Source organism: Manduca sexta, chromosome 1 (genome assembly GCF_014839805.1).
Source record: "Manduca sexta isolate Smith_Timp_Sample1 chromosome 1, JHU_Msex_v1.0, whole genome shotgun sequence".
NCBI lineage: Eukaryota > Metazoa > Arthropoda > Insecta > Lepidoptera > Sphingidae > Manduca > Manduca sexta.
Window position 1 is genome coordinate 3,228,391 of NC_051115.1, and position 265,285 is coordinate 3,493,675.

Consider the following 265,285-nt stretch of genomic DNA (forward strand, 5'->3'; position numbering starts at 1 on the left):
CTACGAAGCGACGATAGCCTAGTTGGGTGTGGAACGGACTGCCAAGACGAATGTACGCAGGTTCAAATCCCAAGGGCACACACCTCTGACTGTTCTAAAAAATCATGTGTCTATTCTTTGTGATTTCGAAGAAATCGTTCGCTTTAACGGTGAAGGAAAACATCATAAGGAAACCTGCACATCTGAGAAGTTCTCTATAGGAATTTCGAAGGTTTGTGAAGTCTACCAATGCGCACTAGGCCAGCGTGGTGGACTAAGGCCTAATCCCTCTCAGTAGTAGAGGAGGCCCGTGCAGCAGTGGGCAAGTATATAATACAGGGCTGATATTATTATTTTATTATTATTATATACTGTCCCACTGCGAAGGCCTCCTGCACTGAGAGGGATTAGGCCTTAGACCACTCTGGCCCAGTGGTAGCTATCTGGGCGGACATAAAATATATCTTACACAAACTTCCTTTTTATTATATACTAGCTGACCCGACAGATGTTGTCCCGTCTTAACTATGTATGCACGCGCGCATTCTGTCAATCGCTGACAGTTATTTCAAACAATTGACAGTTATATACAATTAATGTTTTCGTTAAGTTTTCTTAAATTTTCTAATTTTCGACGCAATTTTTTTTCACAAGAACCTTCTCCTGACAATAACAAACACAACAAAAAAATAATAGTTAAAATCGGTCCAGCCGTTCACGCGTGATGGCGTGACCAAGCGAAATAGGGATTCATTTTTATATATATAGATTTCTTCACCTAAACTTAAAGATAAAACTCCCAAAAAAGACAATGGCCGCTAATAAATGAATATTCATGCTATTAAAATTCAAAGATTTGTTAAGTCGGAAGAGATTTTATGCAAATCCAAAGACGAGGTATTGTTCTTGGGACTTTCAAAACTGTTTTTAAAATATACTCTAAAGAAACTGAAATTATGCTGTATTTTTAAATACAAATATAAATTCTTTATTGCAGAATAATATCAGCCCTGTATTATATACTGTCCCACTGCTGAGCACGGGCCTCCTCTACTACTGAGAGGGATTAGGCCTTAGTCCACCACGCTGTAGTGCGGATTGGTACATTTCACACACAACGCAATATTTGAAGATTTTTGGTCCCCCTTCAAGAATTATGTAACTCTAAGATTATATTTTTTTCTAATATTCACAATTATGTTACGCAAAGTACCCGAAAGTCGCTAAAATACATTTGTTATTGTTTTAAAAAAAAAAAATGTTACATAACGTTGTACGAACCCCCTCCCGCGCCTGTTACGCATCGTAACGTGTTACAAGACACCCCCCCCCCCCTAAATTGTGTTACGTAATACTTGAACGGCCCCTTATCAGCACTGAGCCTGAAATTTGTACCCAATATGGCAATAGTAGTACATAATAGTCCATTTAATGTGTAATTGTTACAATGAACACTGCAAGGAGTTGGATATATTTCACCAGAGTATTTACCACTTTAAAACAATAATACAAATTTTAAAACTACTTTAAAATTTATATCTTGTTTGTACCTTTATCATTTTAATTAAAATTTAGCGATACTATTTGAATGTTGTGCGCGTGTTTTATCGGTACAAATTTTAAAATGTTATTATGTATACCTACTGTATATTAGATGATTAAGTATCTTTGTACATTGCTTCTGTGCCTAATAAATAAATAAAAAAATAGACTCGCCTATCACATCATGGGACGCAACACGGGCGAAAAGTAACCCTGGTTTCACTTCTGCCTACCCCCTCGGACATAAAAGCGAGATGTATGTATATTAAACTAAATAAATTTAACATCATAATGTAGCTATATTTCATCTTAGGTCATGCACTTAACGCCTAATGCACTAATGGATGCTAAAAGGCTAGGCATTAGCTTCCAGTCTAAACCTAGGACATCGACATTTATAATGCATGGCGGTTAGTCTGATAGTAACGGTCAAAATTACTGTTACTTTTGCTAAAGTTGACATAATACTGTTTAAAGATTTTATCGCACTGTTATATTATAATTTGTACTGTTGGTAGGTCTTTCATATGTGAGAGTCCGCCTGGGCACCAACGCTATGTCTATTTCTGATGCCAACCAGCAGTGTGTAGTCACTGTTGTGTTCCGGTTTGAAGGATTTTAGCAAGTGTTACTACTGGATATAATGAGACTTAATATCTCATGTCTCAGACGAGCGCAGTGGAATACCAAACAACACTTTGTAATTCAAGTTTGTATTTCTACTGATTACGGATCGCTTACCATAAGGCGAACGGCAAGCTCGTCTCGTCATTCAAAGCAACACAAAAAAATATCTCCCGACGTTTCCAAGGCTTTGCTGCCTTCATGTTCATGGAGGAACTGTCTTTCACTGAAGGTTTCCAAATGTTTCCCTGCACCGTTTAGAAAGCGATAATTCACAAATACACATAATTTTAGAAAAGTCACAGTGTGTTTAGGTTTTGAATGCGGACATTCGTCTCGGCAGTCCATTCCACACCCAACTAGGCTATCGCATGAATAGACTAAGATTTGAGTACAGACAAACAATGTTATAATAGCTATTTATATTTATTTAGATTACCTTTAAACAAACGTTATCAATTACATGTAATTAAGGGCACGAATAGTTGTAATTTATACTTCTATACTATTATATAAAGCTGAAGAGTTTGTTTGATCGCGCTAATCTCAGGAACTACTGGTTCGAATTGAAACATTCTTTTAGTGTTGGATAGACTATTCATCGAGGAAGGATATTGGCTATATAACATCACGCTATGACCGATAGCGGAGCATTAAAAATGTTGCAAAAACGCAGAAAATTTATTCCTTTTGAGAGCTTCTGTTGTGTGCGCTGCGTAAACGGTTAAAGTTACGCAAAAACTATGTATGACGGTATTGTTCCTTTGTAGTTTAATGCGAATATGGCGTGTGCGTGGGTGTATTTCTGACTGAAAGTATGATGTTGCCACTGCAACGAATTCCCTTAGAGCAGTAGTAGTGGCATTAGGGCGTGTAAAATTGAAATTACTTTTTATTATTATTTATTTTGTTCGAAACATACACTTTTTTATTTTACATCTACGGCTCAAGTAACTTATTGTAGTGTTATTTTGAAGTAGATAAGTATGTGGTTTCATTTAGTAACGCGATGTAAAAATGACCTTGTATATTATAAAAAACTCCAAAAACTACCCAACGAATATCTATGAAATTTGGTATGGAGATAGTTTGCGACCTTGGGAAGAACATCCAGACTTTTTATACCGGGAAATCTCTTTGACGAGGGCCAAGACCCGAACATAACCTAGGCTTTTGTAAAAGAGAATTACATGAATTCAAATCTTACTAATTGCGCAATATTTTTGTTTATATAAAACATGATTGTATTTTTATTAATTTTATTCCCATCTTAATATTATAAGTGAATGTGCGGATCTAACTACGTGTGAGAAAACGATTGCTGCGTAACAAATTATACAAATTATAAATAGACGCGACACACAGCTCTAGCGGATGGCTTGCTTGGTTACAATATAACGCCTGTATTCATAAACGTTATTTATCTAAGGATAGAGCATTGCTGTGATAACAAGTTTGTTTCAGTGCTGACGGCATGGCAGCCTTCGCAGTGCGTAGACGTAGGGCCGTTGTGATTGGCTAATATTGAGATACAACTTGAATATAGCTGTCAGATAAACAAAGCTGAACAAAAAGCAAGCTGTTAGATAAACAAAGCTGAGAAACAGACTTGTTATCACAGCAATGCTCCGTCCTTCGATAAATAATGTTTATAAATATGGGCATAAGAGTTCTTAGATTATATAGAGTGGACATTGGGAAGATTGTCATACAAACATTTTGCGCTCATGCAATGGTTCAATCTGCCGTGATATAGCAAAACACCAATGTAAAATACTTCATATATTTTTAGTTTTCCGTGTGACAAGATTTCAGCGTACTTATATATTAATACAAAAATAACATATTTGCACAAAATATACCTAGTTAGCTATAGACCAAACATCAGGACGAATGTGCTCCAAAAGTTATTACCAATTGGTAATAAGTCGTTTAATTGACATGTCCGTATGACAAGATGTCAGCGTCCTTATATAGTAAAAAAAAATATAAGACTCTCGAATAAAAAAATATTTTTTCAAATTAGTTCATAAATGAGCGAGGTCTTAGGTAACAAACATAAAAAAAATAACATTCACGTTGAATAGATAACCTCCTCCTTTTTTGAAGTCCGTTAAAACAAAAATAACATATTTACAGTCAATATGCTATGGGCATTAAAAACATGCAAATTACGATATAGAAAAATATGAAGTATTTTACATTGGTGTTTTACTATTTCACTGTAGATTGAACCATCGCATGAGCGCAAAATTTTTGTATAACAATCTTTAATGCACTCTAAATAATCTTAAAACTCTTTGGTTATTCTACAACTTGGTTTATCTGTACGGTAAACATCTAAATAAATTTAGCATTTGATTGTAAGAAGCAAAAATGTTCACAATCTTTCTTATTTATATATCAGCCCTGTATTATATACTTGCCCACTGCTGAGCACGGGCCTCCTCTACTACTGAGAGGGATTAGGCCTTAGTCCACCACGCTGTAGTGCGGGTTGGTAGACTTCACACACCTTCAAAATTCCTATAGAAAACTCAGGTATGCAGGTTTCCTCACGATGTTTTCCTTCACAGTTAAAGCATAATTCACAAATTTCCTATTTATATTAAATTATTATTACGCGCCGTTCTTCTCACCTTTATGTCTGTCCGTGAAATAGCATTATATCGCCAGCTTTCAACACTCCAGTTAAGACGTTGGCTCCAGATCAAATACTAACTAGGCTCCTAATTTATCACCTAGGACGTCTAGTTTGCTAATACTGTTTAGCCCACATCTATATTATTATAATATAACTAGCTGATCCGACAGACGTTGTCCCGTCTTAATTATGAATTTGCAGCGCGCATTATCAATCGCTGACAGTTATTTGAAACAATTGACAGTTATATAAAATTAATATTTTCGTTAAGTTTTCATAATTTTTCTAATTGTCCGCGCAATTTTTTGAATTTTTTCTTTTATAAGAACCTTCTCCTGACAATAATAAACACAAAAAAAAGTGAAATCGGTCCAGCCGTTCACTCGTGATGGCGTGACCAAAGGAAATGGGGATTCATTTTTATATATATAGATATGCTGAAGAGTTTAAACGCGCTACTCTCAGCAATTACTCGACCGATTTTTATCACTAATAGAAAGGAATTATTTCTGAATGCTCTAGTATTATAATAGACCTGAGTATTTGATATAAATTTCAACTTAATACCTCCAAGCGTTCCTAAGAAAAAGGGTCTTGACGGACGGACGGACGGACAACAAAGTGATCTTATAAGGCTTCCGTTTTTCCTTTTGAGGTACGGAACCCAAAAAAGAGAAAAAGAATTTTCTATAGGTTAATATTACAACTAACTACAAATCTATAAAGTACTGTAAAGTTCTTTAACTATTTGTTATATTTTCTACATCTGTTCGTTTCATGACGTAGCCCATCCAGTATCTTCCACCTCATAGTGCATATAGTCGACATAAATTGAAGATAATTATATATTACCCATGGGACATCGCATTCAGTTCCTGCAGATGACATCTTCACAAAGATATGAATTTACTTCGATCCTTCCCCCTTTATGATCTTTGTAGATAGCAAAACTTTGGGGCATTTTGCGCACGGATGACCATCGGAGAAGGGTGTGAGTTAACGTGTAATGGCGTTCATTATCGCGTTAATAAAAGGGCTGAAGCAACAATTTACGTTAACAAAAATATTTACGAATACAAAGACAATCAACCTAAGATGTTTTTATTACGTTGTCCGAGCTCTATACTGGCAAGACGAAAGTAAGGTAATTGCCCGACTTGGCCAATGAGCGTGCGGCACTAACGTTACATAACTGTCGATGTATATATCCTTTTCTAACGAATGTATGCTGCATTTTTATTCCTTCTTCGAGTCAATTTGTAATTATATGTACAGGTACGTGACTATATCAAATAGTGCGCCGTTTTTATGTGCCATTTTGTTAGTGTATGACGCGTCTATTTGTAAAACGTCATTGCATTAAAGAGTATAGTTAGTTATAGATCAGAGATCAGGACCAAAGTGCTCCAAATGTTATTACCAAATTTTAATAAGTCGTTGTCTTATTCGAAATGTGTGTCAAGATGTCAGCGTCCTTATATAGTAAAAAATATAAGACCAATCTGAAGATATATTCTTTCGAATAAAAAAATATTTTTTCAAATCGGTTCATAAATGTGCGAGTTCTGAGGTAACATTAAAAAAAAAACATTCATGTTGAAAAGATAACCTCCTCCTTTTTTGAAGTGGGTTAAAACAAAAATAACATATTTACAGTAAATTTGCTATGGGTATTAAAAACATGTTAATTAATATATGGAAAAAATACGAAGTATTTTTTATTGGTGTTTTTTTTCACTGTAGATTGAGTAACCATTAACCAGATCTTCTCAGGTATGAAGGTATCCTCGCGATGTTTTCCTTCGTCGTTAAATCAAACGATAATTCGCAAATACACATGTATAACTTTAGAAAAGTCAGAGGTGTGTAGTCACTGTTGCGTTCCGGATTGAAAGACATTGTAGCCATTATAACTACTGGACATAATAATTAACATCTCAAGTCTCAGACGAGCGCAGTGGAATACCAAATACTTTGTAATTCAAGATGTTGGATCTACTGTTTATGGATCGTATCGCTTATCAGGCGAACGGCAAGCTCGTCTCGTCATTCAAAGTAATAAAAAAAAATATATACTCGAACCCGCACTAGGCAGCCCCGCTTTCACACTCCCCGAACAGTAGGGTGTGACAGGGTTAACGTCTCACTGAGCAATTTGATTCGACGTAACGGCGTGTGATACGACTTACTCATTTGATACTTGAAGATGTAGACTTGTTTTAGAGACTTTATTGTGAGACTTGAATGATTAAGGGGCCGTTCAAGTATTACGTAATTTGTAAAACGTTACGATGCGTTACAGGGGCGGGAGAAGGGGTGGGGTGGGCTTGCACAACGCGTTATGTAACATTGGATTTTATATTTTAAAACAATAACAAAGGTATTTTAGCAATTTTCCGGTAAGTGAAAAAAAATTGTAATTTTAGTTACATAATTTTTTGATAGGGGCGGGGGCGTACAAGAAAACGTTACATGGGGGTGTGAGAGGGTCAAAAATCTTCAAAAATTGCGTTACGTAATACTTGAACGGACCTTAAATGCTCAACCAAAAGTCCGGTGTTTGTATAAGCCGGCTCTTACAAGGCTAACAAATGTAACATATACTGTTGTAATATAATGTCAGCCCTATATTATATACTGTCCTACTGCTGAGCACTGGCCTCCTCTACTACTGAGAGGGATTAGGCCTTAGTCCACTACGCTGTAGTGCGGGCAGACTTCACACACCCTCGAAAGTCCTATAGAGAACTAGATATGCAGGTTTCCTCACGATGTTTTCCTTCACCGTTAAAGCGAACGATAAATTCACAAAGAATACACACGTGATTTTTTTTAGAAAAGTCAGAGTTATGTTCCCTTGGGATTTGAACCTGCGGACATTCGTCTCGGCAGTCCGTTCCACACCCAACTAGGCTATCGTCGCCTTTATGCTGTTGTTAGTTGCTTTGATGTTCCAGTATAAATATTAATTCTAAATAGTTTAAACCATGTTAAACTAAATCTGTAATGTTGAAAAACGGAAATAAGATAATATTAGTGTTTTATATTTTTAAGTGAAGAGCTTTTATCTTAGTTTAAATTTACGAATTTAATATCTCATTAAAAATGAAACCAAGTCGAAAAAGAAGAAATCTCTAGAAATCAAAGTTTTAAATTGTTATGTAAGTAGCTTCTATCTAAGTTTAAATTAACCAATTTAATATCTCATTAAAACCAAAACCAAGTCCAAAAAGGAAATTAAATTGAAATCTTCGGGAATTAAACCCAAGTATCAAAACACCTTAATCGCACTACACCAGCGTTTCTTATCTCGGGTTGTAGCATGAATTTTAATATTTAATTAAAAACTTGCGCAGGGCTGTACCCTTTGATATTTTATTCATTTTATTGTCAAACGTTTTTTGTAAAAATATTTTGAAAACGTTTAAAACTCGTTTTATAACGAGCAAGTCGCTCGCCTGATGACCGCCCATGAACAATAACACCAAGAAATTTGTATTACAAACTGCGACATTGCCACATTAAAGGCTTAATACCCAGTAATTACGATACAGTCTCCTTCAAAACACAACAATGTATACATATTGCTTGGTGATAGAAATTGACATGCGGTGGTACCTACATAGCTCCTGGCATACGAAAGACCTACTAATGAAACATTTATACTTTTTTTATATTAGCAAAGTGGTGCAGTGCACCTGATGGTAAGTAGTGAGGTCGAATAGAATGTTGACTGACGAGAGACTACCCCTCAGTCGATACAACTATGCCTGTTGGAATATACACAGGCTGATCCCGGAACGCGACACGTGGGCCGCTATGGGTTTTAAGACCTTGTGTACGCTCGCTATCCGGCGGATATAAAATATATCCATCCACCAGCAGTTATAATAATTAGTAAGATATAATTTTGCAGCGTCGATAGCCTGGTTGAAAGTGGAACGGACTGCCAAGACGAATGTATGCAGGCTCAAAACCCAAACACACTTGACTTTTGTAATGTTATGTGTGTATTTGTGAATTATCGCTTGCTTTAACGGTGAAGGAAAACATCGTGAGGAAATTTGCACCTGAGAAGTTCTCTATAGGAATTTTAAGGGTGTGTGAAGTCTGCCCGCACTAAAGCGTGGTGGAGCCTAATCCCTCAGTAGAGGAGGCCCGTGCAGTGGGACAGTATATAATACAGGGCTGATATTATTATTATATCTTCACACGTTTCCAAGCAGTGTTAGATTCATGACGATTAAATGACTATGGACAATTAATGACAAAAAAAGCCCGGAGTCCCTTTCTGCCTTTCTTCTTCGGGTACTCATCGCTTAGGTAGCTAGTGAAATGTAGGTTAGCTAGGTTAGAGCTTTTATCGTCCTCACCGGTGAGGATCGCGACGCGTTCCTCCCTTTATTATTAACATTATATACATCTTTTTATTTCTTCTTTCCTGCCCGAGCTGGCTTCTTTGTTTACTTTTTATATTTTCATTTATTTATGTCTAATATAAATTATATTTAGTTTATAGGCGAGTTTATTTAAGTAACATTTAAATATTCTCATGTACCTAGACTTATCATAAGTGCTATGTTCGCCTACGTGATGAATAAAGCATTGTATTGTATTTAAAAGAACTTGTGAAAGACAATTTTAATTAAGAAAGTTTTGAATTAAATATTAAATTTCATGGCTATAGCAACCCTACAATTAGCAAACTTAATTAAATAAGGGCGAAATTTGTCGGCCGATTGCGACTGTGATTTCCCGGGCCTACACACTAATTACAACGTTTAGGGTAGATCCATTGTAAGACTAGGCAATTTCTTTGTCTTAAGATGTTTTAAATTTGTTAAATAATAATATAATAATATTATTGTATTATATACTTGCCCAATGCTGAGCACGGGCCTCCTCTACTGCTGAGAGGGATTAGGCCTTAGTCCACTACGCTGGCCTAGTGCAGATTGGTAGACTTCACACACCTTCGAAATTCCTATAGAGAACTTCTCAGATGTGCAAGTTTCCTCACGAAGTTTTTCTTCACCGTTAAAGCGAACGATAAATTTACAAAGAATACACACATGATTTTAGAAAAGTCAGAGGTGTGTGCCCTTGGGATTTGAACCTGCGGACATTCGTCTTGGCAGTCCGTTCCACACCCAACTAAGTTATCGTCGCTCATTTAAAATTGTTGGTTGAACGAAATATCATTTTCAAATTGCGTTAATAAATGAAACCACATACTCGTCTTTAGCTGTACTAACATTGTCTCAGAAATCGTCCACGTATAACGATTACTTACACAATTCAAATTCAATTATAGTATCAGCTTTACCTTCTACATTTTTGTATCATTTTGTAGTTTAGTGCGAGTATGGCGAGTGTATTTCTGACTGAAAGTATGATGTCGTTGGGACGAATTCTCTTAGAGTAGTAGAGGTATTAGGGCGCGTAAAATTTAAATTCGTGTAAACATAAGAAATCATTCAATTTGATATTTTACGCAAAGTTAGATTCAAAGGGGTCGCCAAGTACGGGCAGGGAGAAACAACCGCCTCCTTAGAATTTCTAAAAAGTTGCCAAATGTAAAGCAACCGAAGCCCTTAGTCTTTGACTTGACTTGCTTGATCATTCCCGTACGTCGAAACTCGAATGAATTCACCAATTCTATTCCTAATATTCCGTACGCTCAACGCCCTGCTCTGTGTTATTGTTAAAGTGGGAGATCGAGTAGGCAAGGAACATGTGTTCTCGACTTGACCTACAATTCATTCTTCTCTCATTCTCCATAACAACTTGACCCCCGCCCGCCCTGGTCGCTGTTGTGGTGTATTTTAAACTGGTTTGACCGTCTTCTATTTTATGTACTTTAGGACTCTTGTCTTGGGTGGTTGAACCAAATTGTACTATCGAAGAAAAATCAAGCAATGGGTCTTCTTATATAATTAAATCTATTGATCATATCTGTCAATTTTGTTGAATATAACGGAGGTAATTGGACATTCATTATTATTTTTTTTCATAAAAGAGAATTTGTAAATTTTTTGTTTGTACTTTTTAAGTATTATTTCTGCCCGATATGAAGATTGGCTTGCCCCTTATTACGTCAGGACGGAACAAGCTTTGTGAAAATCTGGATACACCTCTGTCTACGCCTTCGGGGAAATAAATAAATAATAAATATAATGATTCATTTATCACGTAGGCGAACAAAGTTGCACTTATGATACGTCAAAACAAAGAATAAGAATAATTACTATTTCTAAACAACTATTAAAATTACTTATATAACTATGGACATTTTAAATTAGGGATAAAATTTATACAAAAGACAAGGTACAAACCGAAGTAACCAGCTCGGGCTGGCAAGTAGGGGGAAATAGAAGGGTAACGCGTCGCGATCCTCACCGGCGAGGATATGAGCCCTAACCTAACTAACCTACCAGCCTTTCACTAGCTACCTAAGTAATGACTACCCGAAGAAGAAAGGCAGAAAGAAACTCCGGGCTTTCTTTTTTGTCATCAATTGTTCAGTACTACTTTTGTATTTTTTTTTCCAAGTCTTTCTTGTACATAGTCACAATAGTTATATAAGCAAAGAGAAAAAGTCGTGATCGCCATCAGCTGGCGACGCTCTTGGGTAGATTGATTCGTTAATTCCCTTAGCTACTCAAGTTAAACTAAACACTTAACTATCCAGTAAGCGAGTACCTTTGCAAATATGAAAACATTAAGCATTAATCATCATTTGTATTATATTCAGTTTTCGGTATTTCACTCAAAATTCTGAAAGCCTTACTCATTCAATTCATTGTAATAGTAGTTGACCCGACAGACGTTGTCCCGTCTTAACTATGAATTTGCAGCGCGCATTCTGTCAATCGCTGACAGTTATTTCAAGCAATTGACAGTTATATAAAATTAATATTTTCGTTGTTTACTTAAATTTTCTAATGTTCCGCGCAATTTTTGGAATTTTTTCTTTCATAAGAACCTTCTCCTGTCAATAACCAACACAACAAAAAAATATAGTGAAATCGGTCGAGCCGTTCACGCGTGATGGCGTGACCAAGAGAAATAGGGATTCATTTTTATATATACAGATACTGTAAATTTTAATTATGAAGATTAACGTGAGAATGCGGAGGCTTTAGCGGCGTAAAGATAGACACCGCTGTAGAGGAACAGATACATTCCTCTATGGAAGGGGAAGATTTCCAGTCAGGCAGATGTAGTGACTGGTCGCGGCCCCTCAAACGGTTCCTATTCAAAGGTTGTATATATGCTGCACGTCGCGCAAATTCTGCCATGGCCTTACAGGATCATCTATTATCATCTTGCGTGATTATAATAATAATAATATCAGCCCTGTATTATATACTGTCCCACTGTTGGGCACGGGCCTCCTCTACTACTGAGAGGGATTAGGCCTTAGTCCACCACGCTGGCCTAGTGCGGATTGGTAGACTTCACCTACCCTCAAAATTCCTATAGAGAATTTTTCAGGTCTTGCGTGATTGCTATGCGAAAAATCATTACAGTTGTGTCAATACCACATACGTCTTCTGGTACGGGGGGGCATTTGTCGCTGCTCTGGGCACACAGTTAAGTGTATTCCTCATGGCTGTAACACATTGAGGCCTATGAGGACATGAACATTGCCTGGTCTTCTCCCCTCCGACCATGCTAAGATGGTTCCTTTCCCACCCCCTTATATCCCCTCCCGACTTCCCTCCAAGCCCCTGCAGCTAAGCCGGGGGATTCTAGTATCCCATTAACATTTTTCCCCCGGTGTTAACGGGATGAGTGTGCGTGTGGATGTAGGATAGTTGGAGAAAAAGATCGGAAGTCCTCTGATCTCCAATTATTATGTTTATGGGCACGGGCCTCCTCTATTGAGAGGGATTAGGCCTTAGTCCACCACGCTGTAGTACGGGTAGACTTCTCACACCCTCGAAATTCCTATAGAGAATTTCTCAGATGCAGGTTTCTTTATAAAGTTTTCTTTCACCGTTAAAGCAAGCGACAATTCACAAAAAAACACATAATTTTTCTAGTAAAGTCAGAGGTGTGTTTGGGATTTGAACCTGCGGACATTCGTCTTGGCACTCCGTTCCACAACCAACTAGGCTATCGCCGTTTGTAATCGTTCCTGTATTATCATTTAATTATCAAATATGAACCACAATCTAACCTAAGCTGCCCCGAATTCCCCGAAACTGCCCGAAAATAAAACAATTCTGTGGAGCCCGGGAGGCACAAAGCAACGGCACCACAGTCACCCTTTGTCGCTTAGATTAATATTTAAACTAGTAGGGAGGGGGTGTGTCGATAAAATCGTAGAATATTTGTCGATAAAAATATATTTAGATGTATAAGGGTAACCAAAATTCATCATCATCATGTAAAAAAAACTATAGTTAATTTGTAAAGGTTTCCTTGTGTAATAAGAAGTTATTTCCTTGATTTTACTATATTGCTGTGCTAAGATCAAAAGCGGTATCTAATAAAAATTAATTCTTGATTTTTCTGTCGTTACATAGCTTAAAGAAATCCCCATTCAATGAACTTACCTACATAACGGTATCTTGCATAGAACTTGTTAAAAAAAACATTAAAAGAATTTCTCTATCTCAGTTTTACATACAAAACTATATTTACAAAACTTCGACTATCTCGAAATAAGATTTCCCTGACATACCGCTTTTGCGCGTAGCACGGCAGTATAAGAGACTATTCATTTTGTAAATTGATTTATGTTATAAGTTTTCAAAGCCTAATTTTTAAACTATAAAATACTATCTCGCATGTATTAATAATAATATTTAATTTTAGTTTTAGATTTAGAATTTAAACATTTGTTTTGAATCTCAACTCTTTAAATAATTAGTAGTACTTGTATGTGTCTTTTGTTTTAATTGCGATTAGAATGTATGTGTATCATTTTATCACAAATAGTGAATGTTGTGACTGCCTTAAGAAAGTTTTAATCCTTTTTTTTATAATATTGTTTTTCTTTTATTTAATGTAAGCAACATTGTAACAATTACTGGCTGTCCTAAATAAATAAATAAATTAAAATGCAAAATATTTTTATGTCGTGCATTTGAAGCTGTGCTTGGAGTGTCCCTGTAGAACAAAATTCCGAACGAAGTGATCCAAGGTTAGCGACATAGCTCTTAAAGTCAGTAGGTTGAAGTGGCAATCGGCTGACCACATATACTGGGGTTTGGATATATAGAAAGAGTTATTAGGCCACTTTAGTATTATTATTTTTATTTTCTTACTTCTGCAATAATCAAATATTGTCATTTTAATTGTTACCATATTACCAACACCAATTGCAGTATCAAACCTGATGGTATTATTAAAAAAGTTCTGAGGTAAAGTATACGTAGAGAACATGATAGTTGACATTATTTTACGAGTTTTCTGTATCTCCGAAGTCCAGGATTAAAGAAGTTGAGCTCTTTCTACTAAAAAAATTAAGTTGTATAATTGGTATATAGGTAGATATTGTAACTTTGACTTTACGGATGACCAATATCTCCGTCTCTCCCACGACCACGAAGGCTGCAAAGTCTTCGAAACGTCGGGAGAAAATTAAAATATAAAAAACGCAATCAAATCTGATAATTAGTTTAATTTTAATGTCTAACATTCGCGTAATCACAAGAAATCATTAATCATTAACGACATTTATATTTGATCATACGGGAAGCCGAGTGCTTTTAAATAAAAATACAATGGAATTGAGAACTTGCTCCTTTTTTAAAGTCTTAAAACAAATCCATCCTTGATATTGTAATATAAACATAAACCTTGTGAAACCAAACTTCATGTCACAATATCTGTCAAAATTACTTCTTCTTTTGTAACTGTCTCTTTCATTATCATCATCATCATCATCCACAACCTGTAGAGTCCCACTGCTGGGTATAGGCCTCTCTCACATCATGCCACCTTTTGCGGTCCTGAGCCAATCGCATCCAGACTCGACCCGTAATTCTTACAATGCCTTTCATTATAATTAACAATTATTACAAATCGTATTTTATCACAACACTTAATATGGTAGGAATAGAGCGTATCGTAATAAAATATCGACTATCGATATCACCCCATCCCTACCGCGCCCGCAGGCGACGACGCGTTCCAATTAGCCAACGCAAACACCAACGTACAGACATACCTGTCTAAATCTTGTATATAGCTATATTAAGATTATAACTGGTAGGTCTCTCTCGACGGTGCCAAGAACAAAATCGCATCTGCAAAATGTCTAGTTGCAGTATGAAATTTTTAAGGTGAAAATATAAATATCAGTTAATAATAATATCAGCCCTGTATTATATACTTGCCCACTGCTGTACGGGCCTCTTCTATAACTGAGAGGGATTAGGCCTTAGTCCACCACGCTGTAGTGCGGATTGGTAGACTTCACACACCTACGAAATTCCTATAGAGAACTTCTCAGATGTGCAGGTTTCCTCTCGATGTTTTCCTTTACCGTTAAAGCGAACGATAAATTCACAAAGAATACACACATGATTTTTTAGAAAAGTCAGAGGTGTGTGCCCTTGGGATTTGAACCTGCGGACATTCGTCTTGGCAGTTACGTTCCACACCCAACTAGGCTATCGCCGCTTTTATCAGTTACTTATTTGAAAACTATTGATTGTTATCAATAATTCATTTAATTTCTATATTGAGGTGAGTTATTGATGTTTTATATTTTCAATTAACTTAAAATCTTCATACTGCAACTACATATTTTGCAGATGAGATTTTGTATATCGTATATTCTATAACCACGAACGTCCATATAAACTATTTGTTCAAAATCTGATCTAAAATGACACTGTTATAACTTATTCACTTGAATCACTAATAAGTTTACTTATTTGACTAATATTTTTTATTCACATCCAGGTTTACTTAGACTCGAGTTCTTATATCATGAGCGCTCCGTACACAACCACAAGCTAATATTGACCATGCTAAAGTCAGTTTGAATGGATGACAGTTCAATTCAGTTAAACACAGTGAATGTTCGGAACGCCAAATCTAGTACGTAGTATATATGTCGATGATTATGTATAACTCCAGTTAATAATCTACCTACGAACCCGAGCTAACGCAAGCTTAGTATAAAAATATCCAGGCGACACTGTCCATCGCACTAATTGACGTTGCGCAGACCCCCTCGGTAATTTTTCGACGCCAGATGGCGCGGGCGGTTATGCGAATAGATTGTGTGTCTTTTTTAGAGTACAGTCAGCCTAGAAAGTCTTGAAAAACGTCTATATACGTTCTGTTATATTTATACATGTTTTTATTAGTGTGAAGTAAAGTAATAGGACTATTGACATTCAAAAACATCCTTATTTCATTAGGGGAGATGGTTGGAAGCTTGCACAAGCCTGGTATCTAGTTCTACATTTAATTAAATCGGAACCCAAAAGACCGGACAGACTTCAAGACACTGTGAGCTCATTCTGAGTAGATCAGAGCGCCAACAACTAAAATTTTAAAAGTTATATACTTGTGAAACGTAGGTAGATATTGTAACTTTGACTTTGCGGATGATCAACACCTCAGTCCTTCATGACCATGAAGGCTGCAAAGTCTTCGAAACGTCGGGAGAAAAAGTAAAATATCTATTAAAACCGCGATAAAATCCGAAAAAAAAGTTTAATTTCAAACACTTATTTAAAAAATAATGTTGGATACACAAGTGTTGGCGATTTGATGTTTTTAATTTGTTCAGCTACTTTTTTTTTTATTGTACGTATAACTATACTATTATGTAAAATCACGCTATGACCAATATGATATGAGCAAAATGAAAAATAAACAAAAATGGCGAAAAAATACTTATTTTGCGAGCTTCCACTGCGTGCGCTGAGTAAATGTTACGCAACAATTATATGTGACGGAATTATTCTCTAAAAAAGTTCTAAAAAATATATTTTAAAACAAAGTCCCCCGCCGCATCTGTCTCTACGCGACAAACTCAAAAACTACCCATAAGATTTCAATAATATTTGATATGGAGATAGATTGAGACCCTAGGAAGGCTAGGGTTATTTTTTTTCAGGGAAAATATATATCGGGTCTATTATCAATGTATTTTTTTTCACGCAAGCCAAGCTGAAATCAAAATTTAGTAACAGAATAGAAACAATAAAATTCTTTCAACCATTCAACAAGTCTTCAACAATAGTTAATGAATACTAAATGAGCTTTGAATTAAAATCAAACAACGCAGGCCTGAGGGAATGCTCTGAGGGAATAACAAATTGATCCCGATATTATAAGGGGAACTGTAGAGTTATTTATTTATAGAACAATGACTAGGGCCGTCACACTGAATGGCGTAGAATTGTTGCAATAATTCGCCTGCAATTTACTATGATATACTCATATTTATCTCCGAAGTGGTTGCCGTTCGCCTGATGGTAAGCGATACGATCCATAAACAGTAGATCCAACACCTTGACAAAGTATTGTTTGTTTCCACTGCACTCATTCTGAGACGTGAGATGTTAAATATGTCCAGTAGTTACACTGGCTACAATGTTCAAACTGGAACACAAGAGTGACTACGCACTGCTTGACAGAAATAGACATTGCGGTATCTACCCAGGCGGACTCTCATCAGAGACTTACCACCAATAAAAGTACAAAAGTAAAATAGAGAAACAAAAGCATCGATTTTGAACACTAATATAGACTATCAGTCTTACTTATAAACTTGTTTAAGGCGATACCTCAAGGTCCATTTTCATACATTTTGTTTCACCTTTAATCTGGGTAACTAAACAAGTATTGGCAAGTAAAGAATTTAAATTCACGTCTAGTTAGTGATTAGTTCTCGCAGTTGAAAGAAAAACGTAAAAATAATTAATAATCATGGATATTTCGGCCTTTAAAATTTAATATGACGAAATTTAAGAGGCGTTAAGAGGTGGTTAAGAATTGCTTAAATAGCTGTCAAAACATCACCGGTTCCTAGTTTAAACCATATTAAGAGGCAAGATGGCGACTTGACTCACAGCTGATCGAGTAAATTTGCGTTTTAACATAGCTTTGTGCTTTTTTTACAAATAAGACTGCTAGTGTTTTAGTTATTTGGCAGAAGTCAGAAGTTCTTCACTACATAGTATAAAACAAAGTCGCTTTCTCTGTCCCTACGTGTATTTAAATCTTTAAAACTACGCAACGGATTTTGATGCGGTTTTTTTTAATAGATAGAGTGATTCAAGAGGAAGGTTTATATGTATAATAACATCCATTAAATAGTGGAGAAATACTGTTATTTTGTTATGTTATACCCGTGCGAAGCCAGAGCGGGCCGCTATGTTTTTATATACAACGTTCACAGTTTTTCTGTAGTGTATTTAGTATCAGCATTGCACCCGTGCGAAGCCGGGGCGGGTCGCTAGTAGATTATCATATAGAGCGGACATTAGGAAGATTTTAATACAAAAATTTTACGTTCATGCGATGGTCACTCAATCTGCTGTGAAATAGCATAACACCAATGTAAAATACTTCATATTTTTCCATATCATGATTTGCATGTTTTAATTTGCATATATTCTGTTAATATGTTATTTGTATTAATTTATAAGGACGCTGTCACATCTTATCACACGGTCATTTCAAATAAATCGACTTATTACCAATTAGTAATAACTTTTGTAACACAAAGGCTCTGAGTCCGATTTATAACTACACTGTTTAATGTCTTTGGCAGACATTTTTATAAGACTGTATAAGTTATATAACCATCTGTGTAGTTATACGTATATGAAAGAACCATACGTCATATTATCGAGATCCAACGTTAATTAAGAGAGGGTTCGAAATAGAAAAAAAATGTCACGAACGACGCTCAGTTCGGCGGCGCGTTCCGTACCTTTATAGAAAGGTACGCTGTATGCAAGCAGCTAACGCCATCTTTGTTTTATATTTGCAGGCCAAAATGGCCTTAACGCACCTGATGTGTGCTCTAATAGAATATTGACTGACAAGAGATGATTTTTAGAACATTTTAAGAGGAACAATTCCGTCATACACTATTGTTGTGTAACTTTAACCTTTAACACAACGCATGCAACGGGAGCTCTCAAGAGGAATAAATTTTCTCCATTTTTGCTTCATGTTTCACTGTGTCGCAGCGTGATGTTATATAGCCTATAGCCTTCCTTGATAAATGAGCTATCCAACTCTAAAAGAGTTTTTTATTTCGAAGTAGTAGTTCCCGAGATAAGCGAGTTCAAACAAAAACTTTATATAAGTATAAATTCTGCCATGCTAAGCTCAAAAAAGGTATCTAAAAAAAATCTAAATCTTGATTTTTATGTCGTCAGATAGCTTAAAGAAATAACCAATGAACTTACCTAAATAACGATGTCTTGTTTAGAACTTGTTAAAAAACCTTAAAAGAGTTTCTCTATCCCAGTTTTACATACAAAACTATATTTACAAAACTTTGATTATCTCGAAATAATGTTTCCCTGACATACCGCTTTTGCGCTTAGCACCGCAGTATTAACGCTTTGTAGGACAAAAAATAATTACCCCCTTGTTCATAGACTTTATTTATCTAAGCCCTATCTTTGCTGTGATAACAAGTCTGTTTCAGTGCTGACGGCATGACAGCCTTCGCAGTGCGTAGACATAGGGCCGTTGTGATTGGCTAATATTGAGATACAACTTGAATCTAGTTGGCTGTCAGATAAACAAATGTAACAAACAGCAGGCAAATTAACAAAGCTAAGAAACAGATTTGTTATCACAATGCTCCTTAGATAAATAACGTCTATGAATAAGGGGGTAGGTACTCTCTGCATGCCGCGAATCTTGCCGGGTCGCTAGTAATTCAAAATGGTTCTAATCCCGCGGAACCCTAACGTCTATATCGGCTGGTCATCCGAATCGCTGACCGAACCTCCCTGTGGTTTTTTTCGCCCCCCCGATTGAGCGTGCAGAATTTTATTGTAAAATAACGTTTTCAATATTTCACGGCAAGCATTTGCACGTGATTTAACCGACTGTAAAGAATGTGGTATTGTAGAAAATTGTTAGGTGATAATATTTTTTCCTAGATTGGTATTAGTGGATTGTAAGGTGATAATATTTTTTTCTCGATTGATCTTAGAGGCATTGCATTACTGTGTTGATAGGATTTCGCGTTAGATTTTCGGTTATATTGGGTTTTATACTTATCAGCTCGGAGTCTGGAATTTGTGGGCGATATGGTGATCGCCATCACGTCATGGGACGGATCATACAGCTAAAAGTGAGTGCTTTAGTTACACCTCTACCTTCCCCTTAGGGGATAAATGGAGTGTTTTGTCCTAGATTGATTGACTTAAAGTAGTAATGAAACAGCATATTATTTTGTTTATATCTCACTATACTATCTGCAGCTTTTTTTAATTGCTGTTTGTATAACGACACAGTAGTAGAGGTCCGTGCAACAGTGGGACAGTATTATAAAGATCTGATATTATCTATATATATAAAAATGAATCCCTATTTCCCTTGGTCACGCCATAACGCGTGAACGGCTGGACCGATTTCATTATTTTGTTTTGTTGTTGTGTTTGTTATTGTCAGGAGAAGGTTCTTATGAAAGAAAAAATTCAAAAATTGCACAGAAAATAAGAAAATTTAAGAAAACTTAACGAAAATTAATTTTATATAACTGTCAGTTGTTTGAAATAACTGTCAGCGATTGACAGAATGCGCGTGCATACATAGTTAAGACGGGACGTCTGTCGGGTCAGCTAAAATAAAAATGGAACGCAACACTTAGGTGGTAAAAGAACAGCTCGTCAATAAATATAATTTATCATATGTAGTCACTGCCGTACAAAAATGTCTGCCACACAAGGGTCAAAATGTCCAATGATAAATTCTCCACATTCCAGAAGTGTTAATAACCGCCCTCGGAAATTAAGAGCGCAAAGGATTTTTCCCTGCAATTATTTGAAGGGTTAACGTGGGGTGGATCGGACCGGAATCGTTTTTTAACCCTAAAATACACGTTCTAACCCCTTTGTAATAGAGTTTTCGGTATGTGTTGATTATCGCTTTGATAAATGTATGCGTAAAGATATTGTGCCAATCCACGCTAAGCTAGCGTGAAGATATACTTACAGTCTTACTTGTATAACTATCTCAAAGCTTAGTTAAAACACAGATTTACTCGATCAGCTGTAAGTCAAGCTACCATTTTGCCTCTTAATAAGGTTTAAACTAGGAACCGGTGATGTTTTGACAGCTATTTAAGCAATTCTGAATCACCTCTTAACGCTAGAACAAGTTTATAAGTAAGAGTAATAAGGTCGAAATTTCCTTTCTGTATTAGACGAGGTATGTGCCCAGTAGTGAGACAGTAAGTATAATTATAATAGGCTAGTATAATTAAAATATGTTAAATAGTGTGTACTTATTACTAAAGAATAAAATGAAACGTTTTTTTCATTTACAGTTGGAATATAATTTATACATCGTCTAAAAACACAGGAAGGCATTTAATTTATAAAAATACAAAAGTTAGTAAGCCGACTAGCCGCGACAGGGGTTGGAGGTTGACTAAGTGAATGTCGGGCAAATACCTTGCTTTCGTCTTGCCAGTATAGAGCGCGGGCAACGTATCCATGTAATAAAAACATCTTAGGCTAGAACAGTTCCTTTTGATGTTCGAAACCTTGAAAACAATAGCGTTACGCTCTGTATATTCATAGATATCCGCCATCACAGATGACGTATTCAATGTGATTACTTCGGATTATAAGAATTAACACATAATCTCGTAATTACGAGGACGGAAGCACGCAACGTTATCCAAAATTTTGAATTATGCGTACTTTTTAGCTGTTGTAATGTTTGTACAGTTTACAAATTTATTTATTTAATATTTATTGTTTTGAATGACGAGACGAGCTTGCCGTTCGCCTGATGGTAAGCGATACGATCCATAAACAGTAGAAACACCATCCAACACCTTGAAATAGAAAGTATTGTTGGTATTCCATTGCGCTCGCCATCCAGAGACGTGAGATGTTAAGTCTTATGTTCAGTAGTTACACTGGCTACAATGTCCTTCAAACCGGAACACAACAGCGACTACACACTGCTGCTTGGCGGCAGAAATAGACATTGCGGTGGTACCTACCCAGGCGGACTCTCCCATATGAGAGACCTACCACCAGTAATATTTAGTGAAAGTTTATAGCACTTGGCCAAAACACTTAGACTCACTTGGATAGGTATCACCGCAATGTCTAGTTGTGCCATCAAGCAGCAATGTGTAGTCACTGTTGTTCCGGTTTGAAGGACATTGTAGCCAGTGTAACTACTAGACATGATAATTAACATCTTATGTCTCTGGATGGCGACGGTAATAAATACCAAACAATACTTTGTAATTCAAGATGTTTCTATTGTTTATGGGCGGTCGTATCGCCTACCATCAGGCGAACAAGCTCCTCTCGTCATCTAAAATGAATCCCTATTTCCCTTGATCACGCCATCACGCGTGAACGGCTGGACCGATTTCACTATTTTTTTTTGTTGTGTTTTTTTATTATCAGGAGAATGTTCCTATGAAAGAAAAAAATCCAAATTTTGCGCGGAAAATTAGAAAATTTATGAAAACTGAACGAAAATGTTAATTTTATATAACTGTCAATTGTTTGAAATAACTGTCAGCGATAGACAGAATGCGCGCTGCAAATTCATAGTTAAGATGGGACAACGTCTGTCGGGTGAGCTAGTTTAATATAAAAATTGTTCTTTTAGATACACGTATAGATCTTTCCTTAGTCGGTTAAATAACATTTCCCCCAAACCTTATAACGCAATAGTCAAAATATTAAAAGCATGCATGTGGTGTCTTCATACGTTCACATATTGGATTCATTCGTGTTAGGGGAAAAATTTCATAACAGCGCCCAAAGTGAGAATTTATGACTCAACCGACTTCAAATAAGGAGGTTATGAATTCGTAATCTTTGACTGCTTTGGTGGCATAGTTAGTATTACATGCGTGGTATAACTACTACTAACGGTGAAGGAAAACATCGTGAGGAAACCTGCATACCTGAGAAGTTCTTTATAGGAATTTTGAGGGTGTGTGAAGTCTCCCCGCAGTACAGCTTGGTGTACTAAGTCTATTCCCTCTCAGTAGTAGAGGAGGCCCGTGCCCAACAGTGGGACAGTATGTAATACAGGGCTGATGATGGTTACTACTCTGAGGTAGTGGGTTCAAATTGGGCAAATTGGTATGAGCCAAGCCGGAGTATGCCCAGTAATAGCAATCAGAATTATTATATCGGAATCTAAGTATTATATTGCTTACTAACATTGACGTATATTCTATAGACACGAACGTCCATATAAACTATTTGTTCAAAATCTGATCCAAAAAAGCAACCAACGTCACTGTTATAACCTATTTATTCACTTGAACAACAAATAATTTTACTTATTTGACTAATATTTATATTCAAAACCAGGTTTACACTTTCGAGTTCTTATATCATAAGCGCCACACCGTACACAACCACAAGCTGTCAATATTGACCATAGTCAGTTTGAATGGATTGCAGTTCAATTCAGTTGAACACAGTGAATGTTCGGAACGCCAAATCTAGTACATAGTACATATACATCGATGCCTACCATGCGAATAGTTCATATAACCAGATTCCTGTTGACTTCTCTTTATTTAGAATCTAATTATCATAACGATTTGCAGTCATTCATGCATTAGTACCTATATGTGTCGGTTACCTTTAAGAAAACTTAATTTCGCCTCTGCTGTTTAAGAAGTGAAATAGCCTTACTGTAAAATATACTTATCGATCTCTTCGGTCATGTCGCCTCACCGGACTATGAGGGACAGAGAGTACTTGTGTATTGCACACATTTGTACACTATAATATCTCCTGTCTAATCTCCGTTGAGACTGACTGCAGTGGCAAATATTCGGCTAGAGATTCATACTAATATTGCTCACCGGCTTCATTCGCTCATAATAATAATAATATCAGCCCTGTATTATATACTTGTACACTACTGAGCACGGGCCTCCTCTACTACTGAGAGGGATTAGGCCTTAGTCTTAGGATTGGTAGACTTCACACACCTTCGAAATTCCTATAGAGAAATTCTCAGATGTGCAGGTTTCTTCACGATGTTTTCCTTCAACGTTTCACATTCGCTCATACAAATAAAAAAATATTAATTCAATGGCTGTACGGCAAAAGATCGCTCCCTGTGAATAGAGACATTTAAATAGAAAAACTGTTAAAACAAAGGCACGACGTAAAAATGTTAATTTCAAATACAAGGGGAATGCAGTCCTCTTAAATATACAAGATTGAATCATTCTTTTTGTGAGGGCGCGGAGGAATAGGGAAGATACGCCAGCTTGTCGGTGGAAGGATATATGTTATATCCGCCCGGATAGCCACCGTACACAAGGTGTTAAAACCCGCCATAGCAGCCCATGTAAGACGCGTTCCGGGATCAGCTTATGTATATCAAGTTCGAACAGGCATAGTTGCGTCGCCTGAGGGGTAATCATCCCTCGTCAGTCGACATTCTATTGGACATTACTTTACTTACCTCCGAGCAGTGGGTATGCCATGATCGTATAAAAAAATGGTCACTAGTTATGCGATATCTTGGTATCTCATTGGCCGTCAAGTCGGGCAATTACCTTGCTTTCGTCTTGCCAGTATTGAGCTCGGACAACGTATCTATGTAATAAAAACATATTAGTTTAAAATGTTCAAAACTAGCTGATACGACTGACGTTACCCGCCCTTAACTATGAATTTGCGGCGCGCATTCGGTCAATCGCTGACAGTTATTTTAAACAACTGACTAATCTAAATTAAATATTGTTCATTTTTTATTCTTTTTAGTATTCAACTTTCTTAATATTTTCGTTCATAAGAACCTTCTCCTGACAATAATTAACACAACAAAAAAAGAATTAGTGAAATTTTTCCATCCCATTAATTGATCACGCGTGATGCGATGACCAAGGGAAATAGAGATTCATTTTATATATAATATAGAATGAGGAAGGTGACGTGGTCAGTCGTGCAAAAAATAAATAAGAAAGAAAAGAGCGCGAAACAGAACCGGCTGGCCAGCGGACCACTGCGTCGGCGATACACTTTTGCTTAGGATCGGACGGACGTTCACAATCGTATTTCGCTAGCTATAATTTTATGTTCTTGCTCTTTTGCTTATTTGTTAATTTGATTAAAAATGTTGTCTTTTAGTTAAGGTTTTGTTCAAGTTCAAGTTTGTGTCAAATTAATAAATGTTAAAACCGCTAAATATAGATTGAAGTCGTATCCACACTATCGCTGTCACGTTTCTTTTGATTCGTAAAATTGAGCCCAGCGTAGCGTGTTATTTAATGTCGGCCCTACAACGCCGGAGCGGGCGGAGTCGCGCGGAAAAATTACTTCAAACGTCTCAAGCAATGACTTAAAACAGATGTCGAATTCTGGTGGCAGGTTCCTTGTATATCACCACGGTATCCCCTGCCTGTCGTAAGAGGCGACTAATAGGGGCCACGTCGGGTCGTCGGCGGGCAGCAGGGGACTGTCCGCCCTAGTGCATTTTTGTGCACTTTTGCACATGTTTCGGTTAACCCCCGGGATGGACGGCAGTGTGTAGTTGGCCTCATGCTGCCGTAGACGCCGAGGGCGTCCTTCGGTGCGCGGGGGCTTCTGAGACCCCCCCCCCCCCAAAGGAGACGGGCCGCAAGGCGGCACCGCGTAAGGGCGGCTGCGGACGAAGACTTAGACATTTCCGTCATAGGAAGCCTGCAGTCGTCCCTAATGCGCCGAAGAGGACCACCGCGGAGTTTTAGTTGGTATGCCGTGCGTTGTATATAGGTTAGGGACTCGGGCTCGCCTGAAGGTCAACATCAAATCCGGGCGGCGCAACGCCGGGTCGTAAGGCACGGTGACCCCAACATAACCGCTCAGTCGCCCCCAAAGGCTAGGCGGTAGTCATAAGGGACTTTCTTTGTCTCTCGTATGTGACAGATCGCTTGGGTAGGTACCACCGCAATGTCTATTTCTGTCAAGCAGTGTGTAGTCACTTAATACTGTGTAGTCACTTGTGTTCAGGTTTGAACATTGTAGCCAGTGTACTGGACATAATAATTAACATCTCATGTCTCAGGATGGCCAGCGCTGAATACCAAACAATACTTTGTAATTCATGGTGTATGTTTCTACTGTTTATGCATCGTTTCGCTTACCATCAGGTGTATGGCAAGCCCGTCTCATTCAAAGCAAAATAAAAATAAATTTATATGGACGTTCGCATCTATAGAATACACGTCAATGGATTTACTTTAAAAAAATTGAATTGTTCACAACGTGTATAGACGATTTTCGCTACTGTTTGTAATAATATAGATTGTTTATTTTTAATCCCGTTATCTAAGATCTTTTTATTCCGAAAAACAATGAAGTTAACACCATAGCTACAAATATACCGGAATTTTTACAAAGTACCATTATTAAACATAACGAACGATCCAAGTTTGATCACGCACCCCCTTTTGTTAAGTCGGTTAGCACAATACCCTTGAAGGCTATAAAAATCTTCCTTGTAATTAGAACTTGTTCCCGATTTTTTCCTAAACGATTATGATGGTGGTACAAGTTGTAAAAAATTAAACCGCTATCAAAAAAACTAAAAAATAATTTAATGTTATATAATATCAGCCCTATATTATATACTGTCCCACTGCTGGGTCTCCTCTACTGAGAGGGATTAGGCCTTAGTCCACCACGCTGTAGTGCGGGCAGACTTCACACACCCTCGAAATTCTTATAGAGAACTCAGGTATGCAGGTTTCCTCACGATGTTTTCCTTCACCGTTAAAGCAAGCGATAATGCACAAATACACACATAATTTTAGAAAAGTCAGAGGTGCCTTTGGGATTTGAACCTGCGGACATTCGTCTCGGCAGTCCGTTTCACAAGCAACTATACTATACAAAACAGATATTTGCCAATGACCCTGTGGTCATTTTGACATTGCATTAATAAATGATTCCACATACTCGTGTTTATCTCTACTAACATTGTGTTAAAAATGATCCATGAATAACGAATATTTTCATAAAACAACTGCATTTGTTTTTACTATATTTTTTTCACTTTATAGTTTAATGCAAATATGGCGTGTGCTTTCACCAAAACAGCTGCTTTAACTTTTCAATTTTTTTTATCATTTTGTAGTTTAGTATTGCGAATATGGCGCGTGCGTATTTCTGACTGCAAGTGATGTGATGCAACGAATTTTGTTAGAGTAATAGGCATTGAAATTATTTTTATTGATATGTCGCCGCAGCACCTCGTTATTCGTTGAATTGGTGAATTTCCGGAGCGATAGTGGCGCCATCTATCATTACATCGAGGAAGTATTAGAAGAGGAGGGAGGTCGACTGCTGTCAATATAAGGACCGGCCGAACGACGAGAGCAAGAATCTTGTAGAAGTTTTTGTACGATTCTTGTTTGGACGCTCGAACCGAGCACATTGTCTATTCCGCTAGTGTTACTATGCAGTAAATTGTTAGTGAAGTAAAGAAGTGTTTCAATAATTGAATAACTGTCTGGAAAATAAATATACACCGGTGATACTTTATTGGTCATGTAAAAAAATAACCAAGTAAATAGTTTTCACTACGACAGATATTTACATACATACATAGTATCACGCCTTTATCCCACAGGGGTAGGCAGAGACTATAGATTGCCACTTTGCACGGTCCTGGCATACTTCTCGCGCTTCCTCAACCTTCATTAATCCTTTCATGCATTCCCTCCGGTTCCGGGTACTTTTGACCTGGCCTTTACTGAGAATGTCAGATATCTGACATTCGAAGGTTCGGTGCGGTCGACCCCTACCGGCTCTTCCATCCACATTCGCCTTATAAACCCTCTTTGTCAGTCTCTTATCATCCATCCTCTCCAAATGCCCAAACCACCTTAGCATACCCTTCTCAATTTTTGTAACTACATCCTCTGTCACTCCACACATATCCATTACCGTAGTATTCCGCACTCTATCATTCAAAGTCACCCCACACATACTTCTTAACGCTCTCATTTCCACTGCTTTAATTTTACTTTCATGTTTTTTCTGCCATACCCAACTTTCACTACCATACATCAGAGTGGGCAATAACACTCCTCTATAGACAGCCAGTCGTGCCTTTTTGGACACTTTGCAGCTACCCATAAAAGTGTGCAGCGCCCCATTCACCCGATTCCCTGCACTCACACGTCTATCTATATCACTATCATTCCTTCCATCACTGAGTGAAAACACAACCCAGATACACAAACTCTCTTACTTGCTGTAGCCTTTCATCACGGATTATAATGTTGCAATCTGTCATGCTATCGTCCCTTTCAAACACCATAACTTTCGTTTTATTAATATTCACTTTCATACCCTTTCTCCCAAAAGCACCATCCATAATTGTCACTAACTTTTGTAACTCTTCCGCCGATGAAGCAAGAATTACTTGATCATCAGCGTAGAGCAAACAATTGAGTGACAACTCATTCATCCTCAGCCCATACTCACTCTCTTTCATATCCTTTAGACAGCTATTCATGAATAGGTTGAACAGCCATGGAGACGCTACACATCCCTGTCTCACACCCTTATTAATGCGAAACCAGTTAGTGTAGGCTCCATTTATTCTAACACAAGCACTAGAGTTCTCATAGAGAGACTTAAGCGCTCGAATTAGATTACTACTCACCCCAAACACGGACAAAGCTGACCATAGTTCATTCCTTATCACTCTATCATAGGCCTTTTTCCAAATCTACGAAAGCGCAGAAAACTTTTTGCCCTTTGGACAAATATTTCTCTACAACATTTCGCAGGGGAAAAGACCTGGTCTGTGCACCCCATACCCTTTCGAAATCCAGCTTGTACATCCCAAATTTTATCACACGTCTCTTTTATAACCCTTTCAATCAAAACTTTAGCATATAGTTTGCCGACAACACTAAGAAGGCTAATGCCTCGGTAGCTTTGACAGTCTTGCTGCGACCCCTTACCCTTGTATAGTGGAACAATAACGGCGCCGCACCAATCTTTTGGTACCACGCCTCTGTTCCAACACAAATTCAAGAGTCGACACAACAAACTTGCCACCACGCCCTGTCCAGCCCTTAGCATTTCGACAGACACCCTATCATACCCTGCTGCCTTACCCATCTTCATGCTATTTAAAGCTTTCACAATTTCATCCATGCCTATTTTATCTTCTTTTTCTTCCCTTTCATCAATCTCGTGTAAATCCTGCGTATCATCTTTCTCAAACAAACTTTCAAAATATTCCTTCCATCTTTTTAATGCACTTCTTCCATTCACTAAATTCCCATTCGCATCTCTAACACTAGTAAGCTCCGCTGATGTTGATTTTCCTCTGGCTTTCCTAATTGTTTTCCAGAAAAACTTAATGTTCCTCTGGAAATCCTCACACAATCTTCTATCAAAATTTTCCTTTGCTTCATCCTTCTTCTTCTTAACTAATGTTTTCACTTCCTCTTTTATTCTTTTATACTTATTTTTCATATTTGACACATCTCTATCATTTGCCTTTCCCATTCTATTATCTGCTCTTATTGCCAACCAGTCTAACCATGCGTGCTTCTTCTGACTGACAACGTTTTGAACATCATTGTCCCACCAAACATTCTTTACCTCTTTACATTTCTTTCTTTTTGTTACTCCACAAACTTCAACTGCAACACTCACAACCTCCTTTTTAAACTCCTTCCATAATTTTTCTACCTCACACACCTCACCTAGCCCTTCAAATTTTTCTTTTAATTTACTTTCATACATTTCTCTTATATTACCTTGTAATTTTTCCACTTTTATTCTTTCTAAATCACACGATTCTTCCGGACAACGGTGTCGCCACTTTCTGAAGAGACCTTTTATACGACACATTACCAAAAGTGGTCGGTATCCAGACCGACTCCTCGGAACACTCTGGTGTCCATTACGTTTTTCTTCAATCGTTCATCCACAATTACAAAATCAATCATACTTTTCACCCCAACGTTTTCCCATGTATACATATGAATCTTCTTGTGTGAAAACATTGTGTTTGTCACACGTAAATTCCATTCCAAGCATACGTCAAGCAAACTTCTCCCATTACCATTCACTTTCGCATCACCAAATGAACCCAGTACCCTTTCATACCCAACTATTAAAATCCCCTAGCATAATTAGTCTTTCATTAACTTCACGCCTTCGTAGAACTTCCCTCACCTTTTCCCAAAAGTCATCTCGCTCCCTCTGGTCACTTTTAGAATAACCCGTACCTAAGTCTGTTGGGGCGTAAACCCCTAAAACGAAAATACGAGTTAATCCTACTTTAATTCTTACCCAAACAAGCCTAGAAGTCACGCATTCATACTCTTTCACGCATTCTGCCATTCTCTCAGAAAGGATGAGACCTACACCCTGACTCCCCCTGGCTGTGCTGTGCACTCCAGCCCAGTAAGCCGTAAAGGTGCCATACTTTATGGACTCACATCCTTTCCGTTTCGTCTCATTCACACATAGCAAATCGATATTCTTTTCACTCATCATCTGACATACTTCATCTATTTTATTATCCATCCCTCCTCTAACATTTAATGTTGCAAAGCGGCTTTCCAAAGCCCGCTTTTCGCCACCATGGGATACGAGACGTGACGAGTGGCGAGCCACGTCGCCGCCATTTTGATGATACTTATTATTAAATTTTCTGGTCATCATGCATTCCCACGAGTAGCAATGGAAAATAATTGTCGAGCCCGGTAGAGCCCCGCATACCAGGCCAAGGCTAGTCTTTCTCTGAGGGCGCCTGACCTCAGGACAGATACGGCACGCTAACGACTAGGCACGCCCCTAGCCATGCATCTCTCGGCGCGGCAGACCTTTAGATTGGCGGAGAGGGATCTAGGAATTGGGTATACTAGGGAAATAGAATGATGGATTTGGGATAGGAAAAGGAGTAATGGGATACTACTAACTCGGATAAGGACATGTGTTTGGAGTCAATAGTAGCTCGGGGGGCCGGGGGCGCATACCCGTATGCTTCGTCCACACTACCGGACAGGTAATTTGACGTAAAGCAACCCCTGACATAATTATATTTATTTTTTTTAAAAAGCGGCAATAGCCTAGTTGGGTGTGAAACGGATTGCCGAGACGAATGTCCACAGGTTTAAATCCCAAAGGCACACACACCTGATTTTTCTAAAATAATGATGTGTGTATTCTTTGTGAATTATCGGTTGCTTTAACGGTGAAGGAAAAAATCGTGAGGAAACCTGCATACCTGAGAAATTCTCTATACGAATTTTGAGGGAGTGTGAAGTCTGCCTGCACTACAGCGTGGTGGACTAAGATCTAATCCCTCTCAGTAGAGGAGGCCCAGCAGTGTGACAGTATATATTACCAAGCTCATATTATTATTATTTTTTTCGAAACTTAAACTTTAATATTTTACATCTACGGCTCAAGTAACTTATTGTAAAGTGTTATTTTTAAATAATTATGTGGTTTCATTCAGTTACAAAATGTCAAAATGACCCTGTATACTATACTTAGATACAGTAATCGAAATTCACATTTTTTTTTATTTTTTTTGTGTTTTATTTTATTTAGTGACGAAGGAGGTTTAAGTTGGAATTGTTCGCACCTCTTATAACTTGAACCCAACTTAAACACGGGCCAAGTTTGTCGAGTGTCGCGGGGATCTCTAATAAGCATACAAATGGGGCCTTTACAAAGTTTTCGCTAATCACTGTCTTCAAAGGGAAGATGGTGGCGAAAGATTTCGTATAGATATCTGTATAGCATATTTTTCATGCTTTGTAGAACTAGACGAGTTTGTTCGGCTGATAAGCGATACGGTCAGTAAACAGTAACACCAACCTTGAATTACAAAGTGTTTGGTATTCAGCGCTCGTCTGAGACATGAGATGTTAAATATGTCCAGTAGTTACACTGGCTTCAATGTTCAAACCTACAACAGTGACTACACACTGCTTGACGGCAGAAATAGATATTGCTGTGGTACCTACCCAGGCAGACTCTCACATATGAGAATGAGACCTACCACCAGTAAAAATGGTTACTTTTAAGGTAAAGTTTCATAATTTCTTATGATTACGCGAATGTTAGACATTCAAATAAAACTATCTTGAAAAGACCTTCGACCTTTACTGGTGGTAGGTCTCCCATATGTGTGAGTACATACACATACCGTACATAATATGTATAGATTGTAATAAGTAGATATGTATTAGTTTTGTTTGTATTAGTATAATAATATTACACGCTGTACACCGTTTCATTGTTTTTATGGATGTTCTAGTATTATTGATTTTTTTTTTGTAAATTTTTTGTAATTGTTAAATACTTTTATTTGGAATTTCTCTCCACTTTTACGGTGATGTGCGTGTACTAGCTTATATAATCAATCAGACTTTGTATACAAAAGACTTTTAAAAAACAATAATAAAAAATTAAAAATACAAAAGATTCAATAGACAATTGATGACCAAAAAAAGCTCGGAGTCCCTTTCTGCCTTTCTTCTTCGGGTATTCATCGCTTAGGTAGCTAGCGAAAGGCTGGTAGGATAACTAGGTGAGGGCTCATGTCTTCACCAGTGAGAATCCTAGGATATAATACAGTGCTGATATTATTATTATATACTTGCCCACTGTTGGGCACGGGCCTCCTCTACTACTGAGAGGGATTAGGCCTTAGTCCACCACGCTGTAGTGCGGATTGGTAGACTTCACACACCTTCAAAATTCCTATAGAGAACTTCTCAGATGTGCAGGTTTCCTCACGATGTTTTCCTTCACCGTTAAAGCGAACGATAAATTCACAAAGAATACACACATGATTTTAGAAAAGTCACAGGTGCGTCCTTGGGATTTGAACCTGCGGACATTCGTCTCGGCAGTCCGTTCCACACCGAACTAGGCTATCGCCGCTATTCCAACTATAAAAAAAATCGAACATTCCATAAAGAAACAAAAATCCCAAAACATAGCAAAAGCTAGATTATGAGTTCTCGTTGAAATCTCTTTTAAGGTCACTTTACCAACCTCCAGTATAGAAATATAATTCCATAAAAACATGAAAGCATCAGGGAACATCATCCCTTCAACCATAATCCTATATTGCTATATTTGTTTCCCTTATCGGCGGTCAAGCAGACTGAGTGCTGTACTGTCGCGGACAAAAGTGCTCGGTAAAATTATTTTTTGTTTTTTTAAAGAGAATTTAATGATCTCTAAAGAAAAAAATATTTTTTTGGTTTTTATTGGTTTTGAAGGTTCTATAATATTTTTTTTTTGCTTTTTTTTGCTAGTAAAAATCAGTATAAAGGTTCGTTGACATCATAGCCGACGACATACATCATCAAATCGATCAACAAAATATACCTCCAGATTGGTCCCATAGAATTTTAAAATTACTTCAGTAGTTTAGTTATAACTAAAAAAACATAATTTTTTTTTAAATAGTTTCAATACTTTAGTTTCAAAACTAAAAAAAAACTAGAATAATTACATCGTCCAAGTAAAAGAAATCACGAATTTTGCTTTCTTATGACATTTAGTTTCGTATTTAAAAAACTATATCACTTATTGCCTTTATGGATTTTTTTTAAAGCATTTCAATTGTTCGGTTTTAAAACTAAAAAAAAATAGAATAATTATATCCTCTAAATAAACGAAATCACGAATTTGCTTTCTTATGACATTTAGTTTTGTATTTAAAAAACCTTGTCACTTATCTTCCCGACTGTTCCTGTAAGAAGTCCTCAAGGACCTCGTATCGGCCGTCCGCAGGCCGCAAAGGAAAATATTATTCCAACACTCACCACGGACTTCGGTCAAGTTAGTATTACCTGTTAGCTGGGGTTGTTTTTCTTTTCTTTCAAAATGTTCTGCGGAAACTAGACCTTTTCTTTTAAAAGTGGACTGGATGGATAATGGAGCTTTTTTGTAGACATATTAATGTTTGATATATTTTATATTCACAAGGTGTTAAAACCCGCCATAGTAGCAGAAAACACGAAAAATTTCGGCCACGGCTAATCTCAACGGAGATCAGACAGGAGATATTATAGTGCACGAGAGTGTGCAATACACAAGCACTCTGTTCCTCATAGTCCGGTGAGACATGACCGGAGAGAGATCAGACCAACGGCTTTACGTACCGAGGAATAGTATTACCGCTTCCTAACTCCAAGTTGCAACTGAATAATTAAGATGGAAAGACCCAGTCACAATTATTTTGGCCCGACCTGGGATTGTACGCTCATATGAAAATTTAAATTAATTTATTCCTTAATAGTTGAACCGACAGACGTTGTCCCGTCTTAACTATGAATTTGCGGCGCGCATTCTGTCGATCGCTGACAGTTATTTCAAACAATTGACAGTTATGTAAAATAACATTTTCGTTAACTTTTCTTAAATTTTCTAATACTCCGCGCAATTTTTTGAATTTTTTCTTTCATAAGATCTTTCTCCTGACAGTAACAAATAGAACTAAAAAAAAAATAGTGAAATCGGTCCAGCCGTTCACGCGTGATGGCGTGACCAAGGGTAATAGGGATTCATTTTTATGTATATAGATTTTACGAGCATATAAATGAACTGTTCTAAACAACAATAAAAAACCAATTGTATTTTTTTTTTCTCCTCTCCTTATCATTTCTTGAAGTCTTTAACTTAAACTGATTTTGAAAAGAGCAACACCAGTTCTTACCCATTCTCTGGTGAGAACTGCACGAACTGGTAGAGTTAATATTAACGGAATCTAAATAATGTATAACATTTTACGGATTCAAATAAATCATTTCATTTCATTACAGGATCTCAGCCTAAGATATTTTATTACATAGATACGTTGTCCGAGCTCAATACTGGCAAGACACAAGCAAGGCAATTGCCCGACATTCACTTAGTCAACCTCCAACCACTGTCGCGGTTAGTCGGCTTACTAACTTTTTGTATTTTAATAAATAAAATGCCTTCCTGTGTTTTTAGACTATGTACAAATTATACTCCAACTGTGAATGAAAAAAACGTTTCATTTCATACATTAGTAATCAGTATACACTATTTAACTAATAAATGCATTTTATTCGACTGTCATGGCGATCAGAGACCAATAAACTAGATGGTCACGGCGGTCGACGCTCGGGCCGTATCAATGCGAGCTGCTAGGGCTGTACAAGTATATGACTATAGTAAATAGTGTGCTGTTTTTATGTGCAATTTTGTTAGTGTATGACGCGTCTATTTGACTTCAGCGCAGTAGTCGTACTTGTACTGTGTACAACTGCGCCACTGAGTCAGTCGACTATATGTTATATATGCTATGTAAAACTGATTCATATCTGTGAAGTAGATGTATAAGACGGATTAAAATATAATCGATAAAAGTATTATTAAAAGACACGTGACCCTTATCTTATATTTTTGAAAATAATTTACAATATCAAACATATATTAAACCTCTGACTTTTCTAAAAATTTTGTGTTTGTAAATTATCGCTTGCTTTAGCGGTGAAATAAAACATTATGCAACCTGCATACCTGATACATTATTTATAGGAATTTTGAGGGTTTGTGAAGTCTGCCCGCACTATAGAGTGGTGGACTAAGGCCTAATCCCTCTCAGTAGTAGAAATAATATAGGGCTATATTATTATTAATATTATATTATACTAGCTTGTGCTCGCGGCTTCGCTCGCGTCATATAGTTTTTGGAGATAAAGTTTTCCATTATAATATCTCAAAAGTTATAAATTTTCCCCGTTTTTGCATCAGTTTTCATTACTGGTCCACTCCTTTTCATCATAGCGTGATGATATATAGCCTTCCTCGGTAAGCTATCTAACACTAAAAGAATTTTTCAGTTCGAAACAGTAGTTCCTGAGATTAGCGCTTTCAAACACACAAACAAACTCTTTATATAATAGTAAAAAGTATTCTATGTCCATCTCCTGGTTCTAAGCTACCTACCCACTAATTTTCAGCCAAATCGGTTCAGCCGTTCTTGAGTTATAAATATAACTAACACGACATTCTTTTATATACAGGGTCATTTAGACATTGCGTTACTAAATGAAACCACATACTCGTCTTCACCTTTCCTGACATTGTGCCAAAAATCATCCATTAATAACGAATATTTTCACCAAAACTCCTGGTCTAAGTTTTCTGATGTTTTGATAATTTTGTAGTTTAATGCGAATATGGCGTGTGTGCATATTTCTGACTGAAAGTATGTTGCGACAAATTCTCTTAGAGTAGTAGTAGTGGGTTTAGGGCGTAAAATTAAAATGACTTTTTATTAATATTTATTTTGTTTGAAACTTACACTTTTTTATTTTACATCTACGGCTCAAGTAACTTATTGTAGTGTTATTTCCAAGTAGACACGTGATTTAATTTAGTAACGCAATGTGAAAATGACCCTGTATATATATTTGTGAAAATGTTATGCTGTTTACATGCCTTTTATCTCTCAAGGGGTCGAGAGAGGCACTAATACATATTTGACATCCGTTTGATAGCCTGAGAAGGGTCGGCTTATAAAAACACATCGGACGTTCACATTAGTTCTGGAGACGCTCGAAATCCTTGGAAATTAAGTGAACTAAAGGGAACCCATGAGACAAGAACCTAGGGGAAGTCTACTGGGAGAGAAAGAGACATTAGAGAGAGAGAGAGACAACGATTATGAATGCTTAGTCGTAGCGAACTAAAACTCTAACCATTAGAAGCCGTTCAAGTATTACGTAAAGCAATTTTTGAAGATTTTTGACTCCCCCACCAGCCCATGTAACGCGCCGTAACGTCATCTGTCCGCTCCCGCCCCCCCTCAAAAAGTTATGTAACTAAAATTACATATTTTTCGTAAATTACCGGAAAATGGCTAAAATACCTTTGTTATTCTTTAAAAATCTAATGTTACGTAACGCGTTGTACGAACCCCTCCCGCGCCTGTTACGCATCGTAACGTTTTGCAAACCCCCTCTTCCCCCTCAAATTGCGTTACGTAATACTTGAACGGTCTCTTACCGAGCCAATGTTATTCAAAATATGTATAAAATTAGTTACACACATCACACTACTTGACTATTTGAAGTATACTTTTGCTCGCGGTTATGCCCGTGTGAACGAATTTTCCGAGATAAAAGTCTCGCTATGTCCTTTCTCAAATCACAAACTATCTCCATACTACGTATAATCAAAATCCGTTGGGTAGTTTTTGAGTTTATCATGTTCAAACATGTAGATGCGGCGGGGGACTTTGTTATTAATATAATTTTTAGATCTTTTTAAAAGGATTAATTCCGTCTTATAACTGTTGCGTAACTTTAACCATTTACGCACCGCACGCAACGGAAGCTCACGAAAGGAATACATTCCGCAACATTTTTCAAGAATGCTCCGCTCCTATTTGTCATAGCGTGATGTTATGTAGCCTATAGTCTCTGCGATAAATGGTCTATCCAACACTAAAAGATATTTCCAGTTCGAACCAGTTGTTCCTGAGATTAGCGCATTCAAACTCTATAGCTCTATATAATATATATGTGAATTTGCAGCGCGCATTCTGTCAATCGCTGACAGTTATTTCAAACAATTGACAGTTATATAAAATGAATATTGTCGTTAAGTTTTCTTTAATTTTCTAACGTTCCGTTCAAGTTCCTTAATTTTTTCTTTCATAAGATCCTTCTCCTGACAATAACAAACGCAACAAAGAAAAAATTGTGAAATCGGTCCATCCGTTCTTTGATGCGATGACAAAGGGAAATAGCGTGCATTTTTATATATAGATAGATATATATTTTGTCAAATAATCATAATAAATTCGAGTATCAGTGACTTATCATTATCTTGAGCGCATAATCTACAGTTCATAAATAAGACTGCAAGCTTATACTTCATTAAAATCAATTACAAAATGGTCAAGGTGTGTTTGGTGTTGGCCGTCGGCCTCGCAGTAGCTTCAGGTATGTCAAAAACAATTATTTATCCTACTAATATTATAAATGCGAAAGTTTGTTAGATGTATGTTCGTTCCGCTTTCACGAAAAAACTACTGAACGGATTTGAATGAAACTTTACAATAATATTGGTTATACATCAGAATAATAAATAGGCTACAATTTATAATTTATAATGATTTTGTGTAATTTGGTCATAATATAACGATACATATCAAGTAAGTCGGAAAAAAATATTATCCGCCCGAATCTGGAATTTTTATATTGAACTTCGTAATCGAATTTCGACCACGGCGCCCAATTTCAACGGAAATCAGCCAAGAAGATATTATAGTGCACGAGTGTATGCAATACACAAGCACTCTGTTCCTTCTAATAGTCCGGTGAGACAGCAATCCAACATAACCAACGGCTTTACGTGCCGAAGCACGGTATCATACCGCCAAATTCCGAACTCCGAGCTGCGACTGAGTAATTTAAGACGCAGAACCCTGGTCACAATTATTTTGGCCTAACTCAGGAGTCAAACCCAGGACCTAACGCGGTAGTCGTAGTCATACCGTCTACAATTATAAGTATGCCACTGAGGCAGTCAAAATAAAAAATATTTATGACGGTAGCCTCACCCTCTCACAGAATACGGTGGAATAATTTACACTAGTTAAAACGCCTCCTTAGAACATGATTTTGTCACCCGCATTGCTATGGAGGGAGGTGGACAATTAATATTTCCAATTCCCTATCTTTCTATTTGATTAATGTCGTTGCGGGATAATGACATAGTGTTCCCTGAGACTCGGCGAGCTTCACTGCTCGGTGTCATACAATGCCACTGCTGATGCTCACAGGAGTTGTAGTGGTGCGTGTGAGGGCGGGAAAGTCTCTCTAGTTGCTGCTCTGCCTACCTATTTGGGTTTAAAAAGGCGTGAGCCATACCATAAGAAATATTGATGGTAGCATGGCGGAAGGTAAAATTTTCCGAAAACCCGATAACATATAGGTACAAATACATGAATGCAGTTTGCAAATCGTTCTAATGATTAGATTCTACATGAAGCGTGGGCAGGAATTATATGGACCCTTCGTCATATAACAAAATTGTAACAAGCCAATGTCTGCATAGATATTGATAAAGCATATATGGGGTTTTAGAGCAATAGAAGACAAAATAACAGCCAGAATTTCTGTCTGTATGTTTGTACACGCAGGATGCAAAAACTACTGCATGGAATTGAATGTTGTTTTCATTTATGTATTGACTAGTTGATTCGACAGACGTTGTACCGTCTTAACTATGTATGCACGCGCGCATTCTGTCAATCGCTGACAGTTATTTCAAATTGACAGTTATATAAAATAAATATGTTCGTTAAGTTTTCTTAAATTCTCTAATTTTTCGAGCAATTTTTTGATTTTTTCCTTTATAAGAACCTTCTCCTGACAATAACAAACACAACAAAAAAAAAATAGTGACATCGGTCCAGCCGTTCACGCGCGATGGCGTGACCAAGGGAGATAGGGATTCATTTTTATATATATAGATATGTCTAACCTAAAATATAGGCTCTATTTTATCCCGGGAAAATACAAAGCGGGAATTTTATCTCTAAAAAACTTTTTTACGTACGAAAAATCGCGTTCAAAGCCTTTAGAAGAGTAAATGTTATATTACGCCAGGATAAACCTGGAAAAGCCTTTATGAATGTTTTACAAGCCGTTCCGCCTACATGGGGCGAACCTGTCGCCATAGCAAACAACTCCGGCCTCATATAGAAAAAACCCAAAATTACCGACTCGAGATTCGATCTCGGGATCTGAGAACAATGGTCATACGGTTACAAATTACAGACTCCGGTTTGATACAATAAAATCCCAAAATCTACCCGGGATTCGAATACGCGAACTCAAAATAGTGGTCATACTTCGCACGTAAAACAAATACTGGACATAATAATTAACGTCTAACGTCTCAGGATGGGCGAGCGCTAAATACCAAACAATACTTCGTAATTCAAGGTGTTGGTGTTTCTGCTGTTTATGGATCGTATCGCTTACCGTCAGGCGGATGCAAGCTTGTCTCATCATTCAAAGCAAATAAAAAATACGCCACTGAAGCGCTGTGTACTAGAAAGCAATACAATCAGAGCTATTAACGATCGCTATCTCAACACAATTCATTATTAATTAATCAATTGTGCGGGCAATCTTAATAGCTTACGATATAATTATGATAATATGACATTGAATAATTATTGACGTCGATTTAATACGTTTAAACTTCGCTAATCCTTAATTTTATTATAATTACTTAAGTGTTATGAATTTAAAGCCGTTGGTCATGACGTTTAAAAATATGCAAATGTCGCTAATAACATCGATATATATACTAGGTACTAGATCTGGAGTTCCGTACACTCATTGTGTTCGACTCATGCGTACTGCAATCCGTACACCTGACTAGTATGATTTCAACATTGTCAGCGTGTGGTTATGTAAGAAGTTTATTTATTTATTTATTATATTATATTTATTGTGATACACAGGTAGGATTAAGGTGTTATACAAGTGGCGCTGAAGTGGCGCTTATAATATAAAAACTCGAGTCTAAATGTAAACCTTGATGTGAATAAAATATATTTGTCAAATAAGTAAAATTATTTGTTGTTCAAGTGAATAAATAGGTTATAACAGTCACGTTTTGCCATTTTAGTTCAGATTTTGAACAAATAGTTTATATGGACGTTCGTGTCTATAGAATATACGTCAATGGCTAATCCTATTTGATAATAATATTACAATTACGTAAGTGTTGTGAATATATTAAAGTAAAGCCGTTGGTCATGCGCATGATCTTTTTTATATGATCAGAGCAACGTGAACTCACTGCACCTGTTGTCAAATGGAGTGGGGTCCAATAGAATGTTGACTGACGAGAGATTACCCCTCAGTCGACAAAATTATGCCTGTTGGATATACACAGGCTGAACACGGAACGCGACACGTGCACTATAATACCCCCTGTTTGATCTCCGTTGAGATTGGCCGCCATTGCAGAAATTCAGTTAGCAGGGATTCAATATATTTGTCATGAACTAATCTTTATTGTCTTGCACATAAACAAAGCATCTAGTTTTTTTCTTTTTCGGGGTAAGCAGATGCAACACCCACACTTTTCCAGATAGGTTAGGTCCTTCTAACTGCCTTGATGTCGTAGTTGTACGACTGTAATGCTGAGGCCTGGAGGTTGACAGGTCGGGCAGTGATATTAGGTTTTTCTATTCCGTAATAGTTCAGAGTCTGAAATTGGTGCCTGATATGGCTATAGGCCCGTGATCACATCGGAAAGTGAGTGCCCTGATTGCCGCTCTGCCTAACCTTTCAGGGTTGAAGGTATGAGCGTGTATCGACTAGGATAGCTACCCAAGAACTCACAACAAAACATCTTCGCCATTAATCGCTCGTTTCTTTTTTATCAGCTCTGCCCGCGAGCGACCCTGTGATCTCAAAATGGGATGACCAGGGTCCTCGCTATGACTACCTGGAGGCTGATGACGGCTCCCTTCACCTGGTTGACAACTGGATGAAGCTGAGTGACTACTCCAGGATGGCCAGATACAATCCCGACAGGACCAATGCCTACCATCTGTTCACTTGGTGAGTTGTTGATTTGTAGCCGACTGCAAAAGGAGATTTCTTCTATATCAGCCCTGTATTATATACTGTCCCATTGTTGGGCACGGGCCTCCTTTACCATACTTAATGAAATTTTTTTTAGTTTATACCCCTTACTCAGACTGTTAGTTTATGGTATTTTTTAAACCAATTCTTTGCAGGAGAAACCCAACAATCTCCCAGCCGTTGGTGATGGGTGACGTGAACCGCCTCCGCAACTCAAACTTCGATGGCTCCAAGAGAACGATCATCCTGATGCATGGTTTCATGGGGTCCGTGACCAGCGGCTTTAACACTGTCCTTGTGCCAGGTGAGCTTTTGAGAGTACACGATACCCCAAGGCCGACACTTATGCGCCGAAGAAGGCCACCACGGGTCAGCTGGTGTAGGGCATACAAGGGTAGGAACCACACACTGCTACTCACAGCAGAAGACATTGCGATAGTACCTACCCAGGCAGACTCTCACATATGAGAGACCTACCAGTAAACCTCTGCCTAAACCCTCCAAAATAAAGGCGTTGGTTTACCTAGATATGTTTTACATATGGGGTGGGATTTTCTATCTTAAAACATTACTAAGCTCGGAATCAGGAAGTTAGCGGTGTGATACCGTTCCTCGGCCGTTGGTCTGATCTCTCTCCGGTCACGTCGTCTATGAGGAACAGAGTGCTTGTGTATTACACACACTTACACTATAATATCTCCTGTCTGATCTCCGTTGAGACTGGGCGCCGTGGTCAATAATTCGGCTGGGATTCATTTATGTGTTTTTCAGCTTTTCTGTCCTACGAGGACGTGAACGTGATTATTCTGGACTGGAGCTCAGGATCTCACTGGGGACCTAATGCTGCACTTGCTGGTAAGAATTTTGTACATCACTAGCTTTTGCTCGCGGCTTCGCCCGCGTGAAGGAGTATTCCGGGATAAAAGTCCACTGTATGATAAAAGCCTTGCTACATATTTTCCCGGTACTGATAGGTTCAAACTAATTTTATCCCCATGGGGGTTGAATTTATCAAAATCCTATTTAAGCGAACGTCTTCATCATAGTAGCTCCAATATTTAATTTCAGTTTAAACAGTCGAAAATCTAAAAAGATTTATACAAACTTTCATCACCTATTTGATCCCCTTGGGGGTAGAATTAATCAAAATCCTTTCTTAGCGGATGCCTACGTCATAACATCTACCTGTATGCCAAATTTCAGCCCGATCCGTCCAGTGGTTTGGGCTGTGCATTGATACATCACTATGTCAGTCAGTCAGTCACCTTTGATTTATATATATATTTAGACTAGTTATTAACTTACAAAAGGGAAATACCTGCTGGCACTTGAATATGTATTTGACAAAAATATACCACGCTATAAAATTATCCGTTAAAACATAATTTATGGACAAAAGTAACATTGATTTATAATTCTCGTTTTCTAACGTCCATTACTAAATTCATTCAACTTGATAGTTCATACTTTATCGTTTTTAGTATGCATTATTACCATTCATTAAATAATCGTCTCTGACGCGCATTTACAGTCTTACTTATAAACTTGTAGAAGTGTAAGAATTGCTTAAATAGCTGTCAAAAACATTACCGGTTCTTAGTTTAAACCTCGTTTAAACCTTATTAAAAGTCAAGATGGCGGCTTGACTTACAGCTGATCGAGTAAATTTGTATTTTAACTAAGCCTAGCTTTACGAAATGATTATAAATAAGACTGTATGTACACATTAATGAATGTCAATCTGACGTGAAATCTTCGTACTGTTTGTTACTTACTACGTGTTATTCATAATTATATGTAAGTTTCACTGACTGCCTCGGTGGCGTAGTTGTATTGCACGTCCGGTACAATAGCGCTCTGAGGTCCTGGGTTCGAATCCCGGGTCGGGCAAAAGTGATATTTGGGTTTTTCTGCTCAGTATCAGCCCGGAGTCTGGAATTTGTGCCCGATATGGCGATAGGCTCGCCCCCTATCACATCATGGGACGGAACATACTTGGCGAAAAGTGGGTGCCCTAGTTGCGCCTCTGCATACCCCTTCGGGGATAAATGCGTGATGTTATGTATGTATGTATGTAAGAAGAGTAGAAGGTCAACGTATTGGCGGCTGAAAATCTACAAAATACATCGCCAACACTACGAAGTGTTCCTTTACTAAAACTTGTATATCTAACTCTTCTTTCCTGACTCTTTAAACCCATTTTCTAACTCTATCAGTCTTTTTTCACAGCCGAAGCTGCCGCTCGCTTTGTTAACTGGTTAAACAGCCAGTCCGGAGGCTCTCCAGCAAGATACCACATCGTCGGCTACAGCGTGGGCGGGCACGGGGCTGCCATTTTGGCCAGGCATGTCAACGGAAATGTGGCGTACGTTACAGGTAACGGAAGAAAAATATTTTATTTGTCACGAACACAACACACAGAAGCATTAAATAAATAAAAAAACACTTTAAAGTATATACATGATATATTCTAACCCCCTTATTCATAAACGTTTTTTATCTAAGGACGGAGTAAAGCTGTGATAACAAGCCTGTTTCTCAGTGCCCAACGGCACTGAGAAATGGACATAGGGCCGTTGTGATTGGTTATTATTGTTGTATTTCAATATTAACCAATCACAACGGCCCTACGTCTACGCACTGCGAAGACTGCCATGCCGTCAGCACTGAGAAACAGACTTGTTATCACAGCCTTACTCGGTCGTTAGATAAAAAACGTCTATGAATAAGGGGGTAAATATATATATAAAAATGAATCCCTATTTCCCTTGGTCACGCCATCACGCGTGAACGGCTGGACCGATTTCACTATTTTGTTTTTGTTGTGTTTGTTATTGTCAGGAGAAGGTTCTTATGAAAGAAAAAAATTTAAAATTTAAGAAAACGACAATATTAATTTTACGTAACTGTCAGTGGTTTGAAATAACTGTTAGCGATCGACAGAATGCGCGCGTGCATACATAGTTGAGACAGGACGTCTGTCGGGTCAGTTAGTTTCATATATAAAAAGTAGGTAATATACAATGTAAGGCGTGTTATTACTATCAAATATATTATAATTTCTCGTGACGTTTCGAAGACTGCAACTTTCATGATCAGGAGGGGGACTGAGGTGTTGAAAACGCACTCATTCTGCGTAGAGTGGACCGTCAATCTTAAAAAAAAATTATAATTGTAAATGGTAGATATTGTAACTTTGACTTTTCGGACGACCAACACCTTATTCCCCAATGAAAGTGGCAGTCTTTGCAACGTCGGCAGAAAACAATAATATACAAAACCACAATAAAATCCGGAATATACTTTTATTTCAACATCAAATCTATGTCAATATTATGTCAATTGTGGTTGCTTAGAACTAGTTAATAATATTTACTTTATTTCTTCTTTATATATATAGAAAGTGGACTAACGGTAAATTATTGTCCCTTTATTTATTTGTTTATTAAACACAAAACAGGTTACAATCATGTATGCAACATATAATGTCATGAAAAATAATTCCTGAACTATATTTATAACTCAAAACATGTGCTCTAGAAAGCAAAACCAGCCAATACAATTATGCCTGTTTGAAATAATTTGATTCAAAACACCTAAAAATAATTTGTATCAAGGTCTGGACCCTGCCATGCGTTGGGACTCCAACAATGTCTTCAGACCAAACGATGCAGCCTACACCGAAATCATCCACACAAATGCTGGCAACATGGGCATCTTGGAACCTCACGCGCATGTCGACTTCTACCCCAATGGTGGAAGTGGCCAACCTGGCTGTAATACTGCTCTTTGTGATCATTACAGGTAACTTTTGCTTACTGGTAGGTCTCTCATATGTGAGAGTCCTCCTAGGTACCACAGCAATGTCTATTTCTGTCAAACAGTGTGTAGTCACTGTTGTGTTACGGTTTGGAGTAGCCAGTGTACCTACTGGACATAGGACTTAACATCTGTCTTAGGATGGCGAGCGCAGAATACCAAACAATACTTTGTAATTCAAGGTGTTGGTGTTCCTACTGTTTATGAATCGTTTCGCTTACCATCAAGCGAACGGCAAGCTTGTCTCGTCATTCAAAGAAATAAATAAGGGTCATATTACTATGTTATAAAATAAAGTTCCCATTTCTGTCTGTATGTTATCAATTTTCTCAAAATCTACTGAACGGATTTGCATGAAATTTGGTATAGAGATAGTTTAAGATCCTGGGAAGGTTATAGGCTACTTTCTATCCCGGAAAACTATATAGCGGGACTTTTATCCCGGAAAACTAACGCGGACTAAGCCGCGAGCAAAATTATTATGTAATAATAATAATAATAATTTACCCTATCACCAGGTCATACTACTTCATGGCTGAAACCCTGAGAACTGGCGGATTCACCGGACACCGCTGCAACACCTTGACTGATGCTCAGCGTGGTACCTGCAACCCCAACAGCACCCTCAGGATGGGAGGACGCAATCCCAAAACTGGGTAAGTTATATCGCAAAATGACTCCACTGCTGAATGTGACGGCAAAGTGACTTCGCAGCTGATTGTCTCAGCAAAGTGACTCCAATGCTGATGGTCATGGCAAAATGACTCCCTTACTAATGGTTACGGCAAAGTGACTCGGCTACCGATAGTTACAGCAAAGTGACTCAACTGCTGATCATCACGGCAATATTGACCCACTGCTGATGGGCACGACAAAGTGACTCCGCTACTGATAACTACGGCAAAATGACTCCACTGTTGATACTTACGGCAAAGTGACTCCGCTACTGATAACTACGGTAAAATGACTCCACTGTTGATACTTACGGCAAAGTGACTCCGCTACTGATAACTACGGCAAAATGACTCCACTGTTGATACTTACGGCAAAGTGACTCCGCTACTGATAACTACGGCAAAATGACTCCACTGTTGATAATTACGGCAAAATGACTCCACTGTTGATACTTACGGCAAAATGACTCCGCTACTGATAACTACGGCAAAATGACTCCACTGTTGATACTTACGGCAAAGTGACTCCGCTACTGATGGTCATAGCAAAATGACTCCGCTACTGATCGTCACGGCAAGAAACTCAGCTGCTGATAGTTACGGCAAAGTGACTCCGCTACTGATAGTCACAGCAAAGTGACTCCGCTACTGATAGTCACAGCAAAGTGACTCCGCTACTGATCGTCACGGCAAAGTGACTCCGCTACTGATAGTCACAGCAAAGTGACTCCGCTACTGATCGTCACGGCAAAGTGACTCCGCTACTGATAGTCACAGCAAAGTGACTCCGCTACTGATCGTCACGGCAAAGTGACTCCGCTACTGATAGTCACAGCAAAGTGACTCCGCTGCTGATCGTCTCGGCAAAGTGACTCCGCTGCTGATAACTACGGCACAGTGACTCCAATGCTGATGGTCACGGCAATATTGACCCTAAGTGCAGTACTTATTAATAGCCAATACTTGTACGCTCGGTGTTTACGCCAAATACACGCTATGCATGGAGAGATATTTGTCGCTGCATTAAGCAGTTAAATGCGTATACCTCATGGCTGCAAATTCTTATTGAGGCTTATAAGAGTCCACGAATTTTTCCCCTCCGCACATTCTAGCAAGTTGCCATCCTTCTCTCACTCTTCCTCTATTTCCCTCCCCATTCCACCAGGTCCTGCAGTCGCTATACCGATGGATTCCAATACCTCATTCACAGGTTCCCCCAGGGTTGACTGCAGGGACGTCGACTTAAAAAATGTGCAGTACTAAAAGTATTTTTTGTTCACAGATCCCGAGGTCTATTCTTCCTTGCTACCAACCCGTTCTCTCCGTTCTCAAGAGGATAAACGGAACCAGTGATTGAAGATTATAAATTAAATATATTAAGCAAATATAAGGTGTTTTAATTACAATAATATAATAATAGTAGTCCTGTATTATTTACTATACCACAGGCCAGCACTACTGAGAGGGAATAGCTTAGTCCACCACGCTGTAGTGCGGGCAGACTTCACAGACCCTCAAAGTTCCTGTAGAGAACTTCTCAGGTGTGCAAGTTTCTTCATAATGTTTTCCTTCACCGTTAAAGCAAGCAATAATTCTCAAAGAATACACACATGATTTTAAAAAAGTTAGAGGTGTGTTTTGGTTTTCAACCTGTGAACATTCTTCTCGGCAGTCAGTTCCACAACCAACTAGGCTATCGCCAATTTTAATTATAAAAAAAAATGTATTAATCACATGATCAACGTATGGTTCTTCTGTTAGATAATTGAACATGAACCCAAAATAATAATATATAAGATTGTTTTGACATTGCATTAGTACCATAATGAAACTTACCTATCTTCTTGAAAATGAATGAATGAATCCCTCCTAGCCGAATTTCGACCACGGCGGCCAATCTCAACGGAGATCAGCCAGCTACGTAGGATATATTATAGTGCACAAGTGTGTGCGCAGTACACGTGTGCACTCTCTGTTCCTTCACTCTCATAGTTCGGTGAGACGGCAATAAAATAACACAACAATAAGTTACTCGCACTGTAGATGTAAAATAAAAAGTGTATGTTTCGAACAAAGTATATATCAATAAGTTAATTTTAATTTTACAAGACGTAATGCCACTACTACTGCTCTAAGATAATATGGTAATCGTATTTGATTTATTTGTATTTATAACTTCTACTAGCTTTTGTCCGCGGCTCCGCCCGCGTTATAAAGTTTGTCGGGCTAAAGTTTTCCGTTATAAAAGTCACGCTATATATTTTCCCGGGAGCCTATGTTCTTCCCAGGGTCTCAAACTGTCTCCATACCAAATTTTATCCTAATACGTTGGGTAGTTTTTGAGTTTAACACGTTCGGGCAGACCGATGCAGCGGGGGACTTTGTTTTATGATATAATTTTGTAGAACTTTTTAAGAGGAACAATCCCGTCATACATTATTGTTGCATAACTTTAACCGTTTACGCAGCGCACGCAACAGAAGCTCTCAAAACTAATAAATTGTCCCCGTTTTTGCATCATGTTTCATTACTGCTCCGCTCCTATTGGTCATAGCGTGACGATATATAACCTATAGCACTCCAGGAACAAAGGGCTATCCAACACAAAAATATTTTTTCAGTTCGAACCGGTAGTTCCTGAGATTAGCGATTACTGCTCCGCTCCTATTGGGCATAGCGTGATGATATAAGTATATAGCCTATAGCATTCCAGGAACAAAGGGCTATCCAACACAAAAAGAATTATTCAGTTCGAACCGGTAGTTCCTGAGATTAGCGATTACTGCTCCGCTCCTATTGGGCATAGCGTGATGATATAAGTATATAGCCTATAGCATTCCAGGAACAAAGGGCTATCCAACACAAAAAGAATTATTCAGTTCAAACTCCTAGTTTCTGAGATTAGCCATTACTGCTCTGCTCCTATTGGTCATAGCGTGATGATATATAGTCTATAGCACTTCGCGAACAAAGGGCTATCCAATACAAAATGATTTTTTTAGTTCGAACCGGTAGTTCCTGAGATTAGCCATTACTGCTCCGCTCCTATTGGGTATAGCGTGATGATATATAGCCTATAGCACTCCACGAATAAAAGGCTATCCAACGCAAAAAGAATTTTTCAGTTTGGACCGGTAGTTCCTGAGATTAACCATTACTGCTCCGCTCTTATCGGGTATAGCGTGATGATATATAGCCTATAGCTCTCCACGAACAAAGGGCTATCCAAGGCAAAAAGATTTTTTTAGTTCGGACCGGTAGTTCCTGAGATTAGGCATTACTGCTCCGCTCCTATTGGGTATAGCGTGATGATATATAGCCTATAGCACTCCACGAACATAGGGCTATCCAACGCAAAAAGATTTTTTCAGTTTGGACCGGTAGTTCCTGAGATTAGCGCGTTCAAACAAACAAACAAACAAACAAACTCTTCAGCTTTATATAATAGTAGTATATAGATTAAATATGTACGTCGTATAAATTCAAAATTAGAAGAAATCATTGAAATCTGGTCAAAATATACAACTTACAAGCCATTGAAATTAGGTAGTAGGGGTGAATGTCAACAGAAAGAGACGAAATACTTGTATGTGACGTCATCGGGATTTTCGATCCGTGCGAAAGAAAGAGATGGAGTGATATCCCCACTTCGCACCCTTTTCTGCATGTAGCAATATTTGAAATATGAATTACTGCCCCATTTCTTATCGAATTTTAATGCTGTTTTCACAGAACATTTTTTTGTACTAATTGCTGTTATTTATTAAAAATGCATACAATCAAACATGGTCGAATACCTTATTTGTCGCAACGACATCACTTTCAGTCAGAAATACTCACACACGCCGTATTCGCACTAAATAAGGTGATCAAAAAATCTAAAAATTAAACTAATTTAGGTGAAAACGTTAATTTTTTCAAGGTCGCACACAGAAATGAGTTTATTGACAATTTCCACAAATTAACAATTTTGGAATAGGTCATTATTTTCTTTAAGAGTTGGGTTTCCTTTTGGAGAATATCATCTGTCGCTATTGCTCGTTAGTCAACACTCTATTGGACCTCACTTTACTAACCATCAGATACAGTAGAGTCACTTTTACGTGCTCTTATATAAAACTTTAACTGATTTCAGTAGTAAGTCAGCCGTACTTTTAAAGATAGTTTTATTTCAATGTCTAACATTCGTGTACATAAGAAATCAGAAAGACACAAAATAATTATTCAGTAATAGCTTCTTTTTAGGATTCCGTACTGCAAATAAATCTTTTATTGTATCACTTTGTCCATCTATATGTCCCTTTTTCTCAGGAACCCGTAGAGGTATCAATTTGCATTTTATGTCAAATACTTGGACATATGCCGTCTTATTACAAAAAGCGAAATAAACCTTAGCCTAAACCTGTACTAACAAAACCAGGCTTATCTGGGAAACCATGGTTTAAATTTGTCCGTATTACAAAACTCATAAAAACCGTAGACTTCTTAGTACCGCCATTTGAACCATGGCCTACATATAAACCACAGACAAATACAAACAACATTCGTTCAATACGACATCATTTAATCGCAACGTTCCATATACCCCAAAAAAGAAAACGTTTGCATACAATGTTAATGATTAAATAATGTTTAGGAGTATTAAAAATATTAAGCCTTGGTTATTTTGCTCCAAGATCAACAATAGTTGTAACTTCGATTGCAGTTTTGTTTAGGTTTCAAGTTTTAACTAATGTTGTATTAGCTGGTAATACATCAAAATGCGTGTTACGAAACGTAAGCTTCCCGCGCGTTATATGAAACCATAACATTAAACAAAACTATTGCGGTGACTATTGCAAATAGCTTTGAAATTTATTATCACTGTCTTATTGTATAGAACAATTGACTCTTTGTAATATTGTGATGAATCAACGAAAAAAAAAGATCTGAAAATTGGAGTACTGAGTCGAGTCTATTGAGTCGGCGTGGCGTTTCCAGTAGCTCAACGGCTTCAATATCCTCAATATCGACTGAATCTACCACGTTAATATCCATTCTCGATAAAAAATAAAACAAGACAATGAAACAGACGCCAATTTAAGAGATAATCTGACAAATGATTTGAAATGTGATTTGACATTTACGATTTAGACCATCGTCAAACCAGGGGTCGCCGAGGTTTAGCATTAGACCATCAAATAGTCCATGGTTTATCGTTAAACCACTTTTTGTAATACCATTTTTATATAAACCGTAATTTGCATAGGTTTAAACCAGAGTTTTTAGTTAAACCTCGTTTTATAATAAGACGGATGGTGTCTTTCAGCTGTGAAAAAATCAAACTTGTAAGTCAATGCGATCAAAAGATATGAGCGTTTATGACGCATATGCGATTTCACATCCTATACCTTACCTTACCTATAGAGTATGTATCTCTCGTTAATCTAGAAACATAGAAGTCAAGAAACAATGTCTTACAGCACATATAAAGGAAATAATCTGAAAACCGTAAATATGTGTTATAATAACAAAAATAACAAAAGAAAACCGACTCTAAAAACCGCTACAATCCAAAAAAATATAAAACTTTACACACAAGGAGCCTTAGCCAAGTTGGACGTGTAACGGACTGCCGAGACGAATGTTCGTACTTCGCAGGTTACTTTCAACAATCTTATAGAGAACTGTTTGTTTATTGTTTTGAATGACGAGACGGGCTTGCCGTTCAGCTGATAGTAAGCGATACGACCGCCCAGACCATAAAAACACCACCCAATACCTTGGATTAGAAACTGTTGTTTGGTATTCTACTACGCTCGCCATCCTGAGACATGATGTGTTAATTATTATGTTCAGTAGTTACTGGGTACAATGTTCAAACCTACAACAGTGACTACTGCTTGACAGAAATAGACATTGCAGTGGTACCTACCCAGGCGGACTCGCATATATGAGACCTAAGAGTGATTTGTGGGTTTTCTCACGATGTTTCCCTTCACCGTTAAAGCAAGCGATAATAGGGGGCCGGCCTATGTTTGATTTTGTTCATTATTCTATATGTAATGGTTAATAATACGAAAAATAAGCACTCCTGCGAAAATTGCATAAAAATTGGTTAAAAAATGGGCTAGTAATTCATATGTCAAGTATTGTGACGTGCAGAAGTGGGCGCGTTGTGGGGATATCGCTTCATCTTTTTCTTTCGCACGCGTCGTAATTCCCGATGACGTCAAATGTGGGTATTTCGTCTCTTTTCTGTTTCTTGTTAATTACCCCTTCCACCGACATTCAAAGACTTATAACTTGTTGATTTTTTACCGGATTTTAATAATTTCTTCTGTATTATAATTTATATAACGTAAATATTGGATAATAGTAAAGAACAAAAATGAGTCCGGTACCCTATTCACAAATACACACATAACTTCAGAAAAGTCAGTGTGTGGGTTTTGAACCTGCGGACATTTGTTTCGGCAGTCCCTTCTATTAGATTACGTGCTATCGCCTCTTGATAAGTTATTGCAATCAATTACTTTCAATTAAATAATCTTAATAGGTTCGGGTTTGGATTTAATGATAAGGTGCATCTATCTCGACTTGGTGACGCTAACGATATATAATCAATCGATTAACTAAATCATAAATATAGGGTGTTAAAGACAATGTAACTACTGGACATAATAAGACTTAACATCTCATGTCTCAGGATGGTGAGCGCAATGAAATACCAATACTTTGTAATTCAAGGTTGGTGTTTCTACTGTTTGTGGATCGTATCGCTTACCACCAGACGAACGACAAGTCTAGTCATTCAAAACAATAAAAGTAACGTAACATCTCAAACAAACCGCACCTTTAGAACTAAAATATCCTAACTAAAAATTCCTAGGGATAAAAATCGTGTGTTAACTATTGCCAGATGTCCTGGTTATGGACGTAGCAGTAATATCTAAGAGGCTCACGTGATCTGTGAATCCCGTATGGCCTTGTGTGGACCCCAGCAGTGGAATAACCGCGCCCTAATGAAAAATAGGATAGTATAACCAAGAAAATAAAACCCTAGTTTCAGCCACATTCTTTTTACGTGCGGTAAGGACACTGCACCTGATGGTAAGTGGAGTGGAGTCCAGTAGAATGGCGACTGATGAAAGATAATAAGCCCTCGACAGTAAGAATTCGAGAACGCGTCACTTACATGGGCCACGATGGCGGGTTTTAACACTTTGTGTACGGTTGCTGGCCGGATATAAATATATCCTACCACCACACCGCTGTAGAGGAACAGATGGTTGCGGTTCCTCTATGGAAGGGGGAAGATTCCCAGTCAGGCAGGTGTTGCGACTGACCGGCCGCGGCCCCTCCTTCAGTTCCTATTAGGAGATGGTATAGGTATATGCAACGCGTCGCTCAAATTGTGCAAGCGTGATTCAGGATCGACGTCGCCATCTATCGTGATTGCTGTGTGATATCACTGTAGTTGCGTCACTGCATCGATCCTCTTGCAGTTCCGGCGATGTTGACAAGATGGCGGTATATGCACTAATTGTACCGCCACAGTTTTAAAGTTAACACCACTATAAGAATATGTTTATGGGCGGTCGTATCGCTTACCATCAGGCGAACGGCAAGCTCGTCTCGTCATTCAAAGCAATAAATAAATTAGCTCCATATTTTACCGCAGGTTTTTTATTTTTTTGGTCAGATGTACACCCTATATATAATAAAGCGTGCAGTTCTTATCGCTGTTTAAACTCACGTTTTCGAATTATATGAGTCATGTTACTTAATGCGGCGCACGCGAAACGCCGCACGAATCATATTTTTAGATTTTATCTTTTCGAAAATTACTAAACGTTTAGAAAATTTGATTAAATATCATATGTGCAATTTTTTTTTACAAAATATCCTCTTGTTAGTACTATTTGTTGTTACGTATACAGGATCATTTTGACATTGCGTTACTAAATGAAACCACATACTGGTCTTCACCTTTGCTGACATTGTGCCAGAAATCATCCATTAATAACTAATATTTTCACCAAAAATCCTAGATTTAGTTTTCTGATTTTTTTATAATTTTATAATTTTATGCGAATATGGCGTGTGTGAGTGTATTTCTGACTGAAAGTATGATGTTGCCACTGCGATGAATTCTCTAAGACCTCTAAGTAATATTGCATTAGGCAGCATAAAATAAAATTACTCTTTATTAATATTTATTTTGTTCGAAACCTACTCTTATTTATTTTACGTCTTAGACGTAAATAACTTATTATAAAGTGTGGTTTCTAAGTAGACAAGTATGTGGTTTCATTTAGTAACGCAATGTCAAAATGACCCTGTATAATAATGTGCAAATCCACACATTTAAATACTCTATAATCCAACACAGCGGGGATTCGTTATATTTTTAGCTTAATTAATGTTATTGCTAGCGATTAATAGAAAAAACTAATTCTAATATTAATTAATATCGAAGATAAAGAGCTTAGCATGCTTAGTAGCCCATAATCAAAATTGTACTTTAATTCAATTGTATTTACTAGTGGTAGGTCTCTCATATGTGAGAGTCCGCCTGGGTGCACCACCGCAATGTCTATTTCTGTCAAGCAGTATGTAGTCACTGTTGTAGGTTTGAAGGACATTGTAGCCAGTGTAACTACTGGACATAATAAGACTTAACATCTCATGTCTCAAGACGGCGAGCGCAGTGGAATACCAATCAATACTTTGTAATTCAAGGTGTTGGTGTTTCTACTGTTTATGGATCGTATCGCTTACCATCAGGCGAACGGAGAGCTCGTCTCACAGACAGACAGACAGACAGTCTCTTCAACTGCAAAAGGAAATTAAATAAGAAGTAGATCAAACCAAACCTAACCCAAAACTACTACTGAATAAGTTACATAAAATCAAAATTCGAAATTTCGATTACTTGGATGATATACTTATTCCAGTTACTTTAGTTCACAAACCAAACTACTTAACCGATTTTAGAAATATTGCTGTGAGACCAATCGGAGAGTATATCCTTTCAGAAAAAGAGAGATTTTTCCAAATCAGTTAATCAATGAGTTACAAAGTAACAAACATTAAAAAAATACACATCGAATTTATAACTTGCTCCGTTTTTCTTACTTTACTACCCACTGCTGAACACGGATCTCCTCTACTAGTAAGAGGCCTTAGTCCATCACGCTGGCCTAGTGCAGACAGACTTCACACACCCTTAAAATTCTTATAGAGATCTCAGGTATGCAGGTTTCCTCACGACGTTTTCCTTCACCGTTAAACCAAGCGATAATTTACAAAGAATACACACATAACTCCAGAAAAGTCAGAGCGCTGTTGGGTTTTGAGCCTGCGGATTCGTCACGGCAGTCCCTAGCTAACTAATCTTAGTTCATCCGCGAAGATGCGTTCCGCCACTTTTTGAGCGGGGATGTCGCGAGGTGTTGCGCTGTAGAGAGATTAATGCAAGCATCAGCTTCGATGCAATCCCTCGTATTGAATTTACTCATGCAGTTCACGCACTGCAAGCGATTAAGGAAACGGGGCGCATCTTCGTGGATCAAATTATTACATTAACTACCTAAATGAACTGCTCTAAACAACAATAAAATACCAATTGTATTTTTTTTCTCTCCTCTCTTTATCATGTACTGTATTTACCTTAAACTGATTTTGAAAAGAGCAACACCTGTTCTTGACCGTTCTCTGGTGAGAACTGCACGGACTGGTAGATTGAATCCAAATAATGTATAACATTTTACAGATTCAAATAAATCGTTTACATCACAAAAGAATTAATAAACCCACGGAACCAAAAATTCATTTCTTTACGGATTATTTTAAATCCTCTTTATCAATTTAGTATAAATTGTTTGCCGCAGGCGCGTTCGTTAACACAATAAGATGGCGTTTGGCGCAGTAGTAGTCCTGACCTTGTTGGCTTCGGCTTACGGTAAGTTATATAATATCAGCTTTTACTTGCGGCTTCGTCCGTATAAAAATAATTTCCCGATGATACAATGCCTGTAGCATTAAAGAGTAATGTACCTTTATTTATTTTACTTCTTCAGGCGCATAAAAACGATTTTCCGTGATAAAGGCCTCAGGAGTAATGTAGCCTTTTTATTGCTTTGAATGACGAGACGAGCTTGCCGTTCAGGCGAACGGCAAGCTCGTCTCGTCATTCAAAGAAATTAAAAACAAAATAAGGACCATATTTCTTATCAATCTCACGTTTCCTTGTTCATATGTTTATAGCATTGAAGTGGGAGACATTCGAAGCAATATAATAAAATTGTATTTAATGCTAACTTTTGCTCAGTTTCGACTGCATGAAAAGTTTTCCGGGGGTTAGAAAGAGTTGATCCTTACAACTGGCCCTATTGATTGATGGTATAAAAGAACAAGGTGTTATTTTTTTCGGATATAAACCGGATCAATTCCCGGATGTGGCAAGCGTATTTTCAAAAGTCTAAATGCAGTGTCGCTCTTCTTTAAAAATAAAGGAATGTCTCTTTTGAGTAAAATTTTCCATCTCCAGTAATTAGAGTATTTTCCCTCCGGTTTCCGATTCATTTTAGATGACGAGAGGAGCTTGTTCGCCTGATGGTAAGCGATACGATCCGTAATCAGTAGAAACACCAACACCTTGAATTACATTATTTAATATTCCACTGCGCTTGTCTGAGACATGAGATGTTAATTATGTCTAGTAGTTACACTGGCTACAATGTACATCAAACTGGAACACAACAATGACAGTTGCTTGGTGGCAGAAATAGAAATTGCGGTGGTACCTACCCAGACTCTCACATATGAAAGACCTACCACCAGTATAATTGTAATAAAACTATTTTTCGGATTATATCGCCGTTGTTTATATTAATTTGCTCACGTTTCGAAGACTACAACCTTAACATCACAGGGCTATGGTGTTGATCGTCAGAAAAGTCAAAGTACAATATCTACCTACATTTTACAATCATACAATAGGGTTTTTGACTATGCTCGATTTTGTTCATTATTTATATGTAACAGCAATCAGTACAATAATAAATCCTTCTGTGAAAAATGCATTAAAATTCGATAAGAAATGAGTCAGTAATTCAAATTTCAAATATTGCTACGTGCTGGAGTGTGTGGAGTTGAGATATCGCTCCATCTCTTTCTTTCGCACGCATCGTAAAGCCCGCTGACGTCACATGAAAGTATTTCGTCTCTTTTCTGTTTTTTGACACTCACCTCTACTACCCAATTTCATACATAAATACATACATAACATCACGCATTTTATCCCCGAAGGGGTATGCAGAGGCGCAACTAGGGCACCCATGTTCCATCCCATGATGTGATAGGGGGCGAGCCTAACGCCATATCGGGCACAAATTCCAGACTCCGGGCTGATACTGAGCAGAAAAACCCAAATATCACTTTGCCCGACCCGGGATTCGAACCCAGGACCTCAGAGTGCTATTGTACCGGACATGCAATACAACTACGCCATCGAGGCAGTACCTAATTTCAATGGCTTATAACTTGTATATTTTTCACCAGACTTCAATAATTTCTTCTGTTTTAAAATTTATACGACGTGCATTTATAAAAGTTATAATTAAGAATAAGTTAAACACCCTATTGTATATTTCAAATAAATTTTTTAGAAGATCATTAAAACCCATTCTCCAGCCTTCCCCTCCGATGCTGTCTTCTCCAAATTCGATGACAGCGGCCCCCGCTATGACTACGTCGAGGACGATGCTGGCCAACTCCATCTTGAAGACCACTGGATCAAAATGAGCGACCTGGCCCGCATGGCAAGATACAATCCTGACAACTCCAATAGATATCACCTTTTCACCAGGTACGGTTTTTTACACGTAATAATATAATATAATATTTATTAGTCACCAAAAGACATACATGAAATAGGTACGATAGATACTTGCTAACTGCACTAGTTAGTTACTCTAACTGTGTTGCAGTTAACAGCGCCCACCTCCGAAAGGAACATAGTTAAAAATGATTAAGAACAGGAATAATAATTTAAAGCAAATAAATAGTTAAAATAAATAAATTTAAAAGAAGGTAATCGTTACAAAATAAAATATAAAATTAACAATGAAAACCGTGTTGAATGTAAGATGTAACGTGTAGGACAAAGTGACCCCACTACAGCTGATTTTAAGGAATAGGTTCCAATAGAATTTCGACTGACGAGAGATGATTACTCCTCGATATAACACTATGATGTAACGAAAGTGGCCTTAGTTTAAATGCTGTTCACGCACACATTACTAAAAGTATTGTATGCGTAAAACAGACAAAATTTATTTATGTGTGAGTTTATCAACAGAAAACGGTATGTTTGTTGCACCTATATATTAGTTATTAGTTTTTGCCGTTTCGCCAGCGCAAGAGTTATCAGGTATAAAAGTCCCTATATATTTGCCAGAGGTAGAAAGTAGCCTGTTCTTCACAGGGTCTCAAATTATTTTCATACCGATTTTCATCGAATTCCGTTGGGTAATTTTTGAGTTTATCGCGTCCAGACACATGCAAAGGGGGACTTTATTTTAAAATATATTTTCTAGAGTTTATTGAGAGAAAAAATTCCGTCATTAATGTTGCGTAACTTAACCATTTACACAGCGCACGCAAGGGAAGCTCTCAAAAGAAATAAATGTTCACAGTTTTTGCAACATTTTTCGTTGAAGCTCCGCTCCTATCGTTTATTGCATGATTTAATATAGCCTATAGCCACCCTCGATAAATGTGCTATCCAACACAAAAATATTTTTTTCTGAACCAGTAGTTCCTGAGATTAGCCCGTTCAAACAAACTTCAGCTTTATATAATAGTAAGATAGTTAAAAGTGACAGATTTTAGTTCGTGGCAATAAATATGTAGCGGTGTAAGGTTGCCGCCACTATAGAATAGATGGTTACGTTCCTTTATAAAAGGAAGAGATCTCCAGTCAGGCAGATGTAGTGACCGGCCGCGGCCTCTCCGACGGTTCCTATTCAGGGGTGGTATATATACTGCGTCGCGCATATTCTGCAATCGCAACTCAGTATCGTCTATCGCCATCTAGCGTGATTTTTGTGCGATATCACTACAGTTGTGTCAATAACATATCAGTCTTCTCGCAGTTCCATCGATATTGACGAGATGGCGTTGTATACTAATTATACCGCCACAAGTAGATTGCGCGTTCTTTCTGGATGGTCTAAGCTGGTGTAGCTAATGCGAGGGTCTAAGTAGGACCTTCCGGACCGATGATCGAAGGAAATTAAAGTATCTATGCCAAGGTATATGGCATAGATACTTTAATATAGCACTAACAAGAGTCGAGTCCCTCGCCAGTCGACCCAAATATGCCTTTTTGAAACAAATTTCCAATCAGCAAATCTGTTTCACAATTAACATCGGTTTAACATATTGAATGCCGCTTTCGACAGGTCCATCTGGAAATCTTTGGGAAAGGCCTATGTTGAGCAGTGGACTTTATGTGGCTGATATAATAATATCAGCCTTGTATTATATACTTGCCCATTGCTGAGTACGGGCCTCCTCTACTACTGAGAGGGATTAGGCCTTAGTCCACCACGCTGGCCTAGTGCGGATTGGTAGACTTCACACACCCTCGAAATTCCTTTAGAGAACTTCTCAGGTATGCAGGTTTCCTCATAATGTTTTCCTTCACCGTTAAAGCAAGCGATAATTCACAAAGAATACACACATAATTTTTTTGAAAAATCAGAGGTGTGTGCCCTTGGGATTTGAACCTGCGGACATTCGTCTCGGCAGACCGTTCCACAACCAACTAGGCTATCGCCGCTTTTTTTATGTGTGACTGATGATGATGTTGAAATCTGCTTCAGGGCTAACCCTTCAAGGAGTCAAGTCCTGGTCCGCAACAACGTCAACAGCATCATCAACTCCAACTTTATTGCGGGACGACGCACCATCGTCCTGATGCATGGCTTCGCTGGATCCGCTACCTCAAACTTCAACTCGGTTTTGGTGCCAGGTATACCTTATATCAGCCCTGTAGTATATACTGTCCCATTGTTGGGTCTCCTGTACTGAGAGGGATTAGGTCTTAGTCCACCACGCTGTAGTGGGGATTGGTAGACTTCACAGAGACAAAATTTCTATAAATTCTCAGGTATGCAGGTTTCCTCACGATGTTTCCCGTCACCGTTAAAGCAAGCGATATTCATAAAGGATACACACATAATTTTAGTAAAAGTCAGAGGTGTATACCCTTGGGATTTGAACCTGCGAACATTTGTCTCGGCAGTCCGTTCCACATCCAACTAGGCTATCGCCGCTTTTTTGCCAGGTATACCTATTATTCTTTAACTAGACGGGTTCGAACATATGTCTCAGAAATGACTGCTTCAGTGCTGTAGTTGTACTGCCTGGTACGGCAGCGCCCTGAGGTCCTGGGTTCCCAGGTCAGCCAAAGCGATATTTTGGGTATATCTGCTTAGTATCAGCCCGAAGTAAGGAATTTGTGTCCGATATGGCGATAGGCTCGCTTATCACATCATGAGATGGAATATGCTAAAAGTAAATGCCCTAGTTGCGCCTCTGCCTACCCCTACTAGAATCTAAGCGTAATGCGTAGTTCTTTATTTAAAACCGAAATAATAATCATCATCAGCAGCCGCAGGACGTCCACTGCTGAACATGGACCTCCTCCAAAGATTTCCAGATCGAGCTTTTGTAAGCAGCCCGCATCCAGCGACCTCCTGCTACTTTTATGGAACGCCGCGGATAGTAGAGGGATCTTACCCGGGGATTCTTAGCACCACCTACTCCGGCGTTACCATAACCGCTGTTGAGGCCAGGAAAAGCGAAGCTGCCGGGGACTGAGGCCGGAGGTTTTTGACGGATATCCTTTAGGGAATACTGAAATAACTAATAATTACTAAAAGCGGCGATAGCCTAGTTGGCCGTGGAACGGACTGCCGAGATGAATGTCCGCAGGTTCAAATCCCAAGCGCACACACCTCTGACTTTTCTTAAATCATGTGTGTATTCTTTGTGAACTTATCGTTCGCTTTAACGGCGAAGGAAAACATCGTGAGGAAACCTGCACACTGAGAAGTTCTCTATAGGAATTTCGAAGGTGTGTGAAGTCTACCAATCCGCACTAGGCCAGCGTGGTGGACTAAGGCCTAATCCCTCTCAGAAGTAGAGGAGGCCCGTGCTCAGCAGTGGGCAAGTATATAATACAGGGCTGATATTATTATTAATAATTATTGGCAAGGATAAACACCTCGATATTTCGGGAAAATCCAAACGTATAGTAACCACGAATTAAATTGTTTTCTTTCTAGCTTTCCTTGCCGCTCAGGATGTAAACGTCATTGTTGTGGACTGGAGCTCAGGGTCGGCGTGGGGCCCCAATGCTAGGCAGGCAGGTGAGTTATTGGATTCAAAACCCTTCATAACGTATGTAAGTCCAGGATTAGATTCTGAATATCAGCCCTGGATCTAGGGGGAGGCAAGCTGGATTCTATACCCAAGCACCAAATTTAAGGGGTTGTAAATTCGAACTTGGTAGACGAATACACAGCTCATTAACGCAACTGACAACTGAGACGTCCAATACAGTAAATACATAATTTATATCCTCGGGGCGTGAACTGACTATAGAAGCAAAAATATAATGGACGACATTTTCCAGATTTTGCCTCGTCTTTTATTGCTTTGAATGACGAGACGTTGCCGTTCGCCTGATGGTAAGCGATACGATCCATAAACAGTAGAAACACCAACACCTTGAATTACAAAGTATTGTTTGGTATTCCTCGAAAAAATGCGAGATCTGGGCTGTATATTCTTTAAACGGCATGTGTCGATTGAAAAGTAAACTCTCGTCAGTTGACATTGGATTCTAATCTTACTGTCAAGTGCAATGAGGTCATTTTACAGTGCTCAAAAGTATAAGTAGACGGATCCTCGCACTAGAGATTATAATACCAGCCCTGAAATGCTGATGTGATTAGCACCGGCCTCTTTTACTAATAAGGTCTAGGCCTTAGTACACCACCCCGTAGTGCGGGCAGACCATTGATGTATATTCTATAGACACGAACGTCCATATAAACTATTTGTTCAAAATCTGAACTAAAATGGCCACCGAAATGTCACTGTCATAATCTATTTATTCACTTGAAAAACTTATTTGACTAATATTTTTAATTCAAATCCTGGTTTACACTTAGACTCGAGTTCTTATATCATGAGCGTCACTCCGTACACAACCACAAGCGGTCAATATTAACCATACTAAAATCAGTTTGAATGGATTGTAGTTCAATATAGTTGAACACAGTGAATGTTTGGAATGCCAAATCTAGTACGTAGTACATATATGTCGATGACATGAATATTATAAACATCACATAAAGATCCTATAGGATATTTATTGAAAAGTTTTAAGTATTTTATTCATTATTACATTATCCCACTAATTTTATGTTATATCTATATATATAAAAGAAAGTTGTGTTAGTTACACTATTTATAATTCAAGAACGGCTACTATCCTGGGAAAATACTTATATAGTAGGACTTTTATCCCGGAAAACGCCTTCACGCGGGCGAAGCCGCAACCAAAGCTAGTTAGTAATAAAATACGCACACCAAACAACTTAAACTAATAACAAAATTGAAATAGAGCATCATTCCAACCATATAATTACACTCTGAATGACTCCTGCAGGTCAAGCCGCAGGCCGCTTCATCACTTGGCTGAACGAAGTTAGTGGAGCGACTCCTAACAACTACCACATTGCCGGCTACAGTGTGGGCGGTCATGGAGCTGGTATTATAGCCAGGACTATGGCTGGGAACGTGAGCTATGTCACTGGTAAGTTGTTGCAGTGTATGGATGGAAGGCTGGTCGAAATTGTGAATTATCACTTTCTTTAACGGTGAAGGAAAACATCGTGAGGAAACCTGCACACCTGAGAAGTTCTCTATAGGAAGTCTACCAATCCGCACTACAGCGTGGTGGACTAAGGCCTAATCCCTCTCAGTAGAGGAGGCCCGTGCTCAGCAGTAGGCAAGTATATAATATAGGGCTGATATTATTATGTGATATTTTACACCAAAATGGGTGTTTCGGTTTTATGGTATACAAAATTTTATCATGAATAATTATATTTCCAGCCATGGACCCAGCAGCCCGCTGGAACAATAGATGGCTCTTCCGTTCTGATGATGGCCTGTACACCGAAGTGATTCACACTAATGTGAACAACATCGGCTTCACGAACCCTCTGGGTCATGTCGACTTCTACCCTAATGGAGGGAGGAACATGCCTGGTTGTATCACCTCGTTATGTGATCATGAAAGGTACGTGTTGTGTTTACCAGTAGTGTAGCCTCCATACAACTCCTTCCTACCGGCTTTAGGTTTATTTACCTTTGTCTTAGTTTTCAAATTGGCCGCGATGTTTTAACTATAGCATATTTTTGTTGCCTTGTACCTATTGAAAAATTCTTCACCACTGGTGTTTACAGGGTCATTTTGACATTGCGTTACTAAAACCACATACTCGTCTTTGCTGACATTGTGCCAAAAATCATCTATTAATAACAAATATTTTCACCAAAAATTCTGGTTTTAGTTTTCGGATTTTTTTATCATTTTGTTGTTTAATGCGAATATGGCGTGCGTGATTGTATTTCTGACTAAAAGTATGTTTCACCACTTCGCATTACTCATGTCTTTGGAAACTTGATTTATCCTATCACATCATAGGTTTTTATCTTTGAAGATTCATGAATGAGTTTGTTGTTTTTGACTTGTTAGGTCATTCCACTACATGGCCGAGACCCTGAGGACTGGTGGGTTTACTGGCCGCAGGTGTGCCAACCTCCCTGATGCTCTCAATCAACGATGCAACGCTTCTGGAACCCTCAGCATGGGCGGCATCGCTCCGAAGACTGGGTGCGTATTAAATAAATCATAGAGGAGCAGTTTTTGCTTTTAAAATAGCATTACAAAGTATACAGTGTCAGAAATCATTTTTGGATTACTATCATTAACATTTATTTTTTATTTATTACGCACTAGCTGACCCGACCGACGTTGTCCCGTCTTAACTTTGAATTTGCAGCGCGCATTCTGTCAATCGCTGACAGTTATTTCAAACAATTGACAGTTATATAAAATTAATATATTCGTTAAGTTTTTAAAATTTTCAAATTTTACGCGCAATTTTATGAATTTTTTCTTTCATAAGAGCTTTGTCCTGACAATAACAAACACAACAAAAAAAATAGTGAAATCGGTCCAGCCGTTCACGCGTGATGGCGTGACCAAAGGAAATAGGGATTCATTTTTATATAAATAGATTAGAAATATAAACAATACTTATTTACCCACTGCGGGCCTCTTCCATAAGTTTCAATTTTATTGACAGTTATTAACAACTGATGTGGATATTCATTTCATTCCCATTTATTTCAGAGCATAGTGACTGTATTTGGTTGGCTTATATATTTAGGTGACGACACTTAGTCAAAAATAGTAAACCAGGCTCAAGATTCGTAATTTTTTAAGTCAATTGTAAAACGCTATTTTTTTGCAGGCTATCCGGCATCTTCCACTTGAGGACCAACGCCCGCCAACCTTTCTCTCAAGGCTGATTGACAAAATAATAAATTAATATTTAATTAAATTGCTTTTTATTTATAATCTGGATGGCATAGTTGATATTAAATAATATTAAGTCTTTAGTTTAATGTCCCTTCAGATGTAAGATAGTCATAAAATAAATACAATGCTTTATTCATCACGTAGGCGAACGTAGCACTTATGATAAGTCAAGGTACATGAGATTTAATTATTACTTAAATAAAGTCGCTTATATAACTAACTTAAAGACATTTTATATTGGACATATAATAAATGAAAGACTGAAGTAAACAAATAAGCTCGGGCTGGCAGGAAAGAGGAAATAAAAAAGATGTATATAATCTTAATAATAAAAGGATGACGCGGTCCTCACCGGTCAGGACGATAAGAGCCCTCTAGCTAATCTACTTTTCACTAGCTATCTAAGCAATGAAACCGTAGAAGCCATAGTTAAGTGCCGCATTAAGAAATGAATCTCATCTTTGAGTGAGAGTTCAAGTAGAGATTTAATGTAAATGAATTCTTTCTAACCGAAGTTAAGCCAGGATGGCCAATCTGAACGAAGATCAGACAGGAGATATTATAGTGTACGAGTGTGTGCAATACATAAGCACTCTCTGTTCCTCATAGTCCGGTGAGACATGACCGGAGAGATCAGCAGAACCAACGGCTTGACGTGCCGAGACACGGAGGTACCACACCCGATTTGCAACTGAGTAATTTTTAAGATGGAAAAACCCAGTCACAATTATTTTTGCACGACTCAAGATTCGAACCCAGGACGTCAGCGCGGAAGAAGTACTCGTACCGTGTATTACAAATACACCACCGATACAGTCAAATGTTTTAACCAGGTTGCAGACTGCATACTAACAACTTAACTGTTCCTTGAAAAATAAATGTATCAAAATAATTAACGTATATTGTATAGACACGAAAGTTCATATAAACTATTTGTTCAAAATCTGAACTAAAATGGCAAAACGTCACTGTTATAACCTATTTATTCACTTGAACAACAAATCATTTTACTTATTTGACTAATATTTTCTATTCACATCCAAGTTTACACTTTCGAGTTCTTATATCATGAGTGCCGCTCCGTACACACCCACAAGCTATTATATTGACCATGTTAAAGTCAGTTTGAATGGATTGCAGTTCAATTCAGTTGAACACAGTGAACGTTCGGAACGCTAAATCTAGTACGTAGTACATAATATGTATTAAAATATTACCTTCCGAATGAACTTGTCTTGGAGTTGGTAAATCTTCGCCGAAGCCGCACTGGAAAGATTTCCTCTCACGTAAAAGATATAAATACGGGAATTTTGGCTCTTCGCAACACGATCTTTACACAGCGTGTGAGAATTTACCTTTGTATTTGAACGGAATTGTGTTGAACTTATCTTTTATGTTTGCTTGTGACGTTGTGTTTTTTCTTTGAATGACTAGACTTGTCGTTCGCCTGATAGTAAGCGATATTTATAAACAGTAGAAACACTATCCTACACCTTGAACTACAAAGTAATGTTTGGTATTCCACTGCGCTCGCCATTCTGAGACATGAGATGTTAAGTCTTATTATATAGTTACACTGGCTACAATGTTCTTCAGACCGGAACACACCAGTGACTACACGCTGCTGCTTGGCGGCAGAAATAGACATTGCGGTGTTACTTACCCAGGCGGACTTTCACGTATGAGAGACCTACCACCAGTAGAGAAGATATTATTATGTAGAAATAAAAGCTTGAACACATACAGAATTTATTTTCATTTCCTGTTTTCCCAAAACGCAAGTCCTCAGTCGATGATACAATAAATGTGCAATGAAAAATACGAAAAAGAAATCGACATGAAAAAGAAGTAGTTTTCGGATTTTATCGGGTTTTTTTGTATTTTATTTTTATATCGACGCTCTATGAAGTCCGCAATTGATAAACGTTCGGAAAAAGGCTCCAAACATTATCTTCGATGCAATATAGGTTTTTTTTTTTTTTTTTTTTCCTGTGTTTCGATTGAAGGTCTTATTGTTTAATACATTTGTATTTTTTGTTCAGTGTGGTCACTATTGTGATTCGATTCCTTTTCTGGGGGGGTGGGGTTACTGTCCCCCACCCCTAAGGTTGATTTATTTATTGGTATTTTGTTAGTCTCTGAATTCTGGATTCAATATAGGTAGATATTGTAATTTTGCCTTTTCAGACGAACAACTCAGTCCACACCTTTACCATGAAGCTACGAAATCTTAGAAACGTCGGGAGAAAATTTAAAGTTCCTAAAACATAATGGCGATTCATAGAGAACTATATAATGCCAGTGCCATATTTTAAAAATTAATTTTAAAATTCCGTTATTACCTACGTAGTCAAATTAGTAGGATAAAAAGTAGTCTATGTTTTAATCCATGACTTAATTTACCCGTGTACCAAATTTCATAGAAATCCGTTCAGTTGTTGCCACATTTACTTATAACGAACATAACAATTTACACAAACTTTCGCATTTATAAATATGATAATAAAAATTAAGATAACATTGAGTTTATTACTTTACAAGCGTGTGAAAAATTTACCCAAAAGATGTTTTAAGAAATACTTTTTAAGAAAATTGGACAATACTTTTTGAATCACTCTGTATAGGAATATATGCGCACCCTTTCTTACGGACCACATTCCGCGCATTGAGTATTACAACTTTATTATCCTTGAATTATTTAGAGGTTACCTTTTGAACTTTTGTGTTTTATTTCAAAAAGCCACACTTTATTACGCTAGTCTCGCGTTGAGTCAGTCTGTAGGTACCAATTTAATAACTATTTCTGTCACCAAGCATTGTGTTCGTGTTTGGTACAAAATTTCTAAGAGTCGTAGGTACCAACTAAGATGTTTTTATTACATAGATACGTTGTCCAAGCTCAATATTGGCAAGACGAGAGCAAGGTAGGCCCGACATTCACTTAGTCAACCTCCAACCACTGTAGCGGAAGTCGGCTTACTAACTTTTTTATTTTTATAAATATAATGTCTTCTTGTGTTTTTAGACGATGTACAAATTATACTCCAACTGTGAATGAAAAAAGCGTTTCATTCCATACGTAAGTAATAAGTATAAGTACACTATTTAACTAATAAATGCATTTTATTCGACTGTCATGGCGACCAGAGACCAATAAACTAGATGGCCACGGCGGTCCACGCTCGGGCCGTATCGATGCGAGCTGCTAGGGCTGTACAAGTATGTGAGTATAGTAAATAGTGCGCTGTTTTATGTGCAATTTTGTTAGTCTACGCGTCTATTTGTAAAACGTCTTTGGGTACTAAAGTAATATGTCACCAAGCAACATTGTGTTCGTGTTTGATACATTCTAGTAACGTTCCAAAGTTGTGTATTTTGTTGTTTTCACTTTGTCGTGCGCGTAAAAAAAACCGGCCAAGTTTCAAGATTCTAGGTCGACTGGAAGTATCCTTTAGGTTTTGATTTTGCGAGTAGTTGCGAGTTTGAAAGTATGCTGCTTAAATTGCTGTTTCTTTTGATTGCGTTGATATAGAAGTTTGATTTTTTCACAGCTTCAAGGGACAGTAGACCTGAGTATTTGATATAAATTTCAGCTTAATGCCTCCACGCGTTCCTGAGAAAAAGGGTCTTGACAGAAGGACGAACAACAAAGTGATCCTATAAGGGTTCCGTTTTTCCTTTTCAGCTACGGAACTTTAAAACACCCAGGACACTCCGAAAAGTACACGTCCCAGAAAATAGCTGGTTAACGTCCAAGGGTTAATAAATTCAAAACAGACCTGCGAATACCATTAACGATTAAAGTTAAGTGTGGAGTCCTGTACCTTCCGAAATGACAGATTTATAGCCAGAGGGGCCGATTGTACCCACGCGGGGATGTCTAAAGATGTATTATCGCCTCTTGGAAGTATCCGTGCGAGGTCCGAGGTTTGATTTCGCGTGCGGCGTAGATTTGTTATGTTTGCTCGGTCTACGTCCATTATATTAAATAGTAATCTTGAAATTCTGTCTTTAATAAGAGCGTTAGGTATAATAAGAGCATCTAATACATTTAATCAATAGGGAACCGGCCTATGCTTGATTTTGTACATTATTCTATATGTAATGGTTAATAATACGAAAAAGAAGCACTCCTGCGAAAACTGCATAAAAATTGGTTAAAAAATGAGCGAGCAATTCATATTTAAAATACTGTAATGTGCAGAAGTGGGCGCGATGTGGAGATATCGCTTCATCTCTTTCTTTAGCACGCGTCGTAATTCCCGATGACGTCACGTGTGGGTATTTCGTCTCTTTTCTGTTTCTTGTTAATTACCCCTTCCACCGACATTCAAAGACTTATAACTTGTTGATTTTTTACCGGATTTTAATAATTCCTTCTGTGTTGTAATTTATATTATGTAAATATTTGATAATAGTAAAGAACAAAAATGTGTCCGGTACCCTATTATCGCACGATATTGACCTGTTTTGCACCACCACAGCATGTACTAAAAAAATATTGGCAATTTCTTTTTACAAACATCATGATAAAACAATAATAATATAACATTATTTTTTCAATTTTTTCACTTTGTTATAAACAATTATGATAATTAAGTAAATCAAAGCTAATTAACAACAACAAAATATATTCAATGTAACATTATAAGCCTTGAAGTACTACTTGGTAAATTACTGGCGAAGATTAGTAATTAGCGTAGGACCATATACTGTCTTTAACCTCTACTGATGTAATTTGTCTGTAAATCTTCCTAAAATAAATAAATTAACTTGTCACGAAACTGCTGTGCATCTATTACTTAAGAAGCCGCTAATATTGCATACTCGTGCTATAATTTAATGTTGCTTGGTGACAGAAACAGATTTGACATTGGTACCTACAGACTGACTTTTCCATAAGCGAGAAATTACTAAAATAAAGTATTTATCAAATAAAAAAGGTTCCTAAATAAAAATCTGGTTATAGCTTTCTGGTATAATAGCCTATGTCCCTAAGTGTTAGGTTAATTCGTGATAAATTTCATTAAAATCGGTTCAGTGCAGTTAGTAGTGGTATTAGGGCGTGTAAAATTAAAATTATATAATATAATAATATTAGCCCTGTATTATATACTGTCCCACTGTTGGGCACGGGCCTCCTCTACTGAGAGGGATTAGTCCTTAGTCCACCACGCTGTAGTGCGGATTGGTAGACTTCACACACCCTCGAAATTCCTATAGAGAACTCCTCAGGCATGCAGGTTTCCTCACGATTTTTTCCTTCACCGTTAAAGCAAGCTATCATTCATAAAGTAAAACACACGTGATTTTTTAGAAATGTCAGAGGCGTGTTTGGGATTTGAACCTGCGAAAATTCGTCTCGGCAGTCCGTTCCACACACAACTAGGCTATCGCCGCTTTTTTAATTAAAATTACTTATAAGGTATTTTGTTCGAAACTTACACTTTATTTTACATCTACGGTTCGAGTGACTTATTGTAGTGTTAGTTTCAAGAAGTATGTGGTTTCATTTAGTAATCATCATTATCATCATCTCAGCCACAGGAAGTCCACTGCTGAACATAGGCCTCCCCCAAGGATCTCCACGTCGACCTGTTGGGAGCGGCCTGCATCCAGCGACTTCCTGCGACCTTAGCCAGGTCGTCCGGCCACCTTGTAGGTGGGCGTCCGACATTTCGCTTGCCTGTACATGGCCTCCACTCTAGAACCTTTTGACCCCATTTAGTAATGCAATGTCAAAATTACCCTGTTTATTTTAAGCATCAAACATACATTACTATGAGCAAAGACCTTAAACTATATAGTTAGTTATAAAACGAACATCAGGGCCAAATTTTGCTCCAAAAGTTATTACCAATTGATAATAAGAGAAAGAAAGAAAGAGTGTTTTATTGTTGGCACAAAATGCAGTTATAAAAAATAAAGTAATTTTTACAAACAATTAAGTTAATGTGCCGACAATGGGCTACTCATTCAGCTTAATGCTGCTGCAGTATTACAGCTGTATACCTACAGCATTGGTTTTCAATGAGAAGCCCAAGTGTCGCTCGGATGGTCGCACCAGTGATTACTAGCCGCACGTGTGTTTGTACGTTGAGTAAACCCAATGCATAATATAAAATTATTATATACTAAATAAAAAATTACAGGTTTATTTGTAAACTAGCTTCCGCCCACAGCTTCGCCCGCGTGGATTTCGGACTTCAAAAATGGAGCCGGTCGCGAACGTTCGAGAATGTTCGTTTTACGAAGCTACTCGCTAGGTGATTCGCTAGCCTCTAGGTGCCAAGCAAGCCGCCTGCCTGTGCGTTCGTGACCTTATATATATACAAAAATAATCCTCATAGCATGATTCAGTATTCACGCATGATGGCTTATTATTAGCGTATTTCATGTATAACTTTGGTGTTTCTATACCGATTTCTATGATTCTTTTTTATGGAATATTTAATAATGTTAACTTTTTCAATAAGGGATGACTGAGAGTGTTATAAACGTAAGAGTAGAAAAATATAATGAGAAAACTTCGAACTGCTAAGCTATCGGGAGTTACACGTGTTATTGTGAGTCAACCATAAAAGATAAACATATGCTGTCGTGGGATATTTTTTACATAATTTTAAGGAGAACATTTCCGTCATACATGATTTCTGTGTAGCTTTAACCATTAAGGTTGCACACGCGACGGAAGCTTTAAAAATGGAGTAACTTCTCCCGTTTTCCCAACATTTCCCTTCACTGCTCTGCTCCTATTAATTATAGCGTGATGAAAAGTATACTATAACCAGCACAGGAGTATGACAAATAATTGTACCAAGTTTCGTTAAAATCCGTCGAATAGTTTTTGTTTCTATAACGGTTATACAGACAGACAGACAGACAGACAGACAGACAGACAGACAGACAGACAGACAAAAATTTTACTAATTGCATTTTTGGCATCAGTGTCGATCCCTAATCACCCCCTGATAGTTATTTTGGAAATATATTTCATGTAGAGAATTGACCTCTCTACAGATTTATTATAAGTATAGAGTATAGAAGATATAGATATAGATAGATAGAAGAAGAAGATAGATATAGATAGAAGATAGATATCGTGTGACAAGATGTCAGCGTCCTTAGATATTAACATAAAAATAAAATATTTACAGAAAATATGCGCATTAAAAACATGCTAATCATGATTGGAATAATTATGAAGTATTTTACATTGGTGTTTTGCTATTTCACAGTAGAGTGAACCATCGCATGAGCGCAATTTTTATGACAATCTTACCAATGTCCGCTCTATACAAGGTCATTTTGACATCGCGTTACTAAATGAAACCACATACTTATATACTTGGAAATAACACTACAATAAGTTACTTGAGCCGTAGATGTAAAATAAAAAAGTGTATGTTTCGAACAAAATAAATATTAATAAAAAGTAATTTTAATTTTACGCGCCCTAAAGCCACTACTACTACTCTAAGAGAATTCGTTGCAGTGCTAACATCATACTTTCAGTCAGAAATACATTAACGCACACAACATATTCGCATTAAACTTCAAGATGATCAAAAAACTTGAAAACTAAAACCAGGATTTTCCGTGAAAATATCAGTTATTAATGGATAATTTTTGGCACAATGTCAGCAAAGGTGAAGACGAGTATGTGGTTTCATTTAGTAATATCCAAATGACCCTGTATAATCTTAGAAATCTAACTATGAAGCATTTGAAAGTACATACGGGAAAATACCATGAATAAAATTACATGTTCTTAAAATTTATAGCGCGTATAAAAAGAATGAAAACGGGGTTCGTTTTGAATACCATTATCATTGTTTTACGACGAATGGCGAATGTATTGGATCCTTACCCGATTGTGAAAGGAGGGTTATGTTTTTCACGTCCCACTGGGGTGAATGGGAACGGAGGAGTGAACTAGTGTAGCAATTGTGTTAAATAGCTACAAAATTAGATTAAATAATTAAAATTAATATTCATGTTTTTTTTATTACTTTGCTAAGACGAGCTTGCCGTTCGCCTGATGGTAAGCGATTCGATCCATAAACAGTAGAAACACCAACACCTTGAATTACAAAGTGTTTGGTATTCCACTGCGCTCGTCTGAGACATGAGATGTTAATATGTCCAGTAGTTACACTAGCTGCAATGTTCAAACCTACAACAGTGACTACACACTGCTAGACAGAAATAGATATTCCAGTGGTACCTATCCAGGCAGACTCTCACATATGAGAGACCTACCACATTACATTTTTAGTCATTCGGATCAAAAGTATGCATTTTATTTTCTTACCTCTATACAATTGATTCCCAAAATGGTCCAGGTGGACCCCAGGAGTCTACGGAAGAGTCAGCGGAACTGTACTTTGGCACACACACACACAACATCACGCATTTTATGCCCGAAGGGGTATGCAGAGGCGCAACCATGGCACCCACTTTTCGCCAAGTGTGCTCCGTCCCATGATGTGATAGGGGGCGAGCCTATCGCCATATCGGGCACAAATTCCAGACTCCGGGCTGATACTGAGCAGAAAAACCCAATTATCACTTTGCCCGACCTGGGATTCGAACCCAGGACCTCAGAGCGCTGCCGTACCGCGCATGCAGTACAACTACGCCACCGAGGCAGTGTACTTTGGCGTGACCAAAAAATGAGGGTCCACAATACTTAAACGGAGAAAATTTATTTTGACCCCAAAATTTTAAACCCCTTAGTCACAGACGTTATTTATCTACGGAGCATTGCTGTAATAACCTCAGAACAATGCTTGTCCTTGTTCTGAGGTAATAACAAGTCTGTTTCAGTGCTGACGGCATGGCAGTCTTCGCAGTGCGTAGACATAGGGCCGTTGTGATTGGCTAATATTAAGATACAACTGGAATCTACTTGGCTGTCAGATAACCAAAGCTGAGAAACATACTTGTTATTAGAAAAATGCTCCGTCCCTAGATAAATAACGTCTATGAATAAAGGGGTACAAATATTTTATTATATTATTATATTTTCTTTTACATATGGTTTAAGACACAGCTATATGCAAAATAAAGTTACGTTCAAATACGTTTCTCAATTTACATTGACTCTGCGATATGCAACTATTCAATGGAACTTACGTTCAAAATTCCATGATTCTATGAACTTGAAGAGTCCTATAGGTTTTCATTCCCTTAAAACCGCTAACTATAGGGAAGTGTGTGACATAAACGGTCATATCTTTTGATCGCGTTGACTTACAAGTTTGATTTTTTCACAGCTAATAGAGACTATAGTACCGAGTATTTGATATAAATTAAAACTTGATATATTATTGCATATTATGGGGATACATTCATAAAAAACATGGTACAAATCAGCCATTGCTATTCATATACTGAGCCTGTGTTGCATCTCCTGGTGGTAAGATATGTTTATATCCGCCCAGATAGCATCACCGTGTATAAGGTGTTAAAACTCGTCATTGTATCGCGTTCCGGGATCAGTATACATCCGATTCCAACAGGCATAATAGGGTACCGGACTCATTTTTGTTCTTTACTATTATCAAATATTTACATAATATAAATTACAACACAGAAGGAATTATTTAAAATCCGGTAAAAAATCAACAAGTTATAAGTCTTTGAATGTCGGTGGAAGGGGTGATTAACAAGAAACAGAAAAGAGACGAAATACACACATGTGACGTCATCGGGAACTACGACACGTGCGAAAGAAAAAGATGAAGCGATATCCCCACATCGCGCCCACTTCTGCACATTACAATATTTTAAATATGAATTACTGGCTCATTTTTTAACCAATTTTTATGCAGTTTGTCGCAGGAGTGCTTCTTTTTCGTATTATTAATCATTACATATAGAATAATGTACAAAATCAAGCATAGGCCGGTCCCCTATTGTGTCGACTGAGGGGTATTACATCTCGCGTCATCAGTGACAAAGGGTGATATTGTCCAAAAGGAAACCCGACACTATATAATATATATTGTACTATGCATAAATGCGGTCCGCTAATCATTCTAATGATGATTAGATTTTATATAAATTACGAAACGGCAGCAGCCAGGAATCGGGTTATATAGACCTTCGCCATTGCTCGTCAGGCGATATTCTATTGGACACTCCTTACTATAGTAGTGCACTTTTAAGTGCCTGTATAAAAAAAGCAAATAAGAGGTGAAACAAATCAATTGTGTAGACAAGGGTTTCTGTCAGTAACCACTTGGCGGGTTGAAGGATTTATGTTCATCCGGCCAATCTCGGACAAAATGGCGTCTTAACCGCGGGGTTTTATCTCTTCTGTTTTTATAAGTAGTTTGCAAAATATAGAAGATTTAGAATAATATTGAGTGGCTAATGAAAGGTACAATATGGCCACTATTGCGCTATATTGGTACGAAAACTTTTTAGCTTGATAGCTCAATAATCTATAAATCGCATTCCAATAATAATGACCCATTCCAAAATTGCCTATTTGTGGGAATCGTCAAGCAACCAATTTCTGTTTGCGACCTTTTAGTTTTTTCCCTTTTTTTTCATGCTGTAGGTTTCATTTTTTATCTATCCTTAATAAGGTCAATTTTATAGCAACTTCAAAAAAAAGGTAGCAAACAAGAATTAGTTGTCCGACGACTGCCACAAATTAACAATTTTGAAATAGATCATTATTTTAATAAGAGTGTGACATATAAAAATCAATTGCCGTTCTTTAGTCTCGCTAAAACTCGAGAATGACTGGACCGATTTGGCTACTTTTGTTTTTAAATTATTTTAGTCCAGGGAAGGTGTGAACAGAGAGAAACAAAAATAATAAATAACGGAAAACACTAAACAACAATTAAATTTTCCAATACATAATGTTCTTAGCTGTGAAACATTTAATGACTTTTGTCTTTTAGAAATGAAGAATCGTCAGTTGTTAAATATTTATAAGTGCGTTCAGAAATTTGTCTGTTTCATAGCTGTAGTATGAGGTCTGATTTCTATGGTTTATTTTGTTGAAATACAAAACATTTCAGAAGAAATAAAGTGTAATAGTCTCAGCTGTCGAAAAATAAAATAAATAAAGAAATTTCAAGACTATAATTAAAATCTATCATAAATTTGTCAGTGCGCGAAAACTTTATTTACTGTGTTAAAATGCCACAGGAAGACGACCTGACTTAGGTCAAAGTGAAACAAATGTGCAACAAGCTACCTTACGAGCAAACCGCACTATCGACGAACGAGAGACAAAAAATAACATTCGTATTGCTATGACAGAATTGCGTTCCACTGTTAATAATAATGAACAAATATAGGTGATACGAAGTTTACCAGGTCATCTAGTAGTATTTACCTTATCACCAACTTTCCCCGGCGGCTTCATGAGGTAAGGAATGCTTGCAACGGGGCCGAAGATCGAAGGCATCATGGCGGGCGCAAAAATCACTTTTACTGGTTGCTTTTGGCAGTTACACTTTGCTTCCTCAGACACTTTCTCTTGACAAGGTTTACAACAACAATGGTGGCACTGCTTTTCGACTTTACACTCGGATTGTGATGTATTTACCATCTCAGACTTATCTGCTTTGTCGGATAGTTTTTCAGTTTTTTCCGAATTCAATTTTTCAATATGCGGTTTTTGTAATTTTTCAAAACATTTTTCAGAATACGATTTTTCAATGTATTGTTTTGTTGGGTTTTCACAAGTTTTTTCCGAATTCAGTTTTTCGATGTACGGTTTTGGTTTCTTTTTCGGGTCCGGTAATTCAAGTAATGGTGTTTTTCTTTTTAAATTTGGTGTTTCTAATAGATATTTGTTTTTTTTCTCTTTATTCTCCGTGAATGGATGGACTAGTAGAGTTTTTGGTTTTTTCACGTTCGAGGCCCCTGGCAGGGCCTCCGATTGACCCCGGGCATCCAATTTGATTGATTTATTAACTATTTTTATAAAATTAATAATTTTATTTGTTAAGCACTTTACAATTTTAAATTACGTTAGGTATTATAGATTTAAATTAATCACTGTTCTAAATTCATACGTTTTTCAAACATTGTTTTATTAAATGTCACTGTTTTTCAAATACCGTGCCAATATGTTTTTCTACTGTAATTTATTGTTTTGTTTTAATTTTATCGGACACAATTTACAGTCTTTTTTTCCATAATGTTTAAATACCCATTATGAAATTGGTATTTCGAGCATTTTTTTTTTCACTTTCACAAATCAATTTAATACACTTCTTATAAATTTTACTAAGCCGTAAAGTTATTTGTCGCAAATATTTTTAAAATTAAAATACACTTCAAGTTTTAAAAACAACTTTTTTTGTTTCAAGTACACAAGTAACAAGTCGTTGACCCCGCACGCGTGTTTGTTTACAAACAAACGTCACAAACAAACAAAACGAAAAACATTTTTTTTCACAAACTTCACTAGATCAGACGATTTATTACGTCCTCGTAAAAAATTACGTGTTTATCTTGACGAGTTTATTCGTCATTGATGATTCTTTAATGTCTCAAGATGACGTGAAAGAGGGATAACGACCTCTCGCCGTAAAAGTCGGAGTGACACTGCGTTAGAAGTATAGAAGGGCGTGAGTTCAGGGAGGAGTCTCCAACCACGCCTCCTTATTTTTAGAACCACGTCTAGACCAAAATGGCTGTCTGATTTACTATATCCTTGATATCTTAAAGATACGTATAGAGGTTTGAACTTAAAAAAGGTTTTTATTTTCCAAAGACATTAGAGAAATTTCATGATTCCTGAGAGGGTTGTGCAGGCATATAAAAATTTAAATTAATTTATTCCTTATTTCACGAGCCTATAAATGAACTGCCCTAAACTTTTTTTTTCTCTTCTCACTTTATCATGTACTGTAGTCTTTACCCTAAACTGATTGAAAAGAGCAACACCAGAGTTTCTTGTCCGTTCTTCTCTGGTGAAAACTGCTTTCCGAACTGGTGGTAGAGTTAATATTGACAGAATCTAAATAATGTATAACATTTTACAGATTCAAATAAATCATTTCATTAAACTATATAGTTAGTTATAGACCGAACATCAGGGCCACATTTTTGCTCCAAAATTACCAATTGGTAATAATAATAATAATAATATCAGCCCTGTATTATATACTTGCCCACTGCTGAGCCCGGGCCTCCTCTACTACTGAGAGGGATTAGGCCTTAGTCCACCACGCTGGCCTAGTGCGGATTGGTAGACTTCACACAACTTCGAAATTTCTATAGAGAACTTCTCAGATGTGCAGGTTTCCTCACGATGTTTTCCTTCACCGTTAAAGCGATCGATAAATTCACAAAGAATACACACATGATTTTAGAAAAGTCAGAGGTGTGTGCCCTTGGGATTTGAACCTGCGGACATTCGTCTTGGCAGTCCGTTCCACACCCAACTAGGCTATCGCCGCTTTTTAATTGGTAATAACTCGCTCTTATTTGAAATTTCCATGTAATGTCACAGCATACTGACAGAAAATATGCTAATATTCACATTAAACGTGCAAATCATGATATGGAAAAATTATCAAGTATTTTACGGTGTTTTGCTATTTCACAGTAGATTGAACTATCGCATGAGCGCAAAATGTTTGTATGACAGTCTTCCCAATGCCCGCTCTACATAATCTTAGAATCTCTTTGCTATTTTCAATATGTCTGGTGTATTTCAAAAAGACATTTAATTAAGTTACGTGCAGCATAAATATAGATATTATTTAACCTTCGGAGAACACCCTATTCATTAAAAAAAGAATTATCAAAATTGGTCTACTCTGTAAAAAGTTATGCGTGCTCTAACATAAAAATATATGTGTCGAATTCGTATCACCGCAATGTCTATTTCTGCCGCCAATTTCTGTAGTCACTGTTGTGTTCCAATTTGAAAGACATTGTAGCCACTGTTACTGGATATAATAATTAACATCTCATGTCTCAGACGAGCGCAGTGGAATACCAAACACTTTGTAATTCAATGTGGTGTTTCTACTGTTTATGGATCGTATCGCTCACCATCAGGCGAACGGCAAGCTCGTCTCGTCATTCAAAGCAATTAAAAATATATATATTTAGTTGAAAAATTTGCCGTAATCCGAGTTATGTTTTATGCAACAATCAACCTTAAGAACTCGATTGTAAATAGCCTGAGTTGAATCCTTAAAAAGCAACATTTATGTCTTTAAGCAACATCCCAGATGCCTTTCCACAATTCTTACCTTAACCTTAAGGTCACCTTATGCATTGTATTGACTGACTCGCTGGCCTAGTTGTAATTGTACACTGTGTGAGTACAACTACCGAGCTGAGGTCCTGGGTTCGAATCCTAGGTCAAAATAATGAGTGGGTTTTTCATCTTAATTATTCAGTCACAGCTCGGAGTCAGGGAATTGCCGGTGTGATACCGTACCGCGGCATGTAAAGCCGTTGGTCTGATCTCTCTCCGGTCATGTCTCACCGGACTATGAGAAGGAACAGAGCTTGTGTATTGCACACTCGTGCACTATAATATCTCCTGTCTGATCTCCGTTGAGATTGGCCGTGGCCGAAATTTAGTTAGGAAGGAATCAATCAGTGTATTGCCGACATCTTTGCGACAAATTTATTGCTACGATGTGTCGTTTCCATATATATTTATGTTTTCTATTAGCTTCAAAGATTGGCGAAATGCGTGGTAAAGAAACTAGTTTCGAATAATTAAGTATATCAGCGAATGTTAGACATTGAAATAAAACTAATTAACGGATTTTATCACAATAATATTTATAATAATAAACTAATTCTATAATAATTCGCGTGATGGTGGTATGTGTGTGAGAGCGAAAGGTATTCAAATTCGCACGCATTTGCCGCCAACTAAATCGACCAATACCGCTGGCCATTGGGAGGCCACACGCCCGCGCCATCCAGCGGATGACGCCAGTAACAAAAGTTTGGTGCGTCGATGGCGGCACGTTCCCCGGCGCGCTTAATAATTAATGCTATAACTGTGAAAGTATAGATGTCCCAGGACCCATAATCCTTACATTGTGTGTACTAACTGTGTGTGGTGTCCTGACAAACGTGACGGAGTGCAGCAACATAACCAAGGCGGGTTCCTGACGTCGTGTGGCAGTGGCAGATGTGAGTACTTGCATGCATTTCCATCGTCACGCGAATATACGTCTATGTCCCTATGTATCATCACGATATAAATATGTATACGGTAAAAATATGGCAAGGTTTTGGAGTGGAGGCCATGATCTGGCAAGCGCAGCAGACGTCCACCCACGAGGACAGATGACCTCATAAAACTCGCAGGAGGTCGCTGGAAGCGGGCTTACAATAGGGCGATCTACGAGACTTTCCCGCCCTCACACCCACCACTACAATTCCTGTAAGCCAGGATCAGTAGTGACATTGTATGACACCGAGCAGTGAAGATCGCCGAGTCTCAGGGAACACTAATATGTCATTATCCCGCAACGAAATTAATCAAATAGAAATATAGGGAGGAGTTGGAAATATTAATTGTCCACTTCCCTCCAGAGCAATGCGGGTGACAAAATCATGATCAGGCGTTTTAACCTCAAGGATAGGGACGTTTACAACTAGATAAGCTAGTTATAAAGCACCACGGATAAAATTAAAAGAAAGGGTCCTCACATGAGGTAATCACATGAGCTGTTAGATTTGATTACAATAGACATGGCAAAAACGCCGGAAACGCCGACGCCGTCTCTACAAGATCCATGTAGTTGTAGTTGCATATAACATAGCGATCTGGAAATCTTTAGGGAAGGCTTATGTTCAGCAGTGAACATCCTGCGGCTGATGATGATGGTGGAAATAATTAAAACATTAGTGGTACAAATGGCGGTCTTATCGCTCGAGGCGATCTTTACCAGACTAATAATGTAAATGACCACGAATTTCAATAAAGAAGATGGTTGGAAGCTAAATCAGCAGGAAGCTTAAAAATCATAAGCCTGGGATCCAGTTCTACATTTAATTAAATCGGAACCAAAAAGACCAGCTGTCAGACTTCAAGACTCTCAGTAGAAGAGGCCCGTGCCCAACAGTGAGACAGTATACAGAGTCATTTTGACATTGCGTTACTAAATGAAACCATATACTCGTCTTCACCTTTGCTGACATTGTTCCAAAAACCATTCATTAATAATAAATATTTTCACCGAAAATCCTGATTGAAGTTGTCTGATTTTTTGATCATTCTGTAGTTTAATACGAATATGGCGGGTGTGTGGGTTATTTCTGGCTCAAAGTATGATTTTGCCGATGCAACCATTTCTCTTAGAGTAGTAATAGTGGCTTTAGGGCGCGTAAAATTAAAATTACTTTTTATTAATATTTATTTTGTTCGAAACTTACACTTTTTTATTTTACATCTACGGCTCAAGTAAATTATTGTAGTTGAAATTAAACTAATTTTCGGATTCTATCGCAAGACACTGTGAGCTCATTTTGCGTAGATCTGACCACCAACAGCTAAAATTTATAAAAAGTTGTATAATTGTAAAATGTAGGTAGATATTGTAACTTTGACTTTACGGATGAACAACACCTCAAACCCCCCGTGACCATGAAGGCTGCAAAGTCTTCGAAACGTCGGGAGAAAATAAAATACTAAAGCCGCGATAGAATCCGAAAATTAGTTTAATTTCAATGTCTAACATTCGCGTAAACATAAGAAATCATTATGCAAACTTATTGTAGTATTATTTCCAAATACGTGGTTTCATTTAGTAACACAATGTCAAAATGACCCTGTATAATACAGGGCTGAATTTATTATATATATTCGCTTTTCCCCCGATGTTGACTGCGGAGTCTGTTGCTATAAAAACACCAAGTATTAACTGCCGTGATGAAATAAAAAAGAGTATGAAAATTATTCCCCAAAAGGAAACAGAATGACACGCTCGGTAAACTCTAATTAGATAAGTGAAAACGTTCGTGGAATATTGATTTGGAAAGACGCCATTGGTTTTTGTTGATTTTTCCTTATGCAACGCGGTGTGAATTTTTTTATATTGTTTAGAGGTCTTAAAAGCGGCGATAGCCTAGTTGGTTGTGATACGCATGTTCAAAATGCAAACACACCTCAGAAAATTTTGTGTGTATTTGTGAATTATCGTTTGCTTTAACGGTGAAAACATCGCGATGAAACCTGCATACCTGAGAAGTTCTAGAAAAATTAAGACCTTTCTCGCAGTTTTATCTATATTAATAATATTACTCTCTCATATATGAGAGTCGGCCTGAGTAGGCACCACCCCAATGTCTATTTCAGCCGCGAGTAGCAGTGTGTAGTCACTGTTGTGTTCCCGTTTTAAGGACATTGTAGCCAGTATAACTAGTGGACATAATAACACTTAACATCTAATGTCTCAGGATGGCGAGCGCAGTGGAATACCAAGGTGATTCAAGGTGTTGGTGTTTCTACTGTTTATGGATCGTATCGCTTACCATCAGGCGAACGACAAGCTCGTCCCGTCATTCAAAACAATAAAAAAGTGCAAATTATATTGGACACTAGTTGACCCGACAGACGTTGTCCCGTCTTAACTATGAATTTGCAGCGCGCATTCTGTCAATCGCTGACAGTTATTTCAAACAATTGACAGTTATATAAAATTTATATTTTCGTTAAGTTTTCTTAAATTTTCTAATTTTTCGCGCAATTTTTTGAAAGTTTTCTTTCATAAGTACCTTCTCCTGACAATAACAAACACAACAAAAAAATATATAGTGAAATCGGTCCAGCCGTTCACGCGTGATGGCGTGACCAAGGAAAATACGGATTCATTTTTATATATATAGATTATGTTTTCTTTTAAAACTTATATGTTAATTTTATTTGTGAAATATTATTTTTACGTCAAATATGAGTCGAAAATCCTATTCAAAATATTATTATTTCCATCCAAAACATCAAGAGATCATTACTTTATACTCTAATTACCATGTTCGAAGACATTTTCGGACTTAGGGGACATGGGCTTAAACCTAATTAGAAGTAATTGAGGCTACTTTGGATTAACTTGCAGGTAGGGTTAACCCTTCAGTTAGGTTAGGGGACTTAGTAAGAAGCGAGAGCGGATAGAACTAGTATAAAAATACCACGAATCTATGGTTATTTTTAGTTTAAGCTACATAGGCGACTACGCTGTCTCTTTTTACCCCGCCCTGTATACCACAGTTGAAGCTGCGACCAAGAACGGGTGCGCTGTGTGCATTGAAACAAAAAAGGTGGATTTCGCTCTTAACATTTTTGAGACTTCTGTTTGATTTTGTGGACCTTATCATACTAGCATTGGAAGCGTTATTAGAACGGAGTCCGAACTTACCCCGCGAAGGTCCGATCTTTTCTAAAGGTTTTAAATTTCTATACTGATATTATCATCTATTTTTAAGCTTACTCAGAGACAATTGGAAGATGATTAAATTATAACATAAAGTAGCGTTAATAATAACTAGTTTCATGTATAAAATGTTGGTGTCGCTTAAATATTTTATGAGAAAAAAAATATTTTCGAGACTCCTCGCAACACATCGAAAAACCGTCCGAAATTATCCGCACGCACTCTACTGTAATCATTGAAGTATATTCTATAGACACGAACGTCCATATAAACTATTTGTTCACAATCTGAACTGAAATGGCGACCAAAACGTCACTTTTAACCTATTTATTCACTTGATCAACAAATAATTTTACTTATTTGACAAATATTTTTATTCACATCCAGGTTTACACTTAGACTCGAGTTTTTATATCATGAGCGCCACTCCGTCACAACCAAAAGCATCAATATTGACACCATGCTAAAATCAGTTTGAATGGATTACAGTTCAATTCAGTTGAACACAATAAATGTTCGGAACGCCAAATCTAGTACGTAGCACATATATATCGATGACTGTAATTTATTTAAATTTAGTATCGTTTTTAATTTGATTATTTTTTTTTCCATGAATTGTTACACCTCTTCTTTAGCTTGTCATAATTATAAATCTCTTGCTATTAGATTGTCTGGAAGAGATCTCTTTTTAGCAATAAGACCGCCTATGCACATTTTTATGATGTAATAATTGCATTCATTCTTCTATATTTGGTGTATACAATAAAATGTTTCATTCATTCTTTCATTCATTCATTATACATTGCTGGTGGTAGATATTGAGGACGTAATTCGTAAAGCCGTTGGTCCTGATCTCTCTCCGGTCATGTCTCACCGGATTATGAGGAACAGAGAGTGCTTGTGTATTGCACACTCGTGTACTATAATATAAAACAACCACGCGACCTCTTCAACAGTAATCGTTATATTTCAGTCAATTTACATAAAGCCGTTATGTATTAACCTAAATCTTCCTCAAGAATAGCACTACCTTTTAGTAAAAACCGTACAAAGATCAATTCAGTAGATTTTGAGAAAATCGATCACATGCAGACAGCTTCTGGGGACTTTGTTTTATAATATGTATATAGATATTGGCTAGATGTACGAACATAATATATTATATATTTATTTTCTTATTTTAATTACTAGTACAAATTCGATTATCCACGTTGCGATTATTAACTATAAAGTTACATCATTTTTGATTTGTAGTGTCTTTCGTTTTTATAATGCATTATCATATAAGTATTATTGTCTTTAATAATTAAATGATTTTGAAAATGGCAATAGGTAGATACATGAAGGTTTTGTCAATTTCTACTAGAATATGTAATATGCTCTCCGAAATTGGCTGTACACTGCGAAAAAAAAGAATAAAATATACTTATGTTTTAAGTATTTTGAAATTCAGATATATTATGTTTTCTTTCTATTTCTTAATTTGAAATTAAAAGAAAAATACTTGAATGGTGTATTGAAACGTTTCCGCTGCCTCTCGCAATAAAAACACAGCTTTAGGATCAAGCCGTCCGCGGGTCAAATGCGTGACAATTTATATTTTATGACCCGAAACGTGAGGGAATTTAAGTTTACAAGTTGAGATCGGTTTTAGGTCTTTACATTTAATACAATTGTAACAGACTGTACATGATAAATATTGAAGAGAAACAAATATGTAAGTCTATGTGAAAGCAATAGAAGCCAAAACATTTTTTTAGAATTTTCTGCCTGTATGTACACGCATCAAGCAAAAACGAATGCACGGAATTTAATGCAGTTTTCACAGATGTAGGTATTGCTAGAAGGTCCCATTCTAAACCAAGAAAATATAGGGCTTTTTCACTTTTTATAAATAAATAAAATCATTGGATTTTTAAACATGAAGGACACAAAATACATTTTTTTAAAACAGCGCCATCTGTTATTTTTAGCTGTAACTATTATGATTCCTGCTTACTAGGGTTGTTTAGATTTTTGTTCGGAAAAATCCCAATAGGTAGTACTATTTTCGCACCCATAGGCAAAGAGAATATAATCACTACGTTTTACCCATAGGAGACGGGCCGCAAGGCTGCTGCGGACGAAGACAACTCCGTCAGAGGAAGCCCGCAGCCGTCCCAAATGAGCCGAAGAGGGCCACCGCGGAGTTTTAGCTGGTAGGCCGTGTGTAGGTTAGTTGTATCGGGTTAGGGACTCGGCCCGGCGGTCGCTCGAAGGTCGTCATCAAATCCGGGCGGCTCGACGCCGGGCCGTAAGGCACGTTTACCCCAGCATAACCGCTCAGTCGCCCCCCACGAAGGCTGGGCAGTAGTAATAAGGGACTTTCTCCGCGAAACAAATAAAAAAAAATCTACTATTTTGGCATAGGTTATGCGCACGAACTACAGGTGGTATAAAACACCGACACTAGAGCTACAGTGTGGATAAAAAAAAGAATCTTTTCAGATATATTTTTTTCCCAAATTATAAAATACTTGTGGACCCGGCAGATCTTGCCATGGATTGCATTTTATGCAAACTGCCTTTAGTCTTTTTGATGTCAACAACAGCGCCATCTATCAAGTCCTAAATTGGACTTACTTATGCAAACAGGAACCAATCCACACACATGCCAAAATAGAGTTAAGTATGCAGAGAGCTTTCAAAATGTACCTTCTATCCTCTCTGTAAAGATCAACATGATATGACAATTTTTACTGAACAAACCTTTTTCATCACACGTTTACCAACCCACATAACACTACTTGTTCAATAAACTAACAAGATCTTAGCCCCATGGTAACCGAAAAATCTAAAAAAATGTACGAAATTGTTTTTTTTTTTTTATACAGAACCATCCCATAAGACTCACATGGTTTTTCGGGTCAGTCTGATTTTGAAGTAGAATAATATTTACATCAAGTAATTTTTGGTATTCCACAAAACATATTAATATAAGAATTTTTACTTAACATAACTATTGTACTACGCTATTGTATTGGGTATAACCTGTAAAATAGTTGTATTTGGAAATAAATAAAAATATTTTTTTCAGTAAAATATATTAAATAAATATGACTTTTAAATTTTTATTACTTATAGAATTATTCCAAGATAAAAAAATTAACAAGAGGCCAATCCACACAGAAATAGTTTTGCTAAAAGGAACCATTGAGTCACTTTTAAATTCCTTAATTATGTTAAATGATTTTCATCAATATTATATTTGTATAGAAGAAAGTATTTTTTACAATATTGTGTTATTTTTTTCCCAAAATAACAAACAATTGTCTTGTATACAAAAATTGGACAAAAACAGCTTTTTCTCAAAACTATCATTATGTGCTTGATTCCCTTTTGCGTAAGTAGGTCAAATAGAAGTTAAAATCAACTCAACTCTCACGAAAATTTTCGTGTATTTAAATTAGCGTGTACGAAAAAATATTTTCATACAAAAACATCACCAATTGCCAATTTTTCCCGTTGATTTTTCAGTTATTCTTTGATACAAACCTTCCACTGATAATTAGGAACACCAAAATGAATTAGTCAAGCCAGTCAAGTTGTTCTCCGTTGCCAGACGTCCTGTATTTTAGACACATTTTAAAATGTCCCGGCGGGACAGTCTCTAAGCATAGCTTTGTGAGAATTTTATAAGGGCTGTAAATGTTCAATGGTTGTGAATGCCTAAAGCGCTCACCAAAGTCCGGTGTGTTTGTTAATGTCATGTAAAAGTAACTAGATGGCGTTAAATTCGTCACCTTCCCTATATTTGCATAAACATATGTTTTATTTTTTGCTCAAAAGAATAAATAAAAAAACCTTTTTTCATATATTTTATTAATAAATACATACAAGTTGTAACAGTTGGAAGGATATAAAATTATACTTAACATAGCAGTCCTAATGTATATACAGGGTCATTATGACATCGCGTTAATAAATGAAACCACATACTTATCTACTTGGAATTAACACTACAATAAGTTATTTGAGCCGTAGATGTAAAATAAAAACGTGTAAGTTTTTAACAAAATAAATAATAAAACGTCATTTTAATTTTACACTAATGCCACTACTACTTTACTCTAAGAGAATTCGTCGCAACATCATACTTTCAGTCATAAATACACTCACACGCCATATTCGTATTAAATTAAAAAATGATCAAGAAATCAGAAAACTAAAACCAGGATTTTTGGTGAAAATCATTATTAATGGATGATTTTTGGCACAATGTCAGCAAAGGTGCCGAGTATGTGGTTTCATTTAGTAACGCAATGTCAAAATGACCCTGTATAATAACAATATTCTGATTTCGAAGAAGTCTTCGAAGTTAATATAAAAAACCGCGAAAATATCCGAAAATTAGTTTAATTTAAGTAAACATTCGCGTAAACATAAATCATTAGTATGAAGTACTGATTCTAGTGGAAATACATCTGAAAATTCTTCCTATATATTCTTCCTACAATTTGAGACCAAACGCAGCAATTTAGCAGGCCAGCATAATAGTGCCGACCGTCAGGAGTATTTTTCATGCCGGTCATGTTTTTGGACTTCTCCATCAGGTAAAATTCTGGTGGTAGGTTTCTCATATGTGAGAGTCCTGGGTACCACCGCAATGTCTATTTCTACCAAGCAGTGTGTAGTCACTGTTGTAGGTTTGAACATTGTAGCCAGTGTAACTACTGGACATATTAACATCTCATGTCTCAGACGAGCGCAGTGGAATACCAAACTTCGTAATTCAAGGTGTTGGATCTACTGTTTATTCGTATCGCTTACCATCAGGCGAAGGACAAGCTCGTCTCGTCATTCAAAGCAATAAAAAAGCTGCAAAGGTCTTTGCTATGCCGTCGTTAAAAATATTGCTGCAATAACTTGCCATCTAAACTTGCTTAAAAGTTGCCACAACACGTAATTTAGGCAAAAATGAACTTTATTGCCAATATAGAAACTAAAGAGCAATTTATAAAAAATATTCATCTTTATTATCAAATATAAAATATATTATTAATCTAAGCTGCCTCGAAAGCTTTTTAAATGCACAAAGTGCTTAATAATAATCTAATCAAGAATCGATTTAAGAATCATCGATTAGTCAAGTGTTTAAATAAATACTATTTAAAAGATAGTGACGTATTCGTATCGATTCTACTTTATCGATAGTTATCGATTTTCAACAGCTAAGAAATCTAATTATTATCTTCTAGGACGAATTGAATTAGACTTTACTATTCTAAATATAGGAATATTAATCGATTTAGGGAACGATACTATAACTTGATTAAATCAAAGATTAAATTTATCTATTCATTGAAATTAAACTAATTTTCGGATTCTATCGCGGTGCTAGTATTTTATTTTCTCCCGACGTTTCGAAGACTTTGCAGCCTTCATGGTCACGGGGGACTGAGGTGTTGTTCATCCGTAAAGTCAAAGTTACAATATCTACCTACATTTTACAATTATACAACTTTTTAATTTTTAAATATTAGCTGTTGGTGGTCCGATCTACGCAGAATGAGCTCACAGTGTCTTGAAGTCTGGCAGCCGGTCTTTTGGGTTCCGATTTAATTAAATGTAGAACTGGATCCCAGGCCTGTGCAAGCTTCAACCATCTTCCCTATTGAAATTAGGATGTTTTTAATTTCAATAGCCTCGCGAATCATCCTAGGCAGGAATCGGTGTTCTTTGGCGAGGATTTGTGGCTTGTCTAGTCGCAGATAATGATTGGCGCCTCCCTCAGAGTGTTCAGCGACTGCAGACTTCGTCGAGCGTCGGTGTTTCACGTCAGCTATATGTTCTTTTACGCGGGTCCCTATATTTCTTTTTGTTTGCCCGATATAAGAGAGGCCACAGTTGCAATCTATTTTGTATACTCCCGGTTCTTGTAGAGGTATGTGACACTTGACAGGTGGTAAAAAGAACATATAGCTGACGTGAAACACCGACGCTCGACGAAGTCTGCAGTCGCTGAACACTCTGAGGGAGGCGCCAATCATTATCTGCGACTAGACAAGCCACAAATCCTCGCCAAAGAACACCGATTCCTGCCTAGATACGAAATTAAAAACATCCTAATTTCAATAGGGAAGATGGTTGGAAGCTTGCACAGGCCTGGGATCCAGTTCTACATTTAATTAAATCGGAACCCAAAAGACCGGCTGCCAGACTTCAAGACACTGTGAGCTCATTCTGCGTAGATCGGACCACCAACAGCTAATATTTAAAAAATTAAAAAAGTTGTATAATTGTAAAATGTAGGTAGATATTGTAACTTTGACTTTACGGATGAACAACACCTCAGTCCCCCGTGACCATGAAGGCTGCAAAGTCTTCGAAACGTCGGGAGAAAATAAAATACTAGCACCGCGATAGAATCCGAAAATTAGTTTAATTTCAATGTCTAACATTCGCGTAAACATAAGAAATCATTATCTATTCATTAATTCATTATTATCCAAGAATCGATATAATTCGATAAAGCTCAAAATCATCGATTACAAACAATCGATTTAATTCATATTATTTTCAATAAATATCCTTTGTATACCCTAACCAGGAAAATAAGAAACCTGCTTTAGAGACATTTTAGCATCCTTTTTAAACCGAACGTTATCGACTAAAGAAATGATATTTGACAACATGGCGAAGGTTTATATGTTCCCGGTCAGGCTACCTTCTCATCAACTCTCCAAAATACTCATTCAGTCGATACATCGATTGCAAACATTTATCAATTATCAAATTTCACAATCGATTATTCAACAATCGAATACACACCTAAATCGATTAATCATCGCCAGCTAAGGCGGCGAACTTGTTGGCTATAGCCGCTGTGAATTCATCATCATCCTCACTCTCGCTGTCATCATCATCATCAGGCTCATCACCATCGCTGCGGGAGCGTTCATCATCCGATGATGATAAAACCGCCACCTGATCGTCCGCTGTTAACGCTTGGACCCATTTGATGTATTTCAACTCTTCGCACGTTTCGAATTTTTCTGTGAAAGATTTAAGTTTGTAAGATATCTGCCATTATATACTGTCCCACTGCTGGGCCTCATTTACTAAGGGGGATTAGCCCTCAGTCCACCACGCTGTAGTGCAGGCAGACTTCACACACCCTCAAAATTCCTATAGAGAACTTCTCAGGTATGCAGGTTTCCTCGCGATGTTTTCCTTCACCGTTAAAGCGAGCGATAATTCACACAAATACACACATAACTTTAGAAAAGTCAGAGGTGTATTTTGAACCTGCAGACATTCGTCTCGACAGTCCGTTCCACACACAACTAGGCTATCACCGCTTTCAGTACATAAATAGTTATTACTAGCTTTTGCTAGCGGCTTCGCCCGCGTGAAGGGGTTTTCCGGGATAAAAGTCCACTGTATGATAAAAGTCTTGCTATATATTTTCCCGGTACTGATAGGTTCAAACTAATTTTATGCCCATGGGAGTTGAATTTATCAAAATCCTATTCAAGCGAACGTCTTCATCATAGTAGCTCCAATCTTTAATTTCAGTTCAATCAGTCGAAAATTTATGAAGATTTATACAAACTTTCATCCCCTTAGGGGTGGAATTTATCAAAATCCTTTCTTAGGGGATGCCTACGTCGTAGTAGCTTTATGCATGCAAAGTCTCAGCCCGATCCGTCCAGTGGTTTGGGCTGTGCGTTGATATATCACTATGTCAGTCAGTCACCTTTGAGTTATATATATTTAGATTACCTCTCTGTTCAGTGAATCCAGGAGGTCTCAACCAAACACATATTTTTCCATCCAACGCCATTCTGAGCAAACTATTCGCCGCTCTGTACGTGTCCAATCTGAAAATCAAATGTCATATTATTATTTTTATTACTTAAATGACGAGACGAGCTTACCGTTCGCCTGATAAGCTATACTATTCATAAACAATAGATCCAACATCTTGAATTACAAAAGTATTTGGTATTCCACTGCGCTCGTCTGAGACATGAGATGTTAATATGTCCAGTAGTTACACTGGCTACATTGTTATTAAACCCAAAAACAGTGACTACACACTGCTAGACAGAAATAGACATTGCGGTGGTACCCAGGACTCTCACATATGAGAAACCTACCACCAGTAGACTATTTAAAACAGTACTATTTAAAGCGCTTTAGCGTTGCATATTTAAAGTTTAGTGAGACGACTGATGTTTTAGCGCTGCAGCGAATTTTAGTTCTACCTCCAGATTTTGAACAAATAGTTTATATGGACGTTCGTGTCTATAGAATATACGTCAATGGTACAAACTGGTAGGTTAGCTAGGTTAGGGCTCATGTCCTCGCCAGTGAGTATCGCGACGCGTTCCTCCCTTTATTATTAAGATTATTTCTTCTTTCCTGCCAGCCCGAGCTGGCTTCTTTGTTTACTTTGTTGGGTTATGACAACGTTTGAATAAAATTGAGCAAGATTTCTTTTATTTACATTTATTAACTCGTACACTAAACAAACTGTTCAATACATATTTTGACACACGGAAGACAACACGCTACTCGGCGGATATCAATAGAAACAAAATACGTTTACGAGGACACCTTTAAATACACTATGTATAAAATACGTTTATAAAGACATTATCCAACCTTTAAATTTAGCTTTATTCAACATACTTCATAATCCTTCATTTATTATATGTCCAATATAAATAAATTGTCTTTAGGTTATATAAGCGACTTTATCTAAGTAATAAATATTCTCATGCACCTTGACTAATCATGAGTGCTATGTTCGCCTACGCAATGAATAAAGCATTTTATTTTTCATATTTAAACTCACAAACATTTCCTCTTTATATTAGTAAAGATTTTGGTACCGTACCTTGCAGCCTTAGCGGTCAAGTACCCTCTTTTTTTCGCCCATCCGTCGCATATGTCCCTAGGCGACCACGTATCATCGTTTTCTGGGTGATCTATCCTCAACATTTGTGGTAAATTAACACGTTCCGCCAAATATCTGAAAACAAAAGCATTTAGATTTTTTTTTATACGTGCCCAATATTAGCCCTGCACTTAATCGTGTGGAGGCATTATGTATACCGCCATCTCGTCAACATCACGGGAACTGCGAGAACAATAGGGGACCGGCCTATGCTTGATTTTGTACATTATTCTATATGTAATGGCTTTTAATACAAAAAAGAAGCACGTCTGCGAAAACAGCATAAAAATTGGTTAAAAAATGAGCGAGTAATTCATATTTAAAATATAGTAACGTGCAGAAGTGGGCACGATGTGGAGATATCGCTTCATCTCTTTCTTTCGCACGCGTCGTAATTCCCGATGACGTCACATGTGGATATTTTGTCTCTTTTCTGTTGCTTGTTAACTACTACCCTTTCCACCGAAATTCAAAGTCTTATAACTTGTTGATTTTTTACCGGATTTTAATAATTCCTTTTGTGTTATAATTTATATAACGTAAATATTTGATAATAGTAAAGAACAAAAATGAGTCCGGTACCCTATTTAGTATTGACATAATCACGCTAGATGGCGATAGACGATACTGGCTTGCGATAGCAGAATAGGGGACCGTCCTGTGTTTGATTTTGTACATTATTCTATATGTAATGGTTAATAATACGAAAAATAAACCCGCCTGCGAAAACTGCATTAAAATTGGTTAAAAAATGAGCCAGTAATTCATATTCCAAATATTACTGTGTGCCGAAGTGGGCGCGAAGTGAGGATATCGCTTCATCTCTATCTTTCGCACGCGTCGTAATGCCCGATGACGTCACACGTGGGTATTGCGCCTCTTTTCTGTTTCTTGTTATTTACCCCTTCTACCGAAATTGAGAGACTTATAACTTGTTGATTTTTTACCGGATTTCAATAATTCTTTCTGCGTTATAAATTACTTGCGACCCGCCCCGACTTCGCACGGGTGCAATGCTGATACTAAATACACTACAGAATAACTGTGAACGTTGTATATAAAAACATAGCGGCCCGCTCTGGCTTCGCACGGGTATAACATAACAAAATAACAGTATTTCTCCACTATTTAATGGATGTTATTATACACAAACCTTCCTCTTGAATCACTCTATCTATTAAAAAAAAACCGCATCAAAATCCGTTGCGTAGTTTTAAAGATTTAAGCATACAAAGGGACATAGGGACAGAGAAAGCGACTTTGTTTTATACTATGTAGTGATATAACGTAAATATTTGATAATAATAAAGAACAGAAATGTGCCCGGTCCCCTATTTCCGCAGTATATATACCACTTCCGATTAGGAACCGATACATACCTTATAGCTGTGTACGGCTCTCTCAATTGTGCTATGGGATAGGATCCCATTAGTATTTGTATAGGCCTGGGCACCTTTGACGGAAACACCAGACCCGGGCAATCACACAGACGGACCTGAAAACAATTACTAATAAATGTGCCTAGTTTGGGAGAGTGGCGATAGCCTAGTTGGTTGTGGAACGGACTGCCGAGACAAATGCCCGCAGGTTCAAATCCAAAACACACCTCTGACTTTCCTAAAAAAATTATGTGTGTATTCTTTGTGAATTATCGCTTGCTTAACGGTGAAGGAAAACATCTTGAGGAAACTTGCATACCTGAGAAGTTCTCTATAGGAATTTGGAGGATGTGTGAAGTCTACCCGCAGTACAGCGTGGTGGAGATTAAGGCCTAATCCCTCTCAGTAGTAGAGGAGGTCCGTGCTCAGCAGTGGGACAGTATATAATACAGGGCTGATATTATTATTATTTATACAGGGTCATTTCGACATTGCGTTACTAAATGAAACCACAGGTTCGTGGTGACCTCTGCTAACACCGTGCAAAATATTATTAATAAGTAACGAATATTTACGTCAATAATCCCGATTTTAGATTTATGGTTTTTTGATCACGCTGTCTCTTAGCGCGCTTAACTAAAGTGAATGAACTACGTCACAGCTGATGATATTATTACCGAACCTATAGGGTTCAGAAGGTCAGCTCACAAATGAACTCCCAATACATTCACTGACTTGGTTGCAGCAGTTCATTGAGTCAATAATTAATTACTACAAAAAATATTTCGTCAATTATAAACGTTATTTTCGTTAATAAAATAGTTTTCTTACCAAAAAATTACCTACATAATTATTAAAGTTACAAGATTTAAATCTATTGGTATCGTATCTTTTGTAGATTCTACATGATATTCCGACATTTATTTTAATTCCAACATTAATATTTCGGTTTGTCATAATATCTAAAAGAAGACTACGTAGACATTACCGAACGTCATATTATGCTTTCTGTACCATTTCTTTGCTAGATAGACACTATGGCAACGCGTCCGAGTCTTTGACCGAGTCCGAAGAGCGCGCGATTATTCAATACAATAGTCGTACTCTTTCTCGCCTAAACTCGCAGTGTTGTCAGTATAAACATTTTTACCAAAAAGCTTGCTAAAACGACACAGCATTTCAAAAATTCTATTAGATTTTTTTTAATTACATGATGTTCTAACAGATTTAACACACAATGTATTACGAAATAAAATAAGTACTGATTTATGATGAAATTATTAATGAAAAGTCTACTTAATTAAAATAATACACAGCAATATTTTAGTATTTTTGAAACATTATTTTAAGTAATAAAGTATAATAGAGATTTTGGATTCAATCACTCATTTTCAATAGGCATACAGGGTATAAAATAAACAAGATATTGCACAATAAGGTAATAATAAAAAAGTTTGGTAACACTGCGAGGGCACGTGTTAGTTGTAAAACTCTGGCTCGTCAAATATCGTGTACCTCCAGACTAGTGTTGCCAGGGTCAATTTGTTTAAATCAAGAAGGTAAAACAAATCGAGATTTAGTGTTGTAGATCGGGACATAAAAAAAAGCAAGTATTATTTTTTTTAATTTAAGTTTTATGTATTGCGTTTTACAAACAATATCACTGCCAAGTCATGCTAAAGTTGTATTTTAATTTGGATGTCTGTTTTAACATCATAGCACAGATCGCCGGGTAGTCGCATCTCTAAGCAAGAGAATAAAACAAAACTGTACCTTCAGCGCTAGTGAGATGATACGTGCTATTTTGATTGCATTGTCGCACTCAACACAGTGATGAAGCGTAGTTTATTTTTTCATAATACTTAATGGTTTTAATAATTTTATTGGTGCAAAACGGGTCACGTCCCCAGAATTCTGAAAATCGGGACATCCCGCGCAAATCGGGACATCAGGCAACTCCAGATCCTTGCCGCTACTTTGTGGAATTCGCTAAACTCGTGTGTCGCGTGTTGGTCGGTCAGGTACAAAGAAATTTAAAGTAGTCCCCTAAATGCGACCTTAACGTGTATAAAATAGAGTCAATTTTTAAAAATATTTTTTGTCATTTTGAATATTTTACGATCGCGAAGTTGCATCGTTGACGCGTACGCGAAACTTAACTAATCACAATCTATTGATTATGTTTCTATCGGAGGCTGTCATTACGATTTTAATGTGGATTTATGAATTTGCGATAGGTACTGAATGAAAAAATCCAATATCATTTTGTCCGATCCGGGATTCGATCCCGTGACCTTAGCAAAGCATCCGTACTATAATACAACTGCGGCACCGAGGTAGTCACAAATTGACTGTATTAAAAATACTTTGAAGTATGAAACAACTTTTAAAGAAACAAGCAATCTCCTAAACATCATTAGGTATTAGTAAACGCATTTACTATTTTGAAAACATGATAAGATACCTATTGGGACGCCGCGCCGCGCCGTGACGTATCCCGTCGCTCGACATTTTTACCTCAAACTATGACATTACCTAATTATTATCAAAATTGTAACTTCATTATTAATTGTTCGTGTGAATTGCCAGACTTGCAGAATGATATTTTATTGTTATGAGTGTTATAAATCTAACCGTTGAACGTATTTATTATACTTATTTATCTACTAAAATGGATGAACTACCTACATTAGAATGTGTGTGTTTTGATTTAAAAGAATGAAACCACTTTAAAATTACGGAAATCATGTGTTATGTGTACCTAACTTATGCACTTGTGGTTGTTTGATTAGTGTCATTTGCTTATGATGATAGTTTGAGCATAGAAAATATGGTTCTAATGAAATGTGATGATTAGTGCGTGATGTTTATGTTGGCGTTGGATGTCCACCTGCAAGGTGGACAGACGACTTGATAAACGTCGCAAGAACACATTGGATGCAGGCAGCTTTCGACAGGTCCGTCTGGAAATCTTCAGGAGAGGCCTATGTTCAACAGTGGACTTTATGTGGCTGATGATGATAATGATGTTTAGTTATGTGTCTTTTTGTAACGTCGGCGTAGCGTCGTCGCTGCTGGTCTAATTGTTGATTGAGTGATGTGGCACGACACAAAATCCTAGGTAGTTAAAACGCCGACATCAGCTGTTCGGTTGCGGCGCGGCGCGCGGTGCGACGAACTACCCTTGCGCTCCGAGTGTGCATCACTTGTTCGTGTGCGTGAGCATAATATTATCAATGGCTGTGTGCGATGTTGCCGCTCCGACGAATTCTGGTATAGTAGTAGTGGCAAAAGGTGTGTAAAAATAAAATGACTATTTGAATATTTATTTTGTTTGAAAATTTTACTTTTTTGTTTTTGACCTTAGGTTAGAGTAACTTATAGTAAACTGCTTCTTTCAAGATGACTTTCTCGCAGTTAAATTTAAGTCTAGGGTTACAAAATGACCCTGTATAAGATATTATTGTGCTAGTTTGATGAAATGTTTGGAGGTTTGTTAATTTGTTGTACTGGCAGTAGGTCTCTCATATGTGAGACACCTCCTAGCCAAGCAGCAGTGTGTAGTTACCGTTGTAGCTTTGAAGGACATTGTAGCCAGTGTAACTACTGGACATAATAATTAACATCTCATGTCTCAGACGAGCGCAGTGGAATACCAAACAATACTTTGTAATTCAAGTTGGTGTTTCTACTGTTTATGGATCGTATCGCTCACCATCAGGCGAACGGCAAGCTCGTCTCGTCATTCAAAACAATAAAAGATGCAGTACTGAACGGATTTGGATGAACCCAACCCAGAGCGGAAGTCAACTCACCTGGGGCGTTAAATATATTGTCTGGAAGTGTTTCGTGTGTCCAGGAGTGCGCGATACAGAGACGATCTTCTTTCCCATTATGGCATTCATTAAAGAAGATTTTCCCACGTTGGGCTGACCCACACAGCCGATGGTGAGAACTCCATTCTTGTACTTCTCGTGGGCATAGTATGTAGTATCAGCTTTTTCGATTATCGTTTCACCTTGAAAGAAGAAAATTGATGAATCCCTGGTAGAAAATTTTGTTAGAATGTAACCTTTGTTGTGAATATTATTTTTTATGTGTTTTATTTTTATAAATATTTGAATGTTGTTGTTTTGTTGCTTGCCTAGTTACTTACTCTCGTGTCAATAACACATCTTTTTTTACTTAATTTTATAAATAACTCAGAACATATATACCAATTACTTACAACAGAAAAAATCAGCCACGGCGGCCAATCTCAACGGAGATCAGACAGGAGATATTATAGTGCACGAGTGTGTGCAATACACAAGCACTCTCTGTTCCTTCTCATAGTCCGGTGAGACATGACCGGAGAAAGATCAGACCAACGGCTTTACATGTCGAGGTACGGTATCACACCGCCAACTTCCTGACTCCAAGTTGCGCTGGGCAAATTTTTTACGATGACATAATTCGTTTTCAAACATTGTAGCTTCGAGTTGCGATTGAATATTTTTTTACGATGGAAAAACCCAATAATAATTATTTTTGGCCCTACCCGGGTTTGAACCCAAGACCTTTTTTTTTGTTTTATTTTTTCCTCAGCTCGTACGCATTACAACTACGCCACCGAGCAATCCCGAAAGGCAATGCATAATTGTGGGCCACAATGACGACACTTACCCACTTCAGTCTCCTCATCATCAAACTCGATGTTCGTTTCCTCTTTGATCTTCCGCTCCCACGAACCAAGGTCGACCTCTCCCTGGACGATGTCCTTGCACGCCTCCAGGATCTTTGTCGCGCCCTCCGCACACATTCGCTGCTTACCCTTCCTTCGGCGGACTTGAAGGCCTGCGGGAGATACGACACGGTGTTTTTTTAAATGATTCACATTTGGTTTGGTGATATTTCGCAGAAGAGTGAGTGGAGACGCGAGGTTCCACTTTTGGATACGTAATTCGCCGGGCAAGGGTTAATTGTAGAAAAGATGATGCAAGGCCTCATCTCTCAGTAGTGGAGGTTCGTGCAGCAGTGAGACAGTATATAATACAGGGCTAATGTTATTGGCCCTGTGGCAGCGCTTCAAACCGTGGCTCACAATAACTCCACCTTGTCCAGGACCATGATCTTGGACCGTTTGAGGTCACTTTAACGTCTTCTTTGCGATAGTACACGATTATTTATTTTATCTAAAAGGTCAAAGTTATTTTGATTTATATTTCTAGTCGTAAACCTTTCTTTTGTGAAATATCGCTTGCTTTAACGGTGAAGGAATACATTGTGTGGAAACCTGCATACCTGAGAAATTCTCTATAGGAATTTCGAGGGTGTGTGAAGTCTCCTCGCACTACAGCGTGGTGGACTAAGGTCTAATCACTCTCAGTAGTAGAGGAGGCCCGTGCAGCAGTGGGATAGTATATAATACAGGGCTGATGATGAGACGTAAACCTACCAGCCTTGTCACTAGTCGCGCCGCGCAGGTTATACCCTGGACAGGAAGTGAAGTAAACAACCCTTAACCCAGGACAGGTGGTCATGAAGTACTCGCGCCACCCGGCCACCACCGACGCTGGCACCAGGTCCACCTTGTTCAGGACCAGGATCATGCTCTTCTTTTCTTTTGTAATGTACTCGTAGAGAGATGGTGGGAACATCATGCCCTGGAATGAAGGTGTTTTATAGATTAGGGGCCGTTCAAGTAGGTAACGCGATTTTTGTAGATTTTTGACCCCAATGTAACGCGCCGTAACGTTTTCCTGTACGCCCTCGCCTCTCCAAAAGTTATGTAACTCTAAAATGTAATTTTTTTGTAATATTCACAATTATTTTACGCAAAATACCGGAAGGACGCTAAAATACCTTTGTTATTGTTTTAAAATGAAAAAACAATGTTACATAACGCTTTGTACGAGACCCCCCTCCCGCGCCTGTTACGCATCGTAACGTTTTACAAGACCCCTCCCCCCCCCCCCTAAATTGCGTTACGTAATACTTGAACGGCCCCTTATGGAAACATTCACGCTGCTATCTCTGTAGGGGTAGATAGGGCTCCCAGCTGAATAATGCCCCACTCATGGACTGTAGCAACCTTAGGGGCACATAGTGACGTCACTTTGTGCCCCTGGTATGTCAAAATACCATGGGCCTGGAATTGAAGTGGCCCCATACCTGAGAGGAACAAGACTTACTTTCCCCAGGGTTCCAATACACAGACTTGAAGTTCAGTAATAAATAATTTTTGCAAAGCCAGTGTAACTACTGGACGTAATAATTAACATCTCATGTCTCAAACAAACGCAGTTGAATACCAAATACTTTCTTTGTAATTCAAGGTGTTGGTGTTTCTACTGTTTATGAATCGTATCGCTTACCATCAGGCGAACGGCAAGCTCGTCTCGACATTCAAAGCAATAAAAAAAAAATGTCTTGTGGCCTAAAACAAAGTAAATCGCTGACTGAGTGGTGTCCAAGGCAAGGCAAGCATAGCGTGGCCCGTTCAATATGGACGATATTGTAAGAATTGCGGGTCAAACCTGGACGCGATTGGCTCGGGACCGAAAAAGGTGATGAGAGAGAGGCCTATACCCAGCAGTGGGACTCTACAGGTTGTGGATGATGATGGCCTAAAACAAAGGTCACCAGCACTGGCAAAGACGCACCATTCTATCAATTTCCCAAAGGCTTCCACGGTGCAGTTATGTCACTGAGCACTCACAAACCGTAGTCTACCGCAACAATAACCTTCCACATATCTCCTCACCACCATCCCACCAGGGGGTCCATCACCTCCAGTAAGCCAGTCTCGCCAAGCTGGTCTTATTTGGCGCCTTGAGGAGTAATGCTTGCCGATGAGACCACTCCAATGTCACCATCCCACCAATATTTTTTTATTTATTTGTATGACGAGACGAACTTGCCGTTCGCCTGATGGTGAGCGATACGACCGCCATCACACACCAATACCATGAATTACAAAGCATTACTCCACTGCGCTCGTCTGAGACATGAGATGTTAATTATCCAGTAGTTACACTGGCTACAATGTTCAAACCTACAACAGTGACTACACACTGCTCGACAGAAATAGACATTGCGGTGGTACCCAGGACTCTCACATATGAGAGACCTACCACCAGTCTACTCACAGCGTATCTAACATCCACGATCAGCAGCAGCACATCACACATCTCTAGGACTCGCCACAGCTGCCTCCAGGTCTCCAGATTGAGCTCGAAGTACGACATGTCCTTCCAGTGGTCTGATGCTTGGAGGTCGTCTATGTAGGTCTGGGAAAGAATAAATAGGGTAAGTAGTATATTTTTAACTAGGTTTTACTTGCAGGTCCGCCAGTGTGAAAGGTTTTTCAGGACATACGCCGTGATTTTATAGTCGTTTTGGAACTAAAAATTTTAAATTCTATATCAATAATAGAGATTGAAAATAACAAAAGTCGTAAAATAAAAAAAAAATATAATAATTATTCTTTATCAATAATAGAGTTTAAAAAAAACAATGTAATAAAATAAAAAATAAAAAAAAAAATTGTATCTGTGGTTTAAAGAAATTACAATGAAATAAAATAAAAAATATTTTTAATAAACATATTATTCATGTTTACGAATAATAAATGAGAACTCGTGGTAATGCAACTAAATCTCACGCACTGCGATCGGTGACATTCATAACTATGAATAATTGTCGCAACGTTACTATCATCAAACTCGAACAAGTGAAAAATGTTATTAAAAACTTTTTTTTTTATTATCAACAGTACAATTAATTCACTATATTTTTGGTCCTGCAAATTGTTCTAAGTAACCACATTTTGGTTAGAAAACGCCAAAAAAAATTACAGTGTATAGTTTCCTGGTATTAAAAGCCTATATCACTTAGGATTAATATAGCTTCCTAGTGGTGCAACAAAAAATTAAATCGGTTTAGAACTCCCTGATATTAGGGCATTCAAACAAACAATATATTATCGCTTGAGTGTGTGGTTTTAGTGCCTCGTCAGGCAGGGAAATACTGCCAAAAACGCTGAGTATCCAAATATGATATTTAATACACTGAACACTACAGCATTAGGTACTAACATAAAAAAACAGTGTAGGTTCAAGCGTACGAGCCTCGCTTCCACCCCGGGAGAGTGACTAGGGCACTGCGCGAGCGCGGAGTGATGGGCGCGGGCGCAACACGTAGGCTTTCGAGCGGGGCGCGAGGGAGGGGGGTCAGGGGGGAATGCGAGGGGTGGCGCGCTACAATATTCAGCTTCATACATTATTATAGATAATTGCTGTCCCATTCTTTTAAACAGTTATACTTACCCAGTATTTCTATTTATTTTTCTATAACATATTGTGCTAAATAAAATGATTTTTTTCACTCACCCTAAAATACTTCTGTTCCTGCGCGTCGAGTTGCGCCGGCGTCATGTTGAAGTCCCACGGCGGCCGCTTCGGGAAGGACAACTCCTTAGGGAAGTAGTCTGATGGGTCTACCTCCATCTCTTTCTCTGGGACTGGGTTTAAGGACTTCCTGTTGGAAAAAATATTATTATAATATATATAAATATAATAGTCCTGTATTATATACTGTCCCACTGTTGGGTACGGGCTTCTTTAACTATAGAGAGGGATTAGGCCTTAGTCCACCATGCTGTAGTGCGGATTGGTGCACTTCACACACCCTCGAAAATTCCTATAGAGAATTTCTCAGGTATACAGGTTTCCTCACGATGTTTTCCTTCACAGTTAAAGCAAGCGATAATTCACAAATACACACATAACTTTAGAAAAGTCAGTGTGTTTGGGTTTTGAACCTGCGGACATTCGTCTCGGCAGTCCGTTCCACAACCAACTAGGCTATCGCCGCTTGACAAAGCCTTTAAATAAATAAAAAAAAACCGCAGCTGAGAGACCGTAGTTCCGAGTATTTGACATAAATTTCAATAATGATTTCTTATGTTTACGGGAATATTACACACTGAAATTAAACTAATTTTCGGATTCTATCGCGGTTAAAAATTTTTAGCTGTTGGTGGTCCGATCTATTTAAAAAGTTGTATAATTGTAAAATGTAGGTAGATATTGTAACTTCGACTTTGCGGATGAACAACACCTCAGTCCCCCCGAGACCATGAAGACTGCAAAGTCTTCGAAACGTCGGGAGAAAACTAAAATACTAAAAACCGCGATAGAATCCGAAAATTAATTTAATTTCAATTTGATATTTCTGTCATTAATTTTATTAGGACTGTTTAAAAAATTCACTCACAATGCCTCTTCTTTCTTCATCTTGAGTTCTTCATCTGTCTCTCTGTAGAACTTGAGTGCGTATCGGTTCGTGTCGCGGCCGCCACGACTTCGCCCCGGCTGATAGTTGAGCGACAGCACATCGTAAGCACTAGTGCCTGATGAAGCTGTTTTAGACAAAAATGTTTAAGACTGGCTTACACAACCTCTCACTAAACATGATTAACGCTAAAAATGTTTTAATATACTGCTGTCTTCGTTCAACTCTTAACGAATGACAGTGATAGCACAGATATGTTTAGCGCTTAATAAAAAAAAAATAACGATTAAAAACTTACAAATAATTTAACATTATCTTTATACTGGTAACCAATTTTGTAGTTGGCGACAATTGATATTGCTAAATTAACAATCCCGCGGTACAGGGGTATTGATTGAGTAATTTAGAATGGAAAAACCCACTCAGAATTATTTTTGGCCTGACTCAGATTTCGAACCCAGAACCTTAGCACCATAGTCATAATCGTAAATCGTAATATACAACTACGCCATAGAGGTATTTAACCTTTATTATATGTACAATGTAGCAAAGTTAATAAAACAAATATTTTTTTTATAAAAATCACTCACTAGTTGTCAACAGCGTTTTATTTTTCTTCTTACACTGCAGCTGCTGTTTCTTTGCCTTCCCGCTGAAAGGGGTCTTGCGCCGGGCTTGCGGCATTGCGTATAGCTGTAAAATGTAAAGTTTCATATATGAAACCTTTAGACATAATTATGTTGACTGCAGAAGGGTGTCGAAATAAAAATATTTGGTATCAGGTCTGCTCTGTGACCATGAAGACTGCAAAGTCAGGAGAAAATTATAATATAAATAACTAAGATAAAATCCATAAACAGTTTTATTTTAATGACCAACATTCGTGTAAACACCTTTTTGCATTTGGCTTAGCTAGTCATCTAAAGGGTAATTTGGATATTGCATTACTACATGGAATCACATACTTTTCACCTTAAGATAACACTGTAGATCAGTGTTCCACAAAGTGTGTACTGTGACACACTGCTGTACCTTGATCATTAGTTGGTGTGCCTTGGAATAATAAGGTTCTTATAAACTTATTTTTAGTAAGTAAGGGTAAACAGACTCATGTTTCACATTAAATACCTTTTCTGCTATATAAAGTTTATGTTAGTTGATTAATAATAAATGTTGATTAATATTACTTAAAACAGATTATTAATTTGTGGTGTACCTCCAAAAATTTTTGTTTTCTTATATGTACCTTGAACACAAAAAATTGCAGAAAACTGCTGTAAATAAAAAAACTCAAAACTTTGGTAGTACTGGTATTTTTACACAGGATGATTTTTGACACAATTTTAGCAGAGGTAAAGACGACTATATTGTTTCCTTTCATAACGCAATGTCAAAATTACCCTTTATATTGCCAAATATCTCAATCAGTGGTAAAACAGGGATACCAAAAGATAACAGCAAGTAAGGCCTTTGTCTGAAAAGTAAGAATTTTATATAATTCAATTATTTATTAGTAGCTATTCTAATAAATAAAATAAACGTCAATGATTAATGACGGAAATTCTGTTTACATTTTTATGAAAGTTCGCGTAACAGTCTGCATTCATTGTTGTTTTTTCACCAAACCGGTTCCGATTTTTTTGTATCTACCGGTACTCGAAAAAAACGTGGAAAATCACTTAAATAAACATCTCGGTGTATTCTCACGACCTTGAATGAGTAATACCCGAGCTCTTTATTAAAAAAATGGCTTAATTACAACAAAACACGCGAATTTATGGCAAACAGCGAAACCGCATGTACTTTGATGAAAGTAGCCATTTTTGTAAGATTTGTGGCTTTTAGAAGAGGAGTATTGCTCACCTGCGTTAATGTAGTGTTATTTTAGTTGTTTTCACTCTTCAGTTGCAGTTTATTACTAATTATTTTCCAGAAATTTCAAGAAACATGCGGAGTTCCCTGGAGGAGGTCTCAATACGTTTCAGATAATTTAAGTTGTTGTCTTCAGTTAATTTGAACAAATTAATACTATCTCTGTCTAACATGGTATTTTAAAAAAGGAAGTACACTGTTGCAAATGTCAAGTTTTATGTTAAAAATATTGATTTACAGTTTATGAAACAGTGGTTATCTAACTTTTTTTCAACTGTCAAGTAGGTACTTTATAAGCACATTTTTGTATTTCTGAGAGAACTGGTAAATATGTTTTCCTTTACAATAAAATAGTTTAAATATATGTACCACTCTGAGGTAACACTATTATTACTTACTCTATTTATATTATATTTAAAATACTTTTTGTGCAAGATTACCTTAGATTAGTAATAAAGAAAAAGTTTCATGTAGATGAAAAAATGACAGCAAATGTTTCCACTCCAATAAAATACTTATTTTTATAACCTACAAAATTTGACATTTCTCCAAACAAACGCTCGAACGGAAAACAAATCGCGAAAATCGTATTAGAAGTGTAAATATTCTTCCATAATCCAGTATTTTGAAGCAAAATGTTACCGCTTTCATTATTACGGACAGCACAGAACCACCCAATGCTAGTAGAATTAAAAAATGGTGAAACATACAACGGGCACCTTGTTAGTTGTGATAATTGGATGAACATCAACTTGAGAGAAGTTATTTGCACATCACGAGACGGAGATAAGTTCTGGAGGATGCCCGAATGTTATATCCGCGGCAGTACAATCAAATACCTTCGAATTCCCGACGAAGTCATCGACATGGTGAAAGAAGAGACCCAGGTCAAAGCCAGGGGTCGTTCTGAAACCTCGAAAGGCCGTGGTGGTCAGAACATGAGGACAGGCCGCGGTGGGAGTCGAGGAGCTTTCGGAAACCGCGGAAGACCCGCGCCATTAGCAAGAGGAGGCGGGAACGCGCGGCCACAGAATAAAAACAAGAAATAATTTTAAGTATATATTTTTTAATAAATTAAGCACTTTGTATAAGGATATATGTTGTTTTATTTGTTAATATTTCACATATCTCTTATAGGATTCACTTGTAACAATTTCTAGCTCTCACCAAAGCATGTATATTAGGAGATATATTGCACAAGTGTTTGCAATAGACAGGTGTACTCTGTTCCTTCACACTCATAGTCCAGTGAGATGGTAATCAGATATGATCGGAGAGAGATCAGGTGTAGGAACAACAGTGTTATTTGCTTTTCGAGGTACAGAGCTATCAGACTGACTTTTTACTGAGTTATGACTAAATAATTTTTAACGTTAGAAAACCACCCCAGGCTTTGAACCCAAGACTTCAGCATAGTATACTCATGCTCCTAATACATTATACCTGAGATATTTATTTTTTAAAATAATGTCACTTTTATAACTAAAGACATTTTATATTTGACATAATGTAGAAAATGGAAGCGAGTTGATTAAAAACAAATAAACAGAACCATCACTGGCTACAGAAATATTTTTGCCAATAATTCACCATCCAACTGATCACTATGACTGTCCATGACCAACTGCTTTGGTCTGTCAAACGCTCAGTGATTCTATAGCAAGTGTCAACTACCCTCACATAATTTTTTTATTCTATCAATAAAACAAATGAAAGACTATGAAGTAAGCAGCCAGTATGTTTGATAAGGAGTCTTTGTGTTTGTAGGCTATACTTAACCTGCAACAGCTGTTCATATCCAAGTGACCCACCTCACTTAAAAAATGTATTTAAAACTAAAGGAACATAAAGGTGAATGTAGCAATAGCCTCATTGGGAGTGGAATGGACTGCCGAGACGAATGTCCGCAGGTTCAAAACCTAAACACACCTCTGACTTTTCTAAAGTTATGTGTGTATTCTTTGTTAATTATCGCTTGCTATAATAGTGACAGAAGATATCGAGAGGAAGCCTAGACACTTGAAAAGTTCTCTGTAGGAATTCTGAGGGTGTGTGAAGTCTACCTGCACTACAGCGTGGTGGACTAAGACCTTATCTCAGTAGTAGAGGAGGCCCGTGCAGCAGTGGGACAGTATATAATACAGGGCTGGTATTCTTCTTGCTGTGTTTATTGGGTCAGGCAACAAAAAACTTAGTCTTTTATTCAAACATACTTATTGTCGTTCAACGCTAGTACCGCTAATGTGAAACTGGGTCACTATACAGAAGAGATTAAAAGCTGCTTTGATTATAATTAGGGCTGTCATCCGTTCCGAATTCCCCAGATTTGTCCTAGTTCGAAAGAAGTCCGGAAGTCGGTCACTTTTGATGTGAAATATAACTTTTTATAGATAAGCGATAAATTGAAATGAATTTAGGTAAAGATTCGTCATAATAACCCGCATGTACATGAATATAAATAAAAAAAAAAATAATTAAAAATGTGTTTATTTTTGTTGCAAAAAGTATTTTTTCAGAAGTGTCTGGGAAGACCTCGTTTATCCGGCGTCAGCAATTTTGGTAATGGCAGCCCTAATTAAGTATATTAGATACTTACTAAACAATTACAGTTAAATACAGTTACTTTGTTGCCAATCTATCTATATAAGTATATAAAAATGAATATCTATTTCCCTTGGTCATCGCATCACGCGTGAACGGCTGGACCGATTTCACAAATTTTTTTTTGTTGTGTTTGTTATTGTCAGGGAAAGGTTCTTTTGAAAGAATAATTCCAAAAATTGCGCGGTAAATCAGAAAATTTAAGAAAACCAAAATATTAATTTTATATAACTGTCAATTGTTTGAAATAACTGTCAGCGATTGACAGAATGCGCGCTGCAAATTCATAATTAAGACGGGACAACGTCTGTCGGGTCAACTAGTATAATATAATACTATCAGCCCTGTATTATATACTGTGCATATGCTAAACCATAATAAAATCGCTATGGTCAATTGTTCCCATTGTCATTCAGTTATATTTATTCCGGACATTGGGCACGTACACCCCCTTGCACCCCCCGCCCCGCGCCCATGTCTATTTCGTTATTACCAACCATTTGTAGCTTTAATTATGTATTACATTGGTGTACAAGGCGCGCGTTAAGGGGACGAAGATAATTTTACATTTTATAGCATTATATTAGATTTGACTTGAATTGATAGCGGCGATAGCCTAGTTGGGTGTGGAACGGACTACCGACACGAATGTCCGCAGGTTCAAATCCCAAGGACACACACCTCTGACTTTTTTAAAATCATGTGCCTATTCTTTGTGAATTTATCGTTCGCTTTAACGGTGAAGGAAAACATCGTGAGGAAACCTGCATACCTGAGAAGTTCTCTATAGGAATTTCGAAGGTTTGTGAAGTCTACCAATCCGCACTAGGCCACCGTGGTGGACTAAGGCCTAACCCCTCTCAGTTCTATATTATACTGTCTCACTGTTGGGCACGGGCCTCCTCTACTACTGAGAGGGATTAGGACTTAGTCCACCACGCTGGCCTAGGGGCCGTTCAAGTATTGCGTAACGATAGTAACTAGTAACCAGGCTATCATTTTTAAAGTTCCGTACCTCAAAAGGTAAAAACGGAGCCCTTATAGGATCACTTTGTTGTCCGTCCGTCTGTCAAGACCCTTTTTCTCAGGAACGCGTGGAGGTATTAAGCTGAGATTTATATAAAATACTCAAGTCTATAACACCTTTAAGCTGTAACAAAATCAAACTTCTATGTCAACGCAATCAAAAGAAATGGCAATTTAAGCCGCATATTTTCAAACTCGCAACTACTCGCAAGGGAATCAAAACCTAAAGGGCACTTCTAGTCGACCTAGAATCTTGAAATTTGGCATAAAGCAATGTTTTATAGCACATGTAAAGGAAAAATTTCGAAAACTTCATTTTTTTTGGATAATTTATGCTCCTCCAGCTTTCCATATTGTAATGTTATGGATTTCATCTATATATATAAAAATGAATCCCTATTTCCCTTGGTCACGCCATCACGCGTGAACGGCTGAACCGATGTCACTATTTTTTTTTGTTGTATTTGTTATTGTCAGGAGAAGGTTCTTATGAAAGAAAAAATTCAAAAATATCGCGGAAGATTAGAAAAATTAAGAAAACTTAACGAAAATATTAATTTTATATAACTGTCGATTGTTTGAAATAAGCGATTGACAGAATGTGCGCTGCAAATTCATAGTTAAGACGGGATAACGTCTGCCGGGTCAAATAGTTTTGCAATAAAAATACTATAACTATGACTCGGTTGTCGTGATGAGTGAACTTTTACTAACCTACAGGTTTGTACGGAACCCTCAGTGCGCGAGTCCCACTCGCACTTGACCGGTTTTTAGAAAATCTTCGCCTTAAATACTAATAATTCAAAGTGCTATTAGTAAAATCAGTCATAAATTAATAACTATGAAAGGCATTACACACTTCTTGCTTGTTTTCAGTAAGTTTTTAATTATAACGATTATGGAAAGTGTTTTTTTTTATTTCTGGCGAGTGAATTTACCGTTCAGCAATATTAAGATGCAAAATTGTAGCTTTTATATAATATTTATATAGATACTTTTTCTTTTAAATCGGCAATAGCCTAATTGGTTGTGGAACGGACTGCCGAGACGAATGTCCGCAGGTTCAAAACCCAAACACACCTCTGACTTTTCTAAGTGTAAAGAGTATTCTTTGTGAATTATCGCTTGCTTTAACGGTGAAGGAAAACATCGTGAGGAAACCTGCATACCTGAGAAATTCTCTATAGGAATTTCGAAGGTGTGTGAAGTCTGCCCGCACTACAACGTGGTGGACTAGAGCCTTATCTCAGTAATAGAGGAGGCCCGTGCCCTACAGTGGGACAGTATATAATACTGGATTGATATTATTATTATTCCTTTTTTATGATATATTATATTTCACAATTATTATGTATAAGTATCTTCGTATGAAAGATATCGGAGGGAGAGCAAATTTCCGGTATTTGACACCTAATTCACCATCTTTTTTATATTTATTGAAGTCTAAAAATAGTGACAATATATTTTTTTTTATATTTTTTTATTTTCAGTTCTGTACGCTATGCTTTCCTTGGCCAAAGGAAGAAGATTCTTCGCGTTTAAGAACATAGAAACTACATCCCAAAGAGTTGTAACTGAATCTGAATTATGGATTTATTTCAGGTCCGGTAGAACTATATTAATTTAGAGAAGTAAAGATTTTCTAAAAAAGAGTGACTCGCGCACCGAGGGTTGTTCAAACTTTACAAAATTAACTTTATCGTTCGATCTCTAAACACGGTTAGGCACCAACCGCAAATAATAAGTTTGTAATAGTAAAAACTTTTTTTTTAGTAAAGTACATATTTATGGATTTTAAATTATTTTATTTACATGTGCTGTAAGATATAGCTTCTTGCTAAATTTTATGATTATAGGCCAACGGGAAATACTTATATTGATTTCCTTACGAAATCGCAAAATATAGGAAAACTAGTTGACCCGACAGACGTTGTCCCGTCTTAACTATGAATTTGCAGCGCGCATTATGTTATTCCAAACAATTGACAGTTATATAAAATAATTATTTTTGTTAAGTTTTTTTAAATTTTCTAATTTTCCGCGTAATTTTTTGCATTTTTTCTTTCATAAGAACCTTCTCCTGACAATAACACAACAAAAAAATAGTGAAATCGGTCCAGCCGTTCACGCGTGATGACATGACCAAGGGAAATAGGGATTAATTTTTATATATAAAGATAGATACGCGACATAAACCCTCATATCTTTTGATCGCGTTGACTTATAAGTTTGATTTTTTCACACCTGATAGAGACTATAGTACCGAGTATTTGATAGAAATTTCAACTTGATACCTCCACGCGTTCCTGAGAAAAAGGGTCTTAATAGACCGATGGACAAACTCGTATGAGGGTTCCTTTTGAAGTATTTACTGGTGGTAGGTCTCTCATACGTGAGAGTCCGCTTGGGTAGGTAACATCGTAATGTCTATTTCTGCCAAGCAGTGGGTAATCACTGTTGCGTTCCGGTTTGAAGAACATTGTATCCAGTGTAACTGGACATAATAATTAACATCTCATGTCTCAGGATGGGTAGTGAAATACCAAACAATACTTTGTAATTTAAGGTGTTGGTGTTTCTACTGTTTATGGATCGCTTACCATCAGGCGAACGGCAAGCTCGTCTCGTCATACAAAGCAATTAAAAGAAAAGTATGGAATCGTAAAAACGAGAATATATACACACACACCTATCCCGGAAGGCGTAGATAACGATAGGATCTAATGCACAGACTTTTCGCTATATCGCACTCTTAATAAAATAATGACCTATTTCAAAATTGTTAATTTGTGGCAGTCGTCGGAAAACAATTTTTTTATTCGACCTTTTTTTGAAGTTGCTGTAAAATTTTGGTTATTAAAGATAGGTAAAAAATAAAACCAATAGCATGAAAAAAAAGGGAAGAAACTGAAAGGTTGCAAACAGAAATTGGTTGTTTGGCGATTCCCACAAATTAGCAATTTTGGAATGGGTCATTATTTTATTAAGAGTGCGATATGTATTCCGTCCCATGATATGATAAAGGCGAGCCTATCGCCATATCGAGCGCAAATTCTAAACTCTAGGCTGTGAGCAGAAAAGCTTAATATCACTACCTGATGTATGAATCAAATCCGTGACTCCAAACGGCATTCTAACAGCACTTACCTCTACTATTGAAAGGTAAGGTTCTTAGACAACTATGCTGCCCTAGTACCAGAGGGTCTTCGAAAAACGAAATCAGTAGCTTCGAATGACAGATCGCAAAGTTTGTTACTACGAAGTGTTACGGATCCGATGACGGATTCGACGATGGATCCGATCGGTTCATCGCAATATTTCAGACATGGAATTTATAAGAACTAATACTTTTTAAAACCATCTGCGAGGTTAAAGAACTACTGCTTTCTCCAAAAATATACGGGAAATTGATCCACTAAGGTAAGCTACAGAACGGTGACGGACCCGAAGTAATTTGGTAGTAAAGTCAAATCCGAAGTTCGTCATTTCTTGGTTTCGGACCGACGTTTCGACGTTCGTTTTTCGTAGACCCTAAGGTTTGTAATACTAAAATTAATACATTCTAAAGCCCCACGTTTTAACATTGAAATTAAACTAATTTTCGGATTCTATCGCGGTTTTTTGTGTTTTATTTTTCTCCCGACGTTTCGAAGACTTTGCAGCCTTTATGGTCACGGGGGACTGAGGTTTGTTAAAAAGTTGTATAATTGTAAAATGTAGGTAGATATTGTAACTTTGACTTTACGGATGAACAACACCTCAGTCCGCCCCGTGACCATGAAGGCTGCAGTCTTCGAAACGTCGGGAGAAAAATAAAACTTAAAAAACCGCGATAGAAAATTAGTTTAATCCAATGTCTAACATTCGCGTAAACATAAGAAATCATTACCCCACGTTTTAATTTCACTAGTGTTAGCATATAAATATTTTTGTGAGGGTATTTGACACTTTTGCTATTAAAACACAAGGTTGACTAAGCGAGGCAGTTGGTTGTTGACCGCCGTATCGTATGGTTGGTGAAATATTTGTGGAAGTTTTTCTGTAGTCAAAGCTGCGGTATCAGTACTGCAGTAAGAAGATGAATAAGGGTTCTCGTTGTTGGCACAATAGGTATAATTTATTTTTATAATTTTATGTTTTTGTTCTCTTTTTTTACTATTACGTTATATTGTTTGTGTGCAATAATAAAATCTTTTTTTCTCTGTAGTCAGTGATATTACTTTTTATTTTTATCAAAGTCGGTTCAGTGTTCTAGCACTTGAATATTTATTTATTTACTAGCGGTTGCTCGCGGCTTCGCCCGCGTGAAGGAGTTTTCGGGATAAAAGTCCACTGTATGATAAAAGTCTTGCTACATATTTTCCCGGTACTGATAGGTTCAAACGAATTTTATCCCCATGGGGGTTAAATTTATCAAAATCCTATCTAGGCGAACTTGTCACCATAGTAGCTCCAATCATTAATTTCAGTTCAATCAGTCGAAAATCTAAGAAGATTTATACAAACTTTTATCCCCTATTTTATCCCCTTAGGGGTGGAATTTATCAAAATCCTTTCTTAGGGGATGCTTATGTCATAGTAGTTTTATGCATGCAAAGTCTCAGCTCGATCGGTTTAAAATTGACAAAGTTTCATACAAACTTTCATCCCCTATTTTAACACCTTGGGGGTAGAGTTAATCAAAATCCTTTCTTAGCGGATGCCTACGTCATAACATCTACCTGCATGCCAAATTTCAACCCGATCCGTCCAGTAGTTTGGGTTGGCGTTGATATATCACCTTTGAGTTATATGTATTTAGATGTGTGACAAGATATCAGCGTCCTTAGACATTAATAAAAATAATATATTTACGATAAATATGCTAATATTTTCATTAAAAAGGCGTAAATCATCATGTGGAGAAAATATGAAGTATTTTACATTGGTGTATGGCATTTCACGGTAGATTGAACCATCGCATGAGCGCAAAATGTTTGTATGACAATATTCCCAATATCCGCTCTGTATAATCATAGAATTTATTGTGTATAACTAACCTTTGGGTGCATTCTTGTCAGTCAATACAAAAGCAAGGAAAAAACATCCAAAATAATAAGGGTTTATAAAAGGTATGATGCATTGCTTTTGAAAAACATTCTAAAATTAAACATTAACGTAGCAAGAGGCAATAACCTTTAGTTATTTTGAACACTAGATGTTGCTTCCTGTTTCGTTTGCATTGATCTTCCCACTTTTATCAGACTTCTAAGATTATAAAGCGAAGGGAAGATTGTCATACAAAAATTTTGCGCTGAATAGGTTATTAAATCAGTAAAATAGGAATAAATTACGTAAATTACTTCTTTTTCCGCATCGTGATTTGCACGTTTTAATGCGCATTAGCATATTTTCTGTTAATGATATTTTTGTATTAATCTCTAACGACGCTGACATCTTGTCACACATTTCAAATAAGACAACTTATTACCAACTAGCGACCCGCCCCGGCTTCGCACGGGTGCAATGCTGATACTAAATACACTACAGAAAAACTGTGAACGTTGTATATAAAAACATAGCGGCCCGCTCTGGCTTCGCACGGGTATAACATAACAAAATAACAGTATTTCTCCACTATTTAATGGATGTTATTATACATATAGACCTTCCTCTTGAATCACTCTATCTATTAAATAAAACGCATCAAAATCCGTTGCGTAGTTTTCAAGATTTAAGCATACATAGATAGGGACAGAGAAAGCGACTTTGTTTTATACTATGTAGTGATTGGTATTAAATTGAAGCATTTTTGGTCCTGATGGTCGGTCTATAACTAATTACTGTTTAATATCTTTGATCAACCAAGATACGATATATTATCTTGTAAAGCTGCCTTTCTATAATTGATTTCTACGTTGTATTCATATGCAAATGGGACCAATTGGAGTTTTAACAAGATACAGATAGTTATAGAGATATTTCCCACGTTGAATTAAATACGTACAATTTTTATTTCTTTGAATGACGAGACAAGCTTGCTATTCGCCTGATGGTAAGCGATACGATCCATAAACAGTAACACCAACACCTTGAATTACAGAGAAGTTTGGTATTCTCGATGAGACACAAGATGTTAATTATTATGTCCAGTAGTTACACTGGCTACAATGATCAAATCGGAACACAACATTGACTTCACAATACTTGGCGACAGAAATATACATTGCGGTGGTACCTACCTAGTGGACTCTCACATATGAGAGACCTACCACCAGTAGCAGGGTTTTAACGCCTTGTATACGGTGGTCGCTTTCCGGACGGATAAAAATTTATTCTACCAGCAAACCAGCTGATTTAATATTGCAAACAAAACCTTTAATACAATTCCCGTATAAAAATAACTAAACAGGACACAAATTCCTTCCATAAAGAACAAAGTCCGCAAAACATTTCGACAACAAACACAAGAAAGTATTCAAAACTAGTTGAACGCAATTCCGAGTATAAAAGATCAAGGAAGAAATCTTTGTGTGTGTACTGCGCATGCTTGCGGGCCGAGTAATGAATTACTAGCGGGCGGTTTCTACGGTTTTGTACATTGAACTTTGTTGACATTTTGCGTTGTTTAGAAGTCATCATTAAAAGTATAATATCAGGCCTCAGATCAGGCCCAATGACGTTTTAAAAATAACGCGTCATAGACTAACAAAATTGCACATAAAATCAGCGCACTATTTACTATAGTCACAGCCATAGCAGCTCGCATTGATACGGCCCGAGTGGGCCCGAGCGTCGACCGCCCCGTCGCCATGACAGTCGAATAAAATACATTTATTAGTTAAAAAATAAGTTAAATAGTGTATACTTATTACTAACGTATGAAATGAAACGTTTTTTTCATTCACAGTTGGAGTATAATTCATCGTCATAAAAAATCATCGTCTAAAAACACAGGAAGGCATTTTATTTACAAAAATATAAAAAGTTAGTAAGCCGACTAGCCGCGACAGTGGTTGGAGGTTGACTAAGTGAATGTCGGGCAATTACTTTGCTTTCGTCCTGTCAGTATTGAGCTCGGACAACGTATCTATGCAATTAAAACATCTTAGATCAGCCCTGTATTTGATACTGTCTGTCTGCTAGGCTGGGGCCTCTACTACTGAGAAGGATGAGGCCTTAGTCCACCACGCTATAGTGTGGATTGGTAGAATTCACACACCCTCGAAATTCCTACAAAGAACTGCTCAGGTATGCAGGTTTGCACACGATCTTTTTATTCACTTTTACTTTTTCCACTGACTTTTTTATTTATAACTAGGCTATCACTGTTTTTTTTTTATTAGAACACTTGTAGTTGCAAATAAGCCGATTCGCAGCCACTGACGGAATTGGGTCCTTTGACCATAGTTTATACTTAATAACTTATGTTTACGCGAATGGTAGACATTCAAATTAAACTATTTGACTTTTAAGTTACGTGTGTATTGCTTATCAATTATTGTTCGTTTTAACGGTGAAGGAAAACATTGTGAGGAAACCTACATATCTGAGAATTCTCCACAATAATTTCAAAGGTAATTGGAGTTTTCCCGCACTACAGCGTGATGGGCTAAGGGTTAAAACCCTCTCTGTAATAGAGGCTCGTGTCCAGCAATGAGATAGTATATAGATAGATAGTATATAAATTAGTAAAAAACAACACGGTTTTACTCACGTATAAAAAGTAGTCGGAATCGCCGACCAGTTGCGACCTATTAAGTAGGTCATCCTCAGGGGCGAGTGCTAAGAGGACGTCGCGTCGCGGAGGCCTCTCGATCACTGTCAGCCACCCGCGCCCGCGCCGCCGCCCGCCTAGCGGCACGTAAGGATAGTATATAATACAGGTTTTCCATTATTATCATTTATAATAACACAACAGTACGTGAGCACACTAAATTCAAAGGTAATCAACCTTCCCCTCTTGGGTACGCCTATGAATGAACCTAAATCGCTCCGCTCATAAAACCTCTTTCGCCTCATCTCCCTGCTTGTACCATATAATTATACTCTGACGTATCGGCGCCCGCGCATGCCGCAAACTTGTCATTAACGACACCCAGTTTGTCAGGGCTGTCGCTTTCAAGTTTTTAGTTAATTAAAGTTAAATTTATATATTATTTGTATAGGTGCCACCTTTGTCAACGTTTTAGGGACTTAAGTGTGAGCTTTAACAGACCACCTCAGTTCAAATAAAAACTTACTTTAGCGAGCGATATTGTTTCACGGTCTTATTGGTCATCTTGCATAGGTTTTTTTTTGTACGTGTATTCAACTTACTTTACATGAAAGAAGCCAGTTAGAAAAAAAAATACTTCGATTTTAGTACATTAAAGCCTAAATTGAAGTTCTCTAAATTTGCCACACAAACAGACCAGCAATACATTAATTTTTTATCCCGAAAAAAGCATAGATTTAGCAGTAAATGCCGCGAGTCAAACTTAGTTTTCTAGATAATTCCTGCCAGCCCTATAGCAACCAGCGCGGTCAGTTTCCGTTCAAAATCCGACCGAGTTACACGTCTGTTGAAAATTACAAAAACAATGTGTCCGTGATTATTTTATGTTTTTATATAAGGTAAGACTTTGTTTATGATTGTGCAATATAATAATGTATTCAAATATACAAATAGAAGCAAAATTGGTGTTATAACCATGGTTTAAGAAACTATAAATTATAAGTCGCAGTCTATTCCAGTGTATTGTGTTTGAAGTATTGTGGTCTGAATTACTAGGCTAGGAGATTTAACATCAATGTCTTAGCAGACGAGCTGCGCATTACGATTCTTTTGTTTTTTTTTTTATATTCAAAGACAAAATAGAAATATATGTTTAGAATCAAAGGCGTGATTAATACGTGGTGGAGTTTTATGTGATAAATATTTAAAATACTGTTATATAAACTTAGCAAAACTAGTATACAAGATGAAACAAGAAGTGACATTGACATATCTTTTTTTTTTTATTTAATAACTTGTATTTCCACAAGTTTTAACAATACAGATTCACTAATATTAACTGACTTCTGTTCGGTTTAAAACTGTCTTAAAGAAACATTATCAGTCTTGCTTATAAAATTTCGCAAAGCTATGCTTAAAACACAAATTTACTCGATCAGCTGTGAGTCAAGCCGCCATCTTGCCTCTTAGAGGTTCAAACTAGGAACCGGTGATGTTTTGACAGCTATTTAAGCAATTCCTAACCACCTTAACGCTAAAACAAATTTATAAGTAAGACTGTATGAAGTTAGTGAAGGCAGTAATATTTGGAGACATTAACTATCATGTGTATTTATTTCATATACAAATTTAATGGGCACATAGTATTTTTAGTAGCACCTAAACTAGTTCCTTCTTGCTGGTGGTAGGATATATTTTATATCTGCCCAGATAGCAAATGTACACAAGGTGTTAAAACCCGCCATAGTGGCCCACGATTTTTTTTTATTGAATTACGAGAAGAGCTTGCCGTTCTCCTGATAGTAAGCGATACGATCCATAAACAGTAGAAACACTAACACCTTGAATTACAAAGTATTGTTTGGTATTCCACTGCGCTCATCTGAGACATGAGATGTTAACACAACAGTGACTACAAGCTGCTTGGCGGCAGAAATAGACACCAGTCGAATGTGTGTATATTGTGTTCCAACAGGCCGACATATATGTGTCGACTGTCGAGAGATATTTTTTCCCACTCTACTTAACATCAGTTGCATTGGAGTCTTTGATGTGCCCGTTTCAAAAAAAAGATCTTGAAATTTTTCATACATTTTGTCAGAAGTACAGAAGGACAAATGGTATCTTTGATCTAGAAAAAAACATTGTTCCCGAGGGATATTTTTTCCCACTCTACTTAACATCAGTTGCATTGGAGTCTTTGATGTGCCCGTTTCAAAAAAAAGATCTTGTAATTTTTCATACATTTTGTCAGAAGTACAGACGGACAAATGGTATCTTTGATCTAGAAAAAAACATTGTTCCCGAGGGATATTTTTTCCCACTCTACTTAACATCAGTTGCAATGGAGTCTTTGATGTGCCCGTTTCAAAAAAAATCTTGAAATTTTTGTATATGTTTTTGAAGGTACAGAAGGACATGTAAGAAATATATTTCATCTATTGTTCCCGAAGGATATATGTTTTACAAAATCTCCGATTTACATCTCACGTCTCGCTAGAGGGCACGCCATCCATTCTGAAAAACAATCTAAGATATAATCGAACATTCTCATTCAGAAAATATCACGGAAGATACTAGAACGTCAAAATAATGTTAATTTATTTATCGATTTATTCATATTCTTGATTTTAATTAAACTATAACGGAATTAATTGGAATATTATCACATAAGTTCATTAACGTATATTCTAGACACAAAGGTACATACAAACTATTTGTTCAAATCTGAATTCAATCTCTCCAAAATGTTGATTTAGAAAGAAGAATTATTCTGATAAATTAATCACATCTGTGATCATTCGTCTGTGACTTGGTTTTGTTTGCACGCCAGTCTTTTTAGCCAAAATTCGTGTGAAATATCACTCCTTGGGCGAGTGTGGCTTGGACGCGGGTTCCTTGGAACATATATATTTTTTCTGTCTTAAACTATTAATCTCCTTCTATGACCTTCTTCCTGCAGACACCCCCGCCCAATTAACATTCCTTTTATCTTAACTTTAGTTTATTCCCCTTTAATTAAAGTCCTCTATAAATTTTTAAAAAATAATAATATCTGATTATGGTTTTTGATATTTGTTTTTATGTTCTCTTTAGTTTATTTCTTTATCTCTGATTTGTACTGTATTTATTTTCTTATATTTGGAATTTTAATATTTTTATACATTCATAATAATCTTATTCTGAATTTATGTATAATAATAATAATAATATCAGCCCTGTATTATATACTTGCCCACTGCTGAGCACGGGCCTCCTCTACTACTGAGAGGGATTAGGCCTTAGTCCACCACGCTGTAGTGCGGATTGGTAGACGTCACACACCTTCGAAATTCCTATAGGGAACTTCTCAGATGTGCAGGTTTCCTCACGATGTTTTCCTTCACCGTTTTACTATATTATATTTTGTATTGCCATTGCTTTATTTACCGCTCAACAGTCATAGATAATATTAGACCCATAAAAAATTACCGTAACTTTTCCTACTTTCAACTTTAACATTGGCATAATCATCGTCTACCAACGATCTAATCTAAAAATTGAATTGAATTGAACTAAAATGGCGACCAAAACGTCACTGTTATAACCTATTTATTCACTTGAACAACAAATAATCTTACTTATGTGACTAATATTTTTTATTCACATATGTCATGTATAAGTTATATATACTGAATTAGATTTGTTTACTCAATATAATTATAGAGAATGAAATGAAACAGCGAATATCCTAGTTGTGTGTGGCACGGACTGCAGAGACGAATGTCCGCAGGTCCAAAACCCACACCTCTGACTTTTCTAAAGTTATGTGTGTATTTATGAATTATCACTTGCTTTAACGGTGAAGGAAAACATCGTGAGGAAACCTGCAGACCTGAGAAATTCTTTATAGGAATTTTAAGGGTGTGTGAAATCGGCCCGCACTACAGCGTGGTGGACTAAGGCCTAATCACTCAGTTGAGGAGGCTCGTGCAGCAGTAGGACAGTATGTAATACAGGGCTGATATTATTAATAATAATCTATACAGCTTTGTTTACTGAAAACGACTTTTTAATTAGATACGCCTCTATCACGCCTTTTATCCTCAATGAGGTAGGCAGAGGCGCAACTAGTGCACCTTCTTTCTGCCGTATGTATTCCGTCCCATGATATGATAGAAGGCTATCGTCATATCAGTATTACTAAGATACTAAGCAGAAAACTCCAATATTACTGCCCGATCCGCAACTCAAACCCGAAACCTCAGCACCGCTGTAGTACCGTAATAGAACTATGCCTCTAGGTAATTTTAACAAACGTGTTTTTTTAATAAATTATAGTACCAAATTCTCGTCAAAAAATCGTATTTTTTTTTATTAAGTTGATTCCATACGCAATGCAACCAGTACTTAGATAGATATTAAAAAAATATTTAATATCCTCCACGGCTGTATGAACTAAGATTCCTTTGCCTTCTTCAAAATGGTCGACGACAATTTACATAAATATTTCTGTATTATTTTTGTCTATAAACCAGACAAAATTGATACACATTATAAACAGGTTCAACGAGATGTTTTTATGTAGATGATTGTATCGCCTATATTATTTACAGAGTATATGGTTGTGGAATGTGTTAGGTTTGGTTTTCAGGGCAGGCAATGCTTTTATAATTTCACTCAATGGTGGTAGGTCTTTCAAATGTGACAGTCCGCCTGTGGTATCACCGCAATGTCTATTTCTGTCAAGCAGTGTGTAGTCACTGTTGTGTTCCAGTTTGAAGGACATTGTAGCCAGTGTAACTACTGGATATAATAAGATATCTCATGCCTCAGACGAGCGCAGTGGAATATCAAACAATACTTTGTAATTCGAGGTGTTGATGTTTCTAATGTTTATGGATCGTATCGCTTACCATCAAACGGGAAGATCGTTTTGACATTCAAATAAAATTGCACACGGACAAAAGTCTAGTGGCGGTTTTTTTTTGGTATAGACCCTGCACTCATCACCGGGGGGAAACCTGCGAACGGTATACTGGTTCCCCCTGGCTTAGTGACTGCCCTAGAGGAAAGTTGGAAGGGGACAGCTGGGAAGGAAGTATGGGGTAGGATAAGGAAACCTCTTAGGATGAGAGGAGAAGGCTAGGAACTGTCCGTAGCCCTTATAGGCCTCAATGTGTTACAACCATGAGGTATATACACTTAACTGTGTGCCTAAAGCGACAAATGTCCCCCGTGCATGGGCGTGCATTCAATGTGGAGATAGTGCACAAGAATTGCCTCGTAGGGGGGGGGGGGGCTCTGTTTGACAATGTACAAAGTACACGCTATATACTTTTTCCCGCGAATAAAAAAAAATCGCTTTAATATAACTACTGTATACTGGATCCGTAACACTTCGTAGTAACAAAACGTGTGATCCGTCATCCGAAACTATGGATTTCGTGTTTTGAAGTAGACCATCAGAGGTACGACTTGTGATTATATTTATTGCCGCAATATCAAAATGACCCTGTATTATGTAGGTAAAGACAATCTTGAATACCCACGTCAAACTTACTCGTGATTTATTATGAATCACAACATGTTCAAAAGCCAACCACAATAATATCAATAGAAATTACTGTTATAAATTAATATAACTCAATATTTCCAAGGAGTTAGTGTACAAAGCTTACTTCAATATTTATTTTACGCCCTAAGAATTGTCTCAAATATGTACCTTTTGATTTTTTATTGCTTTGCATGACGACTAGCTTGCCGTTCGCCTGGTGGTAAGCGATACGATCCATAAACAGTAGAAACACCAACCTTGAATTACAAAGTGTTTGGTATTCCACTGCGCTCGTCTGAGACATGAGATGTCTTATTATATCCAGTAGTTACACTGGCTACAATGTTCTTCGAACTTCAAAAGAACTCCTTAACTGGCGAAGTGGTTAAGGCCTCGCGCCGCGTCAGTCGATATTCCGTCAGGACTCTAGTCGCTTCTAAAAATCAACTTTAGATCGATGGCTCATAAATAGACTATCGAATTGAATAATAGCGACATTTACGATGTAGCGTTTCGTTGTCAAGGCATTGTTTACTACCAAACCCATTTCATTCAAAACGGAATTTGTATATTTAAACATTTAACATCTACATCTATTTTTCTGTTACAATATCTACTTACATTTTACAATTAAGTATACATTTTTTTTTCTTCGAAACGTCGAGAGGAAATAATATAAAACACCGCGATAAAATCCATAAATAGTTTTATTTCAATAAACATTCATAATAATTCTAACAATATTTTTTTAAAAACAAATTCCAAGGACACTTGAATTAAATCCATATTATAACAAATTAATTTAATTTGAACTTTGTATACGAACCTTGGTCTTCGCTTGTTTCCGGATGACCTTTGATAGTAACGATACAATTTCTGGCATTTAGTGTCGCAGCGAATGTAAAATTACATTTTGAACAGCTTGAAGAGTACTATCCACGTTGCGTTAAACAGACATACACATATCGCTAGCTATGTTTACTGCTAGTGGTCTTTCATAAGTGAGAGTCCGTCTGGGTAAGTACACCGCAATGTCTATTTCTGCCAAGCAACAGTGTATAGTCACTGTTGTGTTCCGGTTTGAAGGACATTGTAGCCAGTGTAACTACTGGACATATTTAATATCTCATGTCTCAGGATGGCGAGCGCAGTGGAATACCAAACAATACTTTGTAATTCATGGTGTTGGTGTTTCTACTGTTTATGGATCGTATCGCTTACCATCAGGCGAACGGCAAGCTCGTCTCGTCATTCAAAGCAATAAAAAAATTATGTAACAGTTGATCCATTTACTATGCAGTTCCAGACTTCTAGTTCTCTGGTAGGTTATATTTTATTCGCCTGGATAGCGACCACTGTACATAATGTTAAAACCCGCCATAGTGGCCGCCAGACCCAGCATAATTGTGTCTGCCGAGGGGCAATCATCTCTCGTCAGTCGACATTCTATTTTACCTCTCTTAGTATCAGGTGCAATGGAGTCACTATGCTGTGTCCTTCTCCCCTCTACCCATTCTAAGAGAGTTCCTTTTCTTCCTACACTTCCTTGCCCCAGCTATTCCAACTTTCTTCCAGGCCTATAGTCTGTTGGGCACGGGCCTCTACTACTGAGATGAATTAGGCCTTATTCCACCACGCTGTAGTGCGGATTGGTAGACTTCACACACCCTCGAAATTCCTGTAGAGATCTACTCAGATCTATAGTCAGTAAGCCGGGGATTCCAGTATCCCATTTGCAGGCTTCCCTCAGTAACTACAGGGTTCACTACAAAAAAAACAGTCAAAATACTGGATACAATGTTCTTCAAAGTTTTCGAACATGTGATCAAATGCCCTCATTACAAACGTCAAAAGTTCCATTCGGTTCTAACGGACATCCTGTTTTAACTACGCAGTTAATTAATAAATAATTGTTATTACAATTAACTACTTTTAATGATATTTATACGACTAACAATGGCATTCGTTGATAATGATTATCTATTTACTAGCTATTGGTCACGGGTTTGCTCGCGTGAGAGTTTTCCGGGATGAATGTCCTGCTATATATTTTTCCAGGGTCTTAGCCTATAACTTTCACAGGGTCTTAAATTATCTCCATACCAAATTTTATTAAAATGCGTTCGGAAGATTTTGAGAAAGTAGATAATATACAGACAGACAGAAAGAGGGACTTTGTTTTATAATTTGTATAGATTTTCTTCCCACGTTTCGAAGAAGGAAAAAATATATAATTGTAAAATGAAGGTAGATACTGTAACTGACTTTTCGGGCGACCAACACCTCAGTCCCCGTGACCACGAAGGCTGAAGTCTCCGAGACTTCGGGAGTATAAATACCTAGGGTATAAATAGCCTTTGTCCTTCCCAGGGTCTCAAACTATCTCCATACCAAATTTCATCGATATCCATTGAATAGTCTTTGAGTTTATTGCATTCAGACAGACAGATGCGGCGGGAGACATTATTTTATAATTTTTTAGAACTTTTTAAAGAAACAACTCCGTCATATATGATTGTTGCGTAACTTTAACCGTTTACGTAGCGCATGCGACGCTTTTGCAACGTTTTTCATTGATGCTCCACTCCTATTAGTCATAGCGTGATGTTATATAGCCTTCGTTAATAAATGGGCTATCCAACACTAAAAGAATTTTTCAATTCGAACCAGTAGTTTTTGAGATTAGCGCGTCCAAACAAACTCTTCAGCTTTATATAATAATAATAATATATCAGCCCTGTATTATATACTTGTCCACTGGTGAGCACGGGCCTTCTCGACTACTGAGAGGGATTAGGCCTTAGTCCACCACGCTGGCCTAGTGCGGATTGGTAGACTTCACACGCCTTCGAAATTCCTTTATAGAACTTCTCGGATGTGCAGGTTTTCTCACGATTTTTTTTCTTCACCGTTAAAGCGAACGATAAATTCAGAAAAAATACACACATTATTTTAGAAAAGTCAGAGGTGTATGCCCTTGGGATTTGAACCTGCGGACATTCGTCTTGGCAGTCCGTTCCACACCCAACTAGGCTATCGCCGCTTTATATAATAGTGTAGATATAGTTATTTTTTTGTATAAGCTTACCCATGTTCATAGTTCTGTGAATCCTGCATCAAGAATGTTGGGACTCGCAATGCTTTAACACAAGGGAGGCCTAAGTTTCTGCATTGTCAATACCATGGGACATGTGCTAGTGAGATTTTGGAATCTCTCGGTTTAGAGACAACGCTCAACTAAGGGCAGTGGCGGCTCTAAACGACGCGAGGCCCCAGGCGAAAGCAAAAAGAAACAGTAGCGAAGCCCCGGGCATAGTAAAAACACGTTCCCCTGTTTTAACAGTTTCGTCGGTAAGAACGTAAAGGTCCTGCGAGGCATCGCGCGAGGGCTCTGTAAGCGCGAGGCTCCAGGCGGTTGCCCGGTTCGCCTCCCCCGAAGGCCGCCTCTGCCCAAGGGAGTAGGGAGAGGGGAAGAAAGGGAATGTGGGAAGGGATGTGGGCAGTCAAAGATATAGATTGGTTTAGTAAAGTATTTGTTAATCGGGAGAATACAAAAACCTATAGGGTACTTGCCGTTGACATAAAATCATTAAATGCAATGTCTTAGTACATATAAAAGAAAAAATCTAAAAACCGTAAAAATGTACTTTAATAAGAAAAGAAGCGAATTCATTATTACAAACATTTGCGGTCGGTACAATAACTGTGTGTATGGATCGAACGGCAAAGTTCGTCAAGTTTGAACTTATACATGATCATTTTGACATCGCGTTACTAAATGAAACCACATAGATGTAAAACCGTAGATGTAAAATAAATCAGTGTAAGTTTCGAACAAAATAAAATAGATGAAAAATAATTTAAATTTTACGCGCTCTAATGCCACTACTACTACTTTAAGAGAATTCGTCGCTGCAACATCATACTTACAGTCAGAAATACACTCACGCATGCCATATTCGCATTAAACTTCAAAATGATAAAAAAATCAAAAACTAAAACCAGGATTTTAGATGAATATATTCTATTAATGGATGATATTTGGCACAATGTCAGCAAAGGAGAAGACGAGTATGTGGTTTCATTTAGTAATGCAATGTCAAAATGAGCCTGTATACTGGTTACCAATTTCGTAGTCGGTGACTTATTAAAAAGGTTTTTATATGTATAAATGAGGTTTGGTCCTAGTATGGAAATTACCCCCCCCCCCCCCCTGCAAAGGTACCAATGTCCCTTTCCTGTTAGGGCACTGATACTATTCTACAAAATACAAATAATTCCTGTCTCCTTCATGACGCACCGCGGGGCTTTACACGATTCAAAAGAAACAGGGCAAAGGTTATTCAAAATTGCAAATCATTTTTGTTAGAAATATGAACAGTTGGATAGACACGAATGTACTTCTATGGGGGATATGTAGAAAGTTAAATAGTGTCTTCTGATTTCTTATGTTTACGCGAATTTTAGACATTTAAATTAAACTATTTTTCGGATTTTATCGCGGTTTTCATATTTTACTTTTCTCCCGACGTTTCGAAGACTTTGCAGCCTTCTTGGTCACGGGGGAGACTGTAGTTGTTCATCTGTAAAGTCAAAGTTACAATATCCATCTACATTTTACAAATATATAACTTATTAATTTTTTATCTGTTGGTGGTCCGATCTATGCAGAATGAGCTCACAGTGTCTTAAAGTCTGTCCGGTCTTTGGGTTCCGATTTAATTAAATGTAGAACTCGGAAATCTTCGAAACGTCGGGAGAAAAGTAAAATATTAAAACCACGATAAAATCCGAAAAATAGTTTAATTTCGTGTCTTCTGTCTACACTCTTTCAAGTAAACTTGTAAGTTAAGGCGATCAAAGATATGAGCGTTTATGTCGTATATTTTGCGATTTCACAAGGGAATCAAAACCTATAGCACTGTTCAGCAAAGTGTGTACCGCGGTACACTGGTATACCCTGATCATTAGTTGGCGTGCCTCGGAAAAATAAGGTTCTCATAAACTTATTTTTAGTAAATAAGGGTGAACAGGCTCGCATGTTTCACATTAAATACCTTTACCGCAATTTAAAGTTTATGTTTGTTGATAATAATTATAAATGTTGATTAACATTACTTAAAACAGATTATTAATTTGTGGTGAAACTCCAAAAATGTTTGTTTTCCTAGATGTACATGAACACAAAAAGTTTGCGGAACACTGACCTATAGTGTAGGCACACAAGTGTGTGTGTATTTGGTTGGTACATTGAGGTCTATAAGGGCAAACATTTCTCTTTCTTCTTCCTACCACACACTCTAAAGAAGGTTGTCCTTCCTCCACTCTTCACTCCCCAAATTCCCTACTATCCTTCCAATCTTTCTCACTTGTGCCCCACAACTTCCACCATTGTACTATCAGGGGGAAGCGACCTATCAAATAGTGGACCTCGCTCCCGCCGTCCTCGAAACACTTAGTGAAACACTAAACCCCCCTTCAAAAAAAAGCGGCGATAGCCTAGTTGGCTGTGGAACGGACTGCCGAGACGAGTGTCCGCTGCTTCAAATCGCAAGGGCACACACCTCTGACTTTTCTAAAAAATCATGTGTGTATTCTTTGTGAATTTATCGTTCGCTTTAACGGTGAAGGAAAACATCGGGAAGACCTGCACATCTGAGAAGTTCTTTATAGGAATTTCGAAGGTGTGTAAAGTCTACCAATCCGCACTACAGCGTGGTGGACTAAGGCCTCTCAGTAGTAGAGGAGCCCGTGCAGCAGTGGGCAAGTATATAATACACGGCTGATATTATTATTATAAACCCCCTTATTATGAATCATTGGAAACCAAATACTTATAGGGTACTTCCCGTTGACCTGGAATCAGGAACATCAAAACAAAACTAGTATGCGAATTTTATCGCGGTTTGTTGGAGTCTTATAAAAATTTCGCAAAGTTTAGTTAAAACACAAATTTATTCGATCAGCTGTAAGTTAAAACCATCTTGCCTCTTAATAAGGTTTGAAGTAGGAACCGGTGATATTTTTGACAGCTATTTAAGCGATTCTTAATCACCTCTTAACGCTAAAACAAGTTCATGAGTAAAAATGTATAATAGGTAATGCTCGCGGCTTCGCCCGTATGAAACAGTTTTCCGGGATAAAAGTCTCTATATATATTTTCCCGGGATAGAAAGTAGCCTATGTCCTTCCCAAGGTCTCAAACTATCTCCATACCAAATTTCATCAAAATCCGTTGGGTAGTTTTTGAGTATATCGCGTTAAGACATGTGCGGTCACTTTGCAGTACCCGTATTGAGAAAAAAATTGTTCATCTGCTTTTGGCTGTAAATGATGTGGCGGTATAATCGGTGCATACACAGCCATCTCGTCAACATCGCCGGAACTGCAAGAGGATCGATGCAGTGACACAACTACAGTGATATCACGATAGATGGCGACGTCGATCCTGAATTACGCTTGCACAATTTGCGTGACGTGCAGCATATACCACCTCCGAATAAGAACTGTCGGAGGGGCCGCGACCAGTCACTAAATCTGCCTGACTGGAAATCTTCCCCTTTCATAGAGGAACGTAACCATCTGTTCCTCTACAGTGGCGTCTACGTTTACGCCGCTAAACTTTGAATTAGAATCTATTGGTTAGTCAGGCTTCCGGCTTTAAGGTAAAATATCTAAGTACCTATTTCGATAATGTCATCATTCCTTAGAAGTTGGGTTTTTCCAAAGCGATACTCTGGGATAAAATCCCCCGAGGCATGACGCTAGGTTGACGTAGTTATACAATACAAATTGTCTTCATTATAATCATTGTTAAAATACACACGAACTGGTGGTAGGTCTCTCATATTTGAGAGTCCGTCTGGGTACGTACACCGTAATGTCTATTATCGCCAAGCAGTGTGTAGTCTGTGTTCCGTTTGAAGGACATTGTAGCCAGTGTAACTACTGGACATATAAACATCTCATGTCTCAGACGAGCGCAATGGAATACCAAATACTTTGTAATTTTAGGGGTTTCTACTGTTTATGGATCGTATCGCTCATCATCAGGTGAACTGCAAGCTCGTCTCGTCATTCAAAACAAAAAGTGTGTTGCATCTGGCCCACAACAAATTAGTATAATCGATAAAGGCTGACATAGATTATGGTTTGATTTGGTCCATCGATTTTGATTGCCTTGGCGTAGTTGTATTGACTGCAGTGCTGAGGTTTCGGCTTGATGCCGGGTCAGGCAAATTATATTAGATTATTATAGTCGGTATCAGCATGAAGGGAACTAGTGCCCGATATGGCAATAGGCTTGCTTATTACATGAGACGAAATACGCACGGCGGAAAATTGTTGCTCCAGTTGAGCCTCTGCCTACACCTACAATAACAGGCGTGTGTCATTTACTCTACACGTTATATATAAAACCACATAACTATAGTGTTTCCTTTTCAAACAATTGTCAGTCATTGAACATTGAAAAACATTGTGGTTTAAATTATTTAAATCTATCACTATTATATAAAACTGAAGACTTTGTTTGAACGCGATGGACTCAAGTTACTTTCAAACATTATAATATTTTTATAGTTTTTCACGAACCAATGCAACGTTTATTAATACTTACTTTGCTCGCAATTTCGCCCGCGTGAATGAGTTTTTCGGGATAAAAGTCCCGCTATATATATTTCCGGGATAGAAAGTAGCCTATAACCTACCCAGGACCTTAAACTATCTCCATACCAAATTTCATAAAAATCCGTTCAGTAGATTTTGAGAAAATCGATCACATAACAAACAGCTTTTGGGGACTTTGTTTTATAATATTTACTCACTGTGCCCGCTTCGTTCACTTGGGAATCAGTGTGTTACAAAGTTTTTCCCGCATATATTCAGTCCCACGCGTTTTTTTATTACCACCCGACCTCTTCAACAATAATCGTTATATTTCAATCAATTTACATAAAACCGTAATGTAACCTAAACCTTCATCAATAATTGCACTATCTTTTAGTAAAAACCGTACATAAATCCGTTCAGTAGATTTTGAGAAAATCTATCATATACAGACAGCTTTTGGGGACTTTGTTTTACAATATAGTCAGATGAGGTAATGCTTTCAAACAAACAAGCAAACAAACTTTATATAATATTACAGATTGTGTCATTATAAATTAATGATATAAAACTTGTTTTTGAGTTTTAAAGGTTACTTTAGTATAATTGTGTTTTTAATTTAGCTCGCTTGGAATCCGGACATATTTTATACAAACTAGCTTTGACTCGCGGCTTCGCCTACGTGTAAAAGGGTCCGGGATAAATACCTATAAGCATAAAGATTTAATATATTTACGCGAATTTCGACATTGAAATAAAACTATTTTTTTTTTATTGCTTTGAATGAGGAAACGAGCTTGTCGTTCGCCTGATGGTAAGCGATACGATCCATAAACAGTAGAAACACCAACACCTTGAATTACAAAGTATTTGGTATTCCACTGCGCTCGTCTGAGACATGAGATGTTAATATGTCCAGTAGTTACACTGGCTACAATGTTCAAACCTACAACAGTGACTACACACTTGGCGGCAGAAATAGACATTGCGGTGGTATCTACCCAGGCGGACTTTCACATATGAGAGACGTACCAGTTAAAGATTTTATCACGGCTTTTTATATTATAATTTCCTCCCGACGTTTCGAAGACTGCAGTTTTCATGGTCTCTGGGAGAGTAAGGTGTTGGCATTGATGTATATAGACACGAACGGCCATATAAACTATTTGTTCAAAATCTGAACTAAAACGACAACCAAAACATCACTGTTGTAACCTATTTATTCACTTAATCAACAAATAATTTTACTTATTTGACTAATATTTTTTATTCACACCCAGGTTTACACTTAGACTCGAGTTTTTATATCATGAGCGCCACTCCGTCCACAACCACACGGTACCAATGTTCACCATACTAAAGTCAGTTTGAATGGATTGCAGTTCAATTCAGTTGAACACAGTGAATGTTTGAAACGCCAAATCTAGTACGTAGTACATATATATCGAAGGGTGTTGGAATTCTTTACTATAGTCGACGCACCGCATTCATAGTAAAGCATTAGTACTACGTTTTCCTCATATAAATATAGAATTAATTCATTAATTATACATACAATTTATGACTGAATTTATAATTGCTTCAGTGACGTAGTGTTGCGTACGCGCCGCCACAGCCGATGACACGTGTTCGATGACCAGGTCGGTAAAGGGAAATTATGATTTACTTGCAATGTTTTTATGTACAGGCCGGCATAATTGTGGCGACTGTCAAGGGATAATCTCTCGTCAGTCGACATTATATTGGACCTCGGTCCTCTTATAATTAGCTGCAGAGGGGGCACTTTGTCGTGGTCAGATAAAAAAAAATATGCGAGTCAAATCTTGCAGTTACCCTAAACCGATTGAGATGAAATTTTGAACACGTTTACTTTGAATGACAATGCCATGTGACGTCATTCTGAATCCAAAATAGCGGATCCAAGATGGACTAGTTGCATTTTGTGCCTGCCCATATGTGAATCAAATTAGAGCGTTTGTGAATAAGAATTAAAAAAATAAATGATTTCACTCTTCCAAAATGGCGGACGTCCTACGATGCCGGGCTAGTTATTTTTTGTCTCCACGAATATGTAATCAATCAAAGGGTTTATTGAGAAGAATACAAAAAACCATAATGATCATTCTAAATGTTATATGGACGACCGCCTAAGATGGCGGATTAGTTATTTTTTGTACACACCTATATGTGAATCAAATGAAAGGGTTTGCAAAAATAAAATGACTTCACTCTAAATCCAATATGGCAGATCGCCTAATATGGCGGATTAGTTATTTTTACGCACTCCTAAAACATAAATTAAATGGTTTTCTGAGAAAAAATAATACGGTGGAGCCCTATTCTATTTATAGGGACAAATCCGTCTCTTTGCAACTACGGGCGTTCTTTTCAAAGGACAGCTTCGATAGCCATATAGGTATGAGTGTCAAACATTCCCTATTTACCCATACGGATATGAAAGCTGTCCTTCGATTAGAATGCCCGTGATTGTGAAAATACGGATATACCCCCGTAGACGAAATAGGCCCCCCTGAACTTAGTAAAAAAATATTTTTAACAAGCATATTTTTTATTGCGTTGAATGACGAGTCGAGCTTTCCGTTCGCCTTATAATAAGCGATACGACCGCTCATAAACAGTAGAAATACCAACACCTTGAATTAATAAGTATAGTTTGGTATTCCACTGCGCTCGCCATCCTGAGATATGAGATGTTAATTATTATGTCCAGTAGTTACACTGGCTACAATGTCCTTCAAACCGGAACACAACAGTGACTACACACTGCTGCTTGGCGGCAGAAATTTATTTAAATACTTTGAAAAAATAATCTTTTAATTTAATCAATCTTTGTTGTATACTTTGTGGAGAAGTTGACGCGAGATTTCGCCTTAGTCCACCACGCTGTATTGCGGGCTGTTTTCATCACAGAGATTTTGACAGTGTTTTTTATTTTCAGACGATGATGATATCATGATTCCACGCAGCTTGTTCCTTCTTACCGTGGCGAGTTTCTTAGCTGTCCATACTTCAAGCCAGTACGTGGGTAAGTTACTGATTTTTCAAACCAGCACGGCTTTCAGGGCGACAGCAATATGAAAAACCTTTAAACATGTTTATTTTAGCCCTGCTATGTCCCGCGGAGGGCGCCAAAGCATCTAAAGTGGTGCTATGGACATACACTTGGATACTAAAAAATATGGAAGTGGATTTTTTTCGCCAAGGCCCCCGAATAATTTCTCAACAACTTTACGTCCGTTAGGCGACAAAAACCTACGTCTAGCCAATGGCCTCTGCCTAGAACTTCGGGGTTAAGGGTTGAGTACGGTGGTCGACGATAGGAAGGGAGTGGAACGGACTGCCGAGACGAATGACCGCAGGTTCAAATCCCAAGTGTACAATGACTTTTCAAAATTATGTGTGTATTTGTGAATTATCGCTTGCTTTAACGCTGAAGGAAAACATCGTGATGAAACCTGCATACCTGAGAAGTTCTCTATAGGAATTTTGAGGGTGTGAAGTCTGCTCTCACTACAGCGTGGTGGACTAAGGTATAATCTCATAGTAGAGGAGGCCTGTGCAGCAGTGGGATAGTATAATACAGTGCTGATATTATATTATAGTGTCGCGTAGAATTCAAATATCCCACTAACAAATATGATAGGTGAAAGGTCACAAACCTATAAATGATTTTAAATTATTCAAGACAAAGTCGACCAATGGCTTCAAACTTGATTTTCTAGTCGAACAACAAAAAAGTATTGTAATTAAAACGTTTTGCGTGTTGAGGAATTTTTCCATCATGTTTTAGGCTTGTGTTTTTTTATAATTATACTAGCTTTTGCTCGGAACTTGGTTTATGAAATTTTCCGGGTTAATATTTACGCTATATATTTTGCTAGGATAAAAACTAGCATATAAATAAAGTTAAATCTTTATTTGTCACGCAGGTGGACAAAATTACGCGTATGATACGTCAAAACAGTTATAAGAATAGTTATTCCAGTATTATATACTGTCCCACTGTTAGGCACGGGATACGGCCTATTACTAAAAAAGATTAGGCCTTAGTTCATCACGCTGTAGTGCGGATTGGTAGACTTCACATACCTTCGAAATTATTATGGAGAACTTCTCAGGTATGCAGGTTTCCTCGCGATGTTTTCCTTCACCGTTAAAGAAAACGATAATTCACAAATACACACATAATTTTAGAAAAGTCAGAGGTGTGTTTGGGTTTTGAACCTGCAGACATTCGTCTCGGCAGTCCGTTCTACACCCAACTAGGCTATTACCGCTTATTCGAACAACAAAGGCATACTAAGGTTATAATTAAACTATCTCATACGAGATTTTACAAAGGTCAGCGATGCAACGATCCAAAACTTATTGTTTTATTAGATTTTAAAATAGAAAAACAATTTTAATATGGTATTTGACTTATTTTTATTTATAACTATTATAATAAGTACGTCGTATAAATTCTAAAACAGAAGACATCATTGAAATCTGGTGAAAAATCTACAAGTTATAAGCAATTGAAATTAGGTAGTAAGGGTGATTGTTAAAAACAGATAAGGGACGAAATACTTGTATATGACGTCAGCGGGCAGTACGCTGCTTGCGAAAGAAAGAGATGGAACGATATCACGCCCATTCCTGAACGTGGTGATATTTGAATTTACATTTCCTAGCCGGCACTTTACCCATCTCATCGCGTTTATTATAAATTAAACAAAATACGTTTTTTTTTTGTTTAATGTTGTAATAAGAATATCCATCCAAGGGCTATATTTCCTTTGATCAATGCACGCTAAATCTGCAATATTTTTTTCGAAAAAGACAAAGGAATTACAATATTCATCCTAACTGCACGTTTCGTTACACGCAAAATTTATTGTTCCAGATTTCCTCCAAGGACTACAAACATTCTTCCAACCGTACCAGTTCGATGGCATAACGACCAGAAAACCAGAGAGTCGACGACATGGCAGCAGACAGCAGAATAAAAACCCCACAAACCCCACCATAGCATTCCCAGATAGGCTCGAGAGGCCGAAAACAACTTCTAAACCTAAAAAGACAACCAGGCCTATATCTAGTCAAACTTCTAGATACCACAGTACCACGCCTAGTTCAAAAGCAAAAAGCGACAGAAAAACTGATTTTGGCATCATTAATAACGATTACATATATTTCCCTGATGAAGTACCAGCTAACTCTAACAAAAAAAACAGTCAATGGGGAAATAAAAATGACAGATATCCCACCGCAACACAAAACAAGAGCAACAGGAACCCAGACGTTAGTAATATAAATTGGGGCAACCAAAACGCCGTCAGCGCAAGCCTAACACAATTGAATACTCCAAAACCCACCGCAACACAAAATAAAAACAATCGTAACCCAGATGTCAGCAATATACAATGGGGTAATCAAGACAATCGAAGCCCAGTCAGTGCTAGCTTGACACAGGGGAGTAACAACAGGAATCCAGCAGTTTCTGTAACCAAGAGACCCTCAACAAGCAGACAGAATGGTGGTACAACTCGAAGACCACTGCCAATTCGACCAGGAGTTAAACCAGCGCCAGTAGATGAGAGTAGACCGCCGATAACAAATAAACCGGAAGAGCCGGTGTTTCCGGTTTCTTCGGATGAACCGGAACTGGAAATAGGGCCTGATGAGGATGATATGACTTCGGTGCAGAAGAGACAGTATCTAGCTATGGCTGAGCAAAGTAAGTACCGTAAAACTAAGTCAATAGGACTCTAAAGGGCAGAAAAATTAATAAAAAAATGTACTATGATAAATTGGACATATAAACCATGGTCTTCAAAATGTTATTAAATTTATAGGTGAATAACATGAATCGTTTTATATGCGGTTATAACCTAGTTGGGACTTCCTGCCGAGACTTCGTCAGACTTCCTGACGAATTTATAAATGTTTTTTTCATAGAAAGTGCACAATCATGAATCCCCGCAACTTTCTCTAGCAACAACCTAGTCTATATATTTACTCTATATTTGCCCCATATGTTCCAGTGTGTGACTCCTACAAAGCGCTTAGCGTGAAGACTGTGGCAGCCCTCCCCCTGGTGCCTTCCCCAGAGGTGGTGGAGTTCAACGTGAGTGACTGCACGCCCATCAACATCCCCCTGATCATTGGCGGCACGGTCTCCAACATCGAGGAGTTCCCCCACATGTCGCTCGTAGGATGGAAGAAGGTTCAGGTAGGTATCATACAAAAGCTCTTCCAGGATAAAAGTCCCGCCGCATTTTTAAAGTAAATACCCTTTTCCTTAGAAACGAGTGGAGGTATTCAGCTATGATTTATGTCAAATACTTAGGTCTATAATACCTTTAGGCTGTAATAAAATTAAACTTCTACATCGCAATCAAAAGAAACAGCAATTTAAGCCGCATATTTTCAAACTCGCAACTACTCGCAAGGGAATCAAAACCTAAAGGGTACTTCCAGTTGACCTAGAATCTTGAAATTTGGCATGAAGCAGTGTTTTATAGCACATATACAGGAGAAAATCCGAAATCCTAATTTTTAGACCTTTGTCTTTAATTTATGCTCCTCCAGCTTTCCATATCGTAATGTTATGGATTTCATTTAGCAATAAAAATACCATAACATGACTCGACTGTCGTGATGGGTGAACTTTTAATTATCTACAGGTTTATACGGAACTCTCGGTGCACGAATCCGACTTGCACTTGGCCGATTTTTTTTGTTAATATGTCAATTTTATTTTCCCAGACTGCCGGCTACTCCTGGAAGTGTGGTGGCTCCCTCATCAGCGAACAGTACGTCCTCACAGCCGGTCACTGCACCTACCACGAGAAAGATTATAACGTTGTCAGGTAAGCCACAGACGTAGTCAGCCACGCAACTAGCTGAATTAAACATTTCAAATTATCTCTTCAATAATTGTTTTCTTTATTAAGAAAAATCAGTTGTTGAAGACAATTTCATAAGTCCTTTCAACTTTCTTTATATCCATAAGTCGTCTAAGATGAAGGAAAACATCGTGAACAAACCTCCATATCTGAGAAGTTCTCTATAAGAATTTTTAGAGTGTAAAGTCTACCCGCACTGCGTGGTGGACTAAGGCCTAATCCCTCTCAGAGGAGGCTCGTGCAGTAGGACAGTATAGACAAAGCTGATATTAACTTCCAGTGGTCCACCTCACGCAGTCCAGCTCGGCTCAACATACGTCGACGGCCCAGGAGCGGTAGTGGTGAAGTCAGCATCAGTCATCCGACATCCGAAGTTCAAGCAACGGCGCTCTTACTACGACGTGGCCTTGATAAAACTAGTTTCAAGTGTCAAGTAAGTGTTTTTAGTTTATTTTGTATCAAACCCCTTCAACTTTTGAGTCACCTCTTTCCCTGGAGGAAAGTTGGGAGAGGATGAAAGGGATATGGGAATCTTTCGGCTTAGCAAGACCCTGGAGAAAACTAGGGAGGGAATAGTGAAGGAAGTGTAGGGAAAGGATAAGTAACTCCCTTAGGATTGGAGGAAGGGAGGCAAGGAAACGTTCACGAGACCTCATTGGCCTTAATGTGTACTTACAACTATGAGGTATACGCACTTAGCTGTGTGCGAACCTGTGATGGGTATACTAGAATCCTCCGGCTTAGCATGGCCTGGAGAAAAGTTGGTAGGGGATAATGAAGGAAATGTGTGGGAAGGATAAGGAAACATCTTAGGATGAGACGAGGGGAAGGCCTGGAAATGTTCACGAGCCCTTATAGGCCCCAATGTGTTATAACCATGAGATATGCACTTAACTGTGTGCCTAGAACCGCGACAAATGTCCCCCGTGCGGGCATGCATTCAATGTGGAGATAGAGCGCACAAGAATTGCCTTGGATCGGAACAACAGTCTAGACACTAATGCGAGAAATCTGTCACGAAATTATTATATATATTTTTTTTACTTCTTTGAATGACGAGATGAGCTTGCTGTTCGCCTGATGGTCAACGATATGACCGCCCATAAACAGTCGAAACATCAACACCTTGAATCACGAAGTATTGTTTGGTATTCCACTGCGTTTGCCATTCTGAGACATGAGATGTTTAGTCTTATTATGTCCAGTAGTTACACTGGCTATGTCCTTTAAACCAGAACTTCACACCGGTGACTTCACACTGCTGTTTGGCAGAAATAGACATTGCGGAGTACTTACCCAGGTGGAGTCTTACATATGAGAGACCTACCAGTCTTGATCAATTCTTTACGTCAGAAATCAATTGTTAGTACCGATACTATGTTCCAGGTTCTCAAACACCATTAGACCGGCGTGTCTTGGAGTGCCACCTGCTGTTGGAAGACCTATCGTCGCCACTGGATGGGGAAGGACTGAATTTGGTATGAATCATAACAACTTAATTTATTCATAACATTTTCTTTGAGGCCTATGTTCAGCAGTGGATTTTATGTGGCTTATTATGATCATAATAATTTATTGTTTTCAAGTCTTTATTTATGAAACAAACAGGTATACAGAGTCATTTTGACATTGCGTTGCTAAATGAAACTACACACTCGTGTTCACCTTTGCTGACATTATAACAAAAATCAACGATTAATAATTAATATTTCATGAAAAATCCTGGTTTTGGATTCAGATTTTTTTATCATTTTGTAGAATAATGCGAATATGGCGTGTGCGTGAGTGTATTTCTGACTGACAGTATGATGTTGCCGCAGCGACGAATCCTCTTAGAGTAGTAGTAGTGGCATTAGGGCGCATAAAATAAATGACTTTTTATTACTATTTATTTTTTTCGTAACTTACACTTTTTTATTTCACATCTACGGCTCAAGTAACTTATTGTAAAGTGTTATTTCCAAGTAGATAAGTATGCGGTTTCTTTTAGTAACGCAATATCAAAATGATCCTGTATACAAGAACTAATTTTAATAAAAGTATCCAAAACACTAACATTAATATTTATAAAAAATAATTGTGAGCTTACAATAAAAAATCCCTACAATTATAACAATGAATTACCAAAAATTCAATAAATCAACAACAAAAAAATCTAAACAAACTAAACTATTTTTTTTAAAAAACAAGCTTTGATTTTAATGCTCTAAAAAGAAGAAAGCCGTTGGTCTTGCTGATTTCTCTTCGCTTATGTTTCACCGGACTATAAGGAACAGAGATTGCTTGTGTATTGCACACACTTGTGCACTATAATATCTCCTGCATAGCTGATTTCCGTTCTCCGTAGAGATTCAAATACCTATAAAACAGAATTTCAAAGATTATTAATGATTATTTAACGCGTCTGGAGCTCTAAATCTTTATTTCCAGGAGGCGACCAATCTCTAGAGTTGCGGAGCGTCTCCCTCCCAATCTGGGACATGCAGGAGTGCAAAGAGATCTGGGGTACGTCCCTGAAGCTCCCTAACGGACCCTCAAGTGATAGCCACGTGTGTGCTGGCGAGAGAACCGGCGGGAAGGACACCTGCCAGGTAATGAAACGATTATTTATTTATTTAATAATTGAACCAACAAAGTGGATATCATAACATACATAAAAACAATACTCCAAATTACACTCGGTAGATGCCACCTCAAGTATAGGTACAAATGACAAGCTTGAACAGACAGCAGCCAAAAAATAAATATAAAAATATTGAGCCAGAACATACTAAGAAAGAAATAATACAGTATTGTCACAGTTAAGGTTAAAGTATAATTACATATTCTGTTACGGGCATAACTTTAGATAAAATAAATTTAATTAGTCACATCGAATACAGGGTGAGTAGATCTTACCGATTATTCAAGTTGAATTTAAAACTGTGAAGACTATTTGAAAATATTAGATGCAGACCTATAATAATATCAGCCCTGTATTATATACTGTTCCACTGCTGCACGGGCCTCCTCTACTACTGAGAGGGATTAGGCCTTAGTCCACCACGCTGTAGTGTGGATTAGTAGTCTTCACACACCTTCGAAAATTTCTGTAGAGACCTAACTTAGAACTAGAACTAGCTTTGCAGTAATTGCAGTTACGTATACAAAATACAGAAAATCAAACATAGTTAAGTACCCTATTACGTATTACATAGCGAACCCCCCCCCCCCCATCTTATTTAACACACAAGATGTGATATTGTGTAACAACTCCTCGATAATAAAACACCCATGGTAGAATAATTTGGCAATAAAAAACATTGACAGTTGCTTCAGCATCTTAATTTAATGTATATTTATAATATTTTTGATAACAAGATCTCTTAATCATAATTTAATACTCAGGGTGACTCCGGCGGACCAGCTCAAGTCCAAGATGGCTGCGTTTGGAGAGTAGTAGCTGTGACGTCATCTGGAAGATCATGTGGCGCTCCCGACACCCCAGCACTCTATGCCACAGTACCACGAGTCTTCGTCGCTGCTGAGGTCTTCGGGAAAAAAGCGTTAGACAATAGATATAGCAATCAAATCAATTCGAACAATCGCAATCAGCCCACCGTGAACAGGAATACGAACAATCAAAATCAAAACAATCAAAACAATAGGGTAAATGTTAATCAAAATAATAATTATAACACACAAACCACTATTCAAAATTGGAACAATCAGAATCAGAACAATCAAAATAATAGGGTTAATGTGAATCAAAATAATTATAATACACAAACCCCTAATCCTCAAAGTAATTGGAATAATAACAATCAACAAAATAACAGAAACACGAACCAAAACAATTATGAACAACAATATCAGAATAATTTAAATAATCAAAATAGAGACACGAATAAATATTATCAAGTTAGTACGAACAATTACAACCAGAACAAAAACAATCCAATAAATTATAACGAAGTGACAACAAGAAATCCGAATCAAAATTTTAATTTTGAAGGTTACACTCAAAATCCGAACAATGACAATCAGAATTCGAACAATTATAATCAAAACAATCCGAATCAGTATTATCAGAATGGGTATGAAAGAGAAAGCTGGAATCCGAATTATAACAGAGGCATTTATGACTATAATGTGGGTAACAGTGAGTATAGAGGAACAGACGGACCTTTCTGGAGTAGGTAGTCCAGTCAAATCTATATTTACTTAATAATTGTTAAGTAAATAGGAGAAAGTACTTAAGTCTTCTTCGGACGATCAACAAACAATCTCTACTGGTGGTATGTCTCTCATATGTGTAAGGCCGCCTGGGTAGGTACCACCGCAATGTCTATTTCTGTCAAGCAGCAGTATATAGTCAATGTTGTGTTCCAATTTGAAGGACATTGTAGCCAGTGTAACTTCTGGAGATACTACGACATAATACCTCATGTCTCAAGATGGCGAGCGCGGTATACCAAACAATTCGTTGTAATTCGAGGCGTTGGATGGTGTTTTTACTGTTTATGGATCGTATCGCTTACCATCAGGCGAACGGCAAGCTCGTCTCGTCATTTAAAGCTATAAAAAAAAATCGGCGATTAGTCTTCAATCATAATTGACGACTTCTATACCTTTTTGTGTAATTGAATGATTAGCTGTTATTGCAAGTGGAATTACTGTCTATAAACAGTAACGTCACGATGAATTTACATTTTTAAAAGAATAGCTCATGTTCGTTAATTTACCCCTAAGATTGATCATATGGCTTAATGACGAGACGAGCTTGCCGTTCGCCTGATGGTATGCGATACGATTCGTAAACAGTAGAAATACCAACACCTTGAATTACAAAGTGTTGTTTGGTATTCCTCTACGCTCGTCATCCTGAGACATGAGATGTTGTCTTATGTCCAGTAGTTATACTGGCTACAATGTCCTTCAAACTTGCAACAGTGACTACATACTGCTGCTCGCGGCATAAATAGACATTTCAGTATCTAACTAAGCGGACTCTCACATATAAGAGACCACCAGTCTTTTGTTAAAATCCAATTGTGTATTTATCTGGACAATACTGAAGGTTAATACTTCAAAACTTGGTATATCAATGTGCCAAAGTTCATTTAAATCTATGCAACTAAGCGTTTACTTCTAACAAACAAATAAATATTACTTTTGCATTTATATTAATAAAGGAAATAATTATAGAATTAGAGTTAATGTATTTTTGAAGCTCTGTCAATCCTTCGCTTTAACGGTGAAGGAAAACATCGCGAGGAAACTTACATATCTAAAAATTCTTCACAATTTCGTAGGTATGTAAAGTCTGCAGTAGGCCAGCGTAATGGACTAAGACCTACCCATCGCTGTAGTAGATAAGGCCCGTGCCAGTAGTGGAGCAGTATATAATACAAGGCTGATATTATTATTGCATACTAATCAAATGTCCGCAGGTTCAATACCCAAGGGCACGCACCTCGGACTTTTCTAAAGTTATATGTGTATTTGTGAGTTATCGCTTGCTTTAACGATGAAGGAAAACATCGTAAGGAAACCTGCATACCTGAGAATTTCTCCAATAAAATTTCGAAGGTATGTGGTCTACCGATCCGCACTACAGCGTGGTGGACTAAGGCCTAATCTCTGAGTAGTAGAGGAGGTCCGCGCCCAGCAGTGGGACAGTATATACAGGGCTGATATTATTATACTAATCAAAATCCCTCTGGAACCGTCTTCGGTGCAGTAGGGCTGATCACAGATTCTTCTGTGTCTAGGTAACCAATGGAGCCTTCTCTGCGCGGTGAAGTCTACCGTCTCCAGTAGTGGAGGGGCTCAGAAACCGGAAGACGTTCGGCGTCTGCATGAGGCTTAACCAAGTAAAATGGCAATAATTCTCTCCTATCTTGATTAAAGTACAAATGCTTTTGACTTCGAAGGGGTAGAGACTTAGAGACTTTCCCGCCCTCACACCCACCACTACAACTCCTGTGAGGATCACCGAGCGGTGAAGCTCGCCGAGTCTCAGAGAACACTAACATGTCATCCCGTAACGAAATTAATCAAAAAGAATGATAAGGAGGAGTTGGAAATATTCATTGTTCACTTGGGATTGGCAGATGCAACCACTCTAATTAAGTGTTCCGTCCTATGATGTGATAGGGACGAGTCTAACGCCAAATCAGGCACAAACTCCAGGCTCCAAGGTGGTAGTGAGCAGAAAAACTTTATTTTGCCCGATTCGGGATTCAAACCTTGGATCTCAGAGTGTTATACCTTAATTAACTACGTCACCGAGGTACTAGATTACAAATATCAATTTATCCTGTTAGTAACATAATAACTAACGATTATTGTCTGAATGATATTAATTTGGATAACGCAGGTGTCCGAGATTTTAGATAATACTTGTTATAAAATGGTTTTTCCTTACGTCTAGATTATTTATATTCGCCCGCGTAACCGTACTCAAGAAGTAATATCACAGTGACCCACGTTTCAGGATCTGTATCCCATTGATTCCCAAAGGTCCAGGTGGACCCCCAGGAGTCTAGGTGAAACTTGACGGAGATCAATGTTGGCTTGACCAAAAAATTGAAATTCACAATTCGTAAGCGAGGGTCCACGAAAATTCATTTGATAGTAAAGGCTAAGGCACGGTGACCCCAACATAACTGTCCAATGCCCCCCATAAAGGCTGGACCGGTAATACTCTTTATCAGCGATACCAAAAAAAGGTCCACCGGAACCAGCAAAATTGAAAGTGGTCTATGAGGAAAAAAGTTTGGGAACCTCTGGTATATCCAAAGAGGCCTTGTGTCGATTGAAAGATCCTCTCTTGTCAGTCGATAAATCTGGAGGCTATACAAACGAGTCCAGTAGAGTCACTCCCGTTTGTGTATAAAAAAACGGCTATGTACGCCTGATCGGTTTTTAGTATATGTATATACAATGTAATGTTCCAACAGGCATAATTGTGTCGACTGAGGTGTAATCGTCTCTCGTCAGACGACATTATTGGACCGCACTCTTACCATCAGGTGTAGTGCGGTCACTTTTCCCGGCCTGTATTACTCACCCTACCCGCATAAAAAAAGGGTTTAAAATTCTTAGATATGCAGGTTTCCTCACGATGTTTTCCTTCACCGTTGAAACAAGCGGTAATCCACAAAGAATACATATAAATTTAAGAAAAGTTAGAAGTGTGTTTGGGTTTGAACCTGCGGACATTCGTCTCGGCAGTCCGTTCCACACACAACTAGGCTATCGCCGCTTTCCATTTTTCCATTATTTCTCATTTTAGACAATAATAATTTGTGTATAAATAGATGTAAGACAAAAAAAAATGATTTTTGTGTTATGTTATATCTGATTGTTATGTAACAATCAGAAATGAAATGTAATATAAATTATAGTTTTCTCTGTTTATTAAATAAACAATTTTGTATTGTTATATTTCATTGTTATGTTTGTATAACAATTATTAGATTGTATATTATTTAAGATAATAATTGTAATAATTGTGAATAAAATATTTTAGAAATTATTTCTGTAATTTTTATTGTTTACTACGTGGTGCTCGCGGCTTCGCCCGCGTGACACAGTTTTTCGGGATAAATTACTGCTCTATATTTTCCCGGTATACTACCGTGCTAAGCACAAAAGCGGTATCTCAAAAAACAACAAAATCTTGATTTTTATGTCGTCAGATAGCTTAAAGAAATAACCAATGAACTTACCTAAATAACGGTGTCTTGTTTAGAACTTGTAAAAAAAACCTTAAAAGAGTTTCTCTATTTCTCTATCTCAGTTTTACATACAAAACTATAAAACTATATTCACAAAACTTCGATTATCTCGAAATAAGGTTTCCCTGACATACCGCTTTTGCACTTAGCACGGCAGTATAGTAAGTAGCCTATGTTCTTCCCAAAGTCTCAAACTATCTTCATACCAAATTGTATCGAAATCCATTGAATAATTTTTGAGTTTCACGCGTTCAGACAGGAAGATGCCGAGAGGACTTTGTTTTTAAATACATTTATTTTTAGAACTTTTTAAGAGAAACAATTTCGTCATACATGTTTGTTGCATAACTTTAACCGTTTACGCAGCACACGCAACGGAAGCTATCAATTGGTATTAATTTTCGACGTTTTTGCAATTTTTCATTAATGCTCCGCTCCTATTTGTCATAGCGTGATGTTACATAGCCGATAGCCTTCCTTGATCAATGAGCTATCCAACACTAAAATAATTTTTCAATTCGAACCAGTAGTTCTTGAGATAAGCGTGTTCAAATAAAAAAAAACTCTTCAGCTTTATATAATTGTACTAGTTGACCCGACAGACGTTGTCCCGTCTTAACTATGAATTTGCAGCGCGCATTCTGTCAATCGCTGACACTTATTTCAAACAATTGACAGTTATATAAAATAGTTTTCTTAATTTTTCTAATTTTCCGCGCAATTTTTTGAATTTTTTCTTTCATAAGAACCATCTCCTGACAATAACAAACACAACAAAAAATAAATAATGAAATCGGTCCAGCCGTTCACGCGTGATGGCGTGACCAAGGGAAATAGGGATTCATTTTTATATATATAAGATAGATAAAAATATGAGTTCCAAAATCATTTAGAAATGTATAATTGCTTCAATAATATACAAATAGCTGTCTCCCATCTAAAAAACATATTCAGGCCATGCTTCCTATCAATAACCGGCCTGAACACATATTTTATCATTTTTATTATATTAGACTGCCTCGGTGGCGTAGTTGTACTGCATGCGCAGTACGACAGCGCTCTGAGGTCCTGGATTCGAATCCTGGGTCGGGCAAACTAATATTCGGGTTTTTCTGCTCAGTATCAGCCCGGAGTCTGGAATTTGTGCCCATATCATGGGACGGAACACACTTGGCGAAAAGTGGGTGCCCTTGTTGCGCCTCTGCATACCCCTTCTGGGATAAATGCGTGATGTTGTGTATTATATTAGAAATATATAATATTGTCCAAAGACATTAAACAGTATAGTTATAGAGCGTACCACAGGGCCAAAGTGCCCCAAAAGTTATTACCAATTGGTAATAAGTCTTGTTTGAAATGTCCGTGTGACAAGATGTCAGCGTCCTTAGACATTAATACAAAATAACATATTTATAGAAAACTAGCTTTTGGTCGCCGCTTCGCCCGCGTGCAGGAGCTTTCCGGGATAAAATTCCCGCTATATATTTTCCCGGAATAGTAGCCTATAACCTTCCCAGGGTCTTAAACTATCTCCATACCAAAATTCGTTTTGTTATCCCACGTTTTATGTCACGTCCCGTTCCCGTGGGAACGGTATAAAAAGTATCCTATGTCCGTCTCCTGGTTCTAAGCTACCTCCCCATCAATTTACATCCAAATCGGTTCATCCGTTCTTGAGTTATAAATAGTGTAACTAACACAACTTTCTTTTATATATATAAATGCTAAAATCCGCATTAAAACATGTAAAAAAAATAAAGTAGTTTACATTGATGTTTTGCTATTTCACGATAGATTGAACTATCGCATGAGCGCAAAATGTTTGTATGACAATCTTCCCAATGTCCGCTCTATAATCTTAGAACTCTGATATAATCAAAACAGTTACGGACATAATGAGACTAAACATCAGCTCATGTCTCAGAATGGCGAGCGCAGTGGAATACCAAACAATATTTGGTAATTCAAGGTCTTGGATGGTGTTTCTACTGTTTATGGATCGTATCGCTTACCATCAGGCGAAAGGCAAGCTCGTCTCGTCATTCAAATTAATAAAAAAAAAGTTTTTTTCAACACTGGCTTCCAGTTCAAACAGATTCCCTCCGACCCATGGCATGATAGGGAGCGTGGGTGAAAACCAAAATATAGATTCCATTTCCTATTATGACTTAATGATATCACAGTAAGCAATATGCTTATCAAAACACCTGACATATAGCGTCTTTCTTTATCATTTATCAAAGGAATTAAAATTAACAAAACGATTATAATTTTAGTATAATACTAACGATTCTCCTCGGCTCCGCACGGGTAGCAATAATCAACTAAATGTTTTGGTGGTTAGATCGCTTCCAAACTGATAGGATATATTTTGTCCGGATAGCGACCATACACAGGGTGTTAAAACCCATAGTGGCCCACGTATGTCGCGTTCCGGGATCAGCCTGTATATATCCAACAGGCCAGCATAATTGTATCGACTGCCGAGGGGTGATCATTTTTTGTCAGTACGTACATCAATCTTATTATTATTTATCAAAATTGGTTTACTAATTATAATGAAATAATTTATTTGAACCTGTGTTATACATTATTTAGATTCCGTCAATATTAACTCTACCAGTTCGTGCAGTTCTCACCAGAGAACGGGCGTGAACTGGTGTTGCTCTTTTCAAAATCAGTTTAAGGTATAAATTACAGTACATGATACACAGAAAAGAGAAAATTACAATTGTTTTCTTTTTGTTGCTGTTTAGAGCAGTTCAATTAATTAATTTAATTAAACTATTTTTCGATTAGGCCTTAGTCCACCACGCTGTAGTGCGGATTGGCAAACTTCACACACCTTCGAAATTCCTATAGAGAACTTCTCAAATGTGCAGGTTTCCTCACGATGTTTTCCTTCACCGTTAAAGCGAACGATAAATTCACAAAGAATACACACATGATTTTAGAAAAGTCAGAGGTATGTGCCCTTGGGATTTGAACCTGCGGACATTCGTCTTGGCAGTTCGTTCCACACCCAACTAGACTATCGCCGCTTTTTCAAGTTATGACTGGTCTAACAGAAAAAAGAATTTTCCAAATCGGTCTATAAATAAGCGAGTTCTGAGGTAACAATAACCAAAAAAAATTCAGGTCGAATTGATAACCTCATCCTTTTAAGTCAGTTAAAAAATACGTCGAATTCAGAAGCTCCGTTTTTTCGTCGGTAACAAACAAACATATTTTCATTAGTAGATATTGGAAATTACCATCAAAAATATTGAGATAAGATGAGAATTTGATAATTTCATTAATATAATACGTAATTCCGTTTTAGTAGGCACAATAAGAGTTAGACCATGGCTGTGTACATCGGATTATTGAGTTTGTTCCTCGCTGCGGTTGCAGGTATGTGTTTTCTAACAGTAAGTCAGACGTTTCGAGATGAATACCTTATGCTAAATTTCATTTCAGAGTTTCGGACTATACTAAAATAATGACCTATTTCAAAATGATTTCTTATGTTTACGCGAATGTTAGACATTGAAATTAAACTAATTTTCGGATTCTATCGCGGTATTGGTGTTTTATTTTCTCCCGACGTTTCGAAGACTTTGCAGCCTTCATGGTCACGGGGGGGACTGAGGTGTTGTTCATCCGTAAATTCAAAGTTACAATATCTACCTACCTACATTTACAAGGTGTTAAAACCCGCCATAGTGGCCCACGTGTTGCGTGTCGGGATCAGCCTGTGTATATCCAGTTCCAACAGGCATAGTTGTGTCGACTGAGGAGTAATCATCTCTCGTCAGTCAACATTCTATTGGACCCTACTTCGCTTACTATCAGGTGCAGTTTAGAAATTTTTAAGGATCATATTTGCGTATGCAATTTATCATCAATGGATTTTAATTTTGTCAATGCGCATCAATATTTAAATAAAAAGATTCCAGTCCTCAATTATCCGATAAAAATGTTGATTATCCGCTAAGCTTTGATAAAATACTAGGTACATATAATGTTTTTCTATTGAGATTAAAAAAAATGGATTAAAACAAGGATTATGAGGAAGCAAAATCGAAATGATAATAATACTTCCTTCACAAGTTATGATACCAACAACTAACACAAAGTTAAATAGATGTTTGTAATTTCTTATCTTTTATAAGCTTACTAAAACTCTTTTTTTTACGATAAAATGAAGAATACTTGAATTAGGAAAGATCTAGTATTATAAAATTTATATTATTTTTCACTTTAAATGTCTCTCCTGTAAAGTTGATATTATCAAGATTCTTTTGTTTGCGTATTGGACCCCACAGCCAAACCGCGCCGGCGGAAACCTGCAAATGAGATACTGGAACTTGCTTTGAGAATTCAGGGTCGTGAAGGAAGGATGAGAGGGGATAGTTGGGAAGGATAAGGAAGCCTCTTAGGATGGGAGGAGGGAGAAGGCTAGGAATTTCCCGTAGTCCTTATAGGTATTGGTAACCATGATACACATTGAACTGTGTGCCTAGAGCAGCGACATATACCGAGACAGTGCGACGACGCACTGGTGGAGTCTTGGCGTATTCATTTTGAGCTCCTGGATCTTCACCAAGGAGACCAAAATGGGGTTTTTATAATAATAATAATATTATAATAGCCCTGTATTATATACTGTCCCACAGCTGGGCACAGGCCTCCTCTACTACTGAGAGGGATTAGGCCTTAGTCCACCACGCTGGCCTAGTGCGGATTGGTAGACTTTATATATCTTTAATATTCCTATAGAGAATTTCTCAGATGTGCAGGTTTCTTCACGATGTTTTCCTTCACCGTTAGAGCAAGCGATATTTCACAATGAATACACACCTAATTTTAGAAAAGTCTGTGTGCCTTTGGGACTTGAACCTGCGGACATTCGTCTCGGCAGTCCGTTCCACACCCAACTAGGCTATTACCGCTATTATAATAATATGCACATATTAATAAATTGTCATCCTTCCAGCTTTCCCCAGCGACCCAGTTCTCATAAAGCTGGATGATGGTCTACGCTACCAACACGTCCAGGGTCCGGATGGCAAGCTCCACCTCTCCGACTCCTGGATGAAGGCCAGCGATCTGGAGGAAGTAGCCAGATTCAACCCTGACAGGCAGAATGTGTACCATCTGTTTACTAGGTAAGAACAATTATAATGAAATTGCTGGCGGTTCCGGCCGGGTGATATAGGTTTTTCCGGAAAAAGTTTCCGTTATAAAAGTCATGCTATATATTTTCCCGGGAGCCTATATTCGTCCCAGGGTCTCAAACTATCTCCATACCAAATTTCATCTAAATCTGTTGGATAGTTTTTGAGTTTAACGCGTTTAGACAGACAGTTTTTGAATTTTTTTTAGAACTTTTTAAGAGTAACGATTGCATCATTAATAATTGTTGTATAAACGGAAGCTCTTAAATGTAATAATTTTCCCCGTTTTGTAACATTTTTTATTACTGCCCCACTCCTATTGGTCATAGTGTATAGCCTATATAGCCTATAGCCATTCTCGATAAATGTGCTATCCAACACTAAAAGAATTTTTCAGTTCGAACCAGTAGTTCTTGAGATTAGCCGGTCCAAACAAACAAACTCTTCAGCTTTATATAATAGTATGGATATATATAATTCTGATTTTATCCAGGGAAAACCCCTCAGTAAGTCAGCCTCTCCTGACCGGAGTTGAAGGTCTCCTGGGCCTCACCAACTACAACCCGAGACGCAGGACTGTAGTCCTTGTTCACGGGTGGCTTGACAATGCTGCCTCAGACTTCAACACTGTGTTGGTTCCTGGTAAGTTTATTTTTCTAGAGATTTTCTATTGCACTTTAAAGGTGAGACGAACATCCTCACCTGATGGTAGTAATACGATCGCGAATCCTACTAATATTATAAATGCGAAATTTTGTGAGGATGGATGGATATATGTATGTATGTTTGTTCCTCCATTACGAAAAAACTACCGAACGGATTTGGATGAAACTGTACAGTAATATTGGTTATACATCATAATAAGAAATAGGCTACAATTTATAATGATTTTGTGTAATTATTTTGCAGCCTTCCTCGCCGCGGAAGACCTGAACGTGATTGTAGTAGACTGGAGCGCCGGCGCTGGATCCATCAATTACTTCACCGCATTGGCTAACACAGTGCCTGCTGGTAAGTATAATTGAGTTGCTCTCAAGTATATACTAGGATCCATATTCATAAATGAATCTCTTGAGTAAGATCTTATGTATACAGTTTTACTTATAAAAACGCAAAGCTATGCTTAGTTAAAACACAAATTTACTCGATCAGCTGTAAGTCAAAACCCGCCATAGTGGCACACGTGTCGCGTTCCGGGATCAGCCTGTGTATATCCGGTTCCAACAGGCATAATTGTGTCGACTGAGGGGACATCATCTCTCGTCAGTCAACATTGTTGGACCCCACAGACCAACAGGTGTAGAGAGTTACATGCCAGTATAAAAAAATGCAGTTTTTAAAAAAAATCTGCAAATCTTCCCCTAAATTTAGGGGAATATCACTAAATTGGAAACCCTGTATTATAATTACTTCAAGGTTTTGTATTTTTTTATTATAGGACTCAGTGTTGCCCGCTTCATTGCCTGGCTGAACCGGGCCACGTCAGCTGTCCCATCTATGTACCATTTAGTGGGCCACAGCTTGGGCGGGCACATGGTTGGAATCATCGGCAGGAACCTTGGTGGAGAAGTGGCGTACATCACTGGTAAGTGCGGTTTTACAAATTGATTATCATCTTCATCAGCCCTGTATTATATACTGTCCCACTGTTGGGCACGGGCCTCCTCCACTACTGAGAGGGATTAGGATTTAGTCCACCACGCTGTAGTATGGATTGGTAGACTTCACACACCCTCGAAATTCCTATAAAGAACTTCTCAAGTATGCAGGTTTTCATGTTGTTTCCTTCACCGTTAAAGCAAGCGATAATTCACAAAGAATACACACATATTTTTTTTAAAAAGTCAGAGGTGTGTGTCTTTGGCATTTGAACCTGCGGACACTTTAAAAATTATGGGCGAAATAATAAAATTGTAGAGCGAACTGGTGGTAGATCTCTCATATGTGAGAGTCCGTCTGGGTAGGTACCACCGCAATGTATATTTAAGCAAGCAGCGGTGTGTCACTGTTGTACGTTTGAAGAAAATTGTAGCCAGTGTAACTACTGAACATAATAAGATTTAACTGCCTCCTCTACTACTGAGGATTAGGCCATAGTCCACCACGCTGTAGTGCGAGCAGACTTCACACACCCTCAAATTTCCTATAGAGAACTTTTCAGATATGCAGGGTTCCTCACGATGTTTTCCTGCACCAATTATAATTTCGATTTAAGCATTATTTAAGTCATATTTTTTTCCTCCAGCTCTGGACCCGGCAGGTCCAGGATGGATCAACAATAATGACAGATTCCGGCCTAACGACGGTGCCTATACTGAAGTCATACACACGAATGCTGGTGTCCTGGGCTTCCTCGCTACTCTGGGTCATGCCGACTTCTACCCTAACGGTGGTTTGGGAATGCCTGGCTGCGACTCTCAGGAGTGTGATCATTTGAGGTGAGATTTCCAACTCCCCTATCTTTCTATTTGATTAATTTCGTTGCGAAATAATGACGTGAATTTTCACCATTGATATATATGTACTGCGTAGTAGATCTGGCGTTCCATACACTAATTGTGTTCGACTCAACTGTACTACAATCTGTACACCTGACTTGATGGTGTGTGGTTGTGTACGGAGTGACGCTCATAATATAAGAACACGAGTGTAAGTGTAAACCTGGATGTAAATAAAAAATATTAGTCAAATAAGTAAAATTATTTGTTGTACAAGTGAACAGTAACGTTTAGGTTGCCATTTTAGTTCAGATTGAACAAATAGTTTATATGCACTTCCGTGTCTATAGAATATACATCAATGGTTTTCCTTGAGTCCGCCGAGTTTCACTGCTCGTTATCATAAAATGCATACCCTAGATCCTGGCTTACAGAAGTTGTAGTGGTGGGTGTGAAGGCGGGAAAGTCTATCCTATGATACTGATAAAGACTGATTAGTGTTTGACATTCGGCGAGCTTCACCGCTCGGTGTCATACAATGTCACTACTAATCCTGGCTTACAGGAGCTGTAGTGAATGTGTGGGTGGGAAAGTCTATCCCATGAGGTATAGTGTTAAACGCTCTTTTTACAGTAAACATTATATTAGCAAAATAATTACAGAATACAATTTTAGACATTTTTTGACAACGTCCAACCAGAGAGAATAATAATAGACATATCTTCTCTTCTGCCAGCCTGCCCGCGCAGCCGAATACTTCCGGAAACGCCCGATGTCATCGGCTAGGATAGCGGCGCGTAACAATAGCTTTTAAAATACGGATAGTGCTCCATTTGCAGGGGCATTGCTTTAATATTGGTTTTAAATTCCAGAGGTATCTTCTACTTGGCCGAGTCACTGACCTCCGGAGGTTTTAATGGACGTCGCTGTGCCTCTTACCTCACCGCTATGACCGGCAACTGCTTCCTCTGGGGCAATTTGAGGATGGGAGGACTCGTGCCCAAGACTGGGTAAGTTATTTATCTTTTTTTACCCCTGCACCTGGTGGTAAATGGAGTGGGGTTTAACACATTTATGCAGGCCTGTTGGAACTGAATATACACAGGCTAATTCCGGAACGCGATACACTTACTTGGGCCAGTGTGACGGGTATTACTATTGTTTATAGGCGGTCGTATCGCTGACTATCAGGCGAACGGCAAGCTTGTCTCGTCATTAAAAGCAAAAAAACTTGTAACAGGGCCGCGTTAAGTTATCTTCTTGTAAATGAGCGTGGAATGGTATCCTGTATGCCTATTTCTATTGCATTAAACATGACCTGGAAGTGCTTGTTAAGCCTAGGCATAAGGGCTAATGCTCGTCTTGCCTTACATTTTATAACGCTTATAATAGTGTGAAATAAGCCCTTTGCGTTGCGCACTGCTGCTTATGCTGACATACTTTTTATAATGCTTACGACCTACTCTGATATAAATGTTTGTTTCAGATCTTCTGGAATATTCTACTTGGAAACCAACGCATCTCCGCCATTCTCTAGGAATTAAAGAAGTCAGAAGAGTATGTTAATTTTTCAATAAAATTGAAATGTACATGTTTTTAAAAAATGATTTTTTATTGTTGAGTAATGATATCAGCCCTGTATAATACTACCCCACTGCTGGGCCTCCTACTACTTAAGTATTAGGCTTTAGTCCATCACGTTATAGTGCGGGCGGACTTCACACACCCTCAAAATTCCTATAGAGAACTTCTAAGATATGCAGGTTTGCTCACGATGTTTTCCTTCACCGTTAAAGCAAGCATATTTCACAAAAAAAAAACACACACACACACACACACAACTTTAGAACAGTCAGAGGTGTCCTTGAGAAATGACTTATATTCAATACTTGATTGTTAATGTAAATATTTTGCCTGCCTTCGTGTCATTACGTGCGAATGTTAAACGTTTTTAAGCATGTGGCATAGAATTGTCTTTTTCCCTTTTCAGGGGTAACCAGAGGTAACTTCCACATATCAGCTTTTTTAGCTCATGTACTAGGGGCAGGTCTTTTCACATTGACTGGACATATATCCATACTTCGGACAGACGTTTAGTAAATCCAATATTACTATCAAAATCGGGCGTCGAACTCGCGACCTCGTCGATGTCTTATCGCAATACTTTCTATCGAGGCAGTCCACAGTATTAAAACACACACACGTCACTCTTTTTATCCCCAAAAGGGTACGCAGATGTGCTAGCAAGGCACCCAATTTTCGCCTAGTTCCGTCCCACGTGATGGGGAGCGAACACAAATTTCAAACTCTAATACTGAGCAGAAAAATCAAATATCATTGCCCGACGCGGGATTCGAACCCAGGACTCAGAGCGCTATTGTACCGGGCATGCATTACAACTACGCCATCGAGCCAGTCGAATTTAAATTAAAAATAATTTAAAAACATAACATTGGTTTGAGCCATCACATGTCGGATGATACGGAAAGCACGTGGCAAAAACTTGTCTTGGTTGCACATTTACCTACCCCTTAGGAGATAAAGACGTGATGTAGAAAGCAATAGATCGGTAACATCTCGCTATCTCACTCGCACACCGGTACCGCTGTCACAGTGACGTCACGACGCCCTTAATTTTTTATACTTACCTTTTCCATTCGAATTTTTTAAAGCATTTTTCTAAGGATTTTACATTTTTTTTATTTTGGTAAGTTTTTTTGTGCTTAATTCTTTATAGCATTTTTTCAATAACATTATAGGCATGTAACTATTAAAATCGGTTTTTAATTTTTCAATGGGATTGAAATAAAACAATTGCTAAAGATTTATAATATTGGACTAATCTTAGTAAAATACCATATTATAATAATAAAATTCATATAAAAATCCAAATATTTTCATTTTTCAAACACCTACCGCGTGAGGGGCTCGCGAATGAACCGATGCGGACTCTTTGAACGTCAACCTTTTTTAGTGACATAGCTTAGAAAAAAATGAAAAAAAAAGTAAAAAAAAATCAAAAATGGAATTTTGTCCGTCAATTGTCAGGTATTATAAAAAAAAATCATATCATATGAATTGAAAAAATACCAAATACAATAAAAAAAATCTAAAAAAACGCTGGCTGGCAATCAACTTAATAAAAAAATATAAACCTATAAAAAAATCTTTTTTCCATGCTGTGTCACTAATGTATCATTACGTCATGCATTAATTTAATGTTACCATCCAAAAAATATTAGTTACAAGTATTAAATTATATAATTTCAAAGACTTGGGTATATTTTTGGATGACGTCATTTATCACCAATATATTAACATAAATATATTACATACAATACTTAAATTACCATAAGTTTCAATCATAACAACTCAAATGGAGTAAATTTTCGTGACTTTCAATTATTTTATTTATTTTTGCCAGAGCTTCCAATTTGAGTCGTCAATAATACATAAATATATTAAAGTCTACACCAAGATTGATAACTACCAATTCGTATTACATTGTCACATTTTTTTATTTAGAACTGAAAAAACCCGAAAAAAAAAATAAAAACGAAAAAGACAACTACCCCAAATTCCATTCCTCGATAGAAAAAAATAAAATAATTTTTTTTTCATCATAATTATCAATCTTAGTAAGTATTTATTTTCACGTATATATAACACGCAAAGGAGACGTTCAAAAACTTCCAAATACCGCTCACCTCTCTGGCGCCGTCACTTTACACTACTATAATACTATTGAAACAAGTATACACTCTTAAAATAAAAAAAAAAAACGCCTTTAAATCCAAATCTACGGATTTCATCTACGTTATACGAGTACATATACATAAATTAACGAGCGACGGACCGGTTGTGTCGCGTCAAAACAATTAAGATATCAGAATAAATTACATTTTCACAAGATAGTATATCAGGACACTTTCACATGACCGAAAAAAAATGGATAAATTAATTGAATTTTCGCTGGATAGTACACATTTTCAGGTAAATTTCACAGGTAAGATTTTTTTTTTTGTTTTTTCTTTTTTAAAGCCGCGACGCATCCGACCCGCCCGCTTTATATAGAAATAAATGTATGAAAAAAAATGTAAAAACAAAAAATATATCATACAATATTCGGTAAAGCTCAGATTTACAAACGCACAATTCATTATATTCTTACCGTCGAGGTGCATAACATTTGCAAAAAGCTTAACATCTAGTTGCGGTGAATAACAAAACAACAAAAAAAAATACTGAAATAACTACGCTACGATAAAAAAAAAATGTTATATAAAAAACGAGGTAAAAAATAAATAAACGTCAAAAATACATCAAAACGGGCTTCATTAACGCGTTCGCGATTTCCGCGCGCGTTTCGTGATATGCGAAATTCGCGATTTTTTTTTAACTCGCGCGGAATCCGCGAATGCCATGTCGAAATTATGTTTAGGAATCGCTTGGCGCGGCGTCGATCATTCCACTGATTTTTTGGTAACATCTTTGGTCAATATAATAGCCCGTGATAAGGATTTGGGGGCACGATACGCTATATTACCTCTTTATGTGAAGTCACGTTACAACTGACAAGCATCAAAATTGAATGCGGTTTTTATGTTTTGATAGTTTACCACATGGGTTATCTACCAGTCGATACGTGACCACACCATTTCTTTATCAAAATGAACACAAAAGAAATCCAAATGTTTGAAAAAAAAGTCATTCAACGTTTAAACATAACGTCTCAAAAAAAAATCGAAAACAAAAAAATTGCACCATCCCTAAAGCAAAACACGGGCAAATTTCAAATTCATTTTAATACTCTCCTTCCATTAGATAGAAAAAAATAGACATTACCAAGTAACTGTACAGGCAAAGGTATAAGTTATCGTGTGCCGTTCGGTGCGGGAGATAACGCTGGGGTGACCGGCCAAGTGAAATTGGGTAAAAATTATGGGGTAAATACATCAAAACAAAAATATTTTTCTGATTTTCTCGTCTTTTTTTGTTTTTTTTTTCTATTTTTTATGTGAAGAGAAAATAGAAAACTACTTTTATTTCGATGTCAACATGGGGTAAAAACTTGAGTAATCCAAAAAGTTTTTCTTTAACTTTTCTAGAGTAATACTTTCATTTAACATCGTTTTCTCCATATTTGTTTTATTATACGACAAAATGTGGTATCAAAATGTTTCTTTGTCCATTTGCGACAATATAGTTGTTTAGTAAAACCATTGCATAATGTTGCTCGGATATATTACTGCAATTTACTCTAATGATTATATTCAACCTTTAGCTAAGGATAGAGTAATACTAAAGTTCTTAATGCGTATGGCTTGACAGCATACGCAGTACATAGGCGAAGGGCCGCTGTGATTGGCTAATATTAAATACATTAGTTAGCTGTCAAATATAACTGACACTACATATTTTATTGTTTGCGAATAATGTAAGTACCGAAACCAATATTTTACCATCCATTCGACACAATAATACTGATAGTTTTTTCTTCAACAGCAGTGACAACTATTATTGTTTATGTTGGTTAAACCTTTTGGGCCGGTCACACACGCAGCGTTCCTTAACACTCCAAAAAATTCTTACCACTAAAAGAAAAGCTTACAAATTAACTTAACAAATCTCACTATTTCGTCGCTAGGCGTCGTGGCACCGCTAACGGAAAAATGGGGGGTGGGGGGGGGCACCAAACGGCGATAACACGTAGGCGCGGCTAGACTTTTGGGGGAGAAAAAAAAAGCGACACTTTAAACCTTATAACGAACCCCATAAGTTTTAAAATGGCTTTCGCGTATTTAAGTGCATAATTTTTAGGGATTCAAAAGCACGCAACTAATATATGTTCTTGTGTCCTAATTATGATTAAACAAAATCATCCAACCGCGCCTGCGCTCCAAAAAATCACAAAACAGGCCAGAAAACGAACATTTCATGTCAACAATACAATCAACGTCTATAAAAATATATTGAATCTGAAACAGAAGCGCCGACTCGCCGCTAATAGACACACGCCGCCATTTTGAAAACACTAATCGTACAATAAATAAAAAAACGTCATCAAAGGAATCCATAGTGAAAAGCATTTAATTTTAAAAATATACCACAAAGCAACTATTAATATTCTTTAAAAAATAGAAATTTCATAACACATCAATTGATATTACACTAATCAATAATTCATTCTAATACAAAAAAACATTTGAGCTAGTTATAAAAATAAATGTACGCGCCAAACATCGATGTTATTTTAAGTTTACCAAAAAATATTTAAAAAGATTCTCACAACTTCATACAATGGATTTTCAGTTTTTCATATACCTCAACACATAATATGAGTCGATCGTGTTTTTTTTTAACTTATCAATGAAATTAAAATTCAAAATGCCAAATCATACCATCTTCATCTTTCAATATTCATTTTAAATTAACGACTTTAAACGCTGATCATTAAAGTCACAATCGAAAAGCAACAAATCAACATTTGGCGCGCACCTCACGGCAAACTCGCATTTCCAGAGCCGGCGCAACGTCTACCGCGTCTTCCGACGGCGCACGCATGTCAAACGCCTTGCGCGTTACACGAGTCAAAAATAGAAAACCACACGAAGTGACGGCGTGACGAAGTGTTTGACTGTCTAGTGGTTATCATTTTCGGTGTGATTCGAGATTGATCTAAAGGATAATTTCAGTAAACACCCGATTCGAATTGGGGTAAATAAAATTTTTGGGGTAAAACAAAAATCATATAAAAATATACACCGGTCAAACACGCCGCCAAGCGACGCAACATTGAACTATAAATCACGAAAAAATAAGGAAATTCAACATCCTATTTTATTCACATTAAAAATATTCAACTAGATTATTAATGAATTGTTCTAATGATAATTTTACTAAGAGAATTTTACAAGACAGACGCGGGCAGAGCCGCGCGCCGCCAACTAGCTACCGTACGAACGAACCTCGTGCCGTACTTTTAAATATAGTAAAAAAACATTTTTTTGGCGGTTTTTATCTTTTTCGACTAACTCGCAACGATATTTATATACATGCATTGAAACGTGCGACACCCATTCGTAACGTGATGTAGAAGGGGACAGGAGTGGGGGGAAGGGCTCGTGTGCGGACAGGGGGGGGGAGTTTGTAGGGGGGACACGAACATCGAACCTCCGAGTCGAAAATACATTAAACATTACGCTATAAATATCGATTAAAAATAGTGTTTTGTTGTAGTCAGGGTGCCCCCCGCGTCGCCCGAGTCCTGATATGCCATGCGAGCTACTAATGGAAACACACGCGCATCGTTACACCCGTTCATTACAACTCAACCGACAACAGGAACTGTGGGGAGACTGTTGCAGAGGGGCCGGGGTGAAGCCGGTCCAGAGTAGGAAACTTACTCCCACAAGACAGACTCGGTGGATAAACGCCTTTATTACAACGGAAAAAGGGGTAAATTACCCAGTATTTCTTTTAACTATATCACCGACTCATCTCTGCAACAATCTGCCCCGAATCGGCACAAAAACCGTCTTAAACCAAAAAAAAAACAAGAAAAAAAGCAAAGACCTACAAACTAACGTTATCGAGAGAAAAAACCACCGCCTCGCAGCGACACCTAAACCAAAAAAACGAAAACCTCTCGTCAAAACGAACAGAAAACGCGAACGCGGATCGCGCCGCAACCCACGGCCCGCGAGGCGGCCTCAAACCGATCCAAAAACGTGCGTACAACAATAAAACATGGGCCGAATCGCCCGACAAACATCAATTGAACTAAACGAAACCACTAATCGGGCCGCGAGTCTTCGACACGCGGCGACATCCAGCTGGGCCGCGGCTTCACCACGGCTTCACAGTCACACCACATTAAAACTCTATAAACACCAATTAAGTTTTAGGGACGCCGGCGCGCGAGCCCCGCGGGGCTCCGCCCGCGTCCGTTGCGCGCGCGTAAAAAAATCACTTTTCACGAATTGTATCAAATTTTTCATAGTCGTTTTTATAAAAATACAAAAATACAAAATGGGACAGTGCAACGCTACTCACTCAAAACTCACACACACACGCGCGTCCCGTCGATATCGGCTTTCGTTCAGTAAGGGGGCGTATCCAAACGTTGAGCAAAACATTGGGGGGGATTACGACAAAAAAAACGACACCGCGCATCGTAAAATAAATGTTACAAAGTAAACTCCATTCTAAACACACGTTCGCGCACAGGTTGTTTAAAAAAATTCTGTAAACGTTCTACAACCGCCAAATAAACCTTGTACCAAGAAATACCGTTAGCAATTTGTGGAAAAATGCATTAAAAAAAAAAAAAACAAACGCCATGAAACGGGGGTAAGGGAGCGTAAGTGCCGAGTGGGGGGTGAACGACAAAACCAGGCGTGACGAGGGCGTTAACAAGGCGTGACATTAAAAATATTCACTAACATACTTCTATTTATTTATTTATTATTTTTTTATTAATTTATTTAGAGAAAAAATCACGAATCCGCAATTTCGCATTCACTAGAGTTATTTGAAAACTATTATTTGACTATCGAGCGCGCGACGGGCCGCGAGCGTCGACCGTCGCGCGCGTTCTGTACATGCCGTATCTAAATACTAAGAAAATATATAAATATTCAAATATTTCGCCTACTTTAATTGTGTAATACTCGAACCGTATGTTCATTTACGACCTAAAAAAGTCCCATAAATTGTCTTGGTATGTGATGGCAGATTGCACTAAAACGCACTACGTAGATGCGAGATGCGACTACGTTCTCTGAAACAAAACTGTCGCGCCATTTTACCCCATTCGACGTGTGAAAAATAGAACGCTGTAGTGCGCGCGAATGGGGCAGAAACCGACACGACGCCATGCAGTGTAGAAATAACTGTCGATCGCAGGAAAAACACGACGTGAACATTGCCGGGCCTCAAGGAACTACGCGCACCCCGCTCTGGCAAAACGGGGTGAATGCCCCATTTTTTCAAAACGAGGTCAATCTACCCCAAGTGGGGTATCATAGGGAGGGGGTAACACTAACACTCGCCCACGTAAAGGCACTGTTTAGCCTCGCAAAATTGAGAATAGACGACACGAAAAAATCTATCGAAACCATCGCAAAAAACTCATCAAAAAATTTTTCAACACACAAGTCTTTTATGTCTACAGTCTAACGTCCGTAGGGTTTGGGTTAACGCTGACCCCACGAGACGGTTAAGTACACGATATTTAAAAACCATCGAAAAAGCCAACGCTCGTCCCGTGGTAGTATATCGATAAAATTAAACGAATCCCCAAACTAAGAAAATTTTTAAGGTGTTAAGGAATGGGGTAAAAATTTGTTAAAGTTTTCAGTAATGGGGTATCCCAATGCATAAAAAATGATTTTCAATAGATCGACAGCATTTATATATTAAGTTCTTTTAAATATAAATTTTCGATTAGTTTTTATGTTACCCCAATTTTTCCATTACTGTTTTCACAGTTTTCGTTAATTCTTTGAAAAACTACCACGGGGCAAACGTATGGCGCCATAACAAATGACAACGGTTAAGTCGTTGCAAATTTTATCCAAATTTCGACGGGCAATGCTGGGCGGTTTGAAATATCACTATACCTAGCAAATGATAGAAAAATCTCGACCAATGTGGTGTTTAGGGTCATCTAAAGTACATCAGGGTTGCTCAAAGTTTTATCTCTACTTACTCCCATTTCTAAGATAAGATACCCCTTCAAATAAAACTGAAATATATATGGTGAACATTTTGTTATGTTTCAAGCAATCACAAGTTAATGTGTTTAGTTGGTTTTCCTCACCCCTATGCGCACCCCATGAAACGAGTATTCAACTTTGAAAAACCCTGTCCTACAGAGCAACTCTTATAGGCAAACACCCCCGAATTAGATATCAAAAATTGCCTACAATTCTCTAATTCAATTACCTATATAAATACATATCTAATCTATATTATACTAAAGCTTTAATGTCTGATATAAATATTAACAAGAGAAATTGGTGCAAATTTACTTTAAAACCGTGTACGCTACCCGAGTACCCCGCGGGAGCGACACCGCTCAGCTCTGCCCGTACTGTCCGACATCTGAGTCGAAACAAAGACGAATTTCGACATACGCGTTGGTCCGATATAGAAAAAAGAATTGCAAGCTTGACGGGCATTTGAGACGGGAATACGAATTGATATATCCATAGGTTCGATGTTACTCCAATTTATTTATTGAATTTTAACAGTGCGTATGGAAATGAATGAATATATTTTAATATTTTACTTGGATTATGTCTATATTTCGAGATTACAGGCTGGAAATTTCATGAAAATGCTAACACTTCAGAAACTTTTACAAAACTAAAATTAACATTACACAAATAGTTAGCTGTTGAAGTAAAGTTGTCGATTGCAATTATTATGCCGTGACTGCATCCATGCGAATATACAAACTCTGAGCATTAATCTGTCGAATACTCCAATCTCAAATGCCATCAATATCCGTAGCACACTCGTAAGGCAAAACGAATCACAAATTCTTCAACAATTATCAATACTAGGAGCATCGTGTGCCAAAATACTGAGAAAAACACATTTTGCAAATCTAAATTGGGGTAGCTAAACATTGTTTATTGGGGTATAGTGTTATATCCTATTAAATTCCTGCATTATATGGGGTAAATCACAAACTATAAGCAATTTATAATTGTGTTATAATTCATAGTTATTTACTTGTCTCGCCTAATAACATACTACATATATACTGATCTCACGTTTTTAACTTGGGCCATGGGTTCAAAACTGATAATGGAAATTTACATTTCGAATTCAGATTGATGGAAATGATATTTAAACCTATATTCCTGATACTAAAATGAATAACTAAGAGGTAAAATAAAACACGAAATTCTCAGCAAGGCACACGAGCTCCAGAGCCGTAAAGTGGACACAGGCAGACGCCAAATTAGACTCAAAAACTATGCTCAAAACGTACGAGGCTCAACACAGCTCATCGTGGACTTGAAGACAACTTTTGAGCCAAATCAGACCCTTCAAAATAGTTCGGCTTCGGCGCCGCCGCTGCGAGCAAGATTAGAATCAAACGTGTCCAAAAAACGACCGTAACACTATAAGTCTAAACTACAAATTCTATTGCACTATCCCGGCATCGACCAAAGGAAAAAACATCAATATATTATTAACAATATTATAAGAAACGCTAAAAATTAACTACAGCCAGATTTGGTAACTATCGAATACAACCATTGGCTCATTCGCACTGTTCGACTGCCCGCTATCCCGATAGGTATCTTGGATCGCTCCAGGGATTAACCAAACCCTGGCTATTATTGTTCGATCCACAGATATCATAGTATAGTATGCCAATCGTTATACGAAGTAAAGATGCCATAGCACTTTCCAAAATCACTTTCGACTGAGTGCTGTGGAGGTCAAAATTGTTTCAAACTATCGAAAATGACCTTTATTATTATGTATCAAGGACTTATTTTATATTAATGCAATGTAGTAACACTGCAATAGAACGAAACATTTATCATTATTGAATCATTGATAGCTTAAAAAATCAATGTTAACCAACTTGGATCATCCTGCTCAACGAGCACTTCTTGAGCCTCGACTGACAGTTGACTCACACTTGAGCCTCGACTGACAGTTTCCACTGACGCGACAACCAATGCAAATGAGCCAACAGGACGGGCAACAATGCCAGAGACTTGGTCCAGAAATCCTAGACACAATCCTACCGCCTCCCGTAGATGCCAAGGCAAAGGAAACCAACCCAAAAACGAAGTGGTGTTCTGATCCTTACGGGGTATAGGACCGAGTCACGCGACAACGCTAGTCAGGCATTCTAGTTTCATATACAGGGTCATTTTGACATTGCGTTACTAAATGAAACCACATACTCGTCTTCCATCTTTGCTGACATTGTTCAAAAATCATTCATTAATAACTAATATTTTTGCGAAAAATCCTTGTTTTAGTTTTCAGATTTTTTTATCATTTTGTAGTTTAATGCGAATGTGGCGTGTGAGTGTATTTCTGACTGAAAGTATGATGTCGCTGCGACGAATTCTCTTAAAGTAGTTGTAGTGGTATTAGGGCGCGTAAAATTGAAAATACTCTTTAATATTGATTTTGTTGGAAAATTACACTTTTTTTTATTTCACATCTACGGCTCAAGTATCTAATTGTAAAGTGTCATTTCCAAGTAGATATTTTCACAACGATTCACCCATACAAAAATTAATCGCATCAAGTCTCAAACTACAGATAAGAAGCAAGCGTTATCAACCGGGAACAGACAGCAAAATCCAACCAAGACAGATCTATATAGTAAGTATGTGGTTTCATTTAGTAACGCAATGTCAAAATTACCCTCTATAAGACTATAAAATTAAAAAAATAACCAGATAACAGCAATAAAAATTGATTTATCAAGCATTGTCGAGCAACTCGAGCCACGGGTCCAAACATTCCAAATAGAGACGACCGCAACGTCCGCGTCGAGAAAATCGGGGTAAGGGGGTGAAAAAAAAATCTAGATTTAGGAAATTCATTCTAGCTACACAGGTACCGTTGTTGAACACGGCCAGACGCCGCGTCGAAGCCGTATCCGATAGCCGCCTTGGCGGCTTCGAAGTCGTCAACGACGCGGCTTCGACCGCATCATTTTTGTGAAAGTTTAGACATACACTTATGCCTTATATTACTTCTCTAAGTGAGCGTGCACTCCGGCCCTGAAGGTGATCACCAACAGGCCCCAGATAATGTGCATCATCAAAAATCACAAACGACAAACGGACAACTAGCTAATATTTTTTTTTTTGGATACATTTTGCTTAAAACGAACCGACGTCGCGGAACCTCCGCGCGGATTCTACCATTTTGGGAGTTTTCCCCCGAGCTGGCAACACCGCGCGGACGTTCCGCGGCGTCCATTTAGCGTCTTGTACTTGAATTCTATATTTTGCTTAACATTATACAATGGGTAATTATTTTTAATTTCCGAACGCCGTGAGACGTCTGTGTCGACCAATCAGGAGGTTGTCTTCGCAAGTCATGTCCGTTTATTGGCATTTTCTACCACGTTGGTAGAAATATTCAGTAGCTCACCTTTTTGGTATTGGGAATGACGGACTTTGGTAGATTTACACCACTGCTATGTTCTACCAACGCACCAGTGTTGCCAGGTTTACATACACCGGCCTCAGATATCGTCGAAACAAGAAAACGCGGGGGAAAATCTAAAATTTACCAAACCCGACCACACCACCGATACATGATTACAAATGGAGTGGCCGTCAACTAAGTTATTTTTAATATATTTTTCTATATTTCAACATTAAGAATTTTTGCGTAATCTTGTTCGGACGACAACTTTTCACATCGAATTGCCTCGATAACATGGAACTCGGGCGCGGTAACGCCGAGCCCTGCGCGTGGGCAAGTCTGGGCTTAATCGCATGCTAGATAGTCAGCTCCCATCGCATCGTGCAAGAATAAATATAAAAATAGCCAAAATTCACTAAAAATAGCTATGCTTCAACTAGAGATTACACGAAGGGGCGACAGATGTTATTAAATCGAGGGCCAAAGCAAATTCCTAATCACAAACAAACAGCATACCCAACGGGTATCTTTACCCCATCAAAAAGTAACCCCATCACAATTAACTGATTACCCCATTTCGAAATTAACCAGAAATTACCCCAGCACGCATTACTTGCCCACGCGGCTGGCCCACGCTCGCCCACGCGGCCCACACTAACACCAGCGGAAGGGCACCGCGCGCGGCCGGTCAGCGCCCTCCTTCACCAGAGGCTTGTGGAACTCCCTGCCCGGCCGCGAGTGGATCGTCGCCCAGCAGTGCTCGCAGTAGTACTGGAATTGTGTAAACATATGTTATAAAAAGGAGGAAAAAAGAAAAATAATTTGACAAAGATAGTACAAAACAAATCTATATATATAAAAATGAATCCCTTGGTCACGCCATCACGCGTGAACGGTTGGACCGGTTTCACTATTGATTTTTTTGTTGTGTTTGTTATTGTCAGGAGAAGGTTCTTATGAAAAAAAAAAATCAAAAAAAATGTGCGGAAAATTAGAAAGTTTAAGAAAACTTAACGGAAATATTAATTTTATCTAACTGTCAATCGTTTGAAATAACTGTCAGCGATTGACAGAATGCGCGCTGCAAATTCATAGTTAAGACGGGACAACGTCTGTCGGGTCAGCTAGTCCGTAATAATATAAACATAACTAAAGATATAGGTATTATAAATTATATGTCTCACGATTACGAGCTGGTTTAACAAAACACTGCCTTTATCCCGAAAGAAGTTGGCAGAAGTGCAAAGTTGAGTTTGAAGTTACATGATTATTGTTTATAAATTACTTGAAAATAAAGGAAAATATCGTAAAAATAACTAAAAACGTGAGAAATCTAAATAAAATTAAGGGTATGTGAAGTGTCCCAACTCGCACGAGACCAGCGTGATGGAGTTAGGCCTAAAATCTTAGTAATAGAGGTCTACACTCAGTAGTATAATATAGAGAAAGAAAGAAAAAAGGTTTTTATTATTGGAACAAACAATAACAGAATTATATTTATGTTACAAAAATATATTGTACCAACAATAGGAACCCTAATTTAGCTCTGTACTGCAGCTGATTTTTGATGAAAAACACGAGGCTGTTTAACTATTTACCTGCAGACAGGTCACGTTGGCGCAGAAGAAGGGCGCGAACTTGGAGCCGCAGCGTGCGCCGGCGCACTCGTCGCACATCTGGTCGTCCAGCACGTACGGCTTCACCTGTAAGCGTTGCCATCACACGTTACCAACACATCATTACACAAGCCTTCATCAAAGACACCAACATCAAACTACCCGTTATGAGGACAGAGGGCAAATATCAAATTGCCTTTTCAATAAACGAATGGTGATGGTGAAACAATAACTTGGTTGGTCTCTCATATGTGAGAGTCCGCCTGAGTAGGTATCACTGCGATGTTTATTCCTGCCGCCAAGCAGAGTGGGCGGTCGTATCGCTTACCATCAGGCAAACGCCAAGCTCGTCTCGTCATATATATAATGGGGTAAAATCATTAAGTATACACCATAATATAGTGGCCCATCAAACACGCAAGTTAACAAATTAAAACAGCGTACCCCAGCAAATATATGGGGTAACATCAAACACATGGGGTATCATATCAAACACATGGGGTAACATATTATGTGGTAACCCACTAAATACTTGGGATAACATCAAAAACTTGGGATATCGTACCTCTACGCGCTTGTCGATGTCTCCGTGCTGAAGCTGCACGAAGCGCGCCGAGATGGCCGCGATGTACGACTGCTGATTCGAGAACGCAACGCGACCGGCGCCCTGGAACATACACAAAATGTTGTTGAGATTTTGGAACATTTACACTTGAATACTTTGAAAAATCTAGCAGACGATTCCCGAAGATGGAACCCGTTTTGTTTTGTCTCCCACTCAGCGCCGGCTTTATATTTTTTACTAGCTGACCCGACAGACGTTGTCCTGTCTTAACTATGTATGCACGCACGCATTCTGTCGATCGCTGACAGTTATTTCAAACCAGTGACAGTTATGTAAAATTAATAATGTCGTTAAGTTTTCATAAATTTTCTAATTTTCCGCGCAATTTTTTGAACTTTTTCTTTCATAATAACCTTTTCCTGACAATAACAAACAACAAAAAAAAATAATTAAATCGGTCCAGCCGTTCACGCGTGATGGCGTGACTAAGGGAAATAGGGATTCATTTTATATATATAGATGAGTGTAGGCCACTTTATTTCCGCCGCCCCATGTAGTAAGGTTTATATATGTGTGTAGGTTTCTGAAATACTTAATAATTTTCCATTTGTTTGTATTATGGAAGTCACTAAAGTTAAATAAACGAATGATTAATTAAATCGAGTGAGTGTCCTCTAAAATCTGCTGCCCAGGTTCATCAGTTCGGTTTTTAATCTAAAATAACTGCTGTAAATATGTTGTCCACATATAAACTGCGAATTTTGCTCTCCTTTGACTTTATCAGTGGCGTGTTTTAGCATTCATCAAAAAAAATGTGATTCTGAAACCACAAACATTTCCATCCATTTCCAAAACCTACTGTTCTACACCAAGGCTTCCACAATAATACAGGGTGTTCAGGGTCACTAATATAAAAATGTAGCTAACTATGGTAGTAAGGGACTGTTCCAATATTACGCAACGCAATATTTTTAATATCCTCCCCCACCCCCCATGTAATACGCCGAAACATTTTCCTGTTCGCCCCCGCCCCCCTTCAAAAAGTAATGTAACTCAAAAATTTAAATTTTTTCGCAAAGTACCGGAAAATCGCTAAAATACCTTTATTGTTTTAAAATAAAGAAAAATAATGTTACATAACGCGTTGTACGAACCCCTCCCGCGCCTGTTACGCATCGTAACGTTTTACAAGACCCCTCCTGCCCTCCAATTGCGTTACGTAACACTTCAACGGCCCCTAAGTGATAGTTCTCACCTTAGGGTACTTAAGCTCCGGGTCGGTGTCGATGCCGGCGTAGCACACGCCGCCGTACAGCCGGTCCATTATCATCGCCAGCTCCACTGGAATCAGAACAATTCACGTTACCGCTGCACTATGATTCGGTCCAGCCGAATTTCGGACGAGTTTACTAATGGTACTTTTTGATGTGTTATTTTTCTTTTACAAATATAGTGGACTTTTGGGTGAGTGCTGAAGGCGCTCGTAAACATATCAAATAGCGGAGTTCGCCTCCCCCCCTTTTCACCCTAAATGAAACACTATTCCTAAAATATTTAGAGTTATATTTAATAAACAGAAGTTGAAGCATTTGGGAAAAAAACCTCGGATATTAAGCGACCTGAAGGGTACATACTAACGGGTTACGAACCTCGGCTCAGGACGGTCAATGGGAGAGGATGAGACAACGATTATGAAATGCGTTAATCAATGCTTATTTGTATATAAAACAATTGATATATACGCTTACAATTACGTCTCTATACCATATGAGTAGGCGGGGTCTAGGAAGTATGTAAAAAAAATAATGATTTTAGAAGAGTTACATAAATTTATTTTTGTTCCAAATAGAAAAAGTTACAATTTACTTACGTGTGGGCTTTCAAGAGCACTTTAACTCTCTCTCTACATATTGAGTAGATATTATTTGATTGAATTAAAAACTAAAATATAGAACGAGCAGTGGCCACTCTTCACTCAGTGGAATCGTGAGGTATATTTCCCACCAGCCTTCAGAAGAACACAGTCTCCCCCGGTTCCAGCAGTATGACCTATAAGGTGGAACATGTTACACAAAGATACTCACCAGCCTTCAGAGGGCGCGGCACTCCGCCCACAAACACAGTCTTCCTCGGGTCCAGCGGCATGCTCGCGTCCAGCACGTAGTCCGCATCAGCGAGCCGCCACGGCCGGATCTGCACCGGCTTGTCGCGGATCGTGGGCGACGACACACACAGATACAGTTTGTCATCGTCGGTGATGCACGCTTCCATCAGAGCGGCCACTGAGCTCTCGTCCTGTAGTGGAAGGATATTGGGTTTATTATTTGGAAAACAATAACTTGCATAATTGAGAAGTTTTCTAAAGAAGTTCGAAGGTATGTGAAGTCTCCCCTGCCAACGTGGTGGAGCAAGGTCTAATCCATCTCTATAGAAGAAGCGTGATCCTAGCAGTATTTGCAAAACTAATTCATCTTAAAAATACAATCTACACACTAAAAATTTGATTTTTGTTTCAAAAAGAAATATGTATAAAGGTTTTTAATCTCATCCAAAATAAATTTATCAAAACCCGTTCAAGAAGAAATACGTCTTGAAATTTGATGTCTAGAGTGAGAGTAAAACAGAAAAGCCAACGTGGCGCAAATGAATCGTGACGTCATCATGAATTATGGCGCGGGCGTAAAAGAGATGGGGCGATAACATGATAGCCCCACTAAGCCATTCTTACTCTTAAAAATGTTTAAAAACAAATTTCACTATAATTTCTTTAAAATTTATTTCTTTTTTCACAAAAAATCCTTTAAATAAAATCTATTCCTAGAATTAATAAATAAACATCTTCTTTGAAATATTAAATTCTCAGAGGCCGAAACAACTGCCTAGCTTGTTAAGTTTATTTTTATATAATTTAAAGAAATGCCCATTTGAGTAAGATATAAAGTCTATACATAATAAAGTACAAAGTCCCCTTTGATCTGTCTGTCTGTATGTTATCAATTTTCTCAAAATCTACTTAACGGATTTTTATGAAATTTGGTATGGAGATAGTTAAGGACCCTGGGAAGGTTATTGGATATCTCTTATCCCAGGAAAATATTTTATACCGGAATTTTTATCCCCAAAAAACATTATTATGGTAAACTAACATTTGCTCTCGACTTCGTCCGCGTGAAAGAATTTTCTGAGATAAAAGTCCCGCTATACTTTTCCCGAGATAGAAACTAGCCTATGTCCTTCCTAGGATCTCAAACTATCTCCATACCAAATTTCATCGTAATCCGTTGGGCAGTCGAGTTTGTCGCGACCAGACAGGTAGACAGATACGGAGGTAGATTTCGTTTTAAAATATATTTTCTATACTATAATATGCAAGTATTATGCATAAAAATCTTCTTCTTGAACCACTATCTATTGCTGAAAACTGCATTCAATTCAATTCAATTCATACTATCTGATGTATAGTTTAAAAGATCTTAGCGGCATACAGCGAAAGCGACTTCGTTTTATATTATGTGAAGGTAACTAATGCTCAGAAGTGTGTGCTCTTGGGATTTGAACCTGCGGACATTCGTCTCGGCAGTCCGTTCCACACCCAACTAGGCTATCACCACTAAAATTATGTGTGTATTCATTGCTATCGCTTGCTTTAACGATGAAGGAAAACATCGTGAGGAAACCTGCATACCTGAGAAGTTCTCTATTAGAAATTTTCGAGGGTGTGTGAAGTCTACCAACCCGCACTAGACCAGCGTGGTGGACTAAGGCCTAATCCCTCTCAGTAGTAGAGGAGGCCCGTGCAGCAGTGTGACAGTATGTAATACAGGGCTGATAAACTAATGCTCACCTGAAACAGAAGGAACGCGTATCCCTTTGGAGGAAAGTAGCTCTTGCTCTCGGCCTTGTGAGGCCAGTCCACCACCAGTGGCCCGAAGCGGCGGAACGACGACGTAATCTCATCTGGAACGAAAGAGTTCTAAGATTATACAGAGCAGGAATTGGGAAGACTGTCATACAAAACTTGCGCTTATTTTACGGTCACACAATGTACCGTGAAATAGCGAATCATCAATGTAAATTACTTCATATTTATTTTCTGTAAATATATTATTTTTGTATATCTAAGAACGCTGTGACATCTCGTCACACGGACATTTTGAATAAGACAGCGACTTATCACCAATTGGTAATCACTTTTGGAGCAAAAATTTTATGTCAAGTCTATACCTAACTATATGGTTTAATATCATAGTGTGCACGGCAAAGAGATCTCACTGCTCCTGATGTCAAGTTAAATGGGGTCCAACAGAATGTCGACTGACCAGAGATGATTACCCCTTGACAGTCGACACTGTTATGCCGGCCTGTTGGAACGGGATACACACAGGCTGATCCCGGAACGCGTCAATTCCTAGGGCCACTAAGGTAGGCTTTAACACCTTGTGTACAATGGTCGCTATCCAGCAAGCCAGAACATAGTTTTCACTGACGCAAGTTCCCATTTTAAATAATTCATCAGTTCGGAGCCGGTCGCATCGTCCTTGCCGGCAGGGCGGCGCCAATCGTTGTCGCATCGGTTGCTTGGCAACCGATACAACAACACCACACTGGGCCAAGGTCTATGGATGCATTTAGAGAACAATCAATCGTTTTCATCGAATGGATTTGAAGAAAAGAATGAAGAGCATTAATACATTCTAAAAAAGTGACTATTTATTTATTTATACACTTTATTTACAAAAAACTTGCAATCAGCCAAAGGAAAATGGAAAGGAGTATGCTTCAACTGCAACTGTCCGATAAAACAAGCAACACTATCATAAGAAATAAAACAAAAATAGCAGATGTAAGAAAAAGAATCAGAACACTGAAATGGAATTGGGCTGGGCACATATTATGTCGCTTAGAAAATAATAGATGGACAAAGCGCGTAACGGAGTGGATACCAAGGGAAAACGAAAGGAAAAAAGGAAGACTAAAGATAAGATGGAGGGGTACCTTTGAACAAAGATGTGGAGGTAACTGGATGCAACAAGCACGCGTAAGAGAGGTGTGGAGGCAACTAAGGGAGGCCTACGCCGCAGAGCCGACTACTATTAATTAAATGAATTAAGTCACAAAACTTTTTAGGTATAAGATTAAATTTTAAATGTAAAGTTGAGTAGTGGAAATAAAGGCTTTTTTATTTTATTTTATATAGGCGGACTTAATGCCAGAGGCATTTCTACCAGTCGACCTTAGGGTGGTACAGAGATAAACAATGTAGACACATCTAAAAATGGCGAAATATTATGGGATATTTCTATCCGACTCCGACCAAATTGTAACACCACAGTGGGGCACGTGATCGTTCCTGGATCTGCGCGTCCATAGGCCTCGTGTCTACTGAGGGATAATCTCTCGTCAGTCGTCATTATATCGACAATTGTAAGGCTACATGGAAAAAAAAAATTTCGCCTTTCAACCGTCGATATAATGTCGACTGTCGAGAGATTATCCCTAATGGATCCATAGTCGACAAATACCCCCTCCTAACCGTATTTCGACTACGGCGGCCCATCTCAACGGAGATCAGACAGGAGATATTATAGTGCACGAGTGTGTGCAGTACACAAGCACTCTGTTCCTTCTCATAGTGCGGTGAGACGACATGGCCGGAGAGAGATCAGCAGGACCAACGGCTTTACGTGCCCGAGACACGGGGTATCACACCGCCAACTTCCTGACTCTGAGCTGCGACTGAGTAATTTTTTAAGGTGGAAAAACCCAGTCACCAATATTTTGAGCTAACCCGGGATCAAAACTCGGGACCATCAGGTAATCATACTATGTAAAGTTACAACTACAACACCGAGACTGTCAAATTGACAAATAAGGAAGGAGTTGGAATTAAAGAGGCGGTGGTGAAAAATAACATCGATATATATATGTACTACGTACTAAATTTGGCGTTCCGAACATTCACTGTGTTCAACTGAATTGAACTGCAATCCATTCAAACTGACTTTAGTATGGTCAATATTGACAGCTTGTGGTTGTGTATGGAGTGGCGCTCATGATATAACAACTCGAGTCTAAGTGTAACACTGGATGTGAATAAAAAATAGTCAAATAAGTAAAACTATTTGTTGTTCAAGTGAATAAATAGGTTGTAACAGTCACGTTTTGCCATTTTAGTTCAGATTTTGAACAAATAGTTTATATGGACGTTCGTGTCTATAGAATATCTAACCTAAAATCTTTCTGCGCAACACTTCCAAGCATTTTAGTGCGAGTTAATTTATTAACGCATCGATGCTACCGGCATTATGTAAAACCTTGCGCCGTGAGAGTTGACGAGTGTGACCTATCGATCGATGCATGCTATTGTGGGATTGGCGTATTGGATTAAAATAATCAATATTACGAAGAAACAATCATTTATAACAGCGGCGATAGCCTAGTTGGGTGTGGAACGGACTGCCGAGACGAATGTCCGCAGGTTTAAATCCCAAGGGCACACACCTCTGACTTTTCTAAAATCATGTGTGTATTCTTTGTGAATTTATCGTTCGCTTTAACGGTGAAGGAAAACATCGTGAGGAAACCTGCACATATGAGAAGTTCTCTATAGGAATTTCTGTCAGTAGTAGAGGAGGCCCGTGCTCAGCAGTGGGACAGCATATAATACTGGGCTGATATTATAATCAATATTACGAATAAACAATCATTTATAGTAGCTAGTGGACCCGGCAGGCTTTTTTTTATTGCTTTGAATGATGAGACGAGCTTGCCGTTCGCATGATGGTAAGCGATACGATCCATAAACAGTAAAAACACCAACACCTTGAATTACACAGTATTGTTTGTTATTCCACTGCGCTCGTCATACTGAGACATGAGACATGGGAGTAGACAATTAATATTTCCAACTCGTTATCTTTCTATTAGATTAATGTTGTTGCAGGATGATGGCAAATTAGTGTTCCCTGAGACTCAGCGAGCTTCATCGCTCTGTGTCATACAATGCCACTGATGATCCTGGCTTACAGGAGATGTAGTGGTGGGTGTGAGGGCGGAAAGTCTCTGGAAAGCAACTATGGCGGGTTTTAAACAAATACAAAGCACCATCATCAGCAGCACCACATTTACTTAACAATTAGCTACTTGCACATCAAAGAAATGTCATTTTTTCAACATTAAAAAGTCATCTAATTTTTTGTAGTGACTTTGTTAGCCTGGCAGGGTCGGACACAAACACAGCGGACTTTCGGGTGAATGCTTTAGAGCCCGTTCAAGTATTACGTAACGCAATTTTTGAAGATTTTTGACCCCCCACCCCACCATGTTACGCGCCGTAACGTTTTCCTGTACACCCCTTAAAAAGTTATGTAACTATAAAATTACATTTACCTGAGTACCGGAAAATCGCTAAAATACCTTCATTATTGTTTTATAATAAGAAATCCAATGTTACGTAACGCGTTGTACGTACCCCCCTCCCGCGCCTGTTACGCATCGTAACGTTTTACAATACCCCACCTCCCTTCCAAATTGCGTTACGTAATACTTGAACGGCCCCTTAGACACTCGAGCCCTAAGTGATCACGCTGAAGGCGACCCACTAACGGGTCAAGAAGAAAGTCATCTGCTTCGAACCCAGTACTCCCTCGGGACAAGTCCATCCATCCCTCCTGACACACGCCACGTCGCGCGCTAGTGATAACAGGACTGCTTGACCCACTTATAAAAATGGGCAAGTGTGGGCGAGGCGTGGCGGGAGCTAGCGTCTTGTGCGAGGCGCTAATAAAGGCCTACTGAAGATCAACACACTCATGCCTTCCAAGAAAGCGTAAGCAGATGCGCTAGTGAATGAATGAATACATCCTAGCGGAATTTCGGCCGCGGCAGCCAATCTCAACGGAGATCAGCCTGGTACGCAGGATATATTATATACTCTCTGTTCCTTCACTCTCATAGTCCGGTGAGACGACGACATGACCGGGAGAGATCACCAGGACCAACGGCTTTCCGTGCTTTCCGAGGCACGGGGGTATCTAACAATGCGGTGGCATACATGAAAAACTTATTTGAACCCGTGAAATATTGGATATTGATTGATTTCGTCGTAATTTCGGCCACGGTGGCCAATCTCAATGGAGATCAGACAGGAGATATTATAGTGCACGAATGTGTGCAATACACAAGCACTTTCTGTTCCTCGTCATAGTCCGATAAGGCGACGACATGACCGGGAGAGATCAGCAGGACCAACCGCTTTACGTGCTTTCCGAGGCACGGGGTATCACACCGCCAACTTCCTGACTCCGAGCTGCTACTGAGTCAATTATTTTGGTTCGACCCGGGATTCGAACCCAGGACCTCAGCGCGGTAATTGGACTTGTACCATGTACAATTACAACTACGCCACCAAGGCAGTCAAAGATGATAAAAGTCGTAGATGAGCTAGTACACTCAGTATATTCCTTGATGTAGTGGGAGCTTCAATTCAATTTCGTCCTGTTCAAACAAACCTGTTCGCTATAATCAATAGATTAGAGTCCAAACTCACCCTCATCGATGTCCGGTGGCAGCCCGCCCACGAATACCTTCCTGCTGAACCGCTCGCCGTGCTCCGAGCCCGCGGAGACGGGGGACGAGCGCGCCGGCGAACCAAGTGCGCTGACGCACATTGACAGCCCTGTGACGAACGAAAACAATCTTTATTTCTAACCACACACAAGTTATGTAAGAGCATCATTCGAGAATGGCTCGACCGGCTTAACTAACTTCTTTTTTGTTATTCCTAATCATCAGAGCAAGGTGTGTATCAAAGAACAATGTTGAAAAATCAATTGGAAAAGTTGGCAATTTTGTTGATATTTTTGTAAGAAATCTTCGAAACCATCTAACCGATTTCAATGAAACTTTTATGAGAATTTAGTTAGTCCCAGCTTTAATCGTAGGATAATTTAGGTGGCGCTGTTGTCGAGAACTAAAAGATGGAATGAAGAAGGCAGTTTACATAAAATGCGGTCTGGGGCCGAACAATGGACAATGGACAGGTTAATTTTGACATCGCGTTACTGAATAAAACCACCTTATCTTCTTGGATATAATACTACAATAAGTTACTCGAACCTTAGATGTAAAATAAAGGGTAATTTTCAAACAAAATATATATAAAGTTATTGAAATTTCTTCTTCTTCTAATGCCACTACTACTATCGCCGCTCAAATCTTATTGCATATTTCGTTCAGATGGCAAAAGGCTTGCCTATATCATGGAGCATAGCGAAGAGTGAGCACTAGCTACGCTTCTACCAACCTCTTCGAGGATGAAAACGCATGATTGTTACGTCCTATAGGGGTAGGCAGTTTTTTTTTTATTATTGCTTTGAATGACGAGACGAGCTTGCCTTTCGCCTGATGGTAAGCAATACGATCAATAAACAGTAGAAACACCAACACCTTGAATTACAAAGTATTGTTTGGTATTCCATTCCACCGCGCTCGCCATCACTATGTCCAGTAGTTACACTGGGTACAATGTCCTTCAAACCTACAACAGTGACTACACACTTGACGGTAGAAAGACATTGCGGTGGTAACTACCCAGGTGGACTCTCACATGTGAAACCTACCAGTAAAGCTTGGTAGCATCATTTTCCAGATCGATGTGTAATGTTCTAACTAATATAATTTGATATTTGTTTATTTTATATCTGTGTGTTGATATTTCCACCATCATCATGCTGCTGCTTGACAGAAAGACATTGCGGTGGTACCTACCCAAGACTCTCACATATGAGAGACCTACCACCAGTAATCTATAATCAGTTTTAAAATAAAAGTCTACACTGACCGGCCGCGCTCAGCCGCGAGACAACATCCTGCTGGTCGGAGGGCACTGATGGCGAGCCGGCGCCCACAGCGCCACCCGCCACCGCCACCGCGGCCTCCTCCACTCCGGGGAAGAACGGCGACTTGCCTGCAACAACACCATTAGTTGAAATGAAATGAAATGATTTATTTGAATCTGTAAAATGTTATATATATATATATATATATATATATATTATATATATATATATATATATATATATATATATATATATATATATATATATATATATATATATATATATATATATATATATATATATATATATATATATATATTATTGAGATTCCGTCAATATTAACTTATCACCAGTTCGGAAAGCAGTTTTCACCAGAGAAGAACGGGCAAGAAACTCTGGTGTTGCTCTTTTCAATCAGTTTAGGGTAAAGACTACAGTACATGATAAAGTGAGAAAAGAAAAAAAAGTTTAGAGTTGTATAATCACATTTTCTTGTGTTTACGCGAATATCAAGGCCGTCACAAACCAACGGCCAAGCAAGTTGATATGGAGAAAGAGAAAAGTATAAATTGTGGGTAAAGTTGAGGGCATATGTTCCTTCCCCACTAACCCCCCTCCCCCCTCCCAATTTAACAATAACTTAGAGCAGAGCGTAATTGAGCGTACGGAAAATTAGGAATTGAATTTGTGAATTCATTCGAGTTTAGACGTACGGGAATGATCGATCAAGCATTGTTATTTACTACTTAAGGATTTTTTTTCTCATTATTAATTTCTTTGAGTACTTTAGTTTAGTGAGGTAATAATCAAATAACTATGTGATGTAATACTTAACATAAAACTAATATATTTGGACGCTTATGCAACAGCAAAGCATAGTCAACAATATATTAATACTAGCTGACCCGACAGACGTTGTCCTGTCTCAACTATGTATGCACGCGCGCAGTTCGTCGATCGCTGAAAGTTATTTCAAACCACTGACAGTTATGTAAAATGAATAATGTCGTTAAGTTTTCTTAAATTTTCTAATTTTCCGTGCTATTTTTTGATTTTTTTCTTTCATAAGAACCTTCTCCTGACAATAGCAAACAACAAAAAAAATTGTGAAATCGGTCCAGCCGTTCACGCGTGATGGCGTGACCAAGGGAAATAGGGATTCATTTATATATTTATATATATATATATCTATACTATTATATAAAGCTGAAGAGTTTGTTTGTTTGTTTGTTTGAACGCGCTAATCTCAGGAACTACCGGTCCAAACTGAAAAATTATTTTTGCGTTGGATAGCCCTTTGTTCGTGGAGTGCTATAGGCTATATATCTTCACGCTATACCCAATAGGAGCGGAGCAGTAATGGCTAATCTCAGGAACTTCCGGTCCAAAATGAAAAATTCTATTTGCGTTGGATAGCCCTTTGTTCGTCGATTGCTATAGGCTATATATCATCACACTATACCCAATAGGAGCGGAGCAGTAATGGCTAATCTCAGGAACTACCGTTCCGAACTGAAAAAATCTTTTTGTGTTGAATAGTCTTTTGTTTGTGGAGTGCTCAAAGTTATATATCATCACGCTATGACCAACAGGAGCGGAGCAGTAATGGCTTATCTCAGGAACTACCAGTTTGAACTGAAAAGTTCGTTTTGTGTTGGATAGCTCTTTATTTGTGGAGCGCTATAGGCTATATATCATCACGCTATGGCCAATAGGAGCAGAGCAATAATGGCTAATCTCAGGAACTACCGGTTTGAACTGAAAAAATATTTTTGTGTTGGATAGCCCTTTGATCCCGGAGTGCTATAGGCTATATATCATCACGCTATGACCAATAGGATCGGAGCAGTAATGAAACTTGTTGCAAAAACGGGGAAAAATTATTAGTTTTGAGAGCTTTCGTTGCGTGCGCTGCGTAAACGGTTAAAGTTATGCAACAATGATGTATGACGGGATTGTTCCTCTTAAAAAGTTCTAAAAAATATATTATAAAACAAAGTCCCCCGCTGCATCTGTCTGCCTGAACGTGTTAAACTCAAAAACTACCCAACGTATTAAGATGAAATTTGGTATGGAGACAGTTTGAGACCCTGGAAAGAACATAGGCTCCCGGGAAACTACTACTTTTATAACGGAATACTTTAGCCTGAAAAACTTTATAACGCGGGCGGAGCCGCGGGCAAAAGCTAGTATATATATATACATATATATATATATATAACTAGTCTTGCCATAAATATTGTAATAAAGAAAAAAGAAAATTGTTAACTGCAAATAACATTTATTACTTTTACAGTGTGTCAGTTTAATACATAAATATAAAACAATTAAAAATATAAAAAGCTTATTCGAAGTGGTCTCCATTGGCTGCAATACAGTCCTTTTAAACGATGAGGCCAGTTATCAATAGAAGCACGCACTCTTTCCATGGGAAAATTCTTCACTGCCAATCGTATAGATTGTTTTAGGGACTCCAAATTATCATGGCGTTTAGAGCAAGCTGTACTCTCTAAAACTGACCACAAATCATAATCCAGCGGATTAAGATCGGGACTAGACGACGGCCAGTCTTCAGCTCTGATGAAGTCCGAAACGTTCGATTCCAACCAAGACTGCGTGGACCGAGCTTTATGACCCGGCGCCGAGTCTTGCTGGAAGGACCATACTTGGTTATTGAACATGGTGATGTTAAGGGGCTTAACTACCTTCTCAAGAATGGTATCTTGATACACTTGTGCCGATGTTTTGATACCTTTTTCACAAAAATATGGCTCAGTCACTCCTTCATAGCTAACACCCCACCAAACCATCACTGAAGTCGGATAATGTCCACGTTGCACTCTGTCGACTAATTGGGAAGCTTCCTTAGAGCTTTGAGCATAAATACGGTCATTTTGTTTGTTAAAATGTTGCTCAATTGTAAAAATTTTCTCATCCGTAAACAAAATTTTTCTGTGACCTCCCTTTGCGTACCGCTTCAGTAGTTGTTTCGATTTTACCACCCTATTCTTCTTTAAATTATCAGTTAAGAAATGGCCAGTGCGTCTCTTATAGGCTGCAAGTCCTAAGTCATCTTTTAAAATACGCGACATGGTTCTAGGTGCTATCTTCATTTCCCGAGATAAAATCTTTTGCTTTCGGACAGGATTTCTTCGAATTCTTTCCCTTACTGCTTTGACCACCTTTTTCGTACGAACACTACGTGGACGGCCAGATCTTTTTCTGTCACAAACAGAGGAGGTCTCATTGTACCTATTAATAGCCCGGTACACAAACATTTTACTAATACCAAGTGTATGGAGAGTTTTAAAAATTGCATTTGGCTCCATACCTACTTTGTGTAATGCTATCACAGCGATTCGGTTCTCTTTATCACCCCACACCATTTTAATATCGCAAAATATTTTACAATGTATTGGCGCCAAAATGAGAAAACACAATGAACAATCGTATAAAAATGACAGATTCGAAATTCAAATGTAATATTTTTTATAATTAAGTGTAACAGTATTTATGGCCAGACTAAGTATATATATATATATATATATATATATATATATATATATATATATATATACTAGCTTTTGCTCGCGGCTTCGCCCGCGTGAAGGTGTTTTCCAGGATAAAATTCCACTGTTTGATAAAAGTCTTGCTACATATTTTCCCGGTACTTATAGGTTCAAACTAATTTTATCCCCAATCTATAATTTCAGTTCTATCAGTCGAAAATCTAAGAACATTTATACAAACTTTCATCCCCTATTTTATCCCCTTAAGGGTAGAATTTATCAAAATCCTTTCTTAGGGGATGCCTACGTCATAGTAGCTTTATGCATGTAAAGTCTTAGCCCGATCCGTCCAATGGTTTGGGCTGTTCCTTGATATATCACTGTCAGTCACCTTTGAGTTATATATTATATTAACAACTGAAGTTAGCTAAAATTGAGTTTCTCGAAGCCGACCACTATTTATGTACTATGTATTTTGAGACTATGCAATTTTGTCGCGTTCGCGATTCACTTTCACTTTTGTTGAGTTTCAGAACGCGATATTAGATCCTCCAACGCGCACGCGAATTTGAACTTTATGCAGCGGTAATAAATTACAAATTGACTCTCCATTTTATTTAGAAAACGTTTGTATGGGAAATAGAAAAATGCTGTTTTGAGGATTTTCCCGGCAATTATTCGAATTTTTCTCACCTTTTAAATCTTCCCTAGACCTCCACGAATAATTCAAGACCAAGATAAGATAAATCCGTTCAGCCGTTCTCGAGTTTTAGCGAGACTAACGAACAGCAATTGATTTTTATATATATAGATATGTATTTTGATAACACCTGTAATAAGTTTACAAATAAAGAATTTCATTTGATTGATTAGACATTGAAATTAAACTATTTTTCGGTCTTTATCGCGGTCTTTTCTATTATAATTCTCTCCTGGCGTTTGGTGACTGCAGCCTTCATGGTCAAGGGGGTACTTAAGCATTCGTCATCTGAAAAGTCAGTTACAATATCTACCTACACTTGACAAAATGCAAAATTGGCATTTGTCAAACCAAAACATTAAAACCAATTCAACAATTCACAAGATGTTTTGAAACCGAGGTTTTGAAGGCTTTGAATGATGGCACTATCTAACTAATTTACAATTTACAAAATAGAAGGTAAAGGTCATTATGTTCCTATTTAATATAAGCTATTAAAGTACTATAAAATGTTTGTTCCTTAATTTTATAATTGTTTTTTCCAACATATCAATGCATGCCGTGTCAACTAAAGGTAATACATTTAAAATATTGTTAATGATTTGTAAGGTTCAATTGATTTAATGTAATGACCACTGTTTGTCCTTAAAATAAATAAAGAGATGACCTCGGTGGCGTAGTACGACTACTACAGTCGGGGTTACAGGTTCTCGGCTCGGGTAGGGATCTTTATTGCGTGGCATCAGGTGGGAGTCATTAAGCTTGGTATGGCGAGGCTCGCCCCAATCATATCATAGAACGACCGTCATGCTGAGGTCTCGGGCACTGTTACAGATCGGAGTCCACGATTTTTTTGCTTTGAACGACGAGACGAGCTTGCCGTTCGCCTGATGGTAAGCGATACGATCCATAAACAGTAGAAACACCAACACCTTGAATTACAAAGTATTTGGTAATCCACCGCGCTCGTCTGAGACATGAGATGTTAAGTCTTATGTCCAGTAGTTACACTGGCTGCAATGTCCTTCAAATCTACAACAGTGACTACACACTGCTGCTTGGCTGCAGAAATAGACATTTCATGGTACCTATCCAGGCGGACTCTATGAGATACCCACCACCAGTAACACCGATTACCATTAAATGCAAAAGTAGTATCTCTGCTTACTCCACCAAGAATAAATCCTTGTGAATGGAATATGCCCCCTCCCCTCCCCGGCCGGCATAACGAGCGCAATCATGAGGTAACGCATTAGTCAACAGACAGTATTTTGGGTTTTGGCGTGAGGCCAAAAACGCGGCTCGCAAGAGTCATTGACTCTTCGGTGACGCAATTGTCCAGTCGAATAGTGATTTCGAAAGTCCAGGGTTCCACACCCAGTGAATGCAATTGAGTTTAGTTCCGGGATCCTGTATATATCCAGTTACAAACAGGACGGCGTAAATGTGTCGACTGAGGGATAATCCCTCACTTCACTTACTATCAGGTGTGGCTGGGTTACATAATAATATCAGCCCTGTATTATATACTGTCCCACTGCACGGGCCTCCTCTACTACTGAGAGGGATTAGGCCTTAGTCCACCACGCTTAAGTGCGGATTGGCAGACTTCTGATAGCCTCAAAATTCTTGGAGAATTTCTCAGGTATGCAGGTTTCCTCACGATGTTTTCCTTCACCGTTAAAGCAAGCGATAATTCACAAATACACACACAACTTTAGAAAAGTCAGAGGTGTGTTTGGGTTTTGAACCTGCGGACATTCGTCTCGGCAGTCCGTTCCACAACCAACTAGGGTATCGCAGCTTACACACATTGATGAACCCAAATAAATAAATCAGTTTCCTTTTAACGATGTAAATGTATATAGTCAATTCCATAGTGAAAATAGACTAATTAGAATAAAGTTTGCTTGACTTCTTTACAGATTATTTATTTGGAAATATAAATAGCTAAAACTGGCTACTCCGGTTAAACCCCTGCCTACCCCTGCGAAGATAAAGGCGTAAATTGTATACAGGGTCATTTTGACATTGCGTTATTAAATGAAACCACATACTCGTCTTCACCTTTGCTGACATTGTGACAAAAATCATCAACGAATATGTTGACTAAAATCCTGGTTTTAGTTTGTCGATTTCTTTGTAACTTTGTAGTTTAATGCGAATATGGCGCGTGCGTGGTGTATTTCTGACTGAAAGTATGATGTTGCCGCTGTGACGAATTCTATTATAGTAGTAGTGGCATTAGGGCGCGTAAAATTCAAAATACTCTTTATTAATATCCATTTTGTTCGAAACTTAAACTTTTATTTCACATCTACGGCTCAAGTAACTTATTGTAGTGTTATTTCCAAGTAGATAACTATGTGGTTTCATTTAATAACGTAATGTAAAAATGACCCTGTATGTGCAAACTGTTACACCTCTGCTTAACCTGTGAAATACACGTGATATTACGCCGGCAAAAAGATAACAATTCAATCCTATACAACCGCAGCCCCGTAACAAATGTAGGCTAGATCTAAATGCTCTTTGACCCAGATAGCTAGATGATGTGCCCAGATCGTCGAGAGCAATTTTACGCAGTTTAGTGTTCGTAGTTGTGAACTGTATAATGGGTTTGATTCCGATTCTAGTAATTTTGATAAAAAAAACATCGCGAGGAAACCTTTATACTGAACTGAAAAATAATAAACTTGCATTGGAGTTGACACTTTAACTTTTTAACCGACTTCAAAAAATGGTTATCAATTCGACGTGTAAATGTTACCTTAGAACTCGGTCATTTATGAACAGATTTGGAAAATTCCATTGATGTATATTCTATAGATACGAACGTCCATATAAACTATTTGTTCAAAATCTGAACTAAAATGGCAAAACATCACTGTTATAACCTATTTATTCACTTGAACAAATATTTTTACTTATTTAACTAATATTTTTATTCACATCCAGGTTTACGCTTAGACTCGAGTTCTTATATCATGAGCACCACTCCGTACACAACCACAAGCTGTCAATATTGACCATAATAAAGTCAGTTTGAATGGATTGCATTTCAATTCAGTTGAACACAGTGAATGTTCGGAACGCCAAATCTAGTACGTAGTACATATATATCGATGGCTGTTACCTAAATTTAAACTAATTTTATATATATTATATGAAAATTTATTCCTCAATGCTATAGACTTCCTTTTACACCAGAAACAGTATTAAACACGGGCGTAGAAAGCCAAAATATTCTAATTCACGAGTAAGAGGCTATTTCTAAAACATTAATGTTGAATTAACCAACGATTTAACATACTATAAAATTCTATTATCCTGATAATCCAAACCTTATAAAAAATTACCGCAAATCCCCCGCCCGCCGAGCTGCCCGCTTTACCGGGCCAAACCAGGACACCCTAGATTTGCGGCGCGTTGACCCGGCCAAGTTGAACCCGGCCGCGGGTCAACCCGGGTCAAAGGGCACGTCGATCGATGTACTAAAAAACAGGACACGAACCGAATGGAGGATGCGAAGATAATTGGAATCATGTGTCGACTCGCTGTGGACACGAGAGCCGACGGACTCGCTGTAGGATGCTCAGTGTACAGCGCGAGACAGAGAGTAGGCGCTACACGCGTCGACTCGCTGTGGACACGAGAGCTGACGGACTCGCTGTAGGATGCTCAGTGTACAGCGCGAGACAGAGAGTAGGTGCTACACGCGTAGATTCGCTGTGGACACGAGAGCTGACGGACTCGCTGTAGGATGCTCAATGTACAGCGCGAGACAGAGAGTAGGCGCTACACGCGTCGACTCGCTGTGGACACGAGAGCCGACGGACTCGCTGTAGGATGCTCAGTGTACAGCGCGAGACAGAGAGTAGGTGCTACACACCGTAGATTCGCTGTGGACACGAGAGCTGACGGACTCGCTGTAGGATGCTCAATGTACAGCGCGAGACAGAGAGTAGGCGCTACACGCGTCGACTCGCTGTGGACACGAGAGCCGACGGACTCGCTGTAGGATGCTCAGTGTACAGCGCGAGACAGAGAGTAGGCGCTACACGCGTCGACTCGCTGTGGACACGAGAGCTGACGGACTCGCTGTAGGATGCTCAATGTACAGCGCGAGACAGAGAGTAGGCGCTACACGCGTCGACTCGCTGTGGACACGAGAGCCGACGGACTCGCTGTAGGATGCTCAGTGTACAGCGCGAGACAGAGAGTAGGTGCTACACACGTAGATTCGCTGTGGACACGAGAGCTGACGGACTCGCTGTAGGATGCTCAATGTACAGCGCGAGACAGAGAGTAGGCGCTACACGCGTCGACTCGCTGTGGACACGAGAGCCGACGGACTCGCTGTAGGATGCTCAGTGTACAGCGCGAGATAGGGAGTAGGCGCTACACGCGTCGACTCGCTGTGTACACGAGAGCCGACGAACCAAAGCAAGGTTTCCGAGCTCGTGACACCGACTTTTTAAACGCATTTTTTGCTGTGCGTAACTAAAATAAAAACAATTCCGAGGTCAATAACCACAAAAATCGATTCTAGTTGTTTATCCGCGCGTTAAGTTTTGGATGAGTGAGCTTCACTAAATGCATAATAGATGGCGCTGTGCCAAGAAATTACGACACGCGTGAATGTAATTTATATGAAAACTACGTACAAATATACACAGCAATATAAACATACACAAACTTCTGTTTACATAATAGTAAAAATATAATAATAAAACATTTCTATTTGAAACAAAAAACACTTTATGCGTAACAAGAAACACAAGAGAAGCCGACAAAACAATGCCGGCCATCGAATAATTCTTTAAGTGCTCTATGTGTATTGTGTACCATCAGGCATTAATCTACCATAATAATAAAAATATCAAACTCACTTTTTCTATACGGAAACCTCGGTCCTCGGATGAAAGGCGTAACCAGAGGGATAGTGTGCACCGACATAATATTACTAGAAACTTTATAAATAACCAGAATCTGAAATTTTCACGTGTTTGTATTGAAAAACGCCTGATTGCCGACGCGACGTGCTACGTGAATACGAAAAACTAAAATTGACGATCGATTTCTAAATTTGAAATAGTTTTATAATCTATTCGGCCATGCCCTGCTTGTGAAGCCTAAAGACTTTTTTGTGGATTTACAATTAAAATCGCGTATAAATATTTTTTATATTAAATTATACCGTATTTATAACTCAAACTTTATATTTGCAGCAGTAATATAATAGAAATTTAGAAATGATGATTACGATACTAATTTTAAAAGTTGAAAATTTATCATGGAAAAATTGGGTTAGTACAAGGAAACATTATTAATTTTTAAGACTATTTTTAAATCCTTATTATCTCTTTAGTACCTATATAGTTTAACATGCAAGTTTGAAAATCGTATTTACCGGAGTTTCGCCTAAACAATTGAATTTATTCAAATCTGTTCAGCCATTTTACTTATATATGTATTTATAAAACTTCATAGTCTAATGTATTTAAAAAAAAGGTTTATAATAGGGGACCGTCCTATGTTTGAATTTGTACATTATTTTATATGTAATGGTTAATAATACGAAAAACAAGCACAAAATGCATAAAAATTGGTTAAAAAATGAGCTAGTAATTCATATTTCAAATATTGTAACGTTAAGAAGTGGGCGCGATGTGCGGATATCGCTTCATCTCTTTCTTTCGCACGCGTCGTAATTCCCGATGACGTCACATGTGCGTATTTCGTCTCTTTTCTGTTAATTACCCCTTCCGCCGACATGCTAAGACTTATAACTTGTTGATTTTTTACCAAATTTTAATAATTCCTTCTGTGTTATAATTTATATTAATATTTGATAATAGTATAGAACAACAATGAGTCCGGTACCCTATTCTATGGTAGACCAAAAGCATTATTATAAAAAAGTTCTCAATTTGTGTGTTTATTTTTCTGTACTAACATATTTTATAATAATAAGCATTATTGATTTCCCAATGGTCGAAATTAGTCTGCAATTTATAAAATCTGAATGAACCGCTCTGCATTTACATCAAACTTGATTTTTAAGTTTCTAATTTATTGGTAATTTTGTTGTTTACTGCAAATATAGCACGTGCGTGGATATTTTTGACTATAAGTGTATTGTCGCTGCGACGAATTCTCTTAGAGTAGTAGTGGCATTAGGGCGCGTAAAATTAAAATTACTATTTATTGATTTTTTGTTCGAAACTTACACTTTATTTTACATCTACGATTTGAGTAACTTATTGTAGTGTTATTTCCAAGATAAGTATGTGGTTTCATTTATAAACGCAATCAATATGACCTTGTATATTTTCAAGAAATAAAAATTTGTTGGACTTTCCAGGGTACTGTTCCTTAGACGCATCACGCATTTATCCCCGAAGGGGTACGCAGAAGCGCAACTAAGGCACCCACTTTTCGCCAAGTGTGTTGCCCATGATGTGATGGAGGCGAGCCTATCGCTATCGGGCACAAATTCCAGACTCCGGGTTGATACTGAGCAGAAAAACCCAAATATCACTTTGCCCCCATAAACCCAGGAACTCCGAGCGCTGTCGTGCAGTACAACTACGCCACCGAGCCAGTCCGTTCCTTACCTTTCTGGCAATAGGGGACCGTCCTGTGATTGATTTTGTACATTATTCTATATGTAATGGTTAATAATACTAAAAAGAAACCCTGCTGCGAAAACTGCATTAAAATTGATTAAAAAATGAGCCAGTAATTCATATTTCAAATATTACTATGTGCCGAAGTGGGCGCGATGTGGGGATATCGCTTCATCCCTTTCTTTCGCACGCGTCGTAATGCCCGATGACGTCACACGTGGGTATTGCGCCTCTTTTCTGTTTCTTGTTACTTACCCCTTCTACCGAAATTAAAAGACTTATAACTTGTTGATTTTTTACCGGATTTAAATAATTCTTTCTGTGTTATAATTTATATAACGTAAATATTTGATAATAATAAAGAACAAAAATGAGTCCGGTCCCCTATTCAGAATGCCAGGACAAACATACTAGTGTTACAACACGTTGGTACCTTCACACGCCTTTTGGCGGCTCGGCCAATGCCAAGTTACAAAATTACGCGTCGCGCCAATTATGATGAAACTTTGTTTACGATAGTCCGAGTTGGTTTCTTTTATTGCTTTGAAAAGACGAACGGTTCGCGTGATGGTGAGCGATACGATCCATAAACAGTAGAAACACACACCAAGAATTACAAAGTAAATGTGGTGCTGATGATAGTGGTTTGTATTTGTTTAAAACCCGCCATAGTTGCTTTAGAGACTTTCCGCCCTCACACCCACCACTACAACTCCTGTAAGGATCAGCAGTGGTATTGTATGGAGCGGTGAAGCTCGCCGAGTCTCAGGGAACACTACTGTCATTATTCCGCAACGAAATTGATCAACTAGAAAGATAGGGAAATGAAATTGTCCATTTCCCTCCATAGCAAAACGGTAGACAAAATGTTTCTTTTTATTGCTTTGAGTGACGAGTCGAGCTTGTCGTTTGGCTGATGGTAAGCGATACAACCTATAAATAGTAGAAACACCGTCTTGAATTACAAAGTATTGTTTGGTATTCCACTGCGCTCGTCTCAGACATGAGATGTTAAATGTCCAGTAGTTACACTGACAATGTCCTTCAAAACAACAGTGACTACACACAACCTGGCGGTAATAATATTGCGGTGGTACCTACCCAGGCGGACTCTCACATATAAGACCTACCAGTAAAGTATGGTAGTAGCATTTCATAAATCGATATGTTATAATAATAATATAATATCAGCCTTGTATTAGATACTGTCCCAGTGTTGGGCATGGGCCTCCTCTACTACTGAAAGGGAATTATGTCAGAAATTATGTTAGAATATAACATATAGATGTAGGCTGAATGATTCGCCTTCCTTGGTGTACGGGCGGTATAAAAATTAAGTAAGCGCAAGATGGCGTTCTCTTCTATAAAAAACGATGTAAGAAAAGTTGTTGAGCAATATATAATTTCTTTTTAAGCAGTAAAGGTGCTTGGTATAAATTCTGTTCCCAGATCCTACATAGATAGTTAGTCGCTATGTTATATTCTAACAAAAATATTTCTTTTATATCCGTGCGGTTAGTGTGCAAAGGGAACAATACTATAGTCGCCTACTTGAGTCGTGGGATCTACGTATCATCAGTCGAAGGATGTCCACTGCTGAACACCCCTCCCAAAGATTACCAGATCGACCTATTGTAAGCCCGCTTCCAGCAACTTCTTGCGACGTTTATGGGGTCATCTGAGTATCCAGGAGATTTTTTTCATACGAGCATTGCAAACTAGTTAGTTGTGAGATCGTATTGATATCGTTCTCTGGGCCTGTCAGAAATAAATGCTGCCATCTCCATTTAGCCCGGGCGAATGGAGCAATATACTAAATAATCCTATTAATATTATAAATGCGAAAGTTTGTGAGGATGTATGTTTGTTCCTCTTTCACGAATAAACTACTGAACGGATTTGGATAAAACTTTACAGTAATATTGGCTATACATCAGAATAACACATAGGCTTCAATTTATAATGATTTTTTTGTAATTTGGTCATTATAACGGTACATATCAAGTAGGTCGGAAAAAAATCCGGATAACCCCTTCACGCTGTGAAGCGGCGAGCAAAAACTAGTCATGCATAAAATATTCTAGAAAAACTAAAACGTACAAACGTAGGTTGTAAATAAACCCTAATAGACTGTTACTTAGTTTCTAGGTCAGAGCGTTGTCAGCATAAATCAATAACGCTACGTAACATATTTATACTTAGACACGACATATTCTTGAAGTAGTCAGTATATAGTCGGTGAAGGAAAACATCGTGACGAAACCTGAGTTCTCTATAGAATTTTTTAGGGTGTGTGAAGTCTGCCCGCAGACAGCAGCGATAGCCTAGTTGGGTACGGAACGGACTGCCAAGACCAATGTCCGCAGGTTCAAATCCCAAGGGCACACACCTCTGACTTTTCTAAAATAATGTGTGTATTCTTTGTGAATTTATCGTTCGCTTTGACGGTGAAGGAAAACATCGTGAGGAAACCTGCACATCTGAGAAGTTCTCTATAGGAATTTCGAAGGTGTGTGAAGTCTGCCCGTACTACAGCGTGGTGGACTAAGGTCTAAATCTCTCAGTAGAGGAGGCCCGTGCAGTGGGACAGTATATAATACAGGGCTGATATTTCTATTACAACCTGTTTAAAAGTGTATTCGGTGATCGATTCTCGGCCCAAATTTACAAAATACATGACCTCATTATTCACGGTAATTTTAGCACTTAAGTATTTTCATTTTCCTAAGCAAAGTTTGAAGTATGAAGGGAAATGGATCATACTAATAGTTCATATTATGGATAAGGGTCAAAAAAATTGCTAGCACACGAGTACTCACACGTAGGGAGTGTTTCTTCGATTTTATAGGGTTTTTTCTGTCATTAACATAGAATGAAGATAAGTGTGTCGCGTTCCGGGATCAGTCTGTGTATATCTGGTTCTAACAGACATAATTGTGTCGACTGAGGGGTAATCTCTCGTCAGTCGACGTTCTTTTAGCCCCCACTCTACTACCATCACATTGGGCTCATTTTGCCATGATTTTATAAAAAAGGCTTACAAGCAAATATGTTAAACTACTAGCTTTTGCTCGCGGCTCCGCCCGCGTTATAAAGTTTTTCAGGCTAAAGTTTTCCATTATAAAAGTAGTAGTTTCCCGGGAGCCTATGTTCTTCCCACGGTTTCAAACTGTCTCAATACCAAATTTTATCTTAATACGTTGGGTAGTTTTTGAGTTTAAGACGTTCAGGCAAACGGATGCAGCGGGGACTTTGTTTTATAATATATTTTTTAGAACTTTTAAGAGGAATAATCCCGTCATACATCATTGTATGACGGCATAACTTTAACCGTTTACGCAGCGCAGGCAACGGAAGCTCTCAAAACTAATAAATTGTCCCCGTATTTGCAACATGTTTCATTACTGCTCCGCTCCTATTGGTCATAGCGTGATGATATACAGCCTATAGAGCCCCACAAATAAAGAGCTATCCAACGCAAAAAGAATTTTTCAGTTTGGACCGGTAGTTCCAGAGATTAGCCATTGCTGCTCCGCTCCTATTGGGTATAGCGTGATGATATATAGCCTATAGCAATCCACGAATAAAGGGCTATCCAACGCAAAAGAATTTTTCAGTTTGGACCGATAGTTCTTAAGATTAGTAAACAAATATAATGAGAAAGCTTCGAACTGCTAAGCTATCGGGAGTTACACGTGTCATTGTGAGTCAACCATAAAAGATAGACATATGCTGTCGTGGGATATTTTTACATAATTTTAAGGAGAACATTTCCGTCATACATGATTTCTGTGTAGCTTTAACCATTAAGGTTGCACACGCGACGGAAGCTTAAAAATGGAGTAACTTCTCCCGTTTTCCCAACATTTCCCTTCACTGCTCTGCTCCTATTAATTGTAGCGTGATGAAAAGTATACTATAACCAGCACAGGAGTATGACAAATAATTGTACCAAGTTTCGTTAAAATCTGTCGAGTAGTTTTTGTTTCTATAACGGTTATACAGACAGACAGACAGACAGACAGACAAAAATTTTACTAATTGCATTTTTGGCATCAGTATCGATCCCTAATCACCCCCTGATAGTTATTTTGGAAATATATTTCATGTACAGAATTGACCTCTCTACAGATTTATTATAAGTATAGATATAGTTAATTAAAGATCGGACATCAGGGCAAATTTTTGCTCCAAAATATTACCAATGGGTAATAAGCCGCTGTCTTATTTGAAATGTGTGACAAGATGTCAGCGTCCTTAGATATTAATATAAAGATAATATATGCAGAAATATGCTATGGGTATTAAATCAAGATACATTAAAAATATGAAGTATTTTACATTGGTGTTTTGCTGTTTCAAGGTAGATTGAACCATCGCATGAGCGCAAAATGTTTGTATGACAATCTTCCCAATGCCTGTTCTATATAATCTTAGTACACTGCTTCAAAGTTTGATATTTTCCACAGCTCAAAGATACTGTAGACTTGAGTATCTATATATATAAAAATGAATCCCTATTTCCCTTGGTCACGCCATCACGCGTGAACGGCTGGACCGATTTCACTATTTTTTGTTGTGTTTGTTATTGTCAGGCGAAGGTTCTTATGATCGAAAAAAACAAAAAAATGCGCGGCAAATTAGAAAATTTAACGAAAATATTAATTGTATATAACTGTCAATTGTTTGAAATAACTGTCAGCGATTGACAGAATGCGCGCGTGCATACATAGTTAAGACGGGACAACGTCTGTCGGGTCAGCTAGTTTGATATAAATTTCAACTTGATACCTCCACACGTTCCTGAGAAAAAGGGTCTTGACCGAACAACAAACTGAACCTTATAGGGTTATTTTTGAGGTACGGAACAAAATTAACAAAACACCAAATCCTACTCTACATGAGAAGTAGCTGTCTATCAATCCAGACACTTTACAAAAAACCTAAATTTATCCCCGCTACATACTAAATTGTCACGCAACATAGATTCACCTAATTGACAATTTCCTGAACAAGAAAATTACATAACGTAGAAAATCCAGATATAACTAGAATTTTATGTTTTATCGAGCCTTATTAATTGCAATTTCGCTCTCAAGTGCGGTAGCAGCTGAGATGCTGTCACTTTCAGGTGAGTATCTTAAGATGCTATTTAAGAAACACATATTAACTTGTAATTAAGAGGCAATTAAACAGGTCGGCATAACTGTGTCGATCGTTTATCTCATGCCGACATGTTTTTGGGCATCTCTTCACTTACCATTAGGTGCAGTGAGGCCATTTTAAAAGCGGCGATAGCCTAGTTGGTTGTGGAACAGACTGACGAGACGGATGTCCGCAGGCTCAAGTCCCAAGAGCACACACCTCTGACTTTTCTAAATATTATGTGTGTATTCTTTGTGAATTATCGATTGCTTTAACGGTGAAGGAAAACATCGTGAGGAAACCTGCATGAGAAGTTCTTTATAGGAATTTTGAAGTCTACCAATCCGCACTACAGCGTGGTGGACTAAGGCCTAATCCCTCTCAGTAGTAGAGGAGGCCCGTGCCCAACAATGGGACAGTATATAATACATTTTGCTATGCCCACAATAAAAAAAAATGAAATCGAATAGTAAAACTGCTCTCCTTGTGTAGAGTTAATATTGATGGAAATTAAATAATATGCAATCCATATAGAGTACCAAATCAACTGTTTCAGTAGCGTAGAGGATATACACGGTGAGCACAACTATCGCATTAAGGTCCTGTGTTCGAATCCTGGGTCGGGGCAAAATAATTGTGACTGGGGTTTTTTCGTTATCAAAATACTCATTCGCAGCTCGGAGTCAAGAAATTGACGGTGTGATACCCCCGTGCCTCAGCACGTAAAGCGGTTGCTCTGATCTCTCTCCGATCATGTCGTCTCACCGGACTATGAGTAACAGAGAATGCTGGTGTATTGCACACTTGTGCACTATAATATCTCCTGCACGTCTGACCTTAGTGATTGGCCACAATGGCCGAAATTAAGAAGCAATCAATATCCAAAACTTCACAAGTTCAAATAAGTCAATCACAAACGCCACCGCATTAAGTATCTAAAATATTCTAGACATTTCCCAAAACGACCGGCGCGCGCGCATTCCCGCTACGCACACGAGGTCGCCAGTAATAGTTCGCTTCCTCTTAACTATTACTAACCGACTTCCGAAAGGGGAGTATAACAGCACTCAAGGTGAAATAAAATTTTAGTAAGCCATGCAGTTTTATATCGGAGCCCACAGTCAAAACTTGCGGATGGATACTAGAATCCCATCCAACATCCGAAGGAAAACATCGTGAGGAAACCTCCATACCTGAGACATTCTTTATAAGAATTATGAGGGTGTGTGAAGTCTGCCCGCACTGCGTGGTGGACTAAGGCCTAATCCCTCTCAGTAGAGCAGGCCCGAATATTGTCCCCAGCAGTGGGACAATATTCTACAAGGCTGGTATGATATGATAATAATTGCGTAAGTCGTGAAATTAAGAAGTATCTGGGTGAATAATTAACGTCTGTAATAGGATATCTAAACCAGGATAAAACTATAGGACTTGCTGTCTCTTTCCCTCTCATAAACTACATATATCTATCTCTTTCCTATCTGCTTAAATAATATTTTTTATGCATGGTATTCTGCGCTCGTCATCCTGAGACATTATGATTTAATGTCCAGTAATTAGGCTTAAATGTCCTACAGAGCATGGAAATATTCCTTAGCAATAAAAATAGACACCGCAGTGCTAAACATACGGCCTCTCTCATTTAAAGACTAACCAGTTATGACTTATGAACAAATTAACTTGTAAACGTAAACTTTCGAAGCTAAATCGATTACGTTGAAAAAAATAGAGATTTCATTTCTATTTCAACACGCATGCGTGAACAAAACACGTGCCGGGTCAACGACCTTTACTTTGAAGGGCTTTCGTACACTGAAAATGTTTTTGAGTTGGAGTTTTTGTTTTTTTTATAACCAAAAAGTTTGTATATATTTTCAATCAACCTTTTCATACGAAGGGCTAAATGGTGCAACCACTTTCCAATTATTCCGTCTGATAGAGGTGACATAACTACTGGTGGTAGGTCTCACATGTGAGAATCCGCCTGGGTAAGTACCACCGCAATGTCTATTTCTGTCAAACAAGTATGTAGGTTTGAAGGACATTGTAGCCAGTGTAACTATTGGACATAGTAATTAACATTACAAGTCTCAGACGAACGCAGTGGAACACCAAACAATACTTAGTAATTCAAGGTGTTGTTTCTACTGTTTATGGATCGTGTCGCTTACCATCAGGCGAATGGCAAGCTCGTCCGTCATTTAAAGCAATAAAAAAAAGCTATCGCCACTTCAGGGACAAATTAAAACTTCCGAAGACAGAAGAAAACCTAATATTATGTTGGTCATACTGGATCGGACTATGAGTGAAGGAACATAGTGTATTTTAGGTGAAATTATAATGATTTTTCGAAACGTATGCACTCAGTCAGTTATACAATAAGCACGTAAAGCCGTTGGACTGATCTCTCCGGTCATGTCTCACCGGACTATGAGTACCAGAGTGCTTGTGTATTGCACACACTCGTGCACTATAATATCTGCTGTCTGATCTCCGTTGAGATTTGCCAACGTGAACAAAACTAAGATTCATTCAAATTTACAATACAACAAAATGTATGTCGAAATAAAATAAATTTCACATAATAGAAGTCTGACTTTACAATTGGCTATCTAAATGCTACGGAATTATTTTATATAATTTGTTAAAACATTGTGAGGAAACCTGCATAACTGAGAAGTTCTCTATAGGAATTTTGTGGGTGTGTGAAATCTACCCGCACTACAGCGTGGTGGACTAAGGCTAAACTCTCAGTAATAGAGGAGGCCTTCAGCAGTGGGACAGTATATAGGGCTGATATTATAAGAATGAGCGTTTAAGTGACATATCTACCTCTTTACCATTAGATTTGACCTAGTTTTAGACTGTGTCGTGACGTCAGATATCAATTGACGTCATAGTTTAGCATCGTTTACGTTTTCATAAGTCTAGGTAAATATAAAGGCATTCATGAAAATCACTTTGATAAGTACGGAGCAATCCTGTTATAATAGGTCTGTTTTATAGTGCTTTAGGAATATCAGTAGCAGTGCGTGGGAATAGAAGCGCTGTGATTGGCTGATATTGGGATACAAAAACAAATATACATCACGCATTTATCCTCGAAGGGGTATGCAGAGACGCAAACAGAGCACTCATTTTTCGCTGTGTGAATGGCAATAATCTTGATTCTATATGGAGTCTAATAACTGGAATGTGGTACTCTACCTACCTTGAAATGAAAGGCGTGATGATATAGGTAGTCAAATTATATAGAGCGGACATTGGCAAGATTGTCATACTAACATTTTGCGCTCATGCGATAGTTCAATCTACTGTGAAATAGCAAAACACCAATGTAAAATACTTCATACTTTTTCCATATCGTCTTTGCTCGTTTTTAATGCCCACATTAGCATATTTTCTGTAAATAGGTATGTTCTTTGTATTATCTAAGGACATTATCACATCTTTTCACACGGACATTTCAAATAAGACAGCGACTTATTACCAAATGGTAATAACTTTTAAAAAGCGGCGATAGCCTAGTTGGTTGTGGAATGGACTGCCGAGCCCAATGTCCGCAGATTCAAATCCCAAGGGCACACACCTCTGACTTTTCTAAAATCATGTGTGTATTCTTTGTGAATTATCGCTTGCTTTAACGGTGAAGGAAAACATCGCGAGAAAACCTGCATACCTGAGAAGTTCTCTATAGGAATTTCGAGGTGTGTGAAGTCTGTCCGCACTATAGCGTGGTGTACTAAGGCCCAATCCCTCTCAGTAGTAGAGGAGGCCCGTGCAGCAGTGGGACAATATATAATACAGGGCTGATATTATATATTACTAGCTTTTGCTCGCGGCTCCGCCCGCGTTATAAAGTTTTTCAGGCTAAAGTTTTCCATTATAAAAGTAGTAGTTTCCCGGGAGCCTATGTTCTTCCCAGGGTTTCAAACTGTCTCAATACCAAATTTTATCTTAATACGTTGGGTAGTTTTTGAGTTTAAGACGTTCAGGCAAACGGATGCAGCGGGGACTTTGTTTTATAATATATTTTTTTAGAATTTTTTAAGAGGAATAATCCCGACATACATCATTGTTGCATAACTTTAACCGTTTACGCAGCGCACGCAACGGAATCTCTCAAAACTAATAAATTGTCCCCGTATTTGTAACATGTTTCATTACTGCTCCGCTCCTATTGGTCATAGCGTGATGATATACAGCCTATAGCACCCCACAAATAAAGGGCTATCCAACACAAAACAAATTTTTCAGTTCAAACTGGTAGTTCCTAAGATTAGCCATTACTGCTCCGCTCCTATTGGTCATAGCGTGATGATATATAACTTAGAGCACTCCACGAACAAAGGGCTATCCAACGCAAAAAGAATTTTTCAGTTTGGACCGGTAGTTCCAGAGATTAGCCATTGCTGCTCCGCTCCTATTGGGTATAGCGTGATGATATATAGCCTATAGCAATCCACAAATAAAGGGCTATCCAACGCAAAAAGAATTTTTCAGTTTGGACCGATAGTTCCTAAGATTAGTAAACAAATATAATGAGAAAGCTTCGAACTGCTAAGCTATCGGGAGTTACACGTGTCATTGTGAGTCAACCATAAAAGATAGACAGATGCTGTCGTGGGATATTTTTTACATAATTTTAAGGAGAACATTTCCGTCATACATGATTTCTATGTAGCTTTAACCATTAAGGTTGCACACGGGACGGAAGCTTAAAAAATGGAGTAACTTCTCCCGTTTTCCCAACATTTCCCTTCACTGCTCTGCTCCTATTAATTGTAGCGTGATGAAAAGTATATTATAACCAGCACAGGAATATGACAAATAATTGTACCAAGTTTCGTTAAAATCCGTCGAGTAGTTTTTGTTTCTATAACGGTTATACAGACAGACAGACAGACAGACAGACAGACAGACAGACAAAAATTTTACTAATTGCATTTTTGGCATCAGTATCGATCCCTAATCACCCCCTGATAGTTATTTTGGAAATATATATCATGTACAGAATTGACCTCTCTACAGATTTATTATAAGTATAGATTAATAACCTTTGGAGCACAAATTTGGTTCTAATGTCCGATCTATAGCTAACTATACTGGTTCATGTCTTTGTAGCTGAAGTTTGTGGATCCTGTTAAACCTTTAATAAGTACAAAAGGAACGACAACATGATTGCATTTTACTCTTTTTTCTTGTTACATACAAACAATATAATTCTATAGCATTAAAAGCATAATAAAAACATACAAGAAATAACAAAAACACTGCTATGTCAAATTATTTTCATTTTTTTTATGTTTTCCCATTTTGCCTTTTCATTTATTGTATCATTTAAATACATACGTTTTAAAGCAAAGAAATACCACCCTGTATATCATACATTTCGAAAACGCTAAGAATAAATACCACCCTATATATAGGCTACTCTTCAACAGTTAATTCAGACATAGAGCCCATTTTCCCCGAGCAAAATATAGTTTGAACCGGGCTTCGTAACTAGGTCAGTCGGTACACCCCTTTGCCTTGCCCCAGATACCCGTTACCATGGCAACGGCGGCCATATTGCCATATCTATAGAAGCACGCACGCGCGTTGCGCAAGGCGTGGTAGCCCGGGCCAGTGCCTGGAGTTTTATACTACACTAGCGACCCGCCCCGGCTTCGCACGGGTGCAATGCTGATACTAAATACACTACAGAATAACTGTGAACGTTGTATATAAAAACATAGCGGCCCGCTCTGGCTTCGCACGGGTATAACATAACAAAATAACAGTATTTCTCCACTATTTAATGGATGTTATTATACATATAAACCTTCCTCTTGAATCACTGTATCTATTAAAAAAACCGCATCAAAATCCGTTGCGTAGTTTTAAAGATTTAAGCATACATAGGGACAGAGAAAGCGACTTTGTTTTATACTATGTAGTGATTTTCCACGCAGCTCCGCCCGACTTCTAAACAGTTAATGGCCATTGAAGTATTACGTCAGCACTAAGACAGGCGGGGAGGGGTGTTTTGGAAAACACAGCCACAGAGAGATCTGAACAGTGACATCAGCAATGTTTATTCAACAATTTTTATAATTTTTTTTGGTAAATAAATTTAAACATTATACTATATACGTAAGCATACGAGGGGACAAGAACTACACTTACTTTTACAAATAAGAGCGGGTTAAAAAATACTAAAATTTTGCTCACCTTATACTTGAAAAGCCTTTTTAAAATTGCGCATGATTATTCCAGTATCAAATGTAATGAAACGAATATTCCGCTCTCAATTATACTCTGTCAACCTATGCTAAGTTTAAGGCTGGTAAACCTCTTCCTTGTAGTGGAGCGAAAAAATAATAAAGAAACCTATCATAACTACAGCTGGTAGAAAAGCCTTTTCCTCGCAGTGGGGCGAAATAAAGAAACCTACGAAAACTATAAAAATCTTCTTCTTATGAAAATCCACAAAATCAAACAGTCAAATATCCTATTACGTGGGATAGACCGAAATTCACACATACTGCATAAACTCTCCATCTGTTAAAAATGTTCTTTTAATTTTTGCGTAGTGAATTAACTTTACGATCACGCGTTATTCCGAGGAGCCAAGGCGGGTATGTAGGCGATTCAGAGAATTCTAGTTTTTTTTTTATCTTGCACGAAAAAGTGACTGTACTGCACCTGATGGTAAGCAAGATAGAGCATTGATTGGCAACGGATAGCTATCTCAAACTCATACAAGGTTCCAGGATTAGTTGGTTAGCGTACATCTCACATAATAATATCAGCCCTGTATTATATACTGTCCCACTGCTGAAGGCCTCCTCTACTACTGAGAGATTAGGCCTTAGTTCACCACGCTGTAGTGCGGGCAGACTTCACACACCCTGGAAATTCCTACAGAGAACTTCTCAGGTATGTAGGTTTCCTCACGATATCTTCCTTCACCGTTAAAGCAAGCGATAATTCACAAATACACACATAATTTTAGAAAAGTCAGAGATGTGTTTGGGATTTGAACCAGCGGACCACATAATTTTAGAAGTCACAGGTGTGTCCTTGAGATTTAAAACTGCGAACATTCGTCTCGGCAGTTCCACAACCAACTAGGCTATCACCGGTTTTACATCAGATATTATAGAATGGAAAACAAAGTAAATTACTCACCGTAGTAACTCCTGCTGCTCACAAGATGGTCGTTCATTGTAAATATTTCCAACTCAAAACATATTAACACAACACTAGAACACTGAGAAGAAAGAGGATTTTAAATAGTTTACAAGTATTTCAACATCAGAAGAGACTAGAAGTTAAATCAATGTCAACATTGAGGATCTACATTAGAAAAGTCTACAAGTTAATTATCTCAACTTTGAGGATCTCAAGTAGTCAATGTGTTAAACTATTTAATTCACAAGGGCTTTTATTTAAGAGCGTGCTCTCAGACGAGACGGTGTTGTTTAACCGAAACTCAGCTGTGAAAGTCATATGCTGTGACTTAAGATATTGAGATGTTATTGATATTTGTTTATATAGCGATGACAAGATGCTGATGATTTTAATTTGACGGCGTCTTAGCTGATGCTGCACTTGAGAGCGCAACTGAGATGCTTCTATTAAGACGGCCATAGATTAAATATTTTTTAAGAATTTGTGTTTTTATTGTTTTCTATGACTGTGTTCTGTATAATAATAAAAATCGACCATAATTAATTGTAAATTTTGAACTGTTCGTCAAAGTGGAAAATAAATATTTCTATAATATAAATTGTTAATGATAATACAAAATTTAATTATTACTTCTATAAATCACAGAGAAAACAATAATTTATTTATTGTGATAATACGAAAATAATTTTCTGTGAAATCGGCATCATTATAGGTTGAAAAAACAGAATTTGATAAAAAAAGAATATGCGCGTAACGTCTCGGTGTCTCGCTCACACACCCACGCTCTAATGGCGATTACGTAATGGCTTAGGTCGTACATCCTTCATCTGTTTGACACTTAATCATTTTACTTTTGCCCTTTAGTTACTTTCCAGTTATTTCTATTTTTTCAATGATAGTTTGTGGTTAATTAATTTAATGATAATAATAATCTACTTAAGTTTATATTTAAATTAATTACATAAACCATCCTTTATCAGTTTTTATTTCATATACGCAACTTTTTACATTTTTATATATATTTTTAAACGACTTTAAAACAGGAGGAGGTTCCCAATTTGACTGTATGTTTTTTTTTTTGTGTTTTTGTTAGGATTACTCCGCCAATTGTGGACCAATTTTTTTATTATCTTTTAAAAATAAATACATATAAATATTAAGAAACACAACTCCCTCCGATGGCGAAACTCAAGACTAAAGCTACCAAATCCCATCCAAGGCCGGATTTTTATTTTCCTGCTCAACCATATCATAACATATTGCATCACAGTTCACCCTTTAGGAACAGAGGCGTGAAATTATCTAAGAAACGTGTTATGTCTACATTATAGTTCACGTACATATCTAATTATATTGATAAGATAAAGATAGATCTACGTCTGTTTTATCTAGAATTCTAGCACTTAATTTGACTACTGGACATAAGATTTAACATCTCATGTCTCAGACGAGCGCAGTGGAATACCAAACAATACTTTGTAATTCAAGGTGTTGGTGTTTCTTCTGTTTACGGATCGTATCGCTTATCATCAGGCGAACGGCAAGCTCGTGTCCTCATTCAAAGCAATAAATTAAAATATCCCAATGTGGAGGAGTGTACGTAATGGAAATATCACTCCTTCTCATTCTTGCGCAAGCATCGTAATTCTCGATGACGTCACGTGCGCGTATTGCGTCTCTCTTCTAGTTTCTTAAGACATGCCTTTTACTGAAATTCAAAGGCTTCCTTTATTAATATTTTACCAATATTTAATCAATATTGCTGCCTTACCCTCTTATTCATAGACGTTATTTATCTAAGGACGGAGTATTGCTATGATAACAAGTCTGTTTAACAGCTTTGTTTATCTGACAGCCAACTAGATTCAAATTGTATCTCAATATTACTGACTGTCTACGCACTGCGAAGGCTGTCATGCCGTCAGCACTGAGAAACAGACTTGTTATCACAGCAATACTCCGTCCTTAGATAAATAACGTTTGTGAATAAGGAGGATAGAATTTATACGAGATAAATCTATACATATAAAGCTGAAGAGTTTGTTTGAACGCGCTAATCTCAGGAACTACTGGTTATATTGAACAATTCTTTTAGTGCTAGATAGCCCGTTGATCGAGGAAGGCTACAGGCTATGACATCACGCTATGACGAATAAAAGCGGAGCATCAAATTGTTGCAAAAACAAGGAAAAATATCCCATTAAGCTTAAGTTGCGTGCACAGCGTAAATCCTACTAATATTATAAATGCGAAAGTTTGTGAGGACGGATGTATGTTTGTTCCTCTTTCATGAAAGAACTACTGAACGGATTTGGATAAAACTTTACAGTAATATTGGTTATACATCAAAATAACACATAAGCTATAATTTATAATGATTTTGTATTTTTGGTCATAATATAACGATACATATCAAGTAAGTCAGAAAAGAATTGCTATCTTAGCGTACGCTGCCTAAACCGTTGGAGTTAGACAAAGATGATGTACCGTAGGATTGTTTGTCTTAAATAGTTCCAAATAAAAGTCCGGGACAGCATATATCTATTATGTGGAAACTACTATGACCAAATGAGCAATAAATATTATTAAATCAGATACTTTTATAATGCACAAACGGGACTTTTATCTCAGCAAAACTCCTTCACGCGGGCGAAGTCGCGAGTAAAAGCTATTGAACGAAATTATTCAAATACTCTCTTACGCCGTTTGAAGGCATTATTAAGACATTTCTGGACAGAAAATGTCACATAAAAATGCATTAGTTATTATGTAGGTCAGGGTATGCTGGTCATCTAATAAATACTAAATGATTACCTTGACACTTTGGTATTAAAAACACTAAACACCAAAATTGTTAGTGTCGAACAGTCTTCGCGATTATGCTCTCTTGAACTACAAGTGTTTATCACGCCTATTCCCGAAAGGGTAGGTAAAGGAGTAACTAAAGAATCCACTTTTCACTGTTTGCACGCATGAAAAGTAATTATTTTATTTTATTTATTTTCTTATAATAATATCAGCCCTGTTATATGTCCCACTGCTGCACGGGCATCCTCTACTACTGAGAGGGATTAGTCCTTAGTCCACCACGCTGCAGTGCGGGTTAACTTCACACACTCAAAATTCCTATAGAGAACTTCTCAGGTATGCAGGTTTCCTCACGATGTTTTCCTTCACCGTTAAAGCAAGCGATAATTCAGAAAGAATACACACATATTTTTTTTTATAAAAGTCTGAGGTGTGTTTGGGATTTGAACCTGCGGACATTCGTCTCGGCAGTCCATTCCACAACCAACTAGGCTATCGCCGCTATACGTCTAATATTGTTTATTTAAAGTCTACCACGTTGTTTTTACTGTCAGTCTGTCGTCACGTTATGCAATGCACCAGTGGCGTGTCATGGCCGACGTAGAGGTCGCGTTGACAACAAAGATGTAAGCCTGCTTAGAGTAAATATTTTAGTATTCTACCGTGGTAAACTCAAAAGTGGTATCTCAAAAAAAAAATCACATTGATTTTTATGTCGTCAGATAACTTAAGATACCCATCCAATGAACTTACTTAAATAACGGTATCTTGTTTAGAACTTGTTAAAAAAAAACTTAAAAGATTGTCTCTATCTCATTTTATATACAAAACTATATTTACAAAACTTCGACTATCTCGAAATAATGTTTCCCTGACATACCGCTTTTGCGCTAAGCACGGCAGTACTACTACCCTTAAAATAATATAATAATATCAGCCCTGTATTATATACTGTTCTATTGCTGTGCCTCCTTTACTGAGAGGGATTAGGCTTTGGTCCACAATGCTAGTATGGATTGGTAGACTTCACACAAAATTCCTATAAAGAACTCTGGTATACAGGTTTCCTAAACGGTCTGCCGAGACGAATGTCTGCAGGTTCAAAACCAAGACTTCAAAAACAAGTTCAAGACTTTTCTAAAGCTATGAGTGTAATTGTGAATTACCGCTTGCTTTAACGATGAAGGAAAACATCGTGAGGAAACCTGCATACCTGAGTTCTCTATAGGAGTTTTGAGGGTGTGTGAATTCTGCCCGCACTACAGCGTGGTGGAATAAGGCCTAATCCCTCTCAGTAGAGGAGGCCTGGGCACTGGGAAAGTATATAATACAGGGCTGATATTATTATATAATATTATTAGACAACGTACATCATGTTTTGTCGGAATGCAGATTGGATCTCATACTTTGAGCTTCAATGTGGGCAGTATAAATAGTTTTTGTCGCTTCCTATATCGGAAAAGGCTAAGGATTTATTAAAAAAAATATTATGATAGCATCAAAGTGAGTAGGCACGGGAAAAGTGGACGTACGGAGCGACATAGGCGTGAAATAACGAGCAAGTTCCTTAAATAAAGATTTAAAAACAAAACAAATTATGTAGGCCAGTACGTCCTGCACCGATCGTATTCTTAACTGAATTTAAAAAAGAGGTTCTTAAAGTTGACGTTTTTATGAAATTATTTCACACTCTTAATAAAGTAATGACCTATTCCAAAATTAATAATTTGTGGGAATCGTCAAAAAACTCATTTCTGTTTGCGACCGTTTTTTATAAGTTGCTATAAAATTGAACTTATTAAAGAAAGGTTAAGAATGAAACCTATAGCATGAAAAAAAAAGGAAAAATAAAGATAGCAAACTGGAATTCGTTATTTTACGATTCCCACAAATTAACAATTTTAGAATAAATCATTATTTAATTAATAGTGCGATTTATTTGAACTTAAAAAACGTTATACATTATTTAGATTCCGTCAATATTAATTCAGTTAGTGCAGTTCTCACCAGAGAACGGGCAAGAACTGGTGTTGCTGTTTCAAAATCAGTTTAGGGTATAAATTACAGTGATACAGAGAAAAATAAATATAAAAACCGTACAAAAATCCGTTCAGTAGATTTTGAGAAAATCGATCACAATTCACAAACAGCTTTTAGAGACTGTTTTATAATATGTATAGTTAAAGCCAATTGACTTAAGCGACATTTAGGCGAAGATTTATACATATAATCAGCACTTTTTTCTATGTTTTTATATGTATTTTTCAATCGGCGATAGCCTAGTTGGGTGTGGAACGGACTGCCGAGACGAATGTCCGCAGGTTCAAAATCCAAGGGCACACACCTCTGACTTTTCTAAAATCATGTGTGTATTCTTTGTGAATTTATCGTTCACTTTAACGGTGAAGGAAAACATCGTGAGGAAACCTGCACATCTGAGAAGTTCTCTATAGGAATTTCGAAGGTGTGTGAAGTCTACCAATCCGCACTAGGCCAACGTGGTGGACTAAGGCCTAATCCCTCTCAGTAGTAGAGGAGGCCCGTGCTCAGCAGTGGGCAAGTATAATACAGGGCTGATATTATTATTTTCTATGTTTGTTAACCTAGTTTCAAAAAAAATGCCGCCTTTCAACCGATATATATTTCGTATCCGACATACCAATTGTTACCCAAGATAATCTAACACGAAACTAAAAATTGTTTATCCAATAACAATTAGATGCCTACTTACAATATTTACACAATGGACTCACCATGTCAAGGTTAAACGATAACCTACAAACAAACTGCTAACAAGAATTGCATTTGAGGTAAACGCTTTCTAATTTTAAAAAATAATGTTTTAAATAAAATCACTACATAGTATAAAACAAAGTCGCTTTCTCTGTCCCTATGTCCCTTTGTATGCTTAAATCTTTAAAACTACGCAACGGATTTTGACGCGGTTTTTTTTAATAGATAGAGTGATTCAAGAGGAAGGTTTATATGTATAATAACATCCATTAAATAGTGGAGAAATACTGTTATTTTGTTATGTTATACCCGTGCGAAGCCAGAGCGGGCCGCTATGTTTTATATACAACGTTCACAGTTTTTCTGTAGTGTATTTAGTATCAGCATTGCACCCGTGCGAAGCCGGGGCGGGTCGCTAGTAAATAAATAAAATGCTTTATTCATCACGTAGGCGAACATAGCACTCATGATAAGTCAAGGTACATGAGAATATTAAATTATTACTTAATTAAAGTAGCTTATATAAACAAAGACAATTTGTATTGAAAATAAAATAAATGAAAAATATAGTAAACAAAGAAGCCAGCTCGGGCTGGCAGGAAAGAAGAAATAAAATTATGTATATATGTAATTTAGTTTTTAGTTGGCTGTGGAACGGACTGCCAAGACGAATGTCCGCAGGTTCAAATCCCAAGGGCACACACCTCTGACTTTTCTAAAATCATGTGTGTATTATTTATGAATTTATCGTTCGCTTTAACGGTGAAGGAAAACATCGTGAGGAAACCTGCACATCTGTGAAGTTCTCTATAGGAATTTCAAAGGTGTGTGAAGTCTACCCGCACTACAGCGTGGTGGACTGAGACCTAATCCCTCTCAGTAGTAGAGCAGGCCCGTGCAGCAGTGGGTCAGTATATAATACAGGGCTGATATTATTTATTATATATGTAATTTTAAATAAGCAATAAGGGAGAAACGCGTCGCGATCCTCACAGGTGAGGACATGAGCCCTAACCTAGCTAACTTACCTTACACTAACTACCTAAGCGATGACTAATAATTTAATGGGTACTGCGATGACAAAGGTTCCATATGACCTGATTCCTGCTTCTCTTTATTAATACAGGCATGGGAAAGTGACGCCACTGTACCTGGCGGGAAGAGGTCCAATAGAACGTCGACTAACGAGAGATTACCCCTCAGTCGACACAATTATGCCGGCCTATTATTAGAATCTAATTATCATTAGAATTAGACCACATTCATGCATTAGTATGTTGTTTTTTATTGCTTTGAGACGAACTTGCCGTTCGTCTGATGGTAAGCGATACGATCCATAAACAGTAGAAATACCAACACCTTGAATTACAAAGTATTTGGTATTCCACTGCGCTCGTCTGAGACATGAGATGTTATGTCCAGTAGTTACACTGGCTACAATGTTCAAACCTACAACAGTGACTACACATTGTTTGGCAGAAATAGCCATTGCGGTGGTACCTAGGCGGACTCTCACATATGAGAGACCAGTGTCTAAATCCTATTCTGAAAATTTCACCTTTTACCATTGGTAAGAGCGCGCATACTTTTTTCCGTTCCATGATATGATAGGGCGTAATATCATCATATAGTACACAATGATAAAGACTGAGCAAAAAAACCCAATATCACTGCCCAACCAGAGATTCGAATCAGGGACCTCAGAATGGCTCGCAATAAAACTACGCCGAATTTAAAAACAATGACTTATCATCATTGGTATCGAAGTAGCGTATTTGAACTATGAACTCTAAGTTCGACTACCGGGCTGGCTAATTTGATAAAGTTGCATTAGATTGTGATTTGTATAATGACAGTAGTAAGTAGATATGACGAAATATTTTTACTAAATCAACTTTACCTAATTTGGAGTAGAGTAAGCTTGATTTAAACATTTAATTGGAGATAACAAATATTATAATTGAGAAAAAATATATTTTGTTATTACAATTCTTAGTAAAAAAAAATATATAATTTATGAATATTGAAATCCAAAATCTTAATTCCTATTAGTTTTATAATGCGTCTTGTAAGGATTTATCTACTTTTGTACCCCAAATTGGCCACATTTCTACCAATTTTTTTCAAATTATCTAACATTGTATCATGATTTCATTACATCAAACTGAATTATAAAAATAAAAAAATAAACACAAAATAACTACGAAGCAAAAACAACCCATTTTATACGAAGCTATACTTTTAATAATTCTTTATTTAAATAATCTATTTTGCATAATAATAGAATCTCTTGATTATTTCAAATATGGAACTGTTTAAAATAAAGATTATAATTTATTTTTTAATAAAACCTACATTGAATGTGGAACTCAACATATTTTTAACAAATAATTACTAATTTAAAAAAACTAGAATGAATCAACAACGTTTTTCAGACGCCAACAGGTGAGGGAAGCACGACATTCAGCCTTGCACAAGCCCTATTTATTAAAACTGAAACAGTATCTACCTGTAAACATAAACTTTAAAATCCACTTTTCTCCACTACACAGTTCACTGCACTCGCAACGAATTGATATATTTTTTAAAAATAAACCATTACACCCACGGCTTTAAAAAATAAAATTAAAAAAATAATTTTGACAGGCGACTACGTGCGCGCGCGTTTCTTCACTAACAACTAACCGAGATGCGCTGCAATAACCGATTACGCAGCGAAATAACGAACGTTGCATCACCAATACCAAAATAGATAATATTCGAACCATCTGAATTCGGTTGGGTAATCTACCGCGCAAATCTATCCAAAATAGGAAGACACCTGTGTGCGCTTATTTGCTATTACCGTAAGGGTCATTGTAAACTGGATAATCATAGGTTGTGAAGTCACGAGGTAATGTATTTATAGTATATTCGAGTCGGTATAAATAATTTTAGACTAGCGAGCCAAAACTAAATGTCATACCGTGTTGTGTTGTTTTGCATTGATTTAGTGTTGTTAATGCCGGCAGAACGATTGCGACTGTTGACTGAAAAAAATTAATCACGTGCTCAAGTGGCCGCCATTTTTAAGCGGGAAAATTATTTTATGTAATTACTTTTCTAACATATTGCTAATACGTTAATTCTCATGATCTTGGAATAAGTAAATTTATTTTTTGGATCCTAATTGGTCTAAGAACTGAGTGGTGGGCATTTTGGACTATGGTAACTTTTATCCAGAAAAGTACCTATTCTTCCCAAGGGTTAGAAATTTACAAAATGTACATTAACGCCTTCTTACATGTTATCACACCTCTCCGACCCACATTATAAAGCAATGTTCTGCTGGTGGTAGGATATATTATATCCGCCCGGATAGCGACCGGACACAAGGTGCTAAAACCCACAGTGGCCTATGTAAGTGTCGCGTTCATGGATCAGCCTGTGTATATCCGAGGATTCTAGTGAGAGGTCATCTCGTCGGTTGGCATTCTATTGGACCCCACTACACTTACCATCAGATACAGAGGAGTTCTTGCTTGGCGGTGGAGGTATTGCTTATTACAAATAAATATTTATATAATAATATCAGTCCTGTATTATATACTGTCCCACTGTTGGGCACGGGCCTCCTCTACTACTGAGAGGGATTAGGCCTTAGTCCACCACGCTGTAGTGCGGGTAGACTTCACACACCTTCGAAATTCCTATAGAGAACTTCTCAGGTACGCAGGTTTCCTCACGATGTTTTCCTTCACCGTTAAATCAAGCAATAATTCACAAAGAATACACACATAATTTTTAGAAAAATCAGAGGTGTGTGCGCTTGGGATTTGAACAACCAAGTAGGCTATCGCAGCTCGCCGCCGAATAAATATTTACTTTATTTCTTTCTAAATGCCCGTATTAAAAAAAATTCGGAACTCTTACGGTCGATATATTGTTCGAAACTGGGTACTCATTGATATAATTACGAAGACTTGACGATTTACTGGTGGTAGGTCTCTCATATGTGAGAGTCCGCCTGGGTAAGTACCACCGCAATGTCTATTTATGCCGCCAAATAGTGTGTAGTCACTGTTTACCGGTTTCAACATTGTAGCCAGTGTAACTACTGGACATAAGACTATCTAATGTCTCACGAGCGCAGTGGAAAACCAAACACTTTGTAATTCAAGGTGGTGGTGTTTCTACTGTTTATGGGTCATGTCGCTTACCATCAGGCGAACGGCAAGCTCGTCTCGTCATTCAAAAGAATAAACTCATCGATATATATGTACTACGTACTAGATTTTACGTTCCGAACATTCACTGTGTTCAACTGAATTGAACTGCAATCCATACAATTGCTTTAGTATGGTCAATATTGACATCGTGGTTGTGTACGGAGTGACGCTCATGATATAAGACCTCGAGTCTAAGTGTAAACCTGAATTTAAATATAAAATAATAGTCAAATAAGTAAAATTATTTGTTGGTCAAGTGAATAAATAAGTTACAACAGTGACGTAGCGGCAATAGCCTAGTTGGGTGTGGAACGGACTGCCAAGACGAATGTCCGCAGGCTCAAATCCCAAACACACCTCTGACTTTTCTAAAAAATCATGTGTGTATTCTTTGTGAATTTATCGTTCGCTTTAACGGTGAAGGAAAACATCGTGAGGAAACCTGCACATCTGAGAAGTTCTCTATAGGAATTTCGAGGGTGTGTGAAGTCTACCCGCACTACAGCGTGGTGGACTAAGGCCTAATCTCAGTAGTAGAGGAGGCCCGTGCAGCAGTGGGACATTATATAATACAGGGCTGATATTATTATTATTTTTTTATTAGTGACGTTCGGTTGCCTATGTATGGACATACGTGTCTATAGAATATACGTCAATAAAATATTTCGTATACTTTACAATCATCGGTATAACTACAACAGCCTCAGGTGTATCGGGTTTACGTAGCTAATTGTTTAGCAAAACTCCGACAAGGTCGCGTAACAATGGCGTTGTGCAACCGCTCTATTGTGAACGCGGCTGAAGAGACCGCGTCGCTGGATGCGGTAGCTGAGCGTGGTTGTTTTTGAATTTGTATTAGATTTTTTATACTTGCAAAGAACCCACTGCATCTAATGGTATGTGGGGTCCAATAGGCCTGACCTTAAACTATCTCCATACCAAATTTCATGTGAATCCATTCAGTAGATTTTGAGAAAATCGATAACATACTGACAGAAAAGAAGACTTTGTTTTATTTATTTATTGCACTAATGTCATAGGCATTCATAATCAACCTTAGGGTGGTGCAGAGTAAAATAAGGTAGGTGGATCACGGTAAAATGAAAATTGAAAAAAAAAACTTACATAAATGTAAATTATACATGCCGCCACTTTGTCGACCTAATTCAAGCCTCTCCATAAAGAAAAGAAGGCTTACAACGGTGTTTAGAAACTGTGAAGGAAACATCCAATAGAATATCGACTGTCAAGGGATGATTACCCCTAGACAGTCGACACAATTATGCCTGTTGGAACAGGATCATAGGCTGATCCCAGAACGCGATAAATATGAGCCACTATGGCGGGTTTTACCTTGTGTCCGACCATGTGTGACCATCATCGCTATCCTAGGGGATATGTAATATATCCTACCACCAGCAAAAGCACCAGATATCAGATTTACAAACACATATTCAATTATGTACCTTTTACTTTTTGGAGTAAGTTGTAAATAACTTTAAGAGGTAAACAATGCTATAACCTAATCTCTCTCTCCAGTCAGTCCCTCATTATTGAGGATTGTCACTCATTTATCTTCACTGTGATATCTCCATCGACTTCGGTTTTCTGCTTAATGAAATGCTGTATGACCAGTCCTGGATTTGTAAATAGGCCGCGGCCTATGGGCAGCAGCCTCTTAGGAGCGGCAGATTTAGAAGCGATATCCCTACTCCACGCCCACTCGTGCACGTAGCAATATTTAAAATTTGAATTACTGCCTCATTTCTTATCGAATTTTAATGCTGTTTTCACAGAATATCTTTTTGAACTAATTGCTGTTACATATAAAAATACACAAAATCAAACATAGTCAAATACCTTATTGTGCATTGAAGTACATTCTATAGACACGAACGTCCATATAAACTATTTGTTCAAAATCTGAACTCAAATGGCGACCAAAACGTCACTGTTATAACCTATTTATTCACTTGAACGACAAATAATTTTACTTATTTCACTAATATCTTTCATTCAAATCCAAGTTTACATTTAGACTCTTATATTATGAGCGCCACTCCGTACTCACAAGCTGTCAATATTGACTATACTGAAGTCAGTTTGAATGGATATCAGTTCAGTTGAACACAGTGAATGTTCGGAAAGTCAAATCTAGTGCGTAATACATATATCGACGCTATTTTTTTTTTATTTTTAATCTTTATTTAAGGATCTTGGTCGTTATTTCACGACTATGTCGCTCCGTACGTTCACTTTTATCCATGCCTACTATTTTTTTATAAAATCAAAATATTTTTTTAATAAGCCATTAGCCTCTTCCGATACTGGAATGGTCAAAAAGCTATTTATGCTGCCCACATTAAAGCTCAAAGTATGAGGCCCACTCCGCACACACTCCGACAAAACATGAATTAAGTCATCTCTTACTCCACAGTCAGAGCAGTTTGGGGAGTTTGACGCTATTATGTATGTGAATTTATTGTCACTTCCAGCCATCATACCTCCATTGGTCGCTTCGTAACAATCAGTATAGTCAACAAATTATTTGTGTCAAGTAGAAAACTATTAGAATTAGTTGTCGCGTGGTGCTGTCGGCCATTCGAATAGTTATATTACAGGAGCAGTGCCCCCGAGAATCAAAATATAGACATACTAGCTTATGATTGCGGTTTCGCTTGCGTCAATGTTTTCCGGGATAAACATCACGCTACATATTTCCCGGAATAGGCCGGGAATGGATTAGGCCTTAATCCACCAGGCTAGTGCGGATTGTTAGACTTCACACACCCTCAAAATTCCTATAAAGAACTTCTCATGCAGGTTTCCTCACGATGTTTTCCTTTACCGTTAAAGCAAGTAATAATTCACAAATACACACAATTTTAGAAAAGTCAGTTGTGCTTTTGGTTTTGAACCTGCGGACATTCGTTTCGGCAGTCCGTTCCACAACCAACTAGGCTATCGCTGCTCATTAGTATTTTTTTTAAATAATATCATCGCAATGTGTAGACGCCAGGCGAGCATTATTGCGTGGTTAAAATGACGTAGAATACTATCTTAGTATCTACACATAATAGGACAATTCGGCTAAAAAAATATTCCTTACTCAAGACCAAAAACTGCAACTTCATCGGTTTCAATATACACCATCACAAAACAAATGACATCCAATAGAATACATTGCGCCTATTTTAATTTATAACACCAATCGAAGATATTGCTATTCAAATTCTGTAGGCGTTTCCATTTTGCATTAGGATCAAACTACAAGCAAACTACATTAGCATACTTTTATAAAATCAACACTGGTGGTAGGTCTCTCATATGTGTGACTCTGCCTGGGTAGGTACCACCGTAATGTCTATTTCTGCCGTCAAGCAGTGTGTAGTCACTGTTGTGTTCCAGTTTGAAGGACATTGTAGCCAGTGTAACTACTGGACATAATTAACATCTCATGTCTCAGACGAGCGCAGTGGAATACCAAATACTTTGTAAGTCAAGGATGGTTCAACTGTTTATGGATCGTTATCGCTTACCATCAGGCGAACGGCAAGCTCCTCTATCAAAGCAATAAAAGAATTTTTAAATAGGGCAAAATGACTACTGATTGTGGTATCAAGATGTATGAACTGTTCTGAAAGCCCTTATATACGCCACTGTGGTACCTCGCGTAGGCTATCCAGGTACAAATATCCAACAGTGCATGGTCCATATATCCGATTGGAACGGACTGCCGAGACGAATGTCCGCAGGTTCAAAACCCAAACACACCTCTGACTTTTCTAAAGTTATGTGTATTTGTGAATTATCGCTTTCTTTAACGGTGAAGGAAAACATCGTGAGGAAACCTGCATACCTGAGAAGTTCTCTATAGGAATTTTGAGGGTGTGAAGTGTACCCGCACTGCAGCGTGGTGGACTAAGGCCTGATCCCTCTAAGTAGTAGAAGAGGCCCGTGCCCAACAGTCAGAGGCGACCTTTAGGGGAGGCGAACCGGGCAACCGCCAAGGGTCTCGCGCTTACAGAGGCCTCGCGCGGCGCCTCGCAGGACCATTTTTTACGTTCTTACCGACGAAACTGTTAAAACAGGGGAACGTTTTTTTACTTTGCGGGGCCTCGCGTCTGTTTCTTTTTGCTTTCGCCTGGACCCTCGCGTGGTTTAGGGGCGCGACTGCCAACAGTGGGACAGTATATAATACAGGACTGATATTATTATTTATATTATTATCATTAGAACGATTTCCTATGTTTAGAAAGAGACAGCGAATCCTAGTTTTATCCTAGTGTAGACATCCCATTTCAGACATTACTCGGTTGACCCTGAAACGTATAGGTTTTATTCACGACTTACAAAGAGGTAGGCAGAGATGTATTCGTTGTTTATACATTAGCCAGCCACCTACAAATTCATTTTCTTTTTAAAATGAACATGAAAATTAAACAATTTTTCTGATTTATCGCGGTTTTATATTTTAGTTTTCTCTCGACTTTTTGAAGACTGCAGCAGCTTTGTATATTTCTAAAATGTAGGTAGATATTGTAACTTTGACTTTGCGGTCGACCAAAACCTGGCTCCCGTGACCACGAAGAGTGGAGTCTTCGAACGGGAGAAAACTAGAATATTAAAACCGCTATAAAATCCGAAAAATAGTTTCATTTTAATATCATTAGACCATTTGTAGACCGCATTCATGTATATGTTATATCGGGTTCCTTTTCGGAAAACTTCAACTTAGAGTTATTAAGTCACCAGTAAATGCCATACCTTTCATGTGATCTGACGTGTCTGCCCTCATGATGTCGGTGAGATAATGCTCCAAGGACCTCATGTTCTCCAAACCACTTCGATCCTGGAACAAGGGAGAATTCGTTAGAAACATATCACTGAAAGCGGCAATAGCTTAGTTGGTTGTGGAACGGACTGCCGAGACAAATGTCCGCAGGTTCAAAACTTGCACCTTGACTTTTCTAAAATTATGTATTTGTGGTGTGTGAAGTCTGCCCGCACTACAGCGTGGTGGACTAAGGCCTAATCCCTCTCAGTAGAGAAGACCTTCAGCAATAGGGCAGTTTATAACACAGAGCTTATAATAATATCACAGCTTTATTTTTTTTATTGCTTTGAACGACAAGACGAGCTTGCCGTTCGCCTGGTGGTAAGCGATACGATCCATAAATAGTAGAAACACCAACACCTTGAATTACAAAGTATTTGGTATTTCACTGCGCTCGCCATCCTGAGACATGAGATGTTAAGTCTTATTATGTCCAATAGTTACACTGCGTCCCTACGTATAGTATCGAATCTGCAAAATTGCATTTTGCATATTCGATACTTTGCGTAGGGACTGTCGAAATTATCTATAATGTGACATTTTAAATCGACATATGGAATACCATTCCAAGCTTTTACTAAACACACTTAAAGAGCAACTATGGCGAGTGTAAGACCTTGTACGGGGTCGCTATCCATTAAAGTAAAAGAAAATTTATGAACAATAGACTTAACTTCGAAGTCAGAGGTACATTTGGGTTTTAAACCACCACGCTGTAGTGCGGGCAGACTAGCATAACCTCAAAATTCCTATAGAGAACTTCTTAGGTATGAAGGTTGCACGATGTTTTCCTTTTGAACAACCACCACGCTGGACTTGTGCAGCAGATTTATATACCCTCAAAGAACGAGAGAGAACTTCTCTTGCATACCCTCATAATTCCTATAGAGAACTTCTCAGGTATGCAAGATTCCTCACGATGTTTCTCTTCACCGTTAAAGCAAGCGATAATCCACAAATACATAACTAGAAAAGTTAGAGGTTTGGTTTTGAACCTGCGGCCCTTCACGATAATCCACTCCGAACTAGACCATCGTTGTATAAACGTTAAAAATTAAAAGAAATTGTTTTCCATTTTGTATGAAAACTAATGATGCTATTTTTCCCTCAAAAGGAAAGTTCGACGTGCACGCGAAACACAACCCTATCTCGTAGATATACGGCCGAGAATCGCTTACGCCGCGATTTAGCGCATTGCCGCAATGACGTCACACTGCGTAACCCAGAAAACGGGTCAGTGGGGCGCATGGGGTAATGCGGCCAGTTCACGTTGAGCCCCGCGGTTGTATAACCTTCATATACATATTATATATTAAGGGTTCAACTTAAGTTGGTCGTTAAAGGTGTTTTGCTCCGATTGATTTATCAATTATAATATTTAAGCAGATGCGAGAGGGAGATAGATGTATGTAGTTTATGAGTGGGACAGAGACAGCGAATCCTAGTTTTGTCCTAGTGTAGACATCCTATTTCAGACGTTACTTGGTTCACCTAGAAAGGTTTTATTCACAACTTACAAGGGGTAGGCAGAGATGAACCAGATTACGTATATCCATCGGCTAGCCATCTACAAATTTATCATTTCCTTTTAAAATTTACATTAAAATTAAACTATTTTTCGGATTTTATCGCGGTTTTCATATTTTAGTTTTCTCCCGACGTTTCGAAGACTGTAGCCTTGGTCACGGGGGGACTGAGGTATTGTTCATCCGCAAAGTCAGTCACAATATCTACATACATTTTACAATTATACAACTTTTTAAATTTTAGCTGTTGGTCCGATCTACGCAGACTTCAAGACACTGTGAGCTCATTTCGAAAAAATCAAAATTTAATTTGAATACTTGATTTCATTAAAAAAAATATTAGCGTGTAGTCTACTGGCGACGACATCTTAAGAATTATTGATTTAATTGATACCTTCCTAACCGAATTTCGGCCACGTCCTATCTCAACGGAGATCAGCAAGATATTATAGTGTTAGTGTGTGCAATACACAAGCACTCTCTGTTACTCATAGTCCGGTGAGACATGACCGGAGAGAGATCAGACCAACGGCTTTACGTGAGGCTCGGGGATATCACACCGCCAACTTACTCCGAGCTGCGACTGAGTAATGTTTTAAAATGGAAAAACCCAGTCACAATTATTTTGAACCGACCAGGGATTCGAACCCAATACCTCAGCACTGTCGTACTCGTACTGTGTACAATTACAACGCCACCGAGGCAGTAAGCATAATTCTCTGTTCAGGCTACATGCCTAATGGCAGAAATAGATACTTCTGTGGTACCTTCACTCATTAATATACGATAGAGCTATATTTTTTATTGCTTTGAATGACGAGACAAGCTTGCCGTTCTCCGTCATGCCGTCTGATGGTAAGCGATACGATCCATAAACAGTAGAAACGCCAACACCTTGAAATACAAAGTATTGTTTGGTATTCCACTGCGCTCGTCTGAGACATGAGCTGTTAATTATGTCCAGTAGTTACATTGGCTACAATGTTCAAACCTACAACAGTGACTACACACTGCTTGACAGAAATAGACATTGCGGTGGTACCTACCCAGACTCTCACATATGAGAGACGTACCAGTAAAGCTAGCAAAATTACGGGCAAAGCAATAGAAGAAACCCTATCTATTCTCAGATAAGGTGTGGAAAACAGACCCTTATCGGCATATCAAGAGATAAACTGACAGTTTAGATTGACAGTTATGATTGATACATTATCAACGTAACAATTTCCTACATCTTATTAAGTTTTGAAACATTTTAGGTGAAAATAACGAATATTCCCCACAGCCTACTGACGGTTTGACAGCCACTAAACTCTAATGCGGGCATTCACATTAATTATTTATCGGGTTACAACCAAGGGCGTCGCCAGGGGGGGGGAAGGGCAGCTGCCCCCCCCCCCCCCGTAGAGATTCTAAAACTCGAATGAATTCACCAATTCCATTCCTAATATTCCGTACGCTCAAATACGCTCTGACCTATGTTATTGTCAAAGCAAGGAAGGGGAAGTGGGCTCCCCCACTATACATATCATCAGTGGCGGCCCTAAACCACGCGAGGGTCCAGGCGAAAGCAAAAAGAAACAGACGCGAGGCCCCGCAAAGTAAAAAAAAGTTCCCCTGTTTTAACAGTTTCGTCGGTAAGAACGTAAAAAAGGTCCTGCGAGGCCTCGGGCGGTTGCCCGGTTCCTCCCCCAAAGGCCGCCTCTGAATACCAAGTAAAAAGAATAAAGAATCTTGGAAAACTCCTTCACGCGGGCGAAGCCGCGAGCATAAGCCAGTACATCATAAATCCGTTAACTTTCCTAAGTTGAAGATTTTAAAAGTGGGTCATCGTGGTTTCTCTATAATATAAAAATTCATTGGGTACCGTTTGACCTAAGGTCATTCGTTTGAGAGATTATTTTCGAGAACAGCACCTATTTATCCCCGAAGGGGTATGCAGAGGCGCAACCAGAATACTCCTAATTCTTGTGCGCTCTGTCTTCGCACCGAATGCACGCTCGCACAGGGAGACATTATGCCACGACTCTAGGCACTAGTTTAATGTATACCTCTTGGTTGCCAAATACACAGTGAGGCCTATAAGGGTTCGCGAACATCTCCCCTAACAAAGCTCCTCCTCCTTCCTCTTCTCTTCCTTCCCTCTATCCCCTCCCTTCTTCCTCCCGGGCGTCCTGACCGAATAGCTGCGGGTCGCCAGCGTACCGTCCGCTGGCACCCTCAGTGATAATAGGGCCCACCAAATGCTCACAGGGATTGCCGTGGTTGCTAAGCCGGGATCGCTTGTACACCGTTAGCAGGGTAACCCCGGTGATGACCGCGGCAGTTCCCAAAAAAAAACCAGAGCACCCACTTTCCGCCAAGTGTATCCCATGATGTGATAGAGGGCGAGCCTATTGCCATCAAGCACAAATTCCAGGCTGAAACAGCAGAAAAAATCCAAATATCACTGCCCGCTCGAACCCAAGACCTCAGCCACCGTACCGCGCATGCAGTACTACGCCACCAAGACGTTAGATAATAATATCAGCCCTGTATTATATACTGTCCCACTGTTGGGCCTCCTTTACTACTGAGAGAGATTAGGCCTTAGTCCCCCACACCGTAGTGCGGATTGGTAGACTTCACACACCCTCGAAAATTCCTATAGAGAATTTCTCAGCTATGCAGGTTTCCTCACGATGTTTTCCTTCACCGTTAAAGCAAGCGATAATTCACAAAGAATACACTCATGATTTAAGAAAAGTCAGAGGTGTGTGCTCTTGGGATTTGAACCTGCGGATATTAACCTCAGCAGTCCGTTCCACAACCAACTAGGCTATCGCTTTTACATAGACGTTAGATGATAACGTCATATCTCTTATCAGTATGCATCATATCTTATCAAAGCTCTGAACCAGATCTGTTTTTTTACAAATTACTATGACTTCGGAGCTGAAATGTATACAGTATGACTATCAAGGTATTGAGTTCAAGTGAGTTTGAAGTCTACCTCCACTACAGCGGTGGACTAAGGCCTGATCCTCAGTAGAGGAAGCCCGAACAATGGAACATGAGAATAGGCTAGTTGGGTGTGGAACGGACTGCTGAGACGAATGGCTGACTCAAAACCCAAACACACCACTGACTTTTCTAAATTATGTGTATTTGTAAATTATCGGTTGCTTTAACGGTGAAGGGAAAGGTGAGGAAACCTGCATACCTGAGAAGTTCTCTATCAGAATTTTTAGAGTGTGAAGTCTACCCGCACTGCGTGGTGGACTAAGGCCTAATCCCTCTCAGTAGTAGAGGAGGCCCGTGCAGCAGTGGGACAGTGTATAATAGCTGATAATATGCCCAGTATGTGCTGCTGTTTGGCGGTAAAAATAGCTCATACGGACCCTTGAATAAGGAAGTTACCAGTAATGCCATACGTTAACGCCATGGCGCTCCTCTCTCCTCCCCAGGCAATTCTTGTGCGCTTGGTCTCCACACCGAACGCACGCCCATTCATGAGGGACATTTGTCGCTCTAGGCACACAGTTCAGTGTATACCTCATGGTTGTAACACATTGAGGGACTCGTGAACATTTTCTCTCTTCACTCCGCCCATCCTGTTACTTCCTCTTCCTTCCTCCTTTCCCCTATTTCTCCTCTTCCTCTCTTCCTCCAGGGCCCAACAGTCGCTAAGCCAAGGGGAACTAGCATACCGTTTGCAGGTTTCTTTCGGTATTGACTGAGGAGTCTGTACTTAAAAAAAACGCCATGGCACTTACATTCGTCATCCCATTCAATCATATACTTGGTATGAATACAATGTTACCCACTAAATACTATAATTTGCCAGTCATGAACACATCGCTAGTCATGTTGAAACTGATTTTTTCTTTTGTACGAGCAAAGATCCTACTGCACCTGATGGTAAAGAGCAGGGTCCATTAGAATGTCGACTGAGAGATTACCCCTCAGTCGACACAATTATGCCTGTTGGATACACACAGGCTGATCCCGGAGCGACACGTGACCGCTATGATTTTAACATCTTGTGTACGGTCGCTATTCGGGCGAATATAAAATATATCCCACCAGCAGTTACAATATAAATAATTTTAACAATATAATAAATTTTACGCTGCGGTTACAATACAAATAATAGTGCTAGCACACACTCGTGCACTGTAATATCTCCTGCGTACCTGGCTGATCTCCATTGAGTTTGGCCGCCGTGGCCGAAATTCAGCTAGGAGGAATTCATTATTGCTAATTTAAAATCATTTATTAATTTTACTAATTTATCTTTTCGGACATTGTTTATAAGATTACGTACGATCGGGCGCCCCTTTCGTACTATCCACATAGCTAATAATCTATTTATACGTACTACGTACTAGATCTGCCGTTCCGTACACTAACTGTGTTCGACTCCACTGTACTGCAATCTGTACACCTGACTTTAGTATATCAACATTGACAGCGTGTGGTTATGTACGAAGAGGCGCTCATAATATAAGAACTCGAGTCTAAGTGTAAACCTGGATGTCAATACAAATTAATAGTCAAATAAGTAAAATTATTTGTTGTTCAAGTGAATAAATAGGTTATAACAGTGACGTTTTGGTTGCCATTTTACTTATTCTCTATTTAAAACACTTCAGTACTGCATGTTTAAAGTTTGCTTAGACGACAATTGATGTTTTATCGCTGCAGCAAACTTTAGTTCTAACTCCAGATTTTGAACAAACAGTTTATATGGATGTCCGTGTCTATAGAATATACGTCAATGATAAGAGTGACCTATCTTCCATATTTCCATGAATGATAAATATTCTTTAAGTTGTGTTTCTTTGTGAATTTATCGTTCGCTCTAACGGTGAAGGAAAACATCGTGAGGAAACCTGCACATCAGATTATTCCTATTAAATGGAATTTCGAGGGTGTGTGAAGTCTACCAATCCGCACTACAGCGTGGTGGACTAAGGCCTAATCCCTCTCAGTAGTAGAGGAAACCCGTGCTTAGCAGTGGGCAAGTATATAATACAGGGCTGATATTATTAGGAAACTTGTCTCCAACTAGGTTATCACGTATCAACAAACTTATCTAAAACATACCAAGGAACTTGATATATCATTTGATTCGGGATAACCTCTATACGGCAATATGACTCCACTATTACTGGAACCATAGATATTATTAATGCTTTGAATGACGAGACGAGCTTGTCATTCGCCTGATAAGCGATACGATCCATAAACAGTAGATCTTGAATTACAAAGTGTTTGGTATTCCACTGCGCTCCTGAGACATGAGATGTTAATATGTCCAGTACACAGGCTACAATGTTCAAACCTACAACAGTACACACTGCTTGACAGAAATAGACATTGCGGTGGTACCTACCCAGGACTCTCACACAAGAGACCTACCAGCGATGTTTATAAAAGTATGTTAACGTAGTTTGCATAAAGTCTGTTCATACACTAAAGGAAAATGTCTCTGATAAAAACTGTCACTGGGTCAACGAACGATAAAAAGGCAAATTTCGTGGTTTCGACTTGTACTCGACTGTTGGAATGTCGGTTCGAATCCAAGGAGTGGGATAGTGGTTCTACTGTTTATCGCTTACCAGGCGACCGGCAAAATTGTCTCGTCATTCAAAGCAATAAAAAATTCGAGGAATAGTACCCTAAAACCCTAAACTGGTTGAAAAGAGCAACACCAGAGTTTCTTGCCCGTTCTTCTCTGGTAAAAACTGCTTTCCGAACTGGTGGTAGAGTTAATATTGACGGAATCTAAATAATGTATAACATTTTACAGATTCAAATAAATCACATCATTTCATTTCATTTCATAAAAATACCAATTATCTACCTTGCTAGTTTATTAGCAATATTTGTATTGTAACCGCACCATAAAATTTATCATATTGTCAAAATTATTTATATTGTAACTGCTGGTAGGATATATTTTATATTCGCTCGGATATCGACCGTACGCAAGGTGTTAAACCCATAGTGGCCCACGTGTCGCTCCGGGATCAGCCTGTGTATATCCGACTCCAACAGGCATAATTGGCCTTAATCAATTGTTGAGCGTTCGTTTTCCACACCAAATGCACGTCCATGCATGAAAGACATTATGCTGCGGCCCTAGGCACATAGTGAAATGTGTATACCTCATGGTTGCCAAATTTACTAGGTTTATTAGAGCTCGCGAAAAATGACCTTCTCCCTCCGCTCATCCTGATGGTTCCTTATCCTTCCCGCACACTCCCCTTCCTTTTGGAGCGGCGATAGCCTAGTTGGTTGTGGAACGGACTGCCGAGACGAATGTCCGCAGGTTCTAAAGTTATGTGTGTATTTGTGAATTATCAATTGCTTTTTTTTTTTTTTTTTTTTTTTTTTTTTTTTTTTTTTTTTTTTTTTTTTTTTTTTTTTTTTTTTGGTTCACAAAACTGGGTACAATATTAATTTTAAAACATATAAAGTAGTACATGCGATAATAGGGTACGTAGCAATAACATTGTGCCCTTCTAGATGTGAACACTACATGCGAAATGGGCTTGCGTTTACTTAAATAAGTCAGTCAAAATACTGATTAGATTTGTGATTAGTGATAGTATCACTGCTTAGACTCTAAAGTGCATATAATACACGTATTTTTTTTTTAAATGAGGCTAAAGAATCAAGGCGGAACACATCTATATCACCGTGAATATTGCTTTAACGGTGAAGGAAAACATCGTGAGGAAACCTGCGTACCTGAGCAGTTCTCTAAGGAATTTCGAGGGTGCAAAGTCTACCCGCACTACAGCGTGGTGGAATAAAGCCTAATCTCTCAGTAGTAGATGAGGCCCGTGTGTGGGACAGTATATAATAGGGCTGATATTATTATTACATTATATTAAGAACATGACGATTTTTTTAATACGGACACGCCATAATGCACCTAATGGTAAAAGTCTAATAGAATATCGATGGATGAGAGATGATTACCCCTCAGTCAACACAATTATGCCTGTTTGAACCGATTTGGTCAAATCAAATACTGTAAAATATCTCCGTGACTTAACCGTTAAACAAAGTACATTCTAATAAGATTCCTTCTCCCTCTAACGTGTGGTTAGAGCGAGACAGCGAACACATTGTGGAAAAGCCTTGAAATACTGATAACACACGCTAGCTATAAGTCGTAACGTGAAAAACAATTTTCCGATTTTCTAGAATTTTCGCTCAGTTTTTCTTTATGTGTTTGATGTGCGTGGATATTATGCACGTTTAGAAAAAATCACGCCTTTAAGAAAAGGCGGGATGGGTGCAAAAATTGAAATAATACTTAAAAAAAAAAACACGCCTTAAGAAAGATCAGGTACAGATACAACCTTAGTATTGAAATAATACTCAATAAAAAACATCACGCATTTATCCCCGAAGGGGTATGCAGAGGCGCAACCAGGGCACCCACTTTTCGCCAAGTGCGTTCCGTTCCATAATAGGGGGCGAGTCTATCGCTATCGGGCACTAATGCCTCCGAGCTGATACTGAGCAGAAGACCCCAAATATAACTTCGCCCGGGATTCGAACCCAGGACCTCAGAGCGCTGCCGTACCATGCAGTACAACTGTGCCACCGAGGCAGTCAATAATACAATTTTACGAATTTTATCACGGTTTTATATATTATAATTTTTCTTAAAGTCTACAGTTGCTGAATATTCTAAAGAAGGATTCTCATTATCTGCTATTAAACAAGCCAAAGAACACCAATTCCTGCCTAAAATCGCGAGGCTATTAAAATTAAAAAAACATCCGAATGTCAATACATGGTTGGAAGCTTGCACAAGCCTGGGATCCAGTTCTATATTTAATTAAATCGGAACCCAAAAGACCGGACAGACTTCAAGACACTGAGCTCGTTCTGCATAGATCGGACCAACAGCTAAAATTTTAAAAGTTGTTTAATTGTAAAATTTAGGTAGATACTGTAACTTTGACTTTGCGGATGACAACACCTCAGTCCCCCCTGTAACCACGAAGGCTACAAAGTCTTCGAAACGCCGGGAGAAAACAAAAATATTAAAACCGCGATAAAATCCGAGAAATAGTTTTATTTTAATGTCTAAACGCGTAAACAGGACAAAAAATTAAGAATTGTTCAGAAATACCCTTAGTTGAAAAAGCGGCGATAGCCTAGTTGGGTGTGGAACGGACTGCCGAGACGAATGTCCGCAGGTTCAAATCCCAAACACACCTCTGACTTTTCTAAAATCATATGTGTATTCTTTGTGAATTTATCGCTCGCTTTAACGGTGAAGGAAAACATCGTGAGGAAACCTGCACATCTGAGAAGTTCTCTATAGGAATTTCGAGGGTGTGTGAAGTCTAACAATCCGCACTACAGCGTGGTGGACTAAGGCCTAATCCCTCTCAGTAGTAGAGGAGACCCGTGCTCAGCAGTGGGCAAGTATATAATACAGAGCTGATATTATTATTATTTATTATCAGCCCGGAGTCTGGAATTTGTGCCCGATAGCGTTAGGCTCGCCCCCTATCACATCATGGAATACACTTGGCGAAAAATGGATGCCCTTGTTGCGCGTCAGCATATCCCTTCGGGGATAAATGCGTCATGTGTGTATAGGTACTGTCCTGTGGTATTTATACGTCAGTGTGTTTTAATTTTATAGCCACTGCATATTTTGCATTTTATATTATCACTTCGGCTTCGCACGGGTGCAATGCTGATACTAAATACACTACAGAAAAACTGTGAACGTTGTATATAAAAACATAGCGGCCCGCTCTGGCTTCGCACGGGTATAACATAACAAAATAACAGTATTTCTCCACTATTTAATGGATGTTATTATACATATAAACCTTCCTCTTGAATCACTCTATCTATTAAAAAAACGCATCAAAATCCGTTGCGTAGTTTTAAAGATTTAAGCATACAAAGGGACATAGGGACAGAGAAAGCGACTTTGTTTTATACTATGTAGTGATTATCTACAAATAACTTTATATCTATATGAACCTCTACTTCCCGTAGTCATCGCATCGCGAGTGAACGGATGAAAGAATTTCACCAATATTTTTTTTTTGTTGTGTTAATTATTGGTAGGAGCAGTTTCTTTAAAAAAAACATTGAGGAAGTTGAGCGAAACATTAGAAAAGAACGACAATATTAATTTAATAAGTATAACTGTCAATTGTTCGAAATAACTGTCAGCGATTGACAGAATGCGTGTATCATAGAGCATTACAATAATAAACACAATGTTTTTTTTTATAATAATACCAATTCGAATTCAATATTCATAGTTTAACGGTGAAGGAAAACATCGTGAGGAAACCTGCACATCTGGGAAGTTCTCTATAAGAATTTCGAAGGTGTGTGAAGTCTACCAATCCGCACTACAGCGTGGTGGACTAAGGCCTAATCCCTCTCAGTAGTAGAGGAGGCTCGTGCTCAGCAGTGGGCAAGTATATAATACAGGGCTGATATTATTATTTTATTATTCATAGTTAAGTCAGGACGTTGTCGGATCAGGGGCCTTATTCTCTATCCCGCACGTTATTTTGACAGTGCGTAACAAGCACGTAACACAACGCGTCATGTTTAGGACTATAGAAATTTGGCTTACAGAATACCATTCCACGCACATTTCTCGAAGATAACATGACACGGCCGCGTTACGCGTTTACACTATCATACAGAATAAGGGCCCAGCTAGTAATGTATATTCGTAGGTACACAGGAAGAATATCGCATCGACAATAAAACGATATCAGTATTGTAAATATAAAAAAAATGTGCCAGATTTGCTGATAACACTAACAACTACGATAAGGATACACGATTTACACAATATAATTAATCAATGCAATGTTTGTGGCCGTTCTGTTCTGATTTTTTTTTGTCATCTGTCACCATTGACGTAGACCTCAGACGCGAACGTCCATATAAACTATTTGTTCAAAATCTGAACTAAACTGGCAACCAAAACGTCACTGATATAACCTATTTATTCACTTGAACAACAAATAATTTTACTAATTCGACTAATATGTTTTATTCAAATCTAGGTTTACACTTAGACTCGAGTTTTTATATCATGAGCGCCATTCCGTACACAACCACAAGCTGTCAATATTGACCATACTGAAGTCAGTTTGAATGGATTGCAGTTCAATTCAGTTGAACACAGGGAATGTTCGGAACGGCATATCCAGTACGTTGTACATATATATCGATGATTATTGCTTTGAATGACGAGACGAGCTTGCCGTTCTCCTGATGGTAATACGAACCATGGACAGTAGAAACCAAATACTGAAAGATAGGAAGAAAAAGAGGTTTATTGTCACACCTGGTGCATGCAATACATAATACAAATGCAGCGTGGTAGGTCTCTATGAGAGAGTCCGCCTGGGTAGGTACCATCGCGATGTCTATTTCTCAGGATGGCGAGCGCAGTGGAATACCTAATACTTTGTAATTCAAGGTGTTGGATCTACTGTTTATGGATCGCATCGCTTATCAGGCGAACGGCAAGCTCGTCTCGTCATTCAACGCAATAAAATAACAAAAGTAATAATACAATAATGATCCACGGAAAATATTTAGTTCGGAAAGTGGCAATATGCAATTTTGTTTATGTTTTTAATACGTCTAGCCAGACTAGACATAATTTATTGATCGAATTTCATACTTGCAATCAACAAACAACGGATACGACGCAACGCTAAGATACTTCTAGAAAATGCGTTCGAAATTTGAACTTGACTCATGAATGCAGAAAAAAATAAAACAAGTAGGTACGTCTGTTGGCACAATCCGATAATTACGCGTTCGATTTACAAAATTTCTTCATTCATAATTGGAAAAAGTAAATGAGTTTTTAATTATAAATGAAATGTAGATAAGAAGGTAGTTACTTTTAATTGGTGTTCGAAATTCAAACTATAACGGCATGTTATTGTAGACAAATATGTTAACAACGTAATTCTACCATTTTCAAAGATGGCCAATTCATTTGACAGTAACAATAAATATATTTCGTCCTGTCAAAATTTTGCTATTGTGACATCTTTTATGACATATTTAGGGAAACAAATTCTCTCAGCAACTGCGCAATAACTTCCAGATGCGTTACATTGATAACATATCAATAATTTAAATGTAATGCTGGAAGTCCTGTTTTATTCTAGAAGTCGGGTAGCAGAGATCTCACGGCACGTTTGCGAAAGCCAACTTCTGGAAGTTATCTTGCCAATCAATATAACGCTATATGGCTTTTATTTAGTGACGTTTGTGTTTTGGCAATTCTCATAGCTTTTTTTTTTTTTTTTTTTTTTTTTTTTTTATTGATCACCAACCAGTGTGCACCAATACATGAATGAAATTTAAAAATATTGATAGGTTAACTTAATGCCATTGTAATTAAAGGTGAAGACTATTTTTCTTTTAATTTATCTTTTACCTAGTCTTACAGTTCATGAAGGTTGTAAAATATTGATTCCCAAAGTAGTCCAAGTGGACCCAGGAGTCCACGGGAGACTTGACGGGGGTCTACTAATACTAATAATACTAATTCGTAAGCGGGCGTCCACGAAAATGTTGGTTTAATAGTAAAGTACTAAAATGTTTGACTTCTAATGTAGGCAGATAATATTGATAGGGGTTGTATGGCATGGTGACCACAACATAACTGTCCAGGCGCCCAGTGGCTGGTAATTGTAATGCACATTATCTGCAAATCCAAAAAAATGTCCACAGAAACCAAAATTTTAAAAGGAGTCTATGATAATAACCGACCAAGTGCGAGTCAGACTCGCGCACCGAGGCTTCCGTACAAACCTGTAGGTAAGTAAACATTTACCCATCATAATCGAGTCATAAATGGTATTTTTATTGCAAAATGAAATCTATATTACAATATGGATAGCTGCAGCATAAATTAAAGACAAAGGTCTAAAAAATGAGGTATTCCAGCTTAGTACCTCCACGCATTCCTGAGAAAAAGGGTCTTGACAGACAGACGGACAACAAAGTGATCCTATGGTTCCGTTTTTTCCTTTTGAGGTATGGAATCCTAAAAAGTACCGCTGTCAGTCAAGGGTAAGAAAGACTAAGAAATGAAGGTTTTACATCAAGAGTAGTGAGGTCACTTTAATATCAAACCAGACATACTTTCGTGGACCCTCGCTTACAAATTGTGGACTCTCATTTTTTGGTCACGTCAGCGTAGACCCCCTTCAATTCTTCCGTGGACCCCTGGGTCCACTTGGACCAATGGGTATCAATGTTTTACAACCTTCATGAACTGTACTACGTAAAATTAAAACCTATGAGAATTGTCAAAACACAAACACGCTAAATAAAAGCTACAAAGCGTAATTTAAATTGGCAAGATAATAGGGGACCGGCCTATGCTTGATTTTGTACATTATTCTATATGTAATGGTTAATAATACGAAAAAGAAGCACTCCTGCGAAAACTGCATTAAAATTGGTTAAAAAATGAGCCAGTAATTTATATTTCAAATATTACTATGTGTCGAAGTGGACGCGAAGTGGGGATATCGCTTCATCTCTTTCTTTCACACGCGTCGTAATGCCCGATGACGTCACACGTGGGTATTGCGCCTCTTTTCTGTTTTTTGTTACTTACCCCTTCTACCGAAATTGAAAGAATTATAACTTGTTGATTTTTTACCGGATTCAAATAATTCTTACTGTGTTATAATTTATATAACGTAAATATTTGATAATAATAAAGAACAAAAATGAGTCCGGTCCCCTATTGCCAAAACACAAACATCGCTAAATAAAAGCTACAAAGCGTAATTTAGATTGGCCAGATAATTTGCGATAGTTGGCTTTCGCAAACGAACCGTGATCCACACCGGCAACCCGTCTTACCATAACCTTGTCAGTAAAAAAATATCAATCCTATTACTACAGCGTCTGTATATCAAAGAGAAGGCTCAAAGACTTCCCAAAATACAAACCGCTACGAACTGGCTCCAAAGACCGCAATGCCCACTTATACTTTGTGTTTCTGTAGTATGCTTGCCGCTAACTTTGATGAAAGTCAAAAAAGATTAATTTGGCATCATTCCTACTATCTACAACTTATACGTGATAATGAAATGAAATAAGTTATTTAATTGCAAAATGTTATATATTAGATTCTGTCAATATTAACTCTACCACCAATTCAAGCAGTTCTCACGAGAGAACAGACAAACTCTGCTGTTACTGTTTTCAAAATCAGTTTTAGGCATCGATATATGTACTACGTACTAGATTTGGCGTTCCCAACATTCACTGTGTTCAACTGAATTGAACTGCAATCCATTCAAACTGACTTTAGTGTGGTCAATATTTACAACTTGTGGTTGTGTACGGAGTGGCGCTCATGATATGAGAACTCGAGTCTAAGTGTAAACGTCCAGGTTGAATAAAAAATATTAGTCAAGCAAAACTATTTGTAGTTTAAGTGAATAAATAGGTTACAACAGTGACGTTTCGGTTACATTTTAGTTCATATTTTGAACAAATAGTTTATATGGACGTTCGTGTCTATAGAATATACGTTAATGCTTTTAAGGTTACGGTGATACAGAGCAACAAAAAGTTCTTCTTTAATAACCTATAACAAGGGGCACTGACAGAAATTGTTCGGCCTTAAAAAGAAGATAAAGTCCTAGAACTCGAGTACAGTGCAACTGGATGCAATAGTGAATCCAAACCATCCATGGATCCACCGGAAAACACATAAAAATTTCAACAAGATCTGTCGAACGGTTTAGGAATTCAGTGAATTGCGCATTAAAATGGCCAAAAGTTCATTTCAAACTAGTTTTGTTTTACTGATACCTTTTCACGGCAACTCTAAATATACATCAGTTAACAATACAAATAAAAAAAATTAAATAAGAAGAATAAACACCATTCGAAATTTGAATTTTAAAATATCCAAAAACAAAAATAATATTGTTTTAAATTCGCAAATAAAACTTCAACGCAATTCGGAATTTGAATTTTGAGATATTATATGCAAGCGTATATTTTTAAATGTAATTCGGCAACTCTTAACATTCTAAATATAAATGAATTAACAATTCAAATACAAAAATATATTTTTTTAAATAAGCAAAAAAACACTCGTGACGTTTTAAATATAAATCAATTGACAATCGAAATTCGTAAAAATATTAATCTAAATACAAAAATAAAAATTGTGTTCACTAACATAATATATTTATCCAAAAATAACAAGAAACACAGCTGTCTCCTAAATTCATATTGATCACAGCGATTTATCAAAAGGCCGAAAATAGTCGTTAAGTTTTCCTAAATTCTCTAATGTTCCGCTCAACATCCTGAATATTTCTTTCATTAGAACCTTCTAACAATAATTAATACAACAAAAAAGAACTAGCGAAATTGTGCCATCCGTTCACGCGTGATGCGATGACCAAGGGAAATAGAGATTCACTTATATACATAGATTTTCATTCAAATACTCCCCTTATCATCAGGTGAAGTAGGATCATTTTGTCGTGCACCTATACAAGCTAAACATCGCTGAGCAAAAATGCTACTTATTACATTGTTTCCAAATATACTGCAGCTATGCAAACAAATGCGTAGCCTTCAATCCAAAGACAACAGTATAGTTAGTTATAGACCGGGCATCAGGACCAAATTTTTGCTCCAAAATATTACCAATTGGTAATAAGTCGATGTCTTATTTGAGAAGATGTCTCAGCGTACTTAGATATTAATACGAATATAATATATTTACAGAAAATATGCTAAAATGCGCATTAAAAACGTGGAAAGACGATATGGAGAAAATTATGAAGTATTTTACATTGGTGTTTTGCTACTTCAAGGTAGACTGAACCATCGCATGAGTGCAATTTTTTTTATGACAATCTTCCCAATGCCCGATATCTTACAACTCTGCTTTAATTTCATAAAAGAACTACGATGGAATCTAAATTTGAATATTTAAGTCCGTTATAATTTAAAAATACCTATTTGATATAAGTTCAACTTAACTAAGCCTAAATAAAAGAATTTCAATCACAATTAAAAAATAAATTCCTCAAACAATTAACAAACCTACGAAGACTAATGTGACAAAAAAACTACCAAAACTACGTCATAACGAAACAGGCAACACAGAGAGTGGCCAATCAGGACGTCGCACTGCGCCGTCGAATGTAGGTCACGGCATTGCGGTGCGCCTACACCCCCGGGCCGCATACGCGTTTCTACCATTTTCAAAAAACGAATTTGGAACGGTGTTTTTATTTAAATAGAGATTCAAAATTAAAATGAATTTTATTTTATTTAAAAATGTACACTTGATTTGTATGTCAAAATTCGAATTTAGAATTGCGTTTAATTTTTATTTGCGTATTTAAAAAACATTATTTTTGTTTTTGGATTGTTAATTGATTTATATTTAGAACGTTATGAGTTACGGAACGACATTTAAAATACACGCTGGCAGTAATATATCTCAAAATTCAAATTTCGAATGGCATTTTTTTCCGTATTAAAAACATATATTTTTTGTTTTTGGTACGTTAACTAATTTATATTTACACCGTATGAGCCATAAAAAGTTCTAGTAAAACAAAACTAGCTTGAAAATAGATTTTAGCCCTTAAAAAATCATCTGCAACGAGCAAATAGGTCACCTGATTTAACTTATGTCGGCATACAGTCGTGGACTGCCGGCCTACAAAGAAAGGAAAAGGGAATTCCACTATGTATCTCCCGAATTTCACTGAACATACTAAGCACAACAGTGAGCTGTACACGATGGTTTTCTGTACTACGTTTCATTATGTATACAATTGAAATGAAATAATTCATTTGAACATGTAAAATCAACATTATTTAGATTCCGTCAATATTAACTCTACCAGTTCGTGCAGTTATCACCAGAGAACGGGCTAGAACTTGTGTTGCTCTTTTCAAAATCAGTTTAAGGTATATACAATTCATGTAACAAATAAAAAATACAATTAGTTTTTTTTTACTATTTTTAGAGCAGTTCATTTATATCCTCGCAAAATAGGTAATAAATATTATTTTAAATTTCTATTCGACTACACAAAGCTCTTAAGAATGAATATCCTACTAATATTATAAATGCGAAAGTTTGCGATTATGTATGTATGTTTATTCCTCTTTTAAGCAAAAACTACTGAACGGATTTGAATGAAACTTTACAGTAATATTGGTTATACATCAGACTAACATACACGCTACAATTTATAATGATTTTGTGTAATTTGGTCATAATATAACGATAAATATCAAGTAAGTCGGAAAAAAAGTGCTATCTTGGCGTACGCTGCCTAAACCGTTGGCGTTAGACAAAGATGATGTACCGTAGGATTGTTTGTCTTATATAGTTCTAAATAAAAGTCCGCGACAGCATATATCTACCTTTTATGTGGAAGCCACTATGACCAAAATAGTGAGCACACACACACACACAAAATCACTTTGCCCGACCCGGGATTGAACCCAGGACCTCAGAGCACTGTCAAACCGCGCATGCAGTACAACTACACCATCAAGGCAGTGAGCAGCGGGACTTTTATCCCGGAAAACTCCATCACGCGGGCGAAGCCGCGAGCAAAAGCTAGTACTTTATAATCCCCTATCCCTCTCCAATGCAAATGTGTTTCGTCGACTCCAATATTAAAATCTGACAAGGAAATGTGGTAAGTGAACCGTTGGAAGTCCTGCAGAGACAGACCTCGTGAAAGTACCAAGAACTTGCTAGATGCTTTCAACAATATCTTTAGGAGAGGCCTATCAGCAACTAAAGTGGAGTTTCCCTAAAAAGGTGAACACAAGACACCAGCGGCATATTATAATAATATCAGCCCTGTATTATATGCCCACTGCTGCACCTCCACTACTGAGAGGGATTAGGCATTGGTCCACCACGCTGTAGTACGGATTGGTAGACTTCACACACCCTCGAAATTCCTATAGAAAACTTCAAAGGATATGTGAGTTTCCTTACGATGTTTCCCTTCACCAAGGAAGCAATAATTTACAAACATACACTAAACTTTGGAAAAGTCAAAGGTACCTTTGAAAAAATGCAAAACAACAAGTCAAAACAACATTGCGAATTTCGCCTATATATGGGCTTTGTAAGACAACAACTTGAGTCCCGCATGGGAGATTTTTACCTAAGTTTTTATTGCTTTGAATGACGAGACGAGCTTGCCGTTCGCCTGATAAGCTATACGATCCATAAACAGTAGATCCAATACCTTGAATTACAAAGTATTTGGTATTCCACTGCGCTCGTCTGAGACATGAGATGTTAATGATGTCCAGTAGTTACACTGGCTACAATGTTCAAACCAGAACACTGACTACCAGTGGCGAAAGGTGGAATTTTCCAAAAGGTATAATATCGCGGCCCGTTTAACAGAAAAGAAAAATTAAGACAAATGTCAATAAATCTAAAAGGAGGAAGGAAGAAGCCGTGAGCAATCGGGTTGTGTGGACTTCGTCACTGGTGATTTAACACTGCTGCTTAATGAATTCTTATGTTTACGCGAATGTTAGACATTAAAATTAAACTAGTTTTCGAATTCTATCGCGGTTTTTTTATATTTTAGTTTTTTCCCGACGTTTAGAAGACTTTGCAGTCTTCATGGTCACGGGGGGGCTGAGGTGTTGTTCATCCGCAAAGTCAAAGTTACAATATCTACCTACATTTTACAATTATACAACTTTTTAAAATTGTAGCTGTTGGTGGTCCGAACTGCTGCTTAGCGGTAGAAATAGACTTTGCGGTGGTACCCAGGCGGACTCCACATGAGACACCTACCATTTCGCCTACGTGATAAATAAAGATTTTGTTCACAATTCGACGTCATGGCCTCCTTGTGCACAAACTCTACATGCCCAACTTTTGAATATGTGCGCGTCTGCTTTAGATAATTAAGTATATAATGATAGAGAAAATAAGCCTCGAGCTGTGATCAAACCCAGCAAAAGTCACAGAATCATATTAAATATACATATTTTTAAGTATAGGAATCTAAAAAAAAACTATAAAGACCGAGAATTTTGAAAAATGTCCTAACTATTTTAATGTATTGGAATCCAGTTAAAGGTCGCCGAGTAATTTTTGGATAGCGACTGTACACAAGATGTTTAAAGCCGTCATAGTGGCTCACGGACGTGTCGAGTTCCAGGATCCTGTGTATATCCAACAGGCCGACATAATTGTATCGACTTCCAAGGGTAATCATCTGTCATTAGTTGACTATTGGACACCACTCCACTTACCATCAGGTGCAGTGGTGTATGTAGTGGTCACTATGCCATGGCAGTCTAAAAAATTTATTTTAAGAAGCATCACGTGTACTCTTCTAGCCTATAGTTTGCGACGAAACTAAAAAATACATCGCACTCTTAATAAAATAATGAACTATTTCAAAATTTATAATTTTTGGCAGTCGTAAAACAAATTTTTGTTTGCTACCTTTTGAAGTTGCTATAAAATTGAGCTTATTAAAGATAGGTAAAAAATGCAACCTGTAGCATAAAAAAGGGAAAAAACTAAAAGGTCGCAAACAGAAATTGGTTGTTTGACGATTCCCACAAATTACCAATTTTGGAATGTGTCATTATGTTATTAAGAGTGCGACATATTTTAGCATTTAAAAGCGGTCCACCTTAACTCCAACTATGATTATCTTACCGCCTTTAAGAGTAGCGCAGATTTACCCAAACTAAGACGCTAGTTTCGCCGTCCTGAATGCAAAATATTACAGCCATTTTTCCAAAGAATGCATCTATAAGCAATACATCCATTGTTCTGTTTCCTTTACCGGACGTGTTACATCAAGACGTGGGAATTTCATTTGTTAAACAGTTAAAATTCTTACGATTTAAGACTATGTAGTTATAACCGCGAACCGGGAAACAACTTCGAAAAGCTGCTCTCGGAAATTTGAATGGATGACCACGAATACGAAGGTCAAATGGATAGAGTCCTGGATTTGTAAATAGGCAGTATATGCCGCAGCCTATGGGCAGCAGCCTCTTAGAGGCGGCAGATTTCAGAGGACGCTCACTCGATTTAATTAATCATTCGTTTATTTAACTTTAGTGTCTTCCATAATACCAACAAATGAAAAATTGTTAAGTATTTTAGAAACATACATAAACCTACCTACATGGAGCGGCGGAAATAAGGTGGCCTACACTTTAATATAAAGCCGGCATAGGGATAGAGAATTCCAATGCGTTAAAGCGAGACAATGTAGCACATTCCCCTAAGCAATTCTTGTGCGCTTGGTCTCCACGCCAAATGCACGCATGCACGGGGACACATTTGCCGCGACTCTAGGCACGGTTCAGTGTGTATACCTCATGGTTGCTAAATACACATTGAAGCCTATAAAAGTTCGCGAACATTTCCTCTCCCTCTCCCTTCCAACTATCCTGAGATGGCTCCTTCTTCCTCTTCTCTTCCTTCACCCTATCCCCTCCCTTCTTCCTCCTAGGCCTTGAGATCGGATCGCCGTGGGTTGCCAGCGTACCGTCCTCTGGCACCCACGGCAGAATCCCAAAAAAAAAAATATAGCACATTAGGGAGAAGACCAAAGCCGATGAGGATATCACAATGATCATTGAGAGTCATGATTTTTAATGAGGGAACGACTGGAGGCAGAGCACTATAACACTGAGTGGTTCGCGATCGCAACCATAACAATATTTAAAAGAATAGCAAAAGCTTACTAAGAAAAAGAAAATTATGTAATATTTTTCTACCGATGTTTCGAAAACTGCAGCCTTCATGATCACGGGGACTGAGGTGTTAGTCGTCCGAAAAGTGAAAATAACAATATCTACATTTAACAATAATACAAAATTATAATAAAAAAAACCGCGATGAAATCCGAAAAAATAGTTTTATATCAATGTCTAAGAATTGCGTAAACATAAGAGATCATTAAAATAAAAATTAAAAGTAAAAAACATTTTTAAAACAAGGTTTTATTTAAATGTTCTAAAAAGAAAAATAATAATCTTTTTATTGAATTATTCTATGTAGAGATAAAATGGACTAAAGTCTAATCCCTCTCAGTAGTAGAGGAGGCCTGTGCAGCAGTGAGACAGTATATAATACAGGGCTGATATTATTATTATCTTTATCTATCTATATATATAAAAATGAATCCCTATTTCCCTTGGTCACACCATCACGCGTGAACGGATGGACCGATTTCACTATTTTTTTTGTTGTGTTTGTTATTGTCAGGAGAAGGTTCTTATGAAAGAAAAAATTTCAAAAAATTGCGCGAAAAACTAGAAAATTTAAGAAAACTTAATAACAATATTAATTTTACATAATTCTCAGTTGTTTGAAGTAATTGTCAGCTATTGATAGAGTGCGTACTTTAAATGCATACTTAGACAGAACAACTTCTATCGGGTCAGCTAGTTAGCTGATATTCCTCGCACTGGCTTTTTATAGCATAAAAACTATTAACTAATATCAATTACTATATTATGACTCCCTTATTTGTAATCATAAGTTTTATAATTGGAAATAACCAAAGGAAATGTGTAATGGAAATAAACAAATTAATTTTAGTTTAAATTATATTACTAGCTTTTGCTCGTAAAGGAGTTTTCCGGAATATTTTTTTCCGACTTACTTGATATATATCGTTATATTGTGACCAAATTACGCAAAATCATTATAAATTGTAGCCTATGTGTTGTTCTGTTGTATAACCAATATTACTGTATAATAATAATAATAATATCAGCCCTGTATTATACTTAGTCTGGCCATAAATACTGTTACACTTAATTATAAAAAAATATTACATTTGAATTTCGAATCTGTCATTTTTATACGATTGTTCATTGTGTTTTCTCATTTTGGCGCCAATACATTGTAAAATATTTTGCGATATTAAAATGGTGTGGGGTGATAAAGAGAACCGAATCGCTGTGATAGCATTACACAAAGTAGGTATGGAGCCAAATGCAATTTTTAAAACTCTCCATACACTTGGTATTAGTAAAATGTTTGTGTACCGGGCTATTAATAGGTACAATGAGACCTCCTCTGTTTGTGACAGAAAAGATCTGGCCGTCCACGTAGTGTTCGTACGAAAAAGGTGGTCAAAGCAGTAAGGGAAAGAATTCGAAGAAATCCTGTCCGAAAGCAAAAGATTTTATCTCGGGAAATGAAGATAGCACCTAGAACCATGTCGCGTATTTTAAAAGATGACTTAGGACTTGCAGCCTATAAGAGACGCACTGGCCATTTCTTAACTGATAATTTAAAGAAGAATAGGGTGGTAAAATCGAAACAACTACTGAAGCGGTACGCAAAGGGAGGTCACAGAAAAATTTTGTTTACGGATGAGAAAATTTTTACAATTGAGCAACATTTTAACAAACAAAATGACCGTATTTATGCTCAAAGCTCTAAGGAAGCTTCCCAATTAGTCGACAGAGTGCAACGTGGACATTATCCGACTTCAGTGATGGTTTGGTGGGGTGTTAGCTATGAAGGAGTGACTGAGCCATATTTTTGTGAAAAAGGTATCAAAACATCGGCACAAGTGTATCAAGATACCATTCTTGAGAAGGTAGTTAAGCCCCTTAACATCACCATGTTCAATAACCAAGTATGGTCCTTCCAGCAAGACTCGGCGCCGGGTCATAAAGCTCGGTCCACGCAGTCTTGGTTGGAATCGAACGTTTCGGACTTCATCAGAGCTGAAGACTGGCCGTCGTCTAGTCCCGATCTTAATCCGCTGGATTATGATTTGTGGTCAGTTTTAGAGAGTACAGCTTGCTCTAAACGCCATGATAATTTGAGTCCCTAAAACAATCTATACGATTGGCAGTGAAGAATTTTCCCATGGAAAGAGTGCGTGCTTCTATTGATAACTGGCCTCATCGTTTAAAGGACTGTATTGCAGCCAATGGAGACCACTTCGAATAAGCTTTTTATATTTTTAATTGTTTTATATTTATGTATTAAACTGACACACTGTAAAAGTAATAAATGTTATTTGCAGTTAACAATTTTCTTTTTTCTTTATTACAATATTTATGGCAAGACTAGGTATACTTGCCCACTGCTGAGCACGGGCCTCCTCTACTACTGAGAGGAATTAGGCCTTAGTCCACCACGCTGTAGTGCGGATTGGTAGACTTCACACCCTCGAAATTCCTATAGAGAACTTCTCAGGTATGCAGATTTCCTCACGATGTTTTCCTTCACCGTTAAAGCAAGCGATAATTCACAAAGAATACACACATATTTTTTTAGAAAAATCAGAGGTGTGTGCCCTTGGGATTTGAACCTGCGGACATTCGTCTCGGCAGTCCGTTCCACAACCAACTAGGCTATCGCCGCTGTACTACACTGTACTGTATAGTTTCATTTAAATCCATTCAGTAGTTTATTCGTGAAAGAGGAACAAACATACATCCATCCTGACAAACTTTCGCATTTATAATATTAGTAGTATAGCCTTTTTGGTCTATATTTAATTTCCAACTCAGTATTACTCGTCATTTTTGGCACGATTTTTTCATAATTGCTGATAGATACCTACACAAGTAAAATTCGCCATAGTGGCCTATTTAACTTAGTATCTTATTAGTCATTGAAATGAAACTATTTTTAGGATGTTATCGCATTTTATTATAATTACCCCCTGTGACTATGAAAACTGCATTGTCTTCAAAATTATAATACAAAACTTTTTAACAAAAAATTATAATACTTCTAAAACCACTAAAAAACAAAAAATATTTAACATTACCAAATTTGGAGTCGGTGACTAATAAATTATTTTTTAAGTCGATTAAAAACTGCGATTAAATCCGAAAAATCATTCCAATGTCTAACATTCGCGTAAACATAAGAAATCATTATTTTATTAGTCTAAGCCTCAACAACTAATAACATACCCCTTATTAATAAACGTTTTTTATCGAAGAACGGAGCATTGCTGTGATAACAAGTCTGTTTCTCAGCTTTGTTTATCTGACAGCCAATTAGATTCAAGTTGTATCTCAATACTAGCCAATCACAACGGTCCTATATCTACGCACTACGAAGGTTGCCATGCCGTCAGCACTGAAAAACAGACTTATCATAGCGATGCTCTGTCCTTAGATAAAAAATGTTTATGAATAAGGGGGATAGAGTATACACATAACTCTGTACAATGTTTTTTTTAGGGGTAAACGAGCATACGCGTCGTGGCTACGCGATATGGGAGTAGACTGAAATAAAAACGGTCGAAGAACTGTTCCGTTAAGCATGAACAAGGTCTAAGGAACTGAGCCATCCTTCAGTAATAAGGCACCTGTAGAAGAGCATACGGTCCACCTGATGGTAAGTGATTTATTTATTTATTTATTTATCATGGCCGTATATGAACATTTGGGATACCAAGCGACATGGCGATAAGTGTCCAGGCGTATTTATTGCCAGTAATTCTTCGCAATTTGGGCTGGAAGACAAAACAGATGAGCTTTACGAAGGTGATTTAAAAGGAACTAGTTGACCCGGTAGACGTTGTCCCGTCTTAACTATGTATGCACGCGCGCATTCTGTCGATCGCTGACAGTTATTTCAAACCACTGACAGTTATGTAAAATTAATATTTTCGTTAAGTTTTCTAATTTTTGCGCAATTTTTTGATTTTTTTCTTTCATAAGAACCTTCTCCTGACAATACAAACACAACAAAAAAAATAGTGAAATCGGTCCAGCCGTTCACGCGTGATGGCGTGACCAAGGGAAATAGGGATTCATTTTTATATATATAGATAGGGATTTCGATAGATTTTGCTCTTTTTATACGTGCAAAGTGACCCCACTTCTGATGGTAAGTGGAGTCCAATAGAATATCGACTGCAGTACCAGATTTATATTTTTATGAGTGTAGGCCACTTTATTTCCGCCTTCTCATGTAGGTCGGTTTATGTATGCAGGTTACTAAAATACTTAATCATTTTCCATTTATTTGTATTATAGAAGGCACTAAAGTTAAATAAACGAATGATTAATTAAATCGAGTGAGCGTCCTCTGAAATCTGCCTAAGAGGCTGCCGCCCATAGGCCGCGGCCTGTACGGCCTATTTACAAATCCAGAACTGGTCGACTGTTGACAGATGATTACCTCTCAGTTGACACAATTATGCCTGTTGGAAACGAATATTTTTTACTGATAGGTCTCTCATATGTGAGAGTCCGTGTGGGTTGGTACCATCGCAATGTCTATTTCTGTCAAGCAGTGTCTAGTCACTGTTGTAGGTTTAAACATTGTAGCCAGTGTAACTACTGGACATATTAACATCTCATGTCTCAGACGAGCGCAGTGGAATACCAAACAATATTTCGTAATTCAAGGTGTTGGATGGTGTTTCTACTTTATTGATGGTGTTATTAGCTTATGTAGAACATAAGGTTAAATACGATGAAATGAAATTTTCATGAAACTTCTGAAACGGGCCCTAAGTAACAGTATTTCAAACCGACTTTAAAAAAAGGCTAGGTTCTCAATTCAACTGTTTTTTTTTATTTTCTTTGAGCAGCGCTTATTCTTTTCTTATTGTATTAATGGATGGTAGAAACACTTTAAATTAGGACTTTTCAGACTTTGCAATATAAATAAGTCTCTGAACGTATGTGATACTAATTGGATTTTATAATATCAGCCCTGTATTATATACTGTCCCACTACTGCACGGGTCTCTACTACAGAGAGATTAGGTCTTAGTCCACCACGTGGTAGTACGGGCAGACTTCTTATACCCAAAATTCCTATGCCTACTCACTTTTAATGATATCAAAATATTTTTTTAATAAAGCCCTAGCCTCTTCCGATAGGAACAGGATAGGAACTGACAAAAAACTATTTGCACTGCCCACATTGAAGGTCATAGTATGAGATCGAATCTGCATTCCGACAAAACATGATATACGTTGTCTAATAATATAATATAACTATATCAGCCCTGTATTATATACTATCCCACTGCTGCACGGGTCTCTACTACTGAGGGATTAGGCCTTAGTCCACCACGCTGTAGTGCGGGTAGACTTCACATATCCAAAATTCGTATAGAGAACTTCTCAGGTATGCAGGTTTCATCACGATGTTTTTCTTCACCGTTAAAGCAAGCGATAATTCACAAACACACATAACTTTACATAGCCTTAGCAGTCCGTTCCATAACTACACTTAATTTGCCCAAAAATCATCTCTATTCTAATAATTTAAAACAATAGCTCTGTTCATCTGTTTCTAACTCTTACAAGAACTGATTTCGGCGTTTGGTATATGGTTTGAGACCCTGGGAAAGACATAGCCTACTTTGATGCCAGAAAAACTATATCACGCATGCAAAGTCAAGAACATAAACTGTTACTATCGTATCGAAAGAATTAAAGTTTTTTAGCTGAATTAAAAAAAAAATAATTAATTAGTCACCGACTCCAAATTTGGTAAGCAGTATATAGGTTAAATTATTTTTTGTTTTATAGGGTTAATTTTTTTTTTATTTGGATTTTACCACGAAGGCTGCAAAGTCTTAAAAAGTAAATTAAAATATAAAAACCGCTATATAAATAGTTTAATTTTAATATTTAACATTCGCGTATCGAAAGTAACTCTATTTAGGTATCAGTTTTACTTCTAACACGCTATCAATTTTGATGAAATTTGGCATGAAGAAAACTTATGCAAGAAGGTCACAGGCAATATATTTTATTTGTCATAAACCGAATGCCTGCAAGGCAAAGGTAACGTTTATTGGGGATATGTTCTGTACTACTGTTTGCATTCTGAATTCTTTCAGTGGCGAATGCAACTCGATTCTTGCCGTCTTCCCTTTCCAAATATAAAAGAGTTTATTATGATTAGAACTACCGCATTAATGCCTAGTATTTAATTTTGTGTTGGATTACTTTTTAGAAAATTTCACCCGTCGCAACTGGAATGCTACTATTTCTCCCTTTACGGACTATTACAGGCGAAATTACTATAAAAACTATAGTAAATTGATCGTATTTTTATAATTATTGTTTTTGGAATGTTTTAAATTAAAGCAAATGTTGCAAACAAATGTGCTATTTTACTTTGGTTTAATTTTTTCTCCCGACTTCGACTCATGGTCACAGATTAAGGTGTTGGTCGTAAATTTAATACGAAAGGATAGTGGTGTGGCACCTATAATTGTTTTATCTGTACCATTGTGAGGGGGCGGGTCCGGTATATGAAACGTCCGGCGCGTATGGACCACATGATTTTTGGTAGAAAAACATATTTTCATTTGGCATAGACAACTCGAATATTTGGGTCATTGAATTTCGAATCTGATTTACGTTCTAATAACTTTTAGGATATTTTTTGAATTTAGAATAAATAACTATAAATATTACGTGTAACTGAAATTGATGTCTTTCAAGCCAATTACAATAAAAATCGAATAAGTTTATGATATATTTTTTGAATTTAGAATAATAACCAATAATATTTTACTTTTCTAACTGAAATTGATGTCACCAGCCAATTACAATAAATCCTTTGCTATTGGCATATACATTGAGACGATGTGTAATGCACCCATATGGGTAAGAAAGTTTCCTAATCAGATTTCATAGCTATATAGGACAATTTCATGACCTTTTTAATTTGACATATTTATTACAACGCCATCTCTAGGTCAAAGGGGACAGACGTAATGTCAAACGTAAAAATGTTTTCACGAAAACACACCCTAGTAACCATTGCAAACACGACTTACACAAAACACTATAGCCGTTTACGTAAGTACGCATTTCTCGTGACTACAATACCTGGTAAGTGTCGTCAGGTTTCCCTGGGTACGATGCACTACGACGGTAGTCCGGGGGCCGCGGCGGCGCAGGAGCCCTGCGCCAGGGGGCGAAGGCCGACGGCTGCGGGGGCTGTGGCGCGGGCCATCTGTACTGCGGGGCGCGGCGGAACGGTGCACGGTACTGCCTCTCGTCGTCCGCGACGCTAGGTGCGCCTGGGTACTGTAATTCGCCCATCAGCTGTACGTCCTACTCCGACGACGGAGCGACGTGGACTGAGATAACACATATCGGGTCGATCGTGCATGCGCGCGCATGCTATTCGAAATTCGAATTGGAAAAAAATATTCAGCCAGTGTCATAGGCTCGTTATGTTCTAATTTTGAATTTTGTTAGTGGCTTTGTCATAAGGGGTTGGACAAGGTTGCGAAATCGTGGAGAACATACATATAATGCCATGACGATGTATGTATAATGTATATTATAGTGTAAAATATTGCGATGCGCCATTTTTCTCGCTGCGGATGATAGCGCAACACGGGTTTGTATGGCGCAATGGCCGCCCGACGCACCGGCGCAAAAACAAGCGATATACCAAATTTTAAGTGTGGCAGTGTGTCAAATATACATGGGTATATGTACATAGCCATGTAATCGTTAGCCAGCTGACTCGGGGTCGCCTGCTTGTAAACAAAACGCCCTTCTGCTAATAGTACGCCGGGTCGCCGGTAGATGGCGCTATTTTCAATTCCGTTACTGCAGTACTTTGTTATTCATATTGTAAATTAATTATAATATATTTTTTCCTCGCAACAACGAATTTAGGGGTTCATTAATTAATATTTAGTTTTTTGCCTGAATTTTTATTGTCGGAGCTTAAGCGACATCTTGTGGTGAAATTTTGCGTTCATGGACACCAAAAATTATTCAAGTAACATTAAATTACTTTGATATTTGGGACATTGTGAAAATTTAAGCCTTGGAAAGTAGCTTAATTAATAAAAGCCTCCCTCGTTCTTTTGAAGGTAAAATAGAAGGCGACCTAAGTACTTTTTAATGATCCGCCAATGACTAAGTAGTTTTCATTGCAGACCTACATTTTTATATGCATTGCAGTCATTTTCAGCCTACGTAAGCTCACGGTTCTTGCTGTTAAGGGTGAGACAATAAATAAGGAAAGAAAATCAATTAATTTAACCTAAAACCGGGTCGGTTTTTAGTTTCATTTGATATAATTCCGGTTCGAAGAATCAAACAGCGTATTGGATTTTCGAAAGACACAAAGATAAATATAGCTATATTGTAGATCTATATACCTTATAGGTATTATTTTGGATTACTCATTATCATCGAGGTACCCCTGCAAACGTATAGCGACACTATACAAATATCAGGAAAATTAAATCAGTGATATGCCCTGGTTGTACTTGTTTGTACCTTTGCCTACCTGATTGGGGATAAAAACGTGATGGGCTTGTTTTTATAGTTTTTTAATAAGCTCGTCTAGAGTACCACCAATGTATCAAAACCACGTGACAGCTTCCAACATTTGATCTGGCAAGTGAGATTTCCGAAGCCCAACCTCTCCCTGATCCCTATTCCTTTTATTTAAACCAGCAACATGATTATTCTACTCTGGATGTATAAGGATGGTAGAAATCACTCCATTAATGTGCAAGTACTTTGTTCTATTTCAGAGGATTTTTTTCTTTATTTCTTTGAATGACGAGACGAGCTTGTCGTTCGCCTGATGGTGAGTTATACGATCCATAAACAGTAGAAACACCAACACCTCGAATTACAAAGTATATGGTATTCCACTGCGCTCGCCATCCTGAGACATGAGATGTTAATTATTATGTCCAGTAGTACGTTGTGAAATAATACTATCATTTAAATATGTCGTACTTCTATATTTGCCAATTTATAATAAAAAGGGATGGCTTTATAAAAGGCTACGTCAACGCCAAAAATAATGCGGAGGCGACGTAGAATGCGCAGCTTTGATCCGCATACGTAACGGGTCTGCAGTAACCTCGGGCTTGTACCTGCCGGTGGCGTATCAACTTAGCGTAGAGGTATATTCCAGTTGTATTATTTACTGCTAAGAGGCTTTCCCTGTTGGGGTTTATTTTCTAATGAATTGAAAAATATTTTATTTAACACAAAGGATTTTGCTATACATAACATATACAAAGTATGCATTTTACAGTAATGTACGAATTTAATAAATATATTGACAATCCCCACACTAGGCAAGCCTGTATCGTGGAATCCCGTGAACTAGATATTTGAAGCCGTAGAACTAGGTATTTTATTATAGAACTTCTTTTTTTTCCCTTTAGATTAACTGGATCCTTATAGCAACGATTACGAAATTGATTCTTTTTTGGTCTTCCATTTCGATTTATCATTAGCGGCCGTAAGTGATTGTATTTTTCTATTCTCTGAAGTAAGGCTGTTGTACAATATTGTCGCTCCGTTAATCATATCCTTGGACCTACATAATATACGTATAAATTATATTATAGATCAATAAAATCAAATCGAAACGCCCTCATATAACTATCTAAATAAAATTAAAATCTTATGCTAACGCCATCTATGATTTTAGTGATGTATCATATTGTACTTCATCAAAGAAAAAGACAAAGGTTGATGCGAGAAAAAACTGGCAAGGCTGGGCGATTGCGTGGAAGCAATGATATTGTTGATTAAATTATTTTGCTAGCAACATTGGATGTTTATTGTCAAATAAAACATCGATTGTTGCAAGAACGTTCCATAGTCATACATATTTTTATATTAAGCATTAAACTTCATGCTTTTTAGAGGTTTACTATTAACAACAATAAGAAAAAATAAGACACACAAAACCTATCTTGAATACTGAACGAAATTCATGTCGCAAAACAGTAAAAATCTGTCAACTTTCTTTTCCATTTTGTAAACCAAAATATATTTTTGTAAATAAATATCAAAAACCTAAAACAAAAAGCCAAATGAAGTGAAGTGTGTAGTGAAACTATTTTGTTATTGTGAAACAAATTTTATAAACTTTCGCAATGGCGGACAAAAATTCATATCCCGCACCGGTTTACGATCATCCATCCAAATACGTGATAAACTCTTACAGACCATTGGAAACGCCGAAAAGACAATCGGACTCTAGATTTTATGAAACTATAAGCCAATTCTGTCCACATTGCAACCTGACATTCGTAGACAATACAGAATACGAACACCACAATGTTGAAATGCATGGCGGTAGAAAAATTCTATCGTGCGAACTCTGCCACGCTATATTCGGCAGGCAAGACCATTTAAAACGGCACATGAAGAGTCTACACCACAACCAGAAGTACTGCCACTGTCCTGTTTGCGGATTGGACTGCAAACGGCAAGATCATCTCCTTAACCATATAAAATCGAAGCACTCTGAAAAACCAGAGATATACCACTGTAGAGAGTGTAGTTTTGAGTGCGGTTCCCTCTCCGACTTAGATCGACATGAGACAAGTCATTTAACAACAGAGAGACATCTCTGCCCGCACTGCAAGACAAGTTTCAAACGGCGTGATCATATGCTAAGACATGTTAAGTCACAACATCTAAATCAGTCCGTGTTGTGTCCGATATGTGAACAGAATTTTAAAAGGAAAGATCATGTTGTACGTCACGTAAGAGAGAAACATAAAATGGGTTTTTTGAACGGAAAGTTAATTAAGTCAACTGATATACTATAGCAGGGATGGCGAAGTGGCGCGCGTGCTAGTGGTAGCACGTGACGAAATAATTTGGGCACACGAATATGCCAAACATTGTATCTTTCTTTGGGATTAATTTTGCTTAACAAGGTGCAGTGAAGTCACTGACGATAATAAAATAAACATATGGTCTTAAAATTGCTAAAAAGGGGCACTTGGATAGCTAAAACCGGTCTTGGATGGCACGTTACAGGCCACCTTTTATAATTAATGGAACGTTAACCATTAAAGGTTCGTCGTACCCGTATTATAAGGTTTACATGCTTGATTCTTCCTTGTTGGCGAAAGGGTGCAAGGGCCTTGTTCCCTATAAACCATATAATTAAATGCAACTCATTTATTCTCAAGTGCGATATCAAATGCTGTCAAACTAAGATCAGTATCTTAAGATATTGCTTTTGAAAAAACACATAATATCACCTCATTTAAGTCACAATATATGACGAGATTTTATCAGCAGATTTTTGTATACAGGGTCCTTTTGATGTGAAATAAATGAAACCACATCCTTGTCTTTCTTTCCCTATGTTAACATTATGCCCAAAAATCATCTATTAATTATTATAAATTTTAGCATCAAATATGTCAGTTTTACTTTCAAATTTTTAGGTCATTCTGTAGTTTAATCTGTATATGGAGTGTGCATGAGTATTTCTGAGTGAAAGTGTGATGTTGCTGCAATGAATCTTCTTAGAGTAGTAATAGTGGCATTAGGGCGTATAAACTTAAAATTTATTTTTTAGTTTTGAATAATATTTATTTTATTCGAAAATTACACTTTTTTATTTTATATCTATGGTTCAAATAACTTTACAAAGTATTGTATTCCAAGTAGATAAGTATGTGGTTTCATTTAGTAACGCAATGCCAAAATGACCCTGTACATAACAATGTAAACTCAGTTGAGAACAAGCTCTTAAATAGCAACTTAAGCTCGGGTTTAACAGCCATTTACAAAAAACAATCCCAATTTCAAACTTGAATCCAATTCCAAGAATGTCTCTAGAATATATATAAATTGTCTTTAATTATATAAGCATCTTTATTTAAATAATAATAAAATATTCTCATGTACCTTGACTTATAAGTGCAACTATGTTTGCATATGTGAAGAATTTATTTAATGATCCAATCAAAATAACTCATTTTTGTCAAAGAAACTATTCTAATTGGTCCTATTTGATTAAAATTGAAAAGCAATTGGAATTGTTTATTGGAAATGACAATACAGGATCCAATACATTAACAGTCTTAATTCACAAAGCTATGCTTAGTTAAAACACAAATTTACTCGATCAGCTGTAAGTCAAAACCCGCCATCTTGTCTCAAGGTTTAAACTAGGAACCGGTGATGTTTTTGACAGCTATTTAAGCAATTCTTAATCACCTCTTAACCCTACAAGTATATAAGTAAGACTGTAAATGTATACTTGAGTTGTACTCAGTGATATTGAGTTAAATGTGGCCCTATGACAGTGTAACCTTATAATATGACTAAGAAATGGTTTTCGGTATATCAGTGGTGAAATGTGAAATTTTCCTAAAGAGAACCCAACAACATATAATGTTAATATGCATAAATATGATCCGCAAATTGTTATAATGATAATTAGATTGTACATAAAGATAAGTTGGCAGGAATAGGGTTATTAATATATTGTAGTTTTTTTTTATTTAAATGACGAAACGAGCGTGTCGTTCGCCTGATCGTAAGCCATACGACCGCAAACAATAGAATCATCCAACAGCTTTAATTAAAAAGGTATTCCATTGCGCTCACCATCCAGAGATGTTAAGTCTTATTATCCTGTAGTTACACTGGCTATAATGTTCTTCAAACTGGAACAATAGTGACTACACACTGCTGCTTGGTAAAAGTAGATATTACAGTGGTACCTACCGAGGCAGACTCACATATGGGAGACTTACTACCATATTATGGACTCTTCGCTACTGTTGTATGTCAATTTAAATTGTCATAAACATGGTGAGGTGTGTAATATGTGTATGGATTGTCAAATAACATTAGCATAGGGAATCAGGGCCCTGGTGTTTTGTATGTAATTAGATTTTACATATTGCGCTCTTAATTAAATAATGACCTATACCGAAATTGTTAATTTGTGGAAATGGTCAAAAAACGAATTTCTGTTTGTGACCTTTTTTCTTTTTTTTTCATGCTATAAGTTTCGTTTTTGACCTGTCTTTAATAAGTTCAATTTTATAGCAACTTAAAAAAAAACAGAAATTAGTTTTTTTGACGATTCACACAAATTAACAATTTTGGAATAGGTCATTATTTTATTAAGAGTGCGATATAGTCATCCTAACAGAATTTGTAACTAAAATAGGATCCTGGGCCGGGCAAAGTGAGGATATTATGATCAATATCACTACAGATTTTAAATTTGTCATTAAAAAGGAACCTGGGCCGGGCAAAATGAGGTTTTTCTGATAAGTATGCGTCCAGAGTTGTAAGGGCCGTTCAAGTATTACGTCACGCAATTTGGGGGGGAGCGGTGTCTCGTACAAAGCGTTACGTAACATTGTTTGTTTTTATTTGAATATAATAACAAAGGTATTTTAGCGACTTTCCGGTATTTTGCATAAAATAATTGTGAATATTACAAAGAGAATTGGCACTTTAGAGTTACATAACTTTTAGAGGGGGGGGGGTACATGGAATCGTTACGGCGCGTTACATGGGGGGCTCAAAAATCTTCAAAAATTGCGTTACGTAATTTTTGAACGGCCCCTAATCTTGTAACAGTGAGCCAGCGAACTATCATTTCTAACATGTTTGTATAGTATTTTTTTCTTATAAATCAATATTTGATTATTGTAAAATCTTGTCTTATCCAATCGACCAGAAGTTCCCAAACGTTTTCCTCATAAACCATTTTCAAATTTTTGCTGCACCAAGTGGGTCTCTTTTTTTTTTGGTTTCGCGGAGAAAGTATCATTACCACTACCGCCCAGCCTTCACAGGGGGCGACTGAACAGACATGTTGAGCTCACCGTGCCTTACGACCACTATCAATATTATCTGCCTGCATTGATTGGTGAAGTAAAAAATTTTAGTTCTTTACTATCAAACCAGATAAATTTTCGTGGACGCTTACGAATTGTGAACCACAATTTTTTGGTACACCAACGTAGGCCCCTGTCAGGTCTCCCGTGGAGCTTTAGGGGTCCTCCACTTTGGGAATCAATGCAATGGACATAAACTCTGATAATAAGGGTGACAATATGAAATATGTAATAGGAAATTAAGGGAGGTAACCAAACATTTTGTATAAAACTAGACGTGGTTTGTGGTGTGTTCCAATACATTCTGATGGTGTGCAGAGGTTTCCAAACTACTTTTTCTCCTAGACCACTTTCAAAATTTTTCCTGGTTCTAGTGGATGAGCCCCCCCCCCCCCCCCCAAATTTCTACTATATTCTTCAGGATATGCAAGTCTCAGTGGACCCACCCCCTGCAGCAAAATTTCAACCATATTCCTCAGGATACGCAAGTTTTTACATGTAAGAGTCACTGAGCTTCTTAAATTATCTGCCTACATTGATAGGTGAAGTCAAGCCAACCCATTCCATTTTGACATTTAAACCCCTATTTTTTGGTTACGGCAAGTTTCCCGTGATTCTCCCGTGGTCCCCTGGGGTTCCACCTGGACCACATGGGAATCAATGGTGTACAGTCAAATATAGCTAAACAAATTATAACGTCACATCACCTAGTTGTTAAGTTTAAAGATTTTTTTAATATAAAGCAAATGAAATAGGGATAGTAAAGTTTCGGTTACTGTGGTTCATAATTATATTATTTAAAAAATATATTTAAGTGACTCAAAAAATGATTTTTTGTACCTTCTGTCATGAAAATTATAAATATACAGTCTTACTTATAAAAAAATCGCATAGCTATGCTTTGTAACACAAAACTCGATCAGCTGTAAGTCAAAACCCGCCATCTTGTCTCTTTAAACTAGGAACCGGTGATGTTTTTGACAGCTATTTAAGCAATTCTTAACCACCTCATAACTCTAAAACAAGTTTATAAGTAAGACTATAGTTTAAAGCAATGCACTTGTGATTTTTATATCATGAACTACTATAAAGCAATCAGCAAATGTCTCAGAAAACTGATAAAAATGTAAGATTTGATTCTATGCTATTGAAAAATTTCTGTACTCTTACAAAGCAGTCAACTTTAAAGTTTATAGTACTAACAATGCGGCGGAATAAATTTATTTTTTTGGTTCATGATAATCCAAACGATAATGCATGGAAAATGCATTAAAATTCCATTTAATGTCAAATGTGTTTGTATCAATAATTTATATGTACAGTCAGTATCAAATAAATGTATACTCTGACAAAAATCTAATGTATGTCCAGGAAAATTTAACAACTAATTTTGTTTTTTCGTTTTAAAGTTAACATTGTCAATAAAATAAAATAGTTCCACATTTTATCAGAAGGTGAGGTATTCTTTTTTCTTGGGCAAGTCATACAAAGCAATTATTACGGCACGTCTTGTCAAAGTATATATTAATTTGGAGCTGTACCTACAATTGTAATAACTGTCCGTTTCTGTACAAATAGATGTTTAATGCGATATTTACTTTATGTTATTTCAATATATAGTGTATATTTCATTGGTATATTCGCTCAAAAAATCCAAGTAGGCAATCTTGTGGCTTCAAATCATTTGTCAATTTAATAACGTGTTCACAAACAATATATAATTATTATTTATTAATAAAAAACCGACAAATCATTACATATGACCGATATGATCCTATGGTCTTCACACTAGGCAAGCCTGTATCGTGAAGACCCAAATTTTAGCCTAATTGCCTACAGTACACATTTATTCATTTATTTGACGCTGGTCTTATTACAAAATTAGTTTTATTTTTAAGAGCTTAGGAAGTCTGTGCGCAGCACCGTTCCATACTATGACTGTGTTACGAACGTATCAAAGAAAAACAATATTCTTTATACTCCACTTACTATTAAGTGCAGTGGGGGTCACTTTATGGTGTAAAAAAAATAAAGTTGAACAAGGCCAAAGACAACTATGAGATTTCCGACACTATGAGTTCGAGCGCACTGTGTCTACATAATATTGTTTGTGAATACAGGTGTAAAATGATTGTTGGTGTCGGCTTAGCTCTCAACCGCGAATAACTGCTATACGTTTAATGATTTCTTATGTTTACGCGAATGTTAGACATTAATCAAACTATTTTACAGATTTAGTCGCGGTTTTTATTTCATAATTTTCTCCCGACGTTTTGAAGACTGCAACCTTTGTGGTCAAGGGGGAGGGGCGAGGGGGCAGAGGCTGCAAAGTCTTCAAAACGTCGGGAGAAAATCTATATATATAAAAATGAATCCCTATTTCCCTTGGTCACGCTACCACGCGTGAACGGCTGGACCGATTTCACTATTTATTTTTTTGTTGTGTTTGTTATTGTCAGAAGGTTCTTATAAAAGAAAAAAATCAAAAAATTGCGCGGAAAATTTGAAAATTTAAGAAAACTTAACGAAAATATTAGTTTTATATAACTGTCAATTGTTTGAAATAACTGTCAGCGATTGACAGAATGCGCGCGTGCGTACATAGTTAAGACAGGACAACGTCTGTCGGGTCAACTAGTTATAATATAAAAACCTTGATAAAATCCGAAAAGTAGTTTAATTTTAATGCTATACATTTACAATAGATCTGTGTACCCGAGCGAATCACTGGGTACCAAAATGGGATATGATGCTGCTGTAAACGATGTCTTATGCGAGTTATAAACCAAGAATTAACGCTTAGTTGAGCTTAGCTCGCATCGTTGAGATATATTTTCATGCTTTTGTGCCGCAAACTATTTAAACTATCAACATTGAATTCAAATTTGTTAATATAGGTATAAATGGCGTTGTGTATCATAAAAATAAATAAATAAACATTGATTTAAAACTATTTTGTGGATTCTATCGCGGTTTTTTATGTAATAATTTTCTTCTGACGTTTCAGAGACTGCAATCTAATTAATCATTTTTTTTTATAATTATAAACCGCCAACAAATGAAATTAAAATTTTGTTTAATTGTAAAAATGTGGGTAGGTATTGTAACTGACTTTTTGGATGACTCACACTCACACCTCAGTCCGCCACGTGACCATGAAGGCTGGAGTCTTCGAAACGTCGAAAGAAAATAATGTTAAATTCGCAAAATGGTTTTATTTCAACAATATTTTGAGTTAAGTTATTATGTAGAATACTTGAACGTAGATACGCAAAGGATCTAATCCAAAGTATGGTCGAAAATGAGCGGAGTATGCCAAATTAGTTCTACTCCCTTATTCATAAATTTTATCTAAGGACGGAGTAAAGCTGTGTTAACAAGTCTGTTTCTCAGTGCTGACGGCATGTCAGCCTTCGCAGTGCGTAGACATAGGGCCGTTGTAATTGACTAATATTGTATCTCAATATTATTTGGCTAGTCTATAAGGTCTATATTTTCCATTAGTAAAGACATTTTAGTCAAAATATATTAATTTGAACTTTATTGACAAAATATAAAATAGGATATCAATGAGCAAAAATACGATCTAAACTTCAATCTTTACTAGTGTCATTTTGTGGTCCGGATCGTTTTTGCGTATCTACGTTAAGTTTTGGAGTTTTGAATTTGTTCAGCAACTTTTGTGGCTGACTGTACTATGTAATTTTCTCAACAATGCGACCTAACAAGAAAGCTTAGTCCTTGGTCCGCAAGCTTTAACCAAGTCCAGATGTAACAAAACTCGAATGTAAAAACTCAAATGTATATATTGATATGTGAAGTTTGTTATAATTGTAATAAATATAATTTTATTTATTTTTTGTTTTAATGCATCGGATTTTTTTGGAGGTAGAGTCAACGAGGGATATCTGCGAATGGGATAAGTACTGGAATCCCCCGGCTTAGCGACTACAGGGGCCTGGAAGAAAGTTGGGAGGGGATATGTGGGGGGAAACAAGGAACCTTCTTAGGATAGGAGAAGGGGTGGTTAAGAAATATTCGCGAGCCCTTATAGGCCTCAATGTGAATTGGCAACCATGTGGTGCAGGCGTGCATTCGATGAATACATTAAAATTAGGTAGTCGAGATACTAAAATATTTGAACTATGCCCTCAAATACTATTTTTGACGTAGAAGCTTTTTATCCCCGAAAGGATAGGCAGAGGCTCAACTGGTGTTACAGATAGCCTAGTTGGGAGTGGAACGGACTGCCGAGACGAATGTACGCCGGTTTAAAACCCAAACACACCTCTGACTATAAGTTATGTGGGTATACTTTGTGAAATATCGCTTGCTCTAACGGTAAAGGAAAACCTGAGAAGTTCTCCAAGAATTTTAAGGGTGTGTGTCTATCAATGCGCACTACAGAGTGGTGGACTAAGGCCTAATCCCTCTCAGTAAGAGAGGTGGCCCCTGCACAACAGTGTGATAGTATTATAATACAGGGCAAATAATTATGTTTTTTTTTTTTATAGATGTTTGGCAAAGTTATCCCATTGCAACTGATGGTAAGAATGGGATCCAATAGAATGTCGACTGACGACAGATTACCCCTCAGTCGACACAATTATGCCTGTTGGAACTGGATATACACGGGCTGATCCCGGCCACTATGGCGTATAACGCGGTATTAAAAAAATGCAAAATAAAAAACAAATTAAACAATATACTTTAATACTTAATAATACAAATTCAAATCAGGTTTTTGGAAACTTAATACTAACTTACATTAAATTGTACGCTAAGTTATTACAAGTCACTAATTTCGGCATCGGACATTTTGACCGAATTTTACAAAATATACTGATTTCTTATGTTTATGCGAATTAGGACATTAAAATTAAACTATTTTTCGGATTTTATCGCGGTTTTAATATTTTACGTTTCGTTTCGTTTCAACTTAAAAAACAAACCGCTATAAAATCGAAAAATAAATTAATATTATACTGATTTAAAACTGCGAATTCGGCATCCTTATTTTAGATATGTTCGAATTTGGAATACTCGTTCTAAATTTGAAAATGACATTTTGTAACGAAAATAAGTACAGTTTAGTTCATATACAAAAAAATAAAATACCGTAACTAAAATGTAATAAAAATATTCGAGTACTGGTTTAAATATTCTAATTAAATTCATAAGCGTAAATTAGGTCTTTAAAAGAAGTCTAAGATTCCTAGACCTAGAACCATCGATATATATGTACTACGTACTAGATTTGGCGTTTCGAACATTCACTGTGTTCAACTGGATTGAACTGCAATCCATTCAAACTGATTTTAATATGGTCAATATTGACAGCTTGTAGTTGTGTACGGAGTGGCGCTCATGATATAAGAACTCGAGTCTAAGTGTAAACTTGAATGTGAATAAAAAATATTAGTCAAATAAGTAAAACTATTTGTTGTAAGTGAATAAATAGGTTATAACAGTGACGTTTTGGTCGCCATTTTAGTTCAGATTTTGAACAAATTGTTTATATAAGTACGTTCATGTCTATAGAATATACGTCAATGCCTAGAAATAATGAACTACCCTATTTTCAAGCAGTCGAGTCACCTGATAGTACTAATTGACTTTCTTGTTTCCAAATTATTTCCTTGAGAAATACTTTTATCATTAACTTATTAACAAATGGATTTAAGGTACTAGCATAGAGTTGTAAAACGAAATATTACTTATAAGAAAACAATACATCCTTCTCTTTCTTTTTGTACTATACGAGTAAAGACAGAAAGAGACCACACTACGCTCAAATGTGTGCAATTGAAATTAAGCCATAATGCAATACGATTCAGACTAAAATGTTAAGTTTGCTTACTGTATAGTTCATAAGGACGATTTTTTCACATATTTTTTACTATCAAACATATATTTGTTGATAAAACAGTACTAAAATACTTAAATACATACGGATACACTATTGCCGTGCTAAGCGCAAAAGCGGTGTGTCAGGGAAACATTATTTCGAGATAATCGGAGTTTTGTAAATATAGTTTTATAGTTTTGTATATATTCCTGAGAGGGTTGTGCAGTCATATAAAGATTAAATTAATTTATTCCATATTTCTCGAGCCTATAAATGAACTGCTCTAAACTTTTTTTGTTTTTTTTCTTCTTACTTTATCATGTACTGTAGTCTAAACCCTACACTGATTGAAAAGAGCAACGCCAGGAGATTTCTGCCCGTTCTTTCGTCATAAAATTTTCCGAACTGGTGGTAGAATTAATATTGACGGAATCTAAATAATGTATAACATTCACTAACAGATTCAAATAAATTTTTACTTCCAATACTTGTTTCATTTCATTTAAACTGTCCTTTAACAAGTTCTAAATAAGACCGTTTTTTAAGTAAGTTCATTGGATGGGTATTTTTTTAAGCTATCTGACGCCATAAAAATCAAGATTGTTTTTTTTTTAAGATACAGCTTTTGCAGTAGGTACATAAATATAAGGGCAATTGATTTACTCACAAGTATATAACCTCTATTTATCCCCGAAGAGATAGGCAGAAATAATTCTAGGGCCGTAATAATATGATTCAATTTCGCTCGCAAGTGCGGTATCAGCTGAGACGCTGTCAAATTAAAGTCAACATCTTAAGGACGCTATATCAGTGGCGAAGAATATTTTTTTCTAAAAACGAACCCAACACAACTTATAAGCACTAATAATGTGCATAAAGAGGTCTGGAAATCGTTCTAGTTATACAATTTTCTATAAATTACGAAAACACCATGAGGAAACCTGCATACCTGAGTTCTCTATAGGAGTTTTGAGGGTGTGTGAAGTCTACCCGCACTACAGTGTGGTGGAATAAGGCCTAATCTTTCAGTAGTAGAGGAGGCCCAACAGTGGGACAGTATATAATACAGAGCTGATATTATTATATATTTAAACTGTGAACAGTGTTGTTGGTTACATGTTTAATGCAGTAAATGTTTAATTTTGCCCTTTACTTATTTAATGTGTAACTGTTATCTTCATTTGAATAAAATAAAAAAAAAAAAAATTACGAAAGGAAACCCTACAGGATTTGATTTATATGGACCCTTCACTGCTATTTAATAAATAAATCGATGGCTCCCAAGTAAACTATCGTATTTTAAGAAAGACAAATCATAGCACTCTGGGTACAACAATGCAGGGAGTTCATTCCAAAGTTTGCACAATGGTAAAAATGAGTGATTCAATCCGCTCAAAAAACATGCTGTAGAAATATGTACATTAGTTACTAAAACTAAGGACACAATACTTATTGCCTATAACCTTTTGTTATATTACAAAAAAAAATTAAGTTAAAAACTTAAGTATATACAGTTAATGTAGCTTACATAGTTAATACACAAAAGTTTTTTTTATTAATAAATAAAATAATTTCCAAAAAAATTAACCTAATTTTTTTAACGTTTCATAACTGGATTTTTCCTTCAAATTACTTCACTAACCGCAATGTTTGTTTTTTATAAAAAAATATGTTTTACATTAAATTTTAACTACAAAATCAAATTTATGAGTATAATGGACTTTGTACAATAGTTTCCTATAAAAATATTACTGTACTAATATTAACAAAAACAACATATCAATGGCAGCTCTTTGAACATACAAAAAAGCAGACTCCTTAATCCCTGAAAGAAAAGGCAATGCAACCAGGGGATTAACTTTTTGCCATATGTATTCCAGCCGTAATATATGTGGGCAAGCCTATTGCTATATTGGGAATTTTTAATTTTTCATTCAGGCGCAGCAAAGTGACATCACTGCACCTGAAGGTAAGCAGAGTGGAGTTCAATAGAATGTCAATTCACGAGAGATTACCCCTCAGTCGACACAATTATGCCTGTTGGAGTTGGATATACACAGGCTGATCCCGGAGCGACACGTGGGCCACTGTGGTTCTAACACCTTGTGTACGGTCGCTATCCAGGCGGATATAAAATATATCCTACCACTAGCAGATTTCAGACTCAGCACTTTTTTATATTTGTGTATTGGGAATATTTTATTTTGAATACTGGAAAACAGACAACTGTATAAATGATTACAAACATGGCATTTTGCCATAAGAATCATGACTTTTTGGAATGAAATGATAGTATTAGACATTATACATGTTTCTTTATATCTATGTGAATGATAGACATCAAAATAGAACCAATTTCAGGGTCTCAGTTTTTTAAACTTCAGAAGAAAATAAAATATAATTATATAATTATTTATTATAAACCCAAAAAAATCCGAAAGTTTGCTTAATTACAACATTTCACAATGCACTCTATTATCTGCACTTAAACAGTTATTCCAAAAAAATTAAGAAAAAATATTTTCATAATTTGAGTATTCTATGTTACTGCCATTGATATATATATTAATATTATGTAGTTATGTACTTATAAGACATACATAGTCAGTTTATTGCCCATTTGAACCAGTTAAGAGGCTGCCGGCAGCCCTTAAGAGCGACTTTCATAGGCATGATAGACTTTATGTCTATTATTTTTTATTACAGCTCGGGATGTAACATATTAGAAAAAAACCTTCAAGGTGAACATACTTTTGATCAGAGGTGGTATTAGGTGTGAACCGGGCAATTGCCCAGGTCCTCTCATGTTGCCTTGGACAAACTTCTTTAACCAATACCAACATAAGTTAAAATTTGACAAAATGGTGATCTGATTTTATAGTCACTTTTTGTTTTGTATTTACTATTATTACTCAACATTGGCAAAATCACCGATAAATAAATGGTGGCCATAATTTAAAAGAAGAACAGTTGAGAGAGAGTTGAGAAACTTTTTTTCTCCACCCAGACTTTGTGTATTTTTTCTTTGCCCTGCATATGGTTTTGCGTCAGTCACCAACACTCTTGGCTATAGGAGTGTTTTATTTAAAAATAATATTCAATGGCAAAACAAATTAGTGATAAATTCAAAATAGGAAGACCCATATTTTACTAATTTACAAGTAACTCACATTAGCCCATTTAAAGGTGTTTTTTTCAATAATCAAGTAAATTATTTTTGTTATACCCACTGGGTAATATCAAACATAACTTAAACAGTATTAAACTGTCTTATTAAGTATTACTATCATCTGCAAAGCTCTCTTACCATCCCGCTGAGTCCTCATATCAGATTAAATCAGCGAATTTCCAGAAACTGCACAATGGACAATAGACAAACCATTATTACCTTAAACTAATCATAACCTCTTATGGATCCTGTTCAGATGACTACGGAGAGACTCCTCAGCTTTAAACTTCAGCGAACACAGCTGACACTCAAATATAACAGCTTTGTTCGAATGTTTATTTTTGACATGCTTAGCCAGCCCATCCTTGCTAGTAAACTTCTTCTGACACTTCAAACAGGAGTTTTCCGCCAGAACCTGCTTTAATTTGAGATGGCGGCGGAGACAGTACCTTGATTTAAAAGTTACAGCACAACTTTCACACTTCAACTTGCTTTTAATTTGATGTTGGGTTTGACAATGCATGTCCAAGTTGCTCTTCTTGTTGAACACTATTTGACAGTCGTTGCACTCAAAAGTGGCCGCTTTCTGCTGCACTTCGTGGTTCGAAGTCATATGGCGGAGGTAATGGTGGTTGGTGGTGAATTTCAGTCGGCAATATTGACAGGGGAAGATGTATTTTTTCTCGTCGAATTCGTCGGCTTTACGGGTCCGTGTTCGCGTGATCCTGATCCTGGGACCGGTTCTCGGCTTCTTATTCATAATAATGGTGACTGGGTGGTCTTCTCAACCAATATACATTTTTTGTTCTAAACTACACGTAGGCAAAAGGGAATTTCGAAGATTTTGTTGATTTTACGCGACAATCACTATTAGATGTTATTGTTGGTTGTTCGTTTGTGGAACGATTGAAACGTTTGTTTACTATTTTAATTAACGGTAATGTAATTTTTGATAATATTGGAGTCAAAATATCAAAATTCTGTTATGTCAAAATAGGTTTGACGTGCGTTTCAAAACTTCGTGTAAACAAACTTTCACTTTTGTAAACTTTTTGACATAAATTAATGATTATTTTAAATAAATTAAATTGAATTTTTCCATTTAACTTGGGATTTCCAAAATATATTCCTTGTTTTTTCTATACAGTTAACATGATTTTAAATAATGATCATTAAAAAAATTAAGTTATTACTCATATTTTAGCATCATATTTTATATCAAGTATTCGAACGCGTTATTGTCCCGACAAAACCACGACTTTTATCCCCCAACTCAGACAAGGGCCACAGGGGTAGACAGAGGTGCAATTAAGGCATTTAATTTTCGCCATGTGTATTCCGTCACATGATGTGATACGGAGCGAACCTATATACCGGGTACAAATTTCAGATTCTGAATAATTAATACACAGGTGTTCCTAACTAAAAATCATCCATGATTTAAAGAGCTGTAGGTAACTTGGAAACGCTGACCGCTCGACTCCTGCAAGGCAATTCTTGTGCACTCGTTCTCCACACCGAATGCACGCCCATGCAAGGGGAGACAATTGTCGCGGCCTTAAACACAGTTAAGTGTATATGCCTCTTGATTGCCAAAATCACATTGAGATCTATCAGGGCTCGCGAACATCTCCCTTCTTTCTCCCCTGCGCCCATCCTAATATAGTTCCTTCTCCTTTGCCCACACTTCCTTCCCAGCTATCCCTATTCCCTTTGGGACTGTCGTGGTTGCTAAGCTGGGGCATCGGTTGTACTCCGTTAGCAGGGTACCCTTGATGATAACTTAACGGTGGCTCTCACAAGAAACGTCACCGGCATCTTACATCTCTAAGTAATCGCAAACTTCCAATAAGAATCTACTCTGGTGTTCATACAGGATAATGTAAAAAAATGCATCTAAAAGGTTTTCATTAGCTAAAGCATAAGTAAAGAATAAAACCGAAAATTGCGAGTCTACTCTCGTATGGAGTGTTCCGTACACGTACACTTGATTTATACGTGCATCACGCTGCCCTTGTCCAAAGATAGATAGAGATTTAACACACGGATTTCATCATATTTAGCTGATGGTAGGCTATTCTATATACGGCCGGATAGCAACCGTACACAAGGTGTTAAAACCCATAGTGGCCCACGTATGTCCCGTTCCGGATCAGCCTGTGTATATCCGGCTCCAACAGCCATAATTGTGTCGACTGAGGAGTAATCATCTCTCGTCAATGGATCCCACTCCACTTACCATTAGGTGAAAACGAAGTTTATGTTACGCGCTATAAAATATGAAACGGGCGCGTTTCCATTATCAGGAATAATTCTAAGACTTCAAGCTCCGAGGGGCCAGTAATGAACAGAAACCCAATATCAATTTACCAAGATCTGGAAATCGAATTCATGACCTCATCACGGCAGACGTACCGCAATACGCCTACTATGCCACCGAAGCTGATAAACTTAAGATATTGAACCCTAAAAACGAGTGTAAAACATTATGAAACCATTACATCATCATTGCAAAACTTATTATCGAAAAATCACGTATTAATCTCTTCTAATGATTGATAAAAAATATATTGTTTAAATCACGTTCGTATTTCAATAAAAGCAGACAACTCATTCATAATTCGAACGGAGCATAGACAATTGAAACCATAGAGTATACTATAATGCGAACGTACAGCCTTGTGCTGGTGCTGGCCGCTTTCGGCCTGGCTTTGGCTGAAGACACCCAATCGGATATAGATGAGACTTCCAGTGAGGAAATTGTAGAAGAAAAACCTGTTTTGGCCATACCTAAAGAAAAAACTATTATTGTTGATACTAAATATGGAAAAGTTGAAGGTGGATTATCGTTCAGCGGACTTTATTATGAGTTTATGGGAATAAAATATGCTGTCCCCGTGGATTTTAAGGTAAGAGACAATTAATAGTTTTTTAAAAGTTTATTTTATGTTGATGTGCCTTGTATCAGCTCTCTTACAAAAAAATATCAATGTTTTCGACTGTGCCCGCAATATATTTACTGTTAGGTACTGCCTTGTTAATCTATACTAATATTATAACGAGAAAAAGTTTGTGAGTTCGTTCGTTTGTAGGGGCTAATCACCTGAATGGCTGAATAGATTTTGAAAATTCTTTCACTAATATCAAACTACATTACTCTTGAGTACTACATACTACAGTATGATATAAATAAGTACTCAACTAGCTTTTGCTCACGGTTTCGCCCGCGTAAAGTTTTCCGGGATAAAAAGTCCCGCTATATATTTCCCCGTATAGAAAGTAGCCTATAACCTTCCCAGGGTACTAAACTACATCCATACAAAATTTTATAAAAATCCGTTTAGTACATTTTGAGTACATCGATAACATAAAGACAGGCAGAAAAGGTGACTTTCTTTTATAATATGTATAGATCTCCAATGTCAGGATGACGAGCGCTGTACAAATTCGTTTGTTACTGTTTATTGGTTCATATCGTTTACCTTAAACAAATGGCATGCTCATCTCATCATTAAAAAAAAATAATGAAAAATCTCTTTCCAGGCCCCCGAAGAACCACCATCGCACTCTGACGTATACAGAGCCGATATCCGCGCAGTATTATGCCCGCAATTTCCCTTCCACGACCCCCTAACCGCTCCGAGTGACAACCCTGATTGCTTAGTCCTCAACGTTTACACCCCTACATCTATCAACGGGTCTCTTCCCGTCATGTTCTTCATTCACGGAGGCGGTTTTGGAGTCGGTTCAGGTTCCCCAGCATTTTACGGCCCGCAATACCTCCTTACACACGATGTTATCCTAGTTACTGTCAATTATAGGCTGAATGCTTACGGCTTCCTTAATCTACATACGAAAGAAGCTCCGGGTAACGCTGGTTTGAAAGATATCAGAGCAGCTTTGCGATGGGTCAGGGATAATATCAAGAATTTCGGCGGAGATCCTGATAATGTTACTATTTTTGGACACGGCACTGGCGGTACTGCTGCCATTTTGATGACAATGTCTGAGTCTACTAAAGGATTGTTTAAACGAGTGATATCAGAGAGCGGGTCGCTCTTTACACCACAGTCTTTTGATCCCAATCCAATTGACACTGCAATTCAAATAGCTAAATGTTTGGAAGTGAATACAGAAGACCCTGAAAAACTTTACGAAGTGTTTTCCGAAACGCCAATTATTAAATTAGAAGAGGCTATTATGAAGCAGATGAATTCTCGTTCGGTCTTCGTTCCGTCAGTAGAGACGGTCTTCGAAGACGAAGAACCCTTCCTAACAGACACTCCTTATAACATTCTGGTTCAGAATAAGTCGCATTGCGTGCCAATTTTAATAGGTCTTAATACTGTGGAAGGATTGACAAGCACTTTGGACTATTTTACGATAACAAGTCAATTAGACCGATTAGTGAACGAAGATTACTCTGTACTGGATCAGAGGAATCTAATAGTTCCTAAAGACGAGAAAGAAGATTTTAGGAATCTAATAAAAGACACTTATTTCGCTAACACGACAGAGGAGGCTTTGGTTGGTGGACTTATTAATTATAATAGTGATTTCTCTTTTGTTGGACCGATGGATATGTTCATTGATATGTACGCTAATATCTCAAGTCAGCCTGTCTTCTCTTATATCTTCAATCATATAGGAACAAGGAATTTAGGAAGGTTGCTAACTAATTCTAGTCTTCCAGCGACTTCGCATTATGATGAATTGTTTTATATCTTCGAATTGGAAAGGCTTCCATTGCCAATGGATGAGGAAGATGCTAGAATCGTCACGTTTATGACGATGCTGTGGACCAACTTTGCTAAATATGGGTAAGATATGTTATTTCATAATATCAGTCCTGTATTATATACTGTTCCACTGTTGCACGGGCCTCCTCTACTGAGAGGGATTAGTCTTTAGTTCACCACGCTGTACTGAGGGCAGATTTCACACATTCAAAATTCCTATAGAGAATTTCTCAGGTATGCAGGTTTCCTTAAGATGTTTTCAAACACACCTCTGACTTTTCTAATATTATGTGTTTATCGTTTGTGAATTATCGCTTACTTTAACGGTTAAGGAAAACATCGTGAGAAAACCCGCATACCTAAGAAGTTCTCTATAAGAATTTTGAGGGTATTTGAAGTCTGCCTGCACTACGCCAGTGTGGTGGACTAAAGCTTCATCGCTACCGAATAGCTCTTTATCACCACAGTAACTAAGCGAGGCAAATAAAGTAATGTTGGATATAAGTAATATTTATTATTGGATTTAGAGCGCACCGCTTAGCTCTCTCGCACAACCCTAATGAATCCACACCTTCAAGTACAAACTACTACTAGTCTAGTCAAAATCCGCAAATGAGAAACATTGTGTAGGTACTTAGTACTTACTGTTCGTCAGAATTGAATTGCCCCTACGGATTGAAAATATAAGTAACTTAGTTCTTAATGTCTCGGTGGCGTAGATGTAGTGCCTGCGCGGTGCGGCAGCGCTCTGAGTTTCTGGGTTCGAATCCCGGGTCGGGCAAAATGGTATTTAAGTTTTTCTGCTCAGCAGCACGGAGTCTGGAATTCGTGCCTGATATGGCGATAGGCTCGCCCCCTATCACATCATGGGACGGGACACACTTGGCTAAAAAATGGTGCCCTGGTTGCGGCTCTGCATACCCCTTCGTGGATAAATGCGTGATGTTTGTTTGTTCTTAATAGCATAATTCACATACATTATTTTTTTCAGCACTCCAACCATAGATTCCGGTACTGGAGAATGGTTGCCGTATCCACACAATCTAGCTATTGCCATCGAGCCGCAATACGTAACCTCCTTGACGCCAGAGAGAGCGCAATTTTGGCGCGAATTATATCAGAAATATGGCGCGGAAATCAACAATGAAATATAACCTAAAAATATTTGGGTGTTTGACCTTTTAATGTTTTTAGTATATTTTAACGAAATCATAATTATTTTTATAGATTGATTGATAACATTTATTAGTTATACTTAATTAAGTATTGTTTTTAGCAACATAACACGAAAATAGCGTTTTGTAATTTCACTTAATTTTTTTATGTTTGTATTTTAAAGTGATAGTACTCTAAATATTTCAACAAAAGGTCAAAATACCCAATTAATTCCAAATTCACGACGGATGTTTAATATTTCATATTTAGGAGCAAAATTATTGTTTTCTTTGCTTTTCAAAAACAATTTTTTCTTCATTGGTTTAGCAAAATTTTAATAAATTTCTGGTGAATATTTCCATTGCATTAATATAAGTGTTTCTTATTTAATTTATTTATTTATTGTAAATAATAATTGTAAGTAAATTATATTTTTAAAATATTTTTTTAATTTATACGCCATTTGCACATACTTATATCTCTAAATTAGTACCCTATAGGAGACATCAACATCAGCCATATGAAATCCAGTGCTGAAATCTAAGATGTTTTTGTTACATAGATACGTTGTCCGAGCTCAATATTGGCAAGACGAAAGCAAGGTAATTGCCCGACATTCACTTAGTCCACCTCCAACCACTGTCGCGGCCATAGACTAATATATAATACTGGAAAGTCGCGGCTAGTCGGCTTACTAACTTTTTGTATTTTTATAAATAAAATGCCTTGGCCTTGCCTCCAACCACTGTCGCGGCCATAGACTAATATATAATACTGGAAAGTCGCGGCTAGTCGGCTTACTAACTTTTTGTATTTTTATAAATAAAATCATGGATATTTCGGCCTTTAAAATTTAATATGACGAAATTTTAAAGGCCGAAATATCCATGATTATTAATTATTTTTACGTTTTTCTTTACTTGCCAATA

The 265,285-nt window shown here is 37.6% G+C and overlaps 9 protein-coding genes and 1 long non-coding RNA gene across 14 annotated transcripts; 7 read left to right on the plus strand and 3 right to left on the minus strand.

Annotated features, from left to right (window-relative positions):
• Positions 1–37,785: 37,785 nt before the first annotated feature.
• On the plus strand, positions 37,786–47,481 carry LOC115451537 (pancreatic triacylglycerol lipase). The gene is made up of 8 exons (XM_030179890.2): positions 37,786–37,931; positions 41,402–41,579; positions 41,759–41,907; positions 42,375–42,458; positions 43,833–43,979; positions 45,221–45,407; positions 45,941–46,078; positions 47,379–47,481. Exons 1-8 carry the CDS (start codon positions 37,883–37,885, stop codon positions 47,434–47,436), a joined length of 990 nt encoding a protein of 329 aa, XP_030035750.1. The 5' UTR covers positions 37,786–37,882; the 3' UTR covers positions 47,437–47,481.
• An 8,412-nt stretch (positions 47,482–55,893) lies between these two features.
• On the plus strand, positions 55,894–64,794 carry LOC115455337 (pancreatic lipase-related protein 2-like). Its single transcript, XM_037442884.1, has 8 exons — positions 55,894–56,042; positions 57,776–57,950; positions 59,971–60,119; positions 61,438–61,521; positions 62,829–62,975; positions 63,278–63,464; positions 63,924–64,061; positions 64,705–64,794. The coding sequence occupies exons 1-8, from the start codon at positions 55,994–55,996 to the stop codon at positions 64,760–64,762; spliced, it is 987 nt and encodes a 328-aa protein (XP_037298781.1). The 5' UTR covers positions 55,894–55,993; the 3' UTR covers positions 64,763–64,794.
• A 24,814-nt stretch (positions 64,795–89,608) lies between these two features.
• LOC115453495 (guanine nucleotide-binding protein-like 1) lies at positions 89,609–104,830 on the minus strand. Its single transcript, XM_037444127.1, has 12 exons — positions 104,624–104,830; positions 103,351–103,453; positions 102,743–102,887; positions 101,857–102,004; positions 100,615–100,755; positions 98,922–99,129; positions 98,150–98,320; positions 97,300–97,502; positions 93,485–93,600; positions 92,046–92,180; positions 90,926–91,023; positions 89,609–90,195 (listed from the first exon to the last, which is right to left on the minus strand). Exons 2-12 carry the CDS (start codon positions 103,442–103,444, stop codon positions 89,981–89,983), a joined length of 1,674 nt encoding a protein of 557 aa, XP_037300024.1. The 5' UTR covers positions 103,445–103,453; positions 104,624–104,830; the 3' UTR covers positions 89,609–89,980.
• A 124-nt stretch (positions 104,831–104,954) lies between these two features.
• Positions 104,955–105,728, plus strand: LOC115453720 (U6 snRNA-associated Sm-like protein LSm4). Its single transcript, XM_030182437.2, has one exon. The coding sequence runs from the start codon at positions 105,268–105,270 to the stop codon at positions 105,679–105,681; it is 414 nt and encodes a 137-aa protein (XP_030038297.1). The 5' UTR covers positions 104,955–105,267; the 3' UTR covers positions 105,682–105,728.
• Positions 105,729–109,088: 3,360 nt separating this feature from the next.
• Positions 109,089–110,051, plus strand: LOC115453496. The gene is made up of 2 exons (XR_003939570.1): positions 109,089–109,134; positions 109,750–110,051. It is a non-coding gene; the product is annotated as an uncharacterized LOC115453496 (long non-coding RNA).
• Positions 110,052–112,135: 2,084 nt separating this feature from the next.
• LOC115449930 (serine protease Hayan-like) lies at positions 112,136–143,057 on the plus strand. 4 transcript variants are annotated; one of them, XM_037445702.1, is made up of 10 exons: positions 116,681–116,854; positions 132,059–132,145; positions 134,006–134,839; positions 135,147–135,334; positions 135,871–135,974; positions 136,291–136,443; positions 137,397–137,488; positions 138,441–138,601; positions 139,398–139,658; positions 141,764–143,057. In XM_037445702.1, the coding sequence occupies exons 2-10, from the start codon at positions 132,073–132,075 to the stop codon at positions 141,791–141,793; spliced, it is 1,896 nt and encodes a 631-aa protein (XP_037301599.1). In that variant the 5' UTR covers positions 116,681–116,854; positions 132,059–132,072; the 3' UTR covers positions 141,794–143,057. The 4 variants fall into 4 exon arrangements, with proteins under 4 accessions (XP_037301554.1, XP_037301599.1, XP_037301470.1 ...); XM_037445615.1 differs by adding an exon at positions 130,685–130,739 and having other exon boundaries at positions 116,770–116,854; positions 139,398–143,057; XM_037445657.1 differs by lacking the exon at positions 116,681–116,854 and adding an exon at positions 112,136–112,369 and having other exon boundaries at positions 139,398–143,057.
• Positions 143,058–146,993: 3,936 nt separating this feature from the next.
• On the plus strand, positions 146,994–152,894 carry LOC115449926 (pancreatic triacylglycerol lipase). Its single transcript, XM_030177816.2, has 8 exons — positions 146,994–147,127; positions 148,713–148,884; positions 149,387–149,535; positions 149,803–149,904; positions 150,332–150,478; positions 151,139–151,331; positions 152,204–152,341; positions 152,818–152,894. The coding sequence occupies exons 1-8, from the start codon at positions 147,079–147,081 to the stop codon at positions 152,873–152,875; spliced, it is 1,008 nt and encodes a 335-aa protein (XP_030033676.2). The 5' UTR covers positions 146,994–147,078; the 3' UTR covers positions 152,876–152,894.
• Positions 152,895–155,297: 2,403 nt separating this feature from the next.
• LOC115449933 (translational regulator orb2) lies at positions 155,298–242,885 on the minus strand. Of its 2 annotated transcripts, XM_030177827.2 has the most exons (10): positions 242,670–242,885; positions 214,176–214,260; positions 176,500–176,625; positions 175,207–175,335; positions 170,503–170,615; positions 168,743–168,953; positions 167,914–167,999; positions 166,659–166,760; positions 166,076–166,180; positions 155,298–165,248 (listed from the first exon to the last, which is right to left on the minus strand). In XM_030177827.2, the coding sequence occupies exons 1-10, from the start codon at positions 242,883–242,885 to the stop codon at positions 165,132–165,134; spliced, it is 1,290 nt and encodes a 429-aa protein (XP_030033687.1). In that variant the 3' UTR covers positions 155,298–165,131. The 2 variants fall into 2 exon arrangements, with proteins under 2 accessions (XP_030033687.1, XP_030033688.1); XM_030177828.2 differs by lacking the exons at positions 214,176–214,260; positions 242,670–242,885 and adding an exon at positions 185,599–185,802 and having other exon boundaries at positions 165,132–165,248.
• A 14,286-nt stretch (positions 242,886–257,171) lies between these two features.
• LOC115449929 (PR domain zinc finger protein 15) lies at positions 257,172–259,484 on the minus strand. Its single transcript, XM_030177823.2, has one exon. The coding sequence runs from the start codon at positions 259,220–259,222 to the stop codon at positions 258,692–258,694; it is 531 nt and encodes a 176-aa protein (XP_030033683.1). The 5' UTR covers positions 259,223–259,484; the 3' UTR covers positions 257,172–258,691.
• A 1,584-nt stretch (positions 259,485–261,068) lies between these two features.
• LOC115449932 (juvenile hormone esterase) lies at positions 261,069–264,728 on the plus strand. Its single transcript, XM_030177826.2, has 3 exons — positions 261,069–261,371; positions 262,006–263,282; positions 264,193–264,728. Exons 1-3 carry the CDS (start codon positions 261,126–261,128, stop codon positions 264,353–264,355), a joined length of 1,686 nt encoding a protein of 561 aa, XP_030033686.1. The 5' UTR covers positions 261,069–261,125; the 3' UTR covers positions 264,356–264,728.
• Positions 264,729–265,285: the final 557 nt, after the last annotated feature.

What these genes read in the sequence shown, in the direction of transcription:
- LOC115451537 (XM_030179890.2), top strand. Translation starts at nt 37,883, where the DNA reads ATGGTCAAGGTGTGTTTGGTGTTGGCCGTCGGCCTCGCAGTAGCTTCA. An exon ending in CGGCCTCGCAGTAGCTTCAG is followed by an intron (nt 37,932 to 41,401) that starts GTATGTCAAAAA and finishes CTTTTTTATCAG; the next exon opens with CTCTGCCCGCGAGCGACCCT. An exon ending in GGACGCAATCCCAAAACTGG is followed by an intron (nt 46,079 to 47,378) that starts GTAAGTTATATC and finishes TTTTGTTCACAG; the next exon opens with ATCCCGAGGTCTATTCTTCC.
- LOC115455337 (XM_037442884.1), top strand. Translation starts at nt 55,994, where the DNA reads ATGGCGTTTGGCGCAGTAGTAGTCCTGACCTTGTTGGCTTCGGCTTAC. An exon ending in GAACGTGAGCTATGTCACTG is followed by an intron (nt 62,976 to 63,277) that starts GTAAGTTGTTGC and finishes TTATATTTCCAG; the next exon opens with CCATGGACCCAGCAGCCCGC. An exon ending in TCGTTATGTGATCATGAAAG is followed by an intron (nt 63,465 to 63,923) that starts GTACGTGTTGTG and finishes TTGACTTGTTAG; the next exon opens with GTCATTCCACTACATGGCCG.
- LOC115453495 (XM_037444127.1), bottom strand. Translation starts at nt 103,444, where the DNA reads ATGCCGCAAGCCCGGCGCAAGACCCCTTTCAGCGGGAAGGCAAAGAAA. An exon ending in CGCGACTAGTGACAAGGCTG is followed by an intron (nt 98,321 to 98,921) that starts GTAGGTTTACGT and finishes TATCTCCCGCAG; the next exon opens with GCCTTCAAGTCCGCCGAAGG. An exon ending in CAATATATTTAACGCCCCAG is followed by an intron (nt 93,601 to 97,299) that starts GTGAGTTGACTT and finishes AATTGTTTTCAG; the next exon opens with GTCCGTCTGTGTGATTGCCC.
- LOC115453720 (XM_030182437.2), top strand. Translation starts at nt 105,268, where the DNA reads ATGTTACCGCTTTCATTATTACGGACAGCACAGAACCACCCAATGCTA.
- LOC115449930 (XM_037445657.1), top strand. Translation starts at nt 132,073, where the DNA reads ATGATTCCACGCAGCTTGTTCCTTCTTACCGTGGCGAGTTTCTTAGCT. An exon ending in AAAGATTATAACGTTGTCAG is followed by an intron (nt 135,975 to 136,290) that starts GTAAGCCACAGA and finishes ATTAACTTCCAG; the next exon opens with TGGTCCACCTCACGCAGTCC. An exon ending in AAACTAGTTTCAAGTGTCAA is followed by an intron (nt 136,444 to 137,396) that starts GTAAGTGTTTTT and finishes ACTATGTTCCAG; the next exon opens with GTTCTCAAACACCATTAGAC.
- LOC115449926 (XM_030177816.2), top strand. Translation starts at nt 147,079, where the DNA reads ATGGCTGTGTACATCGGATTATTGAGTTTGTTCCTCGCTGCGGTTGCA. An exon ending in GTTCCTCGCTGCGGTTGCAG is followed by an intron (nt 147,128 to 148,712) that starts GTATGTGTTTTC and finishes TCATCCTTCCAG; the next exon opens with CTTTCCCCAGCGACCCAGTT. An exon ending in CAGGAGTGTGATCATTTGAG is followed by an intron (nt 151,332 to 152,203) that starts GTGAGATTTCCA and finishes TTTAAATTCCAG; the next exon opens with AGGTATCTTCTACTTGGCCG.
- LOC115449933 (XM_030177827.2), bottom strand. Translation starts at nt 242,885, where the DNA reads ATGGGCGAATTACAGTACCCAGGCGCACCTAGCGTCGCGGACGACGAG. An exon ending in CACGTCAGATCACATGAAAG is followed by an intron (nt 176,626 to 214,175) that starts GTATGGCATTTA and finishes GTGTTGTTGCAG; the next exon opens with GCAAGTCGCCGTTCTTCCCC. An exon ending in CCAACGTGACCTGTCTGCAG is followed by an intron (nt 165,249 to 166,075) that starts GTAAATAGTTAA and finishes ACACAATTCCAG; the next exon opens with TACTACTGCGAGCACTGCTG.
- LOC115449929 (XM_030177823.2), bottom strand. Translation starts at nt 259,222, where the DNA reads ATGAATAAGAAGCCGAGAACCGGTCCCAGGATCAGGATCACGCGAACA.
- LOC115449932 (XM_030177826.2), top strand. Translation starts at nt 261,126, where the DNA reads ATGCGAACGTACAGCCTTGTGCTGGTGCTGGCCGCTTTCGGCCTGGCT. An exon ending in CTGTCCCCGTGGATTTTAAG is followed by an intron (nt 261,372 to 262,005) that starts GTAAGAGACAAT and finishes ATCTCTTTCCAG; the next exon opens with GCCCCCGAAGAACCACCATC. An exon ending in ACCAACTTTGCTAAATATGG is followed by an intron (nt 263,283 to 264,192) that starts GTAAGATATGTT and finishes TATTTTTTTCAG; the next exon opens with CACTCCAACCATAGATTCCG.